Here is a 288,358-nt window from a genome sequence, read left to right on the forward strand (position 1 = left end):
CTCTGCAGAAACACGGGTGCCTGTGCTGCATAGACGGGCCCGCACCTGCAGCAAGCCCAGCGCTTACTCCTTCCAGCCGAACTGCTGCAAGAGACCCCACAGGTGATCCTAGCCAGCCCCAGCTGCCGAGGAAAATGTATGAACGTGCTTGTCCATCCTCAGGTACAAGTATACCCGGCCACCATGGCCTGGACTGTTCTTTGCAGATACGCTGTCATTGGTGCCAGTGCTGCTGCGGGAGGTCCCTGCCTTGTGCTTTCGTCTCATCCTCCAGGGCCACACATTTCCACCCCCAGCAGGACATCCCACTGGCTCTGTCAGTGCTGCCACAGGATGCCAAACAAAGCACTGGCTTGACTTAAGAACAGCTCTGTGGGGAAAAAAAAAGGCTCAGGGTGGGAACTCCTTTGGCTGCCATCTTTACCAAAGTCAATGTATCATGAAGTTATGGCCCCAGCTAAAGGGCGGCCATTAGACTGTTACTCCAGTCACTCACAAATCTGTGATTGCATGTCCAGACTCAAAGAAAATAAGGCTTCTTTATGGTCTTAAGATATTTTCCATCTGCTAGATCACTTAGAATTTCTCAGATACACTGAGTTGGTTTCACTTATCTCTAGGTTCAAAATGATAACGTTGTTCTCCAGGTTTTGGGGATAGGTCAATGCTCCACCAGTGATGTTTCTTGCAGTGCTCTCACTCTCCTAATTCATACCTCTCACTTGTGCTTTCTTACACCACCTTATCAGCATTTTAAGGGGGAAAGGCGGTGAGAGATGTCTTTCAAGACTACTGCTCTCCACATTTGAATGAAATTATCTCCCTCTCTGCTGGAAACCCTGCCCCTGCCCTCTCACTAGGCAAAAGCAGAGTAAGGCCAGGGTGGGAGAAGCAGGAAGGGAGGAGGAGCGCCCTGCTTGCCCTGCGTGCATGCTCATCTTCACTGCCAAACTGAGCACCAGACGCAGAGCCCCTGAGCCAAAGCAATACCGAACTCAGCCCATGAAGGATTTGACCTCCCCAGCTGAATGTGGCCAGTGGGGCAGGCAGGAGGGCTGGATGTGGCCACGGGGCCTGCTGTTAGTGCTGGGAGAAGGCAGTGCTGCTTTTGCTGACGTTGCCAGCTGCTTCCTGGATCTCTTGTTTGTTGGAGATGGAGAAGCTGTCTGATGGGAGGAATAACAGCAATGCACCCGAGTATGGGACGTGGAGAGGACATGGAACAAGAGAAAAAATGAGATGCAGAATGAAGTTTACTTTTTAGTTGCCAAAGAAAATAAAAGTTTGAAGTATACTTCAAAACTGATTTATTTATACCCTGTAAAAGGCTGAAAATTATTTTGTTTCAGTAAGTGACGTTGGGCTATAGAGACACATAAAAATGTAACATATATTATTATTTATATACTATATATAATATTTTTATGTGCTTAATCTAGAAATTATTCCCAGAGGACTTTACAAATAGAGATGAAGCAATGCCTGAGTTTCACCTGGCATAGTCAATCTCCACTTAAGTTTGGTGGTATTTTTTTCTAACAATCTTTATCTCAGTGTTAGCAGCTTAGGTCTTAATCTAGGTGCTTAAAATGATCTGTCAAAACCTAAGGTTGCTACTTAGTGTCTACACATAAAAAAATGGTTGGGATGACGATGTGGATTTTGACTAAAGGCTGCATGTCACTGAGAGGGTTATTCTGTCGTAAATATTTTGGTAATGTGTATGATCATATACCAGAGAAAAGTTAGCATGGAGGTAGCCACACCGGTTGAAATGCATAATAGTATATTGCTATAAATTATTTCCCTTATTTGAAATAAACTCTATTAATATAAGAACACTAGAATAACTGAATACAACATGTTTTGGCTTGGCTTTTGAGTTTGTTGATGCGCATTGTATATCGGCAAAGGCACCAGACTTCCTAAAGCAAACAAGCACAATGCTCTTCCAGGCTTGTGCTAACCCAGGCAAGTCCAGAAAACTTTTACACTAGCTTTGCAATTTCGTAAGAAAATGTATACACTGGGGTGCCTTTCTGGTGTGGTGTGTCCTAAGAGCATGCTGTCATACCAGCAGAAGACTTTCTGTCCTGTGGGTGGATGCCCAGGCCTCCTCCTGGTGGGGTGTCACAGGGGAACCCCCTAAACTCACACCCTGAACACCCACATTGCTTGTCCCCGCAATGCCCAGGCAGGCACCAGCCGAACTTGCACTCGCTGCTCATCCCTGCACCAGCCTGGGGCGTCTGTCCTAGACTGGACACCACCCTGGGATCTATCACAACTGTTCTTTGCCTGAAACGGAGAAGAACCTCACGTCGTAGCCACGTTCATAGCTAGTGCTTGCGTGTTCAGCAAGCTAATGATGGTTTCCAGAGCCCACGGGGGTGCACAGCGACTCCAGCACAGCGGAGGACAGAGCTGCTCTCAGGGGGCCAAGGCCATCGCACAGCCAGGTGGGTGAAGCACCACTGCCCCTGCCAAACCCAGGAGCTTTACTGAGGGCACCCAAAGCTGAACCCGCTAACGCAGGCAGCCTCAGTTCCCAGAGCTATTCCTAAGGTCAGTGGCACATTTACTGCTTGAAATCCAGGTGCTGGCTCAGTGTGGCGCAGTATCTCATGGGGACAGGTTGTTTATGGCCGCCGGGCAGCAGCAGGGCCTGGCAGACACCCTCGGGCCTGGCGCAAGGAGGGCGCCGCTGCTCCGCAGGGCACCGGGGTGCTCAGCACTCGCAGCAGGGAAGCGCGGAGCCACACCAGCACCGGCGTATACGGGCCCAGCGGCCTGTGGTGCCAGAGGGATTTATTTTCCCCGCACCGCGGCCCTCCACATCGGCCCTGTGGCAGAAGTGACAGTCCCCACAGGGCGCGGGAGGCTCAGGCGGGCTTCCTTGATCAGGGCCTGAAGTCTCCCGCAGGGCTGCGACAGGTAAAAGAGCGCGGAGGCCGCCACGTGCCGCCCGGTGTGGGAGGGCCGCGGGGCTGGGGAGGAGGACGCCGGCGCGCGCCGAGGCAGGCCCCGCCCGCGGAGCGCCGCTGAGGCGCTGGCCCCGCCCCCGGCCGGCCCGGCCGCGCGTGGTTTGGCGCAGGCGCACTAGCAGCTGGAGGGAGGGGCCGGGGCGGCCGCGCGCGGCTCTCGCGAGAGCTGCCGCGCGGGGATCCGCGATGTGTTGTGGGAGCTCGGCCCTTTCTGGCTGCCCGGCCATCTTGGCGGCGCGTCTCCGGTGAGTGGGGCTGGGCCGGGGCGGCGCGGGCGGGCGCGGGGGGCCGCCGCCGGGTGTTCACCCCTCCCGCCGTTCCCCCTCTGTTCCAGGAACCGCCCGACCCGGCGCGAGGCAGCAACATGGTGGCCGCCAAGAAGACGGTGAGTGGGAGCGGGCTGCGGCGGGCTCACGTGGCGGCGGCCCGGCCTCGGCCGGCGGCTGGCGCGGAGCGGGGCGGTGAGGCGGAGCGGAGCGGCGGAGCGGGCTGGGGTGGGGGGCGGGGCCGGCGCGGGGCCCTGGCCGCAGCTGGAGGCGCCTGTCGCGGCCCTCAGAGCTCGGGCCGTGCCCTGCGGCCTTCTCCCAGCGGCTGCTCTGCCCTCGGCGCCTTGCTGAGTGCCGTGCCGGGCTGCTGGCAGGGCCCCGGGGCGGGCTGGAGGGAGGGGGGAGCCGGCGCGATGGAGCTCGCTTGGCCTTTGCCTTTCCTGCGATGTGCCTGCCTTCTGCTTAGAGCCACTGCCAAGTATGAGTTTCTTGTTAGGTGGCGTGGTGCATCGTCGGAAATGGAGTTACCTGCTGTCGTGAGCACTGCGCGCTCCTGCCGGGGTGTCAGCTCGTGTTGCATGTGTTCGCTTGTTTCTGCTAACCTGTGTAACAGCCTTGGCGCGCCCCCTAGAAAGAGACATACGCTAAACGTGGCGTAGATTTGCAAGGCAGAAGTAGCATTTACTTGGGACTTGCCTAAGTGAGCCTGTCAAGGCCTGTCAGATACATCTGGATGTTACTGATTAACGTGGGTAGCAGCAACGACGTTTTAAGATGTATTTTCATCTTGTAAGATACGTGGTTAAGAGGTATTTTTATGAAATTGGGAAAACATAGCATCAGCAACCCCCCTAGCCAAAAGTTTTCGCATACAGTAGGCTGGCCTTTATTCTGCGTGGCCAGTTATGGGGAAGTTATTAAAAGATTGCTTGTATTTGGGATGTCTTCATTTTATTATGTTCCCCACTATTTTGCAAAATGTAAAGTAACATAAAATAATGCTTTTCCACATCTTTTTTCAGAAAAAGTCCCTAGAGTCCATAAACTCTAGGCTTCAGCTGGTTATGAAAAGTGGTAAATATGTGCTAGGATACAAACAGACTCTGAAAATGATTCGGCAGGGCAAAGCCAAGCTGGTCATCCTAGCCAACAACTGTCCTGCTTTGAGGTAAGCAAATGTATGAAAAAACCAACCATCTTTAAAACTAGGACAGGTTCTTTGTACAAATACACTGTGTACTTCGTGTTATTTGCTGCAGCGAGTTATTAATGCAGAGTACTTTGCTGGCATGTTCCAGAGTGCTATGAAGTAAAAGCATTGGGCTGTTTGGTCTGTAATGATTCCAGGTCTGAATGTGTTGAAATGCTTCCCAGCATTTTTCTAGCTTACTAATTCAAAGAGCTTGCACTAGCAAAGATACTGGAAGCTTTTCATACAGTGATACCATTTGTTGAAAGTATAATGGGGCAGAATTCCTGTGTTTTTCCAAAGTAATATATTGGAAAATAATGTTACATGTAGAAAAACTGGTAGTTGACACTGATTTAAAACATTTGAAGCAGACAAAATTTGCTGTCCAACTAAGTTATAAATTTAGGTTCCTGGCCAGTGAAATTGCTTTTTGGGAACAAAATCTTTACAAATTTCCTGACATTTTTGGGCCCTTTTTGTTATCAAGGGATATTGGCAGATTCAAGAAATGGTAAAAGCATAAAAAATGCATTAAAAAAAAAAAAAAGAGAAATGGCAGGACTGTTAGAGAAGGTAGAATGTTAGTGGGGATCCCAGAAGTGTTTGAAGAGCAGTATTGACCACTAGAATCTCCTGGTGGAAGTCAGAAGAGAAAGGAATATAGATTGACCCTTCTTTTTTTTTTTTTTTTTTTTTTTTTTTTTTGTTAAAGAAAAATGAAAAATGGTTTCTTTCACGGCTAGTGGCAGCCTGATCTCTCCTCAGCATCTGGCCACCAGGTGTCATGACACATTAATAAAGGTCACCATTTATGCACTTTGATGTAGCTCCTACAACCCTTTGGAAGTCTGGAAGTCCTGAATCCCCTGCTTTGCTGTAGAAATAAGCATGCGTAGGAGCAACCTCAGTGGTTTGCACTCCAGAAGTGCAAACTCGGCATGCTTATGGTTCGGGAACCCTTCTATCCAGAACACAGTAGTGATTTTGTGTAGTAAGGAACAGGTGTGTTTTTCTGGATGGGAGGGAGAACTGTAAGATTTAAGTGTGATTGGAGTTAAAGCTGCTCTTGCTGTATTACAGTCAGTCACGTTAGTACTGTAACACCCTGGTTTTGAATTTCAGAAAATCAGAGATTGAGTACTACGCTATGCTTGCCAAGACTGGTGTCCATCACTATAGCGGCAACAACATTGAGTTGGGCACAGCGTGCGGAAAGTACTACAGAGTGTGCACACTGGCTATTATTGACCCAGGTATGTGTGTCTCACAGTACAGTGACCAAATGGATATGTGTCAGTGGTTCCTCTGTTCAGCTGTGAGTAGCAGCACTGAGCCAGTAACGTGCAGGAGTGATTACACACTTTGTCCTTTTCTGTCAGGTTTAACTTAATTATAGGTGACCAAGATCCTGTTGTTCTTTTGTGAGTTCTGAGTTCTTAGAACCTGGAGTTACTGCTGCATATGTTAGCACTTAGCTCCTTTTACTGCTAAACCCTGTGAGCATGTATTTTTTTCTACCTGTTGGTCTGTAATGAGGTTTCAGTGGCTGGGAAGCAACTTCATGGTACGTGTTTCTGTGCCCATCAGCTAGAATATGAGCCTTGTGCAACATGCTGTTTACGTCAACCTTGTCTGACTGTTCTTAATCTTATGTGAGTTATCCTTCCTGGAATGATAATGTACAAATGTTATGCTTCCTCGAATGATAATGTACAAAAATAACCTATATGCGGATACTAATCCAGTGTTAAATTGTATTAAACATTTTCTTCTTAAACTACACCTGTTTATAATTACTAGGGTTTGGTAGCACTCTTCTGTGCCAGAGAGTTGCTCAAGTTCCTCATCTAGACTGCTAATTAGGTGACTTCTCATTCTCTTTCAAGAATCTTTTAAGAATCAGTCTTTTGTTCTGTTGACCAAAATGCATACACATGGATTTAATGATTTCTGTAATAACTTTCACCTAATGTTTCCCCAAGTCACATCAGTTTGAATTTGCTGTTTCTTCAGAAAATATTACTTAGCTTGCTTTTATTCAAATGCTAGCTGTAAACTTATGTTTTGAAAATTTTACTTTTAACTTTGATTTTGGGTGGGGAAGGAACTGCAAGTCAATCTTTTTGTTCTGTAACATAATGCGAATATTCTCGCTGTCCTGATATTTTCGTGATCAGGGGAGGCTAGACATTCGCTATATTAAAACTACGCATTGTGTCCTCCAGGACTAGATTGTTGCTCTAGTACTGGCTTTGTTAATGCTAGTGACAGATATATAATCACTGTACAAATACTTTGTATGGATTAGCAAAATACAGTTGCAAGTATTTTTTTACTGAGCCATCAAAATTACTTGGCTTTTTTCCTCTTTTTGTATTGCTTTCAATTTCTTTTCTATTTATAGAATCAGTGTGTTGGGGTTTGGTTTTTTGAAAACATCTTTCTGTGGGTCTTCTTGCAACAATATGGGTTTTTTGTTTACTTTACAGGTGACTCTGACATCATTAGAAGCATGCCAGAACAAACCAGTGAGAAGTAAATGCTGTAAAGGTGTTATTTCTACAATAAAACTGGTTACAGATCTGTTTTAAGAAAAATTTGTATTATACCTTTGCTGGTTTTAGGGAACAAACTATATAAATGAAGATTCATTACCACTGCTGTGTTTCCTGTTCTGTTAGAAATAACCTTCACAGGACAAAACTTGCCTGTTTCTTTCCCTAGGAGTTGTGGATCTTGAGAGGTAAGTGGAGGAAGACTTGATCATGGCGAGTATGGTGCCAAATCCCAACAGGCTAGGGCTTCCTTAGTGTCTGGCTTTGAGTGCTAATGCAAAAACAAGGTGTAATGGGAGGTACCAAGTTTGGGATGTTGGTGGGGGATCGCAAAGGGTTTACTTCAAAAAAAAAGTTGTGCTGTTTTTCCTAACATGTTGTGTTCTTTTCATGAAGACTATCTACTTTGTGATAAGTCAATCACAAAGTACAAAGGCAGATTATCCCCCTTCTCTTTTTTCTTCCAAGAGAATATAGGGTAGCTGATAGACATGATATATAACATGCTTTCAGTAAGATACCAATTAACTTAAAGTTGATTTTAAATTTGTACTTTTTTTTTTCTTTTTAGTTTTTTGTAAATGTTATATTGGAGACAGATGAATTGGTATTCTCAGTTGCTGTTGCTGAGGACATTGGTGTCTTACAGATTTGTGCATGTTTTGTGCGAGACCGTGATGCAGGATGGTTCATTATTACTAGTGATTGTTAATTGTGGTGCCAGTGCTTTGCTGACATGCAGTAAAAGAAACGTCTAATGAAAATTAGTACGTGCTGGAATCTTTAGAGAACTGGCATTCTGTTTGCTAAAGAATGCCAAAGCACAAGGTACCTTTTAAAGCTTGCTGTTACATACCTGCGCAGACTTCTTAGCTTATCTGAGGTCACTTAGTCTAGTTTTGCTGCAACTACTTCAGCTTCTGGTATAGAATGGATGAAGTTGTGTATTTCCATTTGGAGATAGTAACAGAGGCAAAGCAATGTGTGCCAAAGCAAAGTCTGAAGTGCTGGTGTCTCTACCTATTAAACTATAGCTGGAGATCAGTTCTAGAGATGGTGTAGATGGTGCTGTTAAATGTTCCACACTAGCTAAAAGCTAGTTGCTGCCAAGGGGAAGGAGTAAAACTTGAAGGCCCTTCAGCTGGCCAGAATGACTGGAAGCAATTTGGTGGTTTTGTTTGTGTCTTGGTGTTTGACAAACAGGTGTGCAGCTAGTTGTATTGCCCAATGGATGTGTCCATAATTTAAGTACTAGTTGCATTCAGGAAAGTTAGAGAAGCACTGAATGCAGACCAAGTAGGGAGAAGTTACGTGGTCTGGATGTGGTAAGAGAAGTACTTGAAATTTGGATTGCAATACCCTGGTAATCCAAGAGACTTCCCTCTTGTTCTGTTTTTATATATGTATGTATATATAGAAATATGCATATCCACACAGATAGGGTGCTAAAAATACTAGCAGAGTGAGTGGAAAAGGGAAATACAGAAAAGCAAGCCAAGTAAATTCATACCCTAAAAGTACTTCAAAACATGGAAGTTTCACTTCAAAAAATAACAGTATTTTATTATTTTGCATAGCTTATTTTAGTTGTTTAGTTCTGCTTAATTAGAATTTTTGCTAGTTACTAAGTTGTTTATATATATAAAATTTTCAACATTTCTTATCTGCAATCAATGCAAGACAGAAGACATAGTATATAGATGCACGGATCCAAAATATTCTTTTCAACTTCAGACACAAGATTTTGTTACTTTACTTTGAAACAGTTTAAGAAAATAGCTCTGACAAGATTGTATGTATAAATATACAGTGTAGTATACACTTTTAAGTTTTGATCAGTATTTTAGCCTGTTTTCCAAGTCTTCCATTCTCTTCGTCATTTCTTCCAGTAGACAAAAGTTGAGGAAAGAGAGCTACTGATAGGATGCATTACACAAAAGTGTCAGCTGCCTGATCGCTTTGGTCTATAAGCTTGCTCTTGTTTCTCCTTTTTGTTACCCTCTTCGACTCCCAGTAGCTTCTGATACAATACTCCCCTGTGTTTTCTTCTGCTTTGATCAGCTGGGTTGAGAAAGCTGTGTGAAGCCCCATTCATTAACAAGCATACCTGGACACAGAGTTCAGGCTGCAGCTTATTAAAAAGGCAGGTGGTTCTGAAAACTGGCCATTTTCTTCTGTTACTGCAGTAAAAATGTCTGCTGCTGATGTTGCATACCTGCCCTATGGTGGTATAGCATTAGGGTAGTGTTACTACAAAACCAGCAGTTTCTGGAGAGATGTGGAGTAGAGCACAACAAGCTCTATCTATGGCTGGCTCTGCTGAAAGTGAGAAGGTGTAGCAATGCAAAGCGGTGTGCAACGCTTTCCTGATAAACACCTGCAGCTGACAGGAATGCTCTGTCTGCCGCAGGAGGAGGCTGGCTAAGCTCGCTCTCCCAAGAGCTGTGGCAAGGCTGGAGCTCGGGGAAGCTGAGGAAGAGGGGACCTAGCATCAAGAGAGAACTGCAGGCACTGAGGCCCACCTTAAAAAGGCTTAAGTTGCTGCACTCCACTCGTCTTTTCTAGTAATCCTGGTTTCAACACTTTAAGGTCTTACAAGGGAAAGCGGAGAATTTGGCATCTGAAAGTGGGATCGTTGACAAGGAGCTGTTAGAAATTGGTTAGGGTAGACGGGCAAATTGAATTCAGCTTCTTGGGTTTGGCTGGAACAGCTATGCACCATCGCCCCCCTGCCCCCTTGCACTGACAGGGGGCGCACCTATCCTCTTGCTAGTAAGGAGCAAGAGTGGTAGTGCTGCTGCTTCTGTGGGGACTAGCCTGCCCCTTACATCAGGTTTATGTTGGTAATTCAGCTGTCTGTCATGCAGAAGGGGTTACTGTATACGTGCTAGCATCATTTGAGCCACCTCCTGTGTAACTTCAGAGCCTCTTAAATGTATACAGAGGCAAAGTTCAAGCAGTAGAAACTGTATTCATCTACAGATTGAGAAAGTTAAATGTAATTGGATACAAATTAACAGTTTGGACTGGTCCCTCTTAAGTTTATGGTCTGTAACGAGCTAGTTTTGTAGCCAGTTCTCCGTCCTCCCCCCATATCCCTGGGATGGGGACTTGCCAGCAGTCTTCTGCAGTTATCAAGAACTAGTATATTATTCAGTATCTGAGTTGCTCTTCAGATGAGGCAGAGAAATGAGGTTTGTAATGGAGAAGAAACTGGATAGTTTCTGTTCAAAGCAGTGGTCGTATAGTGCTCTGAGGGAGTGTTTGGCACTTCCTATTAAAATGTATAGGTCTCTGGCTCAGTGTCGGCAGCTTTTCCATCACCTTGAGTCCTTCTTGGACTCTGAAAATCACAGGGTTGCCTGCTCAAATTGTAAAGCAGAACTTCACTAAGCTGTGTTTTCTTTTAAGTTCAGAGTTCCTCATAGCCCAGCTGCAGAAGGTCACTGTGAAGAGGCTAAGGCTTCTGCTGAAGGTGGAAGGAGTGGTCTCCTTTCTTACCAGCATCTGGGTTGGAACTGCATGTTTGGCTGATGTTCTTTAAGGAGATGGGAAATGACCTAGAGATTTTTCTCTGAACTCATTTTGGAGACTTAGGGGAGGTCCCTTCAGAGAGGTAAAAGTTAAGCATTTGAAGGACCTAGCAATAAACTTACGCGATGGCTTTCTCCCTCTTTATAAAGTAATTCTACTTTGCATGGAACAATTTAGTTAATCAGGTGATCAGAACGTAATTCCTTAAACTACCTGCTGAAGGATTCACTTGGGAAGTTGAGAATGAGGCTGGCTGCTGCAGTTACACAAAATAGCTGGAGGTGAAGTCTGAACTGGTAGGCAGTATTTTGCGTCAGGTTAACAGAGCCCTCTGTGGTCTTGCCTGCTGTCGTGACCACTGAGGGCTCTGCTAGCCTGACTGGACAGACCATAAACTCCTCAGGTTCCTCAGTCTGAAGCTGTTGGTATCTAGGAAGCACACAGTTATGAGCTGTTGGTATCGCTGCACCTTCTCGGCAGAAAATAGGTGCATATTGATCTTGCACACAGAAAACTTAAATAGAAGATGTGATGTCTTTTTACTGTTCGATTAGGCAGAAGCAGCTTTCGTCAAGCAAACATGGAATATGCTGCATAAGTACTGCATGATGCAAAATAGTGCAGAAAGTTGTATTGCCAATTTGCTGCTGTTTCCTGAGATGTCTGGTTACAGGTAGTGTAAAGGCTGCTATACTAAACTCCTTTGAAAAGACTGGAGGACTTGTATATGGGAGAAAAAGCTATTGATCTGCACTTAGTTAATTTTCCTCTGCATTTTTTTTATGCAAAATTAATCAGACCTCAGTCCTCTGAATTCGTCTTGATTTGGAGTATTGTTTTAGATGACTCGCTACATCTGGTGCTTCAGCAAGCAGTTCAGAAGGGAACCATCTCCTGTATTCTGACTCTGTAGGCAGTAGCTGCTATTGCAATACCATCTGAAGAAATAACCCCAAGCAAAGAGTATTACTTGAATTTGGCCAGTCATTTCTTTGCTGTCCTTGGAGGTGTTTGCTGTTAGGGATTATTAAAAGTTAAGATCCTTATTGATACTTTTGTTCCTTCTGTGATCTTTTAAGGCAGATCTCAAGCCTTAAAAGCCTTGCTACTTAAGAGATTAATGTTGTCTATTAAGTAGTTTAGGTTTTGGTGACAGTGGATTGATTTGAGCTATGGAGACAGCTTAGACTTGATGCATTCCAATTATAGTTTCTTTTACCCTGCCCCCCTTGTCTTAAATGTTGGAAACAATTCTGAAAGGATATATCGCTGGGTGAGTTTTCGTACTTCATTAGTTGCATAGTTCTGGAATGTCACAAGGTTTTCACATTTGCACTGGTCTTTGTCTTTTGAAGTTTTTGCTGAAAAAGAGAAACAGTTAAGTACAGGCTAAATAAATTGAATGCTGAATAAATTGAATGGGATGGGGGAGGAAATGACAAGGACTTATAAATGCAGAGCAGGTTTAATACAGCTTCCTGTTCTCAAAACAGGTCAACATCCAAAGGAATGCTCTGGGGCAGATGTTGTAAATACTGAAAAGTAGCGCACAACACTTGGGTCTGTATATTCAAAGAGCAGTCTGGATTATTCTAAGAGGTAACCCGATTACCTGTTGTTCTTGTTGAGTGAGTGTGACTGTCTTCAAAAAGATACTTGTGGTGTATTGCAAGATTGGGACAGGCAATGACATCTGTGATGGCTATTGTGGTTGATTCAGGTCCTGCAGGAAACCCCCCAAAAGTCTAAAAATCAAACCCACTTCACTTAATTATACAGTATTTTTTTCTACTCACATGCACTGAGTTCTCCTTAATTACCGAGTAATCTCACTGATTGCAGTGAGGATCATTCATGGAGAGGACTAGAGATACAAAGATACGAAGGAACCAAGCTGTTAGGCTGTATTTACTGTATATATAATTTAAGTTGTGGGTTGCAGAACTGAAAGGGAGTTGTGAAGGTTCCTGTGAGAAACAGAAGTGATTGAAAGCTGAACATGCTTTAAAATATCAAGCACAGTGTTGAAATACAAGTTTCCCCAAGAAGTAATTCATTTGGATGGTATAAGAAGCATGCAGCCATGCATTTGTTACAGTGAATCTCACATGTTTTGTACGAAGCAGATTTGAATTGCAGAAAGGAGGTTGGCTTGGAGGGGGGGGTAGGGAGGGGAATGGGACGAACAGTTCTCCCATGGGTGAATTGTTAGGGTTCTTTACAGAAGGCAGCATGAAGAGGCAACTTAGTAACGACTGGGAAGACAGCAGGACGCTTGAGTTAAAACAGCCAACCTGAAGGTTGTGGACCCATCTTAGGAAGCCTCCCAGATAACAGATCCTGCTGGTGAGCTGAGTCTTTCAAGGCTGGTAGAAAGAAATTGCCAAAGGAAGTAAGATCACAAAAGGAGCAATAAAAATGTTCACATTTCCTAGAAATGGAGAAGTTTCTTACCAGTAACTTGGTTTTTCTCTCTCATAACACATAGAGAATGCCTCATACATGTGCAGTTTAGAAGAGGTCCACTGTTGGTGGAAACTCGAGGACTTGCTCTTTAACTCAGACTATCAGAGGAGCTCTATAAAACCAGAAGTGCTTTACAAATAGAGAAATAGTGAAGCAATCTGAAGTGATGGCAACCTATTTTGTGTCCTTTAATGAAAATTCTTGCACCTTTCATTGTCACCCATCAGTCCTTTGCAGCGAACTGAATAAGAACTTGGAGAAGGAAGAGATTTCTTATGCTCTTTCAGTTTTCCCCTTTATAATGGGAAACATTGATAGGAAGTTGGGAGTGGTTAGGTGGGATGGATGCAGTAAAGTTTGTTTGATGCACTACAGTTATAAGCAAAAATACAAGTTCCTAATTAATGAGGCACAGCCTTTAAACTGCAGGAGTCTATTTCATACTCCACATACACATCTTTTTAGTCAAAGGGTGTCTGGAGAGAAATGGAATTTTCCTTTATATGTAGGTACAACCAGCTCGAGTCATTCTGTGCACTACCCTTTGTTGCCGCAAGAGGGTAATGTAGAGGCAGCTCTGGTTCGAATGGGTTCTTTTCTGGAAAATAAATGCTTCACCTTCAATTAACTGTGGAGCCCTTAATGGCCCCCGTGAGCCGAAGAATATACATTGAACAACGGCTCGACGTGGTCAACTATGCCAGGGGAGTGGGTAGAGCATCTTGGGAATCCCTGCAAGTATACCCGGAGTTCCTTCACTGAAAGTGAATGTGTGAGGGTAAAAGGCGATTGTGTGAACTCTCCTGGTACAGCACGAAGATGGAAGATGCTTCTGGGCCCCACAGGTTTGTTGCAGCTATTGGGATCTCTGTTGGTGTAGTGAATTTTGATGGGTGCACAATAGCATGCAGCTTTGCCAGGTTACACTGGGAAGGAAGTGAGACCCTCTGGGTGGAGTCTGGAATGACTGAGCATGAGGAACAGGAGATGAACAGAGATGAGTGGTATGAGGAGCAAGACCAGAGTTCAGTGGACAGAACAAAATTTAAATCAAAAAGTGTGGGAGAACAAGCTGGTGGAAGGAACACAGATTTTGGAGAAGAGTTCAGGGCAGAGAGGTATGGGATGGGATTACAAGGTAAGGAATGAAATAGACTGGGTGAGGAGTCTAGCAGAATGATGAACTGGGAACAAGGATGGTGAGGTTTCCAGTAGGAGTGGAGAAGCAGGTAAGGTGAACCTTGAGTATTTGACCTTGGGTAATGACTTGCTCTAGGAAGTTGTTCGAGGGCTATAGGCTAATGAGGTGGCTGTCTTGGAATTGCAAAGGAGCTGACCTGAAAAGTTAGAGCTTTGGATGCTGGGCTGGTATAGACAAGTAATTAGGATTCAGATGTAAGGGACAGGGAAGAAACTGATAGATGTGTGGCAGAAGGTTTCCAGTTTGGGACAGAAATTGGGCTCCTCTTCAGGCTTTAGGAACTGCTTGGGGCCCAAAGATTTCTGATCTCATCACCTCTAAAGTTGTGAATCAGACAAGGAGCGAGGAGGCTGCTAATCCCGAGTCTCTTGGTAAAGTCAGTGCAGTGAACATTACTCAAATTTGTTGGGGAACAATGCTAAATTTGGGTGTTTGTTTTTAGTATTCTGTTTTGTGACAAAACCAAGTATTTTGTTAGGAAAAGCCTGTGAGAGTGTCTTCCAAAAAGTCTATTTTCAAAAGCAGTGGCTAGTTGCAGCAGTGATAACAATCCACAGTTTGGAAGGAGAACAGAATGTTAACCAGCAGGCTGCTGAGTACTGTCATCTGATGAGGGTCTTGTGACAAAAATAGTATGTGACCGTGTAATTAAAGGCTCCCATAATGCACATGCTCAGAACAGGGGTGAAGAAGTAAACGTGAGTGCATATTCTGTATGCCTCAAGTTCTCAGCTAAGGACCAAGGCTGGAGTAAAAAGATTACTGCTGTTGCAAAGGAGGAGAAAAAAATTAGGTTGTAAACTAAACTAAAATAAAAAAACCCAAAAACACCCAACCCTGAACTTCGAGCTGGTGTAACAGGCTTGGAGGCAGAATTTCTGGTGGAGTGAGTTGATGAGTAACAGGTAGTCCTGGAGTGTCCAGAAAAACAAGGCTGGGTTGGGCCTCAGTTCACAGGTGTGAGGCATTACCTGTTGGTGAGAGAGGACAGAATCCGAGAGGCACCAGTTCTGCCCAGTTACTAGAGGTGTAGTCTAGAAACTGCCACAAAGGGGCAGGATTTATTTATTTTCTTATGGTGAGTAATATAGTTTAAAAAAAAAGAATCGTGGTTGCTAAGCACTGCTGTGGGTACTTGGAGGATGCATTTCCATCACTGAGCTCTGGGGCTTGCTAATGAGCAAGGATTATTATACTGGTTGCCAGATAGTTTTGGCTTTGGCGTCTCCCCAGGCTTTTAAGATGACGTGCTGTCATCAGCAGATTATCTGCCTAATAAGAAGGTTCATTGAACAGACTTGGTTTCATGTGATCATAGTAGTTCATATTTCAGAAAGATGGAACTAGAACTTAGAACTAGGAGAAACACAAAAGAATATACAAGCTAGGAAACATTATCAGATTCTTCTTTTTCAGATTCTTCCTTGACATCTGCATGAGGAAGAAATGCACTGCTGCTTGCCAGCCAATTTGACATAGTAATATTAAAGAAAATAAAAGCTGTTTGCATTTAACTCAGACAGCCAAAAAAAAGCTAGTGAAAATTAAATAATCTTGCACAATTCTAGTGCTATGACTAGTATTATTCACAGTGATGTTTCTGAATTTTGCTTTGGTACTAATTTTAATTTGCAAAATAATAGAGTGTCCTGGGAATGTGCGAGTGGGAGAGACGCTGTCCTCTAGCTGAACAGCTTTCATCCCAGCTCACATTTCCCCTTCCCCTTCCAAAACTTCAGCTGGGAATGTTTATAGAGAGGCTGTTTGTGCCAGAGTGAGGAAGGGTTCTTCTGGAACAAGCCTTCCACATTTGCGGCGCACAGCTTGGGAGCTTATTTGTAACTGAAATCTACTCTTTGTAGCTGTGAATGTATGCTCAATGAACTATTTTTAGTCTTCTATAAATATGCACAACAGCTCTTGATAATGTTTTGCTGTGGTTTAGGCTTTTGCCACTGGTCATAATGAGAATAAAAAATTGCTCTTAAGACATTACAAATCCCTGATTATTCTCCCACATTCTTAATGAAGTAGATCATGCTTCTTTGGGGTGGGGTTCCGTGCATGGCTGACTTAACTGTAGAAAAAGAAAGGGGAGGAAGCAGTTGACTTTTCTGGGCACAGAAGTGTACATTTTATGCAACCTTTATGAAAACAAAGACAATTATTATATACCTTTACCTGGTGATAGATTAAGAGCGTGTATTCCTAACATATTAAAGGGTAGAAAAATTACTGTGACTTATGCCTTGCAATGTTGTGCCACCAATAATCTATGAGCTATGCTGTGACTCTAGCTGTCCATTTAGGCCTGCAAAAAACCTGTAAGTGTTCATCCCTCTCGTCTCAATGAAAGGGGAATACTGTTACCTTCACAGATTTGGACTCTCAGCTCTTCACTTATGTCCTCCATAGCTGTGAAATCCTCAGCATAGAAGAGATGTTTATATGATGGCTCAGAAGCAATTTCCAGCAGTTCTTCCTCAATTGCTTTTCCTATTCCAATGGCATAGATGATTATACCTAGACCCAAAAGAAATTGCACATAATTTTTACACATCAGCAGTTCTAAACTCTTGTTCCTCCACGAAAGGAAAATATGAGCATTAGTCATTTTAGAGAAATGGAAAGTACAAGAAATGTATATGCTGTGTAACTTAATTGGTTTAAAACAGGCTTAATATGCTTTAGTTAAAAGAGATGTGTAGAACCTCAACTGCTTTGCTGTAATTCAACAGGTAGTTTTTAAGTTACAGACATGACAATTGCCTGGCTACTACTGACAGTAAATGAACTCAGGAAGAGTACTGCAAAACATCCAAGAGAATCATACAAGTCAGCCTTACAGCTCCACTGAAAGTTCCTGGTTTGTATGTGTCTCTGTGTGGTATGTGGTGTAAAGCTAATGACTGGGCTGACTGGAAGACCTGTTATGTATTAGGGAATGTGGCAAAGTCCTGAAAGAGGGCAGTAACTTTTTTAGAAAAACATACTTAGTGTTTCATCCAGTTACTCAGAGTGCATTGAAACTAGATTCTTGCACCCTAAGGGACACTAGTGGGCTGGGAGGCACTGCAAAGGGTAAGAAGAGAAGGAAAGGGATTTCTGGGACTAGGAGAAAAACAGCCTTACACCAGGGGTGCTCACAATGAGCATTTGCCCCAGCAGAAGCAGTAGGGACAAAGTAAATGAGGATTTATAGTTTTCCTCAAGCTGAAAGCAGAGAAGGAGGAAGTGGCTCACAGCATTCTCACCTGACAGATTTTAAACAAGCAATGAATACAAAAGTGATCTTCAATATCCCCTTTTTCAGCAGTTATGGTTTTATTCTTGTGAACATGTCTTAGAATCATAAAATCATTTTGGTTGGAAAAGACCTTTGAGATCAAGTCCAACCATTAACCCAGCACTGCCAAGTCCACCACTAAACCATGTCCCTAACTACCACATCTACGTGTCTTTTAAATACCTCCAGGGATGGTGATTTCACCACCTCCCTGGGGAGCCTGTTCCAATACTTCACCACCCTTTCAGTGAACATTTTTTTCCCAATATCCAATCTAAACCTTCCCTGATAAGATGAGGCTGTTTCCTTTCGTCCTGTCTCTAGTTATTTGGGAGAGGACACCTACCTCCACCTGCCTACAACCTCCTTTCAGGTAGTTGTAGAGAGCAATAAAGGTCCCCCCTGAGTCCTCCAGACTAAACCACCCCAGGTCCCTCAGCCGCTCCTCACAAGACCTGTGCTCCAGACCCTTCACCAGCCCCGTTGCCCTTCTCTGGACACGCTCCAGCACCTCAACGTCCCTCTTGAAATGAGGGGCCCAAAACTGGTATTCGACGTGCAGCCTCACCAGTACAGGGAGGGGTGATCACTTCCCTTGTCCTGCTGGCCACACTGATATGATCTGATATAACATTTCTCTTTACATTAGTTCTGGCTTAGAAAGTGTCCACAACTAGTACTGAATTTGTGATTCAGGATGCAACTATTAGCTTCACAGTATTTCAAGCTCTTTTTTATAAGACTCAAGAGCAGAAGCTGCCTTTTCAGCTGGTTGGTTTCACATTAAAACTTGGGGTGAAGTGGTTTGATATTTCTTTGTTATCACAGGGTAATAACAGCTACACACTCACTGAATTGGAACTTTAACATTTTTGCTGAAGAATCATGGGCTGATAACATCATAAAATACACATTTTACAACTCTAACATTTAATGTAAGCATCTCCTTGCTTTTTGTCTTGAATCTGCCTATCATGGAGCTTTAGCCAGGAAAGTAAAACACCAGAAGCTGATTCAATTTAATGAATGGACCAGTCATGCTGAGGTTTGTTGCTTTTTAAATACTTGGAGATATCTGTGATAAAGCATTCAAGGCCAATTTCATGTTCAGCATTACTACATTGCCTACGCTGCAATTACACAGGGGATGGATTTGGCTTTAGCATTACAAATATCAGTGTAAGCAGTCTGGAGCTGAGGTTTCATTCAGCAAGTAAGCAAGGTTGGCTTGTACTTCTTTCCTTCTTCAGTCCTGTAAATCCTCCACGTACTTTCCCAGATCTCACTAGTTAGCCTGTAAATATTTGTGTTTGTTTTAAATATTTTAAAGTACACTTTGTTTCTATTTCACTGTGATGGCACCCTTGTTAGCACGTGCTCTTATTGGATTCTTGGACATTTTTCCCTTTTCTCCTTAGAGGTATTAGTCCTGACCAATGCTATACTAATCATGTATCGAGTTATGATTGATAACATCAAGTCAATAAAACAAGAACAGAAAAATAGATGTGCAGCATCATCTAAAGTCTGGCTACTTTCTCTGTGTTGTGGGCCATCATCCATGGTTCTTAAAGCAGTTTCTTAGAAATTGTTGTACAAAGAAAAAAAGGATCCTTTATTTTCTTGAAAAGTTTTGCAAATTTTCATTTGACTCTGCTAAACTGCTGGGAAGTTTCTGATTTGTGATTCAGGTGTCCTAGAGGATGGATTTCAGCCCACATGTATTCTAAATTAAAAACCACCACTTTTCAGTTACATTTCAGCATATCACCTGATAAGGCACATAGCAACAGAAAGATAGACAGCACTATAGCTCTATCCTTTTGTAAGGAGCACACATCTTCTTTCCAGAACACCATCAGCACAACAGAATTGGTTAAACATATAGTATGTAAGCAAATAAAAATATAACTTAACCAATTATTACCATGGTATTTCCCAGGAGGATAGATTTTTGTATTTTGAAGAGGCAGGTAAAAGTTTTTTTGATTTTCATTGTTAGAATTTTTGATGAAGTGCCCAGTGTTCCCAAATCTCTGTATCAATTGTCTACCCTTAGCGGATATGTTCAGGGCACTGCATGGCATGCCAGGTGGGTAGTACCACTACCTGGTGGTGGAACAGAACCCCAGTGGTGAGACAGCCATCATGGGTCTCGCACTAGGGATGGCATACATGCCTTGTAGCAAAGGTTCTTGTGAACACCAAAGATCTGATGTTCTGCCACAGTGGTCACTGTGCTAGCCAGACTGCTATGGCAAAAACTTTCTTGATTACCAGATAAGTGTAGCACATCCCTGCTATCACTACGTCTTATTTCTAACAATATTTGCCTTTTAGAATAAGTCAAAAACATCTCTGCTTACCATTTCGCTTTGCTCTAGTAGCCCACTCTGAGACTTCATCTTGGGCTCGTCCATCCGTAAACACAATGGAGATTCGAGGGACATTCGCTGAAAATGGTCTTGCTCCCTCTGTTTCTGTGAAGCTTCTTTCAAACATTTGTTTCAGAGCCAGTCCTGTCATGGAACCTCGTCCCATGTATTTCATTTGCGATACAGCTTTCTTCATATCTTTGGCTGAGCTGAACTGCTTTAATGTAAACTCAGTGCGAACTTCAGTGGAATACTGAAGCAAACCAACTCGAGCAGCTTTGGGTGAAATCTCAAGTGAACCCAAGACTCCCGAGACAAATTGTTTTACAATTTCAAAATTATCCTCCCCAAGACTTTTTGATCCATCGATCACAAACACCAGGTCAAGTGGGCCTTCACTGCATCCTGTGAAATAAGCAGCAGAGTGTTCAGACCATGAAAATCTCCACAAAGCTGAAAAAGGGATCTAGATACCCAGGGACTGCATAAACTCAGAGATCATCTGAAGTACCTTTGCCAGCGTGCCCGAAGATGTTGTGTACAGTCTATACCAAAACCTAAGAGTGTGCCTATGACTAAGAATTTAACAAAAATACAATCACAGCAAATACTTAAGAGACATACTGCTTTGCAGTATACTACAACACTTGACAGTAACAAATCAGAAAATTTTAAGAATGACTGTTAAGTGGAGTGAAAAACACAGCTAGGATACAGAGACAGAGCTGCCATCATTTTCTTACAGGGATAGGCCAGTATGCCAACTTCAGATTTGTGTAGATGACCAGCACTGAAAGACATGGAAGAGAATTGCTGGAGCTGCATCTGTGTTGCAGAAGTAGCAAAAAGGTAAAAATGGTACAAAGAAATGAGTCAGTGAAGCCACATTTGTATAGAAGGTGAAAACCTAGGAGTCATATTTAGAGTGGCAGGGAACAGTGAAACAAAAGCCAAGAGCTTGAGGTAGGTTCAAGTCTGGGGGCAAAATTCAGAAAATTCATGGGTTTTTTTGTAGCACAAACAAACCTGTAGTGGCAGAAAAACAGCTAAAAAAACGCAGGTGAAAGAGTTAAATGCTAGAAACGTGGCTAGCTGCTAAACATGGATCAGGATTGTTTAGATAAGGTTTTCGTGCTTGTAACTTAACAGTCTTGTAATTAGGCAGCTTAAATATTGCTGAAATAAACCTTTTCTGATTTACCCATTAAAGCTGGGAGTTTGTCAGGAGACTGACAGATTTGGAGTTCACATACTTTTGGCAAGTGTACACTCAAAAATCAAAGCAGTTTGTAGGCACTATGTACCCATAACAAGGTTAGGAAATTTAGGGAGAATGTCTTTGAAGCTGCAGACTGGTTCTGCCATGTGTTTGTTTTTTGTTGTTGGTTTTTTTATATATTATTCTGGAGAGGAATTTCCTCCAGCAGGCATAGACTAGTGTGCTTAGTGCAAGGGGCTGGCTGCAGAGATGCTCAGATCCTATTTGATCAATGTAACTTCCAGGAAGATTTTACCATACTAAGGAATATAAGATTTGCATCAGTCTGGATCAAATTAACTTTGACTTCCGTGCACCTCAAGAATGCTGTAAGCACTATGCAAGAGAGAATTGTGCAGCAGAAATTTCTTTGACTGCAGAAACTACTGAATATACCTGTTACCAATTCAGTGTAAGAATAAGAAACTTGCAGCTTTAGAGCTTGGATCTTTCTTCTTAGATAATAACTCTATTTAAAAACTGCTGTCCAATAATTCCTTTCTGCAGTCATCTGAGGAAAAGATGTGTCAGATGTACTAAGGTCATGGAAATGCAATGAATATGAGTATCAGAACGACCTCAGTGTCATTGCGTAAGTCAAGACAGGGCAGCAGTTCATGATGAATGGTGTTAGGATTGAGATAAGCCATGAACGTGTTACTGTTCTTTTGGTAATGATAGTGTCCCCAACTAAGACACCCATTTTTACAGAATAAATGTTTTTCTGGAGTTCCTGTAGAAGAATTTCTGCTTCAAGTAAGAATTGGTGATGAGATAAACGCTTGTCATACTCTGAGCATGTCATGTTGGAAAATGAGCAAATAGACCTAATAGTACTTTAAAATGGAGTATATAGAGATAAAAGCTCCACAGTGCATGAATGTGATTAAAGTGCACATTCCTTGATAATAAGATTTCACTTTGGCTTTTTTCCTGATGTTTGGAAAGAATTATTATGCACTTGATGCTATACCAAAACAACTGTTGCAATTTGTTAGTTTTTTGCTTACAAGAGCATTAAGTTAATTGTTCAAGACATTTTCCATCACACTCACATATGCTTTGGGCTATCATTTTTGAAGTGAGGTTAAGTAATTTTACAAATCAAAGAAATGATTTCTAAATAAGACGTACTTACCTCTGCATGTTTTCTGATCCTCTTTTAGTACATATCCCTCCTGGCATTTGCAGATGTATGAATCGTCATTATTAACACAAATATGTTCACAACCATGGGCAACTGATTTGCAGACATCTATATCTAGGAAAAATTGAAATATTTATATGTATTATATTTAACATATTTATAAATTCAAAGACTCCAAGCATGATATTTGAGGAATGTATGACAAAGGCGTATAACATCTTTGTTTGTTTCTGTAGCAATGCCAGAGAAGAGTGGCTGACAGACATACTGAGTTACTTACTTCGACATGTTTTCCCGTCTTGTCGCAGGACAAAACCCTCATGGCACTGACAGCTGTATGAACTGTTATTATTAATGCACACATGTTCACAGCCATGGTCAATGGATTTACACAGGTCTTTATCTGAGAATTGTTAAGAGAATTTCTGTATTAGACCATTTCTCAAATGCAAAACTGGCACAAACAAGCTTTGAGTAAAATTAAGTCTGTTATTTATTTTATGACTGAAAAACCGTATTCCCCATAAAGGTTCCAGCTACTCACTCCTGCATGTTTTCCTGTCTCGCCTCAATATAAATCCCTTGTGACACTGACACGTGTATGAATCGCCAGTTGGAACACAGACATGTTCACAACCATGGTTGACTGTTTTGCAGATATTTTTACCTTGGAATAATGAAAATTATATTTAGCATGGTTAGCTAGGTAAATGACTTTCACAAAATGTAAAAAAAATATGGCAATAAATTTCCATGAAGAAGCTTACTTCCATGAAGTTGATTCTAAATTAAAGACACAAATAACACACTACCATTACATGGTGTGTTCCATTAAGAGATTGGGAAGTACAACACAAAGATTTAACAACTTACTCCTACAAGTTTTCCCATCTTCCCTCAGTGTGAAGTCCTCATGACACTTGCAAATATAGGAATCACCAGTATTAACACAAGTATGTTCACAGCCATGATCAACTGAGTTGCAAACATCTTTATCTGAGAAGAGTGGATGGAGTTTGTGAGGTGAGGTTCATTAGGGAGAGATCATACCTTCTATTAACCTGTCTAAATAGTTGCAAATCACAAACATACACATGTGCAAATACTCACAGTCACAACACTTAAAAGCTCAAATAAAAACATACTTTTATAGCTCAGGCTACTCACATCTACATGTCTTTCCGTCTTCCTTCAGTATGAATTTTTCATGACACTTGCAGATGTAGGAATCTTTAGTATTCACACAAACTTGTTCACAGCCATGACTGACTGAATTGCAAACATCCTTGTCTGCAAACGGAAGAGTTGGCAGTCAACATTCATCAGCAGAGGCATCAATTATGTGTGTAATTCATCAAATTAAGTTCTCATCCTACTTACTTCTGCAGGTTTTCCCATCTTCTCTCAGTAGGAACCCATCATGGCATTTGCAGATGTACCAATCATCAGTATTAACACAAACATGTTCACAGCCATGGTTGACTGATTTGCAAAGATCTTTATCTGAAAAGAGATGACAGCTTGTGCTGGTTAACGCATTTCTACACGAGCATGAGCTGCAGATAAAAAGTACGCTGATAAATATCAAACTACTTACTTTTGCATGTTTTTCCGTCTTCTCTTAGCAGGAATCCCTCCTGACACTTACAAACAAATGAATCCCCAGCATTAACACAATCATGTTCACAGCCATGGTTGACTGATTTGCAAATATCCTTGCCTGGGAACAGTTAGATAATATTTAATGTGGTTTGCTATTTAAACTTTTTTTTTGTCAATACAAAGACTGTGGTGGTAATCCCATGAGCAAAGAAAGATGGAAACCTCCAAACTGAAAGCAAATCTCTGGCTAGTTAAACCATAGACAGCTTAGTTTACATGCAGTAGAGTCCTTTACCATCTGAGCAGAAAGAATTGCATAGTTTGGATGGCTTCCCACTGACAATAAATAATTTTAGGATTAATCTGGCTAGATTAAGGAGAAGGATTTTACATTAGGAGTAGTAAGAGTAAAAACAGGGAATAATTTAGTATGGTCATTTAGCACAAATTCATGCTGGTAAAAAAAAAATAGCTAAGCCAAACACCACAGGACATGAAGCAAAATAATTCTTTAACATCCTTACATCAATGCCAAGAGCCTGCATAAACAAACCCTGGAAGGATAGGGATTACTCATTTAAGAGGATAAATAAAATCTAACTAGTATTGCTGAAAATTGATGGGAGGATTTGTGTGTTAAAATCAGTTAGTTAAAACCTCTTCAAGAAGGGTGGATGGGGAGGAGGAGAAAGTACAGAAGGAAGTGGAGCCATCTATCAGCATTCGCCGTTTCTTTTTCACTGCAACACAGAAGAAAACATTCTTGATTGCTAATTGAGAACTACCTTTACCTAAAGGTACAACAGTACTGACAGCCAAGTTCAGACTGACTCTTCAGCAGAATACTTAGGTTTAACATGCAGGGAAGAAAACCTTATATTTTTAAAAGACCTTAAATCTGAGCCAAATTACCTGGAGGTCTCACGATGCCAACACAAAAATTCCAAAAACTACTAGAAAGGAAAATCTTCTAACTCAATAAGCATTACATTTAAGACATGGCAATCTAAACTAGATCCCATTATAGCAGATAAAGAAGAAATTGCCATGTAAGTAAACTTAGCATCTGCTTATACACAGCTGTGTGCAACTCAAACATTTGTTCTTTATAAACAGAATCAAATACAAACCAGCAGCAGACATGGCTATAACTTCAAAAGGATGAATTGTACATAGCTGAAAGCAAATATAAGCCAGAATATTTTGGGATGGGGTGGGGGTGGTGTAACAAAAAAACAGTAAAAGTGAATGACTGCCCTATTTAAGGTTATTTTACTAGATACACCCCAAAAACATAGTCCCATAATCTAAAGAGAATGACAGAGTAGTTAAAAAAAGCAACCTCATTTAGAAATCGACAACAGCTGTATGATTTGAATAATGATTGAAAGAGAAGAACATTCACAGTATTTACTGAACATGAAAATACCGGGAATTTGAAAACACTTAAATAATAAGATAAAGGACAAGGGGGTGCACGGCCAACAAAATAGAGGATAGTATGAGTAAGTTATTTGAAGTCTAAGGAATAAAAAGCATTCTAACAATGTATTATTAATTAATAGATAGAAATGGTAGAATTGCCAATCTTAATGCAGAAGCGTTAAAATAGTTAAGTGAGCGAAGAGTTTCATCAGCTGAGAAGCAGGTCACACAGCACCTACTGAATACACACATTTTAAAATCAGTAGATCCAGGTAACTTGCAATGAAGAGTTGTAACTGGCTGAAGAAGACCTTGGATGGTTAGTGTTATTTTTCAGTAACTCCTAGAACTCTGAGGAAGCTCCAACACACTTAGCAGTCTCCCTCCACAGTGTATGCACACACACTGAAAAAATTACTATTGCTCCAGTGTTTGGAAAGGATGGATAGTTCATTGTAAGCCTGTCAGCCTGACATCAATCTGCATTAAAAAAATGGCATGGATTAATGTGGAACTTGCTTCAGAGTAAAATCAAAGAAAGAGAATTAATATCAATCAAGCTCATGTTATGGAAAAATAGATACTGGAAAGCTAACTAAATATTTTTTAAAATTTATTATGAGGCTGGTTCACAAAGCTCATGCTGTTCACACAATGGAGCATTCAATAAGGCAGTAATCTCTATTTATTTTCATTAAGGAAACAGTCTACAGAATCAACATTATATGGATTAACACTGGCTAGAGAGGTCTTCAGGATAAGTCATAAATGGGGAAACATGAAGTGGCTTTCTTTCTAAGAATTTGCCGTGATCCTCTACTATTTAACATTTTTATGAGCAACCCAAAAGAAACTACAAAATAATCGCCAACAAAGTTTGTAGGTTACTCCAGTTTTGAGAGAAAAGCAAATATAAATAGAGCAGCTGCTGATATAAGGAGACATGAACCTTTTTGCAAGCTGGATAACAGCAGATCATATGTATTTTAAAGTAGCCAGAACTAAGCTTATACATTCAGAAACAAAGAATGAATGCTGTACTTACAGGATGTGGGACACCTGTATGACAGAGTCTTAAACAGCTTGTGATCGTGGTAGATAACAACTGAACACAAGCGCTAGCAGAATATTTTGGTCATAGACTCACATTATGTTTGGTCATAAAGAAAAAGATAGATTAAAAAAAGATAAAAAAAGATAGGTAGATTAAAATAATAATTAGGTGGCTATAGATGCTCTGCTCTGGACCCTGCTGTGTTTCCTATTAGACGACTTTGTACCACTGTGGTGCCCCCATAAGGATGCTGATGAATACCAGAGGTTTTAGGGGAGCAAGAAGAGATTTATGGAAAGATCAGAAAACATATAAGGAGCCTGAAGGAGTTTCATCTGCTTATCATTTACAAAAGAACATGCTAAGAGGTTAAAGGAACAGGTTAAGTCGTGATCTGCATGAATACACACAAAACAACACAGTGGCAATTAAAACTTCAATTCAAAGTAAAATGCAGCAACATCCTATGCTGAAGATTTAAATTCAACATACTCAATCTAGAAATGAAGTTCACATTTTCAAAGCTACTTTCAAATGTTAAAATTGACTGGTTTTTTGAAATGTATCTTCAGTTCAAATAATTAATTTCATATAAGTCTTACGATCTATAGAGAACAATATTCCATTCTGACTACTATGAATCGGTAAATAATCTCCTATAAAAAGAAAAGAAATTAATTATTTTATTCATAGGCTACTTACTTCGGCATGTTTTCCCATCTTGCCTTAGTACAAATCCATCATGGCACTGGCAAGTGTATGAATAGTCATCATTAACACAAAGATGTTCACAGCCATGAGTGACTGATTTGCAGATGTCCTTATCTAGGGATAACGTAGATTTTATGTACTACAGTTTGACAAATGAGAACATTTCCAAAACTTTAAAGACTAACAGTAATAAGCTCCTAAGAAATAAAGAATTTATCCTCCTTTTTGGCAGGCAAAATCCCCAATAAAAAGACCTGCCTCTAGCACAATATGTTTCTTTAGTAGACCTCTGAGTGCAAAAAATACAGTAACATAAAATAATTTACTTTTACATGTTTTCTTATCTTCCCTCAATACAAAACCCTCATAGCACTGGCAAATGTATGAACTGTCAGTATTCATGCAAACATGCTCACAACCATGATCAACAGAATTGCAAACATCTTTATCTGGGAAAAAAATAACGTTGCTAGTATTTAAAACATGTCTATGAATGCACAGATCATAAAGGAAATCTATTAAAGATAAGGACACTTACTTCTACATGTTTTTCCATCTTCCCTTAGTGCAAATCCCTCATAACACTGGCAGATGTATGACTCATCAGCGTTAACACAAACATGTTCACAGCCATGGTCAACTGAACTGCAAATGTCTTTATCTGAAAATAGTTGATGAAATTTGGTTAAAGCACATCTACAGTGAATATGTTAATGGAGAAGTAGTAGCTTTTATTAGGTGTACTGATACACTGGAAGAAATGAATAGAAATTTATTCAGCAAACACTTCTAACTCTTGGTACCTGAAAAGTTGTCTTTTTTTATCTCCAGTCATACCAATTTGGCTATTAAATACACTATTTCTGTACACAGAGTCTCTACAAGTTTCTGGCAAGTATAAAAATACTAATCCTATATTATAACAGTAAACTGTTGTATTTATTAGAACACTTCCATAAACCTACATACTGTAGATAAAAGTCTGTGAGTAATTATTGGAGTACTTACTTCTGCATGTTTTCTCATCTGCTCTCAGCAGAAAACCCTCATGACATTTGCAAACATATGAGTCACCTTCGTTAACACAAATATGCTCACAGCCATGGCTGACTGATTTGCAGATGTCCCGTCCTGAGAATGATTGATACAAACATAGGTTTGGAATGAAAACATGTTAAAAAAATGTAGATATCAAAAAGTAGGGTTGTTTTTCTTCCAGTAAGAAGTGAAAAACCCCTTTCTTTCCTTGCTTGATGCGCATGCAAAAACGTTCAATAGATAACAGTCACTCACTTCTGCACCTCTTGCCATCTTCTCTCAATACAAATCCCTCACGACACTTGCACATGTAGGAATTGTCAGCACTAACACAAATATGCTCACAGCCATGGCTCACTGATTTGCAGACATTTTTACCTGAGAAAAATTTAATAGATAAAAAATTGCGTTTAGGGTAAGATGTTCAAAATGTTAACAATTCCCAGCTACTGAATGTTCTTGTCCTTGCTAGTATACTGGACTCAATCCTGCAAATCATTTATAGCACCTGCTGTCTTTTTTTGTTGTCACAGAAAGGTACATCTTTGTCCTGTTCATTTTGCAACCTCAGTATTAAGAAGTGCACTGTTCCAGTTCTAGAGTTTGTAGAATTTCATATCCCTAGCATGCAGATTAGTGACCCACTAGGATTTCCAAAGGCACCTAACTCCCACATCCACATCTCAAGTAAACTTTCCAGTGAGAAACAGATCTATCATCAACTTTTTATCTTCAGTAATGAACCTGTTCAAACCTGAAATAGTTAATGCTTTTTCTTCCTCTGTGCTTAAGTTCAGAAGGTGTTTGTCATTTTTCTGTAAAGTAGGGTTACAAAAATGCAGTGTGTGTAGTATTTAAGGATAGCGAGAAAGACAAATTACATGATCCTGCTGTGGAATTCTGGAAAGTTGCCAGCTATAATTGGGCAAACAGATGTTCATGGGGTTTTCTCATACAGAATGTAGATACAATTCATATTTCAAAATAAAATGAAATGCAATCTATTAATTAACATTATTTAAACTAACATCTTGTATTCCCTTTCTTTCCCACACACTTATTTCCCTGCAAGACTTAGAACAAACAGAACAGAACATTCCATCTGGAAGGGACCTACAACAATCTGCTAGTCCAACTGTCTGATCAGTTCGGGGCTGACCAAAAGTTAAAGCATAGTAAAAGCACTGTCCAAATACCTCTTAAACAACTAACAGGCTTGGGGTATTAACCACTCCTCTAGGAAGCCTGTTCCAGTTTGACCACCCTATCGGTAAAGAAGTGGTTCCTAATGCCCAGGCTAAGCCTCCCCTGGTACAGCTTTGAACCATTCCCACATGTGCTGTCACTGGATCCAGGGGGAAGAGCTCAGCACCTCCCTCTCCACCTCCCCTCCTCAGGAAGCCATAGAGAGCGGTGAGGTCACCCCTCAGCCTCCTTTTCTCCAACCTGGACAAGCCCAAAGCCCTTACCCGCTCCTCATCGGACATGCCTTCCAGCCCTCTCACCAGCTGCGTTGCCCTCCTCTGAAGGCGTTCAGGGACCTTCACATCCTTCTGAAATTGTGGGCCCCAGAACCGCACACAGTGCGCAAGGTGAGGCCGCAGCGACACTGAACGCAGGGACAGGCGCCGCTGGGGCCGCTGGTTGTGCTGTGTCCGATCACCCCAGGGTGACCCAGCACCCGTGGCTGCCAGGGCACGCTGCTGACTCACGCTGAGCCTGCTGTCACCGGCACCCCCAGGTCCCTTTCTGCAGCGCTGCTCCCCAGCCACTCCTCTCCCAATCTTTACTTGTGCCTGGCGTTACTCCATCCCCAGGTGCAGAATCTGGCATCTGGATTTGTTAAATTTCATCCCATTAATCATAGCCCAGTGCCCCAAACTGTCTAGATCCCTCTGGAATTCTGCATGGACAGAACATGTAGCTTGCTTTTAGAGTGTCAGTACTTCTTGAGATAAGCAGAATTTGTCTGTTTGCATGGAATAATCAAGTAGGGTGCTGTTGTGATACACAAACTGAGAATAAGGAGCTTTTAATTTGACATGGTAATATCTGGGTGACTGATTTTTTTTTCTGTAAACGTTATTTAACAGATGTTGATGAGATCTATGGGATTACAGTTACAAAATACTTAATGCCTGTGTTTTTTTCAGACTTATCCATTCTTGTTCTTTGATCACTTAGTGATCAACACTATAAAAATTAAGAAAAATTTGCAATGAATGTTTTCTTGATATCTGCCACTCATCCTGACTGCATAACGTAGTGAAATGTGTAATGCAATTACAATCCCTTTGCAATCATCCTTATAAGGATGCCCCATATATATATATATGCCCCATATAAGGACATAAGTCAGAATAAAATAGTTTTGGATCCGCAACAGTTTAATTTCAGGGCTACTTTTTAAATGGCACAGACATTTAAGGTGCAATTCAAACGGCTAAAAGTATGCATCCAGGACCAATTTAGATGCCTTAGCATATCCAGGATACTGACATACTACTGGCAGATATGACATAAAAGGGGAAAGTGAACTTTTTGAATCCTCAAGCATTTAAAATGATGCTGGACATTAAAGTTTAGGCACTCAAATCCTACTTTACTGATTTCTTCTATGGGTGTAATAAAAATCTAACTCTGAGTTCCTGAATAATAACTTACGTTTGCATGTTTTCCCATCGTTACGAAGCCTGTATCCTTCAAAACACTGACAAGTGTAAGATTTGTCACCATTTACACACAAATGTTCACAGCCGTGATCACTCAGAGCACAATAGTCAACTCCTGTAGGAGCAATTTAAGTTATTAAAAAAATTTTACAAATAATGAATTATTTTTCATCTCCAGTACTTCCATGGCATATAAACAAGTAAATATAAATACATTGAACTGCTTAAACAATAATCCAGTTCCTTATCTGATAATATACATATAGCATCAATAAAATGTAAGAGGGCCTTGTGGTAAACTTTGCATTGGTTGCTTTAAGCAGAGTTGGGAAATCATACTTTCCTATACTTACATAACTCAACAGAGTCCATGCCTCAGGACTTACAAATCGAATTTTAAAAACCCAGTACAAAACACTTCAGCAGTGACTTTATGTAAGACAGTGGCAAAGACAAAAAAAAACCCTACCTTATGAACATTATTCTTTAAATACAGTCTCCAAATGGCCAGATGCGAAGGTGGCAGTCCCTAGAACCCACTAGTGCACCTGACCCAGCTGCTGTGGCAGCAAGCAGAAAGCATCTCAGGGACCTCAGTGTGCTTTGGCTTAGACTAGTCAAGCTGTTGCAAAGAATTGCAAGTGACAAGTACTGTCAAATACGGTCCATTTTTCATCTCAAATTTCCAAAGTGTTTCTTCTCTGTAACAGGACCCCTGGGACCCCGCAGGCAGCACTTGCTACTGTCTATTGGCTACACACACGGTGTCACTCATTTTTTTGTAATTAGTTGTCAGAGTAGAAATCTGTTTACCATTCAGATGTTCCCACAACTGTCTTAAGATACTTGTGCCTGTGTATGACACCAGAATTGTAATTTCCAGATGTTTTCCCCTTAGGAGTGGTATATGTTAAATCCCTTCCATTCAACTGCTCATTCAGGAAATCCCAAAGTGCCAAAACTCTTTTCATGATAGCCTAAAAATGTTCATAGGGTTTCAACAACTCATCTGGAGGTCAGAAATAGGACAATTTCTTTCCTAAATATATATGAGGAGAGGGGTATGTTGGCAAGAAGAGAAGCTATTCAAAAGAGCTCAGTTTCATTGCACAGAGGGATTCCAGAAGCCACAGCACTGTTTAAATGCTGCTGATAGGTCTCCAAGTACAGCCTGGAGGAAAGTAACTCAAGAGTGTAAAAAGATACCTCTTTTTACTACAAAGGGAAAGAGATTTTCCATTTACAAGTTGATAAAACTCCATAGTTCAGCTGTTTTAAAATTTCCAGTTGTTCTTTCAGACAAATGTCTAGAGACAAACTGTTTCTAGTACAGCCTATTGTTGTTACATGCACACTAGTTCTGCTGTTGCATTACTGTCTGCCTCTTTCTAGAGAGTTACAGTGGCAGACAGCAGCAAAGTCTGCCAAGGTATTGGATGGGGCTAAAAGGGTTAGTAGGGAGGCAAAGACAAAGTTAAAGACAAATTGCCTTTACTGATTTGCCTCACTTCTGCCTAGATCATTTTTGTGACTGAGCACTTGCAGTTTGACTTCTGTTAAAAATGCGTTGCTCAAGTGAAAGAAAAGAAGTGAACCCTGGAGCTGCTCCAACATTCAACAAATTTGAAAAATAACATACCTCCAAACGCTGTAGAGAAAGTGGCCCAAACCCTCTCATCAAAGAGGTCCAGGAAAAGTCAACAGGCCAAATGCATTCACATTCCTCTTTCCTGACCTGTTCTATGTACTATTTTTCCAGTGAAGAAGGCAATTTGGCTATCTGCAAGACTGCCATGAATCTAAATGATCATTAGATTTACAAAGGGTGGAGAGCTTCCAGGTCAACTGTTGTTCACTTATTAAGGGTTCCCATGCAAAATGTAAAGCTCAGTGTGAGACTCACACTTCTCCTCCTGCCCCAGGTAAGCTGATGCAGTTCACCTGGCAGACACTGCTGTCCACATGACCTGTCAGTCAGACATTTGTTATGTGACTGACAAACTGCCCTCAACACCTGGGGAGCAGATCTTCCAAAACTTTTCTGAATAGGTGAAGATTTACAGTTATCTTGACAAGTATCCTTTCCTAAGTCCTTTTTCTGTTTGCTCCTACTTTCAAATCATCCTTAAAGTATTACTGAAATGCAGACTGTAAAACTAAATTGAAGGTGTGTCCTCTTCCCTGTATGAAACCAGAAACCTTCTCCAGATGAACTGAGATCAAAAAACTTCTGACAAGACTTACTTGTGCAGGTTTTTAGGTCCTCATTGATGATAAATCCTTCCAAGCACTGACAGACATAGGAGCCATCAGTATTTAGGCACAGTTGCTCACAGCCATGATTGTTTTCAGCACAGTGGTCCACTCCTGTTGAATTGCATTAATAATTGAAGAAATCACATTGGAGCCTTAGATACACTACAACACTGTAGTTAGCACACAATGCCTTTGCAGAGCAAGAGAAAAAGATCCGCACAGCTCTTTATTTATGCAGTGTCCCCCACATATTTGAGTAACCTGAATTACCAACACCTAAGTGAAATTAATACACTAAGTCCACCTGGGAGATAACAAACTTGATGAAGTGCAGATCCCCCCTGCCGAAAATCACAAAGGGAAACTAAGGTGGAGTGAAGGGAGAACCTTGAAGTCCTGCCTGGTCTCACCCACAGAATCATGCTTGCTTTCTTTAAAAAGCAAGACTCTGTCTTTTGTTCACCATAAAATTTTCTCAGAAAGTATGAATATTAGTAACTCTTGAAATAGAAATTATGGCTTTCAGATTATTTAATAAACAGGACATATTTTTCAGCAGGATGAGAAATCACCCACTTAAAACTGGCCTGCCAACAGGTTCAAGCAGTTAAAGCCTAGTGAGGGACAGATACAAGTTATGAGCATGAGAGTGTCCTAATATGTTGCTTTTCCTTGATTTTCTTATTCCAAGTAAGATAAAGCGGAAATTTTTTTATATGCAAAATTACCTTGTATGCAGCTGGTTGTGTGGAAGATGAAGGGTGGGGGAAAGGAGAGAGAAGTGTGAATTTGGTTTAAAAATCACATTGGCTTGTAGAATGGACAGCAAGGCAGTAGGGTGAGATACAAGGTGCACTTGCTGTAATCTGCTGACTGTAAATATAGGAAAAGCACATTTTAGGAAAAAAAGATTTATGCCAAACTTCCTCATAATATTTTATTGCAACGTGCTAATGGTTATTTTTAGTCATATAGGCCTTAATCAGTTTAGCTTAACTTGATCAAAAGTGGTGGAGTTCCCACAGACACGAACAGTCTCATATGTTTCTATCTGCAAATCATTTACAGATGTGAACAGGCATGTCTGCAGCTATTTGTTGACATTTAAAAGCTTCTGTATTTAATGTAAAATTACATAATTCTAATTATTGCTGTTTATTTAACTAAGCAACGAGTTTGCAGTAATTGGTCCAGATTTACCATTATACATAGATAGAGGTAACGCTGGCTTGTACAACTGAAGCTGAGGTGTCAGTTTTTACTAGTTAAAGAAAGTTCCAGCTGGAACATTCTCCTTTTTCCAACACTTTACATCATCATGGCTTGTGTAACTTCTCAGAGCACACAAAAAATGTGGAACAGAAAAAGAAAATAGCCCCCACCCCCAGTATTCTCTGTGAAAAATTGCATCTGTTTGGCACCATCTTTTACAATACAAACACCCACACTACTGTGAATTTTAACATTTAAATACTCTGGGTTCTCATGCACAGTCTTTTAACACATTCTTTCAAAGAGCAGAGTAATCACAAAGCTGGTAATTGCCAGGTTTTAGAAATTAGTATAACTGTAAATCTAGTCATCCTGTGCTTCATTACATGTGTAAAAAAAATGTAAGAAGGGGAATAGCCAGGATAAGGCTCAGCATTTTAAAAAACAATGTCTGTCTTGGAATGTATTCATTTTTAGATATTCAACTTGTGATAGCCTAAAACGTAACTTTAAGAAGTTCTGAGCTCTTGCAACACATCCAAATTTCCTTAAATGTGGCTTTATCACAAACAGTTTATTTAAAAATAATTACTCCCTGGCCTATTAACTTTTTAAAAATTTCAGTGACTTCCAGTTCCATTGGAAAAATATGTCATAAGCACATCAGGAAAAAATGCTGCCAATATTTTAGATGATGTGCAATATGGTTCCCTGCAATAAAAGTATCTTCTAAAAACTGGGTGACGTCAAGTGGGCGATGTTGTTGGGTTTTTCTATTGTCCTGGGTTTCTGGTGCAACACTGATCTTTTTTGCATAACATTCTTATTAAAAAGAGGATGTTTTACTGAATAGATCACTGAAAGTGTAAAACATATAGAAGGGGGAAGTGTCTACATATCTCCGCATATCAGCATACATCAGTATCAGATGTGCTGCTGTTCACATAGCTCATAGCAATGACACAGAAGTTCAACAGTAAGCACTGCCTCTGTGTTAAGACACCTTGGTTGAAAATATTTTTGCAGTTATTTCGATTGGAGAAGATGATGCTTTAGTTCTCTGTTGGATCAGGGATCTCACTATAGCATTACTTCACTAGACCTGGCTTGTGGTGGACTTTACAGCAACATAGGTTTGCATAACTCAAAAAGATCTCTAAAGGACCCGGGAGCATTTTCTCATTCTGTTCACACCTCGCCCCACTGCAGTAACCAGCTGCTGCAGTTCATGAGACACAGACATTTCTGCACGTATTGCCATCATACTGTTGGGTGTATCCAGGATGACATTTGCACACAAATGACACTTCCATGGTAACACATCCGTGTTCACAGTCATGCTGACCTAAAGCACAGAATTTTACCTCTGCGGAGAGAAAAACAGTGAAGAATTCAAGCAAGCCATGAGGGTTTCTGAAGCAAAATGGCTTAGAAAAAATCACTTTTCTTAAACAATACTGGATTCTGTGCTTTAGACACCTGTTAAACCTGATAGTGAGCTGAGGATCTGAGAGCTGATTACAAATTCTTGGCTATGCAAGACTTTGACACCCATAGACCTGCTCCTGTACTCATCAGAAGTCATGCATCATGGTGAAGGAGGAACATCTAGTGCTAGAGTGATGCATTCTCCCTGATTTATAAAGAGGGCATATATGCAAACATTCTGCTTTATTTTACAAACTTATCTAACATGAGCATTGTTATAACAAGATTTGGAATAGGAGCTTAATCCTGGAAATGTCACCAGGTTTACAGCCAAATCCAAAGCCCCCTAATTTTAAGGAAAAACACCCCAAATGGGAATTACAATTTGCCTTTAATTCGCAATTACATCCTTGGCAATAAATATTCTACACAATGCTGTTCTTTTGCTCCTATACTCACCAAGGCACATCCAATCTATAAACCCCTGAATTTATTAAAATACCATATAGATAATAAAGACCAGAATAGCATGGATTGCTGTAAAAACAGCACTGCATAGACAAAGATGCTTCATGAGAATGCATCTTTAAGACTGAAAGAAAATACAGCTCCAAAACCAGATAAATTTTATGAGTGTCTAGAATATATTGCTCCAGGCAAGCTTCTTATTCATAAAATATCAGCAGTACAAGAACTGCCCCCCTCAAGAACTGAGTCAACAGATCAGGGTAGTTAATTTTGCTGAATATATTCTCCTTCAACTTTAACATTACATTGAAAATCTGCTGTGATTCCAGGCCCCCACTCAGGAAGAGCTCTAACATGGAAGTCTTTTTAACGTAAATAGTATGTGTGATTGGTTTAGAACCCTAACATTGCTGAGACTCTTTTTACAATTTTTTAGGAAACTGGGGTTTCGTGTGTGACTCTAAGTTGATTTTAATAGCTACGTTATCTATCCAATACTTTCCCAAGCTAATGAAATACATCTGTTCTTGGCTAAACCAACTGGGCAAAGTAAGGTGATTATTTTATTTTTAAAGCTGTTTGTGTTCCTACAAGACAGAGTCAGAAAGTTTCAAATAAGTAATGAACTTACTGGTTTTGAGCCACTCTGGTTCCTATATTACTCCTCAGGTTTCCATAAATGTCTCCAGAAAATGTCTAATACACAATCTAGTTTACAAAACAGCAAACTGTATTTTTCCAGCATGACTGGCTCAGTTAAAATCCAAGTTTTTAAAGAAACATTGGTTTCAACCTTAATCATAGAGAAAACTTTCATCCTTTCAGAAGAAGCTATTCACAGCAGGTTTAAGAAATAAAAGCAGATGAACTTTATTATGTCCAAAAGATTACTCACTTTTGCATGTTTTCTTATCTGGATTAAGTCTAAACCCTTCTTGGCACTGACAAAAATAGGAGTAATCTGTATTAACACACTCTTGTTCACAGCCATGGTCCTGAAGAGCACAATAATCTGGTCCTAAATGGGAAAAAATTGTCAGCAAGGAATATAAATCCTCAAAAATAAACTAGGTAAAAAACCAGTTACTTTGCTTTCTTTTCTTTAGCCTTTTTTTTTCTAGGCACCATTCTGACTTTTTTACCATATTGCTTCAAGCTATGAAAATAACATGTTCTTTTTTTCCAAATATCTGCTACACTTACAAATATCTGGTATGTATATTTCAATGAATTCTCTGAGAACACATGTAGAGAAGTTAGGCTCTTAAATATTTCTTAACATTTCACAGCTAAGTCCTATACATTACTTCATTAAAACTGCCTCTTTTTTTTACGCAGAGCAAGTTAGATATGATCTGTAATAAATACACAAACATGCTTTTAATGCTGTTCATTAGGTGGAAGCAGGACAATCACATCATCAGGAGCACTGGTGTTTCAACAGTTCTGAGTGTTTATTACATAGTTCTTCCAGTTAAAATGCTCATGAAAGGGAAGATGAGCAAAGTCTAGAAACAGCTACCTCGTGTATAAAGTACCTTACAAAGGAAAGTAATTATGCAGTAAGTACTGGGATATTTAGTACATAGTCTACTACTACTGATGAAGTCAAAGAACCTGACATTCACTTAGACGCAGTGTCTAGCCTTCAGTTTTGTATCAGTGAAGTTCATTAATTTATACTAGTGAAAGAATGGTCTCAACCTCTCAGCACTGCTAAAAATAGATAAACAAGTCACAAATAAGGTAAATCACATTTTTAAAGACATCCAAGCACTTTTGAACACCTCATTAAACAACATGAAACCTGACATTCAGAGGTTAATTATTACTCCCAGAGGTAATTGGCTTCCTGAGGCAGGAACTGTTCTTTCCTTGTATGTGTGGTGGGCTAATGTAATTGAACTTTTTTGTATGATGAAAGGCCTTAGCAATAGTAAACCACCTATATTTTCAGGGCAAATAAAGTGGAATGTGTCTTTCTAAGAAAACCTGAGAGGCATATTTTATCACTGATGAACTCCACTTCATTTATTTGTAGAACATTTCCTTTACCAAAACTTTTCATGACAGCATATTGCACATACACATATACATAACACAGGGATATCTTACGTTTTTACTAAAAAAAGTAAGTAGAAAATATAGTTTGTTTAAGTGTGCACTGAAGAGACAGAAACCATAAAGTCACCATGTGTGCATCAGAGGAACACAGCTGTATGCCTTCTGGACCTACTCAGTGCTGTGTTGCATTTACCTGCTCAAATCCTTGCTAACTCAAGTGTGCAGGACAGACTTGTCCTGGGTGACTGTTTCTGAAGATGAGCACAAGAGTTGAAGAGTATGTATTATTATCTTTGTTGGAACCTTGAGGCTGTTATGTTTGGAACATCAAAAACACATTTCACAGGGCTTTATTAACACGGTCCAGGTTAAAGATGCTCTCAGATGGCCTCTACCAGCTACAGATCATGTGAACACACACACAACTCAAACAGGGGCAAGAGCAACAGCTGAAGCTCAGCACCCCTAGATACAAGCAGAAGCTACCATCTGACCTTTTGAGGGGAACAGCAGGAGTGGCAGAAGCCCCCTTAACAGTTAACTTAGTAGCTAGGAATGACCTCTGTCTGCCTCGCTGATAATCTGAATTTGCTGCTCTCTTCCAGCCACGCACAGAGTACTCTGCGGGTGTTGGCAGGGTTGCCCTCACATGCAGCGTTCCTTGTATTTCATTCTAAGAAGTCTGGAGTAATTCCCAGACAAAACATTTGTCAGATATGTATGACTGTATTGGTAACATTTACATCTTCAAGCTTTTCTTTCTAGCCATGAGCATGAAAGCTGACTTTCTGTTTTTGAAAGGAAAGCCAGGATTCTGAGGTAATCATGAGATCTCAGGAGCTGGTGCCCCAAACCCAGGCTTGCTTGCTGATGCAGGGATCTGGGCTGGTGTGAGTGGGAGTCTTGGCTAGTTGGTGATCATCCCTGAGATTCAGCATGTAAGCCAAATATATCAAAATTTATGTTAAAGGTTTTAAATTTACAAACATTTAAAATCTCATGATCTGTAGTTTGTTTATGCTGACTCAAAGGCATCATGATTCATAACATATGGGAGCTAGGGGACTCTTCTGCTCTGAAGAACTCTCATGCTGTCTTGACTTTCGCAGCATTAAAAGCCTTTTATTTTATTATTTATTTTTTATTTTATTTTATCTTTATTTTATTAGCAAGGCTCAGAAGATAGCAAGTGTAAGGAAAAATGGCTTAGTAAGTTTTATTTATGCTTAGATCCAGGACATGCATCTTGGAAGACAATGATTTGACACAGTATTTGCTCATTCCTCCCTGACTGCTCCTGAATCAACCTCTATGGCTTACCATGTCCAGTCACTTTGATTTTTCCCTAATTGCAATCTGATGGAACTTTCTCCCTTAATTTTAAACTAATTTAAAGCATTTACAACAAAACAGAATGCATTTAATATGACAGAGGTGCACAGAGCTATGAGAAGCTTGTCTGTGGCCTCTGCCCCTTGGCTTGGGAGCTGCATTTAATGTCAGGCTCCCACCCTTGGTTCTTGCCCGAGACACATTATAGGTATGCCTGTGCCTAGCCTTGCATTTTGCTGATCCTGACTGACTGTAGGCTTCTCTTGACACTGTGGACTTGTCTGATGATCACTGGACTGTTGGCTGAGCCTGGTTACTGTCATAGGACCTGTTTTGTCCCTCTTCGGGTACCATGGAACCAAAGGCCTTGCCAAAGAGATTACTGACCCTGCTTGCCTTGTAGCCATCCTTGGCTCCCAGCTTGCACTCCCCTGCAAAGCAGTGAACTTTTGTGTTGTATGTTCCCCATTCCACAGCGATCCAACACGAAACCATAGATGTGCCTGCTGAGAGTTTCTGGTCAAAATCATATGGGAAATGACGTTGGGAATATGGTGATGGAGTCTGCTGCCCTACCTGACAAAAAGTGAATAAGGCCTTCTACAAACAGATAGCAGAAGTCTCGAACTCATGGGCTTTTGTTCACATTAGAAATTTCAACAAGCCAAACCCATACCAGAAGGGTAAGACATCATTGTGCAGGCAACTCAGGAGGCTTCTGCACAGACTTGGTGACAACTGCCTAACATGAATTCTTGAGGGGTGATGTTCTTCTTGACCTGCTGCTGTGACCATAAGATGACTGAGTTCACGATCCAGAAGGCTGGGAGGGCAAACAGCAGAATTCAGACTTCTTATTTTACACGCTCAGATTTCAGCTTATTCAGGGAATTGCTAGGAAGAATCCCCTGGGAAAGAGCCAAGAAGGGAAAGGATGCCTACGAGAGCTAGACGATTTTTAAAGAAAACTTGCTAAGAGCTCAGGAACAAATTATTACACTGTACTGGAAAATCTGCTTAGAAGATTTAAGAGCTTCTCAGTGAACTGAAACACAAAGAGGGAAAATAGTAAAGGGGGAGCCAAGGAAAAAGAAGAGTATAAAAGCATTGCTTAGGTACTTTGGGACAAAACCAAAGCCCAGCTGGACCTATTACTACTGAGGTACACTAAGGGTAATAAAGAAGGGAATCTACAAATATGCTGGTAGCAAAAAGGGAATCACAGAAAATGTGGGCCTTTTGATTGGGGGAACAACCTAGTGATGAACAATACAGAATTGGCTGAGAAGAATAATGACCTTTTTATTTCTGGTTCTCACAGACAAATCCTGCTCCCAGATCTTCATGTGTACCAGCACATTCTGGGAAGAAGAGGGGCTAGCAACATCCATTACAGACGACTAAGAGAAACTGGATATACACAGATCCACGGGATGACTGGCATTCACCTGTGGGTGCTGAAAGAGCTACGTGATGTGACACCACTGTCTATCATGTATGAAAATTGACGGGGACCAGGATATCCCTGATATCTGAAAAATGGTAACGTTACACTCATCTTTTAAAAAAGGCAAGAAGAAAGACCCAAGGAACCATAGACCAATCTGCATCATCTCAGTCCCAGTATCATGGAGCACATCTTCTCAGAATCAATTTCCAAATATATGAAGGGCAAGAAGATTATCTGGAAGAGTCAATATGGATTTACAAAGGGCAAACCATGCTTGACCAACCCCTTCACCTTCAACGATGAAATGACTGCATCTGTGGACAAGGGAGGATCAGTAGATGCAACACACCTTTGCACTAGTAAAGCTATTGATGCTGCCTCTCAAAGCATTCTCATTTGGAAGCTGAGGAAGTATAGGCTGGAAGAAAGAAGGGTTAGGTGGGGTGAAAATTTGCCCAGGCCACCAGCCTCAAAGGATAGTGATCAATGACTTTGTGTCTGGCTGGTTGCTAATAATGACCAGAGCACCACAGGGAACAACACTGGGCGTCACATTGCTAAACATCTTCATCAGTGACATAGGTGATGACACAAAGCACACCCTCAGCAAATCTGTGGGTGACACTAATTTATGGACAGTGACTGAAAGCAAACAGCAGAACTTAAATACCGACGAAGGTGAACTTGATATTTGGACCAGAAGATGTCTTATGAAGTCCAGAAAGAAGAATCGCGAAGTTCTGCACCTGGATGGCAAATACCCCACAGTTTGCACAGACTGGGAAGTGACCAGCTGATCCCATAGGGAAGTAGAGCCAGGAGCCAAGGGCAACAATACAGCTGAGCTGGGCAGGGGCCTCGTCAGACAGGTACCGCCCTGCAGTACCCAAGCAAGGTGAGCAGGGCAGGCCTGGAAATGGTAGCCAGCTTTAACCAGAAGTCCAGATCATCAGACAAGTACACACTGCTGAGGCAGGTCTGAGGTCAAGCCAGGAAGCCAGCCTGCATGTCAAGATGAGGTAAGGCCACTCCTGGTGAGGGCAGCCAGGGTCCGACAGAGCCAAGTGATCGCTGGGCAGGTTCACAATGCCAGGGCAAGGCCATGGTCAAGCTAGGAAGTCAGTCTGCAGGTCAGGTTCTGGATCAACGAGGGCTATTGCCAGGCTTAGCTGGAGACTGCACTTGACATACTTTGTCCAGTTCTGGAACAATCCCTTCCCTTCTCCCCCCAGTTGGAGAATAAACTGAAGAGGGCTCAGCAGAGACCTACTGCTGGGACATAGTACACCAGACTTGTGCACAGAACTTGAGGAATCCGGTCTTACTGAGTTCAGTGAAAAGGAAGGTCTCTAACTGCATCTTACCATTCGTTCTTGTAGGTCATTACAAAGATGATGGAGCTAAACCCTTCTTGCTAGTGCCAGATGGTGTAACAAGGAACAATGGTCACCACTTGTGGCTTGGGTGATTGGCATTGGACATGAGGAGAATGTTATTCACTAGAGGGAGAGTGCAGCAGTGGAACAGGTTGCCCAGAGAGGCTGTGGACTCTCCACTGGAACTTTTTGAGACTCAAACTGGACAAAACCATAGCTGACTTGATCCACAGTTTGTGGCAGTTCCACTTTGAAGAGGAGGCTTGAGTAGATGACTTCCAGAGATCCTGTCCAACCAGCATTTGGAAGTTTTTGTGTTTCCAGCATAAAGACAGCAGCACATGGTCAGACTGACAGTCTATACAGCCCAATGTGCTGTCTCAAGCAATAGATCCCTAAATCAGAGGATAGAGACAGGACAAGCCTGAAATACTACTTTCCCAGAACACTCTCTCAGCTTCCAGCATGCTGTGGATCGTCAGTTTAAGTAGGTTAAAGTAATTCGTACAGCTAGACCATAAGCTAAAAAACCACTCAGGACATATAAAATGTGTATGCTGTTTTAAGGTCTTTGTTAGGTTCAAACTCAGGGAGAAAACAGTGCTTAAAATTCACATTCTTCAATAGAATAAATTAACAAAAATTTGTGCTTGGACAGTGGAAAGCACTTATGCTATAGTAAGATTTCAATAATATATGGATGTGGAAGTACATATGGAAGTATAAGAGAATTTAGCTAGCCCTTAGCTGACAGATGCTTGACAAATGGGCAAGTTCATACAATCTACAAGCAAAGTGAACCAGTACAAACTGTACTCTGGCCCCTGGGGAGGCAGGAAATTCACCTCCCCTTACTCTGACCATCTGAAAATTAGGTGTCTGCTCTGGCAAGTCATACAGGCTTCCTGCATAGTCAAGGAAAACAGGCACTTCCATAAATTTGTGTCAGAGCTGTGGAGCAATCGCCTTCTAGAAGCATATGTCTCTCCCTTGATCATAAGACCAGATGTACAGCCTGGATTAGATACTTTCTTTCTAAATGTTAAATTTAAGTGAAATAATTACCAAGTATAATACATAATACAGTTGACAGGTTAACACAGTCTCTCATCATAAAGACGGAAATGCCCTCAAGGCTGTATAAAGCACTGAAATGCTGTGCTATATTGATGCATTATTTGAGAAATAATGTTTGAACACATTGTTCAGTAATATGGGCTAAATTCTCCACCAGCATCAGCAGTGCCATTCACCTAAAACTACTGGAGTTTGTCTGCTTACAGACACAATAGCAACATTTCTTTATCAAGGCTCTGTGCCGGTTTTGGCTGGGGTAGAGTTAGTTTTCTTCATAGTAGCTAGTATGGGACTATGTTTTGGATTTGTGCTGGAAACAGTGTTGATAATAGTGTTGATAATTCAGGGATGTTTTAGTCATTGCTGAGCAGTGCTTAGCCAGAGCCAAGGCTTTTTCTGCTTCTCACCCCAGCCCACCAGCGAGCAGGCTAGGGGTGCACAAGAAGCTGGGAGGGGACACAGCCGGGACAGCTGACACCAGCTGACCAAAGGTGTATCCCATACCACATGACCTCATGGTCAGCATATGAAGCTGCGGGAAGAAAAAAGGAAGAGGGGACATTTGGAGTTATAGAGCTTTGTCTTCCCAAGTAAGCATTATATGTGTTGAAGCCCTGCTTTCCTGGAGATGGCTGAACACCTGCCTGCCCATGGGAAGGGGTGAATGAATTCCTTGTTTTGCTTTGCTTGTGTGTGTGGCTTTTGATGTATCTATTGAACTGTCTTTATCTCAACCCACAAGCTTCCTCACTTTTACTCTTGCAATTCTCTCCCCTGTCCCACTGGGAGAAGGTGAGAGAGTGGCTGTGTGGTGCTTAGTTGCCAGCTGGGGTTAAACCATATTTATGAAGAAAGGTAACTAAGAATGTACATTAAGGTTTTACCTTCAAATTTCCTGAAAGTGAGTTATGAGATTAAACACTGTGGAGTTTTTAGCTACTTCTCCCAATTACGGGAAGCCTTGGCAAGAGTATTTTCTGGTCTGTCATTACCCTTCTGCTTTATATCCACTCCTAACTCTGGTAATTTTTGAGCTTATTAGCTCAAATTTGACAAACAACGAACAGGAAAAGCCATGAAGTTACTATAACCTGCTGGAAACATGGAAACTTGGTAGAAGATACTGATGTTGCCAGAGCTTTGGCACACTATCAAAGAACTCACTCTTGAGAAAAATCCATGGGAAAATAGGCTGCAATATTTCCTCTGATTGTGGAATTACTCTATTTAATTTTAGCTTGTCTTACAAATGAAGCTGATTATAAATTGTCTTGTACAGACTTGTTTGTTTACCCAGCTAGGGAGATGATATTCTAACTGAAAAATCTGGATAATCAAACAGACCGTGCAAGCAAAGCTTTGGGCTTTTACTGTTGAAATGGAGCCTGTTTTCATGTTAAAAGCTTCCTGTTCATAGAAGGGACCCCTACCATTAGCCTCTCCCCCCAAAAGCCAAACTACCCCCAAAACCAATTTGCATTGCTTTCAAGATCTTTGGCTTCCAAGGTACTCCAACATTTTCTATACCTGATGCGTAATTCAGTGTTCCCAGGACCAACAAGAGTATTGCTGTTAAGAAATGGAAGATGGAAGTACAAAATGTTCATAATTAAAACTTATCACAACTTACTTCTGCAGGTTCTTTGGTCTGGATTTAAAATGAACCCTGGATGGCATCTACAGTAGTAGGAGTCCTCAGTGTTAACACATTCATGTTGGCAACCTTGGTTATCCAAAGTACAGTAGTCTACAACTGAAAAAGAACAAGACCAGCATGTACAATTAGAAAAACAAAATTAAAACTATTATACATAGGTATTATTGTTCTAGTTAAACACAGTAGCTATAAAAAAAGGAAAAGCTTACATAATTTCTGCCCTGAAGAGCCTTTCTGCAAAAAATAGTGCACTTTCAATACCAGTTGGTGAATCAGATTTGATTAGAGCCCTGGATCATTTCTCCTACCCTCTGAACCTTATGAGCTCTCAGATTGTCAGAAGTCTTCTCAACACATTTTCATTTACTGCCTCAGTCATTAACTCTATCCAGATCTTCACAATGTAGACCAGCATGTAGCAAAGTTTGTTTGATTTAGTTCTGTCTTCTGTCTCTCCAGTCCCCATCCTGGAATCCCTCTGCTTTTCCTTAGTTCCCTCCCAGCTTCTCAAGGTTCTCAAGACCTGTTCCTATAGCCTGAGTATATAGGAGACCCATGGCAATACCTTCTACACCAAGGACTGTCACAGTACATTCATTCCCTCCAGTGTGCTCCAGATTCATCCTGTACAAAGCAGCTGCAGCTATGAAGTCTGAGAGCTTCAGGCTGATATTTACCACTGATATTTTGCTTATACGACACCTTTTGTATGAGAGAAATAAAGTATCATAGCCAGTCCTGTCACTTATTTCATAAGTCCAGTCATTTACAATTAATTATTTAATTATTTATTTCCAGGTTAAGCTACTTCTTCACAAAGTCTTAGAAAAAATTAAAGATAAGTCACAAATCAGGTGTTCTGTCACCAAAGAGCTGTCAGGTCCACATTAGGCAATTTCACTTGATTCTTTCTGCAGAACATCTAGTCAGAAAAGTGGACAAGCCATTTTTTTACTTTGAAAGAGCTTCTTTTAACCCTTCAGAATATTTGTGTTGAATCACGTCAAATTAGACTACTTGCTGGCTACTATGTGAGACCATTTTCCTGGCAAGCACCTTCCTGTTCCAGGCTGAATAGCTTCATATAAAAACTTATTTACTGAATATATATTTCAAGGATATGATGTGTCATATAATTAGTCAGCTTTCCTCTTAATTCCAACCACATGCACATTTTCAAGTGTTTTACAAGACACATTAAGAAATAAGTAGGTCAAAGAATATATTATTTTTTTCTATCTAGCATCATACCTGGGAAACAGCCCATATGGATAGTTCCATAAAGTCAACTCCTCCTCTGCATTTAAACCCTAATGAAATGCATTTCTATCACAATACCTGTAACTGCCCAACTAATGATTACAAAGCTGAGAAGTGAAGCGAAGCGGTTACAGTTGGAAGGGACCTAAAATGACTGTTTAGTCCAACTGCTTGACCAATTCAGCACTGACCCAAAGTTAAAGCATGTTGTTAAGGGCATTGCCCAAATGCCTCAGACACTGACAGGCTTGGGGTATCAACCAGCTCTCTAGGAAGCCTGTTCCAGTGTTTGACCACCCTCTCAGTAAAGAAATGCTTCCTAATGCCCAGTTCAGTCCTCCCTTGGCACAGCTTTGAACCGTTCCCATACATCCTATCACTAGATAGCAAGGAGAGGAGATCAATACCTCTCTCTCCACCTCCCCTCCTCAGGAGGCTGTGGAGAGCAATGAGGTTGTCCTGCAGCCTCCTTTTCTCCAAACTAGACAAATCCAGAGTCCTTAGACATTCCTCACAGGACATGCCTTCCAGCCCTTTTAGCAGCTGTGTTGCTTGAGAGACAACTAAACAGGTTTTAGAATGATTTGTTATTAACATCTGAGCAACTATGACCCTAAGCACTTTCAGATGACAAACTCTTCAGGGAGGAACTGTACCTTCTTATGTCTATGCAGCTGCTAATGTACTGTGGAGAGAAAGGAAAAAAAACCTAATGAAATAAATAATTTTTCCAGCTTGCTTTTTTCCATTTACAGCCTTCTGGGGACCTCTTACTCACAGAAGTAGGTCTGCTGGCCTGTAAGAATAATGAGCATATCTATTTAAATAATACCTTTCCACTAAAAAAGTTCAGAAGAGAGAACATTCTCTTGACAGTTGGTTATGGAAGTAAGTATAATTCCCTTTCTTCAATATTTTTTGTATACAAACTGCCATAATTCCAGGCCATCTTAGCCTTGTAGACTGGCACTAGTAATTGACCTATAAATTCATTTCACTTTTAGCCTCATGTTTCATTTTGGTGGTATTTGCTTAGAAGGGAAATTTGTCAACAGCATTCCAGTCAGCCAGTAGTAAGTTGTCCATGAAGTTAAATCTTCCTGAAAAGACTGATAAAAATTATACATCTATATTTTTTAAATTGAAATACTGTAATGCTTTGGTTGGTATGCAGAAAATATACACAGTTTGTATAAGATCAAAGCAGAATAATATTTTCCTATTTTTTTAGTGTTATTATTTTCATATTTCTGTAGAGTCATGGATATACACTAGAATGTGAACACTTAGAGATCTCACTGTTTTTAATGTTAGACCATGGCTATCTCAATAAGAAACTTTTCTAAAGGATAAATGAATGACCTTTTTAGTGAGCAAGCAATTAATTCAGCTGTCATCTGCCTGTGTTCGTTCCATCCTGTTTTTCTTGCTTGGTATTAGTTGGTAAATGATGAAAACCATCTTTTACTTCTAGTTACCAGTTCTGCACTTTGGGTGTTTACACTGCCTTCTCTGAACTGTGGACAGCATGGGTCACCTTTCTTTTGGATTGCTGTTTTACTCCTATGCTGTTTATAGGGTTATTCAGGCTTAGGAGAACAAAGTAAGTTAAGGAGAAGAGTAGAAGAAAAGGGTAGGAAGAAAAGGTGACAATAAGTAAAGGCATAAGGAAGATGAAACTGAAGATGGGGTAAGAGTAGAGCAGACTCATGGAAGACTCATAAGAACCTAGAAAGCAGCCAAAAAAAATCTAGTGGTGCCAGGGCTGCAGAGAGGTGCCAGCAGCCAAACCACTGCCAGGAGAAGAGGTCCCAAAGCCCAACAGCTGCAGCAGGATGGAGACAGTCTAGCACCAGCCTAGGAAAGAGGGGACAGCATGTCCAGCAACACCAAGAAGGTGGAGAGACTGAGTGTCCAGCAGCATGATGGACAAAGAACAGCTCATTACCACCAAACTTTGACTGGATTTTGTTCATGTGAAAAGAGGGCAGTTAATGTGGAAAGCTGTTTAAAAATGGGAAGTGATAGTGCTCTGCCACCCGTACATATCATTGAGCAGACAGTTTCAAATACTGTTGAGTCTACAAATTTGTTCATAAACGGTGTGTTGCAAACAGAGTGGTTGGCCATTCAGTGATCACTTTGAATGGATACATTGTGAGCTGCTGGTTGTGAGATTTTATTTAATTATTGCCATTCATGTAACTAGCTGACACATGTCAATAAAACAATTAGTATTGCCTTTGATCCTTAACCAGTGACATTAGCCCATCAGAAAGAAGGAAGAGAACTTGATAAACCTGCCTGTGAAATAAGTTTTCTGCACTTTCTCATTTACTTTTTCTGGAGTTAAAATTTTAGAAGTCTTAGATATCTTAGAGGGAAACCACATCTTAGAGGGAAACCTTTGGTTCTTTGAGAGAACCATGATGTATATATCCTACTGAAATTCCCTCTTCATTCTCTGAATTAAGAGGACAGAGTAACCTTAATAAAGTCACTGCTTTTTGCAAAACTGTTGTACTCAGTGTTCTCTGGCACATGTGTACATCAAGATCTTTGTTCTGATCCTGCTCATTTGATAACAAATACTTCACGTAAAGGAATGGTTAATTAGCTTTAAAGTAATGAAAACTGAGAGTTATCACTCCTGATTCAGTACTCCCTTACAAGATTTTCCAGCAAGGACGATTATTCATTGGTGACCACATCTGCAGAAGCTGTACATCCTTGGTAGTAGCATATTCCTCAAAAACCTCAAATTGTTCAAATATGAAAAGTCAAATTCTAGAGACTGAGAGCTAATAGAATTTGCAGACAAATTACCACCAAACCCACAAACTACCCAATCTTTTTCTGTTCAGGAAATGTAGACAGGCTAAGTTCTGCATGGGTAAAACATAATAAATATACACTGAAACATTCACATGCATCAGTAAGAAATGAAAAAGTTAAATGGTCAAATAAATCAAAAGAAAATTGAAAGATAGAAGTGCTAATAATGTGCTTTAAAATCACAACTGATATAGCTATTGCAGGGGTATGAATAGCATGAGTTCATGTTTTTTTTGCTAAACTAGGTATAAATGAATAGAAACCAAGTGGACAGGAAACACACTATAAAATGCAAGATAACAGTGAACCCTTGCATGAACTGAATTTTGAAAATAACTGAAAAGAATTGAGAACATGAAAGCTTCAAAAATCATCAATAGAGCTTATAATAGGCCTGTATCTCTCCATGCCTAAGAGAGTCAAGAGGTAGAAAAAATATTAAAGATGTATCACACCTCCAAAAAGCACCCTCCAGAATTTGCAAAGAAATTAACAGGCAAAAAACAAGTGCCACTGTAAGATATTTAATAAATGGCATAGAAATATTTTGAAGCTTTTGGTAAGAAAAATAGACTTTGTATTTATTATAGAGGATAATATGAGGTTTGACATAGGAAGAATTTCACCAAGATTTATTTTTATCCCTATGATGCTATGGTAGCTACCTTCCTAGTTAAAATATCTTGGGCTGTAAAGGACCCTTTAACTTAATAGAGAGAAAATAGTAACCACAGCTGATGACATTATGCATTAATATTCTGTTTAGAATATATGGTAGAAAAGAACTGGGGATGAAAGAACCTACCAACAGAAGTCACAGATTTTCTGTCTCAGGATATAGTCAAATCAATAGCAAAGAAATATATGCTTTATCCTAACACAGGTAAAGGTCTTGAGGAATAAATGCTAAAGTTATTGGATGAACTTCTGTAGAGTGTGTGATGTAGAAATTTCGGCTGGAACATTTAAGAAGCATTTTTAACTAAATAGTCATTATTTGCTGAATTTTCAAAATAATTCAACTTCAAAAAGAAGTTTCTTAAAATGGTATATTAATAGCCAAATTATGCTGAGGATAAATTGTGTTGAGAAATTTAAACACTCCTATACTGAGATCATGAAGCTAGAAGTAAGGAAAACATTCCTGAAAAGTACCAAGTGAATGTTCCTCAAAACTTCATATGTTATATTAGGTCTAAAAAAATCTCAAAACCTCATTTGTGTGTCCCATGTGAAACTACATGCAGAAAGTTCAGTTCCATAATCCGTCATGCATTTTGCATCTCAAAATAGGATTATCGTAGCTCTGTGAAGGTAATAAGATACAATTATATTATGTCAAGAGCTGTTTAAAATGACTACAGTAAGCTGTTGGACAAAAGCATTATGGTGGCCTGTAGCAGATTTGGGGCCAGGAATTCACTTGGATTCACTTCCATGGGATTTCAGCATATATTTGAAATTAATCATGCAATTGTTTGCCTGAAGAGAATACCTAACGAATAAGGCAGGTTTTTTTCAAGGACTCACTAGGGGTTTTTTGTAGTGGATACCAGAAGGCAGTATTTTCCCAAAACGTACCATGGGATGAAAAATTTACGAGAAGGCTAATAGGCTAGTGAAAAAGATTATACTGAAAGTATTTACTCTGTATAAACAGGAAAGAAGAATAAGATACTTAGGTGGTAACAGAGAGGGAAGTATGTTTGATGTTAAAAAATCATTATACTGCATTTCCACACTCACTGTTTTGAGTTGTAATTCTTAGAGCTGATGTTTGCTTCTTTACTGCCCTTAGCGAAAATCAAAGGCACATAGTGGATGGGTTTTTAAGGGGGGCTAAACTTCCCTTAAAGCCACCTTCCCCAAAAGAGTTTAAAATCTCTCCTGGCATGACGATAAAACCAAGTGAGAAATGACAAGAAATAGTCCACTTTCAAGTATAACTTCTGTCTGAAGAGGAGCTACTGTGTTTGTCAGGCTTTGTTTATTTTTAATGGCCACATATATCATGCCAGTACACTGCTGGCCACCTACATGGATCTAGAATAAAACATCTGGTCTGTTGTTTCAAAACAGCGATGTTATATTCTGTGTGAAATTAAGTGGAACAATTTTCCCAACTCACCATTCATTATCAGTAAAGGCCTATGAACATGCCAATATGTATTCTTCCTTATCTACCACTCATATAGGAGAAGACAGCTTCCCATCATTGCCTATGACTAAACTGGATATTAATTTATATTGAATTTCCCTTCGGTTTGTGTGAAGAGATAAATATGAATTGCTAAACTCATACTTACCAACACAATTCTTCCCATTTGTGTCAAGCTCATACCCTTCATAACACTGACAGACGTAAGACCCAGGTGTGTTCACACAAATCTGCTCACAGGCGTGTTTCTCCACAGCACAAAGGTCCTGAGCTACAAAACATAATTGCACGAATATTAAATTCTTTGACCTTCTATAATGCACAGGTAGACTATAGATCAAAAGCAAAAAAAAAAAAGGAAGCTATGAACAGCTCTTCAGAGATGAGCTAATTTTAAAACGCATCATGCCAATGTTCTGTCAAACAGTGAAAGTCTTATACCAGCAGGAACAATCACTTAAAGCTGAGGAGCTCATTCCTTCAGCTGAAGGCAATGACTGTTGATTGGCCAATGGTGCCTAGCAGAGTTGCTTGACTGTATGTTTCTATAAAAAGTTTGAAGGGCATTCTTCAGGGTTGGTTTTTTTTTTCGAAAAAAAACCCAACAACTGTTTATTTGTGTCTTTTTTTTCTTCTTTTTTGCATAACTCTCCCAGATAAATGATGACAAGGTTGGAAAGGGAAAGAAAAGGAAAACACAACACCAAAAGAATTGGGGATATTACATTTCCGAGTTTTATAATTTTTCAGTTTTGTGCAAAATACCATAGCAAGTTAGCCCTCCCAAGCAAAAGACCTCATTAGAAAAATTATTATGACAAATGAGGTCAGTTCAGCACCTGGACGAATGAAGCACATTGCGCTTTTTTTTCCAATAGCTAGAGCTTTCTGAGAACCCCAAGTTTCCCAAGTGAAATCTCTGGAAAGCAAAGTACTTTGTGTGCTCAGGATCAAGCCCAAAGACTCCTCAACACATAATGATCATTTAGAGCTACAAAAAAGGCTTTTGGAACATGTTTGAGGAAACTAGCCAAACAAATAAAAATTTTCTTTTATAGCTGTCTGCTTCATATCAAACGGCATGATGAACAGCATAAACAGTTGTTTAACTCTCTTGTTCCAGTATAAACACCCACAGATAGATAATTTTCCAGCTTGTTTCAGCTACATTTCCAGCTTACATATATTAATGTAAGATTCGAACAACTCTAGAGAAGAAAGGAAGAGATCAAGTTAAACAAATGAGTAAATAGCCGTTATCTGACACAACTACTCTCTAGAAAAGTCAGACCAGAGTATGTGAAAGGAGCATCTTTTTCATGCATGCAAAACCATCTTAATGAAATAAATATAAGAATATTTCAAGTTAAATGAAAGAATTCTTTTTTCCCTAGTTTTGTTCTCAAAGATAGCCAAGTTGCTTTTTTATTTTTTTCTTTTCATGTGGAAAGCAACAAATCACAAGTATGGCAGATTTTCTTCCTTCAATGCAAGGAAATCATCTTTTTAGAAATTATATTATAATGAAACATATCAAGGAAAAAACCTATATTCAAAAGAGAAATGCACCCTTTTTCAGCCTGAGGGCACCCTTTTTCAGCCTGAGGCAAAGCTGTCAATTCATTGCTGACTGAAGCCATTTCATTAAGGGCTCACAAGAGCTGAATACTGATATAGTGTACTCTCACAACATTACAAAAAGGGAATAGAAGAATGAAAAAAAAAGTATAACTTTAGGTACAGCAGAATGAAGAGACACTATAATTTTAAATACATACCATTCATCTTTTCTGCATTGTTTAATTTAGAAAGTGTTACAATATATATGTAAGGAAACTATTTGTTCATGGAAGAGCTGACAAATAGATCCAAACCTTAGATAAACACATGTGGTTCATGTTGATCATGTATTGCACTAAACATAAAAATGATGAAGATTTATTTTATTTAGAGATTGAGGAACATGTTGTCTCTGTGCACTTGTGGACAATCAGTGGCCAATGAAGGTAATTAAAGTGGTCACAGACTGTGAGGTTTTCTATTGCCACATTTGCCCTTACCTCCAGAAATAAGCTGTCCAGGCTCGGTCCCCTTTCCTCATGAATTCTGTTACTTCTCTGGGGAGTTTTTAGACAATGGTCTGACCTTATCTAGACTGCTACCATACAATCTCCCTCCTTCACCAATGATTTGCACCATCCCAGCACATTTAAGGCCAGTTTGATGGCTCTCAATATTAGATTCCCAGTGCTAATTGCTAAAATCAGTTTATAGTTTGCTGATGTAGAAAAAAAGTCCATTAGAAGTAGGTTACTAACACTGAATGACTCCCTTTCATATTTAGCAGACTGCAATCTAGTATCATTAGATTGATGATCAAAGCAAATACACAGTCAAGCAAATCTTGAGTAACAGGTAAGTGAGGAAAACCTAATGTAAGACTGAGTCATAGCTAAAAGTAAAGCAATGCAGCAATGGGCTTCGAAAAACGGTAAAGAGGGAACATGTTGTGGGCAATTGTGCATGGGTCAGCAGTAGGAAAGCTACACACAATTCCAAGACTTTCTTGGAAATTAATCTGTAATTTGTGTATAAAAGCTGAACTACTGGCTGATAAAAATTATGGAAATGTAACACAATAAAAAAGAAGATGACATGATAAAGAAAGATTTATTTTTAATTGACCCAGAATAAAAAAATTCATTTGTCAAAACTGATGTTGGGGTGAGGATGGGGACAATGTTTGAGAGGAAATTAAAAAAAAAAAAAAAGATAAATTTTGAATTTCACATAATTTTCCAGAAACTTGAAAGTAGAAGAATTCTTTCCAAAAAAATCTGTAAGAAAATTAATAGTATGAGGAAGACTTAAAAGAAAGGTTTAAAGGATACAAAAGTTTTAAATGAGAAGCATTTTAAGAGAGACACAATGAAAAGAATAGGTTAGAGAACATTACTGAAATCTGATTACGTATTTGGAGCCATGATTTGGGACTCTGACCAACCTCTTTCTGAAGAGCTATAGCAAACATGTGGAAGCAGAGAATATAGGCTGTGTGCAAAATTGTTCTTGTCACTATTCTTGTCTTAGCTCAGCTGCTAAACCAAATAATAATTAGGAGATATTCCAGATTGGATTGATTTTTTTTCCATCTTCTTGAGGAAACAAAAGCACAAATATAGTGTTTGTTCCATTTAACACAAAACATTCCCTCATAATTCACATACATGCATATGACAAATGTCTACATCTGGTGAAGGATGCTGGTGAGAGGAACTAGAAAACAGAGATTCCTAAAAGTAATTCATCCCATGGCTCAACAGCATAGGAGGTGAAGAGCTCAAAAGCGGTTTCCTGCTGTAGCCCAAAGAGTCTGAAGGCATTTGAACACAGCAGCAAGAGTGCCCATATCACTCTGGTACTGACATTCTTTTGTTCCCATTCCTGTTTACTGAGGCTCTGACTGAAACCATGTGTCCCACTGCACATGTAAGGGCTCTAATCCCCAAGCTGCAGGGCTGCCTCCGATAACTGACATACTCTTGCTGCTTCAGTGGTCATCAAGTTTTTGATATAGAATACAACACTAAGCAAGAGAGAGTAAGAACCCGTTAGTCCCGAGCTACCTGACTGTTCTACGGCACTCTCCTGAGATGTGGAACATGTGAGTTTAGACACAAGGATAGGATTTGAGCCTGCATCCTTCACCTTAATTCTAAATTATCAGCTGTGAAGCGTACATCCTATGCCTTCACCATGACTGTCTCCTCCAGCTTTTTGAAAAGACGTTTCCCAAAATTTTTCTTCCAGCTAAAATCAGTTTGGCAAATTTCACTTGAATCCATGCACTGTCATGGGATAAGAAACTACATTTTTAACAAGTACATTTTCTACAAGCAATTAAAAATAGTATTACATAATATCTTTAAAATAATGGTGGATGCGGGAATAAATTTGGCATACACACCTAATGTAGTCTCCTGCTAATTACTAGGAAGCACATTAAAATGGATAAAAGAAATACTACTTAGAAAGATCACAATTAAAATGAAATATGGTTTGTTATTATAAACAATAAAGCCAATTACTTAAAACCGAAAAGGTCAACCCTTTTAAAGGAGGAAATGAGAGCATAAGCAAGACTTTCAAAACTATTCTTTGAACAATGGCAATCCCTTATACTTCAAGCAGCAGTTAGGGAGAGCTTTTCAGAATGGCAAGTTATTTCACTGATACTGGGTTTATTGCACCTTTTTGTACTATCTAGTACTGGTTGCAGTCTAGACAAGTTACTAAAGTAGTTGGATTCACTTCATGTGAGATGATAAAACAGTTCTTTCTTTGATAGCTGCTTCATTGCTGAACTTATTACACCAGTAAAATTAAAATGTAATTTTATGTAGCTACAGTGTACCTCTGCAGAGCTGTGTACAAAAATGAGCTTGATGTATTTCAGAAAGGTTTGTAAGAACTTCATTTACACAAAACAGGAAAAAGAATTACGACTTCACCTTTTCAGACCCTTTCTGATGATTACCATTAATTATATACTGAGTTTAGTCCTACATTATGAGCCCAACAAAAAGGGTCTGTGATGTTAAGCACTTTTTGGGAGCATGCAAGAGAAAAGTTAAGAAAGATAACATACTGCTGCAAGTCTTCTGGTCAGCATTCAGAATGTATCCTTGTTTACATCGGCATAGGTAGGAGCCAGGGGTGTTTATGCAGAAGTGATCACAGTGGTGCTCAACTGTACTGCACATATGGGGCACTGAAAAAAAGTAAGTAAAATGTTATGAACTGCTGATCTTACTTACTTGTGGTCACAACTATTAAAAAAATGGTGTAGAAAATTAAACTGAAGTCATGTAGATATTTCAAATTAAGGGTTGACAGTTAAGACAAAAATGGAAGCTTAAGCCTAGAAGACTGCAAAACCCCCGCACTCTTAACAAACAGTACTAGGTATTTATTCCTTTAAAAAGTAGGAAATTTGATATTTTCTGTCTGGTTTACATTAGTGGAATGGTTTTGGACATGAAATTACATGTAGAATGGAGACATCAACAAAATAAAAATATACAATAGAGTATTCAGAAACACTAATTACTTGGTGGTCCCAAGAAGACAATGAAACAAAACCTACCACATTCAAAACTAGAAAATAAGTGGAATTTAAATACAAACTGTTCTAGAGGACATTCAATTTATTGAATGAAGAACATCCCTACACAGCCCAATAGTAAAGAAGAATGACTAGAAAACAACTTGATGAAGAATCTTGCTTGCTTAGTTATTAATGTTAAGGAACAATAAAACAATACATTGATGAGGTCATGCATCTCCAAGATTCAGTAATCTGGGAGCTCAGCTGAGCTATACTGCAGAGTATGCCTTTCTGAGTCTATTTTTAATCTTTGTATTTTATGTCTCTAATAGTAGTAAAATGTAAGAGACTGAGACAGTAAGAAAGGAAAAAAATAGTGGGCCCATTCTGCTAAATTCATCGCTGAACTACTTTTTTCCAGATCAGTATTTTGGAATTAAGACATATCCTTGATGTCCTCTTTCCACTGGAGCATTGCTTATATGTTATTTCTGTAATATGTAGGTGAATTATTTCTCAGAGAACGTTGTTTGAAAAAAGATTATTTTGCTCAACGATTAGAGATTGATGTGCTCCTTATTGGGCTAGACAAAGCTCAAAATTTATGGAGTAGATATTAACAATAAACTTCTAGCAGCCGCAACAGAAGCCTGACAAATAACTTAACACGTGGTATGTGTGGTACTTGTGGGGGAAAAAAAAATGGCTTTGAGATACATACTATGTATCTGGTCATTGGAATGGTTACCAGAGTTACAGATTTATTACTAATATACAAACCACCACAATTCCAAAATCTCTTAATAAGCTTTTTGGATCTCATAATTTTCTGCCAAAATAAAACTTCTCAAGTACTTTTATTTATGTGACAACAGACCTGCTTGGACTTCTCGTCTTCGCATCTTTCTGCCATTCTGAAAAGGAAGTTTATGACCTTTGATACTTTCTAAACAGAAGTTTCCTCCTGGCTCTATTTCACTAGCTTTCAGCAGCAGGTACAGCTTGTTATGACCAAAGAATCACTTTCAAATATGACAAATGACAAATATATTCATTTCAGAGTTTAAGCATCAGAAAATCTTACCATGTATTAATGCTATAGAATGTGAATCTATACAACATCGCTTCAAAAACAGTCAATCCTCCCATATCAAAAGAACATCAGGCTGCAAAACAGAGTACTGAAAAAAAAAGAGTTCTAAAAAAAGAAGCATTCAATGATAGGCATCCCAATAAATCAGTCCCTTTTGAGAATACGTTGTTACTATCTGTTGCCTATCTTTTGACATACTAGCACATAATCTTTTTTCTAAAATGTCTCTGTTGCACTCATTTCAAAGAATCAGTGGTACTCTGGTCATCAGATTTCTGCGGTAAAGGAGGCTGCTGTCTGTATGATTCCTGCAACCTCGTTTGTTCCAGGAGGTGTTTGGTGGACACAGCCAGGGACTGAAGTAATAGAAAGGGTGATCTCCTAGTTAAGGAATGTGAATGTGAGCATATTGAATTAGATTTTATCTCTGTCTATGTCACAGGGTCCTTATTTGACCTGGGGCAAGCCCATATCAGTATCTTCAAGGAAGCATCAACTCTCACACTGCATGCATTCAGCTAGAGACACCAGGACCCAGATTTGCAAGAATTCAGGGCTCTCTCAGCTGCAAGTGAAGGCTGTAGAGCTGTGACTGGTATGTTATATTGGTCTAAAAATGCTAAATGCCCCATAAAATCAGACCAGGAATTGCCGAGTCAAATATTTAAAGTTTGTGGGTGATCTTGACAGTCTTTACCCTGTTTTCCTTCCTCCAGTGTAAAATGGGGATGGCACCACTATCTACTTTACAGGAGAATGATAGAAGACTTCATTTGCTCCTGACCGATCCCAGCTTTTGTCTTTCTCTCTCTTCTTCTATTTAATCTTCACCTCCTTTCCTGGATTCTGTTTCCATTTCTGTTTATCTTTTTCTGAGTTTTCAACTCTTGCCTCATTCTTCACGCCTCTGATTTCCCAGGATATTGTTTGCTTCTCTTTTACCTCGCTGACCAGTAATAAAAAGAGGTGCCTGGGATCCCCTGGCTTCAACTGCTGTTTCTGATACCCTAAATCTTTAACAGCCAGAGGCAGCAACTATAGGGAAAGTCTGATTTAATAGAGGGTGGAGCACATCCAATTTATATGGACTCTTCTGAGAATATAGCTGCTAGGCACCAGGTGATTTCTGTCATCCATGGGGAAACAGTGGTTAATTTGGTTTACTTTATATTTTCCCCACAGAACTTCATTACTTGGCCAGGTTTTTCTCTTATCTTCACAGGAACCATGAAGACACATTCCCACAGACATAAGGGCAATACAGACACAAGGACAGCTTAGGTGCCAAGGTCTTTTCCCATAGCGTGAAACCCAGCAGACTACATGCCAGGAGACTTGACCAGAGGGGTGCCTTCAATTGCTCTAGCAAATAAACAAGGTGTCCAGATGTTCAGCTCTGCTACAATGATACTGCCTCTCGGTCCACACTGGGGAGGACTTAAAAAAACTAAACACATTTCCTGGGAGGAATGTAGGCGCTCTAGGAAGCAGAGGCTATGGATGCTTAGATTGCTGCCTTGAAATTCAGCAAGCTGAACACTGCTTCACAGCCCAGACTCAATAAAACATTAAGGATCCTATCTGCAATTTAGTCCCTTAAGTTGAAATCCGTAAGAATCTAACAGCTTAAATTCTCTGTTGCACCTGGGCCTGGGTTTTTATGTGCATTTTTGGATCTCACCTTCAATTCCTGACATAGCAAATGTTCTGGAGCATTCCCTGAGAAAAGGAGGCGGCAGCAATCCTTGTCACCTCCATACTCCTTCATCTGTGGGGGTGGGTGGGGTGGGGGTGGTTTTATTGAGGATCACATGTATTTGGATTAAAAATGAGCTATAAAACACTAATACATTTACTGGACACTGCCTAGTCAGAAAAAAACAAGTAAGTGGTATTTGTACTGGATTTGTTTCTAAAATGCAATTAAAAAAATCCAGTAAAATGAAGTTTTGAAGCACTTTCTCTTCATTCCATCTAAACTCTCAATCCATGTTTGGTTATGTATCTTACTACGCCAGCTAATTATATGGCAAGGAAGAAACAGGAAAAAATCTATTATCTGATGAATGTCTGTGATGGTGTTCTGTGCTGATGCAGTTCAGCTGGAGCTCTGTTGCTCTTTGAAACAGTTTTGGAAAAGATCAAGTAAGGAAAATTCTCCAGACTATCCTGACAATAAGCCTCAGTTCTTTTCTGGCAAAAGCATCCCTAGAGATGAGTAAGCATTCAGTCTCACTATGCATTCTTTTTCTGGACTCTGCTGAAAATGCCTCAGCTTAATGCCAAATCTGTATGAAGATCTTTCATATTTGTCTTAGGAAAAACTAACAAAAAAAATTATATTAAGTACATAGATTGGAATAAAATAAATTATGTATGTCATGATATTTGTAAAAGGTAACTTCTTATCAGGGAATTACAGATGGAAGTGATTGTTGCAAATTAATACCTATTAAAACATTATTTACTTTATTGTATGAATGAGTAATATCACTGTAACGGCTTCTCCTAACTTTCTGTACTTAAAATGGATTGAATAAAAATGCTACCATGTCTCTGTGTCTCATTTCCAGTCACAAGGCATGCACGGAGATAATTGTTTGCATAGAATTAATATGTAAACTTTGGAAGAGGGATCCACAAACTCTACAGAATTTTTTGAATAACCAAAACACTGTTTATCAGTTTGAAGTTTCAGTGCTAAGGGAGGTCACATTAAAAATCAATAGATGAAACAACTTATCTAATATTTAAATAGCAGAGGGTTGTAAATTTATTGCTATTATGCAATGAATAGGAAAATCATGGTATGTGTATTTGCCTCACTCCTCATGACCACCAGGAATCAGATCATATTTTATGGCATTTAGCAGTAGAGTACGTTTTTCCCCATATGTATGACTGCTGTTCTGAATGTTGTCTGGCTGGTCTCCCTTTTTTCAATATATATATTCTGACAGATAAGCTTCCATGTTAAAAAAAAATAAATATATAATGCATAGGTTTCCCCCCTGTGTTTTACTTTCATCTGTGCATTCAGATCCATAGATAAAAACCTTACCACAAAGTTTAGTCTGGAAGGCAGATGTCAGTGTTTCAATCTGACTGAAATTAGCAACCAGGAACACATGCTCTTCATGCGGTTCACTCCCAATGGACTTCAGCGTGTTCATATCTACTCTTCCCACTCCAATGGCAAAAATCAGGATTCCTGAGTTACGTGCTTTCGTGGCAATCTCTGCCACTGGATCCTGAGGTCTCCCATCGGTCACTATCATGATAATTCGGGGCACATTCTGCTTCAGAGGTCGAGCTCCTTCTGATTCTGAAAATGCAATGTTCATTGCATACTGAATAGCCAGTCCAGTCATAGTGCCAGTTGCCAGGTGCATCATCCGCTTCACTGCTCTTTCAATATCCTGCTTCCTCCTGAATGTCTTCAGTGAAAACTCATGTTTGACTGTGCTGCCATACTGAATCAGACCTACGCGGGTGGCATCAGTACTGATGTCCAGGAACTGCAAGATGGTTAAAATGAACTCCTTTACTTTTTCAAAGTCATAAGGACGTACACTGCGAGAGCTGTCAATGATGAAGACGAGGTCCAGGCGTTTGTTGTTGCAAGTATTTTCTGGAAGGCAAAATGCAAACAAAAATACTTTACAATAATTTCAAAATGCAAACTGGTTCAGGTTGACCCGATGTCTCAAACATGCTGTCTAAACAAAGACAAACACTGGGAAAATACAGGAAAAATAGGAGATGTCAGAACTAGGGCTACTTGGGCAATATAAATTCAGCCTCAAGTAAGTAAGAAAAGCTGTCTGTTAAATGATCAGTAGATTATTTATTTTTTGGAGGGAAATCAGTGCCCAGCATGACCAATGGCAGTGGAATGGGTAGATACTTGTGCTGTACCCTGTTTTGTCACTGTTGTTGAGATTTTAAGCTCAAACCCCACACAGGCTGGAAGTGCCCTCTGAATTACATAGTTACTATTTGAACAGGCTGCACTGTGCTTCTTTTTGTGGTGGTCCCTGAGAATTTAGAAATTGGACACTCCAGTGAGGCAGGGTGGAATCAGTCCTCCATTACAAAAAGGGAAAACAGAACACAAAGAAATTTGGGTCAAAAGCATCTGTTAATTGCAGTGGCTGATACAAGATGTGAAGGGACTGATTTTTCAGGGAACTTGGCATTAAGCAGCACTTTGCATGTACAAAGTACAGCTCTCAATGACGTCAACTGCAGCTGTGACTGCTCAGCACTTCTGCAAATCAAACCCCATGATTTCAAATGCATAATTAATGGACATCTGGGAAAAGTCTCATCTTGGACTACCTCAGCATCACACAGAAATTCTGTAGCTGCATCAGAGAGAAAATCCTGCTGTCTACAGTGGCACTCAACCTGGCCAAAAGACCACTCATACACTTTCCACCCATCAGCAGTCTTTTTTTTTCCAGTGAAGCAGAAATACCACACAGTGTGTCTATATCTGACAATTGCACAGGCAGGCAGGCCAAGCTACCACAGATAACAGCCGAAGTGAAGGCTGGCTGCCTTCTGGGCATGCTACAAGCCTCCTGGGACCCTGGGTATATCCTCTGGCTTCTGCTTAGCAACCTTTTTTTGAAAGAATATGAGACATATGCATGAGTTGCATGATGAGAATGGACAGGGACTGACCATTCACATGACAGGCTTAAGACAAGCAGGGAGAGGTGAGCTGTGAGCCTTGCTGCAGAAGGCAGCATAAAGCAAAAGATTAAAGGGCTTTAAAGGGCTTAACGGGATGCTGGTGAAGAGAAATCAGCTGAGGTTCAATACTGACATTAAAGATCCCTCCAGATTAGGAAAACCCTGAGCCAAAAAAGCATGGCAGTTGGGGGGATGCCTTAAGGTACTATTGTCTTGTCCTTAAACATTTTCATATGCATCACATTTTGACTGCTGTCAGAGACAGGACACCATGTTAGGTAGACCTGTGGCTTCAGTCAGCATGTCTGCTCCTGTTCTTCCGTTCCCATGGTTATGAACAGACCTGTGAAGTAACTAGTTGCCCATTTGTCTGCCTGGCTTGAAAGATTAAACATGGCAAGAATGCTCATTTCACTAAGTTGAGAGACCCCTAATCAGTAACCTCCCTTATTTCCCAACCCAATTCAATTCCCAGTGCGCTCTCATCCGTCTTGTGCACTGAATGAGGCAAATGCTCGGTGGAAACGTAGTATTTGACTGTGTAATTAAAGGTCATGTCATACTGCACAAGTACAAGTGGGCCAATCAAAGACTCAATTGGAAAAACATCTGTCTGTAGGCAAGCCTTTACATGAGTCCACTTGTGACTGCTGATGAATGCTAATCATGTACTTCTGCCAAGGCAAGGGGTGAGAAAGCTGCCTGTTCTCACTTGTTAACTCAGAGGCCTCTTTCATAGATTACCAAGAATATTTGTGGGCATAGAATAAAAATGCTCTTTGATGACAATAAAAATGACTGCCTGGATTTATTCATGCACAGCCTACAATATGGCTTTATTCATAAGCATAGGAATATGCTAGGGTTGCTTAGTCTTTCAAAATCGGAGGACGTTGAATGCAAGCCAAATTGAGCAGAAACAAAATTCCAGTTCTAATGGGATACAGATATCCTGACAACTACTTTCCATCTTATTATCTTAGTGGTATATCTAATTATTAATTATTTTTACTCATATAAGATGAAATATTCCAGCACAGTTCTAATACAAAGATAATGCTAAGATATTATTTGTGGGAGCAGAGCAAGGGGAAAGAAAGATAATTTCAGAAAAAAACCCCTAAGAATATGTCTGTGTATGTGAGGGGAAGGACAGAGAAGGGAGAAGGGTAAAATGACTGCTATTTTATTTTCCTTAAAACAAGTCAAAACTAGAGCCATGGTATTGAGTCCTTTTCATCTGAATATAACGATTTGGATCCCAGTCTGACAAGACTCACTTATGTATTTTGAAGTCAGGCATGAATCTTGTTGGGAAAAAACCTGGACGGCATTAGTAGACAGTACTACTAGAAACACACCCCATTGTGCTAAATTACTTAAGAAAAAACTGTTGGGCTGAATGTAACACAGTATATTTCAAAACTACTTTCATTAGCAAAACTACATCTATAGAAATACCAAACATTTCCAAATTGAAATGTATACAAAATGACCTTGTAATTATTAAAGTTGATTTAGCTGAGATCCATGAAAAATAAAACGTAACTAATTTACTAAGTAAAACTTCAGCTGGGTGGTATTTTGAGGAGTGGCAATCAGTAATGACTAACAGATCTGAACACTCATCCCCTCAGATAAACTTTCAGTGATACCTTTTTAGCAGTTGCATGTTTTTGCACTTGCCCTGTAAACTATAACCTCTTCCTGTTACCAGCTCTCATTTTGAACAAGGACATTTCTCACAACTTGGCAAACATCCTCGTACCCAAGAGTAATTCCCTTCCACTCTTCTTATGAAAAGTGACATGCTCATTGAAAAGAGCTACTCATCCATAAACCTGCTTCTAAGTCAGCAGAGGTTTTGTATTGCCAACACAAAAGTTAAAAAAACCCTCTCACTGTGAGCTGTATTATCCAAAGGCAAGGCCAGGAGATGCAAGACAAGGACAGACAAGGCAAAGGAAGGAAAGGTCAAGTCAGTATGTTCTCCTCCTCCAATCAATATGCAGTTTGTCTGTCAATAACAGTTACAGCGATGCTACCTTTGCAAAGTTAACAACACAAGGACATTTCAGTTCTACTTGGAAGAACCCAGCTGGGAATCAATTACTGAGAGATACATAAAACAAAGCTCAAAAGAATATTTCACATTGAGCATCTTAATTTCCTCTAGATCTGAAAGTTCTATTAAGTTATTTTATCTGATCCCTGCAGGTTTTCTTCTACTCCTTTCTCAAAGCAAATTACGCTCAAGCCTGAACCCCTACTTTGGCTTTGATGAAGTTCACGCTGCTTTGACTTTGCTCACCCACCCAGGGTCTCTATCTGAGAGTGTTTGTACCCTCTCAGCTTATATCTAACTAATGCTACATTGCCTTAATATAACTAAAGCGCTGCCAGGGAGTTTTCCTGAGCATTGGAACTGACTATCTCTAGGCTGTTAAATCATTAGACTAGTTCCTGGTATTGTTCATCTTAGGACAATTAACATTTTCTCAAGCAATCCTCAGGCATGATATGGGAAGTAGCATGAGCCAGGGACTCATCCTAATATGCAATGTGGATTCAACCACTCTTGTAAGCTCAGCGTATTTAGTAGTACAGAAGCAGGCCATTTTATACCACTGGTCTCAGTGCCAGAGAGCAGTCTAAGATACAAGCTAAGCTCAGAGGCCAGCTGGCTTGCATCCACAGTATTAAACTCACCTTCACACTAAAACAGAATGGCTGTATGCAAGCTGCCTATTGGGAATAATCCCAGCCCTCTTGCAGCCTCTGAACCATGCACAGGGACTGCTGGGGGAGTGCTAATCACTGCAGGCCAGAGAACTCCAGCAATTTAACAGCAACAATAATGGTGGAGTCCCAATGCCCAAGAATGTCCCTTAGCACTGTTTAATTTCCTGAAACAATTCCATTTTGGGACATTCAAACTAAACACATGAAAAGGACCAAAGTTTTAGATGGTGATTTTCCAAAAGTTTTTGCAAGCCAGCTCCCTTGATAAGATTAATTGTTTAAAAATGAGTTAGTTATTTTCTGTTGTTGTCCTACATCTTTATGACTCCTTATTCCTTTTTTTTTTTTTTTTTAACTTTGATATTACTTATTTGGTTATGTAGGTCTTTATCCTAATATATGAGAATGGATAAATGTTGAAGAATGATATTGCTTTATGCAAAGCAAAAGGAGGTTAGCTCAACTTGGTAAACACTGCAGCGAAGTTAAGACATTGAAAAAGTAATTTATAACAAGTAAATACTAGTTCCATTAAGATGTTTGTTATAGAGTAAGACAATTTAAGCAAAAAAGAAGGATGAGATCAGTTAAGAAAATATGAGATAATAGAAAAATTATTGCCTAAACAGGCAATGCATTAGTGGCAATGTTGAGACTCAATATATTGTTTCTTAGCTAACTCTACAGTAATGTATATACAAAAAATTACACGTGCTGTGACAATGCCAGCAATAACACCAGGTTTATTTTTACATTCTATCTTTTGAGTAACAGAAAAATTAAATAAAAGAGGAGAAAACTGTTCTCCTGGCTAGCACATTATAAAACTCTTTCCTAAATTCCTCTTCTTTCTTTGCCATTTTGTTATTTCATTTTCCCTCTAGTCCTCAACCTTACTGGCCTCTCTTTTCTTTACAACTTCTTTCCTTATAAATCGCAGTATAACTCCTAACAATTTTGTTCCAAAGTGTATGAACTTGCTGGGTGTCAAATATTTGTTCTTAAAGTCCAGAATTCAGGTTTTCCCTAGCTAAATATCCAGCCAAAAAGATTGGATTTGACAGATTCTCAGATATTTCCAAAGGATTTCGTAGTTCATCAAGAAGGTTTAATTTTATTGCCATACAATCATACAAGTAAAGAATACTTAAATTTGCAATTAATTCATAAATATAGCAGGAGCAAAATGCTCAGATGGGAAGAAACACATACTTACATATTACCTATATATACCTTCTAGGAAACCACAGTAGCTTCATTTGCAAAGATCAAGCACGAAGTACATAGCAGTAAATGTAATGTTGCTTTTGAAAAACGCATTTTGTGGTTGTTGCCAAGACTAAATGAAGAATAGCACTAATTCCAAGCGCTTCTTGGCTCTAGTAAGACGTTTTGTGCAAGTTACCTTCCAAGAAGGACAAAGGATAGTACGGTACATTTCAGATATAATCCTACCTAGTTCTGGAAGTAAATGTTAGAAACTGCTCAGTAACCCTTTCCTGGCACATGTATGTGCTGCACTTGGTTCTGCAGGTGACACCAGCTCTTGCCAGCTCTGGGACAGACCCTGGGTCCAAGACCTGCCCCCATACTCCCTGGCCCCATCCTTGCTCTGAACCTTTCCCCAAACTCACAGGCGTCTGGCCCTAACCCAAAGACTCATTATGAGTTTGGCAGCTCACCCGTTCCTCCTTACATACTTCTTCCTCTGGAACAATCTCAAATGCAACACAGCCTTCAGACATTTCTTTATTGCCTCTGAAAAAACCTTTTCTGAACTTCCAAAATTTCTGGGACAACTGTACAGCAGGATGCTCTTGTCCAGAGATTTCCATTTCTTACCACATGCAAATGCTTCATTATCAGTCACGCCAGGAGAGTCCGTTACCTTGTTGTCATTTCACCTCACTATTTCTATTCCTTCCCTGTCATCCTTTCCAAAACAAGAAGGTCATTATTAATAAGAAGTCCCTCCAATTCCAGAGTCCCAAAACTGACTCCTACTATGTCTCCATTTCTTTAGACTGGTTCTGTCTCTGGCATGAAGCTGAAGTATGGTGTGGGGATACTCTCAGGTTCCTTAGTTTTTTTCATATATTTCAGCTGTTCTGAGATGGAAACTGTCGGGTCTTCTGACAGGAGTCAAACCTGCTTTAATGGTCAGGAGGACTGAGGAGTGGGTTGCTTTCCCTTGTGGGCAGAAAAAGACCCGGACAGAGGGATTAAGCATCTTGATATCCCCAGTCCAGTCCCAGAAGCATCAACATCTACCAACTGTTTCCTGACAGAAACAAATGTTACGTGCTCTCAGCTAAGCATAGCTCACACCCGCGAGAGACAAGGAATTTTCTGAGCCATGATGGAGAAACCTTGTAGTACACACAGTTAAAACTACTTTGAACCCAGTTCTCACAGACAGCCTGGAGGCATTGACTCTGCCTGTGACTGACTGTCTTTCCCTGCACACATCTGTAAAACAACAAATCACAACCAACACAAAAAAGGGTGATTGCATGGGAGAAGATGATCTTCATATCTTTCTCCTCAAAGATCTGAAACTCTCATTTTGCCTGAGCTACCTGGGGCACTGTTGCAACGGAACAGAAATTATTACAGAAGGAACAGATAGAAAAAGTAAATAATAACAGAAAATAGCAGTAGCAGCGTAGAAAATTAAGTGAAAAAATGTGACCTGAATGAGTTTGCGCTGTTCTGCTTTCAGGACATTAGCTTAATGTTTTAAAAACTCCTATCCATGCTTTTTTTTTGTTTTTCTAAAAGTCATCCATGTCTTTGTTTACAGGCAAGCTATTAGCAACCTCAACATTACTCATTAATCAGCTGATCTGAAACCACATATTTCTATACATTGGTAACAGTTTAAGTATTATACTCTTTTCCAGAGTAGTTTCAGAAACCGCACCATGGGATAGTGCCATACACCATTTCCCCCTGCTCCCCAAAATATATGGGGCATCATTCCCACTGACAAACCATTAGTTCTACCATTTCAGCAGTACTCTAAATAAGTAGATAGTGTCTTCTAGCTTCCACAGCAACTTAAAGGCACGTTGTCTTCATTCACAATAGTGTCTGATTACCCACTTGTGCCTATAAAATGAGATGTTCTTTAAGTTATGTAAATGCTGTTTCCAAGACTTTCAAGTTAATTTTGCACATATGTGCTTTTTTAATTATTAAGCTAAAGTACTCACAATGAAGTCAAAACCATCATACTTTTGAACGTTTGGTGTTCTTTCTTTTGGCCTGAGGTCCTTCAAGACAAAATACACAGAGGAGACTTTGAGATTGTTGAGAACATACAAATAAAAAAGTTTGCAATTTTAATCAGTGAATTATTGTCAAGGCAAACTTTTTCAAACAGAAATGGTATTTCACAGTAATTTGTGGGGGTTGTAACAAACAATTTCAGAAATACAGAGAGCATTTGCAGTTCAGTACATGACACTGTTTTTTCTGTACCAGCAGATGTTCTTTCCTTTTTGTGGAAAATTTAAAAATCTCTTTAAAAAAAAAAAATAAAAGGGGGGGGGGGGAAATTGGCAGGAAAAGATAATAAGAAAACAAAGACTAGAGAGAAAACAGGAAAGAGGAAAGAGAAGAAAAAGCTTTATTAGAGGAAATACAAATTAAATAAATACAATAACACGTCTTGTGCTGCTAGAAATAGAATTATATCCCATATAACATTAATTACTGAATTTCCCTTTAAGCAGCTTGAAAGTGAATGCTATTTTAATACATGAATTGAAAATTAATAGTGAATACTAAATATGACAGTTGGCAAGCATAATGTTGTCATGCGGCTAAAAATTGCTAACACAAACCAAAATCCAAACTTTCTGATCTCCATGATAATTGGCTGCAGATGAGTGTACTCAGAATAGGACACAAACCCCTGGGGTCTGTTACAGTCCCAGATAGCCCTCATGGCTCGTTAGTTGGGCCTGCTTAAGGAATAACAGCTTTTGCAAGGAACAAATAGCCAGGCAGGGATGCGATTGCCATTCAGATCCCACCTTCTCGGACTCCGGGACCCCTGCTAGGGCTGGGAAGGCACAGCCTCAGCACCACAGAGAGAGGGTCTCCCACTGCGAACTAAACCCTGAAACTGGAAGACTGGGGTGGTCTGAGCAAGTGCCACCTTCCTGCTGCTGTTTTAGACCTCAGCCAGGTAGATGACGGACAACAATTATTGCAGGGGAGAAGCCGATACCTGAGAGATTAAGATGAAAGCGCCAAGTTTCAAGGCTTGTTATAAAGTCCATGGGAGACATCTCAGCCATTGACACAATCACTACTGGGAAGCAAAGCACACAATTGCTAATAACGTGTTGAGGCACGATTGTAAGATGTACCTACACAACTCTGAAGGAAGAAACAGGTGATTTCACACACTGTAAAATGCTTTGCACTTTCTCTTTCCAAATGTTACACCTCTGTTTATATGGCAATTTTATGTTTTGATCAGAGAGAGTCCAAATTGATACATTTTATTATCTTATATCCTCATAAAAGTTTGGTTAGGATTTTGCTTATATTTTGGCTAAATACATGATAATTCAAAAGATGTAATTTGCAACCTCTTCCTACCTTTATTGCCTAGGATAGTTTTGATCTCCCCAAATACTATACCAGCATTATACGTCAAACACGTAATGTAGTTGTTATCATGACCAGACTCATTATTGACACATATTTTCCCCTTTTCTTTGCGGCTAAAATGTAACCCAGAATGGTTAACCTGATGATGTTCTTGAGCCTCGAAGTTACAAATACACAAGTTTAAGAGCTGGCTTGGATACAAGAATGTTTGGAATAAGTTTAACTGACTGTAGTGAGTGATTCATAAATTTAGTAAGCACTATGTGTACTTCATATTAGTTCTCTTCATATTAGTGGAATGATATTTATAAAATGAAGAAATAAATTATTATATATTTTGTTGCAAAATACAATTTAACACAGATGGGGACATTTGTGTTTAGCAGCAGTTTCTACTGAACAAGAGCCAAGTACATTTCCTTCTTGGCCTCCATTCCCCATTCAATTTTGTGCAGCACCAGTTAATCTCTTGTAGTTTCTTTCTTCTGGGATCTTGTAGCATCTAAATTAATGCACCCTAAATTAGCTTTTCTCCTCACATAAATAGTTCTTTTTAAAACCAGGTAGGTGCACATTTTATATTCCTAAAGAACAGAAGGAATGTTATTGCTTAGAATATTATTCTACAGCTTATTCAATTATTCCCATGCATGCACTTCAGAGCTTTCCAAAGAAACATGCCCATGTGACATAAAATACATGCTCAGTTTACAAGAACAGAGTTCACCAAGAAAAAAAAAAAAAATAATAATCTTGTGTTTTTTCCACACTGTTGAAATTTTGCTTTGTTTTACAATAAATGATTAAGATGCAGCAGGGCATAAATCCCACATCTGTGCTACCAAAACCACCCACAACATCAAACACCAAAAAAAGCTATATCTTGCAAGGACTGGGCACGTGTTGTTTCTGAATATAGAACCTGCTGAAAGGTGCTGTGGATCTCTGACTGTGGCCTTGAAATCACAGTGTGGAAATCACCACTCTGGACAACTGACACGGCTCTCCATCAGTCTGTTTAGGTGCATAAGTCTATTCCAGTTGTATTTGAAAGAAATGAGCTAATGTAACAGACTTAATTTTATCTTTATAACCATGTAGCACTATATTTCCATTACTGCTTTTCTTTAGTATCCAAAAAGCTATGCTAAACTGGCAAACTGTGCTTTCAGTGATCTGTGTATAATCTAAAAAAGCAGCTGTGCTCAGCAGGAGCAATGATTTTGTCAGAGAGCTAAGTAAAAACTCTTCAGAGCTCTGATAAAGTCTTTAAAAGACAAGATTCTAAACCAAAAGATTAATTTCCTTTAAGGAATCGGGATACTTAGGATCAAACTGACGAGGGGAAAGAGAAGGCAAAATTCAGTTCACAAGTCATATAAGGGGAAAGGCAACTGCCTTCTGCTACAGTAAAGACAAATGTACCATCCTGTTTCTTTCTGTTATTTCACAATATCTTGCAGGACTATGGAAATGATAATTTAAAACATAAATACATATACATTAAAAGCAATATTTTCCAGCAATTAACACAAATTCTGTTATTACAAGAAATACATGTGTATTTTCTACCTCTAAAGCAACTACACGTGTTCTACAACTAATATGCTACAAGAAAGATGTAAGAAGATGTTAACCAACTTAATTAAGTTGGCACAATTGACAAGTTTAAATACTTTGAAGTTTGAGTCAGTGTTTCAAGAAAGAAAAACCTGCAAAACAGTTTGCCTTCCAAGGCCCACACAGAGAGAGTTCTAAAAACTTTATGTCCAATTGAGCCTTGCACAAAACTTTCAGATCTTTAATGGAAATTATTAGCTATAGGAATAATAATTTTAAAAAACAACAAGCAATGCAAGGATTTGCTAAACAAAAACATGCATTCAGGTTTAGCAAAAAAACTAGGGATAAGAAAAACATAGAAAGACATAGCTCATTCCTTCTGAAACCTTCATTAAAACATATAGGCTATTAGCCCTAACAAGACAATTAATAAATCTATGAAGTATTAGTGCATGGCTGCCAAAAAAGTAAATCCTCCTAAAGCTGGGTCTCACAGTACTTTTATCACTATGTGGACAATCCCACAGGATTTTTCATTCATCCCATTTTGCCTGTTTACATTGTCAGCTTCCTGGAGCAAGGAGTTTTACTTCTGTACATAGACACTACTAGTATTTTACCAGTAAATAGTTACCACAACAGTACACTTTTGTTTTAAACGTTGGCAAAATGAAAAAAAAAAAAAAAAAAAAAAGGAATAAAATTATTTTAATGCTACTAATATTTACAAGGCAAAATCCTTCATTTTAGTCCTAAAAACATAAAGACCTCCACCCAAAAAACCCCAAACCCCAACCTAAACTTTTGTTACTTTTCCAGGTATCTGTTGGTTCTTTGCAGCTATATTGCTCACTTTTGCCTGCCAAGTCTTTCCACAACAGCAGCAATTGTCATCACCACTACTATTTATATTATACTTATTATACAGAATGGGACAGCTTTTAATTCCTGTTAAATTGCTGTAGTTCTGGAGTGTTTTTATTAAGTCAATAGACTTCATGTCACTGAGAACACCGTTTGGCCCCATTCTTTTTCATGTCATTTAAGGAACACTACAGCTTTCCAGCAGAGTGGCATGCATTTTACACATTCTGTTCTTTACAGAGAGGCACGTTTTAACCATGCCACTGTTTATATGCACTGCTGAATCTGAAGCAGGTGACCTAATTTATTGTAACAGAATGCAAGGCCCAAGAGTCTGACTCCAAACTGCCACGTACTTTTATGGGCTGGACCAGAGAATGTCCCAAGTTTCTTGCATCATTTAATGTCTTGAAAAGGTTCTTTCAGCCAGAGCTGCCAGAACTGTTTGCATCCTGCGCATGCCAAACTGAACAGGGATCCAGAATTTTCCAAATGCAGGAATTGCTTGGCTTTTGAAAGAAGAAAGAAATAACTTAATCTCTAAATTTTTATTTGTATCGACTGCTAATTCTTTTCATATATTTTCCATTATTTAAAATAGGAAGAAAAGGTTATAAAAGCAATTTTAAAGAACCACAGGGAAAAAAAGGCAAACCGAGAAATGTGAAACCTTTTAGTTTCTCCACATAACACCTTGCTATTGTGTTCATTTTCTAGCGAGACAGGTAATTTATTACTTAAAGTTGAACTTTAGATTAGGGTATTTGATGGGGACCCTAAAATATTCAGGAGGGACTACTATTTAATCACATTTTGGAATTTAGGATTTTAGAAAGTTTGAGAGTCTTGCTAAGTAAGGTGTAAATGTGGGTTTTCTCTTTGCTGTTCCACATCCATGTTTTTTGGTGGACTAGTTCTCCAGAGCTGTGGTTGTCAGCCTTCAGTTGCAGAACCCCAAGAATCTCAAGACCACTTCTATTGGCTTTGAGAAAGATAAAAAAGAAAGAAATCTGTTGTGACCTGGCTTAAATTTGTTCTACAGGAACTGAAAACCAATGTTCTTAAATTAACAAAGGACAGATTGCAAATGGCATTTTATGGAATGTTACATATTTAAAGGATTACATTTTGTTTGGGGAAGATTTTCACTTGGTGGTCCCCTTTCTGTCACCCATTCTTCCATGTTCTGGCTTGCTTTCTTCTTTCTTCCCAATATATCTTCTGCAGGACACTTCACATTCCTCATGTTCATCTAAATTAGGTGACCTTTACAGGGAGGCAGGCCACTTAACATCTCCCAGCAGCTGGAGAGAATTATCTGATTAGATTGATGTGTATCGGGAATCCCTAATGACAGGCCATGTCCAAACCCCATCCATGCTATATTTTCATAATCTGACAATTACCTTAAACAATGAGCAAAAGAAAATTACTGTAAGTCATGAACTGTTAGAAGATGAAAAAGTTCACCAGCAAACTGACTAACGATCAACAAGAGAGATGAACCTTATTTTTTAAAATATGACAGACACAAGATAAAACTGCTAGATCCTGTCCTCAGGTTTTTGGCAAAAGAGGAAAAATGATCTACTCATTATAAATACAATTAACTGGACAAAATGAAGGGATTAGCATCAAGTAATGCAATGACAAGCCTCATTTCAATAGCCACTGATTTCCATTCAATCATCCTTATGCACAGCACATACATACAGACAGCTAAAACTCGCTGGCATGGTAAAAGGCAGCTTTGACAGAACCTTGATGGACCAATATGTATTTTCTCCGAACAGTGAAAATAAGATGTTTTTGCCAAACAGTCCTGTAGCAAACATTTATTTAATATCACTTACACAAAGTAGATCTAGAACCTCAAAAGTAAACACCTTCTTTCAACGGCTACTAACCGGTCAACAAACTTTCTCACATTCCGGCTTGCAAATGGCAATCGCCTTTTTATTATAAACTAACTCAGCCAAGGTTTGGCCAGCTGCTCATGCCTTTTATCATTTGTATTTGAGATGCCTTTTGGTGATGCTGTTTGGGTTTTGGTCTCTTGGGCTTTTTTGTAACTTACCTAGTAGAGATTGCGAGCTAACATCCCTTCTTTGGCTGAAACGTCCTCCAGGGAGATCTTTTGCCATGACAGAGACAATGGAAAGCAGACTGTGTCCAAATAGCAGAAAGAAGCATGTAATCATTTTCTTCATCTTCAAGAAACAGAGGGACATTCAAGGATGTGAAACTGCAATAAAGGAAAGAAGGAGATGAGCTCTTTGATTACACAAAAAGATACACTGTAACCATGTCAGCCACCCACCTGCATTGCCTCCCTCCCTTAACATACAAACATGCAGATATATTGGCATGGAATAATACCCACAACTTCAAGAAAGAAGATCTACATAATAAAGTTGAGTTAGCAGACCCTGCGTAGTTTTTATAAGTATTGTTAGTTGAAGTTCATAGTTAACATTTAAAATGTATCAGCTTTTACAATCATTCATAATAATCAAGTATTTTTAAAGCAAGAAAAGGAACTTAATTTCAATCAGCCTGTCAGCATTAACAGGTTCAAGGACACAAACATATTTTCATTATTCTACTCAGCATTCTGTTGCATTTTTTCAGAAGTTTAATGGTTCTTGTAGTCTGAGAGCTACTTGCATCAGAAAAACTTGGAGAATTAAAACAAGAGAAGAGAATATATGCCAGAAACACCAACTATAAATGTGAACTCACAACAGCTCATGCTTCCTTTTCAAAAGACCATCTATAGTTGCTAGCATGAAGATAACAGTGCAGGATGAATCTTGTTTACCCAAGGAGACTTCTGAGGACTGGCAATGGGCTTGCCATAGATCATGAAGAAGTTTTGTCATACTGAAGAACAAATTGACAGAAAAAAATCCTGCACTAAGACATGATTCCTGCCCAGGAGTTTGTTAACGCACCGTCAAAAGCCACAGCTGACTCTGCCCGCAAACAGGGACCTAAGACTGACGTGCTAAACGCTCATCTTTCAGCCATGTCCCCTGTTGCTGGGATTCCTCAGATGGCAATTCCTTTTACCTTCCCCTCAAAATTTATTGTTTCAGGTTGTGAGACAGCATCTCACAGGAGCTAGATTCAGCCTTGGAACTAACCAGCGATATGAAGAAGCTTAGTCAAGAGCTCCCCTAGGCGCAAAGACATGGATAAAACTACCCACTTTCACAACAAAAAACTGTTCTACCTGAAGCTGAGTGGAAACTTAAGAAGCAGTGCAAATTTTAACAATAGTTCTTGGTTCTGTCGAAAACATTTTTAATATGGTCCTAAACCTGGTAAGTAGATAGAGCCACATATCTGTAATAGAAGGCAACTAAATGCTCCAGTTCAGAAAGGAATTCATTTTTACCCCACCATAAGGTACTCACCGAGAGAAAAGAAGATTGTGAGTAAATATTTTCTCTCTAATAAAGAGATTTTATATGTTATTCTTCAGTCTGTCCTACACAATCATTATACCTTGATCTATTTTTCTGTCTATCAATCTATTTTTCTGTTTCAGTAACCTACTCAGCATCCCCAAATATGAACACAATATTCTGGTGTGTATGCCAGAGAGCAAAATGAACTAACTCTTTGCACTCAAAATGCCCAGCCTTGCTTAAATGTTCAGTACTATCCAGTAACAGGCAATACATGATTTAAGGACATTCAAACTAGGAAAGAGAGGTAAATGGTGCTTGTAATAGTGGCTACCAAAAATTAAAGGTTTGGAGCCCTAGCAGCATGGACACTTGGATGGTATTATTGGTAGAATATTTCCAGTGCTTAAAATTTTGCTGGAGGCAACAGTCGTTACTGCTGGAGATTACTGATGAAAGCTTCTCCCAGGTTATCTCCTCACTTCTCAGAATATCATCAACACAGGCTGTGCAAGGGGGCCTCCTTTCTCTCTGGCCTGTTCCTTCAGCACACAAGGCAAATGGACCTCCAGAATACATGTCAGTTCTAGCACCAGTATTTTAGAAACAGAGAAGCCATGCTCAGAGAGCTAAGGAGAGTAGAGAAATATGCTCCTTACAAGGCTATCATCATGAGCACCAGGCATGAACCTCAAAAAGGCTATCTGGCTGCCACCTAGTTGTCAGTGGCCTAACCCATCCCTCCTTCCTGTCCATCCTAAACAGCTGCAAAGATTGGGCTAATCTCTAAGTAAAGCCATTTTACCTGTTCCTGATGGCACATTAATGGAAAACGAACGATCCTGTAGCGCAGCATCTTTATAAAGCATTGCTGATCCATCCATTAACAGCATGGTGCCACAGGAAACTAACGCAGGACAGTCCTACCAGCTCTGCAATGTACACCAAATTAAACCCTCCTACATTCTGGCACTTAACATATTTTATACATTTGTAACAATTTTTGATATTTGGTTACAATTTTAAATTCACTAAACTCACAACTCTCCCCAAGCAACTTCAGAAATGAGAAAAAACCATCTGTGTGTTTGCTGTGATTTTAAGTCTTTGAATTGTTAGGAAACTTATTACATAGCATGCAAATATCATGCAATTAGATGACCATATAAACCAAAATTCCTACTTAATCATTCATTAGCTGTCACTGAATTCTGAAACATAATAAAGCAGTAAATTTTCAATTTTGCATGATTTTACCAGTCCCTTTGAAATGTAAGGTTGGGGGTACTAATCATTGAATAACGATGCCTAGTTTTATGGGGATCTTTTTATTCAAACATAACATAATTTCTATTGTTCACTAGTATTTAATTTTCATCCAGAAACCTTGGACCCTTTGATCTCAGTTTCTTTACCAGCTTGATAAGCAGAAAATAAGCCTACTTACAGTTCCACCAAAAAGGATCCAATTCTCAATTAAAAAAAAAAAATCTAATATCAACACACTCCTATTCTCACAAACAGTGTTTTATAATACTATTTCAAAAGAAAGCAATGCTTAACAGAGGAGAGCTTTAGTTACCTCATTCTGATATGTATACATTCTGATATGTAAGATAATAAAAAATAAAAATTTAAGTGAAATTGCAACCATTTTTAATGAGAAAAAACCCAAAACACAAGTTCCCAAAGCCAAAGGCTGTGTATGTGATAACAGATGCCACTAATGCAAGCCTGATACCACCCTTTCATCCACACTGAAAGGTTCTGTGCTGCTTTTCTGAGGTGACGACAGTCCAGACTTGCTTTGCTCTAGTTCCAGGTACATGTTTGTGTCCACTGTTTGCATTTTTACATAACCAGTTTGTATTATGGTCGTACAGCTTCTCCTCATACAGTCCTCCCACAGTTCTCTCTTTATTTTCTGGGTCTTCTTCAAGGTTCTCTGTCTTCACTCTACAAGTTGGATGGTGTTTAATGCACCATGGTTGGTATTTAACACCTCATTTTCCCAGCAGGCTGAGCCAGGCTGCTGGCACAGCCCCCATGTTGCTGGCCAACCCTTGCTCTACCAGCGGAGAACACATCCCCAAAGTACCAAACTTACAAACACACATTTTTGTGGCTACCCGGAAAATATGTTTCATGCACTTCAATTCCAGCTGTCATAGCAGGAGTATTCAGCATTATACCACTGGGAGCCACCCCCCTGGGGGCAGACCCAAGACCAAGTAACTGTATGAAAGCAAAAGACCAAGAAGAGGGATGGCAATCCATGGATCTCAGCCAGGTTGAGCACCAGATGCACCACCTTCCACTGCTCCATTCTTCTACCCCTGGAGAGAGGAATAAGAGGGTCCTATGCAAGGCTTTCACAGCAACCTTGAAGCAGTCAATGTAGCACACTGCTCTGCTAGACATGTGAAGCTCCTAAGAGAGAACAGGCAACTGCTGCTCACAAAGGTACAATATAGTGAGCGTTGTTTGCAGTATCTGCAGCTGTCTTGAAGAAGCTTGGTATAAAGGAGGAGGTTCTTCTAGAAGGCGGCAAGTAAACAGACAGGCTCTCTTGACCTTTTCAAGCTTCCCTTGCTCCCTAACTGGCTGCTAGTCAAGAGCTAAATATTTCCATGGTGCTTTTTTACCAATTTTACCTGTGCTTGCTTAGCCATATAACCATGCAACAGAATAATTTTTCTGACACACTGTTAGGGATTTTCAATTTCATGAACTACAGTGTAAGAATACTGAAAAATGAAATAGGGACTTCACCTTTAAAATACCTATTTCCTTTGTTGGACAGCACTCAAACAACACAAGCCTGTTTGTATCCTTTCAAATATGTTTCCATGGAAATCTCCTCATAAGGGATTGATGGCTTTTTTGGGCAGACACACTAATGAATATTCAGCATCAGTGGTGACAAATCAGTTATCTTCTCCACTGCATGGTGCATGTTACTAAAATTTCTCCTCTTCATTCTGGGAACTCTTAAATAATGTCAAGGGAAAAGACATGCTCTGTGGCTTATGCTGAAGTCAGTGTCCTTCCATCTCTTACTCCACTTCAGGGATATTTCTTTCACACAGAATCGGGAAACCCTGCTGCTGGCCTGGAAGGCCACCTTTTTTTCATTCAGGTACCTTTAAAATGTACCTGCCTTTGCTGGGCAGATCATGCTGAAAAAGAAATTGGAAAACCAGGGTAGCAATGTTTCAGCTCATGTCTCCTGCTTCTCTGGGTGACTTCCTTCTGCGTCTTGCAGTAGAAGTTCCCTTCCAAGGCTAAATCAGAAACATGAACTACACAAACCCCTACTTCTCCACCTTCACCAACTGCCAACAAACCTGGCACAATGCGCAGAAGGGAAAATTCTAAGTAGTTACTTGGAACATCAACACCTTTACTAACCGCAGATAATATCCCCTCTCTTGATCCCCATATAATTTCTCATCATAGATGGGAAGGAAAGGGAAGACAAAAAAAAGCACCAGAGGCAGCAGTTATTGCCACTACAGAGGTTGCCTTCAGGCCTTTAGCTTACCTTGTTTGATGATTAAAAGAGACAGCCATTTACTTTCACTAAGCTGCCAGCAGATCCAGCTTCGGTGTTTTTAAGTTATAAAGATCACAAGTGCATAAAAGGGAAAACATTCTGAAGTTCTTTCAGCACTCATTATCTACTTGTTTTTAAGATAACAGGAAACGGCAATCAAATCAAAAGCTTTTGCTGAAGTTAAAGGAACCGCAAACATTCTATATAAGTCAACAAAAAACAAGTTGGCGTCCCCAAGTTAGCAAGCACAGTGAGTTACTTAGAAAACCAATAAGCTCTTATTACATGAAAGCCACAAAATGTCTCATGCACAATCCCATCACCTCAGACCTTAAAAAACAAAATTAAGGACAGCAAGCACCGTAAAGCCCTGTTAACTATCAATTACAACATGTTCCAGGGTACTTCACTATCCACAAGCCAACACATGCATTACTAGTCCATTACTCATTGAAATCACTGTGTGTGGCATGGGTATCAGGACATAAGAGTATTATTAACAATTTCCTCCATCTTTCTAGACCAGTTGCTGACACAGGCCTTTTCCAGTTCTGAAAAATAGCTATAGAGCCCCACAGAGTCCAAAATCATAAGATATCTGTCTCTAGCTATGCAGATACTGCATGGAGCAGGAAGATGATATTTAGCACATTGGCAAGAAGTACCATCTTGCCTTCCTCTTACAAAGGAGCACTCTACTGCCATCCTGCTCCACCAAATCATGCACTGGACTTTCTACAACTCCTTGCTACACAAGGAAGACTTCACTAGGCTCAACAGCACAGAACAGGTACCACTCCCCTAATCATGGTTGTCAACTGCACCTCACCAACATGGTTAAATCATGAAGAAGAAACCAGGTTGCAAGTGTTCTAATTTCGTAAATTCCTCATCTGCTCCTAAACCCTGATGGCAGGCACTATGTGTACATAAACCTACCTACCACTGCACTAAATCCTGCAAAGCAGCAGAGCAGTACTTCCTTGTTAATACATTCTTCAGCTCCTTTTAAGAGGCTAACTTTGGCCATTCATGTTGTCACTAGTGTCAGATGAATCTGGGAAACTCATTATCTAAAAGTCAATTAGCAATTCAGGTGTATTCTGAGAGAGACAACCCAAATGCAAACAGCTTTCACGGTAGCACAGCAAGCCACCACAACAACACAACTGTGGAGTTGGTAGCTCCCATCTTTTATCAATCTAAAATAATGAATGTCCAGACAGTAAGAGTAACCCAAATCTGCAGTGGGTTTAGGACCAGAAGTTGTGTACTCCGGCACAAGAAGACTGGGACAAATTCTTTGCATGGGTCGATTAAGGTCTACTTCCTGACAGGGAGTTTTATGGCCACATATTGTTGTTTTGTGTCTGCAGAAGGGCACAATCAAGCATTTGATGGCAACTTGCCTGTTCCAGACATGTCTGCATAGTAATGGGGACAGGATGACAACGATGGATTCACAAAGTCTTCCAGCTTTTTTTCCTATGTTTTCATATGGTCCTCCTCATCCAGCACATATCCCTACCTCAGCAGCTAAAAGGATATTCCAGAGCTCTCTATATCGAGAGAGCCCCTGCCTTGTAGAGCAATTGGGCTGCAGCTGAAAGAAACTCTATCAGTACCTAATTATTCTGACTGCTGCTACAAATGCCCACAGCTGAATTTTATCCTGGACAATAAAATCAGATGTGACAGGGGACTAAATTAACTTCGGTTTTGAAACAGTAAAGGAAGACCCAAAATGCATTATAGAGCAGTTCCTAGAAGGGAGGTTAATGACATTTGGTAGTTAGCCAAATATTTGCACAAACCCAACACTGTACATGAGTACCCATATGCAGAGTGCAGCTGGAAGTGCTACAGGAAGGGCAACCGCATCCTGGAAGCCATCAGAAGAGTGCTGGGGATGGGGGAAGAACAGTTTGCCTGTCCAAGCACTGAGATCAGATAAGCACACACATGTCTTGATGAGTATACACACCAAAACATACAGTGTTTCAGAAAGAGCAAAGATCAGCATTAAATTTTATTGTGAGGTGTAAATATCACGGTAGCACTTTTACACAATGGACTCCATTATCTAAAGGGCTTAGAATATATGCACTACATGTATAATTTAATTTTCTACAACTCTGATGAAATAAAGAACATTAAGGGATCTATTATTTATTTTTAAGTCATTCATCTAAATCACATACCTGATACCACTGTTGCAAAACTAATAACTATTAAATTACAGAATTGTAGAATAATCTAGGTCAGAAAGGACCTCTGCAGGTCAGCACCTCCAATCCCTGCTCAGAGCTGAAGCTGGTGACCATTTCAGTAATTTCAGAAACTCACCACATAAAAGTCAATGGTGATGCTGTAGAACAGTGCACCCATAGTATGGTTTACTCTGCATAGTTTCCAGTGGTCAGAGAGCAAGCTTTAGCAGTGGGAATTCTTATTTTATGACACCATCAGTCTCTACATTATGATTTTTCTTCAGTTGCCACTTGGACAATAGACCTTTTCATTATCTTGTTCTTTTCGGGAAGACTCATTTACACTTTCTGGTTCTGAATCTGATCTAGACATCAGAGTTTCCACAAAGGTCCCAGAAGAGTAGCAGGGGAAAACTAAGAAACTTCAATTTTACCATAAAGAGTAGGTATTTATATGAAAACATATATTATACGATGTATAATACATATGTGGGCTGCTTAGTTTTTTCTCTGTGAAGTGCAGTCACAAACCATAACAGACTGTTAATTGTGAACAGAAACAGTAGTTCTGAAACTTATTTGCAAACTCAGACTGCCCCAGTACCAGCACCAGTGAAAAAGAATAATTTGCGGATTAAAACCACTTCATTCTACATACTCCTTGCTCGTAATGAAAACACACTCTAACAATGAATACACTATATAAAAGGAGCTTGTTAATGATGTCCAGATTATAATTAAATAGCAGTGCTTAGTGTTTTACCCTCCCATGGAGATAGTTTGTAAGTCATGGGAGAGTATTTGGATCTGATTAGCCTTTCCCTAGTTTGCCTGGACTGACTACAACATCTTTTAGTATTACAGCTGGGTCCCGAAGGCCCAGATCATAAGCAATAGAGTGTGCGTTTTTCTGAGAAAACCCAGTGAAGTCAATGGAAAGACTCACATAAAGTAATTAAGTGTGAATATTGAGTGCAAGATGAGGATCTAAGCTGCAGCCTTGTGTAATTGAGTGCTACATTTTCTTAAGATATAAAATAAATAAATTTTAATTTTATGAATATAGTTATAATCATAATGATATACAGTACACGAGGAGAAGTTTAAAAAATCTAGTGCTTAAAGCTGACACATCTATATGGAAAGTGTATAACTCAAAAATTATTTTGTACATTCTGTAGGTTTTTATGGAAAAGCCATGTGTGTATTTTATTAAGCCCTTGAATTAAGGAGATTTTATGATCAGATTCAGCATGATAATTTCATCTGAAGCAATCAGCTGCCTGACAGCACAGCATGTCACCTTGTCAGATCTCAATCAGAATCATTCACCCCTTGAATGATGGCCCCAAAAGAAAACCCAAGCATTTAGGAAATATTACATAAACCAGTAGGCTGCACCCTTCCCTTTCTGCTGACACTAATCCATGGTTAAGCAGTGACAGCGGTCAGTCTGACACAGAAAGAACTGCCTTCTGAAACAGGAATATGTGGTCATTAAAGATGCCACAACATTTTTTGTAAGATTAAAGAGCACCATCTAGGTTGGGTTTCCAGGGAATGTATATTACATGCAGCAAACTGTCCCAACTCCTTGTGTCTCCAGCCAACGCGCTGCTCTCGGGAAGCCCGGGCAGCTCCCACGCTGCGTGTCAGAGGTGACCACTCAGGTGACAGTGCAGGGCTCTACCCACCGCTCGGGGACAGCCGTGTCAGAGGTGACTGCTCCAGTGCGGAGCTACCTTGCAGGGCTGTCCCACTGCACGGGGACTGCCAGCCCTGGCCTGGCCTGCTGGAAACCGGTGAAGACACCTGCGGGCTGCTCACTAACAAATGTCTCTAGGTAAAGTTTGGTTCCGATTTTGACTTTCAAATACAGTGGGGTTTTTCCTTACAGCATATGCACCGTTAAATGAGTTACCGAAGCCCCCACAGGGAAGCGGCTGTACAGGGAGCTCGCCCAGACCCACCCACCCAAAGGAAAGGAAACACTTCTGCGGCTGAAACGCGAGCGGCAAAGCGCTGCAGCAGGACCCAGCAAGCGAGCATCTAGCCCAGCCCCAGACCCCGCTGCGGCCCCTTGCCTCGGCCTCCCGCTCCCCGCCAGGCCCCCGCCGCCCGCGCTGCAGCCCCCGCCAACCGCGGGGCTCTCCCCGGCCGCCCCCGCACCCGGAGCGGGCCCCCGGGTCACCGCCGCCGCAGGGCAGGGCCCTCCCTCCGCCCAGCCGGGGCCCCGGGGCGGGGGTGACCCCCGCGGCAGGCTGTGCCGTGCCCCGGAGGTGCCGGCGGTGCCGAGCCCGCCGGGCGGCGCGGGAGGCAGCGGGGTTGCGGGTGGCCGCCGGCGGGACGCCGCGGACGCGCCTGGCGGGCGGCAGAGGCGAGGCGAGGCGGGGCAGGGCGGCAGAGCCGGGCTTACCTGAGGGGCTGACGGGGCCGCTCCGCTGGGCGGTGGGCAGCGGCGGCGGCCGGCGGCGAGCGCGGGAGCGCCTCCTCCCCTCTCGGCGCGGCCCCGGACGGCGCTCCCCCTCCCGCCCCCCCGGGAGCGCCGCGGACTGAGGGGAGCTGCCGCCTGCCGCCAGCCCCGTCCCCGAGCGGCTGCAGCCCGGCTGGGCCGCGCTGAGGGAAGGGCAGCGGGGGGGTCCCGCTAGAGAGACGGGGGCCTCCCTGCCCAGACCTCCAGAGCCGGCTCTTCCCCGCGCGGCCCCGGGAGCAGCCGCGGGTGGCCGGGTCCCTCTGTCCTCAGCCGCCTCCGCCGCCAGGGACGCGGTCCCGCTCCTTCCCGCCTGCCCCGCGAGGGACACAGGCTGCCGGCCCGCTCCCTCCCGCTTGCCCCGTGCGAGGGACGCGGCCCCGCTCCTTCCCGCCTGTCCCGCGTGAGGGACGCGGGCTGGCCTCCCGCTCCCTCCCGCCGGCCGTCAGGGAAGAAACGGGACCGACGGCCCTCACGGGACACGGCCCGTCGGCCCCACGCCGTCCCGCCTGCCCCTCGAGGGACGCGGGACCCGCTCCTTCCCGTCAGCATCGCCAGGGACGCGGGCTGCTGGCCCCGCTCCCCCCGCTTCAGGCTCTCAGCCGCGGTGGCCCCGTCTCGGCCCCGCCGCCCCGTGCCCGCCGCGCATGTCGGCCCCGCCGCCGGTTCCTCCCTGTCAGACCTGGCCCTGCGCAGCGGGCGGGCGGCGAAGGGCGCTCCGGCAGCCCCGAGGAGGAGCGCCTGCCCCGGCCGAGGGGGCTCTCCCCGCAGGCGCTGGCCGTAGGGTCCCCGCTAGGGGCAGGCGGGGCGGGTTTGGTGCGGGTTTGGCCCGGCGGCGCCCCTCCGGCCGGCACCGTGCTCCCCGCGCCGGGCCCGATCGCCCTTCCAGGGAAGCGGACCAAGGGAAGCGTCGAGGAATGGAAATCCCATTCCCCGCGCGGAGACCCCGGGCCAAGGAAAACAGTCCCTGGTGAATCATGCGGGTGTCTGCCACCGCGGCGAGCCTGTGGGAGTCTCCGTCGGGAAAAACACTGAGGGAGGCGTGAAATAAATGGGCCGGGTGGAGGGGACCGTCGTCTCTCAGCTGTCACAGCAGTGGTGCAGCCAGTAGTCCAGGTGGAAAAGCTGAGTTTGGGGTTTGTATCGACACTTAGAGGTCTATTATGTATGAAGAAGAAAAAAAATAAAATTCCTGCTTTGTTCCAAAGTGATTGTGATTTCTGTTTCCTGGAAAAACAAACAAACAAACAAACAAAAAAACCACAAAAAAAACCCCCAGCAGTGAAAGCAATTCCAAATGGCAGAGGTGAGCCGGGCTCACTGTCAGGTCCAATGGGGAAGGGATAGAATCACCAAGACATGCTAATTTCCATGCATCAGGTGCCAACAGGGTCTGAGAGGATATTTATGCCCCCCAGAGTTGCTAGGATGGCAAGCAAACTGAAAATCAGCAGAGATGATTTGGGTAAGTTTTGTAAGGCGCAATTATCTGTGATGTGGGTGTACAAAATCTAATCCCTAAAAAGGGAGGTGTAAATGATGAGCAAATCTCAAACTTGAAAGAGGCTGGATTAACCCCATCTCTTATTCTCAGCACTGGCTCCTGAACCTCACCGGTAGCTAGAGGAAAGGGAAAAATTAAAAAGGCAGATGAATGCTGATAGACATTACAGCAAACCCAGCAGAGCCAAGGGCAGAACAGTTCACCCATTCTGTTTCATCCTTTGTAATGCAGCATAGAACAAGGCTCCAGCCACCATCCCAATTAATGCTCCGTCATCTCAAAATGTAGAATCTGTACCCCTGAACATTTCACTGTGCTGTGGCATCAGGCACCAGCTGAGTTGCCAGGGGAAGACAAAAGAAAGGCATGTTCTCTCAAGTGTTGTGGTGAGAAGATGATGTGAGCGCCCAGAGGCTTGCTTGGTGACTTCAGCTCCAACTAAGACATAAGAAATCCCAAAACTAGCTCTTCCCAGAGGCCATGCAGCCTGCTGCTGTTGGCAGGTTGAACACACAGAAGGTATCCCAGCTGGAGATCAGAGGAAGGAGTATGATGGCAGTGAGTCAGCACGATAAGGCATCTATTTGTTTCAGAACAGACAGCTTAGATTAGAAGATGGGGGGATTTTTATTTGACTTTATTAATCAGCTTTGCTATTCATTTAATACCATACCAGAAGTTCTTTGTATTCCTCACATTACGGAGTCTCACTGTCTCTTTGCCACTTGTCCTTTCCCAAATGACGAGCTTCTGTCCTCCACTCCCATGGTCTGACTTCTTTTCAATTTGAGAGAGACATTGATCAATCTGGCAACATTTGGGAGGATAGGCAGAGGAAAGTTGAAAGATGTTAAGTTAGAAAAAGCTGGAGGCTCCTATCAAGCCACGCTTCAATATGCAGGCAATTATTAAGCTTCTTGAAGATTGCTAACAGGATACCAGACGATTTCTGAGTTCTCCTTTCCTGGCTTCTCTCAGTGCCTGCAAGGATAGTTCTCGATCTGGAAGAAACTCCCAGTGATGTAGGCTGCTTTTGAATGATCACAGGCAACCACATAATGTAAAAAACACATTGCAGAAAGCACGTTCCATCTTAAAAGCAGGTGCTTTAGTAAAACAGCAGTGAATTTGTTTTCATCCTGCTGTCAGAGGACTGTTTCAGACCTTCCTGGTAGTTAGACACTTCCTGCTGATTTCTAGCCTAAATGTACTTATGGCCATTTTATACTTGTTTTCTAGTACCTATGTTGTCTTTCAACTAAACAGTTCCTTCTGTTCTCCAAGGCTTGTTTATCTAGTGTATTTAGTCACAGCAATCATTTTCTCTTTCAGTCTTCACTCTTGTTTCACTCAACAAGCAAGTTCTTGCTGTATATGTGCTGAGTGTGGGTGCGTGTAGCAGAACTGAACATGATATGCCATACGAGCTCTCACCAGAACATTTCTGTTTATTGAAAATACTTTGTCTGATGTGGTCTAGGATTTCATTATAATTTTCAATGGCCACATTACCATTGATGGCTGATAGCCATTTTTGTGTTCAGTTTATATATGCAGCTGCATCGGTTTGCCAGTGGACAAATCCTACCTAATACATGATGTTTCATTTTATACTGTGGCTTCATGTCTCTTCTAGTTCTTTCATTCTTAAGATCATTCAGTTCTTTCCAAACAAGATCTCCTACTCCTTTACATTTATGATGCCTATTGAGTCTCCTATGTTTTATCAGAAAACTTGCACTTTTGCTTGCCAATTTCATGAATGAAAAAGTTAAATGTTTAGTAAGATTCCCAAACTGATCTTTCAGTAATTGCTGATAACTTTCTTCTAACTTTCCCGACTGAACACTCCCTCATCCCATTTTCCTATTGCTGTAAGCTAGGTCCATACTTAGCTCACAGTCCTTCTCCTAGTTCCTATTTCAATCAGTAATTTCCTCTGTGACAATGCTTTTCTGAAGTGCAGACAGATTAGATCTACTGCATTTCCTTTGCCTCAAAAAAGCAGGTTAGGTGAGCACAACCTAGTGCTGGGAAACTAATCTTGCACTTATCACTTGTTTGTGTTTTGCAACATCTTTAGTTTTTCTTTGCTTCAAAATTTGTTCTGAAGTCTTTAGTACTACTTGGATCAGAATAAAAGCTGAGATGGCATTTGCACAAATCAAGTCGCCCTAAAGTATTAATTGCTTTCCACTGGCACCATCTGACAATCCAAACATCAAGAAAATTAGGTATGATACTTGTGCTGTCTTTAGGGATAGAAATTTTCTGCTCCCATTGATGTGAATGTGTTTCAAGTTTCATGTCTCCTTTGCTTGTAATTGCTGCTACTCTTTCTTATTATCCTGCCTTTGCCTGTGTTGACTGTAATAAAATATTTATAGACAGGAAAGTTTTTAGCATTGGGTAGACAAGCTGAAGGAAGACAGATTTCTCAAAGGCCCAGGTGAAAGTTTTGTTAGTTTCTATAAAAATTTAGACCTTAATAAAAAAGTTGAAATAAATACATAAAAATGGTTGTTATTACAATAAAAAGTCTATGGCTTTTGCCAGTGGAGGGATTCAGATTTTTATTTAATGACGTGCAAGGTTTGAAATGCTTATAAACAAGATCGTAAGGCTGTTGTACTATTAAGTGTCCTTATTATTTATAGGGAAATAAGATCATATTTTTTAAAATAACTTCAAAAGTTTGTATGTGACAGCCTTATTATTGGAAATGTTGTAGGTGTAATACTAACTCATAGAGCTTTTAAGCCACTGCACTGTAATTAATCAAATAGAGTTTCCAATGCATATGCAGATTGCAGTCTATCAATGGAAGCAGCAGCCATAACAATACAACCAGAGGAGATGCCCTTTCCTAGGTCCAGTGCCCACTGAAATGAAGCTGTCTCCACTGACTCCTGAAGAGCCGGAGCAGCAAGTACTTGTCATTTTAAAAAACACACAATGCAAGTTCCTTTTAGTTACAGCAGGATTTTCAGATCTCTGCAATAACTTGAAAGTAAAACTGTATCAATATTTTCTTTACTACTCTTCCTAAACAGACAAGGCGGATTATTTTTTTTTAGCTTAGATATCTGTTGTAGTTAAAACTATTGTCACGTAAAGCAGGTATGTTACAGTTGGTCAGTGGTTGTCTATTTATTGCTTTACAATTCTCCATTATTATCACTTAAAATCATTTAAATGAAAGATAAGGATATAGGGTTCAAGAGTATATCTAATCTATTTTCCCAAAGAAGTAGATAGATAATATACTATTCCCCTAAAAAACATTATCCTTTTGCTGTGTCCACAAGCCCTTTCTACTTCAGGCATGTGCTTAACTTCTTTGCTGCTTTGAGCATCTCTTCCATAGCTAGCCACCTCCCTGACATTTACATGATTCTAATTTGTACACAGTACATTATATAGCCTATAAAAAGAAATGGAGAGAGATTTTTTGGAAATCCATACCGTTTGTTTTCTTACATGGATCCGTTCCGTTCAGCTGATAGTTTCTATAATTCCAGGAACATGCTGCTGGTTAAAGACAAATTCAGTAAAGACTCAAATACAGATTTAATGACAAAGTGTTTACTTCTCACTTGAACTAAAATGGACTCACCTGAGAGTTAGTAATGGAGCGATGATACATGAATTACATGATTCTGTTCACAGTTCACAGTTTGTGAATTTCATTATATGTATATGTGTGTGTGTGTGTGTGTGTGTGTGTGTATAAAGCCAGGAGAACTGAAACAGTTCAAAGGGTTTGAAGGACTATGAATTTATAAAGAGCACGCCCTTACTCTTCTCCCATATTTCTGTGTTGATTTTGCAGTGGTTTAGTTCTGATGTTTCAGGATTAGGATCTTGGCTGTCTTTGGACTTAATTCTAAGGATCACTTCATATTCTTAAAACATCTGAATAAGTCAAATAACTCACTGGTGTGCATGCCCTCATAGCCTCCATTCAGTTCTTTTTGCTTTGCTGTCTCTGTACCACTGCAGACTTCCATCCTTCTGGTTGTCATGGATAGCAGATAAATGGGCAAAAGGCAAAAGTTTTGAAGCCCAGATATTGCAATTAACAAAGTTTTTCCTGCTGAAATTCTCTTGGAAACTCCATTTGACTCTCTAAAATATTTTGGAAGAAGAAAATGAGAACTCTTGCAGCTAGTACCTGAAAAGCAAGCATTTGCCTTTATATATAGGTTACATCCTTTCTCAGTTTTCCTCAAAAGAATTATGTGGTAGCTTGTGATTAGTGTCTGGACTGCACAATGTTTACTGGTGAAGAAAAATTAATATATATCATCAGAGGTAGGACTCAATGAAGTTATCTGCTGTTTATGAAATGCATACTGAATTCATCTGCGGATAGCACTTACCTACTTTAACCAGCTGAAAAGTTGTCCCAGGATTGCCACTCTGCCAAGTATATTCAGAAGCTTTACTTTTGCTGTAACTTTCAACATGTGGCCAGTAAAATTGCATTTTTGGCATTCACCTTGGCAATGTAAGCCATGCCATGTTTGAATTCAACTTTCCTTCAGAATCCAAGACAATGTTTTTTTACTCAGTTCTTGGGGAAAAATTGAGATCACATACACAAGGAGTTGAACTTAGATCTTGCAACATGATCCAGAAAGCATGCATGTTGCTAGCTTTAAATCAGTCCTTGCACAATGAAAAATATTCTAAACCTAGTGATGTGTTTGAATTTTCATCCATGTCTGGATCTTAAGCAAAATAACAAGGTTCTTCATGAGCCTTAGGTAACATCTGTGTCATGCTCAGGCACCCAGATTTCATCTGAACTACAACTTTGGCAGAATTTAGGCAGTCTGGCTCTTGCCCTAACAGTGTTCATACAGAACTATGTAGTTCAAAGATAAAAAAAGAAAATTACATCAACATTTAAATCATGGTGATTCAGATGCCAAGCAACCAAATGATAGTCAATCCAGCCAGATTCCTGGGTGCTTCTGTGGTATTATTTGCAGCAGAAATACCTGGCTGCCTGATCTATCATTGCTGTTGTCCTGACTTGAGATTTACCCTGATTTCATCTTCAATGAAATTAGTTGTTGATATTACTACTTGAAAAATGAAGCAGACTGCCTCGTAGCAGGTATCAACAAAAACACAGTACTTAAACACATATGCTGGTCTGTATTTTTTTTAAAAAAATGAATACAAAAAACATGACTAGTGAAATTTGCCTGCCTCTGAATGACTCAGCTGAAATATGTTCTGTTAAAAGGCTGTTATGCTAATAAACTTTGATTAATACAGAGAACTGTGACTATTATGAACCAGTTTGATGTTAAGTGTTATGAACCAGTTTGGTGTTAAGTGTTGCATACTGGAAGCATCTTGTCTTTTGGCCCTCTGTTGCCAATCCTGTTCTAGCACACATAAGACAAGAAGTCTGGTCCTTGCTGCCAGGGCTGTGCAGAAGACCTTGGGAGCCAAGAAAGGGTGGCAGGTCTGCCCAGCTCTCCGTGACTCCTTGTGCTGGTCACCCTGTGCTCGGTTTCAGGCATACATCCAGGGCAGATGCTCCGAGCCTCAGTTCAAACAGTAGGTAGTAACAGCCAAGCCACACCTGCCCTTTGGAATGTCCTGCAAAAGGCACTAGAAGCCCCTTCTGCATTTTGTGAAGAGCAGATTTCTGCCTGCTTGTGCTGGGTATGTTGTAAGAGCACATGGGGAGACTCAGGTGGCTGAATGGCTTCAGGGAGCTTGTGCATGAGCTGGGCACCAGCCTGATCAGCCCTGTCCAAACTGGTGGTGTGTTAAAATGTAGTTATCAGGTCTTTCTCCTTACCAGATCACCCTTGGCCAAGGCAGGAGGTGAATGCCAAGCTCCACAGGCTGGAAAAAACCTGGTTCGTAATGCAGAACTGCAGGGAGCAGCCAAACATTAAGTTGAAGCATTTGTGAGGTTGGGCAGCCATTGAACTCGCTGTCTAGTCATCAGTTTTGGAATTAGACATCCAAGTTCTTTTTTGAGACTTCTACATATGAAAAGATATAGAGTTTCCCTGAATTAATTAATTCCTGAATTAATTTATGGATTGCCTTACAAAAACAGTCCTTTATTACTCAAAAAAATACCAGGGAGAAAAAAAATGCTTACAAAACATGATCAAAGGACAAAGATGTAGAAAACCAGCTTGTTTCTAGTCTGATTTTTCTATCTGCAGGTTTCTATCATTAGGTGCTGTTACACTTCTGTTGGCTGCATTGAAGACACCTTTTATTGAAGTTTTGTTCCCTATGTGCTTACTTGTATGATGTCCTTAAGTCACCTCCTAAATCTGAGTTATTAAAGGCATTGCATTTCCTGAGTTTTTCACTTGATGGCATATTTTCCAACTCTCTAATGGTTCTTTCAGCTCTTTGCTAACTCACTGCAAGGTTTTTTAAACATTCTGCTTGGATTATTCACAACTTAAGGTATAGGCAATATAGAATCTTTTTTATTTTCCATTTTATTGATGATTTATGCTTACTTTAAAGTCATGGAAGAAGAATTTTAAGGATCATGGAGTCAAAACCTGATCTTTCAGAATATCTCTTGAAACATATTCACTTACTGAATATTCTTTGCTCACATACAGCTGAGATTTATCAGCTGTTTTGCAATCTGTTTCATATGTGCAATGCTGTTGCTGTATCATTCTAGTTCTCTAGTCAAAATACTGTGTTGAATCAGGTAAAGTGCCTGAGAAATGTCCAAGTGTATAATGTTTACAGTTGCCCCCATATTGATCCATTTCATAGCCCCTTTAAAAAAAGAAAAAAAAGATAGTCTGGCAAAATCTGTTTCCCCAAGCAGTCCTGTATTCTATAATCAGTTTTCTGAGTAATGCACTGAATGACAGAATTATGGAAAAATTTAGGTAGGAAATGACCTAAAAAACAGTCCCCAAGGTTGGTGTTCAGTCTTTCTAGGTTATAGCCTTGTATGGTCAATCTTCTACCATATCTGAAGTCTAAATTAATTCAGGAACTCTCCAAAACACCCTTTTTGAGTACCACCACTGCTGGCATTGGTGGCATTTGCCAATGTTTTGGCTCTGCACCAGATCACAGTGCTTTTAAAGACTGGAGGAAAAACCTTTGAAATAGAAATTGTGAAAGGACTAAGGATGAAAGGCTTCTTGAAAACATATTAGATATAGTAGTAGATATTACAGATATAGAATACCTTAAATTATTTAATGTATTCCTAGTAATGTTAAAAAATTCCTCAGCCCTCTCTACTGCCACATATCTGGAAAATCCATCTAAATGTAAGATGGTATTTCACAGAAAAAGGCATCAGAGCAAAAGTGCCATAAAAGAAAAAGTATGAGATGCCAAAGATCTGTAGTAACCTCGGTACTGTTTGTAGCTGAGTTAAACCTGGCTAGGTAATAAAAGGATACTGCTAATACTGCTGCTGAATCCAACCCAAAGGGAAAAGTTACGCTTACAGTAAGATGAATAAGCTCTTTTTGCTTCAAAAGCAAAGAAGAATCAATTATGTACTTTATCTATAAAAGTTCTTCTTATCTTACTTAGTATCTTACTTTTTATCTATATAAGACATTTATCTATATAAATAAGATAAAAAGTAAGATACTTTTCATCTTACTAAGTATCTTACTTAAAGATAAGTAAAATGAAGGAATGCTGGTTAGAAACTAAAAAATGTCCAGACAAGACATCGTATGTTGGGTGTTTGTAGGCATCACAGATATAACCATGGATCACATCTCAAAAGTTTCCCAGCTTGTGACTCTATCTGGTCTCATAACCCCTGAGACAAAGCCATACCCCCTCAAATATTCACCTCTCTCCTTTTCTCAGACTTCCCTTTTCGAAGCTCATCCTCAGGCTGCTCATGTAAAATGAACTCGTCCCAGTTCAACTGAGACTGTGCTGCCCGTGCAGCCTCTCATCCAAGGGCCACAGGTAAGGCAGCTCCAGCGGTTACACGTAGCCCACACCTAAATGTCACTGTGCACAGCCACACAGCAGCAATTATGGAAACTTCTGTTATGTTGCTCAGTGCTGACAGGAGTACAACAGCTACAGACGAGTTTTTCTGAGCTTCACTTCTTCACAGGGAGTCTACTTTTCTGGACTCCTGAAGTGTTCACAGTGTTTGTTCAGCATAATGATACTTTGCCTTTATTGTATTTATTTGTTCAAATTACTGTGTCAGAACTTTTTATCCAGGCTGAAAAATTGAACTGCAAAGAGAGGAAAAAGCAACCAAAAGGTAACAATGTATTATGTTGTGCTCTGGGTTGTTTTTATTCCCCCTGCTGAATCACAAGATTTAAAAACACAAATAAAGTATACCTTTGGAACAGAAACCAGCCAGGTCCTAAGTTGAAAATGTGGCCACTGATACCTTTAGTAAATACCTACATTTAAAAGGAAAACATTTGCATTAAAAAAAGGAAGAAAACTTCAATATTTGTGGGGACACACACACACACACACACACACACAGAGAAAAAAAAATTAAAAGAAAACCAAACCAAAACTGAACAACGAACTATTGCATCAGCTAGTCTGGCTCATTAAAAGCCTGTTGAACTTCTTTAGTTGCTTTTTCTTTATGAGAAGCAAAGAAGCATGATCACACAATAGCAGGAAATTTAAGCTGGCCTGTGCAACTGATAAAGCTAATTTCATCCTCGGCTCTAATGCAATGAAGGAAATTAAACCCATTCTAGTTTTCTAACGATTTCATGGGAGAAGATTTTATGAACTCACAAAAGACAAATATTTGTAAAATTTTTCAGCTTTCAATTTGCTCTTTTGTTCTTCTTGCCTTTCTTCCTTTACTTTCATTGCCCTTGCTGCCCTCAGGTGGGTGCATCTGATACTGCCAAGAATGACCACATTCATATAAATAGCACCAATGTCCCAGAGTGTTCCACCAATTTATTGTTTATTTAGCAGTCTTAAACTGGTGTACTGGTGATACAGAAAATATAACTATAAAAGTAATTGTCTGTCCAGCCACATTTTCTCCATGAGAGACAGGGCACCTGTTTGTGCTTGCCTCTGGCCCAGAGAGGAGCCTGAAAGATCTGCCACCCGTAAAGTAGAACACATCTGTCTTATTAGGACAGTATCTATATTTTTAAGAAACCTTGCCCATCCTGACACTGAGTGTGCTCAGAGGATTTGATGCTGAAAGTCTACAAGTGATGTTGGATCTCTGCCTCTCATTGCATCCTTGCCTCTGCTGTCATGAAGGGACCTGAAATGGAGCACTTTGGAGGGAGAAAGTTTCAAAATTACAAGTGATCAACACTGGGGAGTCCCTGGTGGTGAAGTAGAAGGAATCTCAAAAAAAATCTCTCAGCCTCTCAAAAAAACAGAAGTATTTGAATACTTGGGCAAAGTTTATATGAAAACAGAAACCTGTTAGATAGAGTTATTAGCATGATACATTTAGGTACTGTGATGGAGCCCAAGCTCTGGGCTAAAAAGCTGTGTGTGGCTCATCCCTGCTATTGCTCAGAGCAAAGAGAGGTCGTCTGAAATGGCTGCAGAGACTCTGCCGTGCTGCACCTCCCTCTCTCAGAGCAGCTTCACAGCTCTTCTGTCTCTGCTGGCTACCAGGCTTCTCCTGTAAGCCAAGTAGCCAGCCCTGCGGCATGCCTGATTCATCTCCTTGCTGCTTATTCAGCCTTGAAGTGACCCCATGTCCTCCACTCAGACTAATTAGTTAAGCCCCGCCTTGGCTACAAAGGACAAACCTTTCATGACTTTCTGAAAACCCTTCTGCTTGAAAGGTTTGAATAATCTGCAAGAGAAAAAGTAATTTACTGTATTAAATTTCACATAAGTTCTTCATTAAAATAAACTACTGTTGTAGCTCGTTGTCCAGGATATAGTTGTAGAACTGCCTTTTTGCTTTGAAATAACTTTGTACCTGCTGGCTGGGTGACAATGAGGGTTTCGCTCCTGTTGCTTCAGGATCGCGTTCTGGTGGAGGTAGACAGGCTGCAGGCAGAAGGTCACAGATCTGGCTTCCACACCCTGCTGAGCTATTTAGCTGAAAAACTGGCCACGTTGCAGAACCATTTTGGGCCAAATCCATGGGTGTGGAGACATCGTTTACAAATACCAGAGTCCTCTGAAAGAACTCTAATCCGGATTTATCAGAGCCAAGCCTCCCTTTAGAAAGCTATAGCTCCTGTTTTGGGTTTCTCAGAGCCATGAACTGAGATAGTCCTGGAAAATCTCCGTAGCCATAGGCACTGAAATTTCACAAGGAATTATTTTTTTTTGTTGTTTGTTTGTTTGTTTGTGGTACCTGGCTAGAATTTCTGCAGCTGAGACATGTAAATGGGAAGGATACAACTTAGCTCCAAAGAAGCAGACCTTAAGGAGAGGAGCCTTTAAGGAGAGAACCTCTAAGCAGAGCAGCCTCTAAGGATATTAGGGATATGACTTGGCTCCAGAGAAGCAGTTTGGAGACTTCTGTCGAACTGGACAGTTTGGCAGGAATTGAACCAATACTCCTTTAGTTTTCGACAAATAAAGCTGTCCAACAAATAAGACCAAGGTATCATCCACTCCAGTGCTAAAAGTCTGAAACCTCTGGTGTAACAACTCACATAACAGGTTACAGGAGCAATTATATTTCCTCCTGACCATAACACAGGAGAAAAAGAGAACATAAGCCCATCAAGTTTGTAGTGGTGAACCCTGTCAATGCAATGACATCTGTCTCTGTGCTGTTTAAAGGACATCCATGAACATTGCCCTCCCATGCTCTGTCCCTGTTCTCGTTTTTCTCTTTTCTGCCCCGACTGGCAGCCAAATCTTCCATCTTGCCTATTCCATGCATCAATGTGCAGAGTTGTTGATACTGGCAAGAATTTGTTAAAACTGTCCATGGTGTCCCTAGCTGCTATACTTTGGCCCGTGGGGTAGCGGTGAGGAATGCCCTATTTTGAAAGCACAGAATTTATAATTTGTTTCAGACTAGTTATCAGTCCCACTGCTTCCTTGCCAAGCTTTTCTCTGGCCATAAGTCGGTCTGGTATGGCCTTTGGTAACATATCAAGTCTGAATTTTTTTACTAACCAGAAGTCTTTCCAAAGAAGTACAGAAGTACAGTTACAGGCTAACACCTAAAATAATGGTCATTAATAATTGTTTTAGAATATTTAATGTACTTACAAGCACATACACCACACTGGTGGGTCACCACTAAAAATTCGTCTTTGCTTTCTCCAGTACAATACATGGATGAGTATACAACAAAGGGAACTTGTACTATTCCATCAGGAATAAGAGCGTCAGACACAGAGGAGAGAAATGGGATTTGTGCCTTAGCATGTGTAGGATTTGTGGAGCCTGCAATGCCTATAACAGATATTTAAACAAATTGCAATATTTCAGCAAAAGATCTACTTATATTTCTGGTACTATCAAGGTTTAAATTCTTACTTGCTGGTTTTGTCCCTGTATTTATGATGATCCATGTCAGCATACCCTGAAAATATTTTCTTTCCACTCTTAATTTACTAGAATTATTAATAAACTGCTATATTAGAATATAAGATAACAGGATAGAATTTGAGTAAGCACATGCTGCTAATATCTGGGAGAAAGGAAAAAAAAATCAAGAAATAGTGAAAAAAGCATTGTTAGGAGCAAGCAGTTCACAAAGCACAGGAAATTAAGAAGCTGAGTTTTTAGTGGGTTTTTGTGTTCAGTGATGACTGACTATTAAAAAATCATTACAGTAAAGCTGTGGTGTGAAATCCCAGGATGAGACATGGAATTGGAGAATAAATTCAACACCTGAGGATAAAGAACCTTCAGCTGGAGTTCATGTCTCTTCACATAACCCTGAGAATCTTCTTTTCCTTTGGGAGCAGGGGAACTCGTCTCCCATGTAGATCCTCTGATATGTCAGCAGAGTGGAGCTTATATTATATTATCTGCTCCCTCCTACCAGCTGCCATCTACAGTATGTGCAGGAATGTCATGGGTTTAATACCATAACCTCTCTGCCCTCTTTTAACTCAAACTGGACAAAATCCAAAATGTATTAGGAGTACTGGCAGGACACATGTACTTGCACTTACGCACGTATGGTATGTGTGAAGAAGTCTTGATTCTTTAGTAAGACAAGCTAAAGCCTACATAAATTTCATGTGAATTAGCACAACATTATCCCTATAATGATGTGGAGAAAAAGAAGCCCCAACTTTTGGTGTAGCTCAGCATAGCCCAGTTCTGTATCACACACTTCATCAGATTCAGAAAACTGCCTGCAGTTCTGGACAATGAACTAAAAGCTTGAATTATCTCTTGTTTTTATCATACAGTAAATTATAGAACTTAGTGTTCTATTCTCCATTTATACAGTATGGAGGGAAAGCTGGTGAATGGACTGGTGAGTGGACTGCAAAACTGTCGTTTAGGTAATTTACAAAGAAAATCCTGCCATATCAGATTGGCTGGACAGGAATTCGCGTATGTTTGTACTCGGAAGATCAGCAAAAATGATTTCCATAGTCTTGAGGAAACACCCTTTTATTGTAGAGAAGTTTGTATACACAGATGCAATGTATTTACAACCAGCTTTTCTCAAACAGATGACTATTTAAAATCTTTCACAAATCTGTCAAGAATGAAAGAAAATGAAGCTCAGAAGCCCAGCCAGCCAGCCCAACCCCCAAATTCAGACTGATTCCCGAAGAGAATTGTAATGAGATAATAATACACAGAGTTATTCTGAAGGAAGCAATAGGACTGTGACAGAGATCAATGGATGGACTTCAGGATTGGTTCAGTCAAAAGCATTGCTTTGTTTGATCTCAGAGCAGATGAACCCTGAAGTAAAATTCCAGCAAACAGCTGGGGACCTGTCTTTTCCCAGGGGTGTGGAAGACACAGGCAGAAAGAGTCTGGCCCTTCCTTCCCTGGTCTCTGCAAGGATGGTCACACAGTTGCAACCTCCATGAAAATAAGTTGTTGGTTCTGCGTTCCCCTGGAAAGCTTTTTTCCAGAAAAAGGCAGGAAAAGCTCCACTCTTCTTCAGCGTGTGGAATGGAATCAATGCACTAAAGGTTAGTACAGGTGTCCTCCTTAAGAAGGGTATGGACTCACATGCCAGCCCAGCCACAGGAGAGACAGCACCTTGATTTCTTCTGGTGCCCGTCCAAACTGTGGCTCAGCTCTGCACTGCCCTTTACCTGGGGTGGTTGCAAGGGCATCAGTCTGGCTTCAGGCTGTTCAATCACCCCAAATGTAGAGGAGACAACACAGGGAGAAATGATGAGAGGTAGAGACATGCATTATATTCCCTTTTCCTGTTCCTTTTCAATTAAAAGTGGAACCTTAATCAACAACAAAAAGTTACATGTGCAGGAGGCACTTCTTTGGGAAGAAATAAATACCTCACACAAGCATTCATGGATGGATGAGTCCCATAAGAAAGATTCTCGGCACAACCTATTCAGTCATAAAAGGAATCTAAAACTCCCATGTTGATGTATATGAGAAACACGCAGAACGTATCTGCTAATGCTCAAGGAAGTTCCATGCATAAGTTTCCCATAGGTTGGGAACATATATCTTATAATCTGCATAATTTAGCTCACACTCAGCAGAACGTTGCAATATTTACAGGCACATTCCAATGGGAAAATATTTGCATATTGAGTGAGAAAGACGCAGCTTTGTTACCTAACCATGGGACTTTAAAAGCAGGGATTTTGTGACCTCAAAATACTATATATGAAGTTGCTGGGGAAAAAAAAAAGTGAGTAGGCCAGAAAAGAAAATTACCACACGTTGGTAGGAACTCTTTTGGTTTTTTGAGCGTTAGAATGGTTGCAGGCTAGGACAAAGTGAATCCGTGTAGACCATAGGTTCTGGCTTGCTACACGTCACAGAGTGCTCTGTCTACTCTCATTTCCCATACTTATTCTTCCCAATTAAATTTTTTTCCCATTAGCCAGGTTGATGAGAATAGTGCATAAGACTCATTCTTCTCCTTGCAATCATCACCCTTCACAGCATAATAACTTAATAAATTCTTGCAGAACAGGAATGAAGTGGAATGTCACTTTTTCGGACGTGGTCTGTATTCTGAAGGTGAAAGTGGGCATCTGAGAAACACATTTGTAATGCTTTGGAAGTTTTACAAATGAAAAAAAGAAAGTTACACTCTGAACCTGATTGAGAATGCAATTCTATGTTCTCTAGCACTGCATGTCAGACACGGTGGAAAAAGCTATTCAGTGACTACTATAACCTTAGTGCTACCCAGAATTGTTCTGAAACTAGTTCACTAGTTTCTGAAACACTACTGTAGATGCAGCAAATTATTAAAACTATCTACAGGATTTTAATCATACATTTAGGTTTCAATATGTCAGCAAAACAGCAATGTATTAACCCATAGAGGTTATATCCTGGAAGTGAAATTATCAAACTATTGCTCCAATGTCTGAAAAAAAAGCTATCCTGCCTCGGTACACAGCACACTTGCACTTATGCTGACACATAAGGTGGTGGTGGATCTTTAGCAGCCCCGTTCACAGGATCATCATATGGTGGCAACAGGACCTGCAGGAAAGGAAAGAAAGGTTATAGCTTTTTAAAAAGAAGCCAGCTGATAAAATTTACAGAAAAGAAAACCCTTAAGGCCTTGTCCTAAAAATTAACAAGAGTAAATTAGTAAGCAGGAGCAGAATAGTTAGAAAATGTAACAGTATTAGTTTGAAGTTCCTTCTGTTCCACTTGTGTGCCTGTTTTTACAAAGGAAAACATGATTTCTTCTCATTTCTTACTGACACCAGTGACAGCTTGATTTCAGCCAAAGGTCCTTCATTGCTGGTACCTGAATTTGTTTGATCTGGCTACGACAGTAGTTGCTTATTCTGCAGCCCTCCTCTGTCAAGAGTGCTTAAACCACATCTCATGGAGGAGTGCTCAAACTGCTAAGCCAGAGTGAGAAAAGTCCTGAAAATCTCTCTGAGGTGTCCCCAGAATAGCCAATAGGTTTTTTTTGGGGTGGGGAGAAAGAAAGCAAATGGTAAACAAATTATCCAATGGCTAAATACATCTCCAGTTTTGTGCTTCTGGGGCACTCAGCCATGAGAAGGAAGATTTACATTCCCATAAGCCCTTCAGTGAATACTTAAACATCTGATAGAAATTTGGACAGCTTTAATCATATATCATCCCTATTCATGTAAGTCCAGGCAGCTTCCTAGGACATGGGAGGTGCAAGTTCGGGCCACACAGGGCAGAGGAGGGATTTGAACCTAGATTTCTACTTCTTTAGGCAAGCATGCTAGTTACCATGCAATTTTTAGTGGCACCAGTACTGATGTTAATTAGCTTGCACATTAAAAGGCAAAGAAACACTTGGTCTGTGAATCCCAGCAGGGACTGAGGGTAAAATAGATGTCTGAATGAAGAATGAGTCTACATTCCCTAAAATATCTCAATATTGTGTAAGAATATCAGTTGTAGTGCACTGGCAGGGATACTTTATGCAGCTGAAGATCAATTATTCATTATGGAAAACCCAGATTTATCAGCATTGCTTCTTGGTCATTAAAGAGCATATAAAGCTGATTGTCTAAACATACATAGGGAAAATCCTGATCTCAATAAAGTTAATGGAAGTTTTGTCATGAGAGGATTTCACCAGTTCTTAAAGAAGCTGATAATCTGCCTTCTGCAAAGAAACATCTGTACTCATCCCTTTTGGACCTCTTCCACAACATAACAAAATCAGTGGGAATCTTTCTATAGATTTAAACAGACTTTGGATAAGGCTTTTGTGGGAGAGTTCCAAGGGTGATTCACACTATACTTATGTGAGTTTACAGACATGCGTTGATGACCATGTGTTCAAGTACATCTGTGCATGTTAGATTACAGAATGGCTATCTTGGCATCTTCAGTCCTTAAAAAATGCTGCATTATTTAGAAAAGGAAATTGTCAGAACCATCACTCTTTTATTAATACCATATGTTTGAGCTTGTATATGCAATATACTATGCACATATCCACTACATAATCTAAAAAGCTTTGTATTGAAAAGCACTTAATAAATCACATCAACTTTTAAGGGTGCAAACAGCTTATGGCAAACTACTTATCTAGTGAAATTAGGACAACATATAGAACTTCAATTAAATATTATGATAAAAACTGTAAATATATTTCGCAATGTAACCTCTATAAATCACACTGCTCAAGCATGTAAACTGTGAAAAACACTACAGTTGAGATCATCCCCCTAGTGCTGATCATTAGTTTAATAACAGGGTTTCTAGCAAAATCCTTGTGTTACTGAAAAAGGCACTAGTTTCTCAAATGTACTGAAACATGTTCATTAGTTGATTATGAAGCAACATAATTAGTAATTAAATCTGATCCACAGATGACTGAAAATGAATCAGATTCACTTTGTGAAGATTTAGTCATCTTATTGGACTCTTGTAATGGTAAGCCCCGGACTGTGGTCCATTCCTTTCAGGTTCAGAGTCCATTTCATCAAGCGTGACAAAAAATGACAGCAGACACAAGCCATAAAGCTGTCCCTCTTCCAGGTCTAGGAGCTGATTAATAAAGGACAAAACTGCCTCCTGTGCTCTGATCCTCTTTTAGATCAATTTGTCCTAAGTCTACTGTAGTTACATCAATATTATTACTTCAGCATTGAGGTTACTGCCATTTGCAGTAGGTCTCCTGGATGATTTACTGATATGAGTGAGCTTCTTCATACCCTTCACTCCCGTGTAAAACAAAATCTGCCTGGTAGGAGAACAGCCTCCTGGGGAGGCTTTTATTTCTTGGGAGGCGAGCCCTCTGCTTTGCTCTATGGATCCAAAACTCATACGTGGGTCAATAGCCCCAGGGACCCTCAGAAAACACTTTCTCGCCTATCAACAGTTCAACAAGAAGTCAGGGAAGATAGGAATACCTGTTGGAGCCTTTTTGGAGAAGCAACTGGCTAAATCCTAAGACATATGAATTTCTATAGGAGTATTCAAGGTATGTGGGGTATGAACTGGGAAGGCCACTAAATAGGTTGAGAAGTTTCATCCTGAAGTTTAGGGTCACTTTATTGCTGGCAAATGTTATTTGTCTGAACAGTTCTATCAGTAATAACTTTACAGGCTTACTCCCCACACAGTTTTGTGTTTAAATATTTAAATATACTGAACTTGTATTTCCTGACATGAACGGAATAGTGATAAAAAATAGTAAGTGTAGAATGAGCAGAATTCAAAATTACTACCTTTGCCTAGCAGTGTTTGAGTCAGACAAAGAAAATATGGACAGGATATTGAACAAAGGTTACGACGAACTAACGTGATGGACAACACGTAGATGAAAGAACTTGGAGTTTGTGGAATACATGCTGCCAGCTGGGACCCCAAGTATCTCACGTCATTAAAGTCCTTTAAACTAATTTAACTGTTTTACTTTCAGTCAATGTGGTTTTGTGACTGTTACTTAATCATCTGTCAACTCTAAGTCTAAACAGTCATCCTTCAGCATCCATGACAGTTTGAATAACTCTTCAACTGCTCTATAATTACAAATCTTGCAACTCTGCCTCTGTAAAACTACCTTTTAATTATTTTTGACAAGAACAGAATTTCAGGCCATTACTTTCCCTTAATAATTTTTTCATCTTTTCTCAAATAAGTCTGGTTTGGTGAAAGGGAGAAATATGAACAAAACCTGAATTGTCTCAGCTTTTAACCATTTACTGTTGGAAATATTTACTGAAGGACCAAGTAAGCACCAAGTAAGGACCAAGTTTACTGTTGAAAAAACAGTTTACAAAAATCTCAAGAAAAGGAGAATTCCATTAGAATTCTAATCACTGAATTTATACCAAAGCAGCTGAGATAAGAATCTGGATCAGAGTAGTCTTCCCTTCTCCTGTGTTAATTTTAAATCTCAACATGGTTTAATGGAAGCAGATAAGTGCCTTGGACATAAAACAGCATAGTTATTCAGGCAGTACATTATGTTCTCCGGAGACATAAAATGGAAGCCAGTCACCGAGCCAAAGGGTGAATTCAGAAACTGGAAAATTAGACAGAAACTCACTTATCTAAGAACCTAATGAGAATGGATGCAGTCTAAAATAATTAATGAAGGAAAAAAATACATGCATATTTTAGGTTCACGGTATCCCCACGGCAGAATATCCACTAGGACAACTGATGTGTTTTGCTTCCTAGGCACTACGTCTGAGCATTTCTTTACCTGTTTGTTGTGAAATGAGAAAACTCCATGTTAGTTCCCTTGGATGCACTGCAACTAATGTTTACAGTGTGTTTGAGATCGTCACTCACAAATTAGTATAAAAAGTAAGTACAAAGGCCCCCCATTTTTTGGAACTCAGTAATCCCTGTGAAAAGAAGTTCTGTCTATTTATCAATAGATCAGCAAGCAAGTTTGGACGATCAGAAGGTTGCCAGGTTCAGTCCTATAGGATGCCTAAAATCCAAAGGACAGAAGCTCCTAACCTCTTTCACAACACTTCTACCTGCAGTTACAAACCATGTAGCATTTTAACATCTTCCTTTAATATGCAGCCAGAGGAGGAGGTGACATTACTCACTGTTTGTATATTGTCTGGTGATAAAAGCATTGCACAGAGACTCATGAGATCAGAGCTCTAGGGGATCCGAACCCAAGAGGGTTCAAACCCACAGCTCCTATCTACTATATGAATGCTTCAGACACAAGGTTTTCAGTTAGGTGGGAGGGACCATATTCCACCCTCCTGTTGTCACTGTGAAGCCAAGTATGCAATAATCTATGGGAAAAGAGAGAAAACAGGAGGAAGTGTTGCTATATGGTCCCATGGTTAGGGTACTTAAGTGGGACAGGGAGTGCTGGGTGCTGGGCTTTGCTCCAAATACCATTTAAGCATTTTGTGATAAGCAGTCTTGTTGTAGAGATAATACAGAACTAACTGCATTCTACAGAATGCAGAAATAATTCAGAACTGACCCATAAGAAATCCTGGTCCTGACTTAGCTGGTGTCATCCAAGTGGTTTGGATAATCATATTACATAAGCATCCCTCTATTATAAAGCACATGATACAGGATGACCTTCTCTGGAAGAAATAATTACCATACAAGTTTGCCAATGGCTATAACATATTCAGTTAATACAAGCATATGTCATTTCTTATTTTTTTCATCCTGGTTCATCTGGCTTTGGAGAATAAGTTTTTAAAGACATTACTTAGAAATATGCCTAAGCAAATATTTGTATATTCAAACAGTTTGGAATTACCCTTGGCTCAAAGGTGGGTTTTGTTGGTTGGGGTTTTGTTCGCTTTTTTGTGTTTTGTTGGTTTTTTTGTTTGTTTGGGGTTTTTTTTTGGGGGGGAAGGATTGCATAATTTCAATAATCACTTCGTATTTTTGCAGCTGATTTCACATTTACCTCAAATTTTCTCATATTGCTGCAGTTAGCTCTGTTTGAACTCAAGCTCTTACATCTGTTTGTCTAGTACATTCCTAGAGGAGAAAATATGCTTAGTCCTGTATGAGTAAATTAAAATATTTGATTAATTGATTACTTCTGCATTCTTAAGGGTCTCACCCAAAACTCACTGAACTCAATAGAAATCTTTCTGTGTCTCCAGAGAGCTTTGGGCTGCTCTTTCCCACAGCTGCTTGTATTCTCCACTGGGTGGAATGGTACAATTGTCACATAACAGCTTTGAGTTTGAACAGCGTTTTGGCTGGCAGCTATATGAAACTTTTGTGAGTTCCTATGGCAAAATACCTTGCTGATGTCTTGTTAGAAACAAACATTGCTAAAGACAGCTCTAACATACTTTTCTCTAACACCTAGAACAGAAATGCACTTGATAATGCCAAAAAAAGCTATAGATTAAAATTTTCTATGGTAAGTGCTGAAGTTTGTAGTGAGCATTCGGGATGTTTTCTCAAACTTCAGCTTTTCAATAAAAACTCCCGTCTTTTATGCTTAAGGACTTCACACTGCATCAATACACAGTATATAGCCAGGGACAGGTGACAATGAATAGTTGAGTGGAATTAGGGTCATCACTACTGCAATTTAATCCTGGTCCTGTTGCTGACCTTTTGTGTTTTGACAAATCGTTTGACTTTGCCTTAGGAAGGTCTCCCATTTGTAAAACAGGCATATTGCTTGAAACAACTTAAAAGGTGTTGGAAACCTTGAGACAGATTTAAAACCCTCTTGGATGAAACTTGCATATGACTGCATGAGACAGGGACCACACTGTGGAAATATTTACAAACTAAATATATATTTGCAGAAATTTCAGCCTATGTCTGGAAACGTTTACTCCAATCTCTTCACCACAGATATGTATGCATTACGTACCATTCTTCTGCAGAAGTGACCTTTACATTTCAGACACCCAAATGGTTACCAAGAATTCTTATGGGAGGCCTGTGCAAATACACAGGGAAGACAGGGAGAGGGGGCAAAAGGAGCCTTTTCTTTCCGACAGTTCACATACAAAGTGTCAGTGGGTCTTACTCTCTCTTTACTTAAAAAGGGAGACAGAGTAACCACAAAGCAAACAGTGGCAGGCAGTTGGCAAGAAGATTGCCAGAGTGCTGGACCAGGTGAAAGCGCTGAACCACAGGTATTTCCTCACCCAGGAGCCTCGGTCCAACGTGCAGTGCCTGGCCTGGTGATGGGACGAACACTGACACGGCTGCAGGCTGAAATACTGCCACTGCATGCTTTCCTTCCCTAATTCAGGATAAAGTTTCTCCTCAGCATAGCACAGGGCTGATGTGTCAGATTCAGGGACAACTGAATTGAAAGATGAGGTTTTAAGCAGCACACGCTCGGTTGCACTGGTCCTCTGCTCTGGGTTCACTCCATCTCAGTGATCCCAGCCTGAGACCAACCACAAGCTTGTACCAATCTGATGCCATTGTGCGGTCTGGAGAGGTTTTAACAGTATGTGATCACATTTACTAATTTCATGTTTACTACCCTGCTCTCCCGTCATTCACCCAGCCAAGAGAAGTAGAATTTCCTCCCACAGCCGCAGTGCTTTGAGGAGCCATTAGCTGCAACCCAAACCACACTCAGCTGCAGTGACGCAAGCAGAAAGCCTACAGACAGCTCTACAGGGAAGGCTGCTGATGTGACCACCTGTCCAGTTCAAGATAGTCTCAACAGCTCTTGTGTACTGCTGAGTTCTTGACTATGCAAATATTATGAAGATCACCCAGGGAAAACAGAAGACTTCTGCGTGCCTAAACAGCTATAGCTGGCTGATTGCTTCACTTTTTATGCAGGAAAGGCTGAGAATAATTCTCCCTTTGCAATGTTTTCTTGTCACATTTGACAATGTGGTTTTCTTTGGAGAAGTCTGAGATTATAGAGGAAAATGTCACAGCACTAGCAAAACTAGCTGGCTGCAACAAGGCTTTTACCATCCCATACCAGGTTAACTTCAATAAGTAGTTCCCATGCCTTGCCCTGGCACAGCCACCAGTCCCCACAAGGTTTCAAAATTCATCTACTATCCATGCTGTTTCTTCATCCTCTTCAGGCCAGTCCACCCTGCATCTTGCCTCTGCTGCATCCAACTCCAGGCCCCCTACTTCTCCCTGGGCCTCTACATGTAGTGAGGCACTCTCTCTCCTCCCTCTGCTTCTTCCTGGTCTCTCTTCACCCAGGGCTCCTCTTCATACGGTCCTTGGAGCTATTTAACTAATTAGTAGGAACCAGCCACAGCTGCACATTATCCACATCAGCCAACCCACCGCCGCTGAAGCCAGCCCACAGCTGTATATTATCAAAGTTAATTAACCTGCCTTCATTCCTCTATAATTCCTCTACAGAAAATGTAGAATTAAGATGTATCTTTTGCTTAAAATTTTCAGAAATCCAGATCTTCTTAGCAGAGCTCAGTTTTGGAGACTCAAGGCACCAGATGAATCACTATGTATGATAATGAGCACTGGACTAGATCTAAATATCACTGATTTCATTATTAATTTTGTATTTTATTTGAAAGGAAATGAGCCTATTAATGTAGCACGTGTTTTATTCCCTGTGCAACATTTACTGGAAGTTACTAGATATACTGATTTTACTGAGGCAGACTCTTCAAAAGTTTCTAACATTCCTGTACATAGGATGGGAAGAAGTAGCGTTTATCAAGAGTTTCTAAAGAAATGTGGGGTTTTCTACAATGAGTGCCCATGAGTTTTTAAGCCCCAGGCTTTTCAGATGTCTCAGAAATGAGTCACCCAAGGTCTTCTGCTACTTTTAAAAATTCAGTTCATAAACTCCAGGTGTAAACTGCACCTTTGGGTCATCTGATCTGGTCATCTCTGAGGTAACTTCAGAAAAGTAGGTAATATTTGGCCCTGGAGAAGAGTCGATCATGCACACTGAGATTATCAAGGGAGAGAGACTGACTGAAACAGGATGTATTAAAACTAAATCCATCAATTAAAACTAAATTGAGAATTCAGAGTTTTCTCTTTAACCCCTTAACATGAAGATACACTTTATGCTGACTGTATGAAAAGACTGACAGCCTTCAGGAGAAGAGACAGCTTCTTCCTAGCAGTGAAGAAACAGGAATAATAATAATTCTGCGGTGAGAAACAGTCAAGTGTTGCATATAAGATGAGCACTGGAGAAAGAAGTAGGGATTAGCTTTCATCCTGCTGCAGCTAAGCATGTGCATGTAGGGACAGCACTGCTGGATCAGATGAAAGGTCCATCCAGATCATAGCAATTAGTGACAGATGATGAAGACAGACAAGTGCAAGACAATGCAGAAGAAATGAAGAAAGAGCAGTGCAAGCATATATAGTCATGACTTGCCCAGAATATTCTCCAAACTGTTGGAAAGTTGAATGTCAAGGAATTGCTGAATTACTGGTCATATCTTTTAGGAATTTTTCTAGCTTGCATTTGAACCCATGCTGACTTTTGGCACCCACAATGTCCTGTGGTAAGCAGTCCCACAAATACCTCCTTTGGTTTGCTATGAAACCTGCCGCTAGTTATTTCATTGAATGTCCTCCAGTTCTTTTGCTAAGGCAGTGAGCAGTTGCTCCTCCTTTACCTCCTCTGCCACTCATAATTTTTAAGACGTCTATCATTCTCTCTTGTTCTGTCCCTCTGTTATCCCACTAAGCATCCTTGCTTCCCTGCAGTGCAGTCTGCAGTTAATGTCTTCACACTAATAAACCGACTTGACAGTTCTGAGTCCAGGCTGAAGAAAGAGCTCCAAGACCAGGCATGTGGAGAGCCATTAGAGTCAGGAGGGAGCTGGGGAGGGTGCTGACCTCCATCTGGATGAAGCTTCCTTCGTGCTCAGGAGAGCAGCAGGCATTTTTACCCACCTGACCTATGTTAGATGTTCTTCCAGATGAGATAAACTGCCCTTTAGAAGTAATTTTTACAAATAACTGCTCATAAATATCTGCTTCAGAGGTGGATGTTTACAATGTAAATGGCTGCTTTGGTCAAATGAGTCCAGTCAAAAGAATTGTTTCTGAGGAAGTCACAGAGCAATGTTTACAAGAAACCTTTCCTATCTTTCTCTTTCTTCTTCCCACAAAAAACCCCCAAACTTTCCCATCTTTCTTTTTCTTCTTCCTCTGTCCCCAGATAAAAAAATCCCTGAGTAAGGGCCAAAACTTTATATGACGTCCAACTCATATTTAATGATATGAAATGAGAAATGTTTTACTTTGGTTTATGCACAGATGCTTTTCTTGAAAAGTTTGTCCAAGTTGTGCTGGTTAATTACTATTTAAGGATTTCATGATATGTTGTCTGTCAAACAAATCCCAAGAAACCTTCCCCTCAACATGGACAGGAAGTATTTTCATGTTTATATGGATGCATTTCCTTTAGAAACCACACTGGAATGATTACAGATGGAGTAACTGGAAGCAGAATAGCTCAGAGATAATTTAGAACCCCATTCAGCGAAGAAGTAGGCCTCAGTGCTGCAAAATCATCTGTGCAAAGTTCAAGTTGGTATGTTTTGTTCTCCTTTGACAAAACTGCTTGTTTATTTCAAGCCACCAGCTTTTTGAGACACTATGTAAGAAACTTTACACGAGTTTATGGATTTCTGTAATGAAGCAGCACAATGTTTTCAGCAGTCCAGATAGAGGAGTAAATGTATATATTACTAGGACACTGCAATATTTAGGGACAGATTGTGATTACCCTTGCGTGGGAAGAAAATTGGATTCAGGAAGCTATTGTCCTTTTCCATCATGTGCAACCTCATAAACGTCATCCAGAATAATGCTGTGATTACCCTCTCCATTCAAAGGCATGGAGGGATAGTCCACCTCAGGCCATAGAAGCCTTTTCTATGCCTTGGCCAGCCCTCTGCTGCTGCATATCATCATTTTGTATGGTGAGAACATAATTTATTTTTTTCAATTTTTCCTTCATTTTTTTTCAAAATGTGCATTTGCTGGATGAGCACATGCTTTCTCAGGGGGTGCCTCCCTGCATGCCATCAGTACTGAAGACTTGCAGTATACTTTGGCTGTGTGTAACAAACAGTTGATGTGTTGTCCTGAGTGCAGAGACTGCAACAGAGCACCAGTCTTTGAATGGAGTTTTTGATTACTAACCCGCATGTCTTTCTAACCTTATCTCCTCTTACAATTACATTGTGTATCCCACTCAAGAGTTAACAAGACAAGAAACTAGGAGTAGCTCACATGGGGCAGCCAAATTGTTTAACAGGACTGGTCATCTCCCAAGAGCGTGGTTATCACAGCCATGCCTGCATTACACATATTGCTGGAAAGGCTTCTGTCTTATCTTCATCTCACCAGATGAACCGTTTTTCTCTATCTAGATGGCTAGGGACATCGGGTGACTAAATGTCAGTCTTTGGGCACCACAACAGAGAGATGGGCCAGTTGTAAAGTCTGGAGGTAGATTTTGAAGTCTCATTATAACATTTGGGAGCAGTGGGATCTGGGGTTTTGAGATGACCAATCTCTAGTTCTGTCTTCCATATGGTTTTTTCACTAATTTTCATTTTTATAGAAACACATTCTTTTGGTATCACTATTAAAAAGTAAGGCATAATATTGCCATATAAAATGCAACTTTTCTTGCACAGTGTATTTAGGCATTTCCTAGTGAATGCTGAAGGGAAGCCTTTGTTTATAACCAAATTACTATAAAACTGTGTTAAAACTACGAAGGACTAGTGTCATGAAAGGCGATGAACTGACAGGGAGGGAAAAGTCTTACGTTTATATGAAAACCCCTTACTGTTAGTAAATCACATCTGTAAAGCACCTGTCAACCAGAAACTCCCACAAACTTTTGCAGTTCTTCTAAATTTGGTACGTGAATGCCCGCTCAGCCTTGTTCTTTCTGAAGCTAAGTGTTTGTCACAGAGTTCATTTAAAGCAGACCTCGCTCTCCTCACTGCTTGTAAGACAGAGGACTAAAACCACAAGTGCTGCACAGTTTGGGACAGACCACAGTGGGCAGTAAAGAGTCCTGAGGGACCATTGGGAAGAGCGCAGTTGCTCTACGGGAGCTGTTAAAGGGAATTGAAGTCAGACTGAAAGTGGTCCAGAAGCTGTTAAGTAACCACAGGGAGCCAGACCTCTCGATTATTGTCACACCCTCAGCAAAAAATCTGCAGCTGGGTGCTCCTCTCTGGTAGGGAGCGGTTTGCTTTCATGCAGTCTCTAAGAGAACAATGCCACCTACTGAACCACCAGCTGCAGCAGCTCCCTCCCACCTATCTGATGCTCTTTCTCCATCTACATAGTTTGTGGTGTTGAGGAAGCTTTGGCAGAGAGGCTGGGGGCTGGAGAGACTGGAATGCGCAAAGAGTTCCTCCTCCACTTGGCAGAGTGCTTGCACTGTGCAAGGGGATGCGATGCACAGACACAGTGCTGGTGCTGAGGGCAGGACGGCTCCTGGGAAGAGCACTCTGCAGAAGGGCAGGCTTCTAGAGTGGGCCGATTGCATGGCTATAACACCACAGCATGGCTAACTGCTGCCAGGACTGCCCCTTGCAGCCTGCTGCATTTCCCCGTTTGAACAATACCTGCCTGAGTCAATCCAGGCCTCCCCCACCCTTCGTTACTCAGTGTAACTATGACTTGAGTCTGACCTGGAAAATTCACACATGGCTCAGTTTAACACCCATATATCCTTGGCAACAGGGATTTAAGTTGTCATCAGCTTTTGCCGCACTGATACGTATCCTTGGAATTATACTGAAGACTTTGACTCATTTTCTGAAGCCCGCAAAACAGCAGCTGTCAAATGGCAATGAATCGACCCTGTTAGAAAAAAAGGGTCTGTAAAGAAACACTGCAAATTTATAAACACTCTGGGTATTCCTACATTGCAACACTCCCAATTAGTGAATCCAAAAAGATATGGAAGATTTAAATTACACATCCCATTTCATGTCTTCTTTTTAATCTAATTATGAATGTTGAGAAAAGTTTTGTCTATTTCTATTACAAAACTCCTATGAATTGTCATGTATTAGAATAATTCCAGTATTAAAGCTGCAAACATAAATACAGGTTTTGTGTTTAAAATAAAAATCTACCGGGGAAAACAGATAAACATGTGTATTTTGATCTTGTACTTTGACTTTTAAGTAAATTCAATGCCTGTAATGACAGTCCCCAAATCGATACCATTAATAGCCTGTTCCAAACAGCACAGCTGGCTTCTGACAGCAGCCACCTAGTAATAGGTGAGACCTATAACAGGAAGTGTGATTAGCAACCAGCACTTAAACAACAGAGCAAACAGGCAGCATGAAGCTCTCCAGACCACAGAGAACACTGGATTTTAGGACAAAATCCTTCCATAAACAAGGAAGCAATGGAAGAAAGAGCTGAGTATAGATGATAAGATGGGAGACTTTAAAAAAAAAAAAAGAATAAAAATATCTTCGCTAAGATTAGAGGACAACTGACAAGAGATGGGACTTCACTGCAGTTAGCATATGAAATGCTGGAGCAGCTGAATAGCTGCTTGCTGGCAGATGCGGACTGTCATGATACTTGTCTTCAACTTGAAGTCAAACGGAAGAGGAGGAAGTGCACATGTTGCACAGGCACAGTAGCAAGACATGAATGTTGGCATCCACATGGAGCCTGAGCCCTTTCAAGAGTCTTTGATTAAAGACATTGCTTTGGGAATGTTTATAAGCACAATTCTGCAGAAAAACAGATCCAGCATTTAAAGCATATTCCCAGGTCTCATGTAGACTATTGCCTGTGGTTACTAACTAATCACCCCCTTTACTTCAAGCAATGGGTAGTTCTGCTTATACTCTTTTTTTTTCCCTTGCCCCTGCTTCTTCTTCTTCTCTGCCTACTGTTTTACCTGCTTTCCTTCTTGCAGGTTTTATCAGTTTCCACTAGGGAAGGCCAGAGCTTCTCTGTCTGGACTGAGCTGGAGGCTCTGAGAAGGGCTCAGAGAGTGAGTCATGCCAGAGGTACTCATTTGTGGTCTTTGCTCACTTTAAAGTATGTTCATGGTTACTACTCACTGGAAAAAGACGTCTCTGATCTAGTGGCCCAGTAATAACATTATGCACACAAACTCCACACAAGCCCAGCTACCTGACAAACGTTGCCAAGTCTGTAGGATTTTTATGCCACACTATGGAAAATACCTTTAAAGCAGGATTTTTCTCCAAGTTGTCTTCTACTCTGACATGTACCATCCCCAGACTGGCGCAGTAGTAGGAAATCACAGGTCCCAAAGCAGCTATCAGAAAGAAGAGCTATTGCGCACGGTTTGCCTGCCTCTGGGCTCCATCTCACGCTTCAGTCTGTCTAAACGGCATGAGTCTAAGGGTCCTTCGCGCTGTCCTTAGCCAAACTAATCACCTGGCACGCATGAAGAATAACACAATAACACAAAGAATGGCTCTTCTAACCTTACCAAAGAACATTCTTCCTCTGCTCAGAGGAATCACCCAGCAGGACTGAAAGAACTAACTCTGCACTTCTCAAACAGGTGTGCTATTGCTTTGAGAAAGGGAGAGCAAACAAAAGTGTTGACAGATTAGTTACAGGCTTAGTTGCTGTCATGTCCACAGAAGGAATGCATCTGCATTGAAAAAACAAGTAACTTATTAACCACTGTGGATAAATCTATGTCAGATAGCATCTATTGGGGTGATTTGATAAAGTTTGTAAGGATCTAAATCCCACTTTGAAGAGAGATTTACGGCTTTACATTTTATCCCCGCTGGCAGCGTGACCGGAGATGAAACTTGCATTGATTGGCTTCAGTGAGAGTTAAAAATAAACAGAATGAAATCCCCTGGCTGTCCAAGAGCACAAAGGGGTTGTTCCTGCTCTGCAGAACAAAATGTCTAACTCTGGGTTATCTTCTGCACTCGTACATTGGCAATTTTTCCAAACTGGATGAACAGTTCTATGGTACTGCTGTCACAGCTTAAATTACTGTAGAAAATGAATCTTCATCCATGGTGTGCTTGAGCAGTTGGCAGGAAAAAGCAGCCCCAGATTGGAAAAGTGGAAAAAATAATCTTCAGGTTATTATGGTTCACTATGGGGGAGCCACCTTACTGCCATGTCAAAATGTCCTACAGACACCTCCAGAAACCGAGGGGAAGAAGTACTGGGAAAAAACTTAGAGGAGGGAGATGATACCATATCCCCAAGAGACACTGCTGTGGCTAAGGTACGGAGCTGGGTCCCCAGATCCTGGCATTATCAGCCCCTGGGGCATGAGGGTCACATCTTCCCACCAGCTGGGGTCCAGGGCATTCCCCTGCCCAGTGCCAGCTGGTACCCCCACCCCTTAATGCAGTCTGTTCATGGAGCCAAACTGGGAATGTTCATGTGGTGTCTCCCTTTGACCAAAGGCCACAGAAGGAGGACCTCTTGTCTAACAGGGGCAGCAGGAATATCCCGTTCACAGCCTGCAGTGGGGAGGATGCCCGTTTGTTCCAGATGGCACACTTGCAAAGAGGATGGCTTAAACCACTTACACTGAGTGACAAAAATCAGATTATCTGGCAGCTGATCAGCTGATAACTGTAGCTATTAGGTTAGTTAGAGTTCATATCTATGAGCATTATTTCTAAGAACCAGTTTGATCAGGGGGAACTAACTGGAAATTTCTGCGCTGGAAATTCCTCCTCCCTGCCCCAGGATCAGTCCACACTTGAGTTGTTTTCACGGCTTTTAGTGGTATGAAAATCAGACAGTTAGTAGGAAGGCAGAGAGACAGCTGAATATTTTTTAAAATGAAGCATTACTGAATTGGGGGCTGGCAGCAGAAAGGGGTCTGTAGAGAGGATCTCATGAGGAGCATGAAAGAAGGTACAACAGACGCAGGAGAGCGCCAGTGACTGGTGCTGGCAGACCAGTTCTGCACAAGGACAGAAAACATGAAAGCTCAACTCTTGCAAGGACATTATCAGTAGATTTCTACCATGCGACCAGCCAAGAAGAGGGATGAATACTGCTGTTGAGACCTGAACACTCTCAACATGAATTTACGGAGTCATGGTGGACTTGCTTTAGATATAAATGGGGGAAACTAGTTGTGAGACCCACCAAGGACTTCTTGAATGCAGAAAGACAAGCGACAAGGAACGCGGAACAAGAAGCAGGCTCACACAGCTGTGCTTAATGAGTTATCCATTCTCCTAATCGAATCTGGATGTGAAGTGTAAGTGTGCTCACATACCTTACCATTAAGAAATGCAGTAAAACAAAAGATAATCTGGTTATTATTTTCAGAACAACTTCCTGGACTGAAGAACCAATTATATACAATCACAGCTCCTTACTCTTTTGAACTAAACCCTAGCACCCTATATTAGAGAAGTTTCCTTCTTTCCTAAGAGAGACGCCTGTAATCCAAACCTCTCGGAAGGGTTCACAGCTGCTGCAGCCAGCAGGTAACTGTGGACCCTTCCTATCTCTTATGCCACAGCATCCCCTCTAGTAAGGATTCGATTGTTCTTGAGAAAAGCTCAGTCACTAATGTCTTTCCATTTAAATTCAAACACTTAAGACATATTTGCCAAGGATTCTGAGCAGGTAAAACAGGCAACTCCTAGTTCAAAGGTTAGAAGAAGGAAAATAATGATCTTTATGAAGGTGTAAGTAAACTTCTATTTACTTGGCAATGAAAGATCCAGGAATGTGATTTTGCCAAGATGGTAATAGATCAGAGATATGAATAACTAGTGCAGCTGACATGCCCTCTCTTACAACAGACATAGGTCTCCCTTCAAAAAATGGCACACAACAATCAAGTAACCATAACACAAATGCAATTTTTATGGCTATTTAATTGTCTGTAATTTGAATTATTAGAGGACAGGGGTTTACCCATTCCTTTTATGTTTTCAGTACAAATTCTGCAGGCATACAGAATTTTGAATTCAAGGCTGAATTTGTTGATGATTTGTTATTGAAGGCAGAGATTTCTTTTTTTCCCTGGTGTGAAGGAGCCCTGCTGAAAGAAGTTTCTTGGCATCAATAAAAATGAAAAAAACATCATTTAAGTAGAAAAGTACACTTGAGTGTTGGGGGTATATTATACAACTTGACAGACAGCAGTGATCTATCACAGGATTTCAAAATTTCATGAGGTTTCTTCAAGAATCCTAAACTCTCAAAGGCCCTCAGCACTCAGCTTCCAAAGCCCTGTTCTTCCACACTTCATTTTGAATCCATTTTTATCCTGTTGTGTTGAGCTTACTTTTTTACAGTCACGTGAAGAGGGGTTTTTGTGAATGTCTCTCAAGGTAGACATAGAAAAAAAATATCTTTTTGAGCCTGTGATTTGGGGGGAGTGAAGGGAGAGAAGAACAATATTCTGATTCACAGTGGAGATTGATGAGGATTTAACCCTACAAACTGTTGTTCCTTGCTGAAGCTCAGCAATGAGCAGAAGAAAGAAAGAGGCTGCTCAGGAGCACATCAGCTCCTCCATCACACTGCAGAGCGCACTGCACTGGTGAGTGTCCATGGGGCTTGTCAGGGAAGGATGTGCAAGAGATGGAGACAGACCGGGTCACCTAGAGATGAAGGAGCTCCTCCTGACTGGAGAGGAGCAGTCAGGCATGGGTTTGAATGAAGCTTGCCTCCACTCCAAATAAACAGTTCAAACCCCAGGCTGTTCGTGACTCTCCTCCTGCCTCTCTGGCTGGGCCTGAGAAACTCTTCCTCAGCAGCATTGCTCCTGAGACTTCCTGTATACTCCTGAACAAGAATTTTTGGGTGAATTTTTTTGATAGCTGACAAATTCCCAAACAGCTCTTTCTATAGAACCTGATCTAGCATCATCTCATTGAACCTACTTAGAAAGAATGAACAAAAATTGCATCATATCTGAAAGCAAGAGATTCTGACCATATTCAGATTAAGAAGGTGCATGTATTAAGGAAAGGAGTCCAGTGGTCCAGGACACTAGTTAGGAATGCATAGCCTTTCTCAAAACCTGCCTCTGCCATAGCTGTTTTGTTAAATCAAGATAAGCAATGTGAAATTAAAACTCTCAGTGCAAGAATATGTCATCTGTGAACAGGATAACAGGGCTTCCTTGCCTTACAGAAACACAAGTGCTTTAACGATGAGGAGCCAGCTCAGAGCACTTTGACAATTACTAAATACAAAAGTACCGAGAGGAGTTTTGGTAACCAGACATCTCTGAAAACCAGCCATTTGCTTTGTAAAGGCAGCAGTGAAGCAGGTGGTTTTAATGTTGTTTTTAAAAAGCCTAGCTAAATTTAGTTTCCAGATAACCCAACTGATGGTCTCCCACCACCAACCCTGCCAGTTCTGTGGGTTGCAGTTAGCAATGTTTGAAGATGAGTTACAACTGCCCACAGGCTGAACAAAAGAGCTATCAAAACTATTTTACACAAAACTCCTGGTTTTACTCAAAGTAGATTCCAGTAAAGAAAGTAGTAACAAACCCATATTTTCATACTTAAACATCCTGGTTGCCAGCTCTGATCATAGTCCATAAAACTTCTTAGGCTTTTCTTAAAGCTCCAGGTATCGAAGACAAATAACTGTGCAAGAGTTACAGCTTTCATGTAATAGTAGTAAGTTTTCTAAGCCTTTGCAGCTGCACGGGAATCACTCATTCCAAATGTTTCAAGTTGGTGGTCTAATACCTCAGCCTGTGGAGACCACCCACTGTTAGGAAAACCTGAGGAAGGCAATCCTGAGCATTCTACCTAGATGATCCAAAGGACCAAGTTCACGCTGCTCCCATTCTGTTATGTAAATGACGTAAAGACCCTCATTGCATAAGGCAGTGGAGTCACCCCAGGGACCACTTTGGCACAGCGCCCTCAGTGTGTGGCCTGGGTGGAACCCAGCAGCTCCACAGGGATGCCGCGGCAAACAGCACTGGCTCTTTCCAGGGACTCTTTCTTCTTGAATTCCTTCAGCGCCTTCTGCAACAAGCAAGACATTGCTTAGCGGTTGTGCCCTGCACATGAACATGTCAGCACTAAACTGCTATAAAGTGAACTGACACCTTCTGTTCTTTTAGGTTAAAACCTGTTTATTCATTTCTTTCATGTTGATCTTTGTTTCATACTGTCTCCTTACTAGACAAAACCCATCGTGCACTGGGAGATGAATCACTGAACTTTTGTTGCCTTTTAGCTCCTCTCTGTGAGTGTGTAAATTACTACACCAGATGTTGAGTGTCCTAAATCAGTTTCTACAACTAAATCCACATTTCACAGTAGGTGTAGACCATAGCAGCCCTGGGTCCTAATCAGTCCCCCACTGTCCAGATCATCACAGAGTTCAAGAGTTCAGAAATGGGGGTCATTCCTGGGGCTACAAGAAAAGCTGTAGTTCATGCTTAACACAGATTATAGGCATAAAATAAAACTGTATTTTAGCAATAGATGTGACTTGCAACCATAGCGCACTAGTCTGTTGAATCTCAAGCCTAAACATAAGCAACAGATGAGGACTCTCAAAGGAATTAGGATAGTTAACTAAGGAGTCAGAAATTGATATAAAATAAAGCTATTAAATATGTAATATTAGACAAGTGCTTGTGATGTATCATCCTTACCGCAGTGTCATTGGTGGTGATGTACACCAACACATCCGAGTTGTTTCTGCTGTTAATGTATCGGTAACAATTCCACACGCAGCTTATCAAGTAACCCTGCAAAGAAAAGGAATTTATTATTCGGTGCAGAAAATAAACCACATACATTTTTCTGTTACAGCATTTCTATTCTTATATAAATAAGAATATGAGCTTGATAGAAGGTAGGGGGGTGAGGTGACTTTACAATCACTTTGCTGGTTGCAGTGACTGCAAGTATGTGTAGGGGATCTGTGAGTCATCAAACACTGTTCCTCATACCAATAGAGCTGGGGTTGAGTCTTGAGAAGAGAAGGCTCTGGGGACACCTCACTGTGGCCTTTCAATATATAAAGGGGGCTTATAAGAAAGGTGGAGAGACTTTTTGCCAAGGCCTGTAGCAATAGGACAAGGGGCAATGGTTTTAAACTGAAAGGGGTCAGAGTTAGATTGGACATAAGGAAGAAACTTTTTATGATGAGGGCGGTGAGCCCCTGGGACAGGCTGCCCAGAGCAGCTGTGGATGCCCCATCCCTGGAAGTGCTTAAGGCCAGGCTGGATGGGGCTTTGAGCAGCCTGGTCTGGTGGAAGGTGTCCCTGCCTATGGCAGGGGGTTGAACTAGATGGTGTTTGAAGGTCCCTTCCAATCCAGACCTTCTGTGTTTATATGGTTCTGTGATTACGGATACTTGCGTTGCACTACAAGCTGCTCCTTCTTGGCAGAGATACTGTAATTTAGACCAATCGGAATGAAGTTTAATGTTCCAGATATTTAATATTACAGCATACTTAATGTAGACTAACTGTTTTGAAAAGAAACAGTTTCTTTGTGCCTGAGTATAGCTAAAGTAGTATGATTTTGTGTATATAACCTCCATTTTACTTAAATGAGCAGGTCACATATGCTGGCTTACTTTCTTACACCTCTCTAGAAATACAGAGAGATATGAGTTCAGTCAGACACCTCATTACTGTGCATGGGACACTGCATACCAGCAGGGGTGAGTTTTACAACATAAAATGAAAGTACAAGTTAGACTGTGAACAAAAAGAGAAGGTACTGCAGATGCAGAATGTCTCAGAGACAGCAGCAAAAAAATAAACAGAACCAGTTTTGGATTCCTCCATGGTAAAGATGTTTAAATATTGTCAACTAGGGGTTAGCAGTATTAGAAAGCGGAAGCAAACCCCAGTAAAAAGAGCACAAGCATGCTGGGGACTGAAGAATTGTCAAGCAAATTACAGGAAACCCTGGCCAATTACTATGGGATGATCCTATATATCATCTGCATTGTTTCAATACTCTGTTTCACTTAATTTGACATTAAATCAATGTATTCCATATGACAGGAATGGTCTGGGGTCTTCCTGTTCTTGCCTGACTAGAGAAAATAGCCAGTGTAAAAGTTTTTATTACCTGAAATTATTTCTGACCTTTTTACTGTTATTACAAATACTTCTTCTTTTTTTTTTCTTTTTTTTTTTTCCAGTATAAAGCAAAAAATCTGTTATTGCAGCAATAATCCCACCACAGGATTATAAACTTCACTGGTTTTGTTCTTGGAGCTCGCTTGGCTCTGGGTAGGGCTGCTGCCTGGCAAACAACCAGTTGTCACCTTTTTTTTGTTTTTTTTTTAAACTGGTTGGGTGAAGTGCTGACATCCATTATCTCCTTCACCAGCAGAAGAGATTCCAGTCTGGCCAGCAGAGATGAGCAAAGAAAGTGACTGAAAGGAAGACAAGAGGCAGTAACATGTGGAGGAGCAGGAGTCAGATCCTCAGCATGCCAGGGACAAGGCTGGCAGGACTAAAGAGTTCCCTTTGGAGCTTTCTCCTTCCCATGTAGTCACACATGACACTGATGTGGAGAACATGTTTTGATAGTGTCTAACTAATATTTTTACTTTGTAGGTTCTACATAGCAGTTTTTTCACAAACCTAGTGCGTGCAATTTAAAGTTCCAGCACTGATTGGATTTGCATGTGTGTCTCACTCTGAGTGAGTCATATTTTTGTGACTCACTTGCACTGATGACCTTCCAAAAGCCTCTTATCCTTTTGAGCTGCCCTGTGCTTCCACCCTCTCCAGAGCTGTCACACATGAGCTGTGTTTTTCAGGCTGCCACATGACTCACTGATGGCTCGCTTGCAGATCAGGAAGAGGTTTTTCCACCAGGGCCAAGCTGGCTGAAATTCAGTAGGTTTGCTTCCTCTTCTTTACAGCATCTTACAGACCCTGGATGACTTGGAGATGTTGCAGACTTTAACAATACTTTTGACCATCAAACAGGGAGAGCAAAAGGCTTCTGAAGTGAGCTGAGTCCCAAGGGAAGGTTAGACTGGCTCTATAGCCCAAGCTGTGGGCTATGTAAACCTGCCGCAGGCTACTGAAACAAGCGGAGTAAAGGCATGTACATGGAGAACTGCAACTTTTCCAGAACTAAAAAAAATGCCATTGTTAATTATAAATCGTAATAAGTAGTTCAATAACTTTCAATGCTCAGATACTATGTGCTGAGAAAGGCAGAAGAGCTAGTACAGAACAGGGAGTGAATACAGCACACTTCTGTGGGGACACAGCCCTTCTTTGTAAGAAACCTTTTACATGAAGCTACCTGTTTGCAAACTAATTTCTATACTACCTCTCCCAGAATCCAAACTGAGGGAAGCCCCACTTCAGATAATACAGTCTTATCTGGGAGAAGCTAGCAAGAGATTTATTTCTGAATGCTTCTATTCCACCACACGTGGTGAATAAAAACACATTAAACCCCACAATGAACCCCTCCAGCTCTTCCAGCTCTGAGCCATAGCTCTGACCAGCCCTGCTCCTGCATGCAGGGGCTGTCTCCCAGTGGGTGAGGTCTGCTCCAGCCCTTGATATAAAGAGGTCATCAGCCAGCACACATCAAGTAATTGGCCCCAAGACACTGACCCACATATGGCTGAGAGCGGTGGCAGCTCCGAGCACGTCCTGCTCCAAGTGCTTTGGACATGTGCTGCTGGCCTGCAAATTGTGAGTCATGGAAACTTGTTTTCCTCAGCCTGTAACTTCTTTAAACTTGTTCCTAATCATTGTTTTCTACTGACGCTGCTACGCTGTTAAACAGGATTGCTGATTCGGTTACTGTGGTTTTTTCCTGAAAAACTTGGCTGAGGCTTCAAATACCGCTTTAAAATGTGGGGCTGGACATACGGTATATAAATATATTGATTTTTCTCTCAGGACATGAACGCTCACATTTGGAATAGGTCCTGCACAAAAGGCATGAGGTGGCTTCAGCCTATGCCCCCTCCGCGGCACTCCTGCACAGCGCAGCACAGCCTGCTGGCATACCCCCTTGGGCGGGCAGCACCAAGCAGCCCCCACGTGAAAGGACGGGTGCGCAAGAAGGGCTGAGTGTGGAAACAGGCACTGTGCCTGCTTCTAGCAGCTTTCAGCCTTCCCCTTTGAATGGTGGGAAATTACTTCAGCCCCTAAGGAACTGAAACCCACAAAACTCTGCAGCCCTGCCTCTCGCTGCTGTTACTGCACGTGCGCTTGTTAAGCGGCATAACGGCAGCAGCGCGCCGCATGACTCCTGCTCATCAGGCACGTGCCCAACCAGCGGTCTGACCAGCATCTTTGTGGAAATTAGAGGCTGTTGTACCCTGTTGTTTCTTGTAACACAGCATGGAAAAGTCTGTGCCGATCTGGGTCACAGCAGCCCTCTGGGCAGCTCCCTCTCTGGCAGCAAGTGCAGGGTGAATGCCGCAGAGCCACCTCGGGTTAGGAGCTGTCTGCACCGAGTCCTGTTTTACTCTCCAGCTGCTTTGAATTTTCTATTTACAGAGCTGGGTTGGTCTTCAGTAACTGTTGAAAATCAGATAAAGATTTCTACACACACTGGAATTTATATGAAGATTTCAGGGGGATGCTAATGGCAGACAAGTTGGCCACATGTATTTAATATGTTGGTGCCACAGATGTGTGGATGAAATCTGCAGTTAAATCAATCTCAGCACACTAGAAAGTGTATCTTTTGAGTATTTTATAGTCAAAGAGGCTGTACAAGAACTATTGCTTATAATTGCAGAGAAATGCTGTGATTGACAAGAATTAATGATGTCAAACCAAACCACTGGCTGGCATCACTTTAAATGGGGCCAGGACATCATCTGTTGGCTCCCAGGCACACAGACTGGGGTATGCAATTTAAAGCAAATGACCCCTGCTTTAGAGATGCTTGTCCCATAGGTAACCTGCCACCAGAAAGCCCAGTGCTGGAACCTGTCTCAGGCTCTTGTGGAATAGGTGTCAACCTCATGGCTCTGTGTTGGCCTTTCCTGGGACTGAGGATCAGAGCTTGGCTGCTGGGTCTGTGTTCATGGCCCTGACTGTGGCTCCATTGCCCCTGTAGGAAGGCAGCAGACACTGGGGTGATGCACTGCAGATCAGCGTTGCCCCTTGCCAGGAGGCATCCCCCTGGGCTGAGACATGAAATCTCTCGGGGTGAGCACAGAACTTCATTCTGCACCACCCTTCCCACCTGCTGAGGACACCAGAACCTGCAGAATGGTCTCATCTCCAGGCTGGACACCTTGTACACGCAGGTTATAGGCATATTATGGAGGCCAGGGTTAATACCCGATTTGCTGAAGAGCAGCCTGTCTCACTGAACTGAAATACCTTTTGGCTGCCCCCCTGGCAAGTACCTCTTCCTACCTCCTTTCCAGAAAAAGAAAGGCCAAAAAAGAAGAGAAGGAGAAGCTGTTCTCTGCTGCTGCAGAGTGTTTGGAGCAAACTGGGGGAAAGGTTTATTCTGGTTGTGTTTGTGCTCACCTGAGCCTCGCTCACCTGAGCCTGGGGGACTTTGCCCAAGGTGGGGAGGGGGAGGCTGAAGCCTCAGCAGCTGGGGCTGGCCAGAGGAAACTGAGGCCCCACTCCCCAAACCAGCTGCAGAGGACAGTGTGACTCAAAAGCCACTGTGTTGGCTACATGCCATTTGAAGTGCTGTGTACAAGTACAGAAATACATTTGTGCTGCTGGATGTCCTTCCTCAGCTAGATAGCAAACACCTATGTTTCATGGTATGTAACTCCGGTTCAGTTTCCAGACAAACACAGTAAATGGAATAACACATTTTGGTCTACTCTGAAAAAAATTCTGAGTGAAACCACCTGAAATATCCATTAGCTGCTTCAGATCCAAGTAAATCCTAAGGACTAAAAAGACAAGTGCTTGTGTGTGGTTAGCTGGCTCGCTTTCTTCCAGCCGTCTCTTGCTCCCCTTCCCTTTTCAAAATCCCGCGACTGCAAAGCACAAAACCACAATATAATACCACTATATCTTGATTTCTGCTCAGTAATGTTTTCCTTTGCATGTAGCTTCAGCCAAACCAAAACTGTCATGATGCCAAATGCTTCTGAGGAATTGTGATTCTGTTTCGTATTTCCCACCAGCTGAATGCACCTTTTCCTAATGTAGCTTTTCCTAGGTTACAATGTTTTGTTTTCTCTCCCTATTTCTAGTCAAACTCTAGAGGGAGAGGGAACTCAGGCATATTTTTATGCACAGTACCTTTTCAGTTTCAGTATATAAACGTGGTACCATCTGTTAAGTCTATCAGTGATAAAGTAAGATGCATCTGATAGTGTCCAGCTTTCTTTTCACGGAGCAGATTCCATAAATCTGCATAGCAGCTCTTCTGGAAACACAAGAAATGCGAATGAAAATGCTAACTGGAATTTAGCATGTGTTTCTGTGTGAGTCATTTTTTGTGACTCATTTGCACGATAATATGTTGCTAGAACGAGCATTATGTGAGCCACATATACTCTTGGAAAAAAAATGTGTTAGCCACTTTGAACCAAAATGGATCTTTTGCATTATTAATTTCATAGGTTTCTTTTTTCTGTAATAAGTATTTTTGTCATTCCACTTTCAGTTGCATTTTTTTCATAAGCTTGAGACTTCCTTGCCATACTCAGTCAATGAAATAACAGACCCATCTGGGGTAAAAAATGAGATAATGGTTGCATCTGAGAAATATAGAGAGCGCATCCCTTGTGGTACTTGTCAGACCTATTTATTACGTTCATACATATTTCTTAAAGGTGCAAACAAAATCAACTGTACAGCTGTGAACATATAAAGCCAGAAGGCTAAGCTGTATTTCTAAATCACAGAAGAAAAGTGACTATGACTTCCAACAGCACCTTAAAATACCCTATCTGGTTTTTTTCAATTTTGAAGTAGCTTCAATAGTCTAATCCCCTCTTTTGTCACAATAAGTTTCCCTGTTCATGTTATCAAATGTGTTGCCTGGAAGCAACACCCCTGGTGTCACTGTGGCTTGTTGGGACTTCTCTAATCTAATGTAGAGAAAAAGCAAGAACTATTCTGAAATAAAACCCAACAAAAGAAATACAAGAATGGCAGCACTGCACTGTATGAAACTTGCAGAAGGGTGCAAGAAGGGGGCAAACACACCAGCATACTTTCCAAGAGGTCCAAGGCTCAGGAGACTAGTTGAGCCACAGATGGTTGTTTTTCATTCATTGATTTGTTTGATCTTATCCTGAGCTCCTTTTGGACTTCTGCTCCACACAGCAGTGGGGGCCTGACCTCGCTGGACCACAGACCTGGATGTGGTGGTTCCCACGAGCCTGTCCAGCTGTGCTGGGTGATGCTACATCTCACCTTCCTCTGGTACTGCCAACTCCAGCCCCCTTACCTGCGAGGTTGGTGTAACAGCAAATAAATCATCAGTCCCCGTGCCCTTTTGCTGCCTGCTGTGACAGTCCTTTATGTTGCCCCTCCCAAGAGGGATCGTTGGGATCTATTTACCTGCTCTAAAACATCCTTTTTGAGATAGGGCACCAGAAGCGAATGCTTTTCCAGAGGCAGGAGGCATCAAAAAAGGCAAAGAAATATTTAGATTTCTGGCTTTCCTATTCCTTTCTTAATACTCTTAGCATTTGATTTATTTGTTTGACCAGAACTGAGCAGTAAGATAGTATTTCCACAGGTGTATCTATTACAGCTACAAGATCCTTTTTTCAGGTGGTCATGTTGAGTTCAGAGCCCACTGCCGTGTCTGTGAAACAAGATTGTGCTGCTTCTGTGCCCAGTGCTTGGAATTTATCACCACTGAGTTTCTCTGCCATTTCATCACTCAGTACCATGACATCCTTCTGCAAAGCTTTCTTGGCTGATTGTTTTCCCTATTTTGAAAGATGTTGCAAAACCCCCGTTGTTGTTAGATTTCCTTCCTCTTCCCAGACCTTTTATGAATGTACCAAACATCATGGGTGTCACTGTTGTAAAGACTGATATATTGTCCTTACTTTCTATTTCCTAGCTACAGTCTGTGAGATGACCTTTTCTCTTGTCCCCACACATCTCAGGGTGGTTTTTAAAGCCTTTGATGAGAGACTGCCAAACACCTTTTGAGAAACCAAGAAGTCTGTATCAACAGGCTCTCCTTTGCCCACTGGATGACCCACTCCTTCAAAGGATTTATGCCTCATGAGTTCCCCTACAAGCACCATGCTTCCCCATTGTGCCCTACATGTTTGTGTGTTTGTCTATGAGATTTTGCACTTTTTTTCCATAATGTCTATCACTTTGCTCTGTATAACTGTCAGGCTGCCTGGTCTGTGGTTACCTAGATCTATTCTAAAACCAGGCCTCCCAGCAAGGGACATTCCACCCATGACCAGGAGTAGACTTTATGCACAGTAATGCTCTTACCTTAAAAGCCAAAATGATACTTATGAAAAGGAGGATAATCACAACCAGACAGGTAGGGTTCACGGACATAATCTCTTCCTTGTAGGGAAAATTCGTGGGCTGCATAAGCAAAAATAAGCAAAACACCGTATGTTAATCCCACAAGTCATTTAAGAGCCATTCAATTAGTGCACTCTATAATTAACAGCTTACAAAACTTTCTGTGATCTGCTAAACCAGGAGCTCTCTGCACCAACAACCAGTTTCAGTAAGTGTGGCTGGAAGAGGCACTGTGAAGACTCAGCTGCCAAACATTCCCCGGAGGGCTGAGGGATTTGCTTTTTGCTTTGTATGTAGTATGGGCTGTCTTTTCTTCTGTGCACATTGGGCTTCTACCTCCCACAAACCAGCAAAGGACATCTCTCTGGCATCTTTGCAGCAGGAAACCTGCCATCCTGAGCAATGGCAGGCAAGTCCTTTACTTATTAAGTAATCATTACGCTGGCACTGGTTGCCAAAGACCAGTGGCAGCTCCTTCCAGAAAGTCAAAGCAGGAAAAGCTGGACAGCATGATCCTTTCACCAAAATATTTGATCAAAAAACACTGGGTCTATTCTGCTCCATCTTATTTGGACTACTACTCCAGAAGCACTTGCTAGTGCTGCTGTCTGAGCGCGTGCCCCATGGAGGCATGGGTCCTACAGAGAGGCAATGCCATGATTTCAAACTGAAATGTGCTCCAGGTCCTTCTGTTATCTCAGACATGAAATAGAGGTGACAAAATCAATCTTCCTACTTAGCATAGGCTCCAGTGATTTACAGCTGTGAGGCACTTTAGGATCAGTGACTGAAAAACAACCTCTAAAAATGTTTTACTGTATTTGTTATCGCTTAAAGAAAACACACCCTTTAAAATTAACATTCCAAATCGTTTTGCAGTATTGCAAGGCACAAGTTCCTGTTTCAGTTAGAATAAAACGCTGTTCACAGACAGAGCTGTTCTCCACAAAAGGCAGCTCTTCTGCAACAGCAGCTCATTATAACTGAATGCATTAGCTCCTTCCACACACAACTTCCTTTTCCCTTACAGGTCTAATTACTTAACCAGGCCAGCTCTGCATCCTTGTCAGGACAATTTAGACCAAGCTATAGCTGTATTCTTGGTGATGATGGTGTAAATCCAGAGTAACTCCTTAATACCCTTTATATCAGCACTTGACCCAGTGCATCAGGAAATTAGCTTTTTTTTTGGACAGCTGCTAGTGAGAATAGCTCTTTATTTAGCCCTTCCATGAACTGTTCAGATTGGTTAACATCAACCGCAGTTGTAACCGTTAGCAGATAAATGTTACATAAGCACATTTTCCGCTTCTTCAGAGCAATCTTTCTGTTCCTGTACTGAATTTAATGGTTGAAGTTTTTATCACGTTATCTTCTTTGTCAAGGTACAGCTTTTGTAGGAAACTAGCTTGCTATAATTCAGGAAGTTGCTGCTTTTTTTTTTCCACAGAAGGTTATTGCTGAATATAGTGGATGCGGTCACTCAGAGACCAAGAAAGCAAGAGTATATGCCAAGAAAAGATGCACTGAAAAATAAACACAAACCTTATCTGCAGAAAATTTAAGTATTAGTGCCACAGCCTGCCCTCCTGCCTGCAGGAGGGAGGCCATGCACACGGGTAGAAAGTCCAGTCAGTTAAGAACAATTACAGTAAAACTGGCCCAAAACAATTTTTTTTGGTATTGACCTGCCATTAAAAAACCAGTCAAACTAGTCTGTGAATGTAATAAAAAACTCCTAGTGAGGTTTTGGTCCTCCTCCACTCTGGTTTTGGGTACAAGTCAGTGGTCAAAGACTGGATGACTGCATACTGACTTAACCAGAGGTCAGCTTAACTGGGGCTTGCATGTGGGCAAGAGAAGGGCAGGAAAATGACCAAGATAGTTCCCGCTACCTTGAAGAGCAGGAACATCTGCTGGAGCCATGAGCCCTGGCCAAGTCTGGGAGCTGCACGTGCTGTTGAGCAGTGCCTGGCCCTCCTTTACAGCAGCAGTGTTTCAGGTGAAAGGACAACAATTCAGCACTGAAAGCAGCAAGCCAGGAGAGCATGTGAGGAGCAAATGCTGTGGCTTGTCTCCTTCAGGCTCAGCTTTCCAGATCTCTGTCCTGAAGAGATGTGAGCTGTAAGTGAGCCCCAGAGAGGCAGTGGGTGCTGCACCCATGACGTGGTCACCTGTACCCACAGGTGCCCTGGAGATCTTGGTGTGGGGTGTGAAAATTGAAGCTGGCCCCTCCTGGAGCTTCCCGGCTTGCTGTGTGGGAGACAGAGCTTTCAGGTCTGTGATTAACATCCACGGAGCATCGGGACAGCAGAGAAGAAACTCCCTTTGTTTGCTAACCAGGCTGGTGGCACCTGCCAACCAGAAGAAGTTTAACGCTGGTTTGCCCAGGCTGGCCTACAGACAGCCTGATCTTGACTCACAACTACAAACCCCTTCAGTGCAGTGGGAAAAGCAATTTATAAAACCTGCTGCTTTTGGCAAAGAAGCAGGAAAGATGGTGGGAAGCATCTCAGCTGGCTCCAGGCTCACCTGGTGCAGGCACCATCATGGAGCTGGTGCCACCAGCAGGCCCTTGGGATCCTCCCATGGCAGCAGCTGCTCCCAAAATCTCATTCAATCCCATGGAAATGGGTACCAACAGTGCTTCAGATGAATCAAAGACCCATTGCCCTCCACTGAGTGCAGTGATAAACACCAATGTGGGTGTATGAGGTGGAAGGAGAAATCCTGCTCCTGTGCTGGGAATTTGCTCTCCTGTGGGGACACCCTGCTACTGGGAAGACCCTGGACACCGGGCTCAGTGCTGCAACTTCTGGGAAAAGCTCAGTGTCAAATGTTGTACAAGGTTTGATGAAGCTGAGACTGGAATACGGCTGGATGGGAAAAATCAAGCCTGTCCCCAGAAATACAGAAGTAATTTTGCCGCAGGACATGATGAAATTTTCTGCAGAAACAAGAGGTAGTTGTAGTGGTGTGATACTGGCATGCTAAAGTCATAATTAAAGCATCATTTATAACCTTGTCATGGACATGGAGAGGGCTGCATGCATAATAATATACCTGGTAAACTTTTAATTTAAAAAAAATTACTGCTTATACATAGCAAAGTTCTGTTAAAAAGAACCTAAAACTGGGATGGAAAGTATATTTCTACTGTATTGATATTGTACAAAGGCACAGGAAGAATAAGAAGTCCAAGGCTGAATCCCTTTCTCATTCCCTCAGTCTGCTTGCATGACCTTTCACATTTTCCTTCCCCTTGGACCACAAAAAAATCCACTTTAAAAGATGGTCTGGATTCTCGTTCAACAGTTACAATCCTCTGACTAACAGAATCTTACAAAATTGAAAGAAAACAGCAATGTATCTGTAGAATTTTTAAAGCTCTACTATGAAGTTAGTAGTACTTCTTCTTTGGAATTATAAAGTGGCCTTACAGATGTCAGAAAGGATATTCCTTTTTTAAGCTTTAGTTTATAGGAAACATTTTTTCAGGTTTAACCTTTTTTATATTCTCTAGACATTTCCCCTAGGATTTAAAAGCTTGACTGATACCAGCTGAATTGTTAGACAGCAGCATTGCAGGTAGTGCCATAGTAAAGCTATTTAATATATTTTGACATTTTCTTCATTTTTTTACAGGAATTGTAATTGTCCTGTACTTTAATAAAAAACAAGTTTGCATAATTCACTTGCAGACTAACCTGTTCTGGACCTCTGCTTCAACTCATTTTATATACTGTTATCAGATGACAGAAGATGAAGTGTTTAATTTGAAGGCTTTAGAAAGCCCATATACCAAAGATTTAGTGGGGTTAAAGAAATGTGCTTTAGGTCAAACTGCTTTAGACCACTACTGCTCCAAGTATCAAAAATATTTTTATTTTACACATGATGGATTTACTGTATGTGAAGGTTTTTGTTTTTCTAGTGACAGTGATAATGACCAAGATGTCCAACAAAACCCTTAGAAAGTTTTATCACATGGTCACCATAAAACATTTCAAATGCTAGATTTGTAACATCCACTTATTTTACACAACCTTTCATGCTGAGATGCTCTTGGAATTTATGGGAATTAAGTGGCATGCCTGTGTGCAACTGGGTATTTAAAGACGACAAAATGTTTCCAAAGATGCTTGTGCCTCTGAAAGAAGCAGCCAATGTAGGCTGACGTTACCAAATAACCTGTGAACACAATGTTCCATATTTTACAGTTACAACATTTTCAACTAGGGCTCTGCCTTCCCTATTTATTATTATTGCTAAAAGTACATGGAGGGTTTCATAGTAGCTTGCAACTCATCGCTGATGGACTGAAATCTGGCAGGTGCACACCACAGTGAATAGGTAACGTAATTCTAGATACTAGTATAGGGAAGTAGAAATGATTAAAAACATGATGTTTTCAACTTAGAACATGAAAAAAGTGTTCTTCTGAGACTGCCAAATATATTCCAATACCTAATGCATACCTTCTTCCAGATATTCAATAATGGATTTGGAGAACAATTGGGATTTTTCATTTCTGTTATGGAGCTGTGCTCCCTAAAATATCATTCCCCAAATTTAAAGCATTTTTAGAGGAATAAAAACTGTAAGAATGCCAGGAAGAAACGCGACCCTTGCTTTCTGCCTACCTTGGCAAACCTCTGCAAAGGGGGTAAGGGTAAGATGCCTTTTTTGTATGTCTTATTTATGGGCTTATTTATAAATCATCAGGAGGGATCACACCTAACTGGCATGACTAGGTCTCACCTACAGGGACAAGGTTATTTACTGCAGTCAGTCTTGTCCTAAACACAGTGTTTGAGATGGCAAACCTTTCTGCCATGAGTGTGTTAAAAAATAGGGAAACAAGACCATGGGTACAAGCCTGTTTAACAATATTTGAGCACTGGCACTGCATTGATGGCATTATTACTAAAAAATTTGAAAAGCTTGGGTTTAGTTTCATCTCATTGTGTGTCTGACTATCTTCACATCTCCCTTTTGTTTTTGCCCCCTTGGTGTATTTGCTCCGAATCAAGTGCAACAACCTTTTGACAACCGATGCAGCCCTGCCAGGTAAGAGTAAGAGGGTACAAATGCTGAGCCATTTGTGCTTAGGACCACAGCTAAGACACAGGAGGCACGAACAGCTTCAAAGTAGATGCAGAACAACTTCAAAGTAGATGCAGAACAGCCTCAAAACAGCTTCAAAACTTTGTTGAACAGGTGACATCAGTTGTACAAAATTCATCAGAGCTCTTGGTAGTTTTTGCCAATCACTGATCTCCACTGTGAATGTTAAAACAGAAATGACTCCTTGTTTCTAAATGAACTGAACTCGAACTAGCTTTTAGCTACTTTTAGCTTTTAGCTTTTAGCTACTCATTATCAGTAGGCCTCACATTAATTTAAACAGCCCTTTAATACCTTTTCTCTGCATATGAAAACTCTAATGGCATCGCCTCTAGGTCTCCTTTCTCAGTAAATGAATCAGGAAAAGCTGATTGTCTCTCATCATTCTACAAGGTACCCATCTTCTATACAGTTTTTGGAGGAACTTTTCTGCATGTTCTCTGACTTTTAAGCACTGTTCTTTACAACCAGACACTGTAAACAGGCAGATGAAACCCATGTCACCAACTGAGGCAGGAATTCTCCTTTCCCTTACTAATCATTGCTGTCGTCTTCTGTCCACAAATCCCATGAGTAGTTTTTACAAACAGCAAAAAAGACCCAGGTACTCTTGTTTTGGCACTTAGTTCCCTAGACTGCTTGCAGGGTCACTGCATCCCAAGTGAAATTGTCACACTGTATGCTCATCTGTATTCCTCAAGTATTTACATTTCTTTGCACTTAGTAACGTAGTACACATTAATGACTGAACTCAGGTTCTCAGTCCATCTAGCTCACTCTGATTAATGGCTCTGTCCTTAGTGCTATTTAATTCTTCATTGCTGTCCTGGCTTCAGCTGGGATAGAGTTAATTTTTTTCATAGTAGCTGGTACAGTGCTGTGTTTTGGATTTAGTATAAGAACAATGCTGATAGCACACTGCTGTTTCAGTTGTTGCTAAGTAGTGCTTACTCTGAATCAAAGACTCCTCAAGTTCCCCGTGCTCTGCCAGTGGGGAGGTGCACAAGGAGCCGGGAGGGAGCAGAGCCAGGACAGCTGACCCGAACTAGCCACAGGGATGTTCCATACCATAGAACTCATGCTCAGTATATAAACTGGAGGGAGTTGGCCAGGGCCTGCTGATCGCTGCTGGGGGACTGGCTGGGCATCTGTCAGCAGGTGGTGGGTGATTGTTATCGGGCAACACTTGTATTTCTTGAGTTTTATTCCTCTCTCTCTTTTTGTTATCTCCCTATGATTAGTTTTACTACTACTACTACATTTTACTTTCTTTCCATGATTAAACTGTTCTTAACTCAACCCATGGGGTTTACCTTTTTCCTGACTCTACTCCCTATCCCACATGGGGAGTGGGGGGAGTGAGTGAGTGGCTATGTCGTACTTAGTTGCTGTCTGAGGTTAAACCACAACAATTAATGTCTGTGTCAGCCACAGGTTTTATTAGAAGTGATTTTGCTGGGAAAAAGTCGGGCAATGCAGGTTAGAGTCTTTCAGAGGATGACACAGAACAGCTAGATTAGGCTCCTGCTCGCAACCTCCTGCTAGAAGGCTCAATCCCTCTAGACAGCGAGCCTGTGGAAGCTCTCCCAAGGCTGGTGTTAGCCTTTGTGAAGAGCCTTTTGGGTACTAAGATTATTAATGGAAGTCAGGAAGAGCTTGAAATCTACTGCCGATTCCTGGAGACCTTCTTCTGCCCGAAATAGAAACTCACTGGCAGATGGTTGGCTTGACCACGACCCTTTGCAGTCTGCCAGCTAACCTCTCCTAATCCATTTGATACATCCTTTATCGATCTAGCGCTTTATTGTTGCTCTGAGCATCACGCTGCGAAGTCAAAAACCTCACGAAAGCCTATTATCTCCCTGCCCGTCTTTATTGACAAAGCCAGTAATCTTGTCAGTGAAAGAAAATGAGTTTGCCTGCAGGACTGATTTTCTGTGAAACCGTGCTGGCAGTCATTAATCATATTCCTCTAGTCTAATCCTTTATCAATTGACTCTCCTCTCAGCCCTTCTGTTATTATTCTGCTTGGTAGCAATGTCAGGCTAATCAGCCTATAATTATCCTGGAAATCCCCCTTGCCCTTTTGAGCACTGACAGTTTAGCACTCCTGAAGTCTCGCAACATTTCATTACCAGTCCAGAAAATGATTTACAACAGCAAGACGAAGATGTATGCAACCAGGGATTTCAATGCTCCAGAGCAGCAATGCAGCTCACAAAGTGCTCTGCTGCACCATCCCCAGCACCTTCCAAGGCTGGCTCCTTGTATTCTATGCTACAGAAGGGCCTATTACTTTTTTACCTGCAGGAACAACAGTGATGTTTTAGCAGACATTTTGAGAGAGTCAGATTCTCTTTGCCTTTCTAGTGAGCTGGCTCCAGATGTGACACCTGGCTTTCAGCAGAAGAGCAGGGGCTTTCTGGGGTGCAGCTCCCAGCCTGCTCCTGTCCCCGTCATGTTCTTGCACAGCAACCAAGACTGAGTAAAAACTGGTTATGACACATGCCCTGGGATAGGTGGGGGTGGGGGTGGGGTGGGGCAGGGGTAGCTCCTGCAGCCACACAGACACTTGTGCTGCTACAAGAGCAGGGCTGGCACTGGAGCAGAAGGGAGGAACTGCAGGTGAAGGCTCCAGCCAGTAGCATTGCCATCTTCTAGCACTCACCCAGCTATGGCTGTAATTCCCTCTTTTCCATTTGTATATCTGAGAACCTTTTGAATTATTTCTCTGCTTCTCTTCCAGTGTACCACCAGCTGCAAATGCAGATGGGTGTTAAATAAGGCAAAGGATAACAGGCCCCTGATGCATCCCAGCTCCCGCTGGCTTGACACATTGCCTCTTCCTGCAGATTTGTGTGGCTACTTATCTCCCTACTGTTCCTCATTACCTGTTATTTATACTGCCCTGTCTAGTTTTCCATCCACATACCAAAGTTCACAGCCAAGCTAATCTGTATTCAGGTTTCTCAAGGCAGATTTTCAGAGGCAGCTGCAGCGCTGGCTTCTCCAGAGCTCTGCAGCTCCACCTGACCCCCTCAGACATGGCATGTGGTCCTGTGATGAGACAGAGGCTGTTAGGCTCTTCTCCTTAGGTGGTTGCAGTCATCCCTTGTAAGCTTACACAATAGAGGCTACAGATGTTTGGTTAAAATAGACCATGTGAAGAAGGGAGCCTCTAATTGTCCCTAAGATAGAATCCAAAAATATTTTCTAGCAAAACCAAACCTACATTGAATCAAACTCCTGCCTAATGAAACATGTGTTAAAGCTACCAAATAAATTAAAAGAGGCGGCAAAACATCCTTGAAATAGCACAAAAAATAAGCCACTGGATATGAACACAATGACACTGAATCCAAAAGCAATTACTTATTATCTATGTCTTGCAATATGAGTCTCATTCTAAATTAAGTGCTGCTGAGAGCTTCCACAGCACTGCAAAACTCCAGAGCTCTGCAAAAATATTGTAATAAGTTAGTAAGGTAACCTTGGCCAGACTAGCAAGGACTGAGAGGACTTTTCAAGGATGGCACTGGAAGTCATCAGGAAACCATTGGCCAGAAATACCAAACAAACAGTGCACCTTCCACAGGTGTTTTTTTTCTCCCAAAGCCCCCAGGGACTTGTAAACATCAAGTAATTTACCAGCTGACGGAGGTAGTCCTGAATTGTGCTGGGATAGACAAGTACACTGATGGCAACCAGTGTGTTGAGAGCAAAGTCAAAGATCTGGTAACAGAAGAAAGGGATGATCCAAGCTGCATGTTGCTAAAAAGGAAATAAAATGAAACTCATCAGCCACAAGTTAAAACAGAAGGATGCCTGTCCTTCTGCGCTACAATCTAAGGAATAGTTGACACAGTGCAGTGTTAAATCGGCTTAAAGAAATATGACATTTAGCCGAAAGGGCTGTCCAAGCCAACGTGGCTGCTGAACTGCACTAAAGTGTGGTGTCAGTCCCACAACTCACTGTACTAGGACATTTAGAAAGCACATACTTCCCCCCCCCCCCCAATTAATAGGATTAATACTGGGACAGACCACAGGCTTGGGAGGTGAATGGGAAAGAATCCCCTTAACTTTTGTAGGTACAAGATGCAGTTCTCTGAACTCACGGTTTGCACAGGGCTTACTCCTGTTTGAAACTGTGGACAGCCAACACGACTGGGCAGTTTTCCTGCCTGCAGCACCCGGCCCTGCGATACCACTGATCTAAGCAATCAGTCCTGCTGGCTCTTTGACTTTTCTTTTCCCCCTCAAGTTCCAGCTAAACCAAAGTTGCTAGAAAGCAATTTTCTTAACGTTGTTTCTACAGAGTTGTATAGTTCACTTGATTCATATCATCACCAAATATAATGAATTACCTTATATGCGCCATATGTAGCCATTGCACAGATCAGAATCATAAGAAGAGAAATCGCTGTGGCAATGCACATATCTGGAAGAGAAACACATCAAAATGATTGCAGATCAATTCAGAGCTTGGTTCAGTTATTTTGCCATCTACCTTGCGCAGAACATCTCGAAGGGCAGGGTGGGATGTGGGTGGGGATGGGATTAGGTACATCATTCAGTCATTGCCAGAGGAAATTTGGCTTTTGTGGGAAACCTCTTAAATATAAGAATTACAGACAGTGATTAACGCTGCACAAGCCTCTGCAGCCTCTATGAGGCTGTGGAGATGCAATGAATGATTTCATTTTTCTGAGGATTTTAAAAAATCAGGAGCAGTCTTTACAAGAAGACTATTTTGCCAGTGATGATGACATCTGTAGTCAGAAAGCGTCTGCTTTTCTGCACTACAGATTGTTTTTGCACTAACAGCTGCTGTATACCATTGCTCACAAATGTCTAGAAACTCTGGAAAAGGAGAAATGAATTTTTAAAAGAAAAAGTCAGAGGGAGAGGCATCTTAGAGGAGAAATAACATCTTGGAATTTTTCATTTCAACCAAGAATACTCCAGAAATATACAGTTTATTAATGAAGATGTATAATTGTCAGGGAAGGTGAAGGAGTAAAGGAAGGAAAATACTCTTTAAGGTTTTGATTGGAGTAATTACAGGACTCCTATCTCTTTCTTCCACTGCGGCTCAGCTTTCAATTAACTTTTCATTAGATTTAAAACATTCCTAAGCCACAAACTGGCTGGAAGGAGATCCCGGGGAAAAAAATTACATATATTTGGTCTTTTCATATATACCTCCCTTGATACGATGACAGGCCACAGTCAGGACACCAGAAGTGCATTCTGGAACCTGACCTTGCAGTTTGGGAGTGCAACAGAACATTGCAACTGCTTTTCTGAGGCTAAGCCAGTGCACAAAGAGGAGAGAGGACATGAGGTATACAGGACATGACTTTAGAGATCCCACCTCTGTTGGTATCTGCTGTTTACATTGCTGTCAGCACGTGCATTTAAACTACCTGCCTCAATCAGACATTGGTGGACTTGAGACACAAATACAGGACAGTGTTCAGGCTGTTTACTACCCATCACTGCCTGACTCTGGAGGCATTCAGAGTGTGGAGATGCTTCCATTTGATCACAGAGTTGCCACAACATCTGACACCAGCACATGATGAGGACCATCCCACAGCATAGGACAGCCCCTCCACCTCCCTGGCTGCTTTAAAATGAGGTTCTGGGTAGGTGCTCTGGAGCCTTCATCAAAGTCCCTGAAAGGTAGTTGTGGACAGATCTCACCTATGACCACCAGGCAGCAGTGCATGTTCACCTGGGTCATGGCTAAAAAAGGAAGGACAGACTTGTCTATCTTGCCATTTTTTTCCAGCCTACCAGTACAATCATCCTTGAAGAAGACAAAGGAACCAGTCCTTGATCCTCTTTCACCTGAGGGAACACAAATCCTGCACTAGCACAGAGCTCCTGCCAGCACTAATCCAGAACCAGCAGAGAGGAACCTGAGACTTGTGAAGCTGGTGGGAAAGTGAGCAAGAGGAGGCTGTTGCTGGCTGATAAGGGCATCTCCAGAGGATGCTTATGTACGTTGGGCTACAGGCTTCTTAGGTACCGTGCCTATCAATGGCAGGATTAAGGACTTATGAACCTAGGTCTCCCCTTTCCTGGGACACTGCCTGTGTCCTGGGTTTCAGGACTCTTGCTCGCTCTCTCTCCCCCCAGAATTTTGTCCTTGTGATTGCATAGGGACTCAAATGCAATTGCAGGCTACTTCCTAATTTAATGGATGAGTCCCTTTGGCACTCAGAGAGGCACATTTAAACCACTGTAGGTTGATGAGGGCCTGGAGTCCAGATGTCCTTATTCACGGACAAGAGCAAATGCTTGAATCTTTGTCTTACTGTCAAAATAAGCAGGTCTGACCCAGGAGAGGCACCAGCACTCAGCGCTGAGGTTAGCTGCACCCTGTGCTCACTGCTTCCAACCTGGTGGCTTTATGCCCCTTGGCTTGCGGGTGCTTGGAAATGCCATTGGGAGGCAGCTGGGCTCCTTGCTCATAATTCAGGAGGGGATGACATCTCAGTGCACCCCAAATTGCTCTTCATACCAAATGGTTCTTCAGGCAACTCCTTCTCCTCTTTGTGTAGAGGATCTGGACATCCAGCAAGGGGTCCGAGCTGCATCGCCGTGACCAGTCTCCAGCTTTTTAGGAGCGGTGAGGCTGTGCTGTGCCTGTTAGAGGTGACTGAATTCTGCCCTCAAGAGGAAGCACCCACAAAAAAAACCTGTACTAATAAAAGGTACTACAGCCTCTTCAGACACTTTTAACTATGTGGTCATTTGGCTGCCCACATACATCCTGTGAAATCAAAACAATTTTGAATAGACCAGGTATAATTGAGGTAATGAAAGAAAAGGGGAGAACTGGAAATGGCTGCCCGTAGCCACTAACCTCAATTGAGGTAATTGCAAAAGAGGCTCTTAGATCAACATTTTTATTTTAACCATCAGCCTGAAGGCACTGATCACTTATTTAGTCTGTCCGTTCTTAATCCCAGTCACCAACTCACTGTATCCAAGGGGAAGCTGCTGTCATTGCCGTTTGCAGCAGATGCAACAGTCACAGGCTTCGCCTTGCTCATGACCACAGCAGTACTGGTTCACAGCCAGAGCCCAGCAAACTGCAATAAACTTGACATTGAAGCTCTGGTCTGACACACTCACGCTCCCTGTCTCTGGTGTCTCTCTAGCTGTGCTCCACTGTGCCAAGTCCTAGTTGGCTCAAGCTGGTTCTTTCTCATTTAAGGCTTCATTGGTTTTTTTGAGCTGTGTCAGCTTCAATTAATCAGAATGAAACTAGATATGTAGCACATTAAATGAGAAGCTAACAGGGGTGTGTGAATTTTTTTCCAGCCATGATGTACTTCCCGTGGCATTCATGGCTAGAAGGGCTGTACTTGGACCACTGCAGTGGTTACACAGCCTAGTGTCCTAGATGGCTTTTCGAGTTTTCTGCTTGGGTTTAAAGAAACCAGTTGGGTTTTTTTCCTCTTATAGCTTGCAGCGAGATCCTATCTTCCCACCATGCTGGGGAGCAGATGCTGCTGGGGCTGGGCAGAGCTCCTGGCATGGGGCAACTGCGTGCACGGCAAGGTCTGCAGCTGGAGCTCTTTCAAACACATCTCACAAGCATTTCCTTGCCTTCCCCTCTCCTCTTCCAGAGGAGGCTGGTGGTGGGTGCTGCAGGGACAGGGAGGAGCAGCCAGCAGGGCCAGTGCCTGAGCCTGGACTTGTGTGGAGTGATGGAGACCTCAAATCCTCCAGCTCATCACCTGCCCCAGCCTTGGAGTTTATTGCTGGCTCACAGCTACAACAGCTGGGGGCCAGAAAGCTGCTGATCAGCAGCCTGCAATCCTCGGGCAGTTTTGCCCACCTTCTTAGCCTTATTTATGCAGCAGCCTGGCCTCCTTACTGACAGCTAAGGATTACTGCCTCGCTCTCTCCTCCAAGCTTCTTGTGCAAGGTCAGTGCCACCACTGCCAGCTGCCATGCAGAACCCATGTGACAGTGGCACTTTCTCTCCAGCGAAGAAAAGAGGCCAATGAGAAGGGAAGAATTTGCTGCACTTTTGAGCCCAGCTGACTTGCTCTAGAGGAGAAAGCCAGAGGGGAAGATAGAGCCCTGAATATGCCACGTTGTGGCAAAGATCTAGTTTTCTCCCCTCCCTGTGGCAGGGGCTCATGCTGCTGGGTGGTGTTGATGGGCTGAGGCAGGAAGAATACCTGCTCTACCATCCCCATTTACCCCACAGCAGAAGTCCAAGCCTGCTGTCTGTAGGTTTCGCTATTATTTTTTTTCTGTTTGAATTAATCTTGTTAAGCCCTGGATACATGCCATGTTCAGCAGAGAGACCATCACGTTATCCTGCCCTGCCCTGAGCCCTCTCCTTGTCTCGCCTGCCCATCCCAGGGCAGGGACACTTTGGCCCAAGTTGCTGACATCAGTGTCAAAGTCCCCCTCAGTTTCTATAGGCCACACATAGGATTTCAGTCCTTCTTGTCATATGGCTTATGAAGTATCACACACATTCATGACACCGGGAAGGCAGTAAATAAAACCAAGCAACATGCACTGCTTGTCTGGACTGCTGACATGTCAGGACCATGGTCTGTGTATCTAAAGGAGCTGAGCAGCAGGCTCAGGTGGAAACCCTCTGGGAAGTCAAAATTATTTATAGGGCTTTTCCATCTCCTGCCCAGACATTATTAGTCTTTTAACAGCGGCAGTATTACATTGGGCAGCTCACACTTTTCTAATTTTTCCTAGTCCAGCTTCTAGTTCATGAAGTCCCTCAGGCCCTAAGGAAATAATAAAAAGAAAGATGACACTAAATGGGCTCAGCTGAGTATCCAGCACAGGAGGAAGCCCAGCATGTTCCCCAGCTCCCAGATGTGTTTCGGAAAGCCAGCCAAACCACATGCACTGGTGTCTTCCAGTAACTCCATCTGCCACATGGCGAGTCTTGGCAGACTTTCCCCACCACCACCCCTCATTTCCTTTTCTAGAATAGAAGGGAAAAGCACTAACCTACAGCTTTTTCTAAGTGCTCAGGTAAATCCTTTCTCTGCTTAATCAAACAGGCATTTTGGAGCCTCTGGCAAAGCTCCAGGAACCACGCTAAATCCTGAAATTAAGGCTAAGCAGATGGGAGCTGAAGAACTGATGCTGCACTGGCATTTTCAAGCAGTTTGCACTAGACTGACTCTGGCTCTGCATGTGACAAGAGTTTTTCCCACTGCTGGAACTTAAAATGGAAAATTCTCCATAAACCAGGCCTGAGCACAGCCAGAAGTAAATATAAATACAAATACTGGGGGGATCCTGCTTTCTTGGATGTCAAGGCAAATTTGCCATTAACTTCAGGTTAGCCACATTTCCACTACTGTGACTCAGCTGATAAATTTATTTCCAGATTACATTCTCAGATCTTTTATGAAGGAGCCTATCTGAGGAAGGAGGAAAAGGGAGTGACAACTTTACATGCAAACTCTGTGTCTGCTTTTTTTGTTTGTTTGTTTGCTATTGATAGGAGTGTCAAAAGTAATAATGAGTAACGGCTACTAGTATTTCCATCATTATTATTTGTCAATACAATTACATATAGATAACAACTTTGGGACCTTCATTAGCATAAAAATGGATGTATCTTCCTGTATTTCATACACATGGCTTCACATCTAAGGATTTCAGTACTTGCACCTAACCTGGGAAATATTTCTTAAAAAAAGACAAATAAAAGTAGGACAAGAGAAGAGCATGTAGAAGTTTGTCTGACGTTTTATCAGAAAACATTTCCTCATTTTTGAACGAATAGTCATACTTAAAGAAAAAAGAATAAATAAAAAAATCTCTGGCCAGCTATTTCCAGTAACTATAAAAGCCAGTAGCTTGATTCAACTGCCTTTACTCAGTAAAGGCATTAAACCAGAGGGAGTCAAAGAATAAAAGGAAACATTAATTCAAATATTCATTCGTAATTTAACTGCCTGTGAAATGTTCCCTTTACCAAATGGAAATGAGGGCACTTGCCCCAGAAGCCATTCTTTTACAGTCTTGCAGGGTTCACTTCAGAAGCCTCGATAAAAAAATACAGAAAATACAATTTTCAAGTGTAGATGGAAATCCCCAATGTACTTGATCTGACAGCTATTGCATTACAAAACAGAATTACAATTTAAAAGCCGTGGGCACTGGCAGGCCTCTGATGCTGGCTATATAAAACCACACTGACAGACAGTCATTACCAAGGTTAATCTCTGAGAATTAGGACAAGGCAGTCAGTTTTAATATGTCAGAATCAGCTAGGAGCCCATCTGTATCTACTATGGTCCTTACTTTCTTAAATCCAGTTATATAAAAAGAATTTTAGTTGGAAGTTGTAGGTGGTTTTACAACGAAGACACAATAAAGTAGCAATTGTCCCTTATTATTAATTAATTAAGATCCTCTAGGCATATCTGCACTAAAGACCTTGTGGAAATAAGCATCTCTTAACTGATACCCAGCAGCTCTAACACACCATGGGTACAACTATTTTTCTCCCATGTGGGGTATTCCTTTCCTACTGGTGTTTTTATTGACTTCAGCAGGAATGAAGAAAGGACTTAAGAGCCTTTTGCTGCAGATGGGTGAGATTCTGAGCAGCAAGACACCAAGTGTAACTAGCAGGAGACCTTGTTTCAGATTACTGTAAGAAATGCTGAACTTAACTATCTTGTGAGCAGAAAGGAAAATAAACAGACATTTTTTTCAAAATCACATTGAAGGAAAACCTTTCTAGATACAAATTAAATGGTTAAAGCAAATCAACAAATCAAACATTGCTAAATAAGTCCAAACAGTCATGGAAGAAAGAAACATTTGCAAAGGACAGGAGATATTTCCAGGAGACATAAATGGCCTGGCTCACCTTCCCTGCAACCATCTTGAAGATTTTCTATCATGCTCTTTGGTGAGTGAAGGAAGCAGCCCTGTGTAATCGCTAATATGCCTATAATATAAAGCTAATATTTATATTTGCATCTATTACAAGATTTATTTCAAGACACAAATAGCAGTATGGATTCTTATGCATGTGTGGGCACTGTGGGACATGGTACTGGGAGGTGCAGAGACTCTGTATCTCCCCCTGTCTTGCAAAATCCTCCTGGGGCTTTCAGTATCATTCTCCAGGATAACATCTCCATGTCAAGGGCTGGCCCTGCCCCTGCCAAGGCAGGACACAGCAGAGCAGACTGATTACTAATAGGTAGCAGATAAGGTTACTACTAGGTAACCAGTTTGAACTGTGCCATGAATACACCTTTCATAATAAAAATGCATCTGTAAGATACCAAGCTGGAGCAATAATTAAAGGACAGTAATTACTGAAATTATAGGACAGTTACGTAAATGCTGGAGCAGTTCGTACTTACTGGCATCATCCATAAATTCAAATTCACCCCCTAATTCAGCACTGGTTAGGTGATACTGGTCAGGATCGGTCAGGGCACTCAGCAGAATCAGCAATACCACCGAATTGATAATCTACAGGGAGGAAAAAGGGAAAAGGGTCAAGCTGTGAAAGTAAACTGTGAAAAACCTCTGGGTAGCATATACCCACCACAGTCCGTGCCAACTGTGGCAGAGGCTGTTTTCCAGCCATCCAACTGTAGTATTTAACTAACACTGCAGTTAGTTTCTCTGGGTTTGCGTAAACAGGACCTATTTCTTCCCCAAGTGGCAGCAGGAAAACGGAACAAAACGTGGATTGCCCCTTTCTGTTCTGACTCCCTCCCACACCACCAGAAAAGTTACCGCTGCCCTTTCAGATTACAAAACACATTAGCACATCCACTCCAGTTTGCTCTGTTGTAAAAACTAAAATCAATTAAAACCAATAATTTTGAGATTATTACAGATGCATGATGTCGTCAAGGATTATTAGCATGGCAGAGCTGGAACTGGGGACAGGCCCTAGGAAATTGCTATGTCAACAAAGAAGAGCTCATTTGCTGGAAGAGGCTGTGTTTTAAGAGACCATGAGCGATGAGCTGATCCACGTGAAATGCTAAATCAGGAGGCCTTGGGGGGATGGGAGTGGGTGGCAATGTGAGCCCAGTGTCTGATGCACAGCTTCCTGTGTCGTATGGCACAGAAAGATGCTCACATACACCGAGGCCTTGGCTATGAAATGTGGTAAGTCAATTAAACCCAAGAGTATAGTATAAAGCCATTCAGTAGAAACAGATTGTCAAGTATCAGCTACGAGAGGAACTCAAGAGGTTAGCCAAGAGCTGTATTTTAAAACAAATTTGAACAAAATGCTCATATCACTTTGAAGCAAAGAGGGCTAATTGAAGAAAAGAAGATTGCTCGGCATGAAATAACGCAGCCTGGCTAGAAGATTATTCTACAGAACTAAGAAGATAACTGATGAACAGGAAAACAGAAAAGAAAGCTGATAATATAATATGCTGGAAAAGATGGATTTTTATTGCTTCGATTCTCACTTCAAAGTCATCCTAATCTGATCACAGGTTACTAACAGCAACAAAAAAGGTGTAGGAACACAGGCTACCATAAGACATAACAGGCTAGAGAATTTCGTGGGTAAGATCAATGCTTTTTGATTGGCAAATTCCATCAAATTTAGCTGATAACAGATCTGTTAGCAATGATTTTGAACAACTACTGAGAATAGATTGAGTTCAAAAGACAGGGAAAGAGCAAGCACAGTTTATGCTTTTTCAAAGCAGGAAGGCCACGTAAAGAAAATCTAGCCAGAACATGAGATTTAAGAATAAAATAAACCCAAGGAAAGACAATCAAGCAGTCTCCCCATCAGCACTTCAAATTTGTATGGTCATAACCAACAATCACCATGGGCTTGTCAAGGACAAAGCGTAATTAATTCCTTCTCTGACAGGCTAAGAGGCCTTGTGGACAGTGAAAAAACAGTGGATATCGTCTCTTTGCATCTTAGCAAGCCTTTTAATGTTATGAGATTCTTATAACTGAGCTAGGAAAACCTGGTTTGGTTGAAAGTGCAGGAAGGTGAGTGCACAGCCAGCTGGATAGTTGTAATGAAAGAACAGCTGTCAAGGATTCACAGACAGTGTGGAAGATACATTGATTATGGTTTTCCAGTACCATTGAAAGACAAGAAAGAAATTGGTATTTCAATTCACCTGTGACTGGTATCTTTCTTTAATTTTCAGACAATGCCAAGCTGTAAGCACTGGGATATAAGATTAAAAAGATTTTGACCAACTATGGCAGAAGCCAACTGTATCCTGGGCTGCACCAAAAGAAGTGTGGCCAGCAGGTCGAGGGAGGTGATTCCCCCCTTCTATTCTGCTCTCCTGAGACCTCCCTGCAGTGCTGTGTTCAGCTCTGGGGCCCCAACATAAGAAGGACATGGAGAAGAGAAGTTTCTGGGGAAGACCTTATAGCAGTCTTCCAGTACCTAAAGGGGGCCTAAAGAAAAGCTGGAGAGGAACTTTTTACAATGGCATGCAGTAATACAATAAGGGGTAATGACTGAAAGGGATAGAGATAGATTGGACATAAGGAAGAAACTTTTTGTGATGAGGGTGGTGAGCCCCTGCGACAGGCTGCCCAGAGCAGCTGTGGATGCCCCATCCCTGGAAGTGCTCCAGTCCAGGCTGGATGGGGCTTTGAGCAGCCTGGTCTGGTGGAAGGTGTCCCTGCCTATGGCAGGGGGTTGGAACTAGATAATCTTTAACGTCCCTTCCAACCCAAACCATTCTGTGATACTACGAATTCAGACAATAGAGCACAATTCAGTACCAACAAGCACAGAGCATGACATTTGTGATGAACTGCAGAACAAGAGGAGAAATAACTGACTAGATAACAGTTCCTCAGAAGTTTGGGTATGAGAGTGAATAAACTGAACGTGACTCAGTGCCATCCCACAAGCTCATCTTTGTGGCTACGTGGTGGTGGGCAGTACTGCAGAAACCTGGGTATTAGATGCACAAGTCATCTTCCCACTCGCCCTCCACAGGGCCTCTGCAGAAAGGGTCCAGTTCAAAGTCCTTCTAAAATGTACCAAGAAAAACCCTGGAGAGGATCCTGCAACAGAACAGAAGGTGATCAGACATCTGGAAAGTGTGACTGACAGGGAAAAAAGTGGGGTTGTTTAGCAAGGAGAAGCTGGAGGCAGATGTTCTCAGTCTTTTTTGTGCAGAAAGGCAAGGAAAAGAAGGAGGCCATAGACTTTTCTCCAGGTCCACTGGGAGATGAGTAAAGTAACAGATTTACATTACAGCAAAAGGAAATTTAGGTTAGGAGGCTTGCTGAATGATAAGAACAATCAGACAACAGAAGAGATTGTCTGGAGGGGGTTAGAGAACTTCATTACTGCATTTTTTCATAGAACAGTTAAATAGCTTTGTGTTGGGAATGCTGCAGACATAGATGGTCTTGTCCTGGCTTTGAAGACAGATCAGAGACTGTCAACATTCAAAGTTACATTCCATAAATCCTACTAATTTTTAACATTATGTGTAACTTTATATTGCAATCCAGTTCTTGCTTACTCTTTTGTGGAAAGCTAAAGGACATATACCAGTAATAAATACGTTACTGAAGTACTCAAAATAGCCAAGCAATCAGAAACTATAAATGCGTATAGTGCTGCTATTTTAGAGGCATACAAGTTTAATCTTTCGTACAGGTATAGTCAGGAAGTTTCATAAAATAGTGACCTAGACACTCTACTTTCTCCATATGGATATGTCCAGATTCAGATCTGAAGTCCAGTGAGGTCAGTAGGAATCTCTCTAATGCTCTTTAGTGCATCACTTTTCTGTTCTATCAGGTTGTTCTTTTGTGACCCTCATCATGACCTCTAAACACCTTCCAGCTGTGCTGTCAGCAGTGCAAGTGAAATATACCACGTGCTTATTTGCTCGCTCTTTCTCTGAGATGAAATGTGTGCACAGTTGGGTGTATTGTATTTCTTAGGGTTTTTCTTTTGTTTTGAAAGTGATGCAACTGTTGAATTTTGAAAAATGCTTTCATGCATAAATTTAATGTGCTTAAAAACTTACTGACGTAGCATCTTCCAAGGACACATAATCAAGGACAAGAGCATAAAGTAATTCCCTACTGATATATGCAGTTAGTATGAGAGTTGAAATCTCTGTTCCAGGAAAAGCAGAAGAGATTTTTATGCTTTCTTAATAAGGCCAAGATTTCTCTTACATTCCTTCAGCAACAAATAATGTAACAACTAATTAACAGTGCTTAGAAAACATTTTCATTATGCGAAGTTTCAGTAAGCAACCGGGCCCTTTACCTTCCCAATGAGACATGTTATCCTCCTCTTATGGATGGAGAAACAGAAACATGTTCACGAACATACACCAGGGTGGTTTTCAGCAGCAAGAATAAAATGCAAGATTTTGCACTATCAGGTCAGAATGGTACCCACTGAGTCCTGCTGCTGGTTACGGTCACGCTGCTACCCACAGTTATAGGAGAGGAGCCCCAGGAGTACCAACGTTCTGGCCCTGCCCAGCCCCACTTTGGACCTCCACACATCCCTGACCGTAGCCCAAGACCCCATTTCAGATCAGCCTGGGGGTTATCAGTCCCTGCTCCAGCAGCACCACAGGAATGCAGGTCTCCAGCCACGCTTCCTGGACGGACCCCCTGAATGCGCATTGTAGCTTGTCTGCAGTTGTGTCCCTGGTCTCATCCTCTTTTGCTCCTGGTTCAGCTGCCTGGATGGCCGCTGGCCCTGGTTCATCAACTGCCATGTTGGGGGCTGTTGATAGACCCCATTATCAGCCCCCAGTTCTGCACCTGAGCTCAGCCCTTGCAGGATGGTGCCCAGAGTGGCCTAACAAGGGACTGGAGAAAGATCCCACAGAAAGTCCTAGAAATGCTTGTGTCCTATTATTCCGATAGAGAAATAAAATAATAATTTTAAAAATCCCCAAATCTTGCTTCTCTGGCAACCAGATTCTCACCAATGCAGAGGGGGAAAATAACTGCTTTGTAGAGACCCCAGAACATATAATGAAACGGGGGGGAAAGCAAATATGGAGGAGGTAGCTAGTCTAAATATTGGAGCATTACTTGGATCTCCTGCTCAAAGTTTACCAAGCACAATTTCAGTTTTGAGTAGAATATATTTTAAACATCAGTAACTGCGTGAGAGAAGGTGCGTGCAGGCAGGAGGGAGAAAGGCAGCACACACTGAGACCAGGACCAGCACTGCCAGCCGCTGCTGCTGCTTCCGTCTGTACCATGGTAAGGAACCAGCAGCTTGTGTACAATGTGATGCAGCTCTGCTTGGGGGAATGTGCAGCATTCAGGATGCAAGGAAGCAACCTCATGTTTGCCACAGACAGCATCCAGCATTTAGAAACCATATAACACATTAAAATTTCAAACTTCTGCACCAATGAGTGAGTTGCCTTATTTATTTCCCACACCATTTGTTCCAGAGATCAGCAGTGAGCTGTGGTGACCCATGGAGATAAAATGCAGGGGAAGAAAGGTGTTAGGAACCACTGCAGCAACAGGCAATGAGAAAAGAAGTACCACTGTAATTTCAGACCCTTCACAGAAGTGCAGCTGCATGGTATCTATCCCAGCTTATCTAAAATAAAATTAATTCCAGTAGCTCCTGAGAGCATGCCATTAACAGAGATCTTTTGCTGATTCCTAACTCAAGCAGATAGAGAAATGCTCAAGCCAGCAACTACATAGGTGTCTGTAAATACTAAAAGAATTGTCAGGAATTACAAGGGCTTAATTTTCCCCTGTCTTCCTCCAGCTTACAGTCAAGAGTTGAAATAAAATTGCTCTGATAAAGGAGTTTAGAAGAGGAAATATTAAGCTTACTTTAAGTCGGTGCACTGCATTAAAAATACACCAGTATTTCTATTGAGATCCACAGGGTCCCCTCTAAATATTCTGCTACAGTTCTCCTAAGACTTCCTAATGCAGTAAAGAGAGATCCTTACATTTATAGGAAAAAGTAAGGAAAAAATCCTAGCTTTATTTATATTGAGGGTTCAATTTATAACTGAACCCATGCATGGAACAGTCTGGATGTAGTTTATGCAGTGGAAGATGTACATACACTTTTAATTCTGGGTCTCTTTTCAGCCTCACTGAACTTGAGAGATCTGCTTAAGTATACACCTTAAATCTCTGCATTGGTGGAGAGCTAACTCACTGCCTGTGCTCCCTGCCCGGGGCCCTTTCCAGTTCCAGGGAGCTGGTTTAATGACAGTGAACACCCCAGTAACAGGTAGATATAAAACCCCAATACTTTCAGATAAGGAGAGAAAAATAGAAAACTGCAGAGATACACTTCGGTTTTATGATACACAAAATAATAAAAAAATAGAATTAATGAAAACATTCTGGGCTAACCCTCCAACTTTCTGTAATCCACATTAGTGAATTATAATAATGTGATCGATATAGGCAGCTAGTTACCAAAACATCATTGTAGCTTACTTTATAGTTCCGTACCTGATACAGCTACCAGATGAAAGAGGGGATGATGTTTCTGAACCAAACAAGTTGTGACTGCGCAGCAAATAACAGCAGATTTCTCCGAGGACTTTGAACAGTGAGCCATCTCCAGATGTTGCTGACCAAGGCTCCTAAACCTTGGCCAGGTTTTGAACTGGCACACACAATTCTAGTGTGTTTTTAATACCCCACAAAACTGCCAGGGTTTAGTTTGTTGCCCTCTACAGAGATGCTTATTGAAGCAAATCACCAAGGACATTAGTTTTACTAGTAAGAAATCCTGAATGTTTTTAAGAAAACTGAACAAAGTCTCAAACAAAACCCCCATACCCTCTGTCTCCCTTAAAAAACTCAAGGTAAAGTTGTGACTCCAGGTGCTCGTTCTCTGTAGAAATTACAGAAACAAAACCCCAGTCTTAAACTATTTTTGCTCATTGAAACTAAGAACAGAAGAATATTTTATAGTATTTGGATATTTGAAACCAGTATTACTATTAGAAAAAGTAAGAATGTATGGAAACTGTATAGTTTAGCCAACTCAGCATCCTTAATCCCCTCCATCTACCTTTGTCTTCCCACTTGGCATGTTAATTGCATTGTTCTTGATTTTTTCCTTTAGCATAGAAGATACCGATACAAGCAAAAATGCTTTTGTTCATCAAAAGGACAGAAAAACCCTACAACAGGGAAAAAAACCAAAGTTCAGGGTTTAACTCAATAGCTCAGGGTAAATTAGCACTGTCTGGAACACCTTTCCCAAACTTATCTGTTAGCATTGATGACGAGTTAAGGTTTATGAAATATTGGCCCATATGGGCAGATTTTTCTATCTGTTCTCTCTCCCCCTGATAGGCAAAGTATATTTTGTTTTCTGAATTCTGATTAAACAAGGAGGCACTTTTAGCAATAAAGGTTTTACAGCTGTCTGACTGGTGTGGAAAGCAGGCAAACAAGGTGAGAAGGAACAAGGTGTCCCTCCAGTGGGGCCAAGTATCTTTACAGATCTTACAGCAATATCTCAGTCACCTTCTCCGTCAGGGCACGTAGGACCCAGGACCTGCATCTAAGCACGCCTCAGTCAGTGGCTTGAACGCCCAGAAAAGGAGGAGCAGGAGAACCCTGGCTGTCAGAGTAGATACCTCTCTTTTTTTCTGCTGTGTAAGCCTTCTGCCTCACGCTAATGAAAATGTTTCAGCTTGCCAGCACTGAGGGACAAGCCACAGATGTGTTAGTGATGCACAAATTAATGAATGGTCCGAGGAAGGAAACCCAGCCACACTTAGTTATCTTTTCACCCAATAGAACACAGCAGTCTGAAGGGGAACAGAAAGATGCCACATCAAGTTGGGTTACAAGGGAATCCTTCACCCCTTTCACCAGTGAAACTCATCACCAGACATCATTACTGAAGCCAAAAGGTTGGAGGAATACAGAAAAGGATGACCTGTTTATTCAGGAAATGCAAGTGCTTAGTCATATTACAAAGCATCCTAAAAAACCAAAATACAAGTTTTCCTGCTTCAGGTTGTTGCCCAACCTTAGAATAACAGCAGCATAAAAGAAAATATTGTCCCTGCACAAGTTGCTCTTTCTTACCTCCCTGTGTGACTTCTCAAAGCCTGTTTGTGCCTGCTACCTGAAACACTGCACTGGGATAGGGAGAGTGTCAGTCAGATCACAAGTAGCAATTAAGTTTTTATGTTCTTTAATCTGGAGAAGGCAAGGTAGAGTCTGCAATTCTTGTTGCTTATTTTTCTGTATTACTCATGAGAAGTCAAAGAATGATCCAGACAGGCTCAGACCAGCACGCTACAGAGTGCGTATTCTAGAGAGCATAAAATAGAAAGCCGCATTAAATATTTTAATCAGACTATATATATAATTTCAACTTTGGTTATTATAATGACACTAAGCACGGAACTTCAAAGGCTATGCTGATTAAATTGATATAGGAAGTCCAGCATAATTTATCAGCACTCTTCTATACAAATGACTCACTCAACTACTGTCTACTGCCAGGCTTTTAACAGCCCTAAAACTCAAACCACAGGAGATCTGTTATTAATGAAACATGGTAATGACAAAATTAAAAAAAAAAATAGATGGACAGACTGTGCAGGATGCACACTAGAGGTTTCTGCCTCCCTAGAGATAGAGTTTAATTTGTTATACTTAATCTTAGTCTTTCCATGGTTTAAGGAAATAGGATATTTGTATGCAAATCTATCAGTGGATTCTTTGTTACTTTTACATTGTATTTAAATACAGTTGAACTCATATCTGAGCAAAGTCCTGAAAATGATTGCTAAGGTCTTCTGCCCGGCCCTAGGGAAATACAATCATATACCCATGTTCAAGGTAAAACATTGCCAGATCAACTCAGAATTTCCACTAAAGCACACCTTGGTTCAGGATGCTGCGGAGAGCTAGCCAAGAATGGTATGCATTAAAACCTTATTAGAAAAAGGGTTGCTCGATGGGTCAGTTGGGATTTGTTTGGTTTCTGCATTTGTCCTTTACTTCCAAAACCTGATTTTTGAGTCTTGCGGGTGGCTATGAAAGGTTGAGGGCAGACCTGCTAAAGTGTCACTGTTGATGTGAGTCGTGGCAGCTGCCATGAGTCTGAAGCTTGGTGTGGACTTGTGACAGGGGCTGGGCCAGTGAACGTGGCTGTAACTGAGCACCCAGGCTGGACTGCCCAAGGCAGCTGGCCCTGGCCAGCAGCTAGTGTGCCTTACCCACACCAGCCCGTGACTCTGTGCTCAAACTCACCTCTAGCCTCTTTGGACATGTGTTACTGCACTGGTGAGAGGAGTGTACCCCAACTTTTGGCAGCAGACTACATATGCCCACTTAATTAAAAAAAAAACACAAACACAAAAAAGCAAAAAACAACAACCAAAAAAAAAACCAAACAAAGCACACCAAACCTTTGATCAATTATCGTTATGTAGTCACCACAGGCAATATGCATAGAAGACATACAAAAGGGACCGGACTGGGGCTGTCGGTAGTAAACTGCATCGTTGCATCACTCTGCAACCCAAGGCAGGGATTTAGTCATGCAAGGAAGAAATGGGCACACCACAAAGAATGGTACAGTACAGATAATTAGTAAAATAGTAAATAACATGATTACATGTATCTGATCTGTCTGGGTGCAGCTGTTTCACAGTTGGGAAATGCACCTCCGCAAGGTGAAAACCTCCCACAAACCTGTGTTTCTGCCAAAAGCATTTGTCCTGTCTGTTTTAAGTAGCTTAATATATCTCCTGACAGAGCAAAACCTCGCTCAGCACAAGCCAGCAATGAAATGGAAAACAGCCACAGCACTTTAAAAAGCTCTTCTAAGGCAGAGGACGAGGATGACATTAGTCAGAGCTTATTGCAGATATGCGAAAGAGAGCAGACCCACAGGAGGTCGAGGAACAGCGTGCTAGGCTCAAGTCCAGATTATTTCTTCAATGATGCCTTCCTGGCAGATTCTCTACTTCAGATCGACCAGGAGCACTCTCTCGCACCTTCAGCAATGAAGGTGGGTTTTCTCTTCCCGTTCTGCTCTTTGAAGATTTGCGGCTTTAACCCTCCAGCCCAGCTGCAGAAAATCCCGTGCGCATTTTCAAGTCTCACCACTTTAAACTTTCAGAGTTTTACAGTCAAAGCGTGAGCCCCACAATAAAACCTGAGCAAAAGAAAGCAATCAAGGAAATTAATTCCTGGCTATTTTGCAACATCCGTCCCATATGTCCAGGAATATATAAGACTAATTGCATTTTCACTGACGTCAGTCTAATCAACGATCAGTTTACAAAGCTTAATGTGTTCTCCTCTGGCTCACTAGGAGATACATATTAACCTTCAACAGAACTTCTAAATACATTTTACTTGATTACTGTAATACCTCCTCTCCTTTCTATAAATACATTCATGACTTTTTGTATAAAAACCAAATGTAATTACAGCATACTGGACCCTTAATATGTTTTTTTCCTTTAACAAGCATTTATGCAAACTTTGCTCCTATTACAACCAACCATCTGTTTTCTCACTGAAGGGAGACAACTGTCCCCTGTAATCCCACTGAATTTATTACCCAATTGAAGGCCTTTACTAGAAAAAAAAAAGAGTATTTTACAAAGGTTTGCATTTTCTGAATTGGTAACTGCATTGATTAGATGAGATAACTGTGTCATTATCCTGGACAACTGATGCAGATTATGAGCTATCATTGCAATGATTCATATACTCCGTGAAAACACCTAGTGTGGTATTTGGGGATAGAAGAAAAACTGCGTATGTAAGGGGATTAGAGTTTAAACGCATTTTCAGAAATCCTTGTGTTGTGTTACAGACTGATAAACAGTTCAGTAAATGCATGGACTGTCCAAAAGATGCTTGCAAGAAATTTTAACTCTCCAATGACTTAAAAAGTGTTTAAAACAAAAACAGTAATAAACACACTGACATATGACAGACTCCGGGGAGGACAGACAAAACACTGTTTCTGCTCCTCTTTGCAACATGGCAAACACACAAACCTGGCTATTTTCACTCAGAACAGAAAGCCCAGGTAACTTGGGATATGGTATACCGATGAATCCATCCTTTTTTCAGATAATCTTTCTGGCCTGTTCATGGATTGATTCTGTCACCCATAGGTGAGCGATTAGGGTCTTTGCAAGCTGTCTTATTGATTGTGTGATTTAATTTCCTCCCATATGGTACTTCATTCTGTAATCTAACTGAAGAGGGCCTGAAGCATGAACTGGAGAAAGCAGGTGGGATAAGGTCCTCCTGCATTGCAGAAACCAGCCTGGGTTTGTGAGTGGTGGGGAGAGGAGTCCTTTAAGGGGCTCTCTAGAAGCCGTTCTCAAAGCAATTAATAGTTATGTTATTTAATACTGTGTCTCTAGGTAAGCTACAATCAGAATGTAGTTATTGAGAAGGTCCTTCAAACGAGGTATATTTTGTTCATGCTAATGATCACTGCTGGTCTTTATTCTTTGCTCTATCATGTCTAAAATGCATAAATACATTTTGAATTTCTTAAGAAAACACCACGCAGGCCCTGAACAGATACCCATGTGCAGGATCAGTAATTTATTTCCTGCTGGTCTTGAAGAAGATAATGAAATGGATGTGATCCACTCCAAGAGCAAATACCCTGAACTTCCTTCTGATCCCAGTTTCAGTTGGATATTGACATGTACATCAATCATACAGGGGAGCTTTTAAAAGTGGGATGCATATTTTTCTTTATTCATAACAATAATTCCGAGTTTTCTCTCCACTCTCCTCAAGAGCAAGCATGTGCACAGGAAGCCTCTAATGAATTATTTGGGAATGTTACTGGCTTTTTTCAAGAGCTTGGCTTTCATTTTATGAAAAGAAGTACAGGCAATAGAAAAACTAATGATAATTTTACAGACACGGCATTTGGGACGTAAATATTTAGTCACTGCTACCAGTTTCACTACAAGAATTGGGAATCTCAAGTCATTTCAGATTATACCATGACTCTTTCACCTGCCAGCAGGTAAATCTCACTTGCTGCTGACACTACATCTCCTGCCAAGGGATAGGAATTAGGCATGTCATTGGCACCACCCAGCTCTTCCCCCGGAATATACTGCCCAGATCTGGGCCATGGAGGGGCAGCCACCTAGTGAACCCACAGAAAGCCCCATTCTGCACAGCTTCTTTCCCCACTGCCACCAGTACTGAATGGCGAAGGCAGCATTGCCTGCAGGACCAGCTGACCCAATGCCCCAGCTGTATCACACTGGCGTGACACAGGAAGCAACATCCCTGGCTGATATGAAGGAACAGAGCCTTCAATGAGCTGGCTGATGGATTATGACCATTCAAACAGACATAAAGTTGGGGCTCCTTTATTCTTAGTCCATTTCATTCCATATAAAAGCAAAGAAACCTAATTTTCTGGGTGAAACACAAGGCATCATGCATGTATTCATGCAAACTGGGATAACAAAGTTTCCAATTCCCTGTAACATCAGGCTTCTAATGGTGCAGTTTGCCCCTTTTCACAACTTCAGTTCTTTTTTCAGTTTCCAGAGTCACTTGATTCTCACAGGTTTGAAAATAATCAGTAACTCCATCTTTTCTTAGAATGTCTTTATTTCCCCTGAAAGGGCCTTTCCACCCTGTTCAAGGGATCACCACTCACACCTCCTTGCTGATGTGAACTGTTTCGGACAGCGTAAAGGTTGCAGGAGTGAGGACAGAGCAGCGTGGAAGGACCCCAGTGTAGGTACATTTTGTTTACGTGAGCAGTCAGTGCTGATCTCTAGTCCCTGCCAAGTAAGCCAAGGTTTCAGTAATCTTCTAAACTGGTATTTACACACATTGGCATACATGCTGTTCTGCATGGGGGCTTGGAAAAAAGACATGAAAATAAGCACGGCCCAGCCACAAAATACCTCAGTTCTCATTTTGACATCAGATCAAGTGCACTCCACTGATCTCAGCTGGGTTTTCAACCTGTAAATCAACGAAGACATAGCAAGTGGTGCTTTTTTTTTTTTGCTTTTTTTCTTTATGCTATAGAGAGGCCACCCCCAGTACATTTTTTCATCCATTAGGTTTCAATCCTTTCATTAAAAAAAAAAATGGCTGGGATTCAGAGTGAAATTATGCACTCTTTCAACGGTATATTCAGAAAAATCCTGAACTGAAATGTCACGACTAGCAATTCATGCTGAGCTTTCCACAAATAGCAGCTCAAATGTTGAAGCCACGCTGGCTAAAAACTTCAGCTCGCTCTATTTATGTTCTTACTGCACGTCCTTCGGAGGGACCCGAACAACTTGATAACTCGCTGTTATAAAAGGTTCTCAGCCTTCCATTAGTTTTTATTTTTAGCCCCTCTCTGCCAGCACCCCAGGGAGCACGGAGGGAGGGCAGTGGCTCCTCCCAGGGACCAGGGGACAGTGGGGAGGAGCAGCCCATGCCCAGGGCACTGCTGCAGCAAGGCAGGTAGCAGGCAGCACGGCACTGGGCACGCAGAGCTCAAAAATGAAAGCTCCTTCTTTTAATGCTTTCTTTCTCCTCAGTTGATGGCTCAAAGTTTCATCTCTCCATCTGAGCAAATAGGAAATAATTCCCGTTGTCCCAGATGCTGCCGGTGGAGCCTCGGAGTGTGCATAAACCCCGCTGCCACGTGTCGAGAGAATGGAAAATCCTTCCGTGACACTGTTACCACATCTGATGTTGTTCCTTTTCTGTGTTTTAGATAAAGAAAGTGGAGTCCGTTTCCTCAGGAAGAAGACACGCTGTGTTTATAAATGCTGTTACCATTGGGATGTTATTCTGACTCACCAGTCCTGACTGGGTCACTTGGAACTGACAAAAACGCCAGCTTTGCCCTGGACTCCAGCACCCAGGGGAGATCGTAACTGAAGCTGGCTCATTTCAGCAGTGTCACTGTCTTGAGCAGCATGCTGCTACAACTGTCTGGGACAAAACTAAGCTGCTGAAAGTGACTTTCTAATTTTCCTGAATTTTTTATTTTCAAAGTATGACATTTGTAAGACTTCTGTGCCCAAAAATGTTCCTGTTTTATCATTTGTGACCTCTAATTTCATATTATAATAGAGAGAAGTAAAAAGTCCGTGCCAGTGGGATAAAACCCAAAGATTAATAACCAGCTGAACCAAACTGGTCCTCAGGTTTCGAAATAAATGCTAGCCCCCAGCCAGCCACATTACTGCCATTTTAACCTTCAGCATAATGTTTGTATTCAACACGGCAGCAGCCCCTTTTAAGCTTTTCTCCCCCAAGGCAGCACACTAGTTCCTGAAGTGCAGGCTATTCTGCAACCTGATTAGATATTCTTTTCAGGAAATTTCCCCCGACTGCTTTACAAGTTACTTTTTATGTTGAAGTACCTCAGTGCTCTGTGATAGTACGTGTATTGTATTATATATATCCTATACTGCAATACCATGCAATGCTGTATTATATTATTCTAGATGCAGTACCTATGGCTCTACCACGAAGAAACTACTGAAACACAATAGCTATAGAAACATCAGCATTCTGAGATCCATTATGTTCTTAAAATAGAGCAAAGTTAAATATTTATTTCCCAGCTATTGATACTTTATGAAACCATTGCTAAGTGCACGTGGCTGCTGGGTCTGTTTTGGAAATTCACAGTGTTCCTTCCCCTTACCGATGCGGGAAAGCACTCTCATCATGCAGCCCTGATGACTCCACCTGCAGTCAGCTCCCCACTCTCCCCACTACTCGTAGGATCCCAAATATCCAATTAAAACATTAAAACTAAAGAGCTAAAATATCATTGCCAAGAAATACAGGACTTTTTGCACATTTACTCAGACATGAAGTTCTGCCTCCTAAAGTGATACTAACACAAAACGGGTTCAACGTGTGAAAATGTTATTTTAAAAGCCTGTCCATATTTTTAAGCTACTATTTTTCCTCCTTCAGAACCCTCTGCTACTGAATCATTGTATTCATATTCATAGAATTAATAAAACTTAAACCTCACAGACAGCAAGATATGAAAAGCAACAAGAAAACTATTCATTCTCTAGGGGGATGTTTTTTCCTCAAGTAATTTCCTGTAAAGCATAATGGCAAACAGTACACAGAACATATGCTGGCATGGTGAAAAATCAAAGGGGTTTTTGTTTGAACTTTATTTGAGGTAATGTTCATAGCTCATGGGGTTTGGAGTAATGCAACCACCCAAAATGCATGCAGAGAAAAAAAATTGCTACTAGGGCTGCATCTATTTTTATGTACTCAGTAGTACATGGTATCAAATCACAATTGTTCTTCTGAGGTAAAACAATGTTTTTGTATATGACTTTGTAAAACAAAGCTGTTTGCTCAAGCTATTTACTCAAGAGGCTACCCCTTCCTCACTTACTGCTTCCTAACTTTGTAAGCTAGCAAAAAGCTTTAGCGTTTATTTTCAACATGCATCTAATTTTCTATTCTTCATAGTTAACCTTAAAAATCTAAATAGTTGCCACAGATGAGAAAGCACAGAAAGAAATGTGCCCCTTGACATGTTATGGGTTATTGTCAGTCTGAAGTCATTCAGAAATCTGCCCTGAGAAATCTATGAAAGCAAAAGAAGCAAGGTAGGGAAAGGTGTAATGAATGAGGAAGTACCTGCTAGTTAGAAAAGAAAATTTATAAGTAGGTTTTGCAGAAAAATATTATGTGAAATGGGGGCACTGGTGTTTAGGTAACAATGCCTAAAGAGCTGTCGGGCTTTTCTTTGTATCTATGGCCAGCTGATGCACTTACTTCCCTCTTCCTCAAATATCTTTAGGTCCACTGAACAGCTAAAATATCCGTATCCCTGCCTCAGTGGAGCCAATGTGAAAAGGCTTCATTCAGCTGAAGGCAGGAGGAAATAACAAGCACCCTGGCAGAAACGTTCAAATGCTTTCAGGTCATATTAAAACTTACTGAAACTTCATTGCAGCCAGGCAAAGTGAGGCATATTTTTCAATACTGTCAGTATTTCAGATACCACAGGCTGTGGATATTGCATTTAACGGTATTTTATAAAACCAGGAGCAAGGAATGGCTCAACTAATGCACCATTTTCTCAGTGGAGAAATATGTATTTTAGGGGACGTAGAGCGTTTTATAAGATTTCTAGGACAGAAACGTCAGCCTAGCCTTTTTATTACGCTGATTGAATTTATTTAATGAGCTGCCCTACAATGGAGGCTAGCCCTACTTGCTTCTGAAGGGAATTTCAGCAGTTAGCAAATAAGCCCGGGTCTAATCTGCTTCCGTCTGCAATCATTTGAAAAATGATGCTTGGCAAACAGCTCTGCACGGCCTTGCCATCAGACACAGGCCGATTCCTCGCACCAAGAGGCAGGGCATACTGAGCAGGCTGAGAAGCGCATCTACAGAACCGACAGCGACCAACCAGCAATTTTTATTGCAAACCCTGCGACCGTGGCCAGAGCCGGCTCGGGGAAAGCTGCTTTTCCCGCAGTGCTACCCAAGGGATTGAGGGACAGGAGAGGAACCGGGGGCTTAGCGTGCCTCCCCCTCACCGCCTCCTTCCCCTGGCTGATATAACCGGGTGTCGAACAGCCCCTGGGGGCTGGCAGCAGGGTCAGTCCCTCACTCCCAAGCCACTGCCCTGACGAGGGACTTAAGTCTTTCTGGGACCTGATAGCAGCTGCCTGAAAGGCTTCAGCTCTCGCCAGGCAGCCCGAGATACTCCCGACAGTTACCTGCCCAGCGAGGAACAGCAGTGACGAGAACACCCGCCCGCTTCACGACGCGCCGACCAGACGTGCCCAGCCAGGGTTTCCCCCGCGGGGTCGGGGCAGCCCGGCGGGGGCAGCAGCGCCGCCCGGCCTGGGGGGCGCCCCTCGCCGCGGGGGCTTCACTCATCACATCTTCCGTCCCCCGAACGGCTTAGTGCTCGGGACCCTGGTGAGCCTGCCCGTGCTGCCCCCGCCCCCCCCCCCCCCGCCCCTAAGCACACACACGCTTCATTTCCCCCGTTTAAGCAGAGCCTGAACACCAGCCTCTGAGCCGGGGGGGCTGGGGCCGTTACGATGCTCACAGTAACGTGTCTCCCTGGGGGTTACCTCCAAAGCCCGCCCGGGCGGCAGGGGCAGCCTCGGCTGCTGCCGTGGGCATCCCCCCTCCGCGGGACAGCTGCCCCTGCAGCCGGTGCCGAGCGACCGGGCGGGGACACCCCCGGGGGGGCCGGGGGCAGCCGGCAGGCGCTTACCAGGTACCAGACGCCGAGAATGATGGTGCCGGTGCGGACATGGCAGCAGAGGCAGCAGCTGTTGGAGTAGAAGCGCGCCCAGGGCGAGCTCAGCATCTCCGCGGCTCCTCCGGGCCCCGCGCCGCTCCGCGCCTCTGGCCGCGCCGCTCCGCGGGGGCGGGGCCGGGCCGGGCCGCCCCTCCCGGCGGGCGGCACCGAGGGCGGAGGGACCCAGCCCGGCGGCGGAGGGGGCGTCCCCGCCGGTGTCCCGGGTGGCCGCTGCGCCGCTGCAGCCCGCCGTGCTCCTGCAGCCCCCGCCGTGCCCCCACCGGCACCAGCGCCCGCTGCCGGCTAGAGCAGCGCAGAGAGCGGAGCATCACCGCAGGGCGCGGAGGGGTTTGAAATACGCAGTGAGGGGATCAGTGAGCGGGCAGCCGGGCGCCCTTGGCGCGGGGAGGCGGCACAGCGCGGTCCCCCGGTGGCGGCGCCTACCCGCACAACCACGCACCGACCCACCCTCCTCGGGCACCGCCGCGCCTGGGGCTGGGGCCATGCGAGCCAAGCCGTGGCCGGGCTTGCTTAGCCAAGCTGCCATGTAGCTGGTCTAGCGGCCCTCGACAGGCGAACCAGAGGGGAAAAAACCTCCGTTCCACTGCAAAGAAAGATACTGTCGGGGGACATCACGGCACCCTTTGGAGTTGCCCCAAATTCTGAAGCCGTGAGGATTTAATTTCGTTCACACCGTCCTACCCACCCACGCCCGAAGTCGCTGCTGTCAGGGAGGCTGGAATTACCTTGTGTAACTGATACGCAAGATAACATTAACCTCATTGCCGCTACCTGTAGTTAACGCCCCGGTGGCGGTGGGGGAAGCAGCATTAGGAAGAAGGACCCAATGCTGCGTATTCCAGCACTGATGCAAGTGGAAGCTAAACTTCCCACCAAGCAGCCGACTTTTTCATATTTTATTGTTTGAGACTTGTATCGTTCTCTAGAGGAAATAGCAAAGAAAATTCTACCAGGAGACCTGTATGCCTAGCCTGACACTAACAATACTTCATTTACTGCCATCTGTCTTGGCTTCCTACTAAGTCCCACAATTTATCATCAAAATAAAACACTGAAAAGTACTCAAATGTTTCCCTATATGGTTGCTTTGGGGCTCTTCTTTATTTCATACGTACATCTGTACAGACCAGGAACTCCAAGGTAAAAGGAGGAGCATTTCTAACTATGCCTTATCCCAACTTGTAAAGTCACTATAGTAAACGAAATTAAAAAAAACTTTAAGTAGGAACCTCACATAACCTCTGTTCTTAGCTTGTCCTTATAAAACTGTCAGGGATTTTTTTCTTTGGGGGGGAGGGGACGGCGGGGGTGTGGGTGGTATGTGCATAAAGAGAAAAGCCACTTAACATCAAATTTATAATTTTGACTAGATTATATGCATAAACCAAGTACTGTGTTTTCAAGGTTCATAGTCAAATATGCCACTAACATTCTAGTAAATTTAAACATTCATACTGACAAAACAAAGAGACTAAAGGACAATCCCAAACAATGTTGTCTGGACTATCCCACTGGTAACCTTGAGATATCTTGTCCTTTAATACCAGAAATAAAGCAAATTAGAGACTAAACCCTTGTAGGTACACCTTATAAGTGTATGTGGAAGGTAAGAACATCTGCTTTATGAAGGTTATCTGACCAAGGACCTCAGCTTTTCAAAGCAAAGGGGATAATAAGTAAAGGAGGATGCAGTAGACAAGGACACACAGATGCAAATCTGGAGGACAAGGGACAAAGACAATGCCGAAGACCAAAAGTCTCTGGTTACTGATTGATGGGCCATTGAAGAGCTCCAGGCCCAGCTTTGGAGAGGGTCACCTGGACTTTGAAACTGATAAGAAAGGGCAAACAAGAGGAACATGAGGATTTAGGATATTTGAGGTGAACTCTGCAAAACTTAGGAAGGAATACTAGAGGAAGGGTATCAGGAAGGAGCAAAGGAGGAGACCAGACAGAAAGGGGTATTAAAGTGGTCAGTCATGTAAAGTACACTTGTCTGATGGAGTCCTGCACCTGATCACCCTCTCTTCTTATAAAACCTTTAACTGTCTCTCTGTGTAGCCTCACTCTCCACACAGCCTGCAAGGAGTAAATGCCAGCTGCTGGGAGGATTGGTGTGACTGAGGAGAGCAAGGGGCTCAGCACTGGTGGCTGGAGCGGGACCATGGGTCACAGCCCGTGTGCCTGGGGCTGGCTGCTGGCAGGGTGACAGTCTGTATCTGCCCCAAACCAGATGTGTGTGCTATTTGCTTGCAAATGTCAAGCTGGACCAGCTGGTCTGTACTTAGGGCTTCTTCTACATGTAGGACTGTAGGAGGCACAGCTGAAGGCAGCACCTTGCCTGTGGCCATCTGGGTAGCCATCCTCATCGGTGTCTTGTGCCTGCAAACAGGAAAGCAGCAGCCACATCCATCAGCCTGGGATGGGCACCAGCAGGCCCTGGGGCTGCTGGAAGCAGTAGCTGCTTATAACATCCCCCAGCACAGCTCTCATCTCTGTGAGGAGGGATGAACTGCATGTCTTCTTTTGCTTACAGTTTCCCATCAATGGCTTTAACCTGGATATCCTCAGAAGAAAAAGGAAGGAAAAATGAGAAGGTGAACTAATTACTTCAGAGCAGTCTCCTGTAAAATTATTAATTTCCATTCAAAAAGTATGATGGGGAAGATCAGGAAGCATCAGGCTTCATATCACACTCCTGATTTATGACCAGCTGTACTGCGTTTGCATGGCAAGATTTTAGTAGTGGGGGGCTACTGGGGTGGCTTCTGTGAGAAGCCACCAGAAGCTCCCCTGTGTCTGACAGAGCCAAAGCCAGCCGGCTATGAGATGGCCCCACTGCTGGCTGAGGCTGAGCCTATCAGTGATAGTGGTAGCACCTCTGGGACAATGTATTTAAGAAGAGGGGAAAAACCTGCAGCAGGATGGAGAAGGGAAACTATGTGAGAGCAACAGCCCTGCAGACACCCAGGTCAGTGCAGAAGAAGGGGCAGGAGGGGCTCCAGGCACTGGAGAAGTTTCCCTGCAGCCCATGGAGGTCCATGGTGGAGCAGATATCCACCCACAACCCTTGGAGAACCCCGCACCAGAGCAGGTAGATGCTCGAAGGAGGCTGTGACCCTGTGGGAAGCCTGTGCTGGAGCAGCTCCTGGCAGGGCCTGTGGCCCCATGGAAAGGAGCCCAGGCTGGGGCAGGTTTGCTGGCTGAGCTGTGACCCTGCAGGGGACCCAGCTGGAGCCGGCTGTGCCTGAAGGATGGCACCCCATGGGGGGACCCAACTGGAGCAGTTTGTGAAGAACTGCAGCCCGTGGGAAAGACTCATGTTGGAGAAGTCCATGGAGGACTGTCTCCCTTAGGAAGGATCTCACAGTGGAGAAGGGGAGGAGTGTGAGGAGCCTCCCCCTGAGGGGGAAGGAGTAGCAGAAAAGTGTGATGAACTGACTGCAACCCCCATTCCTCATCCCCCTGCACAGCTCAGGGGGAGGAGATAAAGAAAATCAGGAATGAAGCTGTGCCTGGGAAGAAGGGACAGGTGGGGGGAAATTGTTTTAAGATTTGGTTTTATTTCTCATTACCCTACTCTGATTTTGATTAGTAATAAACTAAATTAATTTCCCCAAGTCAAGTCTGCTTTGCCCATGGTGGTAACTGGTGAATGATCTCCCTGTCCTTCCCCTGACCCATGAGCCTTGCATTACATTTTCCCTCCCCTGTCTAGCTGAAAAGGGGGAGTTGACAGAGCAGCTTTATGGGTACCTGGCATCCAGCTGGGGTCAGGCCACCACATCAACTCTGGAAGTCCAGAGCAGTATAAATCGCAGGCAGAGTTTAGAGAAACGACGAAGTCCTATCTGCCTCTTTCTATTTTTATTTCTTTGGCATACTACATACTTTGCAGATGGAAGACCTAGTCCCTGCCTTGCGGCAGTTAACAGTCCGCAGCTCTCAGCGGCAGCTGAGTGCACAGGTACAAGCACTGCTGTGGGCTTGCATGGAGCCCCACCAGCTCTCTAAGAGTCACCCACTGATCCCAGCTCTCTCCCTTTGCTACCAGCTGTGGAGGCACAGACATAGCCGCAAAATGAATTAAACCAAAAATATGCTAGGGGTAGTAAAAGTGGGGGTGCTCACAACACAGGTGACAGCATGAGGTCACTGGGCTCCAAAGCACACCAATCCATTTTTCTTGCAGGTAAATGGATTTTGAGAAGACACTTTGGCTGCTGCAAGTTGAGCGTGCAGCTTTCTCTGCAAAACCTCATCCAGAGGATGATTCGCTTTCCTGCCTTGGCTCTGAGCAACCTCTTTGGAGGGAGGGTTGGCTGGTGAGACGTCGGGCACCCAGCAGCAGTTTCTGTCGGAGGCAGTTGCTGGCACCGTGTTGGTCTCCCCCTTCCACGCTTGCCCACCAGCACAGGCTGCCCCGGGCTGTGAGCCCCCCTGCTAGCATCCATGACAAATGGCCTTCAGCAGCCACCACTCAGCAGAAGGAAACCCATCTACTGGTACTGTTACACAAATGTAACAGCAATGGCCTTAGAAGTGTGCTGTTGAGTGTGTGTCAAGTGATAAGTTGAACAGAAACGGAGTATTTGCAAATATACAAAACTCAGTGTTTACTAACTTGTTTCAGAGCACGAGTGTTGCCACAGTCACAGACTCACAGCCACAGGCTCTGTAGTTCAAGCCTCCATGCCATTCACCTTCCCCTATGAAAGAAGAAACAGCAAACACTTTTTACAGAGACGGCTGTGAATCCACTGTATCTGATCTTGCACCCAGAATGGTGGAAGATCATTTAAGATACACCAGGGACAGCTTCTGAACTGGGTGACACCTGAGTCCCTAGAGGTACAAGACATACTCCGGATCATCATCTTTATACACTGAAACCTGAACAGGACCGGTATCGCTGCCTTGCTCAGGAGGTGATAGCAACTCAGGTGAATCAACAGCCCACTCACAAGCACTTGTTTTAGTTGTGCTGAAAAAAATAATCTTTCCAGTGGGATTCATGATACAGTAAGAATTTTTTCCAAGGGAACATTTTATTCTGAAATTAAGCACTGCACAGGGTCAAAACCTGACACACCCTTGCTTAGCCACAGGTTGGCGTGTAGGCTGTAGGATGTATCCAGAAGAGAAATGCAGACTCATGGCTCCTGCCTGCCCCTCCTAACCACAGCAGAGCTAAAAATTGCTAAACTCATTTCGTACAGCCACTCGTTCCCTGCAGCACACCCTGAGAGCTACGCCAGCCAGCTGGGGAAGGTCCTAGCCCAACTTCAGTTCATTGCCAGTTCTTCTTTGTGCTGCAAGTTGTTAAAAAAATCCAGTATATTCTCTGTCCTGCTTCTACTCTGTACTCCCCTATGTGTCCCTCATGATCTTCTCACTCCAGGGGACAACTTTTCCCTCCCGCCAGAGGATGCTATGTTCTACTTGGCATTTTCTTGTGCTTTCTAGTGCTCACTAATATTGGTTACTGGTACTCCTCTTCCCAACCTTTTTAATACCTATCTGAACAAGATTGCTTGAAGAGGTCAGGTGGTTTGGAAGCCTATCATTCCCACCTTCTGTGTGTACTCACAGTCCACGGAGATGGTGGAGCATACTTCAATTGGCCTTGAATAATTCAATCACCCTGTTGCCCAGCATTGCCAACAGCACATACACAAAAGGGCAACTCAAGGGAACCACATCTTTTTGTAGGTGTTTGTAGGATTAGCCATGTGCTCCAGAGTGAGCAAAGTTGTTGTTAATTGTTTTGTATTTGGCCAGGTTAAGACAAGATTAAAAAAAAACATTAAACATTGTCCAGAAACGAAGGTCTGGGTATTGTCCTTGGGCACAGGGTGGTGCCAACATTGGGAAATCCACTGTGATTGTAGTAAAGAATCATTTTAAGAGTCCACGTTGTTGTTTGGCTTGCTTCAGAGACTGCGTTACAGGATGGCTGCAAGTGATTCAAGTATTCAGGGCTACAGAAATCTTTAATGCAACAAGGTTTAAAAAACACCCATGCTTTCTTAAAAAAGTAACCTTACGATAAATGTCTGACACTACCTCTCTGTCACTGGCCAACATGCAATAAAATAGGACTGCTGTCACATTTCAAAACGGGTTCAAGAGGTCATTCATCTCCTGGTTTTTGTGAAAAAGATCAGAGTGAGAACAGTACCTTTCTCCAGCATGTTACGACTCCAAGTACATCTTGGAAGCCTGTGAGAGCCATCACAGTGACACAGCTCGGTGTGCACAGCTTGCACAGAGCTAGTCAAATTCTTATGTTCCACAGCAAACAGTGGACAACAAATGACTTCCTTTTTTCTTCCTTTTTCATTTCCCTTTTGACTTTGAAAAACTTGTTGAGGGAAGTACCTGGACCTTTTTTGCCAACTTCTGGGATATTTTCTCATGATGCGCCTTATAGAAGATAGTGATTCTAATCTCTTAGACAACTGATATATTTACACATTTTCTTTCATGATGGTAAACTTCATTTGCAACTCTATCTTCCTTGGGCCACAGCTTCATAATTCTGTTTTAAAAGTGGCTGATTTTAAAAAGCATATCATTAAAATATCTTGATACATTGCCCTCATAAATCAGAAAAGCCAAGAGTTCAAGTGTTCTCCAAGAAAAAGCTCACCTTACTGCCTCCTTCCTTTCCTCTTTTCTGACTTGAAAGCCTCTCAGTTTTGCTGTGAAGATAAAGGACTCACAAGGAGGGTGGCTGGTGAGCTCTGGAGTACATCGAGATCCCGGTCTCTCTTGTTTCTTCTGGCCTTCCCATTCATGCTAGCCTCACAGATTAATTTTAACTTTTTGCATGAGAAGAAACCATCTGTGCTACCTTCACTAGAAACCTCAAAAATAGATTAGGTGATTATCTAATTATTTGCCTGGCTGCAGGCTTGCAATTTGGTAACATGTACTGGAACTCTTTCTTCCATGTCAGACACAATATGCTACCCATGGGCTGCAGCCTCCTCAGAGGCATACCTGCTCCAGTGTGGAGCACCTCCTCCCAAAATATGTGCCCCATCATGTCCCCAGCGACGTCTCCTTCCATGTGTCTCTTGTGTTCTTCCTCAGGTGGCTCTTCAGTGTCCCCTCCCTTTCTCCTCTCCCTTGCCACAGCTGTTTTGTCTTAAGCACGTTTGTGCAGGGTTGACACAGGCTCCCCTCACTTAAGTTTTGGCATGCAGAAGATGTTTATGCTGCAGATAGAGCCACCTGGAAGTGGCTGTGACCAGCACAGGGCATGGTGTCCTCCCGCACAGGGCATGGTGTCCTCCCACACAGGGCACCCCTGCACCCCCCAGCTACCAAAACCCTGCAATTTATGCCAAAGACCTTCCACCCCTAAAACTAGATGATGGGGACAGCACTGTTACAAATTGAACATACATTTACCACAGAGTCCACCCCTCCTCCCTGCTGACCAAGCCACAGGGGTTAACACCCTAACAGACTGAATGAGCGTGTGTTGCAAATTTCTCTTCTTGTCCCTGCAAAACACAAGCCCAGGAATATAATGACTATTTAGGTCATTTACTATATTTTAGAAAACAAGCAATGATTCATATGGTATAAGCAACAACAGTTAAAACCACTGCTGAAGGTAGCAACAGGGTCATGAAAGCTATAGCAGTAGGATTTCATCCAGACCCTGAAGAAAGCAGTAAACAATGTTCCCTTGATGCAGTATGGGCATTTCCTTCTTTTTGGAGTAAAATTATGTGACAGATTTGATCTCTTACTCCAATTCCTCCAAAAGCATTAGCTGAGCTTTGTCCCTTTCCTCTGTGCAATTCTTCAGCTCGTGGTGCCAGATCTCTAAAGGACCTTCCACCCTACTCTGCCATGGCCTCTCCCTTGTCTTTCTGGAAGAGCTTTCTGTCCCAGCCTGCAGGCTGAGAGGATGGATAGTTTTCAGCCTTTCTTGACACTTTTTTCAAGGTCAACCACACTATGTGTATTTCTGTATTATTCTTGGCCATGCTGCTAATGGAATTGTTTCCCCGTATGCTCCCCAGTCTATCCCCAGAGTGATATGTATAGATCCCACCATGACGAAGAGGATGCCCCACCAGCTTATCAGGTGATAGCCCAGGGGCATTTGTAACCATGTCTAGCTGTCAGGGCTTTTGGGCCATGGCATTAGTGTTTACCACTATTTCAGGGTCCTTTACACGTAAGGGGACCTCCAGCAGTCAAAGTAACTCCCCTTCACAGAGGCATCTCCTTTGTGGGAACAGCAGAGTTGGCCATAACTCCACGTTTCCCTCCATCAGCAGATCCCAAAGCCCTTCTCCCTTGTGCAGGTCACTATTCAGAAGTGGCATAGGCCCTGGACTCCCCTGAGCTCTCCTCTTTCAAGCCACCACCCATCAGCTGGCTATCAGCCCAACTCCCCCTTGTTACCAAGGCATCTTGATCCTTCCAGAGCCACACTGGGAGCACACAGCAAGCTCCAGGCCCCCCATGGCAGCACGGCACACTGATCTCCTGGCTTTTCACAGCAGCACCAGAGATTTGGTGTTGGTATGTAACTACCTTCTTTGGCCGCTCCTTCCTTCTTATGCATGTTCCACAGACCTGCGGGTCACCTGCTCAGCTCACTGGGGAGCTTCTCACAAAGGCACACAGGGGCAGCAGGGAAAGCAATGAACAAGGGTTTCCCCTGAAACAACTATTTAAAACAAAACTGAGAAGCATCACCAGAAACCCTGGCTGTGGCTTGTAATGGGGGTTTGACATTTGACGTTCCTCACGGTTAGACAGGAGCTATCCACAAGCCTCAGCTCCCGCCTAGTGACATTGCCAAACCAGAAGGCATGGCCAGTCTGAAAATTTCAAATGTCTCATAGCTCTGTTTGGCTGTTCTGGTGCTCGTCATGGGGAGACACATGTTTGCTCCTTCTTAACCATCCAAACACAGAAGGTATAAACGAAAGAAATTCATGCAGTACAAGTGAACCTTACTGTGGTGGTACACAAGAACTGTTTTGTTACAGAAGCAGGTTGGACTGGTCTAGATACTGATTAGGAGAAGAATAAAGGCACAAGTTTACTAATTTTCAGTATTTGGATTACTCACAGAATAATTTTTGATTAGTAATAATCTGCAAGTTCAGTGGAAATTTTAAGTGTGCTAATGCAAGTTTGAAGATAACTTTTAGTAAAAAACACTTGTGAGATGAATGCATAAAAGTAAAGTATACGAAGTCAAACAGAGTCTGAAAAGTACATCAAAAGATGGAGTATGCCGTGTTAAAAGTGTGTTTATTCTTTGAAATTTTCTACCCTGCAGTGTTTCTATACCACTAACCAATACCTTAGCAATAAATAAAGAACATCAATTCTCTCTCCTCTTGCCTTAGGAAGTCTGTGAATTTCTGTAATAACTTTAGTTCTGCCAGCTAAACAGAGCCAGTGAACCTTGTGCCTCACCTGATGTCCAGGGGATGGAAGAGCTTTGGCTTTTCCCCTCTGCTGGCTCAGCATGCCCGAAGACACTGGGAAGTGGAGACACCACCACTAATCTTGGTAGCTTGGCTCCAAGTGCTATCAACCCAATTGGTAAGTGCACGTGTCTTGTATCTAACTCAAACTCGTTGTCTCTTCCTCCATCAGGCTGAGCCCTTTAACACCTCGTATACTAGGAACCTCCACTCTACAAGGAAGCCTTTTCCAAGTCTTTTTGATAAATTAACCCTCTATTCATCAGACACTGCTTCCAGTCCTTTAAGTACGTTTATTGCTTCCCTCACTAATGTGGGATCTAGACAGTTATGTAAAAGCCTTTAAAACTGCAGGCATCAGACATAATAGTGTTTATTTATTCAATGGACACGGTATTGGCATTGTATCCGCATTCCTCTTCACTTCTCAGATTCCAACATCCTGGGATTTACACGTGACCTCTTACTACAGCAACCTAGTGGAAGGTCATGCTTGAAGTTTCTTTGGTCTTTTGGCCTGAACGCTTATGCCAGACACAGTATCAAACTGACTGGGAGATTTTATTCATAGTCTGCAGTCAATTATAGAGCATGAAATACAGCATATGAGGATGAGATGGAGCTGCTGGATAAATAGGTGGTTGTGCTACCAGCGGTGTCTCACGGCTTGCCAGATTGCTTGAGCAAAGGAAATCTCAGTGACAGTTTTTAATATTGTGTTGAGTTTGTGGTCAGAGAGGTCACAGGTCTTTGATTGATAGGAGAGGCAAACCTTCTAAGAAAAGCTAATATACATCAAATAGCATTTACTTCCTTTTAGTTCCATTAGTTAGATTAGCTAATGTTTAATTTATGGGTTCTTTTGAGTATGGCTCAACACTGGGAATGTTGCCAGATTTTATTCTCTTTTTCACTATGCAGTTATGGGCTTCCCCTCTTCTTTTAAGAGCTCATTTTTAATTTTTATTTTTCATGTAGAAAAATGTAGATATTCCCCCCATTTTTGCTCATCAAGCAGGTTCGGTTTACATATTTGTTTGGATTTATTTTTTTTGTTTTTACTTCTATCTAGTAGAAGTCATGATCATTTTGTCTTTTATTAACAATCTCAGTCTAGTGATAAATCATTTTCTTCCATCCTATCGAGAACCAACACTGACTTTTAAGTACGGTCAAGAGGAATTAAAACAACACAACTTCCATAACGGTAAATTATTACTGCCTGTAACATACAGCAAACACTTCCCAGTTTTGTATTTTTAGATGTTAGCCAGGTTTCAAGCAGCAACTTACCACTTTTCTGGAGGCCTGCTTAGACCCACAGGTGTGTTTATTCTTTAGCACGTGAAGCCATATGCACAAAAAACCTGAGCTTTGGGCTATCACCAACTTTAAAACAACTGAACAGTATCACCATCTTTAAGTATCTATGAAGTTATTCCTTTTTTCCTGCTCTCTTCCAATCTTTGGTGGACTCCTGAGCAAACTCCAGGGCATGCCATCCCGTTTTTCTCACCAGCGTTCACCACAGGCAGAGGTTTCCCACAGAGCTTTACAGAAACTTCCAGTCTTGCTCCCATTTTTTTCCATGCTAAGAGAAGCACTCAACTTTCTCATAGTGTCACATCCTCTGCCAACTTGCCCATCTACTGCTTAATACGGAGTCACCAGTGGAGATCACTTCCTTGCCAGCCAGGCCTGGAGAACATGCCATTAGGAGCTGGTGGCTTTATACTGTGAAAATATCAGCTGGGTTTGTCCCCTTCAATGGTCTGTCCTGAAATCCCTTGACAGCTGACGCGCTCAGCATGTGATGGCAATTCAAACACAGTTAGCCAGTACTTGCCTTTTTCTGCAGCCCATGCAGAGGCAAACTGGAAGTACTGTACAGGTGATGTAACACCTTTTATGCATGCAGTATAGAATTACAGCTCCGTGGTATGTCCTTCATGTAGTGCAGAGATACAGTACAAATGGATTTGTTACTTCAAGAGCAAGGAATACATTTCTTTAGGGTGCTGATGGTGCAGAAACTTCAACTGAAATTTGTTCCAATTTATAAATGTTTTGTATGTATTAGGAAAAGGAGCTAGGAAATCTAGATTAAAAGCCACATGAGATGGAGCCACCCGTACCAGGTGTATGTGTGTGTGGGGTGAGATTGAAGCTCTCTGGTACTTTATATTGTCTCTTCTAAAGAGAGACAGATCAGGGCTGCTAACTCTCTCTAATTTTAGAACCCAAAGATTCTTTTGGCTTGTCTTCATCACAGGCTCCTCCAATGTCCAAAACATCCTCCTAGGAACCCTCATATCAGAAGTAACATTGATAGTGTAAATCATATGCCTCATTTTCCATCTCCCTCTTTGTATAGCAAATGGCATCACAAATACCAGTATATTTTTTCTGAAATAGCATTATTTGGCAACTGATCCCCAAGTGCAGTATAAACGTCTCTTCAAAAGCATGTCTCACGATCACACTCTTTCTCTGCTGTGTGTCCCAATATAGGTTACCAATATAAAATGTATTACTGTATTGTGACTGTAAAGCATTTTATAGGCATGCACATCCAAACACGTTTGATTATACTCACTTTGGTATTCAGTAATGGACTGGTAAAAGCACAGAGGTTTAATTGCAATAACACAATTCAAATTCATCACCTCTGTTGCAACTCATTTGGTGTCAAACATTGATGCACAAACTTTTGGAATACAAGTGACTTAGGCACGGCCTACGGAAACCCCATCTCTGCAGACCAGAATGATGCACATCTAGATGTCACCTCAGAGAGCAGTACCTCCTATTTTGTACTATCTCAGCATCTCATTCAGTCAGTGTTTCAAGCGATTCTGACAGTGCTCTGAAATTAAGTCAAACATGGTGGGGCACACTGTATGTGGGGAAAGGTATGTAACAGTACAGTACTATTACTATGCATCCTGCAGCTTCCTTATTGCACGTTCTCATAGTGAAGTACCTAACGCTGCTCAGCTTCTCAGCATCTGACTTTCTTTTCAGCTCTAACATGAAAATAACTGATTACCAACATGAAATTCTCCAAACCCAAGCATAGTTTGAAAATGCAAATCTGCATATTTTCCCCCTTCCCCTTTGATGCTTAGTGCATATGAGCCCTTAAACCACTTAGCTACCACATAGGACATCTTCATATTTGCAAGATAGTCAACACCCCTCACGGAGAGTTTTTACCATGCTGATGGAGACGTCCTTAAAGGACTGGTAGAACACCCTGCTGATAGCTCACTTCATTTGGAGCAAGACTGAGCCACTGGTTTGCCATAAATAAAGAACACAGTTTGCAGCTAGGAATTATTTCCCCATTTAACTTGTCAAAATACCTTCTTTAAGGTGGACTCCTCAAGAAATATTTGGAATTATTAAGTCTAGAGAGTTTAAAGCCTCAAACTGTATCATGTCCTCCGCAGAGTACCAACACAAAGCAGAAGTAAAACACTGTGAAAGACGTGCGCTGCTCTCAAGAGATGTTACCATTACGTTAAGTCTTCACATAATAAAATGTGTTCCAGCATGATGTTCTCTGGCAGCACAGAGTGATGAATCCCAGTGGCATACTAGCACAAAGTCAAGATTTTTAGTGATGGAATTATTAATGCAAAGTGAAGCACTTGCAATCCTGCTTCCACATGTTGACCTTGTACTGCATGACAGATGTTCTGCCTGGAAGTGAACAGGCAAAAAGCTCTTTTCTAGTATGACTTCTGACCAAGTTTCCCATAACCTAGCACTCGCATGATGTGACTGCAGAAATCAAAACCACATGGCAACCCTTGGGTATTGCTTTGCCAATAGAGCGGGTCAGTACCAAGGACACAGACACCAAGTTAAAGACATGAGCTTGTCTTTACTTACATTTAAAGCAATAGAATAGTAAGAGAAACAGTACAGCAAGAATAAAAAAGGCCAAGGTAATGCAACTAATCACTACTACATATTACAGACTATAGTGGTTAAGAAAGATACATCACCAATCTCCCTAATACTTTATAATCATCCAGATCCGCAGTCAGTGGGGACCCCCAGCTACAGCAAGGATTTGGAGAACCTTTCCCGGGAACTGGAAGGTCCTGTGCAGCGCGTCCACTTGTAGGTGAGGTCTCTAAAGTCACTGTAAGAGCGTCCAGCTTTTATACTGTTGAATAAACAAGCTCACACAATTTCAAATGCAGAAACATCTGGTTTCACTCTCCTCTCAGATCCCACCAAAGGCTGGCCAGGGCTCGGGGAGGAACCAAGGGAGTTTCCTCTGTCTACTTGATTTTAACCACCACTTTCCAAACAAGGCCATATGTCTGGTTTCATGGCCTTGACGACCTGCCTCTAAGCAAGGAAGGATGCACTGTGTCTTCGCTAATGATTGTATTTTATCTAAGCTACAACTTTTGTTAATGATCGTACATATTTCACTAACGATCATGCATATTTTGCTAATGATCGGACACAAAATATATATAACATTCCGTTGGCGGGTTCATCTAGAGGTCAGCTTTGGCTCAGGGCTTGTTGCTCAGGCCTCAATGTGTAAAAACTGCCCCCTCAGTCATCTACACACCAGGTTTTGGAACCCTTCTCCTCTATGAGGCACCTCTGTTGCAGCCTACAAAGTGTTTTTTTATATGCAAGGCAGTAAAAGCTAAAGTGTTTTAATCATTACAAAAACAATCACCAGATCTGCTGTTCTGCATGCCTGCTAAGAACTCACCGTAAAAGACACACTCCTAAGACACTGTAAAGAAGTTCCACAGTTAACAGCAGGCTGCATGACTTGGATGACTTTGAACTGCATCTCTGTACTATATGAATATAAAATAGCACATTATTGATTTTCCAGCTGACTTCTACCAAGTGCTGAGCATCCTGAGCCCATTCCAGAAAAGCACTTAAATATATTTTACTACTACTACTCTTCAAATATATTCAATCCTCAGATCAAATCTGAGTAAAATTATTTTTGCTTGTTTAAAAAGACAGGTTTTACCACCCCACCCCCCACCCCCACCCCCTGCCTTTTTTAAAAAAAAATTAAATCAGCACATTAGTTCAGAGCAGACAGCTTTTGAACCTCTGTCCTTGGAAACTGCAGAAAATGGAAACTGCATTCCAAAAGAATTCCAGCAAAAAGGAAAAGAATATTTCAAATCTATACTATGATTAAGATTTTTTTTAAATAATCAGCCAGGCATGATGGTGACAGAAAAAACCAAAAAGGTATCTATGACGGGGACACTCCTCCTTGTTAAAGTCAACTATGAAAGTCCTGCACTTGGAGTAATACCAGTATTAACCCTACTCTGCACAGGCCACAGGCTTGACTTGCAGCAGAAATACTGGGGAACCAGCTGGAGTAAGAACACCTCTGAAACACCACCACAGCCTCAGCCTTACTTAACAGCTACGCTTGCACCTTCTGGAGGCGAGTCAAATGGGCAGGGCAGGTGTGGGGGAGCCGGCACTGCTGCTGTCCGGTGTGGGTCGGTTGGTCTGCAGGAGCACAGGGGTCACCATGCAAGCTCACCTTGGGTTCTTCTGGAAGTGCCTACTCAGACCATGCTGGCAAGAGTGGAGTAAGAGCTTCATCTGAAGAAGTTTCAAAGAACTTGAAAGACTCTAGCTATGCAGCCAAGCTAAAGGCCAGTGTAACTAAGACACAAAGCTGGAACAAAGCAGTTCAAGAGTCAAATGAGAAATGATCCTGGCACAGCAGGGTTACTTGGAACAGATCACTTGAAATAGGCACCTAAGTAGCTGCCCCATCCTAAATTGTCCCTGGCAAAACTCAGCTGGGCCAAGACTACAGCCTTTGTTTCACTGAATTTAGAGGGCTTTTTCCCCCTCCACACTATCATAAAAGTAAACACAGATAGATTGGATTCTTCCATAATTCAGAAGCATGTAGACTCTCATGGTGCTTATGAAAAGGACACTGTTTAACGCCGCATTAGTCTGAAACAGTACAGTCTTTGAAGGAGAACATGTGGACATCCCAAAGTCTCAAACCTCTAGAGAAAACCCCCTTGAGAAATCCATGCAGGATTTGACTGACAGAAAATACAACTATTGAGATGTATTTTATGCATACTACAGAAAAAAAACCACAAATGGAAAGCCAGGTGGCCGTCATGTGGCATTTTGTAGTAGTCCATGTTTTCTCTTTATAATTTTGCTGCATTCAAACAATTGTGCGTTCTTGAGTTGTATTCTTGAGAAACTGTCCTGCATAAGCATGGCTTTTGGTATTCTTTTTCTGTTGTGTTTTGTTATTTGTTTTTAAAAGGATATCCCGTTTCATTCAAATGTAAACCCATTTTTTATGCTTAGTCTGAAATATCTTCTAGATATTTCACAGTCCCTCAGTTAGGGCACAACACACAGCTCCAAATTCACTGGACAGACTTGGCAAAAGAGGTGTCTGTATGAGGAACACTTACAGTTTTTCAGCTTGTCTGGATGAGAGCTCCACAAAGTCATCTTAAAAGATTCCTTTCCCCCTTCCCCGAGAGTGATCTGGAAGGGAAGCTCTAAGGAAAGCATTCTGGCTGCAAAACCAGTTTTGCCTGTTATGTTTTGATATTGGGATACTTCAAGCTTACGGTCAAGAAGACATTACCTTGCCAGACATAGCTTGCCTATCAGTTTTGGATAAGCAAGATGAGGAACTAGAAGATGAACCAAGAATGGAGAAAACAAGAGTTTCAGCATGCGCTAGATCCCTGAAATACCTCAGCTCCTGAGGCATGGATTATTATGGATACATGGAATATCATCTATTTCAAGCAACCCTTCTTTTACCAGGCAAGCACAAAGCAGTAATGGTTGACATTGGTACAATCACACTTGGGGAGCCTTTCAGGACTTCTATGTGTGCAGATCAAATAATTGAAAGGATGAGGGGGCTCAGAGGAAGGGACAGTGACCTAAACAGCCCAAGCTCCTTTCAGCCTTTTGTAAGGCAATTCTTCCAGTTTTCAAAGCAACAAAGAAAAGTTCAAAGAAATACCTAATCACAGTGTACACAAATAGGGAATTTATATAGGAAATAGGTTCATTAGCAAACTAATTAATTTTCCACTTTTAGTTATTTAGTTGGTTTGAGCTACAAATAACATCACTTTAAGTCAGGATGATTTAACTCTTGCAGCCAAGCTAGAAACCAGCCTGTGGCTTTTCATAAATTGTAATGACGGCTTCAGCATTGTCCCTCTCCCCTTCAGAAAGATGTTGCCTCATTTCACAGTAACCAGAGATCATAGACTACCAGGTTGGAAGGGACCTCAAGGATCATCTCTTCCAACCTTTCCTGGCAAAAGCATGGTCTACACAAGATGGCCCGCCACCCTGTCCATCCATATCTTACAAGATCCAATGCTGGGGAATCCACCATTTCCCCGGGGAGATTATTCCAATGGCTGACTGTTCTCGTGGTGAAAAATGGTCCTCTTGTGTCCAACGGGAATCACCCCAGGAGTAACTTTGACCCATTACCCCTGTCTTTTCCATGTGATACCTTGTAAAAAGGCAGTCTCCATCTTCTTTGTAGCCACCCTTAAATACTGGAACACGGCGATAAGGTCTCCCCTAAGCTTTCTTTCCTCAAGGCTGAGCAAACCCAGTTCTCTCAGCCTTTCCTCACATGGCAGGCTTCCCAGTCCTGTGGTCATCTTCATGGCCCTTCTCTGGACCCTCTCCAGCCCGTCCATGTCTTTTTAGCACAGCGGGGACCAAAAGTGAGCACAGTATTCCCGGTGTGACCTGACAAGTGCTGGGTAGGGTGGTAAAATGGCTTCTCTCTGTGTGCTGGTGATGCCCTTGTTGATGCAACGCAGCACCCCGCTGCTTGCTCTGCCGCAGCAGCACACTGCTCATCATGCTGAGCTCTTGTCCACCAGGGCCCGGGTCCCTGCCCACAGAGCTGCTCCCCAGCCGGGTAGATGCCAGCTGTGCTGCGCTCCTGGATTGTGTCTTCCCCGGTGCAAGACTTACGTTTGTCTTTGCTGAACTTCTTAAGGCTCTTGTTAGCCCACTCTCCCAGCCTATCCAGTTGTTCCTGCAGGGTGGCTCTCCCTTCCAAAGTGGCCACCTCCCCACTCAGTTTGGAATCATCAGCAAACTCCACCAGGGTACGCCTGACCTCATCATCTGGATCACTTACAAAGATATCAAACAGCGTTGGGCCCAGTATCGACCCGGGGGGACCCCACTCGTGACAGGTTGCCAGTGTGAAGAGGAGCCATTGACCACCAGCCTCTGGGCGCGGGCAGCCAGTTCCCCACCCACCGCTGGGCCACTTCTCCAGGCCGCAGCATCAGCTTCTCCTGGGGGAAGCTGTGGGGAACTCGAAAGCCTTGGAGAAATCCAGGTAGACAGTGCCCACCACTCACCCCACATCAGCCGAGCGGGCTGCGTTGTCGTGGAAGGCGATCTGGTCTCTCAAGCACGATTTGCCCCTGGTGAATCCGCGCTGGCTTTTCCCAGCCACGTGCTTCACTTGCCTTGCGGCAGCTCCTGGGGGATCATTCCACAACTTTCCCAGGGACCGACGTAAGGCTGATGGGCCTGGAACTTCCTGGATCCTCCTTTAAGACCTTCTTGAGGATGGGGGTGACAGGAGGTTCTTCCAGTCTTCTGGCCTCACGACACCAGCCAGCTCTCAGCACCCTTGGGTGGATTTGCAGGACCAAGCTCCTGTAACCGTGCACACACCGGCTCTTCCTTCGCTGACCCTGGTCCGTGGTTGCACCAACTTGGGCTCCTGTTCCCAGGGCTGGGGCCCAGAAGCGCTGGCAAAGACAGGGGTGAGGAACGCGCTGGGAACCTCTGCCTTTGCAGTGCTGCTGGTGACCAACGCACCGCCACGCTGAGCCGCGGGCCAGCGTTTCCCTTCTGTTTCTGCTTGTTGTTTATGTGCCTGAAAAACCCTTCCTTGTAGTCTTTGACATGTCTGGCCAATTTCCGTTTGAGCTGAGCTTTTGCTTTTCTAGCTGCATCTCTGCACACCCTGGCAATGCCCTTGTGGCTCTCAATGGGTATTTGTCTGCCTTTCCATCTCTGGTACGCTACTGTTTTGGTTTTGAGCAGGCTCAGAAGCTTGCAGCAAAGTCAAGGGGTCTCTTGCTCCACTCACTTCCCTTACGTTAAAGGGGATGATCTGTTTTTGTGCTTCCAGGAAAGCATTCTTGAGAAACTGCCAGCACTCACTAGTTTGTTTATCCTCCATGGAAGGTCCCCATAGAATCCCTCCCTTCTTGAGAAAACTCATTCTGTAGTAATTTCAGACGTGGCTGCAGGTATTTTCCACATACAATAGCTGCTTATGTGTATAGGTGAAAATGCAAGGTTACAGATCTTTCTTAACGCCTTCGGAGACTTGAGAGCTGAAACAAAGCTTGTACATCTCCTTGGATACACACCCAGCCGCTCGGCCCCTCGGCAGCAGAAGGACCAGGAGCTGATAGAGCTCCTGTTCTTCTGACTGGCTAAGCCTCAGAAAGACACTGGTCTCCAGTCCAGCGTGCCTCTTCAAAAGACACATTAAAGCCTGGCCGTCCAAGAATGAGTGACCCCAAATGACAGTATCACATCAGAAGAGTTATCCCCCACCCAGAGCTTCCACTGCAGCTACCGCTCAAGGCATGACTTTGTTCGTTAGCCACGTAGGTAAGGATGGGCAAGGAAACAGTCACAACAAGCTGTGGCAGCCTTAGTCAGAAGGGCCTCTGAAAGCAAAGCTCTCAGTAACAAAGTGGTTTATACTTCATCAGATACTTGAAGTAAGGAATCATTTAAATGCAAGTCAGAGCCTATTGAACAACTAAGTGGAAACATGGTGTGTGGAAAGGACTTTCTACCCCTGAGGAAACACGGAACCGTCTCTTAACTAGTTGGTTTTAGGAGTTCATTGTGGTGATCCAGTTCTGAGTGGTCCATGACTTACCCTCTGCCATTGACTGAATTAAAAATACTGAGCCAAGTTAACAGGTCACTTGATGCTACAATTAGGACAGAAAATGTACTTGCTTTGAGCTGCAGATACTCCTAAGTATGTTTGTTTTAAGAGCATTGTATGAGACCCTGAAACCAGGAGTTGAATGTTAATGAGTTTTGAATGCAATTTTCTTTTCCAGAATACACAAAAATTAGAGACATCATAATTTAAGAACTTGATTTTCAGTGAACCAGAAACGTTGCTTGGTATGACTAACCAGATATTTGTAAGAGCAGAGGTTCAGTAGTTTCTTAAACTGAAGGGAGCTACTATGAAGACTAGACGATTTTAGCAATTCTACCAAGTTTCAGTAGAAACAGTATATGAACTATTAACATGATATAGAGTACAGAAAAAAATAATCCCCTCCATCTGACAAAGTAAGAGTTCTCCCACTTCACTCCCAACATCCACCCCAACTAACAGCAGTTGTTAGTCCTGCAGGGAATAAAATCTGAGGTGCAGTGATACCGCACTACTTTCAGCTTAAGAACTATTGGTCACGCAGCTCCTCCTGCTCCTTCCCCCCACCCAAATTCACTCAACTGATGCTCTCAGTTCTTAAGTCACAGAAGGGTTTGTGTTGGAAGAGACAGAGGTCATCTAGCTCCCACCCCCCTGCCATGGGCAGGGACACCTTCCACCCGACCAGGCTGCCCAAAGCCCCATCCAGCCTGGCCTGGAGCACTTCCAGGGATGGGGCATCCACAGCTGCTCTGGAGCCCCTGGGACAGGCTGCCACCACCCCCACTGAAGAAATGCACTTGGAATTTTAAAAGTAAAATAATTTTAACAGTATCTTTTAAGAACTAGTTGCATTTTTTAGGTTTTTTCTTCCATTTACAGCAGAACAAAAGAAACCTTTCAATACTGGCATGGAAAATTGACTATCCTTCATTGGTACTCAGCAGTCACCAGAAGGAGACTCAGAAGAAGTGGCTGCAGCAGACTTGAACTTTTTTCAAACTGAAATCTTGACTGACAATCAACTTGAGTCATTTAAAGGCAAAACAACTACGGTAACAGCTGAAAGTCTCCTTAAGCCATGTATTCTGACATCTGCACTTTTCAAAAGCCTTATTCCCATGGCTAGGAGCTATTAATAAAGACAGTTTCCAATGAGATACAATTCAGTTACAACACAACAGTACTAGAAGTATTTCTATAAAGTTTGAAATGTTTTTAATATGTACATTCTTTCTTAGTAAATATTAAAGTAGTGCTTTTCTTGCACTTTTTTTCTTTAGACTTCTAAAAGGGCATCAGAAATACAGTTTTCACCCCCCTCCAAACCAATGCACAGTTGTTACCTTCGTAACAAGCACATATGAATTCTGTACACCTTTCCCTCCCCACAAGAAATAAAAATATGCCATGACTATCCAATTACACATCATCACAACAAGTTTAAATTACGCATACAAATAATTCCAGAGTATTTAGAAAAACCCAACATATTGGATTCATGAAGCCATTCCATGCATTCAACACCAAAAAAAAAAGAAAAAGAAAGAAGAAAAAAGAAAAAATGATTAAGTTTCTTTAAATGGTGTTTTGTCTTTCTATCCAAGTACCAGAGACCGGATTCAGTGTATCATTAAGACTAACCACTGCTTGAGTCATAGAAACATGACAGTACATAGATAACCAAGTTTCTATTTATAGACAATATGCTATACAGTTACTACCTCTTTAATGAATGTCAAATAAAGCAAGTTTCACTTTCTAAGACGTTGAAACTGCACATTAAGAAAACAGTAAGAGGTGCTGCTAAATAGGTAACAACATTTTGAAAGGAAAGCTATGTATTTAAATGATCCTGCTTAGTAGTAGCAGTTAATATAGCAGGGTTCCTATGTTGTTAGCTAGTTTGTTTCTTTTTTCCAAAATGACAAGCTATTAAAGAGCTAGAGCTTACTAACCCAGAAATATCAATTTTATCTTCCAGAGGGGAAAAAAAGAAAAAAGAAAAAAGAAAGAATTTATGCAGTGAAAGCCCTTGGGTAGTACCTCTCGTTACATAAAGTCTTCATATTTTCTACAGAAGTCTCTCGTAGCACAACATACAGATTGGAAACAGACATTTCAGACATAAGTTACAAACCTGAATTCAAAGAGTATTTTTTTTTAACCTTTATGAAGTAAAGTTATAACGTTACTTACACGCAAAGGACTCAGCATAACTTTGTAATACACTATTTTAGTGTCTGCCTTAAGGTACTCCTTGAAAAGCTGTACTTCAGTTTTAAATTTATTTTACAGCAATCTTGACAGGTATCAGTCTCAGGCATTACTCCTTCCCGGTAAATAAATCAATATCATCAACATGCTCGATTTATTTTTAACAAATAAATTTTAGAGTGTCATATGTTCCTGATATACAGGGGTTAATACCTGTGCAAGTTAGTATCCATTTATTAGCAAAGCTCTCCGTTAGCAAGGCGTATTTTCAGTACAATTAAAAGCAGCTTGCTGCATTAATTATTCTCGCCTTGAAATACTGTTGAACAGTCAAGTACAGTTAAGAGTACAAGATCGTTGATCAGTACTATGTGTTACAGCTGTTAACAATTCTGTTTGTGCCACAAAACCAGAAGTCAATCATTTAAAAAAAATCTTGGCTCTTTAACTGAATTTACTAGGTGATGTTAATTACCATCCTTATCAAATTTTTGTAAAGACTATTTACAGTGTACATGGCTGAGCATGCACCTTACAGTCACAAACACATCTGCCAGTTTGATACCATGTAATTACACAGTGCCTGAAAATGACAACACATCTTAAACACCATTTTAATTAACAGTTTCAAGCGGGAAATGGTCTTTATTTTACAACTGCTATACTTGCATGAATTTTTTTTTTTTAATATAAAAACACTAACTCCTGTCCAGAAGTCTAGACACATTCTACATACTACAGGTTAAGGCAGTAAAAAAATGTGTTCCTGATAACTGGTCTTGACAATGTCAATTAAAGCTGTCTGAAGCCACTCCAGCTCTCCAACAGATCTTTGAAATCCCAAATAATTTTTGAGGGAAACTCCCCTCGACTTTGCTTTCTTCAGAGTTTTAGTAATAGAGAACAGAACAGAACTGGGTATGGTAAGTTAAAAAAATAAGGGAAGGGAATATGTGATTTCAATTCATTCCATGAATTTAAAAGTTGAAAGAATACAGTTTTAGATGGGAGTTGGAATCAACCAAGAACAGTAGGGAATGAAGGAGAAAATCAATTTTATGCACATTACTGCATTCTTAAAAATATACTGTTATCTTCAATAATTCAAGTAAGGTAATAGACATTATCAAAAATAACTTCATGAACCATACTCAAGTTTCAAATCACATTCTCAAACTTTTAACCCAAAGCAGTTTATTGTGTTAACTTCATATAATAAACCATGAAGGTCTGACTGTACAAATGGTTAATGATTTGCACTTGTGATTCCTGTAATAGCCAGCAGACTTGCTAACCAACTTACTGTAAAGATATGGCAGATTATGTATTTAATCAAAGCACTTTAATTTAGGCATGAAACAAATTCAAATGGTTGACATTCTGTGCTTCTAATGCATCACTCTTAAGAGACGCAAGAAACACCCACTATTGTACAGACAATTATTTTTACAGAAAACCCTTCCTTGAAATTAATCTTTTATCCGCAGCTGTAGATGAGTATAATCTGTTGTAAACAGGGCACTGTGTTGTAAAACCAGTTTTTAATTAAGATTTCTCTCCAAAAGTTGGAAAAACAGACTCTTCAGAATGTCTTTCAAATGTAGCATGTTCTGTTTGCTATATCATAAAGTTACTTTCCTCTGATTCCTTTTTAAAGATGTTTGTGTTCACAGCAGTTCTGTTTTTAAAAATTGTTTGAAACTTATATAAAATTCTGTACATGTTCACAAATTATTGCATAAACAGCATAATCTTCATGACAATATTCAGCAACACATGTCCATTTCAGGAAGTTCACGTTTCCCTTCTTGCTTTTTTCTTCTTTTTAACTTGTTTGGGGGATTCCCAGCTTTCTTCAGACTTTGCTAAAAATAAAACACAACTACAGTGTCAGGACTGAGTAAGTTTACACAGTTTAAAAGTTTGACTTTTAAAATCCTGGACAGTACACCCCACATTATTAAGATGTAATTCAGAACAATCAACTAGCATAATTTTTGAAGGAGAGTTATATTTACTTGCTTCTCCCAAATAGTCTAATTTGAAGCGCATCTAAAACAACATTTGCTAATTTCAACCTACTTTTTTACACCACAATTACATAGAGTGATACAGAACAAAGGTTGTTCCTTTGCAAATGTATTATTTACAGTAGAGTCATCATTTTTTGGCCATCTGGAAATAATGTACATGTACACAATTGACATTAAACGTTCACTTTTATCAGATTACACTGCTTTTAACCACTAAATGTGACATGTCAAAAGTGTTTTTAAAAACAATGTTATGTAAAGATGTGGTTACAAGGAACCCATAATCAAATAAAAAAGTACTATGCTGTTTTATTAAAAGAGATTACCTTAAAACATGCTAGTTGTCAAAAGTGGTAAATTGGGTAAAGCACTTTCTATGCTGAACATTAGAGATGTTCTTTCAATTGTTAAGGCATGAATCAGTCACAAAACCCTTCATATTTTAGAAAAAAGTTGTAAACTGATACACTGACTTGAAAGATTCTGTTTAATATATTCAAAACCAAGAAGCCAACTAGAGTGGTTGAATAAGACTAATATTATGAAACCATTTAGTTTGTTCTACAGTCATTAGGGACAGATATAGTACTTCAGCACTTAGCCAGGAACTTCTTATTTAATGAGATTAATAATGACATTTCAAAGTGTAATTCAAACAACTTTTTTTTTTTAAGCAATGCCTTTCACATCATGACTTCCCTTCCAATTTTTCTGTCTTACTGGGCAAGTACCTCACTACAAGCGCTTTTGCAGAGTAATGCAGAGTATATGTTTGACATCTCTGGGCACAACATAATTTTGAAAAGCAATATACCTGCAGTAGTTCAGCCTGACATACGTGCTGTTAGGCTACAACAAAAATAAGTGCATTAGCCATTACCTTTCCACTGTCTTATTAGCACCCGTTTTCCTTCATGACTACTACATTCCATGGAAGTATATCAAAAAAGATGTTAATGACCCAAGTTGAGAAGTCAAAAAGAAAATTTAATTGCTTATATTTTTTTTTTTCCAAACAAACATCCTGTCAACTGCTATGTTAGTACCAATCTATTCCACTGAAGACTCACAAGCAGGCCTTTGAAACAGGGTGGCAGAACTACTTAAGTCACAGCATGGAGCTCCAGTCCTGATGGTGAGGAGTACTTCCAAATGTCTGTTAAGGACTGGACAAAGCCAACAGACATTTTCAGTCATCCAAGCCTACAAAGCCAGTTTTTCCTCACAGTGGAAGCACATTTGTCAAAGTACTTCAACAAAAGCTAAAATACAGCAAGATATAGAAATGAAACAGTACCCGATATGGCACATTAAACCTGAAACTCAGGGCAAAACATTGTAACTATATACTCTCTATGGGAAAAAAGTACACCCTGAATTCAGACAAATGAATTGTAATGAAACATACTTACTCTGTGGAGGAGGCACACTGTTTTGCTTAATATTGGGACTAGAAACATCTGTCTCTTGCAGCATCTGTGGCACTTGGGAAGCCATCTTGTCAGAATCGCTCTGTGATACAATTACAGATGGCTCAGTAGAAACAGCAAGTGAAGGAGCCTCCTCAGGCTATTTGAAAAACAGAAAAAAGTCATACAACAGTAAAACACTCCTATGCGGTGTTATTTTGGTGGTATACTTAGCAGCTGCTGGAAAGATAGCATTGAAAAAATTAAGCCAATATTAAAATCCTTCAACATTTTAAATCAAGGCTGCAAGACTATGACTGCCATCTAGTGCCAAAACTTTTAGTTGCATACAAACAAACCACACGAATTCTTAAAATGTGACATGCCAAGAAAAGGATAACAATCACTAAGATCCTAGAGAGGTCCTATAATACATACATCTTCAGAAGAGATGCAAAATGGTGACACAAAAACATTTTTTTTTGCAAAGCAAACAGGCAAGCTGTGTAGGTCCAAATACACAACTCAAATGAAAATAAAACAATTTTTTATAATATTTAGGAAGTATTTGCATTCATTCCTGTCAACTGCTCAAAACACTCTGTATGCTTATATTAGAATAACAGCTATTTGTGACAGCAGTCAGGAAGTATTTCAGTGGAAACTACTGCAGGAATAACTGCCTAGTAAGACATTCCTAGTATTCTCCAATTATCCAGTCTATTTCAAAGATACCACTGCAGAGACAAGATCTAACTGTAGCTTCCCATGTAGCACTTACTGGAATTCAAGTACAGTAAAACAGAACTCAAAATGCAAAAAACATTTTGACATTCCAATAGGAAAGCCAGATCATAAAATTATATGACCCCAACAGCAGGCAACCCACTGAGAAACAGCTTCAAAGAAGAGTATTTTAGAAAACAGTGCCTCAGTCAAGTAATAAATCCCAAACTTTAGGATGTCATTAAGTAGTTATGGCTGTAGTTGTGCCACAACAGCCAGGACCGGGAACCGCCACAACAGAACAGTGCAGTCCACATCCAGCTCTTGATGTGGATGTACGCAGATCCGACATTATGGTCACCAGTTTTTACTGTTTTCATTACGAATGTAAGCATCTAAAAAATGTTGTCAGAACATACAAAAGAGCAAAATGCTAAGTGTTTTTTACTTTATCATACCAAGCAAGAAGTTAAACAGTTTTAATTGAAAGAACCCAACACAAATTTGGAGAGTAGCAGTTTGCTAACCTTTTATGAATAAAGGAGTTTGTTGTGCCCTTGCACATCAACTGAAACAAGTTTGTTAATAACTACAATTGCAATATTTCTCTTATCTACTGAAAACATGATAATATTGATTTTTATATCAACCATGCTGATGAACTCCCATCTTACAGGATTTCCAAGCTTAGCCAATTCGTATGTTGTCTAATGGTTAGCAATCATCAGCTACATAAATACGAGTTTCAACAAAATGCATGTGGCCTCTAAAACAAGGACAAGTTAAAGCTCCTAGTTCTGCAAGGTAATTGATTCAAATCACTGGTATCATCTTTTCATCAGGACAGATTCACTCTCCACCTGCAGGTAAAGCAACTCAATCAAGATTTAAGTGGCACACAGCTGTCTCTGGCTGACTTACAAACATGTTGCAGCTTGAATGTTAAAGCATGCAGTATTACCACAAATGTAACTAAACAGGTACATACAACATTATATGGCCATTTTTCTAAAAAACATACTTCTGTCTGAATTTTGGATGAGGGGAAGCGGAAAGTGATACCAAACATTAAGGACTAGGTACTACTCTTTGCTAGGATATTCTGTGTTAATAAACCAGTTCAGAAAGGAAGCCTGAAACCATGAACAAAAACTATTTGTATTATCAAATAAGCATGTGCATAGTTTTACAATTTATTAATGAAGCAGTGACTTGTGAGACTCTTACAAATAAAGTGTTTCCAAAGAGATCTCTTAATTCAAAACCTGTGCTTGTTGACAGAACACCGAAGGTTTCCACACAACCCAGTGTATAACATGGGAAAAATATCACCACCAGATAAAAACCAGACGCATTCAACATTCAGCTGTTTCTGGTCTTTACGAAGATATTCTGGATAGTAACTTATTTGTGTTCAGTTTATTTTTCCTCATGTTTGGTTCTCATGTTTTGAGGCATTTGCTTAAGACTAGATTACCTACCTTGGAAACTTAAGTCAACAATTTCACAACATCAGTCACAGACTTGTTTATAAAACTTTTTGTAACAGCCAAGTCAAACAATATCAGAAGGCATCTCTGCATGTGTGAAATTACAATGAAGCCAAATCTGATAGCAAGGAGACTTGATAAAGACCACAGGCATTGTCAGATGCAACAATTCATAAATCATCCTTTCCCAAGTCCAACTAACTTCCAGAGAATGTCATTAGTAATCTTTTTGTCTTCTGCCTGGCCCCCCGCCCCAGCAAGTCTTTGTAATACAGACTATGTCTTGTCTCACAAAATTGCCCCTAACACAGCTATATAGAGGCACATGTATGAGCAGATTGAATTTAAGACCCAAGAAAAACAGGAGCACTCAAGCCCCCCCAAAACAGTGCACAGTGTGGGTCTGCATCAGAGCTGATGCCATCAAATCACCGAGGAAGTTGTATATGGTTTTAAGCACTAAACAATTGAGCAAAGTCTACTGAAACTAGCTGGTATTTTGGCAGTGCCAACACCTTGTGAGAAAAAACAATAGAGTACCTAACTGCAGACCAACAGAATCATTACATGTAGCTGAAAAGTATTTCTCAAACTAATTTAGATTTCCAAAGAGCAAAACCTAGCCTTTTGGGACACACCATTACACTTCTTTCTAGATGTCAACACCACCCACCTTGATGTCACAATCTAAACTAATTTCCTGTCTACACTTTTTCAACTATGGCCTCCAACACAAAACAAATAAATAAATAAATCACAAGCAAATACATTATCTTTCATAACACACACACTGCCAGGAATAAAGCCACTTGCACACATAAACAGATTATTTTTTTTAGATACATCTTGAAAAAACCAAAAACCACAAAACTCAACTTTGCACTAGTCAGATAGACCAGGTAGCTTTTGCTAACCTTGAATTAAGGCTGAACTGAACCTAAATGGAACAAATATAGTAGTATTTTGATGCAGGATATTTAGAATACGCTGAAAGTATGTCTGAATGTGCTTTTCAAGGCACGTGTTCTCAATAAACACTTTCTGTACTTTTTCATCGATTACCTGCAGCCTCTTGTAAAAGATTCCATTCTAAATATTTTCATTTGAATTTTAAGACCTTGTTATCTTTTACAAAACAAGTGTTTAGCAATTAAAACTCAATATTCTGACAGATACTCTTTGGTACCAAACTGTCTCACTGGTATTATTCACCCTTTATGGAATGCAAACCCAACACCACTAGAAATATTAAATACTTTACTTCTTCCTACAATGATGCTTGTAGGGTAACAGTATCTAAAAAAGCTCCTACTTGGAAAAGGATTAAAAAGAACTTGTATTGTCTGGAATCTGTTTCAACTGTGAGCTGAAGCAAACAGTCTGTTAATTAGTTTAAATAAAACCTTTTCTTATTCAGTCATTAACATTAAGCCCAGCACACCCACTGAAAATAAAGTCTAGACTGTATTTAAGTCAGAATACAGTAAGCCAGTAACAGTTTGTTTTGTTGCAGTGAAACAGCAAAAACGCTATTCGTCTTGTGCTCGGACCCATTAGTTCTTCGGTTTCCGTATTTCAAAGTTTTAAACTATTGCTTGAATATTCAAACAAGAAAATAACTTGACAGTCATGAAAGTGACCACTGATTTAGAAGATACTGCTTCGCAAAACTTGTAACTAACATATCTAAAATTCAACCTCTCAATCACCTTTACATTCATAAACATATAGCCTGAAACAGTATTCTTACTGTAACTTTACCTACACAAATTAATGTTTCAATGAAGTTTGAGCACTTCCAAATCCAAAATTGTAACATAAACCCAATTTTGTATCCAATTTTGTTTCCCTACCTTAGCTGGTTCACTAGTACTCATGGTCTTCAGAGAAAAAGCTATTTCCTGCTGTGGCTGAACTTTTGAGGTATCCTCCCGAAACTCCTCTCCAGCTTCTCTATCCAGTTCTTCAGTGTCCTACAAAAGGGGCAGAGGGGAAGGGAAAAAAAACCAGAAAGAGCTTGTGTTTGCAGTAAAATTCTGACTCTTCTTCCCTGCATATCAGTTTTTTTGCCATGATCAACTTCAACTAAGAAAATCTATCTTAAAATACCTAAAAAAAAAAAGTAGTGGGCTGACACTAGTCTACACTAACACTCAAGTTTTATAGAATGTAATAGAAAAATACCCATAGAACCCAATAAAGCTCAGAAAGCAGTACTCTTCATGCAATTCACTGTCAAAAAATCCTGCTATGTCTGAATGAATGACACTTCACACTCCTGTGAAATTATGATATGAAACTAAACTGCAGTTACTCTAAAAACTTTGTAAAAGTATAATGAGACTTGACAGCCCTCAACTCTGCTTTGTTACAAGCAAAACACACAGAAACTGAAAATATACCCAAAGTATCCGAGAGTCTCAACCTTTATTCCTTAAACACTCTAATGGTGAAAGTTTTCGTTTTACATGAGGAATTAGGTTACATTTTTTATAGCACCAGAAGAATTCTGTGGTGGTGAACAGTAAATAGAACACAGGTCTCCAGTTTTAAGCTGGAAGTACCTCTTGAAACATTGTTCCTTCACTTACTTCCCCCAGAACCCTGTGAAAAATGCAGCCATAGCTTAGGTCTGTTGATTCTTCACAGCAAAGAAAACATACTGCCTAACAGCTAACTCTGAAGGTAGCTTCCACTGCCCTGACAAACACTGAAGTCAACAAACATGTGTTAACGACTTAAGTACAATCAGTGAGAAAGATGGTGTTTAAGTGAACGTGTTCATTTTCAGGGGATAAATATATGAATTAACAATGATAACTTATCTGTGATGTATTAACAGCTCTCTTTGCTCCTATCAAGCAGCGCCCCCTAGTTTTCCATAAAAATTTAATAAACATGAAAATTCCTCTGTAAACTGATGATCTCAGACTGATGGACTGAATGAAAAAGTAACAAAATCAGAATGGTTGGAGACCAATGGGTAGAATAAATGGATCTAACTATCCTAATACAAACAGTAAGATTCCATTTGACAAATACAACTTAAAAGGCAGCTCACAGGCAACAGAAAAAACCTCTATTTCAGAACGCACTCACTGACCTCAAGATCCATGCAAAACATCCACAAACACCTGTTAACCATAACATATTAATCTTGACTTTAAACACTTAAGAGTCACTGAAGATACAAGAACATGACAGATTTCAATTACAAAAAAATTGCAATACTAGTACCCTCAGTTTTAATTTGCCTCACAAGAAACTGCAAATTGGCACAAATATCTACCTCCACATAGACAACTTTAAAATAATTATATGTAATTTGAATTTAACCTTTTATAATTGTTTTAATAAAATCTCAGACTGAAAACACAATCATGATAAAAAGCAAATCCAAAGCGACACTTTCCCTCTCTCCAATTCACCTTGTCAGATTCAACTGAGCATTTAACATTTTGTAAACAATGCAAATTATGAATAGCTGCTACTACAAGCAGAAGCAGGATATATTCTGAGCACGAGCTATTAAAACCTTTTTCCTATTAGGAAAGTACTTGTCTTCACATATTCAAACACTATTCAATTGCCAAACGAAGTGTGATCTGCTTTTTCTATTTTTACAAAACTCTGTTTCCATGTAATTCTTCAAAAGCTATTTAAGTAACAGAAAACTCCAACTATCCTCAGTTTGCAAATACTACCTCATTCAAATCTGACTCCCAATAGCTCCACCTACCGAGTTCGAGGCATCGATACTTGCCATTTCACATAAATCAAGTTACGACAGTACTCCAGAAAACCACTATATTCTCATAGAATTGTACTTTAAGATAGCCTAAGAGAAACCTTCAATTTCTCTCATTCTCCTAGCTAGCCATGTCCAAGACAGCTGTCTTCCAAAAGACAGGACGAGAAGACTTCCCATGTAGAGGAAAGCTCCTCCTGGAAGCATCCCTACAGTACAGAATCCTGATGTGATAGAAAATAAATAATTCAGGATAAATACTTTCCACATACTTCATGTTTTCCATAAATCCAGCAACCCTACATTGGATTCACAAGCCAAACACAGAATAATTAAAATTAAAAGAAATACTAATAAGAGAAGGATTACTTTAACTCTTGAGAAACAACAGTAGACAATTTATAAGTAAACAATATCATCAGGAAAAGAATTTCCCAAAAATAATTTTTGCTTCAGACACTAATACATAAAAATAAGGTTTTGTGAATTCCTCACAACTGCCTTTTCGATTATCCAGATTTTGTTCCATTTACCTGTGCAGGAGAGTTAGCTTCCTCACCCTGCTTCTTCTTTTTCTTCTTCTTTTTCTTGGACTTGCCACTTGTAGAACTCTGAAGTATTGGTTCTGCTTTTTCTCTTTCATTATCTGAAGTCTTCATAAGGGAATACAAGTTCTTTAGCATTGAAAAATTACAGTGAAACACATCTTCTATAGACTAAACAAATTAATAACTATAAGGAATTTAATTGCATATAGAAGTATAAATGAACACAATCTTATCTGTTTAGTTCATTTTAGGAAGACCACATTCTTTAAATGCTACCTGGCAATATAGGTACAGGGTTGGGAATGAAAAAGGTAACAGAGCATCATGTACTCCTGGGAAATGCTGTTTTTCATAGAAAGAATTAAATATTGTTAGGAAGTATTTATGAAAACAGATCTAAATCCTCTTAGTCTACAACAATAAGGTAATCCTTATATTATGGTGAGACAGTAAAATTTGACATGGAGCTAAGTGGCTTCCATTTTCTCAGTAACAACATTGAGTATTTTCCTTCTCTACCTATAAATTCAAGAATTGTGCTACTCTTACCAGTGTAAAAGAGATGAGAGATTACCTTTATCATCACCTTTAAGTTACTTTAAGAAATAGTAGTGGTAAAGGCAAAGTCTTGGAGCTAAGGAGAAAATATCACCTTTTACCTTCTGAACATCAGGTATCTCTTCAGGCTGAGGAACAGAAGCAACTTTTTCTTCATCTACCCAGTTTCCCCACTCTTCTGCTGGTGCATTCCAATCAGAGCTGGGATCAGCTGAAGAAAGTCCGTCTACAAAGATTAAAAATATTTTCAGGAACATCTCCATACTTTTCAGGTGCTCTTTGACAGTTTAAAAATAGTAATAAAAAATCTATACATAAACCCACTTCTTTATAGCAAAATATAAACATTCATTTCATGTATTTCTGGAAAATGTAAAGATATTAATGACAGCTAGAAGACTTTTATAAGTAACGAGCAAGACATTTTACAGAGCAATCAGACTGCAAACTAGTCACAGCAGCAGCAAGCTCGATGCAATTGCTTTGAGGTACTTTTCTACACTATATGAAGAAGAACAAAATTTGAGAGTTGTACTCTATCTTAAACCTTCTTCCTAGTTTGCAAAAAAATTAAGGTGAACTGTAACACTGATCAATCTTACCTCAGTAAGAATCCTTTACGAGTGATATATCTGACAGTAAATCTTATCAAGCCAAAAGTCATCTTGTAACGCTGACATTTTTTAACAACCTTATTTTTTCTAAGACTAAGTCCCTACTCCATTTCGCTATAGTTCATTTATGATGGTACATATTTATGTTGTCACAAAGGAGTAACAGATTTAAAGGGTGAGTTATACAAAAATTAAAAATTTCTGAAAGGAAGATCTAAGCCTTAGACTGTCTGTTTAGTAGAAAGTTACAGCAAGCCAATTTTAAACCAGAACACCCTGGAAAAGATCATCTGCCATTTCACATTTATATTAACATCAAGAATATTTCTCACCCTCAGACTACGCCAAACTGAAGAAGAGGCAAACTTGGTCTGTCAACCACAGTGGGATTCAGTTTAAACATTTGAAAATTAGTCAAAATGAAAAGCAGTAGTAAGCACAATTAAGTTTACTGGCAAACATTATGAAACCAGATACACACTAAGAGAACTCAAGATTACTTATAATAGATTCCCACTTCTTGCTTTCATATAAAAATATTACCTCAATTACATTTACTTTGGACAATTAAAATTTACCGATTTGAAAAAATTACTGCCCAACATAAAATTATAACATACCTACTGCCCTCTCACTACTTGCTTAAAGGAAAAAATCCAATATTTTTGTTAATAATAAAAATAAGTATTATTTGTACATACAGTTAATTTCCTTGTCCTGAACCTGATATAGTAAGCTGTATCTGTGTACCACATGGGAAGTTTTAGGCCAATTTCCCTGCTTCTGTTATCATTCACTTGAATCAGTTGACAGCTATGACCAGATTACAGATGCTACAGCCATAAACATCCTATGCTCAAAAATGTGAATAAATCACGTTTTGATAATACATAAACCCGATTACTTTCAAATGACTAACTGAAATGTGCTTCCTTCATCCTTAAACAAGATAACAGAGAAGTTTCAAAACAACCTGGTATCACAGCAGGCATGACAAAACTAGTGGAATCAAGGACTGCATCAATCCATTCCACTTTTGCAGTCATTAAACAGGAAGCTGTTCTTATAGAGAAGATAACATGCAAGGCAGCTTTTCTGGTCAACTTGAGCAACGTTTCAGGCAAATAACCTAATGAGAGGCACAAAACTATTTTTCTTAAAACAATCTCAGAGCTGAGTGAATAAAGCTATCAATTACAAAGGCAGTTCAAATGGTGAATTTAAGGCTGAAGCTTTCTTCACAGGCAGTTTCACTAGGAAATATTTAGGAATGGCTGTACCTTTATTATAATACAGCCCTGTTCAGGGAGACCCTGTGATAAAGAACTACAAGAATATTTTAAAATTGGCAGGGAAGGAAAAGGGGACAGGAAACACCAATTTTAGCACAATTCCCAAGTAATTTCTGTGACTTCTATCCTGCATATGCTTTCTATACACATAAGAACTTCCCTATGTTTTCTAAACAAGAAAGTAAGTTAAACTAAATACAAGTGCCTTATGTCATGTTAAGTTTTCAGTAAGGTACAAACGTGTAAAAGTAAACTCTGTGAATGAAATATAATCTGCTAAATATGTCATTTGCTGACTTGCAGTAGATTTTTCTCACCATTTGCAATAAGACTGTTTTAATTGATTACCAAGATTTTCTAGCAAAAGCCAGAACTACCTTAAAATGCATGAGCTTTCTCCCTTCTGAATTTCAATGTCCAAGTATTTTTCCTAAAAACTAACCATTTTCTATTATCATTCGTCAAAATACTTCTTCCTGCTTTCTTCAAACTGCCAACTAGCTTTACAGAAATGGAATGTTCCAGGTTGTTCTTCAGATGCTCACTATTGGCTAATACAAGTAGGTAAGTAACAGTGACTATAAAGTAACAGTAATTAACAAAATTTTCTTTATGAACATTTTAGAGGAACATACTTAACCCAGACCATTCGTCATCAACAGGGGGTTGAGCATGACTTAAATCCCACTGAAAATCCGAAGCACCAGCCTGAGAGACTGATTCACTGTTGGATCCTGAAAGGCAATAAAATTATACTCATAGGTTAACAAGCTTCCCCAGTTTTCCCGGGTGAAAAAATTCCAATCAAAGGAAGAAAGGAAGACAGGAGGCTCAAAGAAAAAAAAGTCTGATTCTAAGGACTGCACAGGACAGGAAAACTACAAGGGTCTTGAAAATGACATATATTCAGAAAACAAGGGAACTGAAGAAGGAAGACAAAATTAAGTCAGGAGAAGAATATGAGGGGGGGGAGGGGGAAAAAAAGAGGCAAGGGTGAATAGCAGTAATCTCCTCAAACTGAGAAATACAATGAAGTTTTATGGGTAGAAAAAAATTATTACCCTGTATCACTAAGAACCCTTACAAGGAGAAGCTTAAAAGAAAAGAGTACTAGAAAGAAACCTCATCAATTACATTGCAGATCTAGCAATCAAGTTACTTATTACTAAGAATCCAATTCTCATTTCTGGGAAAAAGTTCCAGGAACATATAAAAGCAGCATGACAAACAGTAAGGCCAATACCAATCATGGTAACTGAAAGTGTTAGACATCTAACATAATTATGTTAAGAAAAACAGGGCAACAGCAAACAGATCATTTTATACAACAATAACACCAAAAAAACCTTAATGGTGAGACAAATTTATTACTTTATGATGAGACTTACTTTGGAAAGGATGTTTAAATAGAACCACAGGTACCTGAGTCTATTTTATAAACACCTCTGCAAGAGATACCTCAGATGACATGAACATGTTCTCATTTTTTGCTAGCCAGTCACAAGTGAGAAGTAAATATTTATTCATGTGGTCACTCTGCATCACAACATTGTTAGCCAAGGTGCAAAGAAGATTAATATACTTCACTGTCTTCACACTTCTCTCTCAAAGTTGGAATGGTGGTATTGCAGATGAATCTTAGCCTGTTGTCCCACTTTATTAAACTTTAAGTTTTAGCCTAGAGACAGAACTTAAATTCAAGTGGCTCCATGGGAAATGTTACTTTGTTACAACTCTCTGTACAATTAAGACTTTGGTTTTTCTTTAAGACAAGGTTTCTGTAAGTTTTCATTAAGCGAACTGTCCTTTGGGAAGTCTGATAAATTAGGCCTTGGCATTTATAATTTTTGTTATCTTGGCTCAGATGTGCATAGAGAATGAAGCACTCTGAGCTGTAGGATACTGAGCTCAAGTTCAACAGTTAAAAGACTGTAAACTGCAATACAAGTAAGTATATCCTAAATGCATAAGCACTTGGCCAGCTACTTCCTAGAAGAAAATAGCTATGGCAAGCCCAATAACTTCAGTAAGCAAGAGCAGAAAACCTGACATATGATCCCTTCATTATATGTATTAAAAAAAAAAATCATCACAGTAGCACTTGTGTCAGCAAATTAACACACAGAATTTGTTATGAAGCCAGGTTTGCACTCCAAAGCATTTTCATCCTTCAAAATCAGAAAACCCCAGAGCTCAGCTTTCCCACATGTCATACAGAGAAAAGACTTCAAATCCTGCCTATGAAACTTATTTTGAAAGTAATGCTTCAGTTCCTTGAAGGGGGAAAAAAAAAAAAAGTCTCCCAGCATATCAGGGTAAATGGACTTTTCAAGAAAGCAATCTTCCCATCTCCAACTTCAGATGCAGCAACACTGAGAAATCTCTTATGCCCATTACTTAGACTCAAAAAACCACACATCGCTGATCTAGCTTTTGATCATCCATTTCAAGGGCAACAAGGCTGGCAAAGAGTCGAGAACAAGTCTTACGAGGAGTGGCTGAGGGACTGGGGTTGTTTAGTTTGGAGGAGACTCAGAGAGGATTTTACTGCTTTCTATAACTACCTGAAAGGAGGCTGTAGGCAGGTGGGGGTAGGTCTCCCCGATAACAAGTGACAGGACAATAGGAAACGGCCTCAAGTTACACTAGGGGAGGTTTAGATTGGGTGTTAGGAAAAATTTCTTCACTGAAAAGTGGTGAAGCACTGGAACAGGCTGCCCAGGGAGGTGATGGAATCACCAACCCTGGGGGTGTTTAGAAAAATGTGTAGATGAGGCACTTATTCACAGGGTTTACCGATGGACTTGGTAGTCCCGGGCTAACGATTGGAATTGATGATCTCAAGGGTATTTTCCAACAGAAGTTATTCTATGATTTAAAAATTACTTCAGTGCATAATTTCAGCATCACAAAAAAGTTTTCCAAGCTTTCATAGAAGGTGTCTTCTACCTGTTTCCAGTTACCAGTACTATTTTCAAAGAACAATGAGAAAGATGCATATTAATAACATTTGACAAATTCTATTTCCACCTGGTGGAGAGAAGAGTGGAAACATGTCTGCAAGGGCATACGTACCAGAAACTCCAGGAGTTAATCCAAATGAAGAGAAAGTAGTAGAATTCTGTTCAGAGGTATTAATCCTTGCATCCACATTCCAAGCAGCTGTGGCAAGGAGGTGGTGGTGGTAGTGGCAGCAGGGGGAGGAGGAAAAAAAAACAACAAAAAAACTTCACTCTGTTGGCAACACTGAAAAAGTTAACTATTTCATTATGAAAAGGGTCAGAAAAACAGTGGACAGTCCAGCTCTGTTAACATTTCACACAACTGAGGGCATTATTTCGCTTACTACATCAGCAAATCAGTACCGAGATGAGACTGTATGAACACTCAGCTTGAATCTATTTTCAAGCTTTCTAAGATCTTCCCTCTACAGCCTTTTGTATATATAAACTTCTCAGAACAGAAAAGTAAATGTTTTGAGCCCCACACTATTATTCTTCTTCCCATTATTGCAATCATCTAAGTTACCAAATGAGTATTTATTAATCTGTAGATGAAACCTATCTTGAAGCATATTGTATATTGGTTAAAGAACAGAATTGAGTTCAGAGTAATTTTTGACAAAACAGGACATATTGCTTAAAAATTAAGATATACTTGACTGTTCAGTGTACGGTAGAAATTAAGCAGAAATAATCAGAGGCACTAATAGTGTCAAGGTTAGAACGTGATTCTTAATAAAACCTACCAGCAGCTTTTATTTAGAATCATATTTAATTGGGTGAGTGGTCACTCAAAACTGGACATAGTATTCCAGATGTGGTCCAAGAAGGGAAAAATCACTATCCCCAATCTACTGGTTCCTGTTAATACAGCCCAGAATACTCTTTGTGTCCAGCTTGGTGTCCACCAGGACGCCTTATCCACAGAGCTGCTCTCCAGTCAGTTCCCAGCCAGGGGTGCTTCCTACGCAGGTGTAGCACTTCACATTTGCCCTCTTTGAACCTCCTGAGGTTCCTGTTAGCACATTCCTCCAGCTGGTTTAGGTCCCTCTGGATGGCACCCCTGATGTGGAATAAATCAACTGATTCCCCTCTCCCCAGTCAAGTTTGGTGTAATCTGGGAATCTGATGATTAACACTCCCTTGCCTCCTCCAGGTCATTTATAAAGATAATAAACAGGACAACTCTAAAGTACAGGGCCCTGTGATATTCCCCCTTGTTACCAGCCTCCAGGCAGAGTAGGACTCACTAACCACTACCTTCAAGCCTGACCAGTTTTTCAACCACCTACTAACTTAGATACAATAATATTGTGAGACACAGTGTCGAGAGCATTACTGAAGTCATCATAATGGATGTCCATTGCTCTCCCCTCACCCACAAAACTAGTAATTTTACCAGAAGCAAATCAGCCTGGCCAGGCATGAAGTATTCTTGGTAACAAAAACATCAAGCTGGTCCCAGTCACTAAGAACTACCTTATTAGAATATACAGCAGAATACAGCTAACTGGAATATGAAAAAAACTCTTTGACTCTACTTGGCAATAGTATAGCTTCCAATGGTATAGCAGGTCCAGCCTCAGGAACAACATTTCAAGATATGTGAAACAAGTAAAAAAGGTCTAGACTAAAGCAATGCTGCTGACTACAAAGGAATACTGCTCTACAGAAAAGGCAAGGATCACTTACACTGAACAGTCAGAAGGACTGTATTACAGCATCTACTAAGTTAAAGGCTGTTGCCCAGAATTCTCCATTATTATTATGGACAGTATAAGTGATAGAGGCATAAAATTGTACTGAGAAGACTAAACCCGATTTCTAATAAGAAAACCAGTGTAACACTAAACCTCATGAGAGCTGAACACTCTTTATGCCTGCAGCCTAAACAAATATCTGCCAAAAACGAACAGTTGATTTGATCATGTTCGATCAACAGAATAGATTTATGACCTGGGTTTTAAGACATTCATTAAAAAAAAGTAGTTACATTTCAAAATGGCTTAGTATTCACTTTCAGAATTTTAAGAAAGTGACATAAAAAAAATTTGATTCCTTCACAGAAATCAAATTATTTCAGATAAATTCCACAAACTGTTAAAACTGTAAACAAGACACATAGATGTTAAACCACCAGAACTTACAGTAAACAGACTGCTTAGTTCACATTTCCCCAGACCACTTCCAGATTTTTTAATATATAAACATAAAGCTATTTATGAGATTCACTACCAAAAAGTAGCTTATGTAAAAATGCTTAAGTGAAGCAAGTTTTCTTTGGAATAGCTTACCAATAGGAGTGAACAAAGAACGCTCTTTCCAGGGCCTGCCCACCAGGGTTACACCCCAGTCCTTTCCATTTCCATTAGCATCTCCAGCATCCTGGCCCCAAGCCAATGTCTCAGTCTTCCTCTTCCCAGCTGCAGTTGAAGGAACAGATGTCCATTTCTCCTCCCCTACACCAATCTGTGAGGAGATTTTTACAGACTTCTCGTTCCAGCTTCCTCCATTTACTGTATGGCTTTCACTCAATCCTGGAGAAACTTAAATACATGCATAATGAAAACATTATTTAAATTAAGAACTGGATGAAGAATTAAAATATTATTTATGTATATATACACTTAAAAAAGAAAGTACAAATGAACAGCAGCTTTGCTACACCAGTGTGATACAGAAGAGCTGCTGCTCCGCCTCAGCTGATTTTCCAGTTCAGATGACACGCACCATCTGTCTACCAACTTGGAGAGTGAGGAAAAAACAGCATCAAACTACACTCTCCTTCCTGCATCCCTTTCTTTATAGGACTGATACCTTGGTGAACCAGATCCTTTAGATTAAAAAAAAACCAAACAAAAAAACAAAACAAAAAACCAAGAAACCCCACACCCAAAACAAAAGACGAGGGGAGGAGGGTAGGGGGTGCGTAGTGGCTACTTCCAACACTGCTTACAGAGTATGGTGATGATTTGTGGAAAACCTCACACACTAAATGGAGAACGATTTGTTTTATAAATGCATACAGCAGTTCTCTAAGCAGGAAGTACAAGAAACGACCAAGGATTAGAAAATGCTTCCCAAACACTACACGGAATTTACAAAGGGCATAGCTATCATATTGACCATGGTGTCCATCAAGGTTAGAGGAAAAAAATAATAATGGTAACACTCGAAATAAATTATTTTACATTACACTAAGGTAAAAGATCACAGGACTGCAACAGTTTACCCTGATGAGAAATTACTAGCTATAGCAAGTTTAATGTATACTTTGAGAGCAGTCAGTAGTACACCGAGACATGAAGGTAACAGTAATTTTTTTTTCATTTATGTCCCTATAAAACAAAGTGCTGCACCCAGCCTGACCTCATATATATCACAAACCTTTCTCAAAGGGTTCTGTATATCAAATCCCCTCTTTTTACATATGCAGTGTAAACAACAGGAAAAACTGATTTACAAACAATTAAGAAATACCTGCATATTGCAAGTGTAACACTTAAATAGTCAGCCAAAACCTGATGCACAAGTTGGTCAGTATTATGTGCCAACAAAAACTACAGACCAAATATTTTATTCTTCAAATGAACTCATAGCTCGGGCAGCATGAACATACCACATTCAAGGCAGCTTCACTGGCAAGGAATTGATTAGGTGATGCCTACATTTTCTCAGACAAATCACTTCCAAACACAGACATCTGTCAGGTCACTAAAAACTGTGTGCCTAAACACATCGCCCTTTCTCCATGGCACTAACCTTGTTCATGTCAGTCAACATCCTTTAAGGATAATAGGACATCTTAGGGGAAGGCAACAACAAAAATAGCAGAGACAGAAGGCAAACAGTAGCTGCTAAAAACCAACTCTCTTGGAAACCTTGCAAGACGACAGCTGAAGTCCTGAAGCAGGAGCTTGATTACTCTGTTTATCATACTACTCTGTCACAAACATTTACCTTCTATACAACCAGCAAGATTTCACAGAATCACAGAAAACTCAAGATAGGAAGGGATCTCTGGAAGCCACCTAGCTCCACCTTCTGCTCAAAGCACAGCTAACTTCAAAATAAAACCACATTATTCAAGTTCCAAAAAACATAAAGGTGGATTGCCCAGAGATGCTCTGAACTATCTCGAAGAGCTTTTCACCTTGTGGCCAGTCAGAATTTCCCTTACTGAAGCTTGGCGAGGGCCTCTTGATCTCTCATTATGCGTCTCTGAATATTAGAGTTCCCTCCTTCTGGGCTACAGTCCAGGAAGTTTGCACATGAAGTAAGTAAAGCTCTCAAAAACCAGCAGCGTGATTCACTTTCTGGACCTGGGCGCTTTTAATAACTCATTTGCTGACTCGTTTAATTACACTAACTACTTTTCATTAAAGCAACACCACTGATGTTGGCTACGAGTACAAAACCACCATTTTGATTTCATTATGCTAAACTAATTTACTTCAAGCATTACTATAGCAATGTCTCTTAGTAGAAAACTGCTAAGACTCAGTAGTTGATCGCAGCCTAAAAATAGCCAAATATTTCAACAGTTATGTCTATGATAGTATCAGGTATGTAAACATACATTCATATTTAAGTACTTGCGAAATTAATGTATTTAAAATATGCCTCTCAAAGGAGTATGTAAAGAACCCAGTAACTTGTGTATACAATCTGGAACAAGTCCAAATTTTGCCATAATCAGGACTGGTATCTTTGAGATTTTGCAGTTATCTATATTAAGTTTTTCTTCGAACAACTAACCAATTCATTAACACAAAAAAATGAGTAAGTTTGAAAAGCTAGCATAAAGAATTTTTAAGTGAAGCCTGAGAATAAGATGTACTGTTCTGGAAATAACAATTTGTACAATAGGTAATCTGTCTGAAAAATCTACGTATTGAACCTTTTTTCTACACATACTATTCTCAACCTGTTAAGAAGTAACTGCAACTTAGAAGTATAACATTTACATAACCAAAAAAACCAGCTGCATAAAGTTCAGTGTTATTAATAAAGATAAGATCAGTAACTGCACAAAATCCTGCACCAACATTTTGTATTTTCACTTCTGTAAAACACTTTTCTAGTTACTTAGGATGCCTAATAATGAAAGCCTTTTACCTTGTGGAATTGATGACTCCCCTTTTGCAGGTTTAGAGCTGCTAACCTGTGCATTCAGAAGTACATCACCTGATAAAGAAGTAAGAGAAAACAGAGCTAGAGTAAGTTTTTAATCAAACAGCAATACCTGTAAAAATCTTAGAAAAGTAGCCATTACTGATATTCTAAGGAAAAAAACCCAAATACCTCAAAGTAAATTACAACATTCCCAGAAAGCTTAAAATTAAAATCCTCTATTTTTTTAAATCTGTGTTTATTTTGCAAACAGAAAGAACTCAAAAAATTCATTTAGGGCCTACAAACCAAGCAACCACAGATTTCAAAGAACTGTAGCTAGTTTTCCCAAGAATGGAGAGCAGAAATCGAAAACAGAGGCTGTCCTTTTCAATCAAGGGGCAGCTCTATTTCAGAAATATATAGCTATTTCTAATTTCCACCTTACCATAAAAACACTAGATTAAGCTGGAAAGAATTCAGCTGTGTCTGGTACAAGGCAACACATAAGAACATCCAATGCATAAAGGACTCTGGCTAGAAAGGTTACAGTAGTTATGGCTAGCTACAGAGCATATACAGACAGTTGGAATTACCATTTCTTGAGGCTGTTTCTGTGTAAATGGACAGAAAAAAAGAAAACAGGAAACAACTGATCTCATCCTTGGGGACAAGAATCATGTACTCTGTCAAGATGCAAACAAGCGTCAATAAAATCACCAGGTAAGGTTTGCAAATTTCACTAAGTTGTTACTAGGTACCAGACAGTTGCTAAGGCTCAGTCTTTTTGTCACCCTGCTAAAACATCAAGTTTCATCCAATCAAAGTACCCAATGTATCAGTATGTTAAAAGTGCATTAGAAAGCTAAACTGTTTGTCTTCGGATTCTTTTAGCTTCTTAAACCATTTCTCAGTTGCAGCCAAGTATGAATTCCTGTGCCTACACACAGTTTAAACCGGCCCATGCAACTTTTTTCTGAAACAGTAGCAGCCACAGAAGTTAAAGCCTACATTTTCTTATTGAATCCTTAGCTGTAATAATTGATTACAAAATCTGAGCCAGATGTGCCCCACCATTATGAACAGCTTATGTACAGGTACTACTATGTTGGAAAAAATGTCTACATGCAGTGAATGATCTGTAAAGATAACTCATGAGCATAACCTTCCCACAAGGAAGCATTCAAAAAGTCAAGGAGTTGGCGCTGCCAGCAGCAGTGCTGAGAGTGTCTTTGAAGTTTCCAGAAATATAAAGGGCACAGTCAGCAGAGCAGAAGTGAAGGAATGGGGACATATGCCTATGCAGCTGTGCAGCTACTGACAGAGCACCAGTGTGGAGGCCAGTGTCTCAGCCACTTACTCCAGAACATTCTCTCCTGAGCTTCTCCAAAAGCGTGGCTGTAAAAAAAAAAGGAGTTTTGCACAATGAAAAGTTTCTTTACGTAGCCTGAACTAATCCTCAAGAGTTACACCTCCAAATATACATATCATACATTCAAAACAGAGTTACTATTTAAGCATTCAAGTAACCTTCCTAGAATACATTCACAGACCTATCAACCACCATACCTTTATTTTTTCTGAGGCCAACTGGAAGCGATGGCGTAGGCATCAGTTGTTCAATGGATACAGAAACTGTATTTTCCACCCCTTGGAGATTTGATTCTCCTGAGCCACTGTCGGTCAGCACCTTGTCTCGCTTACGCTGCTGTCGCTTCTCCCTGTTACTGATTTTCGTTTCCCAGGCTCCTAAAATAGCCCCCAAATAAAACCATAAATAAATCGGAGAGCAAAAAGGAGAGTTTTAAATTGTCTCATGTCAAGCTGAAATTGAGTACAGGTTCAGTCTAAAAGTCACAGACATAGCAGTCAACTTCAACATTAGTTTGAAAACATGGATAGCTGGCCAAAGGTAAGTTTTTCTGGATGCAGCGTGATGATACTTTGCTTCACAGAGCAAAACATGAACAAGACGAGGGCCCTATTATCCATAACTCCTCAGTTTTTCTACGTTTAACTTAAAAACCTCCGTAAGTTAAATACTGTCATTTCAAAGATCAGGTTTCCACATATAATACATGACTATAGAGTTATGACAAAAAGTCTTATGTTTTTTTATGAAGCACAAGTAAGTCTTAACAGCATTTAAGCCAAAATGTCCAATTGCATTTTCTGTCTGTCTTTGTTCAGTACCTTCATCAACTTCCTTTCCATCTTGACGTGACATATCCTGAACCGTTTTAGCATCTCCCTTGGATTTCTTTTTTTTCTTTGACTAGAATAAAAATAAAACATTATCTTAATAATTACTTAGCGATCACCTGTCACAGTGATTTAGAGTCTTCCCCCCCCCCCCCAATAAAGGCGTAAATTTGAAACAGATTTTCCTGACCAAACAACCCTGTGTATGGACTGTCCCTTGAAAAGAGTACTAAACAATACTAATTGCCAAACATAAGACTGCATGAGTCTTTCATATTACTTCCATAGTACACAAAGGGCAGGTGGGGGGAATGATAACTTCTGCTGCAGAGCACAAAGGCTGGTGGAAGCAGCATAGCTTCTTCCAGTCGCAGTTTGGCAGGAAGATTTCACTCCGGCAAAATTTGTTTTATGCAGAGTATAAAGTTATACGAGGAGAAATAAATAATGCCAGTGGCTCCTTCAAAAATTTAAAGTTGATAAAAATTCCAGTTTGGAAAATTACTTCAAAACTGGAACTGTGGTTAAAGTCCATACAATAGATATACAGGTTGGTGGTTGTTGTTTTTGTTGGTTTGGTTTTTTTTTTTTCAAGGTTTCACCAGTTATGGCTTGCTTCTTGGCTATACAAGCAGAGATAAAGAGAAACAGAGATGACTATTTCTGCAAACTGTTTTAGTGCAACAGGTAGCAATATCAAATGATAAAAAGATACAGAAAAAAGACAAAAAGTGACACAGGATACTGGGAGAGAGTATATTACAGAAAGCCTTGGAGTTTAATCTTTTGATAAGCTGAAGTGACGACAAATTGACTTGCCTACCTTCTTAGAAAGGAAATACAGTACTGAGAAGCTTTTCAATCCAGTGAAGGTATAAGAACTACCAGATAAACCTGAATGAAAAACCCCAGACTTTTTAAAGAAAGATGGCTATCTACTCAAATGTGTTAAGGCGAACTATTCACTGATTCACTGTCTCTGGAATATTCAAATAAGAATATTCTAAGAATGCTGAACGTTTTTCTGGAATATGTACTTCTGCCAGAGTACAACTAGTAATTGCCAGCTTTATACCCAAGTTCAAACACGATTTTCTTCTAGTCTTAGATGTTCAAGAACAGTATAATAAGCTCTCTAGAATTCAGAGTTGGTAACAACTAAATTATCACCACAGCTGCAGCAGATATCCCATGGGTCCACAATGGCCTGCAGTTCACATGCCTTTGAGTTAGCATGACCAAAAAGAATCATGTAGCTTCAATAGAGGTAATGAAAGTAGTACAGCTTGTTAGTGTGGCACCAGAGAGAATAAAAATTTCACTGCTTATATGCAATGCTGTGCCAACACACCTGTAACACTTAGAGAACAGACTTGAATAGTTAACTCATGGTGTACTGCACTAAGGGACCCACAATACAGATACAGCCAAACTGAATTATCTCACTTATTTGCTCAGTAGACTATCGTTACCCATACCAGTTGTCTAACTTCTAAAAAGCCTCCAAAAGAGAAGGGCTGGTTTCAAAAGCAAACAGAAGAATTAGTCCTAAGAATATGAAGAAGCCAAATTATTTGCCAGAGCACCTTCTACGGAAAGAATTAAACAGGGAAGTGAAAAACAGCATGAAACCCACTTATTAATTGCTTCTTGGAACTGAAACGGAGGAAAGGTTAGTAGTTCTTACCTACATCTCCCATTTTCAACTACACTGAGAGTGGAAGTTAAGATCTCAATCTTCCATCCACAAAGCCATTAACTACCCAACTGTCCTCTGGCAGTAAGAGAACACCCAAAAGGACCTCAGCAGTCTCCTAGATGACAGTTTAAGATGGCTGCTCCTCCAAGTTATAACTCCTATTCCTTAAATAACTAGCTCTTTAAGAGCTATTGGCATCAAATTTTACACTTCTCACAAAACCAAAGCTTAATAATTTAGAAAATAAGTTTGTTTTTAAACCCCCTATTTGTTAGTATGACTAAGAATTCAAATCTTGAAAATATATTTACTTTCCTAACCTGACCTGAGAAACCAGAACCGTAATTAGTTATCCAGTTTACTCACCACCTGCCAACTTAGCGCTGTAACATTCACTATCTCAGTAACAAACTGACTGAAACAGCAAGAGATGTTAAAGGTTACTGAGCAAGCTAGTGGGTCATTTTGCAGAAGCCTGTTCATTCAATGTGTCACCTTCTGCAACACAGAAAGCTGCCAGTGTTGGCTCCGCCACCAGCCAAAGAGCACATGAGGAACTCAGCAAGCCTGCCAAAATTTCGTAAGTCTTTAAGATGCACTATCCCCCATGCAAGAACAATTAAAAAAAAAAAAACAAAACACAAAACCTTTCTTCCTCATCCCTAATGGTCTATTTATTTTTAGTGTTCAACACAAAGTACTTGTGTGTTTGCAAACCCAAGGGGCAATGAAGTTTTAACATGCTGCAATCTCCTCCAGAGTCACTTCTTAGATACAGTTGCTCACATTAAAAACTAAAAAAATCCCCTGTACTACACAAGTCACTAAAATGGAAAAAAGGGAAGAAAGTATTCAAAGCATCAAGAGAACTATAAACCATATGAACAGCCACAATCCAGACATTACCTAAAGCTTCTTCTCCCCAAGACAACACAAAGTAAATAACTATCCTGAAAAAACATGCATGAAATTCAGAACCCCGAAGCAGCTAAGAGATACAGAAACACAAAGGGAGTACAATTTTCATTGAAAGCATATATTCAAGCACAAAAGAAAAGAAATCATACCCTTCAGGTCAAGTTATATATATATTCATACATCTCGGCACATGCACATACTACTTAAATCCCACCTATTGACTGATAGCATCCATCCCGAGCAATACAAAGACACATACACAGGACTTCTTACTATCTCCTCAGCAGGTTTGCAATGTTACAAATGTAACAGATGTCCTGAGAGGCTTAACCAAATAATTAAGATGCCTGCAAAGTTACCCATAGTTTAAAGAAAGTTCTTGGATATGTTTTTAATTGAAAGGTTAGCAATCAACCCCTGAGGTAATCATGCTTTGCCCACAGTTCTCCAAGATGATAGGAAAACATAGCTAGCTGAATAAGCATCCATATCCATATAATGGTAATGATTTTCTGGAGCTGCAACTTCAACTTAACATTTTAAAATTCAGATCACTGTTTGCAACGTTAAGGTAAAGCTCAAGTTAACGTGTTACAACACCTTACCTACTTGGAAACCTGCTTGAGATAAAATGAAAGGTGAGAAGAAAAACAGTTATTCCTTCAGGATCAAATTTTCCTTATATTACTAAAAAAACTGCAAAGTCAATCCGATATGAGACACATGGAGAAAAGAAAATAAGTGCGTGGCACAAAATTTTAAGGCAAACCCATTTCACAGAAAAGTCTTTCTATTTGCCAATGCTAAAAATGTTGAGAGTCCTACAGCCAACTAGCAGGATACAGTCTTTGAGCCAACATACTAACTGCAAAAGAAGTTATTATAGGATAGTCAAGTTAATTAAAGCTTGAACGAGCTAAACCCATTACAATAATCAGCTACTGGTTTCTGACTGTTAATGCATAATCATTTATTTTTCAAATATTTCTCAGTATAGTTAGAACAAATGCATTTTGTTGAAGAAAATACATCAGAAATCCATGACAGCAGGAAAGTTTCATGCACGTTAGCAAGAAGAACCAAGCCAAAAATTATCACCAGAGGCCTATCGTAAATACATCCACGTTGCCTACAAATGACAGTATTTATGATAAAGCAAGAAAATATGACTCCCCAGTGCAAAAATTAACACTGCCATTAGCACGGTTACCTTTTAGATAAAGCTACAGACCAAGCTTTAAAGCGATGTTTCTGATGTAGCTGTTTAATTTGCATAAAAAAAAGTTCACACCAGACTTCAAAGCCCATATTTGTCATCAGAAATTAAAATCTCTGATCAATAATGGATACATCTGACAAAAGAAATAAGCAGGCACATGGTCTTAATCCTTTGAATAGCAGTCCCCAAATTGTTAAGTGCATTTTCAAGCCACTTAACACCACTATCATTTTATGTTGCATCTCAATAGAAGCCAGCAAAGATGAAACACAAACTTAATTTCTGTAAGTTTAACATCTTCACTGGAAGAGAGATACCGGTGTTTAGTGAGTGGTGGGGAGGGAGGCTTGCTTGCAAACATTCTGTGATAAGGTATGATCTCAGAAGTGAAGAAAATACTGCTTTAGCTCTTTCCAATACCAGATTAGACTAGTACTCTTCATAGTAAGAAATATGCCTCTTCGCTCATGTTAACAGGGTCTCAAATCACAAATAAGAGTTATTAGTATTGAAATAACATACACCAAACTTTGACATTTTCATTTCATACACGTAACTGACCTTTTCATTCTTCTTTTCTGTGTCCACAGGCTGCTTTACATTTTCTTTACGAACAGTTTGTATTACTTCATCCTCAGATACATCAAGGAAAGACCGTCCATTGGGCTGTGTAAACAATAACGGTGAATAATAGAAAATTTGGAGAAAGCAAAGCTCAAATTACACCATTACTAAAATGCAACTATTTATTGACTGAAAAATGCTCACAAGATTATTGAGTAAAGCAGACAGAATCGTGGGTTGGTTCTCCAAATATCTACTGCAATTATGTATTTACTAAACATAGAAACGAGAAAGGAAAGAAACAGGTCTCTTCATCTCATCTCAATCCTACTTAACATATGAATTGCTTATCAAAAGGTGATTTTCTGAATGTCATCAGTTCTCAGAACAGCCACAGTTCTCTGTGCCATAAATTATCTAATTACATGAACACACCACTTTGTAGCAGTTCAGCAACAGGCGGAATTTTGTAAACCCTTTCTACTTTGACCAAATTTCTGCATTTTTTACCTATGCATATCGCTCAAAGTTCATTTCCTTCACAAGTTAAACTTCATAGCAGAACAGAACTTAGAAGTCAAACACGAAGCATGACAACCCATTGTTCTTTTCAGACAGACTTGATTATTAGGCATTAACAGTAGTCTACCATTTTCACCTCATAATAAGGGAATGAAAATTAGCATGTATTATTTAACATGTAGAGTTAAAACTCTGGATAGTCATTAATCTTTATCAGTCACCTTTGACAGCGAAGGCGTACACCTCCTTAGCCCATATATTCCCCATGCAAAAATGTAAGAACTTTTAAAGTCATGTCTACTGTTAACAAAAAGCTGCAACTGAAGCTACTGTGTTTTAACTGCAGAAGAGGTAAAAATAAGCAAAGCATTTACTACTGTTAGCCATTCATTTAACTGAAAAACAATCGTCAAGAGTAGTAATTGATACTGAGTCCACACAAATCTCATCCTGATGGACTCATAATGATTCAGATATATTAAAGACTGAAAATTAAATAAGACATTAAGCATAAATAACTACCTCGTAGTTGCTTTAATTTCTGTTTAAATAAAGCCCAAACTTTATTATCTTTGGTTATTTTTGTTATTAAAAAACCAAAAGCTATTTTAACTGCACCACATGGACCTGACTGCTTTAAAGTAAAACACAGGCCATGTTACAACTTAGTGTGACTATTCCTTGAAGTATCAGATCTGACTCTCAATTTAACTTTTAATGTATTTAAGTCTTGCCATGTTATATTATGCTTACATATCAGCCTTGGCATGATTTCACCACTGCATAACATAGTACAGCTTACTGTAGTTAGCCAGCATGCCGACTTCTTATTTTGTAACTATTAATAGAAATTGAAAGATCAGGTCACCTAACCCCTCTCCTCCTGCAACAACCAGCTTTAAACTAGACTTCATATCTAAGATGCGGTACATTTCCCTTAGCATTCTGAAAATGAAGTATATTTGACAGATCTGTGTCTCACTCTCTAGAAGTTCCTCTCAACAAAGCTCACAGTACTCAATTCCAGAGGGATACCAAAGACCCAATGTTCAATCTTGAAAATAACCTGTTGCCAAAAACCAGTTCTTGAACCCCTCTATTTTCTCCAGATTCCACACAGTCATGTTATTAGTGGTGTGATGTCTTTCAATCCATGTTAGTACCCGTGGCGTTTAAGAACTTAAGCTGGAGAAAGAATCACTATTTCTAAGTTATTTAGCATTAAAGCTCAATAACAGATTCGCTGCATCTATGATTGGACTTGTGTCAGAAATGTTTACACCCAGCTAATTCTTTTCATTCTGTACCTTGCTTTACGTCTTAGCTACTACATATACACTTTAAATTGAAACCCACTTTCTTAATCTGTCTCAAATTCAGTAGATAAGTTTTAACCTATAATTTTTAAAAAAATAAATCAGCTGCTTCTCTGAAGTAATAAACTAATTCATATCCATTAAGAATCCTATGGAAAAATTAATCCACATGACTGTTTAAAATGCTACCTGATCACATAAACAACTGTTAGAAGTATGTTTAAAAACTCATATGTTGATACATTTCTCCCTGAATGTATCCCTGAATTGTAACAGCCTCCTTTTGAGTGGAAGCTTTCCACATTTATTTTCTTCCCACTGATGAATCATAGAATTTTAACCAAAATTCATGTGACCATTTTTGGATGTACCAAAGATAGTAACAGAAGTAGGAAAGAAAAAAGCTTTTCTATAGTATTTGGAAGTGTTGTGGTTTTGTTTTTTTTTTTTTTTAAAAAAAGTGAACTACAGCCAAAATGACTGTTTAAAACTTTAGGGTAATATATTAAACATCCACTACCAATATTAATTCATTCAAATTGTGCTATTTATTATTTGCCATATTTTCCTCCTCATCCTAAAAGCTACAGAAAAGATGTAACAAGGCAGAAATAGTGCTTTCAGTAATACTACTGGTTTCTGAACGCATTTCTTGCCTGCTGACCTTAAAATCCTGATATTTAAACGAACCTTTTTCACACACATTCATTTGAAGGCATTAAGATAATCCAAAAGAAGAAGAAATGTTTTGCTGAAACTGCTAAAATGAGTAACATGGTTCTTTAAGTATGGTACAGTGCAATGGGTAACTCAGTTTCACACTTCAAACAGCAGTAATAAAATTGCTATCATTTCAGTTTTACAAGGCTTTATTAGCCAAAGCCCTTAGTTACACATTATAAAGACATGCCTACTTAGAATATCTTTGGCCAGTGAAAGAATCTGTTTACTAGTGTTATTTTCTGTAAGCTTCTCTTAAGAAACTAAGCAATATTCTGTTTGAGCCCTGGAGAATCCTACAGCTCTACTTCTACAATCAATTAACACATACACAAAACCAACACGAGTATCAGTTGAAAGTATGAAAAAGTCTTACGTAGTCTATTTCTAAGTGCAATAAGCATAAACCAGTCATAGCCTGAGAAGTTCTTTCAAGCAGAAAACTTTGTCAATTAAATGCAAATGCTTTTACTGAAACACATAGCATCTACTGTCCAGGAATACTTCAAACAGGAAGTACACAGTCAATTTGTTATTTTTTGCATCTACAAATAGATGGTACGAATGTCTTTAGAAAGCTGTAGAAGAGTACACAAGACAGTTACTCTCAAGTTTCTGTAGTATTTTTCAAATTGTACAGAACCCATCTAAGAACAGTTTCACCATTTTCTGCTGAAGGTTTAAAAAACAGAAGAGAGGCACAGCAATTACTCAGAAGGAAAAGGAATTAAAATTAAAGATGAAGAGACTTTTTGGAGAGAAAAAAAAATAACAGGGGCCAAAGAACTCTGTGACAGAAGACAAGAAGCTCTGCCCCTGCCAGGAGCTGCTAAAAAAAAAAAAAAAAAAAGTATAAAAAAAGGCTTTGGGTTTACTGCACAGAATCTAAAGTAAGGATACCATGATACTACCTTGCTCCAAGCAGCTGAAGAAAGCCAGAACTGGCTCTGTAAACTATAGTGTTAACGAATGCTAAATCATTCCAGATTCATTTTTTTTCCTGTCTGCCCATAGCAAGTAAATAATCAGTCTCAGAGTCGCTACTGTATCCAGTCAATGCAGTTCTATTCAACTAAATTTATTTTACTAAAATTATCAGTTAAGTTGTACCCTACCTATACAGGAACCAAATAAAGCCGTGTGCAAGAAACAAAGCTTTAATACTCATTTTTCCTCAGAAAAGCTACAGCGAAGAGCATTTTTGATCCTGACTGATGAGAGTTACACCTCACCTGCCATATGATGAGCTCAGTAATTCTGTATTAAAGTAACCCTACAGCTTTTAATTAGACATTTGTAGTGTACTCTTTAATGCTACAGACCAGTTGCACTAAGCTTTCTGAAATGCCTGCAATGGAAATCTAGACCTTGGCATAGCAAACCCTGTAGTAAATCTACTGATAATAGGCTTACTCTTTTCCCTTCACAGAACTCAGTATCAGCATCGCAGTGTACAAGAACACATGACAAAAATGACTAGGCAGCAATCAACAAGAATTTTTGCTACATCTTTAAATTTTCTAATGTTATTTTGAGGATTTTTCCATGTGAAAAAAAATATTGTGACATGCTAATACAGGTCTTACAAACTTATCTTGGAAAACAAGCATGAGGCAGGCCTATTAAACTTTGCCACCGGTCTAAACCTATTTGCACTACAGTTAATGATTCAGTTCGTGCATTTTCTTTTTGGAAAAGGTGGGGGTTTTTTCACCTCTGCATGGAGAAAATGAATATGAAATACTATAAAGATAACTTTACAAATCTTAACAATACAGAATGACAGCTCGACAGCTGAAAAACTATTTCACTCTCTTATGAAAAATCTTTGCTCTTGCATAGCCTTAACTTTTATTTTGTGCCTAAGTAAACCAAGCTTGAAACATTACAAGTATTTATATTCACCATAAATGTCTGCTAGTTAAGTTTTATACAAAATTAACACAAACTTCGTTTTTATGAAGCCCTGCACTAATCTACCTCTTCATTCTATCTTCTGTTGAGGCATTCATGAGTCTTCAATGATGACTTGCAAGAGTTTATGTTTTGTTTTTATACTGGAGTTTAAAGAAAATAAACCAAGCAAAATCTAAATTATTTCAATGATTAGTCTTTTTTTTCAAGAAGGCATAACAGATATACTAAATCCTGAAAGATGTGCTATTCAAAACGGCATAAAAATTGCATCCCCAATGTGCCTTCTCCAAAATGGAGACCTAGCTACACTGGAAAGATTCTGAAACAAAATGCTTCCTCTTCCTGGTGCTCAGCAACTTCCAGAATCAACTTCAGTAGTTCACTGCTCAAACACAGGTTGGTGGTACATGCAGACCATTTTTGTTTTCTTTGAAGATGTTCTAGCCTTCTCATTAAAATAAACCCCAAACTTCTTAATACTGCCACAGACTCAAATGAAAGTACAAACCAATTTCCTCTCCTTTTTCTGGTCATTAGGGGAACAATTCAGATTTTATAGAGCAAGATATAATTAAAAGACACAGTTCTAACAGGCAGGGGACATCTGCTGCACTTTCATTCCTATAATCCATTTGGACATAAATAGGATTACAAACATACTAACAAAATAAAAGCTATAGAAGCAATCCCTTCAAGCCCCAAAACTGTGATAACTGGAAGCTTTAAAAGGCCAACTGATAATTTCTGCATTTGACTGATTTTCTCACGAAATGCCCACATACTGTCAAAGATGGAAGGTTCCCACACCACACACTGAAGATTGAAAAAAAAAAATAATGACAGGAATGATCTGTTTTTAAGGGGCTGCTAAGACACAGATTTCCTTATTAAAGCAGATGATCCTTACTGTAACAACTAAATCAGGCATATTCCTACTGAGGCAAGCTCACCACAAGACTGACGTTAACATGTTCTGTTGACAAGACACAGCAAAAAGGCTTACTCAAGTTTGAATCATCACAGCATTTACGGGGCTCAAAATGCTGCTTCCAGTAGTCTATACCTGCCTGAACTAAAACTCCTGGCTTGAAATCGAGCCATGATACTAAGGTCTCCACTAGTGGTTCTTAACCCTGCAAGCACTCGATGAATACTAATTAAAAAAATACTTTCATGTAATTCTTGTTTCCATTTACAAGCTGCTAAAAACAAACGAGTGTTTGCCTCATCACCCAAGACTATCAGCATGTAATTTCCGTATGTGAGCGCTGCTCCTCCAGGTTTTCAAAGCCACCGAGTGACCCAGACAACACGAGACAGCTCCAGAGCAGACAGTCAGGACACCCCCCACCCCTTCTCAAGGCAAATATCACCCAGGTGAATCGCACGGCGGCTCAGGGGGGAGGCTCTGTGGTTTGACACCCTGCGGTCGGTCCTCGCCCTTCTCACCGGTGCCTACCTGACCGGCTGGCGTGTCACCTAACAGGGGGCACCGGGGACAAGGACTGAAGAGAGGCAGCCGCGCTCGGGGCCCCTCGCCAGACGGTCCCGCCCGCCCCCCCGCCGCAGGGACTCGCCGCGCCCGGCCGGGTGCCACCGCAAATACCCGCCGCCGCCGTCCCCATCCCGCCGCTGTCACAGAGCCTTTCATCCCCCTCCCCCGCCGGCGCCCGGGGCCGGCCGCCTTCCCCGCCCCACCGTCTCCTCACCCCTTCCCTCCCGAGCGGCGCGGCCCCGGCAGCCCCTCTCACCCGCGCCGTTTTCTCCGGCAGCTTCTTCTTGTTTCGCTTTTTCTGCTCGTCGCCCTTCAGGTGCAGCTGCCCGGGGCCCGGGCCCGCCGCCTTGCCCTGGCCCCCGCCGGCTGTCAGGCCCGCAACGGCCGCCTCGTCACCCTTCCTCTCCGCCGCGCCCCGAGCTGGCTTCTTACGGAGGCCGCCTCCGCAGGCCACGGCCAGCAGCAGCCCCAGCAGCCCCAGCCCCAGCGCGGCCGGGACCACCAGGGCGAGCCAGGTGGGCAGGCCCTGCGGGTCGAGGCCCAGCTCGAGGCCCAGCTCGGCGCGCAGCAGGCCCAGGCCGCCCGACAGGACGTCCCGCACCCGGGCCGCCGCCTCCTCGGCCTGCTGGGCCGCCGACTCCTGCCAGCTCCCCGCAGCCATCGCGGTCCCCTGCCCCGCAGAGAGCCAAACCGGGCGGGGCGGCGAGGGAGCGCTCAGGCCGAGCGCATCGCGGCCTCGGGAGAGCCGCGCTCGCCTGCCCGCGCCGCAGCGGCCGGGGGCGGGTGGGGAGGGTGGGGGAAGGACAGAACGCGAGCGGAGCCTCGGCGGGACGCGGCTGCCTCAGCCCCGGCGGCACCTGGGTCTCCTCCTCTTCCTCCCCACTGCCCGCCCTCCGCCGAGCGCGCAACGTCACCGCCCCGCCGAGCGCCCGCCGCTGCCGCAGCGCGCCCGCCGTCACCGCCGCGCGCGGGGCCCACTGTGACGCCTGCAGGGCGGGCACCCCGCCCAGCCCCGCCCCGCCCCGCCCCGCCCTACCCAGGGCGGGGGAGGCGGGGGGCGGCGCGGAGACCAGCCTCGACGTGGCAGCCAGCGAGCGGGGCGGCGGCGGCGGCTGCCCCCGGCGGGGGGGCCGCGTCGCGTCGCCCCTGCGGCCGGGGCGGGAGGCCCCGCGGCGCTTCACGGGGCGCCTGAGGTGGCCTCTGCGGCCTCTCCGGGGCCGCGCCGCTTCCCCCGGTGGGGCACCCCCGCAGGACCGTGCCAGTGCTGCGGTACGCGGAGCGGGTCGCCCCCGGCCCGCTTGGCGCCGCGCTGAGGCAGCGGGTGAGGGGCGGCCTGGGCGCCCGTGTCCCGGCCCCTTCCCAGACCCGCGCCGCCGTGGGCGTGTTTCCACAGTAACGATCGCTCATCGGCTCTATTGTAGCTTGCGGTCGCCCCGGAGACGCGGCGCGGCCCCGGCGCGGTGGCGGGCGCTCGGGCGCTGGGGCCGGCAGGTGGGTGCTGCTGCCAGGCAGGGGCCGGTGGGGGCCCCTCCGGAGCCACCTCTGCACAGAAGGCATCTGAAAACGTTGCAAAAAAACCCAACACACCCAAACAAACCCAAACCCCCTTTGTTTTCTTAGTTCTAATTACACTAACCAGGGTAACGTAACAACATGGGCACTTTTTTACCAGCCACATTGTGTGAGATCCTGAGTGCTGCAAACTGGCTTGAATACGTCAAATGAAATAGTTCTATGAAATATACAGCGGTGTGTATCACAGGAGGAGTTGTTTTGTCATTCGTGGAGTTGAAAACTGCGTTTCTCCACGTGCTTTCAAAATGTGTGGGCTACTTGAAATTTAAAATGTAGCAAAATAAATTTTGTAAGTAAAAAAGTGAAATAAAAAATTTGACCCCAAATGCATGTCTTGATTCTTCAGAAAATCCGGACTCGCAGCATCCAGAGTCCCTGCAGAATGGGAGCTGTCAGAACCTGAGCCTGAACCTGGCATAGTCTTACACAGCAACTGTAGCCTTCTGAACTGGTGCGTTGCTGGAAAGTGATGTTGGCTTCCATTCTTTCCACTTGCAATTCTATGTAAAAAAAAGGTTCGTCTCTCACAGCCTGCTAGAAAAATATCTGTGTTTAGTGTGTTGAAATTGTGTGGGATACTTGAAATTTAAAATGTAGTAAAGTAAAATTTGTAAGTAAAAAAGGAAAATAAAATTAAACGGCGCAGCGATAGCTCACGCTGCTTTCACATACTCATAACTTTGCTCTATTTTGTAAAGTCAATGTATCTTTCACGTACAAGTACTGACATGTTTTTACTGCTTTCAAAGTTTTTTAGTGAAGTCCTCCCAAATTGCTTCTAAGTCCTAATTTCATTTATTTATTTATTTATTTTTTGATACCACCAGGCAGTCAACTCCTGCTTTTCTAATCAGCTTCAGCTGGAAGGATATTGCTGGACGTAGTGGCAGCAACAATCTCAGACAGAGCATTTTACTGGTAGACATGTATATATTTTTAGATTTTTTTTTTTATTATTCAAAGTCATAATACTTTTTTTTATAAGCCTTTTAAGCTTTAGCATGGACCATGCACATTTAGGAGAAAATATTAACTGTCATTGTACTGGTTGTTGCATAATTCAACCACTCTAACATGCCAAATAAATTATTCTATAAGTAGTTTCTTTGTTTAAGATGTTGTCCTATATAGACAGAGGTGATGGAACACTGATCACATTTTTGAATTCTGAATACATTAGCTGAAAAAATAAGTCTAACAAATTTGAAAGCATGATTCAGCTACAGTGGGTGTTTGGGTTGGTTTTTTTTTAATCCAAGGCCGTATAACAGTAGATACTGCTCGTTTTAAAGAAAACACTGCAAGAACCTGTTGGGTTGAGTTCCACAATCCAAGCGATTGACTTTCAGACCCGCTGAAGCTTTTGAAATACAGCATCGTGGCGCCACCTAGTGGCAGCATCATGAATAGCCGAACAGTCGTAAGAAGGATTTGGGCGGGGCGTGTGTGGAATAAAGGTAGCACATCCTCGCTTGAAAGCACTTGAAAATAGCCACTTTCCGTTTGGTTCGGGTGGTGAAGCAAGTTGATCTGGAACTAATAAATATCTTTTTAGTCTGAACTGTTAGATACAGTCATAAATAGGCAAACATTTTGTAGCAATTGAAATATTTTCAAGAAAGTTTGACTCATTAAAAACAGTGGGAACAAACATACTATGACAATACTCATGAAATAAAGCAAACCTTCTATTTCATGCTAATTTTGATACTGAAATTAGTCTAGTATTAATCTTAAAATGCCTTAATAGATTTGATCAAAGCTACCTCAAGGTTTTTTTCTGGCAGTGCTGAATATAAAACATCTTTCTCATGTTATTCTCCCAAGGATCATAGCAGAAGGTTGAAAGACACATTGAAAAAGAGGAAATAATGACAAAAACAAAAAGAATGAAGACAAAGCTTAATTTTAATCTTTGTTTTAATGTAATCTTTCTTGTCCCTGCAAACATTGTTTTACCACAACTACTATTAGACATATCCTGTATAATAGTATATATATTATTGTATATATTAATATATTATATATATTGGACCTGCCAAAGGGAAGAGTGGATAGTTAAAAGAATTCTCTCCTGAGATCCTTTCCACATGGGTCATGGCTGAGATACCGTGCTGAGCTTCAGCTGACAGGAGGATATATTTATCTGAGACATGGCTAGAATATTTTAAGTCTCATCCAATACATTGCCTGGAGTATTTGGGGCTAAGTCTCCACCAAGACACAGGTTTGGAGTTGGGAGAGAGGCAAAGCACAGAGCTCCACTAGGAGAGAGACTCGAAGAGGGATGCTGAAGGAAGGTATAGGTGGGAAAAAAATTGTCCCCTGAGAACTGGTTCATGTGAGCTATGACTGGGGGACCTGGGCTAATGCTCAGTGACCTCCTGTTCTCAGAGTAGTGAATAATTTCAGCAAGTCTTTGAGCAATTTCAGTTTTTCTGATGCAGTGCTTCAGGAAGGATTTCTTTCCTAAGGGGAAAGGAAGAGGACAGTTCAATTAGATGAGTAATCCATGTCCCACTTTGACTTTGGAAGTTCACTTTTTTATTTATCCTGTTGACATGATCAGCTTTTTGAGCTATCACAGAATGTTAAATCAAAATCCACTGTCAAGGACTACTGTGTTCTTCAAAGTCTTTCTTAATTTTACATTATTTTTCTTTATAGTTCACTTTCTTGTGCATAACCACATAATTCAAATATAGAAACATTCTGACAGAAATCATAAACTTAATTCCCTGTGTGAAGAATAAGTCTGTTCTCATTAAACTTTGGTATAAATAGTGTTTAGTTATCAACGCTAGATTGTCATTATGAGTGATAGAGTTCATGAATGTCTTGGGAAGTGAAGAACACTTTGGCAGACTGTTCATGTTCAAATTTCTATCAGCCCTAAGCACTGAGAAAAATAAATATGCAAAGACTTGCTACCCAACTAAGAAAAAAAACCCCTTTGAATTAAAAGAAAGCAAGCACCAAATTATAGGCCTATTAGCTCATACCACTGGTTATCCAAATTTTTTTTCTGTATTTTTTCAAGTGTACATTAAATATCTCCTGTAATATGGCTTCTAATGTATAATTTGGAGAGTTTTCACAGCTTTATTTTATAGGCAAGACAGTTTTCCTAATACAGCATTTTAATCAATAGATGGTTGCTGTTCATACAGATGGCACCAAGTTAATTTGAAACAGTGTGGCTCATTTAGTAGCAATACAATTACAGCATCCGAGTGTGCAGGCTCATTTATGCATTTAGCCCTTTGCACTGCTGTTTACATTGCTGACTGCTGTACTGTCACTACCTGAGCTAGCTAGTGACAGAAGCAACAGGGACATTAAGTATAGATGTATTCAAACTCTTTTAGTTGTTCCTGTATCTTCTGCTCCAAATAATTTTGTTTTAGGCTGGGATTGGTTTCTGTCATTCTGAGCTAGAGGAAGGTGGGAATATTCCAAAATGGCCAAATGTTATCGGAAAACTCCTGTTCAGGGAATTGACAGTCACAGAGGGAAACATCTGTTTCAGTGACCTTTTGATGCAGCACACCTGGGGCTTTCACAGGAAGCCTCGTCTGGTCCTGTTTTCTTGATGGCTCATAGAGCAAGGTGCTGTGAAGCCTGAGCATCCTTGGCTGTGAGGGCTACCACAGAGAAGACTTACTCTAGCCAGCTGTAGTCTTAGAAACAGAAAAACCCCAAACCCAAACCCTTGCTTGAACTAGGATATCATGGTTTTTCAGTCCCTTTGTTAGTAGATGGAAAGCTGTATAGTCCCATGAGAAGAGAAAAAAACACCCCACTGGTCAGTCATGAAACTATGAATAATACATAGAACATATGTGAATTCAGTCTGCACTATCAATGCTAGATACGACATTTCCAAACTTCTGGGTACTTGATTTGGCATTCTTAGTTATTTTTCATGTGAGAATTTATATACCAATTAGATTTTTTAGAAAATCAAATAGGAAGAAAAGTTTTCCTGATTTTAAAATCTACTTCAGATTGAAATTATTCCTAAACAGTGTATAAAACATCAGCCTCAGTTAGAACTCATTGAAACCTGACTCCCTGAAAGATCACATTGTCTATAGTGTGTATGTCTGTACTGTTTAGTGAAATAATCCCAGGGATTATTTCAGTTCCTGGCCCTGGGGTAGCACATGCTGCCTCACACTCACGCTGCTTAAGACTCTCCTATAGCTGATGTCCTGTGTCCATACTGAATAGGGGGTGCCTCTGGGTTTTATTTGAGTACCATGTGATGTTCCCATGACCCTAAAAGATAACTGCTGTTCTTTTTGTAGGGTTTTTTTTTAGGTCAAACTGTCTGAAACAATGTGAGGGTTGTGTTGCATCTTGCCAGAGTGAGGTTTTTACAGAATGAAATGGAGGGGTGTGTGCTTTGCTGTGTGTTATAAGGATCTGTGAAGATGTTTCAACACATGAAGACTGTGTAGGTCAGACAAAGTCAAACCTTATCAATGGTGCTTACAGTAAACTACCCTGAGCATGCTGCCTGAATTTTGGTTGGAAAATTAGCTGGAGTGGTCCAAAACAAACCCAGGATGCAAACTGATGGTTAAGGACTGTGAATGATCAGAGTAAATGATTCAAATTTACTCTTTGTCAGCTTTTATTCATATAAGTAGACCTATCTAAAATGTCTAACATAGGTACTGAAAAGAAGTGTTCACTTTTGAAAATTTCCTCTTAGACATTAGCCAAGCTCAACCTGAAAGTCTAAAGTAAAACATGAAAGACCACCTAGATTTCTAAGAAGTTTTGCGCATTAGCTGCCAGACCAATGCTTTTTGGTAATCCTGTAATTGTTACTTAATCATTCCATGTGTGGGTTTGATCTAAATCACAGCACTACTATGTAAAACGTTCACTTTTAGAATTACAGAGTAAATTAGGTTGGAGTGACCCATCTATTCCCATTCCCTGCACGGAGCAGGGCTAACTTTGATCAGGGTGCTCAGCCTTGTCCAGTCAGGTTTTGAAAGTCTCCAAAAATGGAGATATTTCAGATTCTCTTGTTTCAAGTTTCAGTGCTCGGTCACAATCTTTAGTTGTGAAAAATACTATTTTTATATCCAGCTGGAATTCCCAGTGATGCAGCTTGCAACCTTTGCCTCTTGTCTTTTTGTTGTGCACATGGAGAAGAGTCTGGCCCTGTTCATTCTATAACTATTCTGAAGACAGCAATTAATTTCCTTTTAGCTTCTCTTTTCCAGGCTAACCAAAACCAACTCTCCTACTATGTCATGTGCTCCAGCTTTCTAAGTATTTAAAAAGTACTGAGAAAATTAATTTTACACTAAGATAATACATTATAGGGCCAAAATCAGTATGTAAATAAAAGGAAAGCTGGGAAGTAAACAGGTATTTTGGGCTGAAAGCTAAACCAGAACAATGGGGAAAATGCCAAAAATTCCTCTCTGCAAAGACAGAAATGATTTTGGCAAATCAAAATGTAAAATATGCCTTTTTTCTTGTTCCATTTAGAGTTATGTCTTTTGCTTGGTCTTTTTCATGCTTTAACTTAGGCTATTTTTAAAATGAGAAAATGTTCTTTTCAAAAATTGTATTTTAAAGCTTTTGGCATTTCTGAACAGAAATATTTTATTGCAAAAAAGTTGAACTGTTTCAACCTATATGGATTTTCCACCCTGTCTTCTAGCTAAAACTGCTAGTCAGCGGTTTGACTCAAATTCATAAACTTTTCCCTTCAGTTCCATTTTACCATATTCACTGTTAATTGGTTCTTCTGTAGGTTGAACTTTAAGAAGTACTTTATAGATTCTAAAAGGTTAACAGGCCTAAGCATTTCATTAAAAAAATGAAGACCTAAAAAGTGTTCCACATATTTTGTAGTTCCACATATTTTTCAAAGCATGTTTGTGATCACGAACCAGTATGATGCAAACACTGCAGACTGCACACATAATTTCTGAGCAGCATCCCAGCTTCCTACCTAGCGCTGTGCTGTCTCTATGCTATCAACATGGCATACTGGCCTATGGCCTTTGACTTCAAGAAAATTCTGCATGTCCCCTTGCCTTCTTTTATTTTATTTTTAAAGTCCCTTTGAACTAAAAACGAAACCCCAAACTACCAAAACCCAGTCTTCTAACCTAAGGACTAACTTATATGTTACTTAGGTTTATTATGTGTTGTTTATAGAAACTATTCAACAATTGCTGCTCCATTTTTACTGTGTCTAAAATAGACATTCTATTTCCTGTATTAAAATCATACTCTCAAATCAATCAAGTCATAAAGTGTGGGATATTCTTTGGGGAATTATAGTGAACAACAGTAAGAGAATATTCTCAGGATATCAGCAGTCTGTATGCATTAGGGAAGAAATAACAGATGCTTAAAAATCTTTAAAAGAAAATGGACTCTTATTAAAATCTAAGGTGATACATTTATGCAGATGCAAAAGTGCCTCCAACAGTTATATGTAATTCCTAATGCTGATGTCTGGATAATCTTTTAAAGTGTTTCTATTTATGGTGACCATTTTCCCCAAAGTTCACTGAGATAAATCCTTCTGAAATACTGTATTTCTTGCAGTGACATTCAAACAGTAATGAGGAGAGGAGATTTTTCAAAAGGCCAATAGATGGTTCATTTATTTATTCAACAGGGCACAAATGACATACTGTGTGCTCCAGAGTGGACATTAGGTGTTTTTCTCTTCTTGTTGGCCCTATTTCTTTTATTTCTGAATTGTTTTTTGAAATTCAGAAATTGCCATTTCTGAAATGTCATCCGTTTGTCCTCTAACTTACCTTCCTCCTAACCCTTCCTGTCCCAGATCCTGCCATGGTTTTCATTCCAGCATTACGCCCATACTCTTGCTCTTTCCTAATTCCATAGTCCCTGTAACTCATTCTCTCTCTCTCACACACTTGTTTTTTGTGTTTTTTTTTTTTAATTAAACATATGTCACTAAGATATATAACATAACTGAACAGGGAATAAGAACTAAATATAATATAGTTGGAAAGTTTGCTAGCCTTTACTCCAGTTACTCCATGTGTATGTTACATCTTGCTTTTATCCTGTCTGTGTTACAGTGCAAACTGTTCAGGAAAGACAATACCTTTTCTGATGCATCATTATAATTTTTTTGTGGGGTCAGGTACACTGGTGTCCCCTTCATGATGTGCCTTGGGGCATCTCTGCAACATTGCTTTTAGTTACTGCTGTAGAAACCCAAACACTTGAATGGGTAAGTCTGGCTGAGAGAAGTATGAAAGAGGCTCCATCTGCTGCATATGTTAAAGGAGAACAACATCCAGAAATAAAGAAAGAGAATTTGACTTAGTGTCAATACAACTCCCTTTTTGGCTCTTCCTTAGAGATCTGTCTTGGCTGCTAGGGAGAACCTGAGACATTTCCAGCCTGGTTAAATTGTCTGTCTAGGCTGATAACTATCCAAGCCTCAAAAAATCACAGCAGAAATCGAATCAGCTTTTGGAACTGTCTACTCCTAAAGACGGGGAGAAGTAGAGTAGTTTAATTGTCAGGGAAGAGGAGAAGATGCTATAGAGCTGGAGAAGGGTAGATCGGGGGAATGAAGGGTAGTCAGAGAATTAGAGTGTCAGGAAATTGTCTGGGATGACTTAAAAAGGAACCTTTCATTTGGTCCCGTGTTCCCTTACTTCATCAGCCATGGTAGCAACTGCTTGCAGTATACTGGGATACAAAGGAAAAGTGAGAGTTGCGTTAATAGTAATAATGACACTAAAAATGGCTTCCTTCCTTCTATTATCAGGATTCTTAATCAGTTACAGGACATTTTAACAGGCAGTGACTGACTAGGAACACTGGATGTTGCTGCAGTAAAGTGTTAGAGAACAGGATTTCCAAACTTGCACCCATTTAATGAATTTTGTCTGCTGTAAGACTGTCAACAGCTTTATCCAGCACTGAAAAATGATGTAGATCACCTAGAAAGCTTTGCTCTGTGGTGTCAAGTAGATAAACCAGGTGAGCAGCATCTGGAGAAAAAAGCCGACCAAAGTATTGGACAAGTGTGGTTCCTCATGTCTTTCTTGCATTAATCCTCTCAGCTAGAAGCCACCAAAAAGAATAGTAGGACTTCACACTACTTTTTGCTTTCTGAGGAGCATGTCAATCACACTTTTGCTTTTACTCAGTATTAACAATTCTGACAGTGTTGAAGACATGTAGCCTTTTCTGTTCAGCTTGTTAGATACAATTCACATTAGACTAGAACATCTTGAATATTAGGTGTTGCTGAACACTCTTTGCAGGTGCAGAAGTAAAAAAAGAGCAAAAGTGGGCTACAGTTTAACTGCTTAAGTGATCCTTGCATTGTCCAAGTTCTTCACCTGCTTATTATTTGTATCGTGCTATGAGTTCTCTTGAGGAACTCACTGAGATGTGCAGCGTACAAACAGAACAAAAAGGCAGTTCCTGTCCCTGAGACCTTACTTTCTTTATGATGAATAGATGGTAGATATCTCCTACCCCCTTCACTTTGTTCAAAAGTATTTATTGAATATATAATCCTTGGTCATGTTATCCTTGGTCACAGGCACAGCACGCAGGAAGCATCAATCCTGTGCACATGCAGTCATCCTCCACACAGCTACTTGTCTTCCAGAAATGTTTGCCATGCCCTTGCCCCTATTGTGCCTCTCTCCCTACTTTAGCATTTCTGCAGCTTTGGAAATTTGGCCTTATGATAACAAGTGGAAGGAGTTTAAAACAAAGGTGAACTACCCAGAGACGAAGGAATTGAAATCCTTCTTAGTGGAGCAGTGTAAAGGCTTGCCAAAACCATGAAATCATGTCAAGAAGAAAAGTGTCACAAATGATCCCACTGAGCTCAATATGGGGCTTTGTATTGGCATGCGCCTGTGAGTTGAAGCTCAAACATCCAGAAACTGGGCTACAGAGAGGCAGCAGCAAGTTCCAAGTGAGTCTCAAAAGACTTTTTTTTAGCTCTGCCTCAATGTTGTCAGCTAGGAGGGGGAGGGAGAAATTTTGTGCATAAGGAATAAAAATATATCACCCACATTTGAAGTGTATTTACATGATTTGGATCCTGTCTTCCTGACACCAGTCCAGGACAGTGAAATATTTTTTTGATCCTTAAAAAAAAAAAAGTGTATTTTCAAGATCTCATTTCTTTTCCTTTCTGATTTTGTTCCTCCTGACACTAATTAGCTGCAGCACATAAGACAGAGCTGCTATTGCGCAGCACAGCTTTTTCTGGGCACTAGGCAGCAATACCACAGGACTCTTTGCACTCACATGAACCCGAGACAGGAACAGGCAAGGGTGGACTGAGAAAGATGAAAGAAAATAGCTTAGAATTTAGAGGAGGTTGAAAAAACTCTGGTTTTGACCACTCAGGAAAGGTTTGGTGCCTGGGAACCTTTGCCACCAGAGAGCAATGGAAGCCTTCAAGTACACACATCACCCACTTTAAAAGACTTCCTTGTCTGTCACTGAATAACATGGGTTGTTCTTTCATATTTGTTCTAATTCCAGTCTAAAGAGACTAAAGATCAGTTGTGGAAGCTTTAGTAAGGCTTTCTTAAAATTATACTCCAGATACACAAGAAATATTTCAAATATTTGAATCTGTTTTCCCTTTTATTTTCTGTTTTTGTTTTTGTTTTTCTTGGGTTTTTTTCTTGTTAGCAAAACCTAGATTTTTTTTACAGGATGTTAGAGATTTTATATGCAGTTATTCTGGGAGCAATAAGTCAGTACCTGTTCTAAATCCATTAATCCATAATGTTATATACATGACTAAGTTTCTTCTAGTCTCATTAGGTATTTTTTATTTCTTCTTGCTTTCATGGAAATGGGCATTTTCACTACAGTCTTCAGTAGACAGGGGAAAAACTTCTGTTTATCTCTGCATTACTTCATCTCCCTGCTCCTCAGTTGCATGAGAAAATGGTATCCTGTTTATTGCTGAAGTCACAAAATAACTTCTAACCATGCTTATGAAAATCCGAAAGTAATGGATTACTAACTGTCTAACAGTAGAGTGCCCCTGAGACCAATGTGGTCTTCAAAAATTATGAGTAAATCGGTGGGGAATTCTTGAGAACAGATTTCTCAAAAGAATTAGTGTATGGCCAGGGACGCAGTGGGATCTTCATATGAGCCAGTGCAAGAAATGCAGCAACTTCCAGTCAACTGTTGGTGCTCACTGCCAGCCGCCCACAGCTCTGCCCACGCATCTTGGTCTCTCCAGCCTGCAGTTCTCAATGTGCTGACTCTCTGAACATGAGCTTATGCTTTTCAGCTCTTTTCATACCAGAAGAAGCATGAAAATACTTGAGGTTCATTTTAAAGCAGCATGCAAGCTTGAGGGCGGTACTGGTACAGTAGGTTGAGGTGATAGATCACTGTCTTCTCCTTCATATTTCTCTCCCACTTTGTGAAGAAAACGTAAACTAAGAGAAATGCATGCATACATACACATGCACAACCATTTGAGGGAAGTGGTAAACCCTATCTTTGATAGTTGGTATGTTTACTGAAATGGAAGGCTTCAGCCACCTCTGTTTACATCTTGGCCAGCAAACAACACAGTTTCCTTTACTCCAGTAGTGATAAATTCTTCATCAGAGCAGAAATGGGAGGAAAAGATATTGTGTAATTACACCATTTGTGGAAGTTCAGCCTATAACCCGTGCCTTGGACATAGTCCTCTGAGACATACATCCCATATTGCTCAAGGAGTCTTGAAATAAATGATGGCTGGGAATATTCGGTTTGACAGACTTCTCAGGCCAGTACTAATTTCTGATCCAACTAAATCCCAGCTCTGCTCCCACCCTGTCTCATTGACTGGCCACTTTGCATTCCTCAGCTCACATTTCCATGCTTGCCTTACCTGTACTGTTTCTTCTCTCCTAACTCCTCATCTAGTCTTTCTTCCTCAGCTTCTGCATTCACAGTGATTTCCAGTCTCCTCCTTTAGATTTGTCACCTGATCTCAGCTTCATCTCAGCTTCTTGTTCTAGTGTCTTTTCCTAGACATTTCCCACCATAGCTGATCTCTAATTAAACCCATCTCCCTTTCATACCTCTTTCTACCAACCTATTTGTTCACTCAGACTCTTCTAGATCTTCAACTCAATCCTGTCGCACACTAGATCCTAAGCTACCCACGCAGCCTTTTCTCTCCTCTTGATTATTCCCATCCTACTGCTCTCAGCACCTTGGCAGCCTATTCCAGCTTTCCTCTGTTACGCTGCAGCTTCCACACCATGGCATGCCACACCACACCACACTCACCACAGCATTCCTGTCCTGACCGGTTCCCCTGGTCTCTCTCCCATACCACTGAGACCCGACATTGTGCCTGTTGAAGGTGCATCCCTGCTCTCAGATCACACTCCCAGACTTCATCCAGCAGCGACAGCAGCTTAGAGCCAGAAACATGGGGAAAGTCATGCAAAGCCTGAGGCTGGAGCTTGCTTGGGTGGATGGGCTCTGGGAGAGTTTAATTCAAAATTGGGGTCTTCTACTGAAAAGTCTGTTATGCACAGGCTCCAAGGTCATGTGGCCAAACTGTGGTAAAATTTCATGAGGACAGCAAGTTCATCTTCGATAAATAGGCCACCCAGCTTGCAAACAGAAAGTCCCTGTACCAAAGGATGAATATACTAAAGCTATTTAAAGAAAAGCCTATCAGAATTTTTTAACGTGGTTGAAACAATGTAATTTTTTTTTCTTAGTTATCAGAAACAGCTGAAAGCTTTTGACTGAAGTTTTCTAGAAAATTGTCTGGAGGCAAACAGCCAGCATGGAAAATTCCAGACTGAGTAATTCACGTGTGGCAAAACTATACGCAGCTGATAACAGGGCTGTGCATTTGGAAGTGATGGATAATTGTCATAATAGCGCTACCAGTCTGACTAAAACACTCTAATGTATTAACCAAATCAGGTAGAGTACTACTGCTCACCAAAGAGTAGTACAGGCAGTGCAATTACTTTTAGCTCAGAGGTGATTATAACGTTTCACTCCATTCATTCACATCATGGAAATATGATTTTGAAGCCTAATGGTATACTTTTAAAGGCATTATGAAGCACAGCCAAATCAAAACGTTGTGTCAAAATCCCAAAGATATTTAATGTGAGAGTCTACATGTATGCAACATATATGTATGTGTGTGTAACAGTAGCCATCTATATCAATTGCAAGTGTTCCATTACAGGAACACTAGGTTTGATTGCCATTTTAAAATGTTTTATCATCAAGGTTAACTTAAATGCTTTACTTCGCATAACATGAGAAGACCAAGACCCTTTTCTGCTCAAACATGCAGTACTGTGTATTCTATGTTTCTGGCAAATAATTGCAGAGTGGATAGGGAAAGATTGTTTTGTCAAAATGCTGTGAATGCAAAAATGTTTTTGGTGGGGTTTATGAGCTAAAACGGGAGCAGTGTGGGATACCATACAGAAAAGTGGATTAGGACTTAGATTGTCTAGTCCTCTTCCATTAAGTCGCTCTGTAAGTCATTTCTCTTCTGTGACTCATTTCTCCACTGGTAAACAGCATGTGAACGTCTTTATTATGTTGTAGATTAAGTTTCAATTTCCCAGCTCCTAGAATGCTGTTAGTTCAGTTTTCCTGTGTTTGGGCACCTAACCAAATAACACCAACCTCATTAGTGCTAGAAAATATCCTTCCAGCAGATGGCAGATCCTGCTTATCCAATGCAGTCCTGTCACTCATCAGTACAGCCGCTGTGGGACCTGGAACATCAATAAAAGCAGGAGCTAATAGCTGAAAAACCAATCCTGAAGATACAAGCGTTTCAAAACCATGTTGGGTTGCATGATTAAAGTCTGCTGCATTTCTCATCTATTTAGTATGGAATTCCTAGATATATCCTTCTTTTTTGCTACACTTTCTTTACTGAAGTATTTTTGGAAAAAAAATAGTTTGTGGAGTTATGATAAGTGATCTGGCTGTTCAAAAATAAGGGAAACTGTTCTCATTTGGCCATGAGGAGTAACATTTGGAGGTGTTGGTGGACAAGAAGCTCAACATGGGCCAACAATGTCTGCTTGCAGCCCAGAAAGCCGACTGAACCCCGGCCTGCATCAAAGGAAGTGTGGCCAGCAGGTCGAGGGAGGTGATTCTGCCCCTCTACTCCATCCTTGTGAGACCCCCCTGCAGTGCTGTGTTCAGCCCTGGGGCCCCCAGCATAAGGACATGGACCTGTTGGAGCGAGCCCAGAGGAGGGCCATGACGATGGTCAGAGGGCTGGAGCCCCTCTTGTATGAGGACAGGCTGGGAGAGTTGGGCTTGTTTGGCCTGGAGAAGGGTCTGGGGAGACCTTGCAGCTGCCTTCCAGTACCTGAAGGGGCCTAAGGGAAGCTGGGGAGGGGCTTTTTACAAGGGCAGGTAGTGACAGGATGAGGAGTAATGGCTTTGAACTGAAAGAGGGTAGATTTAGATGAGGTATTAGGAAGAAATTCTAAACTGTGAGGGCGGTGAGCCCCTGGCAGGGGTTGCCCAGAGCAGCTGTGGATGCCCCATCCCTGGAAGTGCTCCAGGCCAGGCTGGATGGGGCTTTGAGCAGCCTGGTCTGCTGGAAGGTGTCCCTGCCCATGGCAGGGGATTGGACTAGATGATCTTTAAAGGTCCCTTCCAACCCAAACCATTCTATGATTCTATGATTCTATGAATCTATGATTCTATGATTCTATGTGTTTATGGCATTTGAGTACTAATATTTCCTATTACTGAATTGCATGAATTGCCACCGATAATGTGAATTAATGAGTCGGAATTCTTTCAGACTTGAAGTCAATTGGGCATTTTGTAACAGGAACAACTCATACAGGTCTGGACAATGTATAGCAGATTTAGAGCCCTGATACAATTCACAGTAAATCTTGAAATCAGCTCTATTTTTACTGCCATTCATCCTACTGTACTCATTAGTTTGTTCTATCCTTTATGTAAGTTCACAGAATCAGACAAGTTACAGTAAAGTTCACCTCATGGTGTAAGAAACATAAAATCCACTAACTGATGGAGAGCTCTAATTTCACTGCTATGTGCTTCATTCTATTATTATTTGTCTACTGCTTAAGAAAAATGTTCCAACTGGGGAAAGACAAGGCAAAGGAAATAGTTGGAAATAGCTTGATACTTGCAAACAGTCACAATTCAGTGACCTCTCTTGCAGACCCTGAATTATTTTCCAGATCTGAGCTGCAGTATGAAAGACCATCTTCTGTATGAATTGTATAAAATTTGCTTTCCATGCTAATTTTTCTTGGGCACTTTCTAAATCAAAGCTCCCAAGCTCCCATGTGGGAGACGTTACAGCATCTAGGCTTTTTATTTATTAGCCATTCAGCTGAGAAGACCAAACTATTCTTCCTTGGTATCCTAAAAATGGTAAGTGAAGGAAACTAATGAGGTTTGTAACTTTTTTTGCTCGGGATTTGAGTTTCTTTTTTTCTAGTTGGCTGGGTTATTTGGATTATATGGTACTCTAGGAGGCCATTTCTTTCCAGTATTTTATTTTAAATTTTCTTCAGTCCTGTTTCTGATCTTTTCCTCAGTGAAACACTCTTTAGAGAATGATCAGCTTGCGCCAGAACAGGAATCATTCCCAGGCAGCATCTTCACTCTTAATGAGAAGTGTTACATAGCTTCTTAATATGGTTCTGTGAATATAAAATTAAATGCTCCATGAACACCTAGAAATAAACAGGTCTTTAATTTCTTTATTATGATAGCAATTCTCTTGGCAAAACTAGATAATGCCAGATGATGCTTTATTGGTATTATTACTATTATTAGTATTGAGATTATTACTATGTGGGTAGCCACACATAATGTTGAAGCCATTCCATACAGCAGAAGGTATCACAAAAAGCTTGTAAGACCATTTTTCCATTGGTTATCCAGCATAACCTTGGACGACACACCGGTTCTTTATGTTGAAGGCAGTTAAGTCTGAATAAGAGTTTCAGATTTTGTTCCTGGATTAAAGGAATTTCTTACACAGTGTATGCCAAAGATTAAGTATTGAAACTGTCCACTAGCAAGTTTAGTTGTCTCCTGCTTTGTAACTAACAGGATAAGTATGTCCAGGAGAAAATCTAACACTTTACAAAAAGTCTAGCTTTCATACCAGTGTGAAATATAGCATGAAGTATTTAGTAGCACTTACCTCAGTATGTAACATTGGACTGTTAGACTTCAAACGTGCATAACAAGAATTTAGTATTTAGAATGTAGAATGTAGTATTTCTAAATTGTCTGTTCAGTCAGATGGGGGACATAAGTGTCAGTGAATGTACTGTAGGTCTTCTTGCATGATACAATTTCAATCAAGTATAGGAAGCAAATGGGTCATAAATAGGCATCTCAGGAGCATGCATACTTATTTGCAAAATATTATCATGCATTCTTCTAAACATACTGTGCTGTTGTGTCATTGCCCTGATAAGGATCAGGAGATTTGCCTGGGTTTTAGTCTGGTTTGTTAAGAGCTAACTGTTGTGTGCTCTTTCCCTTTCATGTATTTGGAAGGAGAGAAAGATGAAAATGAGGAAAAAGATAAAGACTGACTGACTAAACACTTCTGTTTATCTTTCTCTCTGCCCTGTTCACTGCTGTAGGTGCTGGGAGGCTGAAACATAAATGTTTTTATGCATTGAGTGAAACAACAGTCCTCTCCTTAGAATCTTGATCTTAGGAGATGTAATTTTTCTTTCTTCTTGAATCAGAACATGTAAGCCAGATGTGACATAAATAGTTGTGTATCTAGCACATGTATCATTTCACCTCTACACATCTATACAGACCAAAACATGAAGGAATATAGCAGGAAAACAGCAGTAAGAGGAACTATTGAGGTTTAAATCAGATTTAGCGCTGTTGGCAGTTTCATTGTGGGACTATAATCAACACTACTTTACATGAAGTTGTTTATACTACCTGATATATAAAATTAAGTTGGAATTTGGTCATGTCCTGGCCAGGATTTTTTAGGTGTGGGATCTCCAAAGTGAAGTTCCTGTACCCTCACATTGCTGGAACTTAATGTACAGTATTTTTCAGGCTGGCTGTACCCAGAAGCAAGGAGGAATGGAGAAAGGACAGTCTGAACCCTCGTATGACTCAACACGTAGTATGAACAATGCAATTTGAATCCAGTTGAGTGCTCACAGGAAGAATGCCACTCTTGTTAGAATACCCGAAGGTGCAAAGAGGCAGGTTCAATTTTCTCAGCCACGCTGCAAAGCTCTTTGATTATCAGACACCCACATTCCCGTTCATTGCGAGCTCCCATGGGACATAGGCACCTCAAAACTTTAAAGGTCTGTCTATCAGTAACTTGGTTTCTCATGGTACTGAGGATAACAGTATTTTCTTAATTAATAGGTCTGTGAATGTAACTGTGAAGCACAGTTGCTGTGAATTACTGTGAGTTCATAGTACTGAAGGTTATTTAAAGAACAGAGATGGATACTTTCATTCATTATGTTGGTTCTTTTAATAAATCAAAATAGAACAGTTGGAACCAAACTATGCAAATGAATTTGTACTGAAAGAACTGCTTAAAGCAGCCCTAAATATACATGCAGAGCATGAAAACAGGTTTGTGAAAAGTGTTGAGTTTTACTGCATGTAAATTCTCTGTGAAAGCACTTCATTGCTGAGTTTCTTGTAGCACTGCTCTTCCTTTAGCCATCCACTCTGCTGCGGCTGCTTGTTTGCTGCATGCCCCTTTATCTTTTCTGAATTGATTTGCAAGAGCTACTCTTCTGTTTACACTCTCTTTGAAGGAGGATCTCAGATACGAAACCAGTGGGACATCTGGGAACGATACAAATCTGCAGAATCATGGAACTGCATGAAACACTATTTCTCTCCAAGCAACCTTTCTCAGATTGTCCTTACCTTTATAAAGTGTTTCCTCTTAATGTTTATCCTTGTTTGAAACTTTTAAGACTTTAGCTGCTTCTAGTTACCATATAAATATTCGCTTTTGTTATTTAATGTTTTTCCTTTCTCTCTTTCCATTTGGTCTTCTCCCAAGTTGGGTTTTAACTCTTTTAGGGCAGGGGCAGTGTCTAGCTATGTTTCGGCAGGGTTGGCTACAACCAGATTCATAAGTTTCTATAGCTGTGTATACATGACTCAAGACTTCTTCAGTGTCTGAGCCCTGGTGAGCCATTGCTGCTATCACACTTCCTTTCTGCAAAAACTTTTAACAAAGAGTCAGCTCAGCACCCCATGCAGTGAAGAGAGAGATCCTTCAGAAGGATCCTGGGTCACAAGCACAACAGCAGCATTACTCAGCTTATAGTGCAGCTCATCATACTGTGAAAATGCTTCTGTAGTGAAGCCAAATGTCCATTTTTTGCCCTGAAATGTTGTAAAGGTGGTTTTCATCTTCATTTGACCCATCAAAGCTCTATGTTTCTGTCACAGCAGAAAATCCTAACACTTCTGCTGGGAAGTTCTTCCTGACCCTGCCAGATTATCTGGGAGACAACTAGGGCATCTTCCTATTTCCATATCCCTCTGCAGCTTGGAAGCTAAGATATTTCCTTTTACTGCCTGGAAAACACAAATAAAGGAGGGAGAAAGACTAGAAGCAAGAAGTAACAAAACCTGCAGAAGGGCTAGGCAACTGCCCAGTACCCAAAAATCTATGACCCCATAGCATTCTGATGATGGTTTCTGGTGTGGGCTGAGTATACTCCAGGGCTTCCAGAGTAGGAGGAGTAGCTGGTGGGAATGAGCTACCCTCACTCACTATACAGTTTTGTATTGCTTTCTCTAGGTTGGAGCTAGTCCTCCTGCCCGTGAGACAGTGCACCCACACTGATCTATGCTGAGAGGCTGGAGAAGCAGGGTCCCAGAGTGCTGCCGGTTTCTGTACAGCCTGGTGGCCCGGCAGAGGCTCAGCAGCACTGCAGTGGGATGGCCCCTGCCTTCTCAGAGGGAATGGGATCAGGAAGCCAACTCAATAGAAAACCAGCACTGGAAAATGCAAATAGTTGGGTGTTGCATTAGCTCCCCAACCTGGTTTGTTATAGTGTTACGGAGACCGTCAGCACAGTGCCAGTGCCAGTGCAAGGGAAGGTACGAAAAACACAGCTCCAGGTATTTGGGAGGTATGAGGAGGGTGTTCATGCCCTGTTTGGCATCAGCTGGCCAGATGTGCTGCACAGATTCAGAGCCTGTAGAGAAGTTACAGCATGTATGTTGCCCTCCGGGGGAAGCCCATTTGTCCTGTACACAGGGATCTGAACTCCCCAGCCTTCCCCTCAAACTGCACAGTGTGAATGCTTCCCCTCAGTGCATACCATATAGAAAGCACACTACTTCTGTCTCAGATGCAACACATCTTGACAAAAATAAAACCAAACTGCATTCCCTTGCATCTGCTGTACGTAGATCTGATTTAAGAAGCCCTTGCTCTTAATGTCTTTGTCATGGGACCAGAGTCAGCTAACACTGGCATTTGTACCCTCCTCTTAGGTGGAAAGGACACGTGAGGAGATGTAGCTCATGGGATGGTGGTGACTAATACTTGAAGTTATGGTTACCTTTTTGTGGCTGAAACACTAGTAATTATGGCTAGATCTGCAATGTTCAAACAATAAACATTATGGAAATGGGCATCCCCAGAAATCCATGATGGGAAGTACAGGTTCCCTGAAGTGAGCTGAGGAGCAATAAAACAGTTTGTGCATGAAGAATTACAACACGAAGAAACCTGAAAAAAACCAAAATCTGATGAAATCACATTTGCTGCTCCCTGACTTGGACTTTTCCCAATGAATACAGAGCCAGTTGGAGCCCCAGGGTCCTTTCTAGTTCTGTGCCACCAGCATCTGGAAGATCTTTCTAAAGTCCCTGTCTCTGAGCTGGTGCTGGAAATGGTGCCTTCTCATGGTCTCTGACAGCAGCGTGGCCGCACCTCTGGAGCCAGGTGCTGCACTCCTGACACCCATAGCTCTGTTTACATTACTGAGGGAATACACAGAACTGTGTTTGGTATTCAGCATTTCTCTATTAAGTTGCCCAGATGGCCACATATCCATACATCCATACCATTACTGCTTCACCTTCTTAATCTACTGATGCTACTCATTCTCTCATTCGTTTCCAAGATCCTCCCACTGTGATTCCTGTGTTGTTTATCATCTTCTTGTCCCTCTCTGCCTTTCACTTTCTTGATCTCAATACTCCAGCTTCTCCTTATGTAATTGAGAACAAAGTAATAAAATTAAGAAATTTGGTTTTATGTAAACTCTAATCTAAAGATAATATTAATTGCATTGGTGCAAGAAAAACTTTAATACTGTAAACTGTTAAACCTTTTTAAACATTTCAATGCCTAACATTGAATCCACCTTCAATTATATTTGGGATCTATGTAGGGGAGAGGAAGTGTGTTTTGGTACACAGCATTTGTAATGTAAACAAAGTGAAGCCAACACCAGCAGGACTAGCACAAACCACATTACAGTCCAAAGCAAGTCCACTTCATACTCCATTTTGTAATGTCTAACTTTTTTATCTTTCATCTTATTTCTAAATTCACTTATTTGATCTGCAAGCACTTACACTTTTCATAGCTTTCCACATGGAAGACATTCCACAGGTTCCCATGATCTTAAACACAGTAGGATTGCTCTGTGTTTAAGAAGCCCTGGTCCTTTGAGATGTAACACACACATACTTAGCATTGGGTATTGCAAGAGGTCCCCACAATCTGTGAAAAGTGCAAATTTTTACGGGATTATGGCCCTAAAATGTAAGTGTTTCAGAGTAGAGTACATGTGCTCCATTTGTTTTGAAAATGCTATGGTTTTGTGCAGCTAAATAGATGTGATCTGTGACAGTGGTCATAGCATTGCTATTCATGAAGTAATCACGATCATGTTTTCCTTATAAAACTATATTTAACCAATATCCCTCATTAAATTATGCCATAATTTCTGCTTATGTTTTGAAAATCATACCCCGCATGAGAAGTGTTCAGTGCCTCTTGCTCATTCCTTGCAAAGTGGCCGAGAATTTGGGCACAGGCTAAAGGGTAGAACTGATATCTGCAAGTGTTAGAAAGCCCAGTGCTACCTACATAAACATGCTGCTACATGAAGGACCAGGTTGTCTTTGTTCTGCAAGTTATGAGCTCATACATCAACATGGGAAAACAGATGTTTAGATGAAAAAAACTAAAGGCAGAATGAGGAACATGTCCAAATTCCTTTGGCTTTTGTTCAGGTGTTCCGTGGACTGAGCTAATGGGGATCATGTGGAGTGGCTGATTATCATTGGAGTCAGATCGTCTTTTTGTAACTGTGAAAAGGAAAGAAGCAATTTTACTCCGTATACACATGTCTTTCATTTACTGCAGGGCTTAGTTAAAATTGTCTTTCACTGCTTATTATGAAAAGGGTAGAAGTTAATTGACAGAATGCACTTAATCTTCTTCTGTGGAAGAAAAAAATTGTATATGACATCAGTAGATCATCAGATCTCTTCTGTTGCTGTCTGTAACTATCGAGATGAAAGACCTGACTGTCTCGGCCTTTGCTCCTCAGGTAGTCATCTGTGCAAAATGGCAGCACTTTTTGCACGTTTTAGCACAGACATAAGGTTCTGTTCAATGTACAAAACTCTGGAAAAAAAAATCCTATGTTGTCCATTTATTAATCCCTTCCAGGCCCAGTTCTTACTTAGCCTTGACTGAAGTGCTGCCATGCTGTTTTGCTTCAAGAGGTGTGTGCCCCATCTTTTTTTGCTTTCATTTCCTTCATGGTCTGTGATGTGATTTGCCATGTCTCTGGCTAGGAAACCCATGTACTCCTAAGGAATAATTTTTGTATAGGGATGCCATTTTTTTCTTCCTGTGAACTATTTTTCTTTTCTTTTCTACTAGTTGCCTCATGCTGCTGTCTTGCAGGATGACTCACATACTTGCTTTTTCCGACCAGAGTATAAAATGCTCCACCTGTTCCAATTGGTTAGATATCAATATTATTTTTCTTCTCTTGCCCTCAGCTTCAAAGAATACACAGAATATCCTATCACAGGGAATCATTTTTATTATGACTTTGGGACCCCATTTTTTTCAGTTGCCATGGAGTCTTGAATCCTGGTCCTCCTACACCTCTCCCAAGCAACCACTTTCAGATGCTATCTCAAGGCATAATGTTCCATGGAACATTCTGCTAGGAAAGTATATTAAAGCAATCAGTTATATCACAGTCTTTAGACTGGAGAGTTTCATGCAGCAAACCTTGCTGAGTTTTTTGAAAGATAGGAATCCGCAGCCTACAAGGGACTGCTGAGCGCCTGTGCTATCTGAAAGTTTATGCTGAGAAATGGCTTAGGTATATTTGTAAAAAGTAGTTATAGAATAATCTGATCTAAGGCCTCTCTTGCTGGACTGGTTGCCAGAAGATGTGTTTATAGTATTACTTTAACATTGTTTCATTTTTATTAATTTCATTATTAAGTCATTTTTGCCCAAGACAATTCATACTGACCTTAAAATGAAATGGAAAGAAATGGTGCCAGAAGTAAAAGTCAACAGGGGAAGGATGATACATGGCTGTCATCTGTTTATCCAGGGAAACAAGATTAAGGACTAGGTTGTCAGCTGTGTGAAGGCAGTGCTTAGCCCAGCTGGGAGGGTGGGGGAACGTGGCTGTTAGCTGCTTTGATTGTTCTTGTTCCTGGGAAAAAGTGGTTCCCAGATTAGCTGGGATTTAACATCTATTAGACCATCCCTGTACCTCCCCACACCTACATGCTGTTTGCTTGTCCTCTGGGGATCATGTTCTCCTGCTCAAATTGATTTGAAGAGAAGGAGGGAACAGCATCTCTGTTTCTTACCTGAAGTTTGCCAGATTTTCCTTCTCTTGCTCCTCTCCCTGTTTGATCAGAGGGATAAGCCACTAGCCTTCTGACATTTCTTATTCAAGGTCCTGGTTTTTATCCCCAGCTCAAAAGCATCCCCGTCCCTTTTGCCACCACCTCCTGACCCCAGCTGGCCCCAGCTCCCTGCAGTTGTTAGTATCAGGATGGGATGTCTCCACGGGACCTGGGGCAGGAGACCAGAAGCCAGCAAAGATGTACTTGGTCTAAAATGAGTGTAATATCTGACTTGTCAACAGCTACACCCAAAATGTCTTTAGGCCCATCTCCCATGAGTTCTCTTTATTTCTCTGACTGTCCAAAGCCTCCTAGAGTGGTTGGCTTAGCCAATATACAACTGTTGTAAAACCCTGTACTTGCTTCCTTGAACATTTGGTGCTTGCCGGTCAGCGTTCATGACAGATAGCCCGATGCCACCACCCAGAAAACAGCTGAAGCCACACTTGGAGAGGTAGCAGCATTAGAAACCCAGCCAGTGACTGACAGTCTGGCCAGTCTTGGGATGTGTGCTGGGGGGAGGTTCCATTTTGGTTCAAACCCAGAGTGTGGTTGCTTCAGGGTATCAGGAATGGCAGAACAATTATAGGCCAAAACTGCAAGAAATCTTGGCTTCATCTTCCTATCAGGGAGTAACAACCAGCCAACAGGGTGCTCCAGCCTGCCAGGAGAGAACTTCTTCTTCTCCCACTGCTATAGATAATCCAGCACACAAAACTCTGTATTGAGGATGGGATTAGTTCTTAACTGTTCAGATGTAAAGCGCTGAAAAGCTACTCAAATGCCAGTGTGAGAGGATTTCTATTCCCAGATGGCAGAGAATGAATACATAAAATGCTAGTCATCATCTAAGGATGAAATCCATCTCCTTTCAAGAAGAAAGAGTAAAGAGCTTTGGTGGGGGAGACTTCTAGGATTAAACCTTTCCCCTCCTACCTGAAGAGCAGCTGTGCAGTGATTCACAGCACAGTCAGAGCAAGTGATTGTAGAAAATGACTTAAAGTGTCAGGCTACAGGATTCAAAAGGAAGCTCTGGATTTCTCTGTGCTACCTTACTGTTCTTCAGCTCCTCCCTCTCCAAAGTGGAATTGTACAATTTCTGCTACTCCTGGAGACTTTCTGGCCACAGGATGAATTTGGGTTGTGTTGCAACCTAAATGATCTCATAGTAAACTACTAAAAGCTGGGTTTAATAAAGGAATTAGAGACAATAAGACTGCTGACAGACAACTTGATGAACCTTCTCAAATTCCTTCTAAAACATTGATTTGATTCCAGCTTCTCATTTACAACATTTGCTTGTTGTATACATAAACTATTTCTGCAACGGCTGAAGTCATCCAGTGAGCCACGCACAATCCAAATATAAATTCCAGAGCTCTGTTTTCAACAAGACCGTTGTCTTGGATAGAAACCCCAGTGATGTCAGAGATTTAACATGTCAAAGCAGGAACAGCACACAGACATAAAACTGGAAGAACTTTGGAGAGACTCTGTTTAGTAATACCACCAAAGCAGCCAGCCCCGCACAGGAAAGTGAAGCAGTCATTGATTACCTGTTATTGGCACCAGTTCACTGGCACTAGGATTATACATCACCTACGAGTATAAATATAAAGAACTGGTTAATCCAAAGCCAGGCATCCTGTCCGTGACAGATGGAGAAGTTCTTAAAAGAACATATAAGAAAGGATAAGCACAACATGGGGTTTTTTTTTTCCTTGGTAGAAAGGTTATTTTCCTTCCAGCCTTTGTCGATCAAGATGCTATACTGCAGTGTAAGTAGCAAAGGTAGCTGCGGGTCTCATTCTAACAGGTATGGGTATCACTAAAGGAACATGTGGCTGTTCTTTCTAGGGAACATTTAAGTTTGAATACTGAGATTTGGGGGAGAAAAATGGAGAAAATATGAAGTAGTTTCAGCTTTAAAGGGTAATATTTATTTTTAATTAAGAAACAGTATTTCCTAAAGTATCTAGTAATGGAGTTCTGATTGATAGTAAGTTCAGAATAATATTCCATTTTTATATTGATTGGAAAAATGAGAAAGCCATTTGTGCATACACCAGTTTGTAGCTAGAACTAAATCATAGCTGGTCTTTGTGTGATAATCTTACATTATACTTTAGTGCTAAAATAGAATAATATTTGCCAGACATGGGAGTTGAAGATGCATCTTAAGGAGTGTTTCAAATAGGGTAATAGAGAGTTGCAAATGAAATTAGCAATGCTCCTGTGTAATTACATTCAATGATAACTTGGAGATTTCAAGGAAGACACACGGAGGCTGTTTCATTATTTTATAAGTGTTAATTGACCTTTTATTTGCTTAGAAAACTAAATGAAAAACATTGACTTAAGATAAAAGATCAAATTAACTACTCCTCTGAGAAAGATTTTTCCTTAAGAAACTTTATTAAGCCTAGAAATAAAGGCATTTTTTTACAAGTTAATGACAACAAAGACACACAGAGACAGTTCCTGAGGCACGGAAGCATGGAGAGCTGACATGCTAGAGGACCATTGTGGTATTGTATTGGTATCAAAAGTATTTTGATCCGTGGGATTCACCAATATTAAAATTTAATAACAGGACTTTGTTTTGTTTTTGTCCTGCAAAGGTATTATCTCTCCCTTCAAGAGAATACTTCAGTATCTTAATCAAATGATAGAGGTAATTTAAGGGTATTAAGTTTTGGAAACTGAATACTGAGCTATTGACTACTGTGCATTAAGTAGAAGATTTTTCAAAAGAAGTTAAGAGCACCCCATACTGTACAGCCTAAAGAAATTGCAGTATTTATGTTTCTTTAGATGGCAGTAGCAGCAGCTAACTAGCAAACTATCATCATCGCTGAAGTATTTATGCAGAAACAACAGCCGTTCATTTCATGGCTTTTACAACATCCTATGAGCCAACTTCATTTTACATAAATCTGCTGGGGTTCCACCAGGAATGGAGCTTGGCCCTGGGTTTTCCACTTTTTCTCTTGGCTGCAGAGCAGCAGGTAGCAGCCAGTAAACCCTGCAGAACAGACCCTTTTGTAATGCAGAAGTCATGGGGCCAATCCAACAGTCAGTGCACACGCAGCGCTCCCACTCTTGTTGCTAAAAACCTGACCTGAATAAGGAATGGAGGACTGTCTTACTGCACAACTAAACCTCTCCCATCTACATAAGAAGAATTTTAGCTTTAAATCATGTTGGAAAGAAGAAGAAAAAAAAATCCAACCTAAGAAGAGCAGAAAAAGAAAATGAGGAGCAGTTGCTGGAAAAGCAAAAAAAAAAAAAATGTCTGCAAGACACGAAGCAAGCTGTTGTGTCAACATAGTATAACACAAAACCATGAAAAGATACTTTTTCTGGTGCTGAAAGCAGGGGAGACATGTCAGTGTGGTACTACACTTATGTCAGTTTGTTAATGCAACTATTGTCCCTCTGGCTTCAAGCTGGGCCACCGCCATCAGCCCATGGCATCACATGTCATGGACCAGACCAGTCCTGAACCTGAGAGCACAGAAATACAGCCAGCAGAACTGTTGGCTAGATTTTCACAACCATAGGTTGATGCTTAGGAAAGAACCCTAAAGCAAACTTCAGGTTCAGTTTCAGTAAGGTTGGGGGCAAATATTTTGCCTTGCCCCAAGAAGTGTTTCAGACACACATTCATAAAGCCTCTGCTGCTCCATGTAAGAAAAAATACAAAGGAAGAGGGGATCAGTATAGTGAACTGATAATAACAAACCCCAACAAACTGCAGCTTCACATTTCAGGTTTATTTTGAATGCCGCATTTTTTTCACTGGTCTCATACGTCAGTTACATGAGGGTTGGGAGGTTCTTACTGGAACTCCTGAATATCTTGTGTTACAGCTCTGGAAAAGTTCCTTGGCTGTTTGCCACTCTTCCCAGTACAATGTTATGGTGTGACAGATGGATTCAATAACAGTGGCTAGCAATCAAGATATGTGAACCACAGGGTGTGGGGGAGTTAACTGTCACAATGACTTGTGAGAGACTAAGCTGTCCTCCATGCTTTCATGGGGAAGGGAGTGGTCACCTGGCTAAAAAGGTGACCACTGTGTTTTTTTCTGGCCTTGCTGCTCTTGGGACTATCTCATCTTTTCAGTCTTCTTAAGTGCTGGAGCATGGTAATGGGTTCACAGCTGCTCTAGGGTAGCATCTCCTTGTCACCACTAACCTCAGCACGTGGGGAGAAGGATGAAAAGGTGGGATGCAGCTTTCTGCTGCTGGAGGGGCCTCATCCACTCTGCAAGCTGAATTTGGCTAATGCTGTCCTTAACCATCATTGCTGATGTCTGTCATCCTGGGCCTGATCTCCTACATATGCTTCTGGCTGCATTTAGGCTCTTGTCTTCCCTGCCTGGAAGCATGTATCTGTGTGGTGGTCTGTCAGGCCATGAATGCTCTCCTGTTCTTCTGAGTGCCTATGCAATATACTCAGGCTCCTCTGCTTCAGCCTGAACTGTAAAAGAAGTCAGATTTTCAGGACTGTACCTTAGCAGACCATGACTATCAACCAGCATTTTCATAGCACCATGGGACACACTTGCTTTGTGCAGCTGCAGAAGTAAAACAGCAAGGAGACAAGAGAAGAGCGAAGGGTCTCCAGCTGGCCTCCGTTCCATGCTCCCGAGTCACTGCAGACCCAAACTGAGAGGCTGTTTTTAAGCCATTTGCCCCTAAAATCAAGTTGCTGATTTAATAAACCAGGATCTGTTTACTGAACTCTCATGTCCTTTCTGTGCAGGACATGATCAAGAAATGTATTTTCATCTATCACCTACGTTTTCTTACCACACAGGGCATTTTAATTCTTCAGCTTCATTCAGTGTCACCTGAGCTAGCTGTTACCACCTCCGTAGTGTGCAGTCTCCAGGAGCAGGACTAAAACAACATTTATTTTCTTTAGAAAGAAAGTAACCGCTGAGGCTACTTTAAAGAAAATAGTCTCTGAAGTTGTGGAAGCAAAAGGTCAACATCTAGTTTACAGGGGCTTGTGATGTATAGAGAAGCCTGTTTCTGTTCCAGGGTCTTTTATATTAGGCCAAATTTGATGCAGTTACATCTACTCTGCAAAAACACTCTTGTGATTTGTTGTTGAGATGCTGACTATAGAACAGTTCCTTGTGACTTTGATGTGAACAAGCAAATATTTCAGCTAGCACAGCAAACCCTCTGTTTAAAGCTGATCTGCTCTGTGTTGTGCTGCTGCATGTTATGGGATGTGATTACTATAAAACTGCAGGACCACTGAGAACCCGTTCGCTGTAATCTAGAGTAATAAAAGTGGTCTTAGAGCCTTATAACAAAGGTACAAAGACATTCCAGGGTTTGCTAATCAATTCCCCCTATTCCACTGTAGAGGCAGACTATTTAAGCTAGAGGATAGCATATCTTCAGCAATCAGCTCTCTTTTTTAAGCAAGTTGTCTATATAGTTATCTAAATCTATAGCTATAGATAACACATGCCAGGGGTACCTTGTCGGGCTCCTTGCCATGTGAAGCCATAAGGGGTAGTTAGGATGGCAGCACGTATCTCACATGCTTGCTCTTGTAAGTGCTGGTGAGTATGTTACAGACACTGAAGCCAGCTCAGGCTGAGCAGCCTGGACTCAGTGAGCCGTGCTGGACCTGGCAATGCCCACAGCCACCCAGGTGGCTTTGCTCCAGGCTTCCCTCATTGCAGGTTCCAGGAGGACTTATCATCCCAGAGACAGGGCTGGCCCCTGGCTGGCTCCTCGCATTCTCATGGCATTGCATCCTGCATCCTGGCACGTTCAGGGAAGGAGCCAGGATTGGCAACAACATTTCTCATATTTTCTAGGGGTTTCTGTTATAAGAAGTATCCCAGTCCATCACCATGTCACATCAGTGGGAAGTGGAGCTGTAAGTTTCTCAGATGTTCACCTGACTAGCCCTTTGGTTTCAGGCTGTTTTCATAATCTGTAACCAACCTTCAGCTTCTCAAATGCCGAAGCGGCCTGATCTTGCAAAGTGCTAAGCAGCCTTGCAAGCTGTACAGCTTGGATCGCAATGAGAATCAAGTATGCTGTCATACAAAAGAAACTCTGCTGGAGGGTGTCTCTAGCAGCTCAACCAAGCCATTAAAGACTATCTATCAAGAGCACTATTCTAAGGAATCTAGACACTTGGGGGAGAAGGAGAGGGGGCCTGATGGCACTGCATATGCAAAGCAGAGCAGCTGTCTCCATGCCACACTGAGTGTGTGAGGCTTTGATGAGTACACAGAGATCAGAAGCACAGTGTGCCTGTAGATGTGACATTTGCAGCCTAGGAGGTAGTCTTGTGAGTTCCTGCCATAAAACAACAGTATTTACTTTTTTCCTTTTTTTTTTAGCATTTGATCTTCAGAACAGAAATTAATATTTGTCTTTTGCAGGAAAATGAGAAAACAGTGATGATATTCATATCAACTGTTATATACCCATATTCTTTAGAGGAGTTAAAAGAAAATTTGTATTATTTGGAAGGAGGCTAAACTGGATGTCAGGTCAGGATAGCTGCACAACACATGTTGAAAATCAAGTACTGAAGGAATCCAAAGATGCAAAGGTGTATGTGTCCCTAGAAGGTATATAGAAGATCTATGTGTCTCCAGAAGCAAGTGAATAGATTCTGAAAAAAAGAGGCCAAATCATATAAGAAGGACTCAGGCCTACTTCTCCAGTTTAACCTGGTCAGTTGTGCTTGGACAAGACAGGAAGGGTGAATGACCTATGCTGCTACACCAAGTTGGACTTTCCAAAGAGATTTATCTTCAAGTTAGATTTTTTTGAGCTATATTTACTAGTTGAACACATTGAAGTCACCATTTCCTCAACTTTCCTGCCCATGTCTCTTTCCTGAAAGCAGTGCCACCTTTATTCATGAGTGGGTTCACCAAGGATGGTGTGGCCATAGCACGCGCATTGCTTCTTTCCATTGCCACAGCCTCTTTTCCTGGCAAACTTTTTGCTGTAGAAGCCTGAATTCACCCTGGAAGAAACTGGCAAAAAGCTAGCATGAATTTAAATTTGTCTTCCTTGAATTGCAGTGAAACAGCCCACAACAAATTAAAAGCACTTCCAAATAAGCTGTAACAACATCAGCTGCTAGCATTCCAGAGCTCTTCACTTCTGGAGTCAAAGGTGTCTGCTTAAATTGCTAATTAGCTTTCTCTTGTTACAAATTTTCTGACTTAAATACTCTGCTTGAATGCATTTTTCATACCTGGTCTAGTTGCCATAGCATCCATCACTGCACAGTTCGGCTGCTCTTCTGCCCCTATTTCATTATCGACTATAACTATAATTTCTTGAGAAAAAAAATGTTTTTTAACAAAGCATAGAATGCAAAGTAAGGCAGCCCTATTAAAGGCTCAAATAAATTCCTTATCTGGCAGCACACTGAAAATATCTTGATTCCTGGCACAGCAAATATACTGTGGAGTTCACTCTTCATTAAAAAGCACAGGCAACCACAGTACCAGGATGTGGGTAGTCCAAAGACTAATGTGTACATTTATGCAGATGCAGTCTTTTGGGAACCAGCTTGTTTTAATCATAAAAGAACCCTTCAAGTAAATTTAATGAGGAGTTAGTTGAGGAATTTATTCTGAAACTTTAAACTATGTGTAAATTCCTGAGGATCAAATTAAGTTGAAGGTAAATAATGTTCAGAATGGTGTTTCAGTCAAGGCTGCCTAAAAGTTGGAGACACAAAGATCCTGCTTAGAAAACATTTTTTTTTTCCAGCTAGAGACTTCTTCAAGGAGCCCAGACAGATACCATATGTCGATGATAAAACAACATCTTTCACAATGTGACATTTGGAGCCTGCTCAAAAGATCAGTCATTTTTGTCTTTTCTAAGGTTGCCACCTTTAAAATAAATGCCAAACAGTTATGAATGGGAAAAAGAGTATTTGCCAATAGTTATAGGTGTCATCAGTGATGAAACATTCAGAAGCAGATGTTTTGCTTTACATGCAGGGAAGTTCTGGGTAAAAGAAACACTGTGACAAGGACAGCTGTGACAAGGGTGCTTTAAAAAAACAGATTGTCATCATTTGCCCTCTTAAAGATAGGAAAACCTTGCTCTGAGCTTTTCCTGTCTCAGCGAGACGATGCTTGGTCTATGTTCTTCATACACTTGAATAAAATGGTGCACTTGAAGATACCTTATTTAATGATTTACCTTTTGAGTCGTATTATTTATTTGATGTTCTGAAGTCTAGTCAGAGGTACAGTTGTGGACAAACATACACATGCACACACACACATGCACATGAAAACAACAATCTCTGTTTCCCTCTTACATTTTCATAGAATAGAACTATAAAATGGTTTGGGATGGAAGGAACCTTTAGGGGTCATCTAGTTCAATTGTCCTGTGATGAGCTGGGACATCTTCAACCAGATCAGGTTGCTCAGAGCCTCGTCCAGCCTGACCCTGAATGTTTCCAGGGATGGGACATCTACCACCTCTCTGGGCAACCTGTTCCACTGTTTCACCACCCTTATTGTAAAAGTTTCTTCTATGTATATAGTAATATATATATTAGTCTGAATCTACCATCTTTTAGCTTAAAACCAGTACCCTTTGTCTTATTGCTACAGGCCTTATTAAGAAGGTTGTCCCCACCTTTCTTATAAGCCACCTTTAAGTACTGACAAGCTGCAATAAGGTCTCCCCAGAGCCTTTTCTTCCTCAGGCTGAGCAACCCCAAACCCTCAGCGTGTCCGCATACGAAATTTTTTCTGCATGTGGTTGATCATCCACTGGATGGTGTTAGCAATATATGTTGCCTGGTGTTTCCCAGCTGGACATTGTCATTTAATGCACAAATCTTAAACAAAGAAGCATTTTCTAATAGTGTCAGATATGCAGATGAAGCAAACAAAGCACCTAAAGGCTAAGCAAGTTGGCTTGATGAGGTGCAGCTTGATCATGTAAGTGCTCACTGTTGTATCCTGCAGATCTGCTATTTCATGTAAAATTTCTCCAGTACTAATGTGGAATAAATAAGATCTTACTTTACCTTCCTTGGCTGTGTTGTAGGGTGGAAAATCTCAGTGAGACAGAGAGAATGAAGAAACAGATGCAATCCAAAGGTATCACTTTATGCATATCCTTAATGTGTTTTCCTCTAGAGCATACAGAGTTTATGCATATTTGGTTTGAAAATTTGTGGAGCTTGTATGGTCTGTGTCCTGGTCTTGTCTCTTCATCAGTATTTACAGTGTTCAGAAATTTCTCAAGCATATGAGAGACAAAAAAGAAAAGGTTCCTCCAAGCTGATGAAAGTGTACCCTCCTGTCTTGCAGATGCACTGGAATAACCCATACAACTAACTCCCCCAGAAGTTATAAGCCAACCTGCACAGGGAGAAAGACCTAACCACACAGTAGGTGTAATGAGATGGTGGCAGATGAGCAAGGAAGAAACACGGAAGGAGAAGGAGTTGCCTTAAGCAGATGGTCATTTTGTAGTTCTGCTGCAAATAATATGAATATTTATTTCTTTTATTTAGGCCAGAAGCTTGTGAACTCTTATACAGGTGAGCAACTTAATAAACATGAATGGTCCCATTCAATTAAAGACACAAACGTTTACCAAATTGTAAATACAGACGTGTCTACAAGATTACAGTCTTGAGACTGAGCTTGTTTCTGGTCTATATGTCATTTCACATACTGGTGATTGTTAATAAATATCCATAAAGGAAAAACATGAGGGAAACCACACCATTTGATTTGGGAGGGCAAAGTAACCCAGGAGGCACTGCTCTAACAGGAGGGAGAGCCTTGCAGATGTGTACAGCTGAAAGGGAAAATGAGGCAGCACTGGCTTGCAGAAAGCAGAAAAGTGGGATTCAGAGGGTAACAAGTGTTTGAGCTACATAGAATGTTCTTGTTACGGAAGTTTCTGACATGGATCTCAGCAATGAAATGAGAACGACATGAGCATCACAGTGCTGAGAACTCCTATAGTAAAAAGCAGTCAAAAGGAAGATGATTTAAAGTGCAACAGAAATACTTATGGGACAAAAGGGTTTAAAGAATATACTATATTTCCAGAAAAGGCAGGCATTAGATAATCAGATCTGGTTATAAAATGCAGAGAACTCACTCCACAGAGAGCTTTGAGGTTTTGTGAAAAAATCAAATAGCCTGGATAAAAAGGCTTACAGCTGAATGTTACTGCTTTTCCAACAGAAATAATATGTTTTTTTTAAAAAAGAAAAAGATTCCGTGTTCCATCTCCAGACATTTTAACTTAGTTGAAACACCACTTTCTTGTAGAAAGAACATTTAATCAGCCTCAGGGGTAGCTGAAACCCATGGGAAGTGCAGGTGACAACTATGTCAGAAAAAATAGATCCTAAATGGCTGCAGCATGCTACATGATTACTAGAAGCTTTAATTCACAAAAGAGGACTGCAGAGCTTCATGTGGTGATGATGAGGCTCCTGTCCCCAGTTGGTCTCCTGCTGCAAGCATAGGGAAGGCTGAAACACTGATGGTTAGCTAACAAGAATAACCTCCCAAGAAATGACACTCCTCAATGCACAAGGAGTGCTAAGATGGCAGATGGTAAGTTTCGCTAGTGTTCGTTCCTACCCAATGAGCGATAATGCCAGCTATGAAAGCCTGGCTTACAGAGTTTGCTTTGCCACAAGGGTGACTGCCTTTGGGGTAGCTATGGTGGTGCTGTCCCCACCTACCTGTCCTGCCTCAATCCCTGGATGAATCTCCAGCTCATGCAGTAGTTTCTGGATTGCTACCACTGCTACCCTGAGACATTAAGTACAATAAAAATTGAATATTGGTTTATATAAACACATCGTATTGTAAACAACTGGAGTTTCTCTGCTGCTTCACCAAGATCTGACCTTTCCTTGCATCAGAGAAGAGAGTCCCTAAGAGATGGGCTGGTAGGAGAGCTCATGGCTGAACCACCACCGCATCTCCAGGCAGAGTATCCCCTTTCAATAATCTGAACTCATAGCCTCAGTTCTCGTTGTGGACAGCTTTTAAACCTTACAGGGTCTCTTTCCATGATCATTTTTCTTTCACAAGGTATTGTCAGGAATAGTTATTTAATAGAAGTTCGATGTTCAGAAAAAGTTATTACTACAATCTTTGTGGTAATTCAGACCTTGTCCATACTGGGATTTTTCAGTGGAATTGTATTTGTCATGGTGGTTTTGTGGCATGGAAGCCTGTTTACTACAGCTTGGATTGGGACCAACAGAAACAGTGAGTACCTGAGCAAAAATGCAGTTGGGGAAACTCACTCTTTGAAACAAAGCTTTAGAAGATCGGTAATTTTGCTTTTTTGGATGTAGGTCTTTCTAGAAGAGCTTGTTTACTTGCCTGTTTCCTGGCAGGAGGAGGTCCATCTCGCCACACCATTAGACATACTTGGAATGGCAAGAAGCAGCTGCAGTCCTTCTGTGAGGTCCTTAGTACTAGACTATCCTCTCCTCCTTCTGCCACAGCCTCTGGGGAGAGCCCTGACAGCCCAACACTGGTCCGTTGTTGAGGGACGTTCCAGATCACAGGCTGTGAAGATCATACTCGTTTGTGGACTGCATCCCTGGCATGGGGGTAGAATGCCTCCATAGACCCACATCTTGAGGCTGAGTTTCATCTGTGTGTAGGGAGCCTCCACAAAGGTTATATACTACCTAACTGCCACAGTGAGGTCTTCTTAATGTTCAGAATTTTGCATTGTAAATAACCACTGAATTTGAATGAAGCCAATTAACTCTATAGCTACAATGCAGGGGACTTTCTAATGTTAACTTAAGCTACGTTGGAGGCAGAATGAATATTCTGCAGTAACCCTACAAAACAGGAGATAGAAAACAATTGACTTGCAGCATTTTCTAAATGTTCTGATTCTTCCTAAATGAGCTCCATTAACACTGAGACACAGAGATCAGTTAATTGTGGCTGTTGAGACATTGCAAATGATCCTTCCTGTGGTTGCTTTAATTAAAACACCTGCTTTCTAGTTTGTCATGTCAATATTGCTCCTGTTTATTCTGTGCAAATACAAAGTAAAGGTTGAAAGAAAACTTTTTCTTTCTTTGAACCATTCCAAGTCAGCAAGATTAAATTGCAGAACTCAGTTTCTGAGTCTGCATATCTGTTCATTAACATTTGCGTGCCTAGAATATCCAAATTCTGTTGTAAGATGTGGTCCTCTGCAGCTAGATAGGAAAAGATTTCCTACCGCTAAGAGTTCTTTGATACCATCAGATTCTATCAAATCTATGTCTGATTTTAAAAGCAAACAAGTGACTGGGGGTTGTTGCTTCTTCAGTTCAAACTTTTCAAACATCAGCTTTACTGTTTGGTCTATAATAATGCTGTTCTCCTGCATAACTTAATACTTGCCTTCTAGACAGAGAAAATTTCTTTCATAGTATGCTTTGGATTATTTTTCTATGATATGAAGAAATTATTTTCCTTGGCTCAGCAGCATTTTTTTTCAGTTTTTCTCAATATTTCTTTCCAGAAGCACCTCTAAGAGACTTCTCATGACTGCCTTGTAAGTTCTGCAATCAATGATACCACAGGGATTTCCAGTTTTGTTGACTTGGGGTAACTTTCAGGTTTTGTGCTAGTCTGTGATTAGAGATACCCTTGAGTCATGGAATATCCATGAGCATCTCTGCTTTGTATAATGATCACCGGTGTCTTCCTTCCCACAGCTTGGCACTTGGCAGTGCAGTCTGGCGGAAAGCACTCTCAGTTCCACCTCTCTCCTCAGGATTTCTCTGGATATGGGTTAGTGAGGCTGTGTACGCATACTTCTTTGGGTTCACTGCCTCTGGGGAGACAGTGCATTTTTATTGTTCATCTTGATTTTAGCACTAGACAAGCTCAATAGTAAAGTAAACATAAGCTGTTGCAGCTAGACCTAAGATCAGACTTTAGATTGGAAACAAGGGTCACAGGTGCAGAAAACGACATCATTCAATTATACCAAATACTATTTACTCATCATCTCTTACCTAGCACCCTAAGATCTTGCCCTGTTATGACATGTAGGTAGGCGTTCAGTGTTGAAAGCAACACCTGCATACCCTTAGGGTTACCCTTGGTTTGAAACATAAGCCTCAGCTGGTACCCTGTTCACCAGGGTGGGCCATGCCTTCCTAGAAAGCTCTGTCACTTTCTGAATCATGTTTTCTTTGCTGTCCTCACTCCTGATGCTTTTAGGAGTCAGGTTTTAGGATTCAAGTGCAAATGTTCCTCATTATTTCATCCACTTACGGAAACTTTTTTGTTGGCAGGTGAATTTTTTGAGATGCTGTTGGCTCCTCCTTAAGGCAGGCACAGAAACTACTTCATAGTACTACTGCCTGGAAGCTCACAACCCTTTGGCAGTGGTAATATACTCACATTAAATATATAAATCATTGATTGTATACACATTCTACAAAACTTCTGACATGTTGCAAGTTTAGACAGCATACGAAGACATTATTAAAGTAGTCATCAAGCTTGGAGAGTAGCTACTCTTCATGGATATATGTGAGTGCAAGTCTCTGTATATACTTTTTACTGAATTTGTGTGACTTGAGTTTCTTTAACTTCAGGCTATGGAGATTTTGAGTAATAAATACTTATTTCATTCTCACCTCCTCACTGACTACATGAGATAACAATGATTCAGTAATGCTTACTTGAAGTAGTTGGTGTTTATCAGTTGCTAACAGCGATATTTAGTCAGTCTGTGAGTATACCAGGTTTGGGTGGGAAAGCCACTAGACCACAGATTTATAATGAGTCATAAGAGTAGGGATTTATTTTCCTAAGCTTTGTTGCATATCCTTAGTCTTTGACTTGCAGTAGTCTTTGGGTTGCAGTTCTTCATAAGAGGTGTCACAGCTCCTTATCCCAGTGAGAAGTGAAGAACAGGTGGAGGTCCCAAAATAACCACGACTCCAATAGCCTTGATAGACCAGCTGTACAATCCCAGCCAGAATTTCCCACTACATCTCATTCAGAAAAGAAAGGAAGGATGATTATACTTAGATACTTATGAAAATCTGGACATGTAATTGCAATCAGCTTGACTGTACAGACACAAGCTGTCAGTCAGAGGGGTTCATTTTACCTCTGAGAAAGTGTCTAACTCACAGCTCCACAAGTATTGCAAACACCTCTCTTTCCAGCTATCATTTTTGGATGCTTTTTAGATTTTTTTTTAGAATTTATTTTGTCACACTGTTCTGAAGCTATTTGAATTGAATTTGCTATACTCACAGTTGTTATATTTGGACTGTCTTAAGCTCATTCAAGTTCATTTCTATAGCAGTGACTAGAAGTCAAGAAGAACTTTTCTACAATCCTAGAGCACAAAAATCCCTTAATTGCAGCAGTGCAACATTCTACTATTGGTCTGCTAGTTTTGCTTCTATGTCTTTAACAACTTTAATTGCTGCTTGAATTTCAGACTCTATGGACTATCATTTAGAAACACTGTCCTTGATGTCAGCTTCTGTGAAGTGTGTCTTTACCCATTTTATTGTGTATTAGCTGCTCACTCTGAGTCAGTGTCACTCTTGGAAATTAATGTCTCCTCATGCCTCTTGGGAGAAGAGATTTTAATATAGGAAGAACCTCTTGAGAAGTACTTGTTTCTTTAATATATTGAGATTTTTCTGGTCTACTTGTTTATTTTCCATTTTTTTCCAAGTAAGGGTTGATGAAGACAGTTTTCAAAGAAGAGAACGTGTCCTCTGTTGTACTCAATTTATCTCCACATCCTCAAAACAATAACATTTTATTCCCAATTGAATTGGAATAGATACAAGTGGTTTAGTCAAAGAAAGGTGTTTTTTTTTGTTGTTTTATGTGTTCAAGTAGTCAAATGGAAGAAGCCAAACAGCAATTTTCAAAGACATCCTAAACAACTTTCTTCTTTCTTGGTTCTTCTTTCTTATCATAGAGTCATACAATGTTTTAAGTTGGAAGAAACCTCTAAAGGTTATCTATTTCAACTGCCCTGCAATGACCTGGGACATCTTCAAGTAGATTAGGCTGCTCAAAGCCCTGTCCAGCCTGACCTTGAATGTTTCCAGAGATGGGGCATCTACAGCCTCTCTGGGCAACCTGTGCCAGTGCTTCACCACCCCCATTGTAAAAGTTTATTCTATATATCTAGTCTGAATCTATCCTCTTTTAGTTTAAAACCAGTACCCTTTGTCCTATCGCTACAGGCCCTATTGAGAAGTCTGTCCCTCTGTCCCCATCTTTCTTATACGCCTCCTTTAAGTATTGAAAGGCTGCAATAAGGTCTCCCCAGAGCCTTCTCTTCTTCATTCTGAACAACCCCAACTCTCTCAGCCTTTTCTCATAGGAGAGATGTTCCACCCCTCTGATCATTTTTGTGGCCCTCCTCTGCTCCAGCAGGTCCATGCCTGTCTTGTACTGCTCACCTTGAGTAGAGTAGAGGGGCAGAATTACTTCCCTCTACCTGCTGCTCACAATTCTTTTTATGCAACCTAGGGTATGGTTGTGTTTTTGGGCTGTGAGTGCACATTGCTGGCTCTTCCTCATGTTATTTTTCCTCAAGACTTACACTTTGTGGTCATCTGCATAAACAGATAGGTCATGGAATTGATAAATAAACTGCTAAAATAGAGATGTAAGGGAGCAATAAATGGCCAGTTCTTGTGACAGAGGGAAGTCACCAGTAGAGGGGTCTGTGATGGAATCTGTGCTGTTGAACTTGTTCATACATGATTTGGAAAAGGACGTTAACAGCAAAGTGACAAAGGTTGCCAATGATGCACAGTTATTTAAGATACTAAGGACAAGCACAGCCTGATGAGCTGCAGAAAGACTTCAACCCAAGGGAACTGGGTAATAAAATGCCAGATGAATTGCAACATACATACATGTAATGTGATTTCTGTGTGGAAGAAAACAATTCTAGCTTCATGCAAGGTCTCTAAACTGACCACTACTTTTCAGGACCAGCTAGATTTTGATGTTATGATTGACAGTCCCATGAAAACAGCATTATGGTAGTTAAGAAAACACAAATCAAACATTCATGTCAAAAGAAAGGACTTAGGAGAACTGTAAAGGGTGAGAGGAGGACAAGAAATATAACCAAAGGTATGGAAAACTCCCCTAAAAGCAACAATTAACTTTGTTGAAACTTTAATATGAAGAAATGACAACTTACAGTGAAAATATGTTTAAGGTTTACCAAATCACCACAGATAAAAAGTTTTGACTGTTCACTGCCTCTTTACATGCTAGAAATAGGGCTCAAAAATGCAGCTTATGGAAACCAGGTTCAGAGCAAGCAATAGGACCTGACTGTTCACACAACAAGTAGAAGCAGATCTGTAGAACTTCCTCGCTAGGGATGTTGTGGATGCAAGTCTGTATATATGCAAGGGAAGACTTGACAAACATCTGAAAGACAGAGAGACCAGCTGGGTGTTTCTAAATACAGAAATAAAATCAAGTTGGGAACATCTCCTGAGTTGAAATTGTTGCCAATGAGGAGGCTATTAGTGGGAAGGTATTGTATATATTTGCTCTGCTCTTACTCTTACCAAAGCATTTGCTTATGAGCTGTGTCTCTTCTGGTCTTTCCTTTTAAAGATAAATATTAGCTGGTCCCTAACAAAATTTAAGCTTTTCTTCATAGGGGTTAGAGAAAAAGAGAGACGGGAAACCACCAAATTATTCTAAGAATGAATAATGAATGTAGAAGAAGAGGGGAGCAGAGGATCTAAGGGTCACAAACATAGAAGCTGGGAGAGTAAGCAGAGTCCTAACAATGCCAGCCATTCCCAGAAGGTGCCCAAGAAGCTCTGCCTAGTGATGTGGCAGGATGAGGACCTATTTCCAACTAATTTACCAGGATCTCCCATGAACCCTCAGAGAAAGAGCAGTTTGGCCAGGGCCAAAGAGAGAATAATAAAGAGACCATGCAACAAAGTGAGGTCTTGGTGGGATGGGTATGAATAAAAAGGGGAGAGAAAAACTGAAGCCAGAGCTGAGAGATTCTGGAGCAACAACCAAGAGCTGTAGTTTGGTGCACTCCATCCCTGCAAAACTTTCTCTCTTGCTGAAGAAGGAGCATGAGTGAGACCAAGAACATGCCTTTCTCTACTGCTCCATAGAAGATTTTCCAAATGAGGTGACCAGTGAGCCATAAAAATAGCTCAGGGAACAGGAAGACCCAACAGCATTCTTTGTCATCTTTTGGTGGCAAGTGCCAAATTAAGCAAGTGGTTGACCAGATGTGGAGAATATCTGTAAAACCAGTACCAGACTGTTTGGAGAGTGTGCTAGATCATTGGACTTTCAACCTTAATTTCTTCCCTGTCAAAGCAGCGTGGGAGAGGAGGGAAGAGAATTTTATACTTCCCCTTCTCCCAGGACGAATTGTTTAAAGCCACAGTGTTGTCAATTTGGGTACAGGATCATGAGCTAATTTATCCTCTTACATTAGCTTAAGGAAAGAATCAAGCTAAAGTCATTGTACTTGTATCAAGAAAAAGTGATTGCTCTTTGTTGCATGAGGTATTTGGGTGTTTCATCCAACTTTTCAGCTCTGAGGTTTTCTTTGTTAATATTCTTCTGTTATGTGCAGCCAGGTATGTTAACATGGGATGAGACTTCCCAACAGTCAGCAGCCATTCCCTCTGTTGATTTCTGGTTCATAAAATGACAATCTAGATAGTTACACACTTTTTATTTATTGTCACTTAATTAAATACCCTGATATCAGCGGTAAGAGAAAACACTCAAAAACTTTTTGCTTCACCTTGTGTCACGTATAGTCTGCTAAGAATATTGCCCCAGTGATAACTGCTGGCTTCCACATGCTCCACTCTTGCTTTCTCAGTTAGGTCTTAGTGTCAGTGCTCTTTCACTTTTCCTTTTCTTTCTATTAAACATGAACCACCCATTATAATCATAGAATGGTAGAATGGTTTGGGTTAGAAAGGACCTTTAAAGGTCATCTCGCTCCACCCCGCTGCCATAGGCAGGGACATCTTCCACCAGACCAGGCTGCCCAAAGCCCCATCCAGCCTGGCCTGGAGCACTTCCAGGGATGGGGCATCCACAGCTGCTCTGGACAACCCCTGCCAGGGGCTCAACACTCTCATCATGAAACCTTTCTTCCTTATGTCCATTCTAAATCTACCCTCTTTCAGTTTGAAACTGTTGCTCCTTTAACATTAAAGATGTTACTAGTATTTCCATTAAAAATATTAGGATTTTGAACCATGGACACACAAGGAAAATAAAACAAGTACGTAGCATTTTATACTTAAAGACACAGCGTGTAGTTGTGTAATTACTATTACCCATCACAATCACAAAAAAACGCAGTCCACCTTAGGATAATTAATTCATAATATAATATCCATTTAATTTCTGCAGTACTCTACTGAATGAATCAGTGCAGTACTGAGCTAACATCAGTGTGGCATTTACAGTAGATTTTCTGTTTACAGGCTGAAAATATTCCCAGAGGAAGAATTGTGATTTGGGTTATGAACGAGTGTTAGCAGTTCTAATGCAGTTTCTTCTTTCCTGGCAGCAGGCAAGCTGCTTAAAGACCCAGGTTTATCTGTATAAATTACCAGGCTCCAAACAAACTTCATACTAACAATTTTAATCTTCTCTCGTAAGTCTGTAAAACACTCTTGTTCTTAAATGTCAGTTGGAGGCATCTTATGTGAGATCTTAATTCACCAAGATGCAGCACCACTCTTCAAAATATGAGAAGATGCCAGCCTACTGGGCCACAGCACAGCTGTAACAAGAAATCTCTCCATGACATTTTACCACTGAGAATGCAGGGAAATTTCATGCCCAGAGGACATGTCTGGGAAATATCCCTCACAACCCCTCTTTAATCAATTCGCCAAATGTCTCCAAGAGACTTTTCAATAACCATCAGTCCATAAAATCACTTTTAATCTAGGCACCAATATGAGTGACGCCAGGCACCGGGAACAAAAAAAGCTAATGCAATCCCAAGTCTCTGAATGTTATTATAACACAAGTTCCCAATGTAAATCATAAACATGAGTAAACTGGGGCATTGCTGTTTTCTGACATAACCTCAGGTACCCACTGCTGGCTGGTTGCTGCTGCACTGCACATCTGGCCCCTCGGAGCTAATGGAAGCGGAAGAGAGAGTGCCTGGCACCCCTCTGCCCCAGCAATATGGTCACTAGCCCCAAGGGCAAAGGAAAATCTGCCAGCTATTAACAGGGCACACAGCATTAACAGGACAGACATGTAATCAAGTGTGCCTGCTTCTATACAAAAAGGGAGAACTCAGTATCTCTAGCTGCCCTAGCAACCGTGTTCATTAAACTATTATTTTCCTCATATTAAGGGTGAAAGTGAAGAACTCCCATTGATTTCAATGGCAACTAAGTAACTTGGTGCTGTTGAAAGTCTTTAGGTGCCAGAAAGGCTTTAAACATCTGTCTCTAAAGCTCAGGTCTTTAAGTGTATTTAAACACCAAGTTCTTGGGTGATAGATACCAAAATGTATTATAAAACCTGTTCCTGAAAGACTTGCTTGTAGGAAGCCTGGGGAAGAGCCGAGATGAGAGCCATGGGCTGTGATGTGCTCAGAAGCCTTTTGCTCCCAAAGCTGCCCCACGTGCGTTACCGCAGTGGCTGGCAGCTCGCCAGAGTATGATCAGAGTATAATGATCAGAGTAGTCATTACTGGTTATGAGTAACCTTCTCCCCCCTGCTTCTGTAAATAAATATTTCCCATACGATGCTTCTTGACTATACAGTATTTTTTCTCCTGATATTTCTGTGCCTTGTAGAAGCCTCGCAGTTCCTCCTGCTGCACTCCCATTGCACCACGATGGAGATTTACCCCAGGATTCCCACTTCCCACTCCAGGTTCTTTTTTTTTTTTTTTTTTTTTTTGTACAGCAATCGCTGAGAGAGCAGAAAAGCCACTTGTGCTCCCAAGAGGCCACACTGCAAAATCCATAGGGTGCACTCTGGCCAGATTTCCTGACAGAACGGACAGAGATCAGACACAAAACAGTCATAAGCTTTTCCCCTACAAAGCAATCTGCTGTTGGTCACACAATGATGGACTCAGCACCAAGAATGAGATGAAGGCAGTGTTACAGGAAGAATGTGCACTATCCCATAGGTCTCCATACCACAGCAATAAACCACCAAATGTTCACAGTTGATATAACATCAGGCTTGGCTCCCTATGGGGTTTTTCAATGAGGTAATTGGAGTTTGTTCTTTGCTTGGTGTTAAAGTGAAAAACAGAAATGGACGTGAAGGGCCACTGTGGTCAGGGCTTATTTTAACATCTGCATCACTGTCATACTTGAACTGTCTTAAAAGCAATTATTCTGCTGTCCTGTGACCACTTTACATCAGACGCTTTGGCCTAAAATCATAGAGTAAGGACTGAAAATTGAGTTCCTGAACTCTGTTTCTGCCTGTGCCAACTGTGGCTCTTGGCCAATTTAAAGACTTAGCATGTATCAAGAGCTTTGGGATTTGAAGCTGAAAAATCCTCCAGAATAATGAGTAGCCTGAGTAAAAATAGGTCAATAAATAAATAGAAAAGGGAACACCATAGAATAAAGGAAAATATGCTCAACAGACTTCTTAAGTGCCAGTGAACGAGGGAGGCAGGCACTGAACAGAAGGGCATGAGCTAGAGGGAGACATGGGACAAAGCGAGCCGGGGCTGAGCAGGCAGCACCGAGCAAACAAGCAAAACCAACCCTCTTCGCGAGATTTCGGATCACTGGCTCGGTTAATGTCATTAGTCCCATGTTCAGTTGTTCCTGGAAATTAAGGCATCTTCTGAAGTTACAACTTTCCTGTAAGATTAGAAGAATATTCTTACTTAACATTTTGACATTTACCATATAGCATGGGTAGAAAATGAAGGTTTGCGCTTGAAACTATGAATCTAAGAAGCGGAAAGAAATAGTTACTTTTTTTCTCTACATTGCAAGTTCAAGGCAGGCAGATCAGCCTAAATTGAAAGTAGTAAAAGGTTGTCATCGAGTTTTTTAATGTGAACAAAGAAATAAAAAGTATCCTTTCAGATGAAATGAAATATTTTATTCATTATGATTAAGCATGTTTTCTTTCAATGCTGTCTTTTATAAGCAAAAATAAAACGATTTGACATTCCAGAACAAAAGTTAGTTTCCAAATGAGAGGCTAAAATAACTGTTCTGTCAGGAATTTTTCCATTCTTGGCCTTCCTGTACACTGAAAATTTTGATAGAACCACAATGAATTTGCAAAATGTTTTAAGGTTACAAGTGCTTCTTGTTTGTTCATAAAGCAATGTGGGCAAAGCTTCACCTAGCTTTGGTACTGAGAAGCCCAAACTAATCTACAGATTTATAGCAGGTGGCACTTAACAGAAACATAATTCTTTTCTTTCGGGTCTTAACCTTTTGTTACATGAATAGAAAGGTCCTCAGTGTTGTTACCATCCCTGTGACTGACAACATGTCAGAGAGAAAGTGTGACATTTGCAACACGTTCCTCTTGAATAAGGACAAGAAAAACCTCATGTAATATTAGTGTCTGGAAAACGAGACCTGATGATTCAGCTACTAGAGGAACTGTGCCTTAGAACAGTGTGAATTTTATCTCTGCCTTTCATGTCAATCTTCCTTTGCTGCAACATTGTCAATCAGTAAGATAACTCTCATACTTCATTATGTTTCCATGGTGATCGTTTCCTCTGAATTTAAAAATAATCCCGTTCCAATGGTGAAAGTTGTAGAGAGGACGACCATATGTAATTGCCTACTTACAGTTATCTGCCTCCTATATGTGCAGCTAGGTACCCCAAAAGGATATCCATTCACTTTGTTCTGATTTTTGTAGTTGAGATAGCACAGTAGCAACTGGGCTAATCCCCTTTCCCCAGTTATTATCAGCAAATCAAGTCACTGCATCAGTGAGCTTCTCGACTGTACCACAATTTGGTACATCTCCAAAATTATCCTAATAAACAGTCCCAAAGCAACATGCTAACACTTATACATAGGTATTTAATAGCAATCCCTATGTTTAATATTTTCTTGCTTTTACTCTTACAGCTTTTCAGAGAAAAAGATAGATATTAGCTGATGGATTGACTTCACAGATGCAGGATGATACTTGTGACAATTAGATGTTTACCTGGGCAAGCACACAGAGGAACAGCGTGTTTTGTATTGGTGACCTTTTGGGAAATCAAGGCATCAGGCATGAGAAATCAGTAAAAATGCTCACTTATACACACTCCTAGCTTTCTTTTTTAAATTGCTACTCAGCTTCTAGATCCGATGTGTATAGTTCCCACTTAAATTTGATTATTTCACATAACAGAGGCCCGTAACCATGCTCATTTATCAAGTGCCATATCATGAGAAATTTCAGAAAAATGCAATTTAGCATTTGTTAGGACTCTAAAGTATATTTCTCAAAATGCGGAATAATTTTATGCTAGTTTTATTCTTACAGCTCCTGGAGTTTTATACTGGGTATCCAAAAATGAGGACCACACAATCCATAAACCTGTAAGTAGAATGCTGCAGCAGGGACAGGTACAGAACCCAGTTCTCCAAGGCAGCACACAGCTTTACATACCCTACAGCAGCCACTTCTCCCAGAGCTCCCCCAGGTCATTCACTGCCTGGTGACTCCTGCAAAGAGGAGCGGGGATCTTATAGATAAGAGCCTGCTTCTTTGCACAGCCCTGCTCAGCCCACTGCACCCTGTCCTTCCTGTGCCCTGAACCATGAAAAAGTTGCATTTAAAAAATCATGCAGTCTTCCACTTGCTACTATTTCCTTTCTTCCTGCTTTTCATTCACCTCCCATTCTTCCCCCAGGAAGCTGGTCTGGATGGCAATCTCTCCTCTTCGATACTACCTTGATTACCTCTGTGCTCTGAGGACATAGGAAAGAGTCTCCTTGATCTGACTCACCTCGAGTGCTACTGACAAGTAGTATGGTGAATAAGGTTGTCAAAATTTAGCACGGCTACCATGCCCATGCTAACGGACTTTGTTCCACAAGTTCATCATCTGGTTTATTTAGCCATCTTTTTCTAACAGAACAGCAAAATGGATTCCTAGCAGTAGAGATGCTTTCAGTAAACTTCAAATACCTGTGTTGGAGTGAAACTTTACACCAAGTGGATTGCTGATTTTTTTTTTTTTCATTTTTGATTTTTTTAACAAGGAGGAAAAAACGGGAAAAATATAATGCAGAAAGGTAGCCTGGATATTTTAAATTTATTCATGTTGAAGCAACTAAAATCAGTATTTTCAAACAGGATTCATAAAGTAAGCTAAACTATATATGGCACTTTCAACTTTCCCTGGCACAAAATAGCATGCCTGACTAAGAATGGAAGGATACAGCCCTTTGGAAGCCAATGAGGCTCTTCCTGCTCCCATCTTACTCAGATGGAAAAGAAAATGCTCTCTTTCTGTCTGTAGCAGGGTTAGTTTCTTATATGGTGCCCATGTTTGATTCTCTAGATTCACAGAAAGAAAGCACAGCAATCGTTCACTTATCCAGAAGAACATGTAGCAGGCTCTGACATTTACTCATAAAAGTTTAAAAGTATTTCTGAAAGCACCACTGTAGTTCTAATAACTCACAATTAAAAATTGCGGCAAAAGCTTTTAATTTTTCTTTTACCCCCAAACTCTCAGTAGACATAGTAGCATTGCTGTAAAAAAAAAAAAAAAAAAAAAAAAAAAAAGAGAGAGAGAGAGAAGAGGCAAGGTTGCACTTTCCTGGCAGGCAACAGAAGACTCTGAAAGAAAATCCATGTCCTTATTGCTGTGTTAACTTCTTTCTGATCCGAGACAATAGCTCTGTGCTCACCAAATTTGCAGGCAAGAAGGCATCTTATGAGGTCCACTTGACAGAGATACACACACACAATAAATGTGCCTGTAGAGGAAACAGTTCAGCTACTGCATGAAGTAACCGGCATGTTGATGGTGCTTGCCTCTTCAGGCTGACACTGGCTAATGGTATTTTACTCTCAAGTGATTTCATTACAGTGAAAGAGAAAAACTTTTCTTTTTCGTGATGGCATATGAGTGGAAGAGACAGAGCAAAATGATTTGAAACAAAACAAGCAAACCAGAAGCCTCAGCTGAACAAAAAAAGGGGCAGAAACATGGTATGTAAGCTTCCACCCACCCGTCACACCTTCAGAGGGAAAAGTCAGGCAGCAGCAGTTGAGCTTGCTCTCTGTTCACTCTGAGTCAAGGGCTGCTTTGTTCAGGCTGGGGAAACACACAATAAGTGCAAGCTACTCTCCTGATGAATTTGCAATCCAAAAGGACAAGGCAACAGGGAAAAATGACAGTTTGAGTTGTCATCACCAGTCCCTGAAGGTGCAAGACTGTAACCTCATCTGCTGTGTAATCAAGCGACTGCTGGGTCCTGCCAGAGCTGCGGTCAGGAGTGGGATCTGAATTGGCACCAAGCATGTCAGCTCGCACTGATGTAGGCTTTAACAGGCTGTATGCTGCTGCCAGTGGAAGGCAAGACATTTATGGTCTTCTTTTCTGTGCAGTGAGAAAAGGATTTATAGACACAAAGGATTTATAGACACAAGTGAATTTCAATAGTAGGTTGAGATGCTCACCTTCATTCTCTCCATTCAGAAGAATGGAGAAGGGTATATTAATAACTTCACAAAATCATTTTAGCTAACTTTTCACTTCTCAACTCCCCAGCTGGCTATCCCAGCAGAGCTCTTTGTAGGGCTTTTTATAAGCAATAGCTTCTTCTCTTCTCCTTCCTATAAGCAATAGAAGCATAGATGCATCTCCTTCCTTTCACTTCTTGTGACTTTCAGTCTCAGTGCAGTAATAAATCTTTATTGGAAGACATAACATCAGTCACAGTTTCACCGTTCTCATTCCTTATTCTTTTCCAGCATCCAAAAGGTGAACGCATCCAAAACAGAACTGAGATTTCTTTCCCAGTTGGATCTTACAACAGTAATAAATGAGTTACCATCTGCATTTCTAATTAAAAATCCAATTGGTATAATGTAATGAGGTTTGTGGATGTAATTAGCAGCTGCTGGGGGTCTCTTTATAGAACCAGCACTACAATTATGAGGCAAATAGATTCTATCATATGCAGTGAAGAGCTTTTTCAAAGTTTTTCTGTCCTTAGCTGGATGGATTCGCAACAGGGAGTTAGGCACTTTTAGGTACTGTAATCTACTGAAGTGCACAATTCAGGTTAGTACTTGGGTTTCCTGTATAGTTCAGGGCAGAATTAAATATCTAATAGGATCCACTGAGCCTTCAAACTCATGCCTAACTTTCTGGTGTTTTACTGCAGAATCTAAGTCCATATGTTTGTTTGGATCACAAGCACTGCAGTAAGATTAAATAGTGGAGACACTTACTTTCTCTTAGAACTAGAGCTGATAAAAATGGTGAAACTTTCTGGGGAGTTTTCAGGGAAAAAATGTTTTACCTCATTTTTAATGGTCAGTAAAAATTTCAAAGCCACAAATTAGCCGTGAAGATATGCATGGATCACTTCTTCTAGGTCAAAATTTCATAACTTTTGTTATAGCAATGGCTTTATAAAGACAAGAGTGAGAATGACAGAGAATATATTCAAAAAAACTCTTTCACCACCTCCCTTATCTCCATGTGCATATATACACATATTCAAAGGCTTGCATGAAAGTCTACTAGAGTATTGTCATGTGTCTGAAGTGTTACCATTTTTCAGACTCAGACTCAGACTCAGACTCAGACTCAGACTTTCTTTTATAAAAGAAAGACACTCAGCAGGCAATGCCACTCAGCCTAGCTAAATCAGCAGTAGCACTGTCTTACTCACCAGCTTCAGTACAGTTACAGAAAACAAAGAGCATCAGTATGAACCAAAGTCCCAGGCTGCCTGGATTTCAAGTTTCTTTGGGGCAAGTTTGAGAGATGCTGTCAGATTCTTTCAGCCCATTTAGTGATGTCTGTCTAAGCATGTGGAGGCACCTCTTGCCCTCTTTCCAGGGCCACCGTGTCATCAGGATCCTGCCAAGCAGGAGAGTACCTGTGTGGGATGGGCCTCCACCCAGACCGGTGAGCTCCTGAGATCAGTGCTTCCTAATTCTTCTAGGACCCTTAGAGGAAAGAGAAACTAAAGGGCACAAATGACTTAAAGAGCTGTTGGTTCCTCACAATGAAATCAAAATTACTCCCTTTCTAATGATACAGTAACAGAAGCAACAGAGCCAACTCTAAAAAAAAAAAATGCACTTTTAATGCAGATTTCTCTGTATTCTTTGTCAGAAAAAAATAGAACTTCTGATAAAACTGCTTCTGGCTCTCTAAACATGAAAATAGACAGACATCATTAAAAACAAGTTCTATTTGTTTTATACTTGAGTTTTTCCTAGCTTGAGTCAAGAAACTCTGCTAGCTGTCCCAGAGATTTATTCCATAATCAGATTAGACCACAGATTTATTGCCTTTGCTAGAGATTTTAACAATGGTCAGGGGACCAGGCAGCAAACTGAGGCAGTCTGAACATTCATGTACTGTGCCTCCAGCTGTTAAATAGCACTGGTCCCAATATCAGCCCTTGAAGAACACCACTCATCACTGGTCCCCACTTGGACATCAAACCATTGACCACAACTCTTTGAGTGTGACCATCCAGCCAATTCCTCATCCACCAAGTGATCCATCCATCAAATCCATGTCTCTCCAATTTAGAGACAAGGATGTGCGGGAAAGTGTCAAAAGCTTTGCACAAGTCCAGGTAGATGACATCAGTTGCTCTTCCCTTATCCACCAATGCTGTAACCCCAATGTAGAAGGCTGCCAGATTTGTCAGGCACAATTTTCCCTTAGTGAAGCCATGCTGGTTGTCACCAATCACTTCCTTATTTTCCATGTGCCTTAGCACAGTTTCCAGGAGAATCTGTTGTACAATCTTGCTGGCCATAGAGGTAAGACTGACTAGCCTGTAGTTCCCTGGGTCTTCCTTTTTTCCCTTTTTTAAAAATGGAGGTTATGTTTCCCCTTTTCCAGTCAGTGGGAACTTCACTGGGCTGGCACGACTTCTCAAATATGATCGATAGTGGCTTAGTCACTTCATCTGCCAATTCCTTCAAGACCTGTGGATGCATCTCATCAGATCCCATGGACTTGTGCACCTTCAGGTTCCTTAGATGGTCTCGAACCATATTTTCTCCTACAGTGGGCTATTCTTCATTTTCCGAGTCCCTGCCTTTGCCTTCTGTGACTAGAGGGTTGTGGTTGGAGCACTTGCCGGTGAAGACCGAGGCAAAAAAGTCTTTGAATACCTCAGCCTTCTCCATATCCTGGGTAACCAGGTCTCCTGTTTCCTTCCAAAGAGGGCCTACATTTTCCCTAGTCTTCCTTTTATCACTGATGTACATACAGAAGCTTTTCTTGTTGCCCTTGACATCCCTGGCCAGATTTAATTCTACAAGGGCTTTAGCTTTCCTAACCTGATCCCTGGCTGCTTGGGCAATTTCTCTATTCCTCCTGGGCTACCTGACCTTGCTTTCACCCTCTGTAGGCTTCCTTTTTGTGTTTGAGTTTGTCCAGGAGCTTCTAGCTCACCATGCAGGGCCCCTGGTGTTTTTGCCTGATTTCTTTGTGGGGATGCATTGCTCCTGACTTGGGGGAGGTGATACTTGAATATTAGCCAGCTTACTTGGGCCCTGCTTCCTTCCAGGGCTTTATGCCATGGTACTCTACCTCTCCTGAAGTCCAGGGTGGTGAGCTTGCTGTGTGCCCTCCTTGCTGCCCTAAGGATCTTGAACTTCACCATTTCATGGTCACTGCAGCTAAGGCTGCCCTTGAACTTCACATTCCCCAGCAGCCCCTCCTTGTTGGTGAGAATAAGGTCCGTCATGGCACCTATCCTTGTTGGCATCTGTTCTTCTTCTCTTGGGGAAGGAAGGAATCAATGCATTCCAGGAACCTCCTGGATTGCTTATGCCCTGTTGTGTTGTCCCTCCAACAGATATTGGGGTGGTTCAAGTTACCCCATGAGGACTGGAGCTTGTGAACATCAAGTCAATGACATCAATTAAGCTTACACTAAGCTTACACTTGTAGTTCAAGGAATTTCTCTGGTGAAAAGGTAGGGTGAAAAGAAGGGGCTCCTGGCAGTGTCATTTTTTATCTGCTTTGTGCCAAAAGGGTGGCGATGCACACAGTGATTTAGTGAGATGGGAATTAGGCTTCCTTTTGAGGACGGGGCTTGTGAGCTGCCCAGCCAGCTTAATGGCAGAGCGAGCCATGCCTGAGCCGACGTGCTCACAGGGCCATGGGCGACGGGGTGCCTCTTCACCGAGGCGGGAGCCACTCCTTGCTTCAGCAATCCAGCTCTTGGAGAGGAGACACTGGGAGGAGGCAGGCTGTATGGATATCCAGGTAGCGTTTTTTGGCCTTATTTTTGCTACTCTGTTTCTAAACATATTTACCTTGACTTTGATAGACTATTGAAGCTTTCTGCCCATCTTCTCTCTCTCTCTGATAATCAGCATAACCTCTGCAGTTGCTGACACATCTGAATCACCCTGGGTGCCACAAATCATACTGCTGGAATACCTCCCAGTCAGCACAACTTGCAGAAGTATCTTGAGCCGTGGGCGAACTACTGCAAGGAGGAGTTTGGGAAGTGTGGATAAGTTTCCCGTGGCAGGAATGCCCACTGTTTGGCTGGAGGGGCTGCCGTGGCTGCCACCCGTGAAACCGAGACCTGGCCCTAGCTGTGAAGCGCTGAACAATAGTCCTACAAATCCAAGAGGCATGTTGACAGGTAATGGCCAAGGTGTCAAGAGCAGTTGCAGCAAACGTGCCTGGAAAAGCTCCTGCACTGGTTTCCTTCAAGTGTCAGAAGAAAAAAATAGGCAAGATAATAATAATGAGATTATTATCTACTGATTCTTCACTGTCATGATAGGGTGCTTTGCTTTACAGGGCAAGATGTGTCCTTGCGTGATAGTATGGTAATTTTTTGGTTTTGGTTTTGTTTTTAGAAAGAAGCACAGATATACATGTCAAAGACTGCCAAGAAAAAAAAAAAAAACAACAAAAAAACCCAAGAGGGAAAAGAAAATCCAATTTTTCTGACCTTTAGGGCATACATAGCAGTATGGTTTAGTCAGTGAGCAGAGTTCACCATTAATATTTAAAAGATTGCACTGTCTAAGTTTCCATTATTGAAATTCAGATGACTCGGTGCTTTTCTGCCTAATCTTGCACTCTTGATTCTACTTTGATTCAATTCACTGCAGGGAGGGAGGGGGTCGTTTGGGCTCTTGGTCACTAACATGAAGTCAGATACAATATATTGGTTCATATTTTTTTTTTCTTTTGCCCATTATTCTTGAGTTAAGAACTCTGATAATGTAGAGCTGACATTTGGGGAAAATCTAGAAAATTAATTCCTTTTTATCTCCAGGCTAAGCTGCACCACTGAATAGAGTACTATAATAAAACCTATTTGTATGCCTGTCATACAAAGACAAACCTTTTCCAAAGGAAATGGATTTGAGTATTTGCAAGAAATGATAAACTGTCAGACAAAAAGGTACTGAATTTCACTTTGAGATGCATGGGAGAAGTGGGTTTTAGCTTCCCTTGTCGGGGAGGAGGAACTCATATGAAAGCCATGTCAGCTGAGAGTCTCAGAAATGAGATCTTATCCGCATATTTGTGGTAAGAAGTGACTTGGAAATATCTTGAAGAGAGTGGTTTAAAGTTATGAACAAAATGTCAGCCCACGTTTTTATCAGAAATAAATCGAAAGAGGCTTATCCACTTCTGATAAAAAGCATTACCCGGATTTCAAAGGTGCAAAATCCTTGTGCAAAGCTGTGTTAAAATCTAGCCCTCTCTCTGACGTGTATAACTGAATTACGGTGAGCAGGTGTTTGCACAAGACAGGATGCTGAAATCAAGCCTCTTTCCAAAGCACTGCCACCCTCCTGAATCTCCCACGGAGCCAAAGGATGTATTTTACCAACAAAACAGCTACAAGCCAGAGCCAGGGCGGGGAGTGGGGTGGGGTGGTGGTGGTGGTGGGGGGGGGTGGGGTCCAGCCACCTTGGACAGCCTGGGTGACACACAGCCCTGTGGCCTGGCCATTGTGCCCTCTCTAGCGAGCATGGCAGGCTGCTGCCTGCCGCCTTGCTCCTGGGATGGAGCTCCACCATGAGAAAGGTGGCTGGTGGCACTGGTCTGCTGTGGAAGCTGAAGCATCTCATCGCATCTGAAGGTATTTTTGGAGTGGTTACAGAGGGAGTAGTCTGTCCCGGAGCAGCCTTTTCCACAGGGGGTCACTGAATTTATTGATGTAAGCAATCAAGTGACATCCGAGCCACTTGAAAGGCATGTCCTATGCTAAGGAAAGGCAGGTGGAGGCATGTGGAGGCAGATGTGTGCAGTTACCTGAGGAGTTTGAGCCTATGATATGGAGAGGAGATGAGTGAGTTCAGCAGCTGCATGTTTTTTCATGGTTTTTGTGATATTCAGAGGTCTTCGTAGAGTTTTCAGCCAATCACTGCAATTCTGGCTGTAATTAATATATTTTTGAAAACAAGGTAATTATTGGATAAACATAGTTGAAGGATACTGTCATGTTCAAATCTAGAATGGAGTAGTTAAGGCTCCTACTGCCTGAAAAATATCATGGTGGGTTAATGCATAATGATGGTAATTATACTAAATTAAGAGTGTTCGAGTGCTTACCAAGCTTAATTAAACTTTGCAGCACTCCTAAGACAGAAATATTGTTATGGTAATTTTAACAGGTAGGTAAATTGCTCATCCTGGCACATGAAGGTTAGGTAATTTACTCAAGGTCACACATCGAGCCTGCAGTATAGCAAGGTAGAGCCTATCACCTTGATTCCTAAGCTGACTGCCAGCTGCAGTCTTCAAATAATTCCCTTTCTCCTAAAATTTTAGCTCTTTTTCTGACATTGAAACTGGCTTTCGTTCATAGACGTGATTGTCGATAAATCCTCTGTCCTCAGAGGACATGTATCTCCAATCTTTCCCCAGTAATTCATGCCAGTGTGGCAATTTGCTAGAAAATGTGAGAGCAAAAAGAGGACACCATGAAGAAAGAAATAAAGGCAAAAGCTAATAAAAGGGAGTGGAATGAAAGAAATTAGATGCAGAAGAAAATCATAGCACACAAATGAAAGACAAAAGAGTCAAGGGGGAACGAAGAGTCAAAAGAAAAGTGAAAGAAACAGGAGAAAATAATGAAATGGGAAAGGACACCATCAGGAATTAGCAGACAGGAAATTGTGAGTGAAATCAAAATGCTCTAAAAATTGAGTGGAAATGTATTAAAAATAAAAGTTAGTCTCCACTACAGTATTCTGTTTACATGCCAGGAAATTCCTTACATCCTCAATCTATTAAGTGGTACTGTACATAGGGACAGAAAAAACTGCTGCCTCTGAGTAAAGATGAAAAAACACAGCAAAACTCCTGCAGAGTAACCCTAAAATGGTAACATGAGCAGGCTGTGGAAGGAATCCCTACTGAGATCTTTTGATTAACCTTGCTACCATGTAAGTGGGGAGCCTAGATTAAACCAGCCATTTCTTCCTTTTTTTTCCTCTCCTTTTATGTTACAGTATTGCAAATAACTAGTCGAAATATGCATCTGATGCTGTTGGGTTTTTTAACTCTTAGTCTTGCTTCCTTAATTTGGCAAGTAACTTATTTTTTCCATTGAAAGCAAGAGGAGTTCAAGATACTGTTAAAAAGGAGTAGATGGGGAAATTCAAAGACAAACCCCCATATCTTAGCTGACAGATGTGGCCTTCCTAATCCAATTAGGAAATCAAAGCCTTGAACGTGTAGGAGTGGGAGCAGACCAGAAGTTTTTGATCCCAAACCATTTCTCCTAGTATATATGATATGCAACTGACTAGACCCAGGATGGGATACTCTCCTCTTCCCACTGCTGTTAGTCATTCTTACGCATTGTTTAGCTAGTGTGCAAAAAATTTTGAAGTGGTCTGAATGTAAAGCTCTACTTAGTTTAATGCTTTTAATCTACGAGAACAGTCTTATACCCATCTCTGTGGTTCCTTCTATGCAGACAACTCCTTCCCAGAGATGCTGAGAAGCATCTTCCCCTCTCTGTAGTCAAATCTTTCAAGAATCCTACCAGGATTTCTATCAGACATAGCTGATTACCAGCAAAAAAGATGATCATTTCTATTCTGTCATCGATAGCATCTTCTGCTGCTTCATTGGTTGCCCTGCTCAGACTCCCCAGCATGGTTTGCCCCTGAAGGTCATGTGCATGGACATGGTGGTGATGCAGCACAGTTAGAATTGGTTTGCTGAGCACTGTTTCCAGACAGACAAAGTCTCTGTAACTTGTCATACAAAACAATTACTGAAGTTTCCATATCATGACATACCATACTTGTCAATTAGTTTTCACCAAAACTTTGGTCAGATAGAATGATACCTTTATAAGGATGACTGCTTGTTGTCTGTGTGATGAAACCTATTTTCAAGTTGAATATTCATGTTAGGTGTCCCTAAAATGCAGTAGCTAAAGCACACATGAGACTGGGAGGAAATGGCAGAAATGCAACCACAGTGAATTTACTTATCTGAGTCAACATTTACACAGGGGTTTTGTTTTCAACTCACCAAGGCACAACCAGCCCTCACAATTCAGTTCATCAACAATCAATGGACTGAGTTAAAGAGTGGATTTCTTGTCTTAACCTCCTGGCTGCATGTCTTGGCCAATAAAGAATGTACAGATGCAGTCACATGGCACAGGGTCTGATTTAAAAGCTCTCCAAAGAAATTTAATAATGTACTATTCATTGACCCATTTTGTATTTGCTACAATTCCCACTTGGGAAAACGGGAACTCTCTGGAGTGGTAGCTTTGTTTTGTGAACTGTCTGTTCTGGCACAGTCAGGTAATCAGAAATGTCATTGCCAGTGGCTATTTCACCACATTTTCTAACTTTTGATTAAATATATCCCATTGTTTTTACTCAACATTAGCTATTATTTCCGTGACTTTGAAATTAGAATTTCAAGTGCTTTTGTAAAGGGATTGAAAGTCTGTAACTTGAGGAAAGGAGTTCTTGCAGAGTTCTGTTTTGTAGCTTTGTCATGCTGTGGTTACTGAATCTCAACATTTACCGTCTTTTCAACAGCAAGGTCAATGACTGGTGCAGGAAATTCAGGTAGATAATCTAGGTCCAACTCAAGCCAGCCTATTCTTTTAGTGACCAGATAGAAAACAAAGTGAAATGAATTAATCCAGCTCCTGGTCCTCAAGATCAGAGAATCCATTCCTTCAGCATCTCCCTTGATGGTCCACACACCTGAAATGTAGAAGGCAAGCTCTGGATTTGGCATTTGTATGGACCAAACAGTACATCTGATGAGCAACAGTCTAGGGACATGCTGCAGCCCTGAAAAGATGAATGATTTGAATAATCCCTCGGCTCCCATCATTTGGACAAGAAAATCCTTCCAGATATCCTGCCATAGTTCCTCTTTGTTACTCAGAAAAGGGGTCTGGGTTAGAGTGTTACACCTCAGTCTGTAGACAAACATCCTGGCCTCTAAAATTAAGCAAATTTAACACTTGTAGAAAGTCTGTATTCTTCATGGCCAAATGCTCTCAGTTGTCATGGAGGAAGATGGAATCTGTGTGTCACCTGAGGAAAACCTGCTCGCTGCAGTCAGGCTTGTATGTGACGTTCTTCAAAGGGCTGTAAAGCCAGCTGAAGACCTCTCATACCAAAATCTCTGAATCTGCCACGTGGTCTCTTCTTTGTATCGTGATGCACCATCATCTCAAAGAGACACAGCAAAATTAGTAGTGGAGCAGAGGCATAACATTAACCATTTTATCTGTGGTCAAAGATAAGAGTGAGGAAATTTGAGGGAAAGAAGAGAGGACGTGTATAGTCTTTTGGAATTGTTTTTTAAAGAAATATTTTGATTCAAACTGAGATACCCACATTTAATAAGAAATTCTGCCAGAAAGAAAAAACTTTATTCCAAATCAGGAAAAAAAGTCCTGAGAAATTTCTAAATCCCCCATGGAACAAGTGTTTCAGATGCACACTCTTCGGAAACATTTGCTCCATGTTTCATTAAGGAAAAGAAGATATCTTCTTCCTAAGGATTCCTAGTCTCCCAGAGCTTTCTGGACTGCTGATTCCTTGCACCAGTATGACTAGATGCCACACACAAAGTGCAAAAGTTTCTGTGGCTCCCTGCTGTATTGGGTAGATCTTTTTGCCACTGCAAGAACTATGGCTTGCAGAGATTTTACCATCTCAGTTTCATACCTTAGAGGCTAGAAAATATGTCTCCATTTTCTGAGTAAGTCAGCGATGCTGACATATCCTGCAGCTACAGCTCCTGAACGATGAAAGATTTCCAGACAGTTGACCTGGTCTGGAAAGGATCACAGCAAGCTGAAAATAGGGTGACCCAGAGGCCAGCTGCCGTAGGGTGCCCCAAGGTCCCATAGAAGTGCAGGGACATGTGCTGAGGCCTCAGATAATGAAAGTCCACCCACCACAGCAGTCTATACCTGCCATTCTTCTGGCAAACTTAACTGAGAATGAGACATTTTCAGAGATAAAATAGCATACTTCTGACCTCACAATATAGCGTAATTTTCTCTGATGTGATTTTAGTGACTCTTATTTGTTAAGTCTTTTTGTTACATTATCTTCAGTCCCATGATCATGCACAGATAAAATCATTGTTAGCAGTTTTATAAAGCACAGAGCAAATAAACAGAACAGAACTTGATTCAAAGTATTTCTTCTGAAAGCCATTTTAGATGAAAATATAAAGGCCTGTAAAAACAAAAGCTGCAATCTGGTTTCAGCATATGTCTATAAATCCAGAATAAGAACACCAAAGGCAATGGAGTTATTTAGATATTTAGATATTTTTTTACCACTAATGATTAGTGTTTTACAGTATTTTTGTTCTCTCACCAGATCCCTCCCAAATCAAGAGAGACATTTTAAGGCAGCTACTTTAATATTCTGAGGGCAAAAGTTTTTGTATAAATCCACATTCACTTGAATGTTTACAACATTTTTTCTTTTTACGAGCATTCTTGTAAACACAAGTGTTTGTGGAATGCAGCTGGATGGCTTAGTGAATACCAGTAAAGCCAGTCTTTGGCTTTTATTCAAAGGGATAGTCTTCTTATATTCTTGTTAAAATATTCTTGAACATTGGTTTCTGCATTTAGCAAATTTTAGGGGTGACTGGATTAAAAATAATTAGAACTTGTATATTTTTCAAGAACATTAAAAAATCGCTTTTCAACCAGCTATATGAAAGATCAAAAATTTCAACGTTTCAGATGCTTATTGGCAAAATAGCACCAAAAATGCTAGGGATCTTTCATGAAAATCTGAAGTTGCAGATCAGTTTATGTCCAAATGCTGTAGTTAACACATCCTCTCATATAATCAAAAGGGAAAATCATGCCCTGACCCACGTGGCTGGTTTAAGGTCCCAGATTCCATGTTGCATTGCTGTCATGAGTGACCCCCGTAGGATAAGGGAGCAGGTGCACCACTGGATAGCGCATGCCGGTGCATGAGGACCTGGCACTGCTTGCTGAGGTGGCTGTGGTCTGTGATGTTAAACGTGCTCCGTGTGTAAATGAACCGGGTCAGCAAAAACAACCCCTCGGGAGCGCTTGCATCTGCAGTGTCTCCTAATTAGCAGGCTCTTCTTGTACTGTAATGCCTGTCTGATGTTTGTGAAGGAGGAAGAGCTGTATGGCAAAAAGGCACCTACACCACACATGATACATTTTAACGGGAGCTTTTGTGGTCTTCGTATTCAGCCACAGGTCTGTGTGAAGGAGCCCTGTCCAGTATCTTCTGTGACAGCAGAATGTCCACAGGCACCTGGGGGCAGCTGGAGTTGTTGCTTTGTCTGCTTAGAAAGGTAAGGAAGAGAAAACCAACTCTGCAGGACAATGCTGAGGGTATATCCTCACGGATCTATCCTGTAAACACTTTGGCTAGAAATACCGGAGAGGCTCTGCCATGCCCCTGAATGGGTCAGGTCTTACTGCAATCAGTGGCTGCTTTGCATGATCCTTTCTAAACAGCACAGCAAAGGTTCTCCACAGACTGCAATAGTATGTGAATGGGAAAGATCTGGTTTAGCCATCTCCACGGGAGTCACCCTCTCCCTGCCTTCTTTCCACACACAGAGATATGTGACCTGTGTCCCAGCCTTTGGTTTGTTCCATCCTGGTGTCATTCATGTTTTGGACCGAGGCTCCTGGGAGTTACACTGAGCACCAAAGTAGCCCCAAAGATGCTGTGAAGATCAATGTACAGATTCAGTGGCAAACAGCCATTCCTGAATCCCTGAGGGAGTTACATCTCCTGCTTACTGGAGCTTGCACAGCCTTTAAGCTGGGGTCACTGGGCTCCCTGAGACAGAATTATTTTACAGAAGAAATAATTTTAAATGAAAACTATGAAACAGCCACACACAAATGCAACGTCGACTTCTAAGAATGAGTGTTCACACCAGAAACCAGGCTCTGTGGAACTTTAATCCATCCAGAAAATAAAAATAGCTTTTGTATAAAATTAAAATGAATGAAACCAACTTGACCTTAAAAACTGAGCAGTCACAATAAGCTGCTTGTCCATAGCCTAATGTATTTACTAAAAGCACATTCAAGAGAAACAGGAGCTACTCAGAAGCAATTTGCAAACAGGAAAACAGAGGAAATTGGTTGGGTAATTTATTCTCCAGGAAGTGTTTGCATGGTTGTATAAGCAAGTACCCTGCAGAAAGGCACTGTCATGTTGTACCTGTTCATGACTTAAATACCAGTGTCTTTGAGTATATTTGTTGTGTTAGTGCCAGGTGCTTGCTAATGCACCTTAAAAAATGCAGTTTTAAATGCCAGGTGAAGGTTTAATTTTAGGAGTTTTTTTTTCCTCATGAAAGACAGCTGAAAACCCCTTAAAGCCCAAACAATTACTATTTTGCTTCGTGGTGACTGAAACTTCATACACACACACAAACACCTGCACAGAGCTGAGCTGCTTACAGTAGCATGTGGGATGTCGGGACACTGAGACCAAATACAAAGTTTTCATCTCTGTGTAAGTGTCCAGACCTTTCCCTTCTTTATATTCCTGTTTCTCCCTGTCATTCACTGCCCCCTCACTGAGAACCTGTTAAGCCCAGGGCTGTTTTGCTCTTTGCTCCCTTCTTTTGCCAAGCTCTTATTAACACTATCCCTGGCCATTTAGATGGGAATTAGTCAGAAGGAAACATCTCTTTCTCCCTTCCAGCAGCCACCCACACTCAACTGTGCCTGCAACACTTTACTTGAAGATGTGAAGTGGGAGATAAAGTAGAACTGAAAAATTGTGGGGCAAAGCTAAGACCATCTTCTGGATCTTCCACCTTTCAGGTGTGTTCTTTTTCTGCATCTTTATCACCAGTAACAGGAGTAGAGATTGGACGGCAACTGTGATCTGAGTGGTCGTGTCCTGGTTTAGAGCCAGGTCTCTAGGTTTCCCCCTCTTCAGGACAAACATGGGCACAAAGGAGTTGAACTGCAGTAATATCTAGTGAGCAGAAACCTCAGCTAGGTTTGATCCTTTGGCTTTCTGCTTTTATCAGCAATATATCACCGACACTTTCCCAGCAGCCTGAGAAGTGGAAACTTGCTCCAGCTGAAGGAGCAGGGGCAAGGGAGGGAATGGAAATCACCTCACCCAGTGAAGCACTTCCTGCTCCAGCTACTCAACTACACTCTCATCACAGGTTAGCCTTAAAACATGACTTAAAAGTAATTGTTCAGCACTGCAGAAGAATGGCTGTGTACTCCACCATTAATAATTAGCTTCATTTTGCATTAATTAGTTGACTTCCTGCAATTACTCCTGCTCTTCCCCACCAGATGACCATGGAATTCTGCTTTCCAAAGGCAGTGAGTCGGCAGCGTGCTGACCCTGAACACCTGTGAGCTATGAGTTACTCATTCCATTTTCTGCACCAGTCACTAGGCTGAGGCATCCAAATTCCAGAGACACAGGATGGTTTATGGTTTACCGTCTGCACTAGGTGCTTAGCAGGAGGGACAAAGCAAAAGGAGTGTTTGGGAGAGAGGAATGTGTTCGCCTTGCCAAGCTGACAGCCACCCATAAAGGAGTCTGTGGTCAGAAAAGCAACCCCATTAAGAAAAACAACGTGGTGTTTTGTATCTATTCCCTTTCCATACTCTTCACTTCCAGAGTACTCCATCTGACCAGGCAAAGCGCTTTGCTAAATGCCTATTCATCCCTGCACCTAGAAAATTAAATAAAGCACTCCTTGCTTTGCGCTCCATTGATAAGAGTGAAACATCTGCAGCTGGAGCTCACCTGGTGCTTTTGTTGATACGTGAGGTAGTGCCGAACACAGTGCGCCATGCTGCAGCCATCCTGCCTCTGCCGGCTTGACTCCTGTTAGTACTTTCTATTTCCATTTAAGCAGAGTGCTGTGACTCAGAAGGCAGGCAGGAAAAATGTGAAAGCAGCAAGGTATCATGTCCATAGCCATGGCTGTATTTTGCTTTTCTGCTCAGTGTGCTGCCACTTTGCCATGGCAAATAGTCGGGACTGACTATTGTAAAGCAAGCATTTTGTGTTCGGACACAGCTGAAGCTTCAGTCTGACATTACAAGATAAGGAACATGAACAATCCAGAATAAAGGTTTAGACTTAGCAAGACCCACTGGTCCCAGCTCTGGCATGGTCAACAGTGCCAGTTCACACCTCAGAGCTGCTAAGAAAGGGACAGAAATACTCAAAGAGCACAGATGAGCTCACTACTTCCACAGAAAATCCTGGGTTAGGAGAATAAACCCAAAGCCAATGCCTAGAAAGAGGATGCTGGACCAGGAAAGGATAGATGACTGCATGAATACTGGCAACCTGCCGAGGGAAGGCTACCAGACCATGATGTGTTGAAGGCAAGTAACCGCACAGGGAGGAGCCATGACGGAAAGCTGGGATCATCTCTAGGGTGCAGAAACGGGCTTTTGACTCTGGACCTGGTCCCAAGGAGGAGGAGGAGGGCGATTGTTCCTGTGTCTGTTTCTTCAAGGGAGGAACTTTCTGTGACATTTTCCTACAGCACATTAACTTCTGTTTGAAATTACACACTGAACGTGGGGTTCCAGATGCTCTTGATTATGCACCTCATCAGACTCAGCAGGTCTTTGATAAACACAGCCTTCTGTCTCCAGCTCTATTTCTGGAGTAAAGTGAAGGCATCCCATACTCCATGTGCCGAAGAATACAGCTGTCATAGATACACTGGGCAAAGGACTTTGAAACAGAGCAGTGATACTCCTTATGGTCATTGCACTCCTAAGGTGAGCTCCTGAAGAGCCGTGGCAGCTGTCTGCCAGAGCAGGAGCCTCCAAAGAGAGAACATATTTGTAGTGAAGTTGCTTGTGCTGGCCGGGCTTGCTTTATCTTTCACACTGCTGTTGACCTTACCAGTTCTGTAACCTGCTTCTGTACAGAAGTGAACCTTTTGTCCCAGGAGGAGCTGGGGGAGTCCACAGGGGCTGTCAATCCCAGAGAACAGAAAAAAAAGCCATGCTGAAACACATCCTGCCTCCTTCAGGCCACCTCCAGGCAGGCCTCCGTTGGTGCTTGCCTACCTCTAACATCCCAGACACCTGGAGAGGGCTGATCCAGGTGCACCAGATTTCCATTATTTACTGGCCTTCACTGCTGCCATGACTGCACAGTTACCTTTGCAAGCTGAATACAACCAAATGAGATGTTAAAGCTGGATTTTTGACTGTCTGTCTGACAGGCTGAAAGGAAGAAGGCTCAGAAAGATATCTGCAAAGGGAAGATGATGGCATTTACTTCTTTATGGCATATCTACAAGTACAACCTTACAGCACCTCAATGCTGTGCTGACCAAACCTTGACCAGACACTAAGCACACCAAACCACGAGACTGTGAAGAAAAGGCCGTTTCAGCTCTCCAAAGCAGTATAGCTGCATATTAAGCATTGAACCTGAAATAATAGACTCCATCCCTCAGCTCTTACACAGTGCTGGGGTCCCAGCAATCTGGAGTATCATGGACCATTGCCTGGCAGACAAGTGCTGAGATCCATAGGCCCAGATTCAGGAACTTCACTTGATGACTGAACTGATCTCAGAGCTGAGCTCCCAGGGGCTGCCTCGGCAGCTGGAGCGGACGGGCAGCTGCACAAGGACATTCAGCCCTGAGGTGTGCGGGACCTCTTGCTGCTCTGCTTTTGGCAGAGACAGCCCAAGGATCTCAGCTCCTAACTCAGATCCAGCAGCAAAACAGGTAGTAGTGAAAGTGCATGTGAATTTTAGGAGTCATTAGAGCTCACAAGTGAAAACGGTTGCTGTGAAGTGAAGGTGCTTAAAAACTTTCTTAATGCAGGTTCTGTTGTATCTCTATGAGTAAGTCACCTTCTGTAGGCACTGGGGAAAAATCCTTGTGCCATTAAAATAAATGGCTACAGAAATAAAAGGGCTATTCATGAAAACTCCATGATAATAGTGAAAATGGCAGCATAAGTAATCATTAAAACCTACTGATTTGGCAAAAAATGCACTCTGCTGGAGGCTGTGCTATTGTTGACCCTGGGGAGACCCATCACTCGTGGTTGCCCCCACGGTACCTGCTGTCCTGGCCCCTTTGGCACAGACACAGGTCAGAGAGGCTGAGGGGAGCCTTGTCCCTACCCCAGCCTCGTGCTGGCATTGCCTGGCCCTGACCCTAGAATTTGCCAATGTCCAGCCAGCCAGTGACACCCCAAAGCACCCCAAAGAGTAAAGTATGCTGCTCCTCTGCTTCCTGCCTGCTTTCCATCAGCAAATTCTCTCAAGATTTATGGGGTGGCAGCTGAAAAAAATGTTGCTTTGAATAACTGAAGCTCAACATACCTTTGAGTATGCAGTTATTTCCTACATATATTGCTCGATTTTCTATGCACGTATAACTGTGCTATTACATATGAATTTTGGTATGTGCATGGAGGAAATGGATTTCAAAGACCCATCTAAGAATATACAGCAAATATGAAATCTCTCAAAAAAGAATCTTCATGCAGAAATACATACTTATATTAGCAGGAAAGAGGCTTGGTACAATACAATTTTTCTGACTATTTGAAAATTCAAAATATTGAGCATGCTGAGAGAGTAACAGTTCATTTATAGGATTAAAATGTGAGAAAGGCACGTATTGAATGCTTGAAGACATTGAATGAATTTCAGGAAAGGAAATCCTATTAACAGAAATACTATGTTCGCTAGAGATTATGAAATTACTGAGCGCTCGTGATTATAATTATTTTAAAAATATATAATACACATAGCAAGTAGAAATCCAGCTTTAATTCAGTTATACTGGATGTATGATTCAGAAAAGATATCAGATCATTACACATGTTACTATAACTATTCTTAAAAATATATGGTAATTATAGAACTATAGGAATATAGAACTTAGCCCATCCTCAACACTGCACAGCTTCACAGCACCGTTTTTCATTTGAGGCCATTCACCTGGTTGTAATCCAGTTCAAAATCTGAGTCTTTTCACTATGAACCACTGTCTATTTCTGACAATCCTGTGAACATCAAATCCTGCTTAAAACAGCCCTTCAGCTAAGCTCCCCTGTGTACCTTCACAGTCATACTTGTGAAAAACTGCACAGGGAAAAAGCCACACCCAAAGTAATGCATTTTAAATATCTACTTACATCTTCCCTTCTTGTTTTTCCTTCGCTGTGGTATCAGAACAAGGGAATGTGACAGGTATAAAGGAGCTTCGGGTTAAAAAACACAGTTACTGTCTGAGGACACAACATGTTTGTAGTGCGGTTAGTCTCATTTAAGACACTAAGCTCCCTAAATTGAAAGAAATATGCAAACACCATTTAGACACATGCATATATGAAATAATATCCATACCTATCTTAATTCCCTGGTTTCTGTGACTTCATACATGCCAATGGCAGTCAAGGCTGCACTACACCATTATGGAGGAAACGATGCAGGTCTTTGCACCCAGCAGCATCTCTGCATCCAGAACTGCCAAGACCGTGTTGTGCTGGGACGATGGCCGGCCGCAGCGTTATGCTTGATCTCATCCCCAAGATTGCCACGACTGCTCATGGGCAGCATACCAGTGCTCCACAGCTGGGCCATGCTCACGGGCAGCATACCAGGGCTCTGCAGCTGGGACACCCGCACAAGCCAGGCAGCTCCATCCCTCATAGCACTGTCACCAAAGTACTTGTGGAGAAAGGGTTCCTCTCGATGGGGCTGGCAAGTGCAGGTGGCAGAGGCGTGTGATGGATCAGCCCCGACCGTAGAAATCAGACCACCTTCTCTGCATATGTATATGGCACCCCTCTGTGCCATATACATTGCCTCAAACCTGACTTCAGCAGAAGTAACGTGAGTATGCTGATGTACTCCGAGGTGTGGAGGAGAGGAGAGATGCAGGATACAGATCAGATCTTAAGCATCTACTTCCCTGGTGTACATCTGGAAGAGAGCAACATGAAGGACCAACTATTTGCTTCAGGATTTACAGGGCAAAATTTAGTCTGAAAAAGAGAAACATGAGGACAGCTTGCAAATAGTCCCTAGATACATAAAAAGTGGATTTGAAGAGTAAGAGAATTAATTTGGACTGGAAAGGGAGCAATGTGACTGAGTTACCACAGAGGTGACTTAGGAATATCTGCTTTGCAGTAAGCCAGTTGTGAAACCTCCGTCCCTGACCTTCCTTACACAGCGTCTAGAGAAGCACTTACTCGAAATAGTATAGATAAAGGTGGTTCTGCTTTGGGAAGAAATCAACTGTATTACCTCCTAGGGTCCTTCCCAGGCCTACGCTCTTCTGCTCATTTAATATTTTATTTACCTGGGAGTTTTGCTCTAACTCTTACTTGCCAAGTAAACCTGAACATTGTGCAACTGAACGCTGGGAGAAGGGGGCTGTTGTAAGTAGCTGGGGCTGGCGAGGTCCTTGGTTCATGGCTGATGTGGAAGTGACTCTTAATAGCTGTTCGTTAAAAAAATTGGCGACAGAAGACTCTTAGTTACCTTTTTCATAACTCACAAGCTTGCTTTTGTTTTACCCTCCAGAACCTGATGTTTCAGCTAAGAAATGTATTTCCAAAGCATGAAGCTATCACTGCTTCTTATCTTCTTTATACCTAGTAGGCACCATTGAGAAAGCAGTGTTCTCCATTCATCCAGTTCTGCAGCTGTTAACAAGCACCAGAAATAATTAAGCTATTTGACCCAGCAGCAAATCATTAAATATTCTTTGAAAAACATGCTTAATTGAAGGGAACATCTTCATTTTCCCCCTATCTATTATGCCAAAGTCTCATTTTCTCTGCTTCGTTCTATAACATCCTTGCACTTCTGTAGGTATATTTTGCCAGCTGTCTCAGCTTTGGAAGGCTTGGGTCTTTCAAACAACATCATAAGGAAAAAAAATGAGCTCAGCAGAGAATATGTATAAAATATGTTTTTAATTCTGGTATGCCTGGAATACTAAGAGCATAACATAAGTGGATTAGGTGACTCAAACTGCTTGCAGGGATGTTCTGCCCTGAGGGTTATAGATGAATTCCTGAAAAAAATCTGCAATATATCAGGCTCTTGCTTGACAGCAGCCTGGCTGAGGATCTGGGAGGGTCTCTCGTTTTCACTCCCTGACAGCTGATTGCTCCTCCCTGTTCTCTGTACTTGCTCTGCTATTCTGCTTTTGCTAACAGTGGTCAGAAATTAAGTGAGCCATATAAAATATATATTGCAGTTGCCACTCAAAACAGACATCAGGAAAATGAAGTAAACAGCATGATAATAATTGTTTTCATCTAGTCAAGAGAGAAGGGACGGTATGCCTTAATGGCAATCACTAACCAGGAATGGTCATGGGGGTGGGTTTAGGCTTACAAGTCACTCTTATTTCCTTGTTATTTATTAGGATGGAGAGAGCAACAGGCATGAACGACACCGAACGATGAGCACAAAGCCAGCCTTATGATCGAAGAGCCTCAAGCAAAAATAAAATCTTATCTCTGACTGCAGGAGGAAGAAATGCCACTGCAGCAATAAATCCAAAGGAACAGGACCAGGCTTTTAGTTACATCCTTTGATTCAGCCGCAGGATGGGAGCAAGCAGCCTGTGCAGAGGCAGAAGACCAAAAGATTAATCATCTGGGCCTTTTTGTTTTTGTTTTATACAGGTCCAGTCTCTTCTACAATTACCCTCCTGCCCAGGTGATCCCAGTTCTGTCCTGCAGGGTCTTTGCAGCCTTGTCTGCTTGCAGTGAGTGCATGACCTGAAACCACTGCTGCCTTGCTCACAGCATTATCGTTATGATTTGTTCCTCTATGGACCTTGCAATTACAGTTGACTATCCTAAGTTTCCCCAAAACAGTGATGTTTTGTGTTGTTTCTAAAATAATAGTTTCCAGAGACCATTTCCCACCACACAATAAGCATTTGAAAGCAGCGTTGTGTTTGGAGGCAACCTAATTCCCCTGTGGCTCTTTCCAAGCATCGGCACTTCTGTGTTACTGAGGATGCTCTCTCCCTCCTCCCAACATTGAAATGCCAAATATATCCTGACTACAGATGTTGCAGATGATATAATGACATTGGATTGTAATTCAGATGATGATTTTGCTGCCAAGTAAAATCTTAGCAGTGACTATAAACCTAGCAATGTTCTCCAGTGAGAAAACAATATTTACAGTAGGATTTCAGCTCCATGGTGCATTCAAGCATCTGTTTACAAAAAGTTCAAAGAGGCTGAATTGGCTACTGAAGAGGTGACCAGTATACCACCTTATTATGACGTATCTCCATAGGTACTGGCACCAAATATTACCTCCACTTGAATATTAGGACAAATTTTACAGACAGAAAGAGAAATAGCTGCTTATATAGCTTTGAAGTTATGGCACAAGCCTTCATGGTAGAAAGAAACATCATTGGAAATCCCCTGTTGGGCAACCACCTTTGGTGTAATCAGGGTTGTGCCCTGCACTGTGTTGAGCAACCAAGAGCTAAGCCGAGGTGGAGGCTTTAGCACCATCCCAAGGTTTTAACTTCCTGACACATGCTGATTTGTACCACAGCCTTCATGTTTTTTAAACAGAGCAATTCCTGTCTGTTTAATGCAGAAACTGCTATTTTCTGTGGAGTTTCCAAAATTTATATGCCTGCAGGATATTTAAAAGTATTTCCAAATCAGCCTATCAAGGCAAGTTTTTCTCCTGTCAGAAGTGTTTATGTAATAAAAGCAAAGATCTCCACAAATGCCTCCCCTGTAACGTTGCCTGTACACAGAGCGTGAGGTTTGTATAAAGCAGGTGTCAGTTATATGCGTGTTCCCCTGCACTGCTAAACATCTACTCCACTCTGTAAATCACCAGCTCCACATGCAAACATAGCAGGCTTGCAGGAAAACACACTGCAACTGACAACATTCAGATTTAATTTACCAAAACTGAGACTGCAAAACTACAGGGTAATATATCCATTTAAAATTATCCACTTCAGGGCTACTAACCATATTGTAACCACCTTCTCCAGCAGGATAGGTGGACCCTACTAGAAGGAAGAGATGCCTTATGGCAGGATGGGTTTTATGGTGATTCGATTTTGTTTTCTCATGGGACACATGCAATGCAGAAGACCCAAGGAAGAAAACATTTAGAGCTCACCACAGTACAGTGCAATACCGCGTACAGCAGTGGTTTGATGGACGGGGGGTTTGGCAGCAGAAGGGGATGGAGCAGCCACTGATCCCCATCCTCAGTGTCGCTCCCAGGTAGATCCAAACCTATAGCACCCAACTTCACCACTGCACGACACAAGCCAGGAGACAAAGTATGAGCATTTTAACGCAGGGGCACTCCTCACTTTGAGGTAACCCTGTAGTGACCCCTTGGTCAAGGGCTGTGAGTAAATGGCATGCAGCAGCACCACAGAAAAGTGCATCACAGGCCATGTAAGGGTGCAGGTGGCATGACTGGCCCCAGAGCATGGCTTGACCCAGCATGGAGCCAGCACTGCCTGGTGACACCTGTTCCCTGCATGGATGATGAAGGTGATGTTGGGTCTTTTTCGCAGTCACAGGAGGCATCAAGTGCTCTCATCCTACCCCGCTCCTCCCAAGCTACAGGCTCTCTCCTCCCACACCTCAGGGGTCCTCGACCACTTTTAGGATGTTGCTAGATCTTTAACTTTTTGCTGCCATTCTGTGCTCCCCTTCATGCTTCTTAATGCAATATTCAGCAAACTTACCGATTCCTTCCTGCTAGCATTTTCACCTTTTGTGCCTTCTACAGCTGCTTTCCCTAGCAGATGTTCTCCAACTGCAGCCTGAGATAATCCCCTCCTTGCTGTGGGGGTTTATAAAACCCACGACCACCACTGTGCTGTCCCTGCTCTGGAGGTCTTTTCTGCAGCTGCTTGGGTACTCACCCTGCTTTCCTCCAGAGGCAGAACTGAGAGCCCATCACCCCACCACAGTGGCACAAAGGGTCTTGACATGAAAGGGAAGCAGACTCACCTTTTTCATAACTACAAACAGCTTGTCGGCATACATAGAGGAACAGAAGAATGGTAACTATTATTCAGTAGCTCAATAGGTACTGGGGACGGACAAAAACACAAGGCAAGGCAAAGAAAAGATTATGAGTACGGGCAGCTTTAGAAAAATATGCTTACATGGAATTTTCTTTCTTACTGGGGGAAGTTAGGAAAAAAAACATGCCTCGGAAGAAAGTGTAGTAGTTGCCTTCAGGAAGCTCTATTTTGGGATAGTATAAACTATGTGCTGGTTGGATTAATATTTAACATGGCTGAAAAATAATATCACCCTATTACAAGTTCCTCCCAAAAATGGGTGCAAGCCAAATTCCCCTCTGAAGGAACACCTGTAGAAATAAAAGCACCTTATAGGAGGAAAATACTATAAGTGTTCAGAATATTATGCTTATAATTAAGAAAGTAAAATTAAGAAGTTAATGACAGAAGAAAAATGTACAGATGTCTGGGTCTTGATATTCTGCTGAATCACCTTTATTTTTGTGGTTGATAAATAAATGTTAATTCAGAACTGTAAAAAAGGGGGATTCTTTTCCAGATGTGGAATTTTCTTGGGAAAAGACATGCAATAATTCATGCCAATCTCCGCAGACACACACATGTGTTTTAAAAGTACTTTGTTAGGATAGAATCAAGCTCTTTTTTCACCAGTGTTTTGTATCTTTCTGGGAAGAATTAAGTATTTTTCAACTTTCTTTATTAGAAGTCTCTGTTTTTTCTAGATATCACAAGTCCTCTTTTATTACCTGTGACAGTGAAATACCAGCCCTTTGGAGCCTGGTTCAAAGAGGTCCTACATCTTCCTTTTCTATTAGTTTTGAATGTTTTCTGTGGCTAAGATTCATGACTGTACAGATGGTCTATTCATCATGTTAGGCTCAATTACCTCTCAAAATATATAGGGGAAAAGCATGTTTCCATTGAAGTCAGTGTTAGAATTCCTATTACTGCAATGGAGCGACAATTTCACTCGCGGGGTTGAAATGGCGCGCTAAACTTTGAGAGGTCCTCTGGATGGCAATGAAATTCACGCAGAGTGTGTATTGCTATGTTTGATAGCAATGTTTCTAGAATATACTGTTTCTTTAGCATATATTATTGCAAAGAGCAGTCATGCCATTTGCCAAAGTAATTTTTCAAAGCTGAATTTGTTCAACGTTTTTCATAATTAATGGCATTATGGAGGCTCTTAATTTAATTATTCAACAGTGTATTCTCTCTTTTGATGGATGTCATTGGTCATTAATCTTCTTGCTTCTTTTTCAGTTAGCCTAGATAGATTTTTGCCCTTTTGGGTTAACCCTTAACATGAACCCAGCAGAGAGGGTGCAGCCCTAACCTGACACATGGCGTGAAACAAGGATACACATGTTACACTCTGTCAGAAGCACTGATGTTCACATGTACAGTTTACAATGACTTACTGACATAGAGATTTCTTTATCAGCTTCTTCATTTTTCTTCTCTAAAAATGGCTTTAAAATTAGATCTAAAATTCTAATATTCTGTCTTCATGTCATTCTATCCTGAATTCCCACCATGTAACAAAACGCCAGTTCTCTTGTTTATTAAATATACTTCTTGCAGAACTTCAAAACAGCGTAGCAGACTCCAGCCCTGTCTCAGTATGCATTCAGGATTTCAAAGCAAACCCTTCTTAAAGCAGAAATACTGAAAGATCACTCTATATGTTTTGCTAAAGAAAATCACTCTTTTAAGCGCTCCGGTGTTTCTCTTGTGTAAAGACTCAAGGACTAGGAGCCTGCGTGGTGAGTAAGTGCACAAAGAATGTCCTGATTTTTAAATTGCACTTATAAAACAAAACTATTAGTAACAGATCAAGGCCTTAAAAGGGTAGAGCAATTTACTGCTTATGTAATAAGAATACATGTGGCAAAAAGGTGTAGAAAGCTTTAGATAGCAAAATTATTTGCAGATGGCAAAGCCATAAGCGAGTATACAAATCATGGCAATGACAACTTTGTCAGGAAAATTAATTTCAGAGGCAAAGTACAGGAAAGAAGTACAAAAGACTATGCGAAAGGACTACTAAAATGTTAGCCTGATTTTTTTTTCCCCCCCAGGAATACTGAAAGTTCCCTAAACACCATCTTACCTGACAGATGTTTCCTTGCACTCACTGTCAAGAAAACACCTGTGAGAGCCACAGCAGAAATCATATAAAAGCACTTTTTGCTGAATCCTTCCTCTCTGAATCTGTATTTTTGGTATCTACCATCCCAAACACATGTCTCAAGGGGATGCACTTTGTGCCCAGTTGTAGAGGAATGAAGGCAGTGGGTTAGCTAGCATTGATCATAGGCAGCTGTGACCTTGCCTTGAAGGCAGTGGGTTGATTGACATGGATGATGTGCAGCTGTAGCTCGTTCCACTAAGTAGTCAAATAGCACTGAGGAGTATGGGAGAATAGGTTGGGTGGAGGAGGAGCAGTGTGGTCTAACCTAACCTAACCTAACCTAACCTAACCTAACCTAACCTAACCTAACCTAACCTAACCTAACCTAACCTAGCTGCTGGGAGAAGGAGAAATGGTATGGACAGTAGAATCTGACTGATGGTAAAAGCCTTGTTGTAGCCTACTAGTTTTGATAGTGCTGCAACACCTGGTGATGAGGGCTCAGCTGAGATCTAGATGGGGTAATGGTCAACACTTTCTTATGTACTTGGTCATGCCTAAAACCTGAAAAATACTCCCCAAGTCTTCATTTCACTGGTTTACTTTCCCTTCAAGGAGCATTAAGCAGCCTGAGACTGTTCTCTCTGTACCCCCGGGAAATAAACCATGCAGCACAGCTCAAGAAAATGCTGACACAGACTCCTGAAAGCAAATTGTGTCCCCTTTTCAATCAGAGAAGGTATCTATTTGTAGTGTCAGTTGAGCCAGACCTTAAACATCACATAACAGAGGAAAATAATGCTGTAGACTTGGAAGGCAAATGTTGGGAATCTGGCTGCCCTTTGTCTGTCCTTGTGCTGTCCTTCATCCTAGAAGAGGTGACATAAGACCTGCACGTTGAAAGCAAAGCCATGGCAGAGAGATTTCCAGGTGGTGTCTAAAGCTTGGGAGCTTTGAACTGTGCCCTTCTGAATTCCCCCATAGGAGAGAAGAAGCATGACCTGGATGTACCAAAGCCCCAGAAAGCCTCCACCTGGCATGACCTCTGGGAGCATACAAAACTGACTAGCATTTAGAGAAACCCAGAGGGTTCTCTAAAATGTGCCAAACCTCAGCATTAACTCAAGGAATATGCAGATATTAAGATGATTTAAGGGAAAGATGTTTTCTCCATCCCATCAGATATTCTGGACCTGCAGCTGAAGCTCTTGCCTGCAGAATTCCAAATCAGGGCAGTCAGCCCCATTCAGTGATTTATACCACTAAGGCAGCATACGTGCAATTAATAAAAACACCTTATTTACCTTTCATTGGAGCTACTGAGCTGCTGCAAAGCACCTCTTTTACCAGATGCAGCAATCATCCTAGATTTCTGATCTCTCTCCTCCAGTTTATGGGAAAATGTGGATTGTGGGTGACTTTCCATCTTAGAAAGAATTAGATCCTGAAGAAAAATCTGTATGGTTGCTGTAAGTGTGAACAGAAAAGAAACAGCTTTCTTCCAAACTTTAACCAAGCCTCTCCCCTTTGGAGGCCTGACTTCTTGTTCTGTCTGGA

At 41.2% G+C, this 288,358-nt stretch overlaps 4 protein-coding genes, 1 long non-coding RNA gene and 1 other non-coding gene across 11 annotated transcripts; 3 read left to right on the plus strand and 3 right to left on the minus strand.

Annotated features, from left to right (window-relative positions):
• The first annotated feature begins 3,094 nt into the window (after window positions 1-3,094).
• Window positions 3,095-7,099, plus strand: RPL30 (ribosomal protein L30). Of its 2 annotated transcripts, XM_037379851.1 has the most exons (5): window positions 3,095-3,229; window positions 3,319-3,369; window positions 4,273-4,418; window positions 5,565-5,695; window positions 6,932-7,099. In XM_037379851.1, exons 2-5 carry the CDS (start codon window positions 3,349-3,351, stop codon window positions 6,979-6,981), a joined length of 348 nt encoding a protein of 115 aa, XP_037235748.1. In that variant the 5' UTR covers window positions 3,095-3,229; window positions 3,319-3,348; the 3' UTR covers window positions 6,982-7,099. The 2 variants fall into 2 exon arrangements, with proteins under 2 accessions (XP_037235748.1, XP_037235747.1); XM_037379850.1 differs by lacking the exons at window positions 3,095-3,229; window positions 3,319-3,369 and having other exon boundaries at window positions 4,234-4,418.
• LOC119145689 lies at window positions 6,581-6,715 on the plus strand. Its single transcript, XR_005103496.1, has one exon. It is a non-coding gene; the product is annotated as a small nucleolar RNA SNORA72 (small nucleolar RNA).
• A 106-nt stretch (window positions 7,100-7,205) lies between the features above and the next one.
• MATN2 (matrilin 2) lies at window positions 7,206-84,816 on the minus strand. 5 transcript variants are annotated; one of them, XM_037379845.1, is made up of 26 exons: window positions 84,367-84,816; window positions 74,113-74,280; window positions 60,601-61,170; window positions 55,988-56,110; window positions 51,488-51,610; window positions 45,060-45,182; window positions 37,026-37,148; window positions 33,011-33,133; window positions 30,759-30,881; window positions 28,350-28,472; window positions 28,065-28,187; window positions 27,595-27,717; window positions 27,048-27,170; window positions 23,862-23,984; window positions 23,645-23,767; window positions 23,432-23,554; window positions 23,138-23,260; window positions 22,809-22,931; window positions 22,545-22,667; window positions 22,256-22,378; window positions 19,851-20,264; window positions 16,569-16,721; window positions 12,826-12,897; window positions 12,144-12,254; window positions 11,797-11,892; window positions 7,206-8,885 (listed from the first exon to the last, which is right to left on the minus strand). In XM_037379845.1, the coding sequence occupies exons 2-26, from the start codon at window positions 74,264-74,266 to the stop codon at window positions 8,833-8,835; spliced, it is 3,714 nt and encodes a 1,237-aa protein (XP_037235742.1). In that variant the 5' UTR covers window positions 74,267-74,280; window positions 84,367-84,816; the 3' UTR covers window positions 7,206-8,832. The 5 variants fall into 5 exon arrangements, with proteins under 5 accessions (XP_037235742.1, XP_037235743.1, XP_037235741.1 ...); XM_037379846.1 differs by lacking the exon at window positions 84,367-84,816 and adding an exon at window positions 83,631-84,297 and having other exon boundaries at window positions 11,797-11,895; window positions 12,150-12,254; XM_037379844.1 differs by lacking the exon at window positions 84,367-84,816 and adding an exon at window positions 83,631-84,297.
• On the plus strand, window positions 11,893-16,560 carry LOC119144441. The gene is made up of 3 exons (XR_005103130.1): window positions 11,893-12,130; window positions 12,756-13,842; window positions 15,615-16,560. It is a non-coding gene; the product is annotated as an uncharacterized LOC119144441 (long non-coding RNA).
• Window positions 84,817-97,734: 12,918 nt separating the features above from the next.
• On the minus strand, window positions 97,735-159,701 carry LAPTM4B (lysosomal protein transmembrane 4 beta). The gene is made up of 7 exons (XM_037381147.1): window positions 159,501-159,701; window positions 142,645-142,756; window positions 135,613-135,686; window positions 134,894-135,016; window positions 126,080-126,178; window positions 118,328-118,423; window positions 97,735-99,792 (listed from the first exon to the last, which is right to left on the minus strand). The coding sequence occupies exons 1-7, from the start codon at window positions 159,594-159,596 to the stop codon at window positions 99,718-99,720; spliced, it is 675 nt and encodes a 224-aa protein (XP_037237044.1). The 5' UTR covers window positions 159,597-159,701; the 3' UTR covers window positions 97,735-99,717.
• A 20,509-nt stretch (window positions 159,702-180,210) lies between these two features.
• Window positions 180,211-215,258, minus strand: MTDH (metadherin). Its single transcript, XM_037379523.1, has 13 exons — window positions 214,587-215,258; window positions 208,358-208,462; window positions 203,952-204,033; window positions 203,328-203,507; window positions 201,765-201,833; window positions 198,941-199,192; window positions 196,720-196,806; window positions 194,280-194,378; window positions 191,840-191,964; window positions 191,166-191,285; window positions 188,738-188,857; window positions 184,672-184,828; window positions 180,211-183,091 (listed from the first exon to the last, which is right to left on the minus strand). Exons 1-13 carry the CDS (start codon window positions 214,989-214,991, stop codon window positions 183,021-183,023), a joined length of 1,872 nt encoding a protein of 623 aa, XP_037235420.1. The 5' UTR covers window positions 214,992-215,258; the 3' UTR covers window positions 180,211-183,020.
• Between the last annotated feature and the right edge of the window lie 73,100 nt (window positions 215,259-288,358).

This window comes from Falco rusticolus, chromosome 3 (assembly GCF_015220075.1).
Source record: "Falco rusticolus isolate bFalRus1 chromosome 3, bFalRus1.pri, whole genome shotgun sequence".
Classification (NCBI taxonomy): Eukaryota; Metazoa; Chordata; class Aves; order Falconiformes; family Falconidae; genus Falco; species Falco rusticolus.

Coding starts and splice junctions, on each gene's coding strand:
- RPL30 (XM_037379850.1), top strand. CDS start 4,249: ATGCTTTTCCACATCTTTTTTCAGAAAAAGTCCCTAGAGTCCATAAAC. Junction 4,419..5,564: donor AACAACTGTCCTGCTTTGAG/GTAAGCAAATGT, acceptor TTTGAATTTCAG/AAAATCAGAGATTGAGTACT. Junction 5,696..6,931: donor ACTGGCTATTATTGACCCAG/GTATGTGTGTCT, acceptor TTTACTTTACAG/GTGACTCTGACATCATTAGA.
- MATN2 (XM_037379845.1), bottom strand. CDS start 74,266: ATGTCCCTCTGTTTCTTGAAGATGAAGAAAATGATTACATGCTTCTTT. Junction 56,111..60,600: donor CTTCCAGACTAAACTTTGTG/GTAAGGTTTTTA, acceptor ACTTTTTTTCAG/TGCCCCATATGTGCAGTACA. Junction 12,255..12,825: donor GATGGGTCCACAACCTTCAG/GTTGGCTGTTTT, acceptor GGTTTCCTGCAG/GACCTGAATCAACCACAATA.
- LAPTM4B (XM_037381147.1), bottom strand. CDS start 159,596: ATGCTGAGCTCGCCCTGGGCGCGCTTCTACTCCAACAGCTGCTGCCTC. Junction 135,017..135,612: donor CTACATATGGCGCATATAAG/GTAATTCATTAT, acceptor TTTCCTTTTTAG/CAACATGCAGCTTGGATCAT. Junction 126,179..134,893: donor AGGACTACCTCCGTCAGCTG/GTAAATTACTTG, acceptor TTGCTTATGCAG/CCCACGAATTTTCCCTACAA.
- MTDH (XM_037379523.1), bottom strand. CDS start 214,991: ATGGCTGCGGGGAGCTGGCAGGAGTCGGCGGCCCAGCAGGCCGAGGAG. Junction 199,193..201,764: donor GGAGTCATCAATTCCACAAG/GTAAAAGGCTTT, acceptor CATGTATTTAAG/TTTCTCCAGGATTGAGTGAA. Junction 194,379..196,719: donor ATTAACTCCTGGAGTTTCTG/GTACGTATGCCC, acceptor ATTGCCTTTCAG/GATCCAACAGTGAATCAGTC.